This window comes from Chamaea fasciata, unplaced genomic scaffold, assembly GCF_029207755.1.
Source record: "Chamaea fasciata isolate MVZ Bird 193981 ecotype frontalis unplaced genomic scaffold, bChaFas1.0.hap1 SCAF_1, whole genome shotgun sequence".
Lineage (NCBI taxonomy): Eukaryota > Metazoa > Chordata > Aves > Passeriformes > Sylviidae > Chamaea > Chamaea fasciata.
The window spans coordinates 114,736,521-114,963,607 of NW_027094086.1; the positions used below are offsets into that span (position 1 = coordinate 114,736,521).

General features: G+C 41.1%; 2 protein-coding genes and 1 long non-coding RNA gene across 8 annotated transcripts; 1 reads left to right on the plus strand and 2 right to left on the minus strand.

The window, feature by feature from the left end:
• The first annotated feature begins 577 nt into the window (after positions 1-577).
• On the plus strand, positions 578-158,836 carry THRB (thyroid hormone receptor beta). Of its 6 annotated transcripts, none has more exons than XM_066194374.1 (9): positions 705-751; positions 31,241-31,270; positions 107,812-107,876; positions 138,603-138,703; positions 142,502-142,649; positions 144,064-144,269; positions 147,556-147,702; positions 151,782-152,040; positions 153,415-158,836. In XM_066194374.1, exons 3-9 carry the CDS (start codon positions 107,870-107,872, stop codon positions 153,654-153,656), a joined length of 1,110 nt encoding a protein of 369 aa, XP_066050471.1. In that variant the 5' UTR covers positions 705-751; positions 31,241-31,270; positions 107,812-107,869; the 3' UTR covers positions 153,657-158,836. The 6 variants fall into 6 exon arrangements, with proteins under 6 accessions (XP_066050492.1, XP_066050471.1, XP_066050479.1 ...); XM_066194382.1 differs by lacking the exon at positions 705-751 and adding an exon at positions 872-984; XM_066194390.1 differs by lacking the exon at positions 705-751 and adding an exon at positions 29,295-29,338.
• On the minus strand, positions 94,708-97,001 carry LOC136287589 (uncharacterized). Its single transcript, XR_010720210.1, has 3 exons — positions 96,893-97,001; positions 95,992-96,061; positions 94,708-95,522 (listed from the first exon to the last, which is right to left on the minus strand). It is a non-coding gene; the product is annotated as an uncharacterized lncRNA (long non-coding RNA).
• A 33,791-nt stretch (positions 158,837-192,627) lies between the features above and the next one.
• NR1D2 (nuclear receptor subfamily 1 group D member 2) lies at positions 192,628-216,667 on the minus strand. Its single transcript, XM_066194416.1, has 8 exons — positions 216,383-216,667; positions 212,755-213,015; positions 210,705-210,793; positions 209,611-209,755; positions 207,407-208,023; positions 204,035-204,220; positions 200,049-200,259; positions 192,628-195,677 (listed from the first exon to the last, which is right to left on the minus strand). The coding sequence occupies exons 1-8, from the start codon at positions 216,396-216,398 to the stop codon at positions 195,481-195,483; spliced, it is 1,722 nt and encodes a 573-aa protein (XP_066050513.1). The 5' UTR covers positions 216,399-216,667; the 3' UTR covers positions 192,628-195,480.
• Positions 216,668-227,087: the final 10,420 nt, after the last annotated feature.

Consider the following 227,087-nt stretch of genomic DNA (forward strand, 5'->3'; position numbering starts at 1 on the left):
AATATCAGAGATGTGGGGGCAAGGAGAGAGCATCCTGGCAGAGAGGAGAGTGCCAGCCGCCAGCAGCCACCGAGGCTGCCCGCACCCTTGGGATAGAGGCCTCGCAGCAGGGTGTGCCTGTCAAAGCCCATGGGAAAAGCATGCGAGTCAACAGCGGGACAACCCAGCCGGATGCAGGACGTGCCATCAACAAGCCCTTTAACTTCGTGTTTGCGGAGAGCCGCGGCTGCCCTGGCTGCTCACTCCAGAGGCTGAGGCGCGGCACAGTTGTTAGCGGGGGCCTCTGCCTTCGGCCTCAGACCACTGGGAATCCTCCTCCTTTCCCGTGCCCGTGTCCCTTTGAAAGGAGGAGCCGCGGGCACGGGATTTTACTATCCGAAGTAGAAAAGCGCCGCGGTCCCCGCCGCCCGTAGCCGTCCGCCGCGCCCGCACCTCTCGGCCCGAGCCCCCGGGGCGAAGCGGTCACTGGCGGCGCCCCGGGGCCCGCCCTGCCGGGCACCGCCCGCGGGGCCGCGCCGCAGCTGGGGGGATCCCGGCTCCGGCGGCGCTACAAGTGGCCGCCGGGGGCGGTTTTGGCTCCGGCTCCGCCGCGGATTCCCCCCGCCCCGCGCCCGCCTCCCGGCGACCCTCTCCGCGGAGCGGAGGGGCCGCGGGGCGCGTTGCGTAACGCGGCGCTGGGCTCCGCTCCGCCGCGCGTCGCACGGGGCGGCTCGGAGGCGCAGCTCGGCGGGTCGGGTCGCCGCGGCCGGAGGTGAGCGGTGGTGGTGGTGGCGGCGGGGCGGGCGGGGCCGGGCCGGGGGGGGCGCAGCGCGGCGCGGCGTGTGCGCGGCCCCGCGGGAGGCGGCGGCGCGGGCGGGGGGAATCCAGGTCACGTCCGCAGCCAGACGGCGGCTGGCGGGAGGGACGCGGCGAGAGGCACCGCACCGCACCGCGCCCGGGCGGGCGGCGAGCGGCGCGGGGCAGGCGCGCCACTGCGCTCCGCCGGTAAGTCCCGCGGGTCACCCGGGCTGCCGCTCGGCGGACAGCGCGCCCGACCGCGGGCGTGGGCGAGCAGGGGCTGCCGGCTCCGCAGGTTGGCGTCCCGGAGCGCCCCCGGGGAACTGCGGGGCGAGCGCGGGGGAGCCGAGCCGCGCTCCCCGGCCGCTCACTATATTTAGCCGTCACCGGTGGGGAGAGCGGCGCGCAAACGCTGTCGGGGACGGAGCTCCGCTGGCCCGTCGGGGCGCCGCCCGCCCGCAGCAGCATCCGGGGGCGGCGGGGGGCGAGCGGCGGCGCGGCCCGGCGGGGAGGGCAGGGAGCGAGCCGGGGCACCGCCGGTATTCATCACCGCGGGGGGCGGCGGGGCCGGGCGGGGGGAGCGGCGGCGTGCGCGGCTGTCGGCGCTTCCTGATTTATTTATGTTTGCAGCATAGGTGGTATTTCCCCGTTTAGAGTTTATCCATTGAAGTTTTCTATTTGACTTTCTAAAGCGGCGGCGGCGACAGCAACAACAACAGAAATCCGCGAAGTTAAAAAGCCAAATGTGTTAATTGTTAACAAAATATAGACAGGGAAGGCTTGGAAGCTGTAGTGGGTGGATTGTTCAGGCAGCGTACGAGTAACAAGGAAAAGGCAAAATTGTCAGCCCCATGAAGCCAGGTGCCGGTAGGAAGGGAGGATCGCACCTGTTCTGGGTGAGTGGTAGGAGCCCCATAGCCCCGTGGTCGCCGAAACCTTGCTTCCCCTCCTGTGATCCGGATGGAGGAAGGTGAAACACAGGTTAAAAATGCTGTAATAAATACCAGGTCTGACCAGGAAGGCAAACGGGACTTTTTTTTTTTTTTTTCCTTACAGTATAAGCCGTGTTCCCTTTAGAATTTTAACTTAACAAAAAATTCGTGCATGCGAGCTGAGCCATCTGCTAGTTACAGTAACATATTTAGCATTTATTTACAAAACTTAGTCTGTCGTAAATATATGTTTGCATAATTGATAGACTGGATATTTTTATAAAAAATAGTTTGTTTTCCTTTTACAGTTCAGTACTACTTGTGTGTTGATACAATTTTCTAGATTTTCTGGTTCCTGTTTTCCCCCCTGAATAAACACTTGAGAAGAAAAACCAAAACAACAGAGCAAAGGGTTTGCTCTTTTATAAGAAATTTCCATAATAACAATTTAGTTTTCAGGAGACTAATCAATGCAGTTGGATTGGTGAGTTGCATTGTCTCACAGAGAGGCTTGAGTTTTCTCCCTTACTTTGAATTCAAAATAACACAGCTATGTGAATGTATAGCCATTTTTAAAGAGAAGAAGCTGGAGTAAATCACTGGAAAGTATAACCCTTCACTTTCTCATAGAACAGCTGTTTAAGGCACAGTAACAACAAAAGTTTTGTGAAACTGTGTATGCCTACTTCCTTCCTGACAAGGCTTTTTTTTCTTTTCTACTAACTGGCGTGAAATCACCCTTCATATTAGTCCCAGGACCCTTAAATTAGTCTCAGCCTTCTTCCAGTTTGTTTGAATTGGTGACCTTTGGATGAGCTGGTGTGTTCCATTGTTACTTGCTAATGATGGAATAATCTAGCCCTGACGTACCAGTTGTGAAACCGAGGGCGCTTTTGCTGGATGGAAATTCAAATGTCTTATGGCTCCATGTTGGAAAACGCACGATTTAGCTGTGGTTTTCATCTGCATTTAACTCCGTGGACTCTGATTTCCAGAACTGAAAGGGCTCAAACCAAAGTCTGTTAGAGTTGATGGAAAATCTGCCATTGATTTTTACTGGTTTTGGATAAAGTCTTGTATGAGGTGGTGTTGAGCACATCGTGGCTACTCCAAATTGTTCAGTCCTTTTGAAATTCTTTGCATATCCAAGTCATTATGTAAAGTCAATTTTTTTTGTGTGCTGTCTCTCTGCGAGAATGTTCTTTTGCTTTGTAGAAAGTGATGGTGGTGGTTTTATTCGCTCTCTTATATGCTACAGCTTTAATTTTATTATCTGATCATTTCCTATTATGTGAGGATGACGTGCGTGATTTTAGAAAAAGTGAAAGTGCTTTTGCTTCTTACACTGAAGACAGGTTTCTTCAGGTGTTTTTCAAAGAGCTTGCAATAGTGGGACATCTGAAGTTGTAAGACATGCTTGCTCTGATGTCTGTGTTGTACTTCCCTTGTCTGGTACATGGGTGTTTGCTGCCTTTGGTTTTTTGTTTTTTGTTTTGTTTTGTTTTTCTTAGGAATGTGAAAGGGAGAAAGTTGTTCATGATAACAGATACTGGTGTTCTGTGAAGAAGCTTGCAGAATAACACATACCTGTGGTAGGCATATATCCTCTCCTGGCTTCCCTGTTGTTGGTGATGAGCAAGATTTTTCCTCTTGGCTATATGTAAAAACCCAGCCAAGAGAAAGTAGGGAGGAGAACTGCTGAACTTAAATCATGGAAGTTTGTCAGAGTTTATTGTCTAGTGTAGCCTGTCTTTAAATTTGATTCCATTTGGAAGGGAGCCAAGGGATGAAACCTCAAAAAAAACCCACCTGATTTGAGGCAGGATGTCCTCCAGCAAGAATCTCATTTGTCACCGGGAGAGTGAGACCGTGAATCTTGGCTCCTTGGAAAAAGAAATTCTGGAGCTCATTATCTCTCCACCATCATATTCTGATTTACTGATTTGGGGTTTGCTTGTTACTAAAAGTTGAAGAACGCAAAAGAGGCATGCATGTGAAAGAAGCTCAGGTAAATAGGCTGAGATGAGTGAAGGCAGGAGAAGCACAATTACTATGACCCCTCATGCCTTGGATTTCCAAGTGCTAATTTTCCCAGCCAAATGAATTTGCTCTTAAATGAGAGATGGCTGTCATGGCGGAAAGCAGAGCTGTAATGTAAGGTGCAGGGTAGCAGTGCAGGGCTGCATCTTGTCTCCATCTTGTCCTTTTTCCTGTGGGATTTCCAAAACACATGAGAATCTGGCCTCAGGAGGAAAGGTGGAGATAGTGCTGGGGCACTCTCCACCTACATGCAGGGGCTGTGGCAGCACCTCCATGCCGTGGGTTTGCAGAGATTATGGCCAGGATCTAAATGTGTGAATTCTCTGTCAGAAAGGATCTGAGGGTCAGTCAGGAAGGATTTTCCTAGTATTTCCACAGTTTGTCTTTGTTCCCTTCTTTCCAAATATCAGAAGTGGTGTATGTGGTCCTAGATTCTCTTCTGCTTGGCCCCATTTTAGTAAGTAAATAAATAAAAGCTGTTTGGTAGCTCTTCAGGTGTATGACAGCAGAATTCTGCCAAGTCACCAAGGTGCTTTCCTTCTATCTGCTTAACTGAAGGAATGCCTCTGGGTGGGTGAGGAAGTCTTAGTCCAGGGAACTCCCTGGCTTAATTTATCCCATCAAAAAAGTTAGCAGAATAATTTACATGGCCACTAGTGTGGCAGTACTGCTGCTGACATTTTTTAAACTTTTCATTAATGGTGCAGTGGAGTGCATCTCCCTTCTTATTGATGAGCTAGGATTTTATGTATTGTACAGGGATAACTAAACGAACAATGCATGTGTTACAAGAACCTTTGTCATTAAAACCAGGGGCAGACTATAAATTTCTGTGTAAAGATTAAAGAATTGTATTCCTTCAATTCTGTGTTATTCCATCAGTTGTATGTGGTCCAAAAGGACATTTTGAATAAAGTAATTGAGTCTTGCATAAGTTGTTTCTCTCATTTAATTCACAACACGTGAATGAGATTGTTTTCATTATTCATCACAACTACTTAATTTAAATGTGGTCATGGTAGGGGGACAATGCAAGTAAAAAAGACTGGTTGAAAAAGTTGTTTCTGTTGTTAACCTTTTCAGTGTATGGTCACACTTCCAAAGTGCATGTAAGCCCGCATCTATAGGGGAGTAAATTGAAAGCAAATAAAATGGTTTTTTTGAAATACAGAAGTTAACTTGAGTACTCCGTTTTGAATGCTTTTGGTCATAAAAATTCTCATTTTACTCTAACCCATTTTAGCTTATTAGAAATTAATTATCCTGTGAAGCTAGTGAACTAATGAAAGAATAAAGGATTAAACCACACTTAAAAAAAAACTTTATATCCTCAAGTGTCTTAAATATAGAGAAGCTGTAATAATTTTTACTGATGAACTAAAAGGGCAAATACTCTTACGTTATAATTAGATTATACGCATGAAAGCAGTGTGATCATTCTAGACTACGGAACTGTTCTCTGTCCTCTGGTGAACCTAACCCAATAAATTAGGGTTCTGTTTTTCCATTGGAAGAAATAAAAGGACTGATTGTCAAGCTGCCTAACAGTAAGGTAGAAAGCAGCAAGAAGATCAATGTCTCATCAAGTGAATTTAGAGTCTAACCAAGTGTAAAAGTCTTTCTTCTCCTGGGTGGAGTGAAGTTGGTACATGTAGAACCAAATCACTTGTATGTTTGCATACACAATGATTACTGTTTTATCTTGGGCAGAAGTTCATTCTGCTCACCTGCTATTTTTTTTTTTTTTTGCCTATTTTGATGCTGATTTTTGAGTGTCTTGAATACTTCATGGGAGTTTGTTGTTATGAACTGCATGCCACAGGTACAGCGTCAATGTTGCTTGACAGTAAGATGTGCTTTGTAACAGCTGTGGTGTAGGAAAATAAAGGAGATCTATGAAGAAAATTAGAAGTATCTGTCAACTATGTAAGTAGTTGGATCCTTGAACAATTGCTCACTAACTGATATCTTAGTGGCATGCATATGGATGAACCATTTTCAAAACATCCACAAGAAAAATATACTTCTGTGAGCAGGAAGAGCTGTTTTCATCACCATTGCAAGTTGGCTTCCTTGAGTAATGTGTCATGTTTGCTGTCATTATCTACATCTGTACAAGATTCTTGAACTATGGGCCTTTTCCTTTCTTATGTTTTCATTTGTAGATGTTCACATCTTTCTTCCACTGGCTTGGACTTGCACCTTGGCCCCCTTTAGTATCCTATTATCTCCACACCTCCCACTCATGACTTTTCATTGTTTCTCTTGATTCTGCTATACCAGCTCCTTGCCATGTGCTCCAGCCCAGCTGTACTTCAGCAGGTGTGGAGTGCTGCTGCTGCTTGGTTTCCTACCAGTGGAAAGAATAAACACTAATAAATTGAAGATACTTCTTCTTTAGCATTGTTTTTTGTCCTCTGACCCTTAGCACAAAATTATTCCTGGTCCATTTGCCTACCTTCTTGCAATTTTTGACAGGTAGGATTGCCTTCGTGTGATTTTATACTGTTTTCTAGCTTTATGTTAAAATAGTTTTATTTCTGTGATTTATTAACTTGTTCCTGGCTCAGTTTGATTTTTAATATTTCATACATCTTTTTTAAAAAAGTGCATGTTTGTGTGCAAGATGCTTCAAAGTATAATTATGAGCTGTAGCATTTGTTGTGTAAGGCTTAAAATAACTGTGTTCCTCCCTTCAGGAAGTTGAAGGGTTTAGCTTGAGCTTTCTTTTATAAGTTAGGTGTCTTACTTTCCATACTGCATTTTTTGTCATTAAAAAAAGATAAGGTGAAATGCATTACCCAGTTAGATAAACAGGGAAAAAGTCTGTACAGAGTTGTATCCATGTATTTCCAGAATATACATGGCCACGTACTTATGCACTAAAAGAATATTCCCCTCCAGAGTATCTGTGACAAATTCAATTTTTAAAGCAAAATAATTACTTCAATTAAATATTAAAGTGTAATTTTATTTCTAAAAATACTGAGAAAATTATGTCTGGAACACAGAGTACTTATAGAGTGCTGAACTGCATTTATTTTGTTTTGTGCCCAATTCACTGATGTGACTTAGTGAAGTGATTTAGTTTATTGAAATTCTTTATGTGACTAGAATAAAACAGCTTGGGCCAGAGGACTTGGATCAGCTATATAACTGCAGAAGTTGCTGATTATTAAGGTTAAAGAAAGGAGAAGAAATACCAGAGTTAGGGTTTGATATGCATCCTTAATTCAGGTGTCTTTGAATATATGCAGGTAAACTAAGGTTTAGAGCCCATGGATGGTATTGCTTCATTTTTCAGGGTGTTTAGTCCTATGTAATAATTGTCATCCTTGGAAACTACACCTCCTCTTTATTTGAAACCAGGAAACTTGGGATCAGATCTCAGGGAATGCAGTTGGTTATGTAGAATATTGTGAGCATTTGGTCCCTGCCTGTGCAATATACACGTTGAACAGTAATTTTTCACTGGCTGTGAGTTTTGAGTTGAAAATCGCCTCTGCACCCTGAAGGTTTCTAACCCAATTACCCAACTTTGTATTTAATTGTTGCAAACTCTTCAGCTCTTTTTATTTCTCTTGCTTGTCCTGTTTCCCCTGCCCCCAGTCCCATGCCTCAGACACCTCACACTTTTCTCCGTTACCAGAAATGGGAGAGGGATACTGGAGATATTTCATTTTTCTGAAGAGTCTTATGCTTGGAGGTAGCATCCTTGACCTTCTTTCCCCTTAGAACATCCTGTCAGTTTCTCCAGTTCTGAATCTAGCTGTTGTTGAAAGCAGCTGCCATGCACCTGGTTCTTTCTGAGGGATCTTCTTGCCACCAGAAGGGATAAGCAAATGACAGGAGTCCCACTTGCCACTGTGTTGGCCAGAACCTGTGCTTTTGCCTTCGTGACTTTTTGCTTTACTAAGTATTGCGTTGTTTGGGAGCTTTTTTTTGTCCCCAGTCCCACTGCTGTTTGACATCTCCCTCCCTGGCACCCCTACCCTACCCCTGGCAGTTCTGCTGGCTGTGTATGTGACCACTGACATGTGCTGTGAGATTTGGACAAAAATTATGATAGCCTCTGCAGCCTCCAAAATGCATGAAGCCTTTTTTCTTGCCGGGTAGGTTGTTGCACAAGATACCATCTTGATGGCAGCTGTCTTCATTTGCATTGAACTCTGGGAGAACCCAGAGACTGCTCTGATAGTCAGGCCGCCTAGGAAGGCTGTTTGCTTTCATCCTCTGCCCAGGGAAGATGAATCTCACCCGCTGCCACTCTCACGATAGGATGAGGGGAATCTGCTTGCAGCCATTCTGGCCATGACTTTCCAGTGGGTGAATGGTGGGAGTGTGTTTTGCAAGGCAGAAGGATCTTCTACTGTTATCTCTTCAAGAGACCTCATATCAAAGCACTTTTAGTTTTGGGAAGTGCTTTCTGTGTTTGGAGGTTAGACGCAAGTGGGAATAGCATGACCTGGGGAAAGGAAAGTGCTGGATTCCATAACTCCCAAGGGAGGAAGGGCTCTGGTCATACTGTCTCTATAGAGCAGTTCCCTGAGCTAGCCATCCTCATCTCTCTATCCTGCTTGCAGTGACATGGATAAGTCTCCTTGCTTTGGCTCTGCAGTGGCTTCTCTTCAGTGCCACTTTCCTTGCATGGAACCATGTACTTGGAAAACCATTGTATATTGAGTGTGCTCCCTTCTGTTTTCAGATGTCTTCACATCTTCTGAAATACCCAATAGCTTGTAAATTCAAGAATCTGGGTGAAACATGGTTTTTTTCAAGTACTACAAGAAACGTTTGTGAAGCACAAATAAACTTAGGCAAGCCCCTTTTTCCTTTTTGACTAGATTTTTATTTTCACAGGGACAGCAGGATTCATCCTTGTCATAAGGTCCTTTCTTGCCAAGTTACAGTTATCTTCCAAGGAATAGAATTCAAGTAATTGAAAGAAAAAGAGTTTAAAATTTTGGATATAGAAAAAAGCCCAACCCCAAACATTTCCTTTGCCACTTCTGCAGAAATAGCAAGGCTCTATGTAACAGGTTTCCCAGAGACAGTGTGACATCTCCATCCCTGGAGATACAAAAAAACCCAGGTGGACATGGTCCAGGGCAACCTGCTCCAGGTGACCCTGCTTGATTGAGCAGGATGGTGGATTGAACAGTCTGCAGAGGTCTTCTCCAGCCTCAGGCATTCCTTGACTGAAACTTTCTGAAAGGCTTTTGAAAGAGAATTGCAGTTCGCTTTGATAGAGCTGAGTGAAATACAAAATACTTTAAGGTAGGTTCATTCAATGGGAAGTGTTTAGCACACTTTCAAATTAAGCTGGTCTGCCAGGCTTGCCTATAATAAATTCAGGAGAGTAAAAGATATTATTTATTTATACCAAATTAACAGAGCAAATCATATTGCTTCTGTCTACACAAACACAAAATAGAAGCATCTCTGTAACTTTAAAAGGTGCTCTAAATGCATTTTCCATGCACAGATCAGAGTTAGGAGCTTACTTAAAACTTAGAGAATTCATGCTCTCACCTTTGCACATAAGAGGCCAGTTCTCAGGATCATTGCCTTTGATCCCATAGAAAGAATCATAGGCTTAAAAAGGAGCCAGGACTTGCCTGCTGTTTAGTAGTAATTTTCTGATTATAGTTTGCTCACAGGAATGTAAATGTAAAGAGCCAAATTTACGTAAGGAGACTACTCTGTGAACCTTTGCCCTCCCCTCTCCCTCAATCTTAGTTGTCCAGTTTGGCTCCCAGTGCATTTTCAGATGTCTCTTTCTAGGGTTACTTGTCTCTCTAGCAAGAAGCCCAAGTTCTGAAAGCAAGAAAGTGGTGGAGTTGCAGCCACAAAACCCGAACTCAAGCAATATTCCTTCTCCCATTACTGCTGCACGTACTCATGAGGCAGCCCTGTGGGGACCAGTGTGGACGCTGGCTGGCAGCCAGGCGTGTACCAGACATCTCCTTACCTTTGCTCATCGATAGAGCTCCTCCACAAATGGCAGCTAGAAATTCATGCCTATGAGCTCACATTAGTTTGACCCGTGTTTTACAACAACAGTGCAGGCTGCCTTTTTCTTGGAAAAAAAATGCATTTCCCAATGTTTTTAGCATACTTTATTTCCTCATCTTAGGACTAGCAGGAAGGTTTATCAGCAGTTTATGGTGGAGATAGAAGGAAAGGGGGTTTTGGATTGCTGACAGGATACTGCTTGCTGGCTGCGCAAATGTAGTGTGCAATAAGACAAAAAGCTTGGACTCTTCTGTGTGAAGTTCAACTCCAAGCCAAATTAACTTGACCTCAGCCTCTTCAAAACCTGTCTCTATAAATCTAGCTGCAGTCTGTTTTGATGATCACAAGTCTGCAGCTGAATTAATTATTTGATGGTACAAGAAAGATATGTAAAGGGAGACCTTTACCACTGAAGCCCAGATCTACAAGATCAAATCTACAGTCTGATTTTCTTTTCTAATGTTTTCTTGCTAAGTGTTTCCTTATACATCATGCCTAATCTTGTCAACATTTCTTTAGGTCTTGCTCCTTTAAATAGCTCTGGATGAGTGGAACATCCCGTACTTTTTCAAAGATCTCCTGGAGTCAATGAAAGCTATTTGTGTGAACATGGGCAGCTGAAAGAAGCAAAGGCATTGTGAGCCCTGCACAGAAGGTCTGTGTTTGGGATGTGAGAGTAGTATGGCATTACTCTGTTTGCTTTGGAAGGTAATCTAACGATTTACTTTAATCTAACAATGACTTTGAAACAATTTGCAAATTAGGATTGTGGAAACCTCACTGTCGGGTTTTTTTCTTCTTTAAGAGAAGAAATACTCAAACCCAGAAAGAGCATTAGGCAGGAAGAATTTGAGAGGCTCAACCTGGCAGATGTTGCAAGGCATGTGATAGACTAGGACTGAGCTTTACCTATTGCTGTGTGAAGTTAAGATCTGTAATCTCTGTTAGGAGCTCCAGATTTCTCAACACTTGGGTGATGGTGTAACAGGAAGAAGGGTGTGGGCAAAACTACAGAGCTACATATGAGTAATTCAAGACCTCACCTGTTTTCCCATATGGAGAACAGGACAAGTGGGGAAAGCAGATGGACAGATGAGAAGTTAGAGTTTAATCGCTTAACTTTTGCTGAGCTTATCTGTACTGAGGATAATCTTCAGGGATTTGTGTTGCATGCTTTTTGCATTTTTTGGTGGATGCATTTTGAGTCAGAAAAAATGATGTCTTGTGTCACACCTTTTATATTCTGTCTCAGCATAGCAAATCTGAGCTACTAAGTTATAGTCAGCAGATGCCAGCAGTCTTTGTGGTACTATAGTGTTAGTTTACTTGGATTTTCTGTGTTTTCTGCAATGATGTTCCTGGTGGTGATCAAACTACCTTCCTAATAATATCAAAGGGGTGGAATTAGTGCCTCATTTCAGTGTGAAAAAGTCTCAGTGAGTATTACAGGCAGATTATGACCTTAAGCAGTGCCCAGAAATGATATGTCAGAAAGAAAAGTCTATGCTCCCAACAATGATTTTTGAAATTCGGTCAACATTACAAATGTTTAATAAATGCATGATTTCCTGCAATGTTTGAAATTGGGGTCAGGACTCCAAAATGAAACTTAATGAGATTGTATTCAGTGGGTATTATGGCTGGAGAATCAAAAAAGGCAAGAATGAAGGTAGGTGATACAAGCTTGCCGTTTTCCAAAGCTCAACAGTTTTGTGAGCAAAATGATCTGCTTACGGGGTGTTTTTAAGGTGGAAGTAATTTTATCTACGGTGCTAAATTTGGAATCAGTTTAGCCAGCCATCTGCATCTGTGTATATGGTAAGTCTAATATCTTGATTTGTGGATTAAATTTATACCGTGCTCTTACGTATTTTTCTTCTGACCCTTACCTTAGGGGTTTTTTGTTGTTGTTTGGTTGGTTTTCTGTTTTGTTTTGTTTTTTTTTTTTTTTTGGGGGGGGGGGTGGGGGGGCATGGGGTTGGTTTTTATTTTTTGTGTGTGTGGGTTTTTTTCTGTTACAATGTTGAATCTCATTGTTGAATGTTGTTGCATTTCTTTTTTATTCATATATCTTTGAAAAGCTTGGTGAAAGTTTGTGAAAACTCAAGGCTTCTTATATTCCTATATGTCAGTTAGTCAGTGGTATTGATACTGAATGAAATTAATGCTCTTCCCTTTGTAATCCAAGCTAATGTCCTCTAATCAACATTATGTAATTCAACAAATAGAGCAAAACCTACTGAATTAAGATACTGTGCTGTTCTATTATCTCTGGATGTGCAGCATAGCACGTATTTTTGTTTCTTCTCAACATTTTGTAGATCAGTAGCTGAATTTCTGGGAGTAAATGCATTGTATTTTTGAGTTAATGAATTTCACTTTCTTTCAGCACTTATGTTCAAGTTATGTTTCTGCTGAATTACACATTGTTAATTAAGAAGAATTTTATCTCTTTGGTTAACAGAAGAAATTGGGACATTATTAGGGTGTTGGCTTTGCTGTTTCCATAACAGGTTGGCTGCTTTGATCTGGCCGTGTTGACAGTAAAATTGGGTCTTCTGCTTGGACGTGTAGAAGTATGTGTTTGGTTAGACCGTTATCAAATTGGAGGAAGTAACCAGAATCAGTAAAGTGAAGACAGGTACAGTAATGATAAAAAAGAGAGAGAAAATTAAGCAATGCAGGGTCACTCAGAACACTGTCACTTTGCTCTTGTAATTTGTGGCTGTAAACAGAGGTCGTGGCATCATGCTACAGCTATCCCAGCTCTTCTCAGTTCTGTACCATTTTCCTGTAGCTCATACAAGCCCAGTCCTAGAACACTGCATTCCCTTTTGTGTACTGCTCCTTATTTATTTTTGTTTCTTAACCAGAAGAGATTAAACAGTAAAGAATTCAGGGAGGATTTGGAAAAATAATAGAGAGTGTGAAATGAGAATTAAGCTAGAAAAGACTGCAAAGTGTCTGTATACATCTGTTAGTGACCTTGTGTGTATTGACTGGAAGTTTTGGTAAAAGGTTACTGCAAAAAGTGAGGGTTTTAAAAATTGTAACAAGGGGATTTACTTACTAGACTTTGGTCCGTGTGTGATGGTGTTATCACCCTGGAAGTGGTTGATAGGAATTAAGTTGTGTAAAGCCTCAGCAGCTGTGTATTATAGAACAATAAAACTTTGGTAGAATGAGGGGGAGGCAGCTACTGAAGTCCCCTCTTGTATGATCATTTTTGGTGACATTAGTGACATGTCCTGGTTTTGAACACTCAATGCCTTTGACCTAATTTAACTCTAGTGTAACAACATTGAGAATATGGAGCATCTACATCACGGAAAGGAGAAAGGAAAATACATTGAAGTATTTCCTTATTTAAGTGTAATATTTTTCCTTAGTTAAACATGTGCAGTAATATAAAGCAAGATACAGCAAAAATAGGATTCAGTGGTATTTGCCTGAAGTAAGCATATGCAATCTTGTAAGTGCTGTGTGACATTTTAGATTTTATTTAATTTTCCCTTTAAGCTTCAGACTGGAAGTTAAAGTGCCCTAAAGGATTCTTTATTCTAGTTGAAGTGCTCTGACTGCGCTGATCTTTTCTTTCTTTTCCTTTTCTTTTTGGTAGTATTTTAGGGGTTGTGGATTGTCAGGGAAGAAGTGCCATCTCTCTTGTTAGGAGCATTGGCAGCTAAAGCTACTTGGTGCCTTTTCAGTGATCTTAACAATCAGCAGTCTGCCAGAAAAGAAGGAGGACCTTGCAGAATTGCAGGTTATAGGCTACCCCAATTCAGAAGTGTGTCTGTAATTTAGAAAACTCGCAGGGCAGGTTGTGAGGTCCATGCTGTGGTTGGCCATCTCACTGGCTGTCTGGTTCTTCTCAAAAAAAAACCAAACCAAAACAAAACAAAACCTGTTTAAAATGTTACAACAGCTTTTGTGAAACTTGTGATTTAAAATCACATAATCTGAACCGTGACTAAGGTTATGAAGATTGTACGTTGGTCAAAGGACAAGAGATTACATTTCAAGACCAATGCTAGGAGAAGTACACAGGGAAGAAAGGGGAAAAAGCATTCCTGTCTCTATGCCAGAATTACCAGCTTTTGTTCCTGTGTTTGCCTGGTACCTCAGGTGGGCAGCACTCCCCAAAATGGGGTGGTCACACCTGGATTTGAACAGAGGTGTCACAGTAGAACTTCAGTGCTTTTCTGTGCAAAGAAATCTAATAGGACTCTTTCATCCCCATGAAATTTTCAAATATATCCTGACATCCTTGATTTCAGAATGTAGCACGTCAAGTAAAAGGCATTAGTCCTAACATTTGGACAACACCCATTTCAACTGGATCTTTTTCTAATACAGCGATGCTCACAAAGAAAGCAAGTTAGGTGGTTGTTTTTTTCCTATATTCACATAATTCCTTATTGTTCTTAATTTTATTTTTTTTTAAAGAATCCAGCTTGTTCTGGTGTAGTCTTTACAAGGAAACATTTCAGAAGATTAAATGAAAAGTCACATTTCAAGTCACATAGAGTATGTTTATGGTCTTTAACTACTGTTGTTACTCCAGAGCCATCTGGGACACGAACTCAGCTGCTGCAAAATTGTAAGGATCACTAGATTCCATTTAATTTGTCTTCTAAAACTGCTGATGAGCTTTAGACACAGGTGTCTGGGTAGCTCTGTGGAATGGCTGGGAGCAAACTGTTTTAGGCAGAATCCTTACAGGTGAATAGTGGATGTAAGCCCATTTTTCATAATCTTCATTCTGTCATCGTACTCCTCTGAGGAACTTTTGGAGCCTAGTGGTGGTTTTAGAAATGTATAAGGTAGTTTTAGAAGTAAGATGCATATGGAAGTAGCAATAATGAAGGAGAGACCATTTCACCACTGTTGGTGGTTGTCTGGAGATGAATTTCCTGACATTAAATTCCCAAAGTGCTAGGATGTCATCTGGTAACGTAGAATAAAAATGAGCAGTTTGCATCCCTATAATAATTATGGTGTTAAATCTGTGCTGGTTTCTTGCCTGAATTCCAATATGTTTGGTCTGAATTGTTTGTAAGGATACAGTCGTAATCGATGAAGAATGACAAAATTACCTTGGTTTGTTTGTGTTGTGTTGTCCAAATAAAAATCCCTTTTCTGTTTGTACCTGCATATATTTAATACTGGATCTACCTATTTGTGTATTACCCATTTGTAAATGGTGCTTTACAGTCATATGAAAAGAGATAGTGTCTTTTCAAGATCTTCCAAAATATTTTTATGTAATTATGGCTATTTTCTATAGCTTTTCTGGTTTTTAACACTTAATTAGGACAAATGCACCTGAGTGATTCAATTTTCTGTGCTGTTTGGTTACCCATGTTAGAAATTACTCTTTAACTCTGTGTGTTTGCTTTTTGGAGGATATCATGACTCATTATTTACTCGTGGGTAATCATCTTTAGTAAACAGTGCGTCTTGTGAGAGCTAATACAGAGCTCTGTGTGTATCAGTTAGAATGAGACCCTTCGATTCAAAAAGTTCCTGCCAGCTGTCACCTCCTCAGCTAATATCACCTCATAATATAGAACTAGTCACAAAATACAGAAGTAATGTTTGTGCTTCGAGAAACAGGAAAGCTTGCAAATAAACCAGAACTCAGTAACATGTATGACTTCAGGGCTGCAGCAAAATATATCTGGGCATATTATACTACAGATTACTGTTTTCTGTCTGGTATCTCACTGCTGTGTTTAGTTAGCATTGTATACATTTTCAATTAATGGAAGCAACAAAAAAATGGCATAAAATAGAAAAACTTAATCTTGTCCTTTTTCCTGCTGTGGGAAGAAAATATACTTTGTATCTATTACCAGTTCCTTTCCTTAACATGATATCCTAGGTTTAGATTTTGAATCATTCCCTGGCTGACTAAGTGATGACTCGCTCGTTTTGTCTCCTATTTATAAAAGAAGTGAAAAGATTTAGCTCATGAATTTTTCATACAGACTACAGATGTACTGGTTGGGGCCAAATGCTGTCCTCAGTTACAAGTCAGTGTCGCCGGTGAGCTGTCAGTGGCAGCGTTGTGAATGTATTTCAGCGTAGTACTGAGATTTACTTGTTTTGTTTCTAGTGTGCGTATGAGGGTAAGAATTAGGGAGATGGTAGATAGGCTGATTTTAAAAATAGATAGGAAATAGAGGTTCATTTTCCAGTCCAACATGCTGCTGCCAGTACTGAAGCAAGAGTAAAACCATTACTCACTGCCCTGCGGGTGCTGCACCCTGCAATGAATGAGTACCAGATTTTAGAATATCTAGTAACATTATGAAAAACTGAAGTTGAAGCAGAAGTTCAGATCTTAATTAGTGAAACTGCCTTTCCACCTTTGGTGCTGCCAGCCAGAAAAATCTGATTATATTTTCAACTTTCCCAAACGGACTTTGCCTTTTCCCTTCTTAGGAGCTGCCTGTGAAACCAAGAGCAAGGAAAGGTGTAGCACAGAAGGCAGCTTCACATGCCTTCATAGCCTGGTTGCAGGTTGGTAATATCCCTCTGTAGTTTTACTGTATTCTTTCAACCTCCCTGTTTTTCTGTACTTTGAAGTTAAAAACCAAGTTAACCTTTGACCAAGAATTTCAAAATCACCTGGTAGAAAGCCCTTCCCTTTCTGCTGCCTGATAAATGACAAACTCTCCTCTACATATAGGACTCAAAAAACCTCTGTAGAAAAGACGTGAGGCTTTATTAATTCTGAATTGCAGTTTTTCTGGCTAAATCTCTTTAGGAGGAGGCACCTCCTCCAAGTGTTTGAAGCTCTTCCTTCCTTTTGGACCTGGAGAATAGAATACCGAGCAAAAATAATTAGAGTGAAAACGTTAGCAGCACTGTCGTGATGTGAAGACCTTACCTGCAGCTGGGGTCTGCCAGGTAAATGAAGATGGCTGTCAGCCTGGCCAGCTCAACACCTGATATAAAAGAAGAACCTGCACAAAGAAAGCTAAATGGAAATATGCCCCTGCCATGTGGTTTTTGTTCTGTAATGATGAAGAAAAAAATCCCTTTGTTCTGAGCTTAAGGCTGTTTTTTCCCCAATGCTTGTCTCATTCAGCGTCTATTTTCTGAAAAAGGGCATGGGCCTTTGCTGGTTTCACAGCCCTCTGCAGCTAGTGGACATAGAAAGTCTTCTCAGCCCCTGTACTAAATTTCAACAGAAAACAAAGAGCATTGTCTGGTACAGGGTAGATGGTATATTTCATATTTGAAATTCCAGTCACTGCTCCCTGCATGAGCATCTTGAGGTTTCTGCATGAATCTGTTAGCAGTTCCATAGATTTCTGTCCTCTAGTAAGGCTTTTTCAAACTTTTTTTCCTGTTCCTGTGTCTGGATGGCTCGCAGGGGCGCTCATGGGCTCTGCTCTGTCCGTGGGAGGGTTTTGTGTCAGGGGAGGGCTGGGTATTGGTACCTCATAGGCATGACACCCCTGGGCGCTCTGTGAGCCAGTGCTGTGCCTGCTTACATCCCCCTCCTGGCAAAAGGCTTCACATGGAGGAGGCTTTCTGTCAGATGCACAGGGTAGCATCAGGGGCATGGCTCAGCAGACCTGCAGTTCTGAGCGAGAGGGGGAGATTTACAGACTGCATCATGGTCTGTAGAGTTGGGTGAGTGGTCAGCACCTCTCTTGCACCTATAGGTAGTCCAGCAAACTCTGCAGTGTTGTCTGTGCATATGTGCTTCAGGTTGGGAAAGTCAGAGATTCCTGCTTGTGATGCAGCTCTGAAAGCATCGTGGTAGGACGCTTTTAGTACTTTTCCAGTAGGTGATATGTACCTGGAAGGGACATTCTTCTGAAGGAGGCAGTGTTATTTATTGTGGGATACACAGGGAAGGTAGGTGGGACATGAACTCCTGAAGTACTACCAGGATAATGCAAGATAGGTCTTTTAAGAGAAATCATAAACATGCATGGCACATATACACGGTAAAGTGTCTCCTGTAAGACTCATTTTTCCAGTGTTGCCTAATCAATTTGGTACGCTGTTTTTGAAGGTTTGATTTCTTTTATGCCTTGTGTCTCCTTCTGGTATTCAGATGTCTGGCTGGTGAGGCCTTTTAATGTTATATGTTGTATTTATAGCCCTTATGAACTTGTCTTGCAAAATCACTAGATTTTAATCACTTACTTCTTTGAGAACTGAATCTTAAATATGCAGACTCCTTGGCACTTAGACAGCTTTATTTGTCTATCAAAATACATTAAAGGCAAGTCAGTCTATTGGAGCTATCTTGAAAGGGTTACTGATTAAGTTATCAGCTTTATCCATGGGCAGCACAGAGGTGAGTAACAGTAGATAGATGGACAGATTGGAAAAGAATTATTAAAGTATCTTGGAGTCGTAAACTCCTGTTTTAGCAGAGCAAGTCTGTCATTATCTGTTTTGCTCTTTCTGTGGGAAGTTCTGATCTCTCTAAGGCTGTTGCTGAGTGCCATTTTGAAAATCTTGTCAAGGATAATCGCTGTTGCGAAGGTAGATGTTCACACATTCTGGAAGATGCCTGGGATATAAAAATGGTGTTGTCTCTAACTACCCATTTCCTTGCTTTTTCTCTTCTTTTCCTGAAGTTTTGAAAAAGAGGTATTGGGGAATGATGGTAGAATGGATGGACTCAATCCATTTTTGAGTTTTTTGAATTCCATCTTTTCTTTGTTTCGTCTTTTGATTTCTTCTTTTCTTTGAATTTCCTGGATTTTTATTTACCTTTTAAATTATTTTCTGTGGAGAGTTAAAATTCTCAGAGAGGGTTTTAGACATAGAATATGAACCGTACCAACTGAACAAAGAACAGTTCCTATTGTAGCGTGTCTGTGTGGCAACATGAACACAGAATGGAAGAAAACAGGATATTAAGAAGGAATCTCAAAGATGTGATAAGTCCCCCCTTCTTTGCTACTAAAATACCTTAAAAATTGAGAGAAAGCTGATAAGGCAATGTGTTGAAGATAGGCAATATGCTGTATAAAAGCACAAGTTTAGCTTTCAGCTTACATAATAGACAGGGGAAAATGTCACTTCAGATTATACTAGGTGCACTAAATGCCTTGTCTATTAAAAGCAATTGAGGTTTTTTTCCTGCTGTGCTGGCAGATAGAGCTGCTGTCTGCCATGCTGTAGCATTCAATCAACACAATTTCAGCTATGTTGATTTTTTTTCTTCCCCCGGAAACTCTATGTCTGTCAGTCACTTTGCAGAACTTGCTTGGATATAAAAGTTGTGTGACAAGGAAGCAGGCTGCTGTTTCATCAATCTCTGCTTTCCAGTGTCTTTTCTCGGGGCAAAGCAGAATTTTGGAATTAAGAGTTTTGGAATGTCAATTCTTCAAATGTTGTGCAGGCAAACTGCTACTTATGCTAATTTTACTAGGTAAATTTTGGAGATTTTTGATCCTTAGCATTTATATTCAGTGGTAGAAATAGGATATGTTTAGTTTAAACTTTTAGAGCCACAATGTTTGAAATGGGCTGATGTAGCATTATGTACTATGTCAAAAAAGGAGACAATCTTTGGTTATTGCTGTTATGATTTTTCTTCTGAAACACAGGCAGAAATTGTTTAATTTGTGAGCAATATAAAGTATTTTTCCTACATTTAAGAAAGAGGCTTATTTTTGTGTTTGTTTATTTTTAACTAGCCAGTTGAAAACCTTGGCTGTTGTGTTTTGTTTTGCTTTAGGAAAGAAACTAGCCAAAGTCTAGCTTCTAGATCTTTCATTTTATCCAAATTATGGTGCTAGTCTGCTAAGAGTTAAGGAATTTATTTTTTGCTGGGTTTTGATACTAGATACAGGATCTTAAATTTTCAAAAATGACTCATGATTTGGCAAAAGGCCATTTTAGAGTGTGTAACCTAAAACATCTGAAGGATAGTATTCAGTTCTTCCTGGAAACAAGATTCCATTAAAGATGTTTCAGTTGGTCAGAGAAGTGCCCAGGCATCCAAAATCACCACTCGTATGTGTAAACTGAGCTTATTAGATTTCCTTCCAGACTGTGTTTGAAAGCTTTAAATAGTTTGAAAAAGTTAGGAGATCGAAATCAAACAGATTTTTACATCCATTTGTAATTACATAATACAATGTGATGATCGTATAACTTATGATATAATGTCATTTATTATAAAACAATTGTGTTATTATTGCCTGTATTAATGCAAGGGAAGGCAAACAGGCATAACTGATGACTAGACAGCATGTTAGGTTCTGCTCTTTTGTATACTACAGTATAGAATCCCCTGTAATTTTCTCTTTACAGCCCTTACAACACAACAATTTTGTGGCTGTTTCATGGAATCACAGAATCATAGAATGGTTTGGGTTGGAAGGGGCCTACCAGGGGCAGAGATGCCTTCCACATGATCAGGTTGCTCAAAGCCTTATCCAGCCTTGCTTTGAATATGTCCAGGTTAGGGCACCCAGAATTTCTCTGGAAAACCTGTGCCAGTGCCTCATCATCCTCAGAGTAAAGAATTTCCTCCTAATATCTTATCTGAGCCTGCTCTATTGCAGTTGAAAGCAATTCTGTCTTACCCTGTGTCTGCATGTCCTTGTATAAAGTCCCTCTCCAGCTCTCTTGCAGGTGCCCTTTAGGTGCTGGAAGGTGCTCCAAGGTCACCCCAGAGCCTTTTCTTCTTCAGATTGAACAACCTCAACTCTCAGCCTGTCTTCATCAGAGATGTTCTCCAACCCTCTTACCGTCTTCATGGCCTCCTCTACTCGGTCCAACAGAAAACTGCTAAGCAGCCTGACATAAAAGAAAAAACTAAATCTTACAGAGCAAAATGTAAAACCTAGCAAAGGTTCTTAGAACAACAGCACCAAAATCAAAAGTTTCATCGAGTGACTATATATTGGTAGATAAAAGTGGTGTGCTGTGTTTATTTCTGCCAAGGAAACATTGTTCAGATTTTTGTCACCTGTGAGGATCATCTGAACCAGTAAATTGTCCCCAAAATATATCCATGAAGGCAGTCCATAAGCACGAGCTTGTTGGTGTATTTCATTCCCAAACACTGGCTGTTTCTACTGCTAAAACAATCAGGAAAATAATTTGAACATTCTAGATAAAAATATCTGATTTCAAATAGATGAGACTGTCATGGTTATATTTTGTGTTTACAGCATCATTTTAAGCACAGCATAAAATGGAAATTAAAATCATTTAAGAGTTCACCATGGATGTGTCCTATGGGTCAGGTTTTCAGTTCGTTACTGTTCTGAGTGAAGAAAGCAGGTACAAAGCAGAAGGAAATCTAAAATAGTTCCATGAAACAAGGAGCTGCTCATCAAATAATCTGATAATAAGTTGTCAGCATCCAGTGGAAGACGTGTTCATAGTTAATTATTTTGATTCTTTGTCGGTGAGGAAACCACAGAGTGTTCTGTCCAAGTTTTTAAAGATGCCATCCAAAATGCTGTCCAAGATTTTGATTAAAACAGAGTATGCCTTTTGCACAATGAGTTGTTGTGGCTGGATCTAATTAACAATGAACAATTGGAACTACGAGAGAACAAAATAAAATAATGATTCAGATAAATTATAGAGGTTTTCCATTACGTAGTCTGTATGACAGATCTCAAATACAAAAATCGCAGATTGTGGGGTTTTTTATTTCAGGATCAAACACCAAAGTTGAAATATTACATGTAGCAAAAGCTCTTTTGGTTTGTAAAATTAAAAATGTGGCTTTCTAATTCATTGTATCTTAGCTGTTAAATTCACTTGCGTTGTCATAGAATCACAGAATATCCTGAGCTGGAAGGGACCCACAAGGATCATGGAGTCCAGCTCCTTGCCCTGTACAGGACAGCCCCAAGAATCACACACACCATGTGCCTGAAAACATTGTCCAAACACTTCTTGAACTCCTTCCTTTTAAACACGAAATTAAACATTTATGAAAACGTTTTCTGAATGAAATGGAAAAGAGAGAAAGTAGAATATTTGTGTCTTAATATTGCCTATGGACATGGAATCATGCATCAGAGGGATTAAGCTGGAAGACTGTGAACCTCTGCCACTGTCCCCTGTTTTCCCTGTCCATCTCCTCTGCAACAGGCTTTGAGCCCCTCCTATCACCACCAGCTCTATGCTAATGTGGAAGGATAGTAGAGGTGATGCTGCCCATTCTTCCCTCCAGTCAGATTGGGACCACTCAGCCCCTTTGTGCCTTGGGTTTGCTCCAAGTGCCTCCTACAATTTTATTCCTCCTTGTGCATCCTGTTGCACTGCCTTCCTGCAGCCCTGACTGGTTCAGGGATTCATGGCAGAAGACAAAACATTGTAATTAATATATTTTTTAAAAAAAGATTATGCTTGGGAAACATATTGTTGGTGCAACTGATGTCTTTTGCATGGATCTGGAATTCCCTTGACCATCTAATTAATCATAGTCCCTGTCTCCATAAAAGCAATTAATAATAAAGGTGGGTTTTTTTGGTCATACATTGCACTAGCAATTGTTCCAGCGTGTTCAGGTGTAACCTTAAAAATCCAATACAGAATTGCATGGGACTGATACCAGTAATCAGTTATTTAAAAAATCTGAACTAGGAAAGTGAATCACTTATCTTAGAGAGGAGGTTTGGGAAAGTAATTCCAATTTTATTTACTGTATTTTCTTGAATAACGGTCAGATTCTCCCATTTTAGTTTACCAATAAGCTAGTAAGGTCAAAACCATCTCAGAATAAATTTGTACGAAGTGTTTTGACTTCGTGATTTCCAGCTCAATGTTTTACTGTGAGGAGATGTAGAAATCAGTGCAACTTAACAAGAGTGGAAACTGTGGTGACCATTACTAAATAAAAAAAATGTGCTTCATGTAGTAAAATAACTTCTCTGCTACGTTCTGCCCATGGAATATATTGAAGTGAAACCTAACATCATCTTTAATTCTGATGGTGGGGTGCTTGAAGTCATCTTTGCTTTTGTGTTTCCTCACTGTTGGGACAAGCTGGCTGCCAGCCAGCTTCAAAGCATCCTCAGGGCACAGCTGGAACTGGACTGGGTCTCCTGGGGAATGCTGTGCAACCAGCCACAGGTCTCTGGTGCACTGGGAACACCTCTTCTTGGGAAGCTGCTGGTGAAACAGGAGATCCAAAATACTGGCTGCATCCCCCTTGGTTTAGGGCATCCTGCTCTTGTGTGTCCAAGTACCTTTCATGACCAGATGGACCAGTGCAAAGGCAAAAATATGGTCTTTGTCCTTGGTGGTGTTGTCACTGGTGCTGGTGTCCTCCCAGGAGCCTGATCTGTAGCCAGAGGTGCTCCTTGCTCCGTGGCTCTGCTCCCGCCTGTCATGCAGCTGCTGGCACGGCACTCTCCAGCTCTTGGGCCCTGCTCCCCACTCACTGCCAAGGCTTGCAGCAGCTGACATGCTTTGGCTGGTTGCTGGAGTGCATCACCTGCCTTTAGTGTAGTTTGTTTTGGGCTCAAGGTTTGCCTTGCTCATTCATCATCTTTTGCTAACCATAAAACAGGTATATGCTACCAACTTCAGCCTACGTAGGGGGAGCTAGGCAGAGTCTGCGGGCATCCTTTAGCATGACACGCATTTAAAATCCCTTTTATGGTAAAAGATCCCGTACTATAAGCAGTGATAATGCTCAGAGGATTTCTTTTAAAAAAAACTTGTTTTGCCTATAGTATTTCTTTTAATACATCCTTACGCGTAAACCCTCTCAGCATAATTACAGCTTTGTAAATCCCCATTATTTGTTCTCCCTTTATAACAAAGGATTTGTCTGTTGAGTTACAATTGCAAAAGTACCTCATAAACCCAGCAGCTGAGTATTATCTGTGATATACTGGAAGAAACAAGCAAATACCACCATCTTTCTAAAAATACAGAAGTGTAAATGAAGCCTTTTTTTATGGAGCATCCAAAGTGAGAGAAATACCACTTTCCCCTTGGCTGCTAGTTGTACATTCAAAGTTTTCAGTGTGCATGAATCCCGTTTTGAATTTGAATACCTTGTTAGATTTTTTTTTGTTGTTTTTCTGTTTTCTTTTGGTAGAAATAAACACAAAAGGCAATTCCAATGGATTGGCTTTGATACATTACTACATAGTTCCTAAACAGATACCTCGGTCAGTTCATCTCTTAATTGGAGTTTAGCCCTATTCCACCATTAAAAAAAAAAGAAAAGCCCTGAAACTACAGCATACTTGACCTTAGCTCCAGAAAATAAAGCAAATATAGTTTCTTAAGGTTTTTGTCCTGTTAGCTTAGCCAGAAAACCTTGATTCAATAAGATTTTTAATTTATTCATAGTTGATTATCACTAGCAAATGATGTCATTGTCACTAAAAGTGTTTTCCACTGCCTCTCCACAGAAGATAAAGAGAAGTTAGGCAACTGCAGACACTAATGAAATATAACTCAGTTTAAGTGAAGATTTATATTTGCTCTATGTACTGGGCACAAGGAGGCATTTTCCAAAGCCCTGTTTTTAGAAATACCTGTTTCTGTTTCATTGTCTGTTTCTTATACTGGCAACCAAAACTGCCATTTGAAAAACACTTCCCAGCAGAATTGTGGGCCCGATGATTATACAGCCTTGTTGTACAATGCACTTTAAAATCTTTAGAGTACCATAAATAAAAAGAAATAACTCTTCTCTTTGAGCTTGCTTTCAGTGACTTTCAAATGTCAGGTTTCCATTTTATTTGTTCTTCGGGTACTTTTCATAGCTCTCAATATGCAGTATGCAGAGTGTAAGGCCATTTCTTGCTCAAATCACGAATTCTGTGCCACAGTTCTGAACTGCATTGGGGCAATTTACTGGGACACATGCTATACATAGGACTTAAATGAGGGCACGTGCCATACAGGTAGATAAGAGTAGAAGAAAGAAATGTAACAAAAAAAGATCCTAAACTCAAAGCAGTTACGGTGTTACAGACCAGTTCACCATATTTTTCCCCCATTAGATGCATGTATTAAACCTTTGCTTTCATGAAAGTTGCCTTAATTTTGGATGGAATTGCCCTGATAGCTGCATTCCAGTGTGCAGGTGTGGTGGTTGTCATCCACCATCCCAAGAAGAGCAGAACAGCACCAGTTATTAGAAAAAGCAGTGGGGGAAAAAATATGTGTTCTGGATGTATCATGAGTTGGAGGCTGCCAGGCTTTATTAAGTTCTAGGATGTGTTGGGTTGGTAGTGACACCCTGGAAAAGATAACATAACAAAGTCTGTCATGTTTTATTCTAGGACTCAATAATGAACTTTACTGGCTGGGGATATTATGCAGCAATACTTACTGTACATTTGTTCTTCAAGATGCTAGCTTATTTAATTCGGCCATCTCACAGGAGATAAACCAGGGACAATTAAGAAAATCATAATCATTCACTTGTCAGTGGGGTAATTATAAACAGAAAAGTATGTGCTTTCTGAGAAAAAGTATGGAGGTCCAAGTCTTGTCTCTGCAGTACATTCTTTATGCTTACTCAGACATATGGACAATGATGAAAATCAGGCGTCTGGTGTAAAGCAGTCTGAGTCTAAGGATGATTGAATGGCTGAAGAAACCTTGTTTTGGCTGTCGCAGCTTGTCTGCTCCCTGCGTTCCTCTTCTGTAAGCCTGTGGAGGAGGGGAGAAAATTCCAGGGTGCTGTTTGTCCCATCAATCTCAGAAGTGGTGATGTCCACCCATAGTTGCAGTATATGGTTACACACGTGGGATGAATACCTCTGGGTTCCCAAAACTTCCCACGTCAACATTGTCATACTTTGCATATGAGCTTGAAGGTTCCCCTTAGATTTTGACTATTAGCTGGTTGGGTATTTTAAAGTTTTGATGAATATCAATAATTTAAAAATATGTGTGATGGCTTGTTTTCAACATCCTGATGCTTTTCACTATTGAGTCTTTGGTCCTACAGAAGGTTTTCAAGCCTAAGGGGAATGCAAGGTTTCTCATCAGCTACAGTGTGCATCGTTGTGCTTTCTGTGGCACTGGGTCAGGCCCTATGGAGATGACATCCTTAAATACCCTTCAGAGGAAGAAAATAATTGGATTTAGGGCATATGATTATGTTATGTACAGAGAAAAAAGCTGCCTTTTTCTCGGATTTACTTAGTTCTCTTGAATTCAATTAATTCTTACATTACAAAACTGCATTAGCTTTTCTTTTTAATGGCATAAACAATGTGCTTTTTCTATAAAGAGTGGTAGAATAAGTTTGAAGGTTTTAAACAGTTATTTTTGGTACAGTTTTTATTTTAAAGGTAAATTAATTAATCATTGTACTTTTCAAAGTCGAAGAATTGCGACATTAACATTTCTCATGTAAATACAATGTACTGTAATAGAACTTGAAGGTCTACTAGCCAAAGTGCATTTAATCTTGTTAATTCTTCATTAAAGCAGAGAATTGTTATGGAAATGCTGGCAAAACAGGACTGCAGACATTATTGTCTGTGGACTCATCATTTACTGAGGAGGATAATAGCTTCTGGACAGTATTTCTGTAGCATTTTCTGTAAAGCAGTTTTGAGCTCTTTAGTATGGTCTCAACAAGCATACAGAAGTAGCAATGGTGATTTTTGTTTCCACATTATTCCATCTCTGAACAGTTGGGTCAAGCTACCTGGCTGTTGTTTAAGACTCCTTAGACGCAGGAGGACGACTAGCTTCCAGAAAAATGATTGAAGTCCCTGATTTCTATGACAGCCAGTCATCAAGAGCAATAATAAATGATGATTCTTTCTTGGGTACTTGCCTGGGGAGCAGGACAGGTGTGAGATGGTGCCTCTTGGCTGGTCATGTTGGTGGGGCAGCAGAGCACATATTCCACTTGCATTTGGCAGTCCCTGCATAGGCAGGTATAGCTGTGGGTGGGGTTACGTGCAGTTTTTTGGCAACAGTGGTTAATTTTTAATGCTTTAAATGGAGCTATTTTATGAGCTTTCTGCCTCCCAGCTATGATCTTGTTCTTGCTGTCCAATCTAAACACAGGCTTTCTTCTGCCCTTTTATCCTGCAGAGAGCCTATAGCTGCATGCTGATTATGATTAGCATTGTTCTGGAAGTGAACACTCTCAGGATGCATCCCTAGGTCCCGGAGTTCAGACTGTGCACACAGGCCTATCTGCTGCCTCGCAGCACCAAGCGATCCAAGGCACACTGTGTAGAGTTCCAGAACTGGGAATGCCTGTCACAGATTAGAACTTTGGCATGCTGCAGTCATGGCTTTTTGCTCTGCAGAGTGCATGGCACGACTTGCTAACTTACTGCAGATACTGGAACTGTGAAATCAAATGGGCTTGAGTCAAGACTGCTGGGGCAGGAAGAATTAAATTAACTTTCTGTGCCAGCAGAGTTCCTTGCATCTTGAGGATAAGCTTTGCTGAGGGAGGTCAGTGAGATTTTTCCCAGCTGTCTTTTTCTTTTCCCTATGTTTTTTTGTTCTTTTTTACTCCACCTCCACTGACATGCTTTTAATTCTGACTGTGAGCTGCTAAACAGAAGAACTGAAAGCCAAACTTTAAGAACGAATCTTAAAGCATTTTTAAGAACAAATTTATCTCCTGGTTAGGATTGTTCTTCCCCCACCCCTTTCTTTTTCCTACCTTGGCTCTGATGGAATGAGAACTCTCTGGCTTTTTCAGTCCTGGTTTGCTTTCTGGGATCTTTTGTGAAAAAGGAAGTTGTAGTTACTTTGTTCAATCAGTCTCTTTGTGGACCTCTGAACACCGGAGCGTCCTGCAGGGACTAAAAAAGTAAACTGAAAAAAATTCTGGGGTGAATCTGTCTAGAGGACTGAATAGATTTCCATCTTTTGGTAGCTTTGTTGTCTACTAAATGAAGATGTCTGTGATGGGCGTGAGGAACTTGAAAGTAAGTTTTAATAGGATGAATGGGATTTGATGGATAAGAAGAAAAGTATAAGAAGAAAAGTACTGCTCTCACCCCTAATCTGGTATCTGTTCAAAGACTTAGGCTGAATATGTACTTTATATCTAAATTTTCTGAAGAGCACCTGGATGTCTTCTCTCCTACAGTGTACTGGATACGTGTTGGATCATATGGAAATGAGTTATTTTAGCTAATTGGGTGTATTCCTTTTAGGGATCAAACCCATATTTTAGTTAACAACAAGTTATCTTCAGGTTTTCAGTTTCTGCTTAGCAGCATACAACAAAAAAGGTGAAATAATAATGACTGAAACAAAAAGGAACATTTTTATTTGTACAACTCCATGCAGTCAGAAATTTTCTACGTGTTAAAGTAGGAAATTTTCATCTGTGTCTATTCTGCTGTCTGATCATTTTAGCAATATTGGTTTCCTGTGGTTCAACAAGTGAGTCTTCCTTAAGAAAAATCATGAACAGCTTCAGTAGCAAAGTACATTGTTTTAGCAATCTCTATCAGTAGGTTTTTTTTAGTGGTAATTATAGTATTTATAAAACTGAGAAGGTTCATAAATTGTCCTGAAAAAGATGGAACTGGAAAAAAGATTTACAATTTTTTTTTCTTTTTTTTTGGTACTTGTATTGAAAAGATAATTGTAAATACACCTTGTTGAATTTACAGAACCTCTTGTCACTGAGTGTGGACAGTTGTCTACTTAGTTTAACTTAATGGTACTGATGTGCCTTTGAGGCAGTCTGGTAGAATCCTCCTAGAGTCTGTCCAAAGTTAACACGTTTGGTGATTGGCAATGAGTATAGTTTTTACTGTAAAGAGGCATATGCTTAGCAAAATGACACATCTGAATATTGCAATGTAAATGTCCTCACTTTTTTACTTTTTTTTTTCTGTAGCACTCTCCCCCTCCATCTAAGTAGTAGGCATTAAGGATGAAGGCAGTGGAAGCAGTTAACAGGAGATATATTTTAATTTTAATTTTAAATTCTTTGCCAAGGTGTTCGAGGTAGATAAGGCAGGAAACCTGTTAAGTCTACTGCAGAGACCATTGAATGCTTGAACCTCACTTATGCAGGACACACTGGAGTGGAGGATATCTCCACTTGGATAAAAGCCAGATCTTCTGAGGCTAGAAGATTCCTGCTACCTGATGGAGATAGTAGTGGGTCCTCTTGAGCAAATGTCTGCTGAGACCATCGGGCTAGACAGGCAGCAGGGCCGGCGAGAACCTGTGATAGGAGGTGCTCATGGCCCTCATTATAGCTTGTCCTATTATCAACAGCTAGATCAGATAAGGAAAACTTATGCAAATTGGTTTTTTAAGCATGCTAGGGTGGTGGTTATTTTTTTTTTTTTCTGGGAGTCATAAAGCCTGCCAAAGTAAGCTTTCATTCTTCTTTTAAAAATATGTAGGATGCGTTAAATATGCTTCAAAGCAGCTTGTGATGTGAGTGTTTCTAGCATAGAAATACTTTGCTTTAAAACTGTGGATCTTGTCACAAGTCCAGGATGACTTTTAGTCTTCTTCAGACTTGCTTCTGTACCTCCTTTAAGGTTAAAGCAGGCTAACCTGTAAGATACTCCTATCCCTTCCCAGAAGAAAACCGTTCTTGTCCCAGAAATTTTGTGCTGTGGGCTGCAGTTGTATTGTGACAGGTGAGTAACAGAGAATCGGGGATCCAGTATGTCCTCAGTTGCACTCTGGCCAGCTTCAATGGGTGTTTTGCATGAGAAAAGTAAGAAGGATTTGGCTCGTGCTGTAATAAATCCCACTCAATCCTATTGAAACCCTGCATGGCATCCAGTGATAAAATACTTACTGGTTCTGTCCCTTGATTCCTGCATGCAAAATCTTTCTTAAATTACCTTTTGTGGGTGACCCACGCCTGAAGCCAGACAGGTAAATGTGAATTAATCTGGTACTGATGCATGTTTTAATAGCTGATTACCAGAGGGAGCTGTAGAAAAATTAAACCTATGAGGATTTTATGTTTGACTAAGTAATTAAATGACCTTATAGTTATTCTTCTTCCTTTAAAGGTACACATGTGCAGGTACTCTGTTATGGGAAATCAGACTTTGTAAATGTCAACTCTCATGAGCTGACTCCTAAAAGTGGGATCTCATGGCTTTTCTGAAAATGGGTGGTTAATCCAATGATTTACTGCACTCCAGGAATGTCTCTCTTTAAAGTTTACCTGTTCCATTTGTGAAACAATACCATTTTATAGGTCTCTCAAAAATTTCAGGTGACCATACCCTAAATGAAGGGAAGAGGCACTTCTACTATTCTCCGAGCCTTTGTTTCCCTCAGATTGACAGATTCATTCCTAGAAGACTGTGTTTTAACCCTGCTGTCCCCCAACTCACAGTATTTTCACTGCAGAGCAAAGAATTCATCTCTTCAACCATTACATTGATTGCATGCTTTGAGGCCAAGCTTCGAATTTGTCCTTGGCAAAGATGAACAAGGTCTCTCCTTGTTTTCTCTTCATCTGTAAATCTCTAACCATACTGACTGATGCCTAATGAAGTGTACAGAAAGTGCTAGAGGTTGAGATGCTTTGCCTGTGACTCAGCATGATTTTCTCTGCTTTTCAACAAATACTGCTAATAATTGTCAGATTTTATTAGACTTGGCTTTTCATTTTCTATTTCATGCTGTATATTATGCTAATTTAGAAAATGAAATAAGAAAAAGTGTGATTTTGTTCTTGCATGCATTGGTGACAAAAGATGCAAATTTACTTCAGTGTTACCAGAATCCAATTCCCAATTATAATGCTGATGCTTATAGATGGTTCTCCCCAGTCGTAAAAAACTGAAAAAACCTCACGAAGAAATGAAAGGTTAATTAATATTTTTGCAGGCCTCAACATTCACTGATTGTTCTGAGTTATGCCTGAACTTTCCCAGAATACTCTTAAAGCTTTTTTTTTGTTTTGGTGGGGTTTTTTTAGTTTTGTGATGGGTGTTGGTAAATTGTTGACAAATGTGTCATACAGAGTGGCTGACAGGAGGTGTTTATTGAAATGTCTTGATGCTTTCATTCTTTTAAACTGCCACTGACCCGACCTTTTTTGGGGGGTTGAGCAGAAAATAGCTACTTTTAAGAAAACCTTCCAGGTTGAGAAACTCTTTGAATGGGCATACTGCTGTGCAAACCGATCTTATAATAAAAAATATCAAATGTCCAATAAAAGTAATGGCAACACAAACACTGTTCATGAGATAAAGCTTGAAGTGAAAATAAACCTACTGAGTGTGTCTAATCAGCCTGTAGTTTAGGTGGTGAATTGATGAGATCAGTTGTTTATATTGATATTTCCAAAGCATTTGAAATGTTTGTTCAGAACAGCTAATTAAGATGGCAAATAAATAAAGGCCTCCACTCAAGTGTTGAGAATGGTTAACCCTGCAAAATAATAGAGACTCACTATGGTTATGTAGAAAGAACCTTTTAGTTTTGGTGTTAATTGAAGTGAAACTAAAATACTTACTTCAGGAGGTTCTTTTTACCAAATGGATCCTTAATACAGATTTCTTTACTCTTTTCAGTGAAAGAACAGAAAATGAAGCTCTAATAAGGTAAGGTAATTTTATTTTATTCCACTTTAGTAGGATAGTCGAGTTAATTTGAGATAATTTTAACAAATATACTCAGCATTTTAGGCTAGATCCTGCACCAGTAGATTTCAGCATTTCACTGGTAGATCCCAGATTGGGTCAGTATGTCAAAGCATAAAAAAGAAAGAGTACAGTATTGCAAAATGAGTCTAACAACATTTAACTTTTTGTTGTTGCTGTTGTTACTGAACCGCTATTTGGTCCTTAATCAAAATAAGATGCCTTCATAGATTTGGAAACTTCATTTTGCCTGTAAGAACTAGAATTTAACGGTAAATATTTTTCAGCAGATGCTATAGTTTTCACTATGCAGTCAATGAAAATCTTCATTTTCTTCCAGTTGGAAAGTGGAATATTAGAGGATATGCTGATAAAATAAGCAGCTTGGTCACAGATTTTTGGTTTTTGAGATGTGGTGGTGGAAGTTTATGTGTTACGTAGTTTAATGAATAAAGGAGGGGTGAATTCTTCCAAGAGTGAATATTTCCTCTTATATCTAACATAATTCAGCTGCATTCTGAAAATGGATTGTGTGTCATCTGCTAGGTGGGCAAAAGGCAGAAGAAGGTCTTTCAATACACTACCAACTGCATGGGATGTTAAAAAAGTGGTGTTATCCTTCCATTTCTTCCATTGCTAGTGAGGATGCTGATGTTCATGTGGTGTGTCACCTAGAAAATGAAGCATCTGTGTCAAATAACAAAGCCAGGTGTACAACAGCAAGTTGTTCTGACAGGCAGCTGAAGTATGAGCCTGTTCAGAGCATTACAAAAATATATAATTACTTTTCTGTCGCAGTTAATATTTCAGTTATAACAGTCATTCTCAGGATTCCAAGGAAGGGAAGTGTTGCTGGTTCTTGTTTTCTTTTCCTCCCATATTTGCCTGGTTTGGTTTTTTGTATCAGTGATTAAAGTAAAACTTGCAGAATTGTTAGCTGGATTTCGTACACCTATTTTAAGTCAAACGGCTTCCAAATGGAAGAATGTTCAAAAGAAAATTTTTAAAAGCTGTTGACATCAGTAAAAGTTGATATGTCTGCATAAACTGTGCTCCCAATTTGCAGAGGGGCATTGGAATAGGGAAGAGCGAAGAGGGAGGCTTAAAAAAAAAAGGCATTTAAGCTATGCAAAATATAAACTGCTAGAAACCACAAGTGAGAAGAAATGTGAAGTACTAATGGAAAAAACAGTAGTGTTGTGAAAAAGTAATGAGGTGTCATAACAAATGGTGGTGTAAATAGCAGACTATCTTTGCAATTCTTACTTTGTATTGGTACATGGAGAGGATGTGCATCTATTTGCAGCTACAAAAGTGTGTGCTTATATAATACATCTCTGACAAGATGCTGCTGTTTTTCACCCTATCAGTGAGAAGGACTGAAAACCCTTCTGGAATAGGGCTAATGAAGCTAAGGAACTTTATAATGTGTTGAGAACCACATGGGTAGTGCAGGGATTTAGTAAATGCCAGGAGAAATTCTAGCTCTGAGCAGTCTTTGTACACTGATCTCATCAGCATCCATGATCCAGGAAGAACACAAATCCTCCTTCTGTCTCTTTACCAGGATTCAGCCATACAAGCACTGGGCAAACGTTGAAAAAACGAATTAAACTTGCTGTGTCTGTAGTTGATCACCTAACACAAGGGAGCCTTATGTGGAGCCTCTGAATGCTACTCTAATACAAATACCTAAGTAATGTGCCTAAGTAATATAGCATGACAGCAGTAAGGGGAAATTTACTTATTTTGTTTACCAGAGTCACGGCTGGAAGTATTTTAGCGTATACATTGTTCACTCCTGGATTTCTGCCTTGGCAGTGCCTGCAGAAGTACCAGGTCATTTTTATGTGATTTGACATATGGGCAGTAGAAAACCACCTGCCATCAGCCATCTTTTTCTTTCTAAGTTAACTGTAGTGTTTAGTAACTACTGATCCAGCCTGAGCTGGAATTTTTCAGCTAGGTTGAAAATGAAGCTGTGGAGGTTGCAGTGCTGTTCATCCCAAATTTCCAGGTCAATAGAAATGGGTGCTATGGAAGCTGGAAAAGCTTGTTAAGGAAGCTGTTTGGTGCCTTCCCCTGGCATTTGAACTGACTTTTCTCTTTTAGTCTCTTTAGTCAAAAGCTATCTCTAATACACCACCGCAGAGGCTGTGCAATTGACTCAGGAATCCCTGTTTTGGTTTGCCAAGCAGGCAAACTATTTATCTCAGGCAAGAGAATTTTGAGGTGTGATGTGGTTAGTATCTAAAGATACCAGTGTAGGGAGATGGGATAGGGCTCCAACAGACAAAAACGTGGCAAGATAAGGAAGAGGAGTTCATGGTGGAATTACGATACTGTGGGTGTAATTAACCATTGGAAATGCTTAGGAAGGAATGAGGTAGATCACTTGGAGTAATTAAATCAAGATTAGATCTGCTTCTGAAATATCTTCTAGTAGAGTTACAAGTTCTTGTGCTTTGTAAAGAAATTGCTGCATGAGGTATTACAGGCTGTGCCTGGCAGGAAGTCACACCAGATTACCATAAGAGTTCCTCCAGGCCTTTTAAATCCACATCTCCACCAACAAAGGCTCTTATGTGGTACAGGCTGCCACAGAATCTGCAAAATCTGAGGTGGAGCAGGTCACTCTTGTTTCAGTGGTGAAAAGTTGAAAAGTCTTTGAGCAGATCCTTGCAGAGACGCGGTGGTGTACGTTTTGTGTGCTTCAGTCCCGTGGACATACTGAGCCAGTTCTTGCCCTTGTCTGATCAGGGCTCATGAGTTTATGGGCTCATAAACACATCCTTCTGCATAATCTTCTAATATTTTGCCTGATTTATTTAGTGGTTTGCATTTTTTATTGAGTTCAGTGAAAAATTATAATTATTCTATGATGCTTATTGAATCCCTTCTGCGTTGCTAGTAAAGTCCTGAATGAGATCAGAATTTTTTTCAGTTACTCAGTGAGCATAATTCCATTGTCCTTAACGCAGGGTCTTCTATAGCCACTCTTAATATCCCTATGAGTAGAAAGGGCAGGGGACATTTTTTGCAGATTATGTAGAATTCCTTGGATAAAATAATGTGCTTTCTCCAAAACTGAAAAAGTAGTAACTTGTATGTTTGCTCTGGGACCTGCATGGAATACTGAGAATGGAGGACATTCATCTTTCAGTCCTCTTTAGCTACAGGGAAATGTATTCTTGTCTTACTGGGTAAGAGGTAGCAGATCCTTTTAATAGAAAACAGATTAAAATAGATCAAAAAGTAATTTTATACTAGAAGAAACACAAAACACTGTGGTGAACAAGAATAGCCCTGGCTCCTTCTTGTTACGTTGATAAGCTCATTAATTTCAACATTCAGAATTAATCAGGAATTACTGTGCAAAATCTTGCAAGTGGAAAAATCCATCAACTTAAGCTCAGAATTATGTCACCCTACTGTACTTAGGTTGCATAGCTTTTGTTACGGGAATGTTCAGTGTAATTCCCCAGCAGCATAACAGGAAGAACAGCTAAGGGTTGTCCTGGCCGTATGTGGGGATAAAATTTTTATGTTTTTATGTAATTCTGGCTCTGTAGAAAGATCTATGAAAAGGCTTTTCTGTAAAATTATCCAGGGTAAATTCAAGAGGGAGCCCAGGAATATTAGAAGATGTTTTTTTTCCAGAATACCTGTTACTCAGCCTGGCAGCAGGTAATTTGCACTTGGTACCTGAGCATCCCTACTGCTCTCCCTCCCTGGACCAACGTGTACTTATAGTTTACACATGGCAGCCTTGACCTGAATTGGAAAAAATGTTGGACTAAAACAATAGTAGAACTAAAATAGAGAAGAGAGATACCATTGTGTTTGATAAACCAAAGTAAGGTGGTTGAGGTAAGTTGGTGTCCCTCTATGTGGAGGCTCCACCTGCTTTCACGGATATCCAAGAAAGAGAGAAAGAAGAAAGAGGACAAGATGCTGGAAAAAGATTTTAAAAAAAGTTAATTACCCTTGCTAGTAGGTTAGGGATTCATGGCTGTGGTGAAAGGAGAGAAGACTTTGGTTAGTCAGGAATCAAACATTTTTGCTTGGTTGCTATGCAATAATAATTGTGATTTTTTAGCATGAGGTTTCTTTTGCACCACGCCTCTTGAAAATATATTACATGCCTATGGTTTTCACAAATTCCTGATAGCCGTAATACTGACTGTGGAGAGTATTTAAAAACAAACTTCAGGATGTCTCTTTTTCACATGTTTTTGCAACCAGTGAGTCACTCTTAATGGATACTTCAGTTCTGAAAAGGAGTGGAGGAGGCAGTGCCATGGAAGAAAATTGCCCTCCCCATCAGTAATGTATTTGAGACCTCATGTTGCTGCTGTTTCCTTCCATGTGAAAGCTTATGGCCAAGTCATTTAATGTAAAGGAAAATAGTGTTTTCTACCACAGCAGAAGTGCCTCTACTGGACAGTGGCACACAAGCTTGCAAAATTGACTTTCTTTATCACTGAGGGTTTCCTTGGCATTTCTTTCTGTTTAGGAAATTAATGCTGTTAAAGCATTCCAGATGACAGAAAAGAGCAGTTGTGTTGAAGTCTGGGGAGTTCCTTTGGTGCATCTCCAGTGCACTGCTAGTCCCAAATTCATTGTTTGTATGTAAGAACTGCACTTGCTTTAAAAGCTCAGTTTTACTGCATCTGAAAGCTATTCAGTCTTGTTTCCTGTACTTTGTTTACTTAATAACCCCTATACAGGAATCCATGATTTTGCCTGGGTAACTTGCTGCTCTCTTCCAAGAGAGAAATATACTGTTTGTTAAATTTTTTAAATCTCCATGCTAGGTCAGAGCATGAGTCAGTGTAAAGAAGTACATGGTGCTTACACTGTGCTCGCAATGTCTGCTCAGATGAGAATCAAGAGTGCTGTGTTCACTGTTACAGAACTCTGCAAAAAGTGTTGATTCAGGGAAATTCTGGTGCCATGAGAGAACGGGAGCATCAGGAATGTTCTCTCATGGTTAATGGAAATGTGCCTTTTGGTGGCTAGTACATTGAAAAAAAAAGCAGATGGCGTGTATGCGTTCACTGACAGAGTCCAACTTGGACATCACAGTGATGTTCAGGACAGCAGATCCTGCTGTTTGCTGCAGCCCTGGGAGACTGGATGAGGCTCTGGTAGCAGCAGGCTGGTACAGCATATGTCTGGCTGCTACCAGAAGGGATTTGCAGCTGTACAATTTTTGGTTTTGAGTAACCTTTAGAAGAGTGCATCTGAAAAATTGCCAGGATGGCCAAAGAGATTAATTCCCATCAGCGGGAGAGACAGCTGTTCATTTGACTACATCTGCTTCATTTGACTGTGTGGATCATCTTACTGGATGGAATGGGCTTCAGAGAGACTTGTCTGTGGAGAGGAAAGGCAGGTAGGACAACGTGCACTGTGTCAGAAATTCTCTTAGTCTTTGACATTACAGAAATGGCCTTGCCTTATGGATGTGGTGGAGGGGCAGGCCACTTGTCTAATTGTTTGACCTTTGCCCTTTTGCACATATTTCAGACCTGAGGGATCTTGCATCTACAGGATGATGAGTTAACTACAGAATATTTCAGATGGCTGCACCCTGCTGATAGCCCTAGTCAAAGCCTCCCTACCCCCCCGATATATTACTGTGAAAGTACAGATAACAAAATAAAGGTTGGAAAAGTCAATTTTGGCTGAATAATATTAGTCCTAATCTCTCTAAGCAATATGTATTCTCTGCCTTTTCGTTCACTTTAAGGGTCAAAAGCCTGTCTAGAAGCTGCTAGAGATCTAGATGGTGTTAGCTAGATTTGCTTCTAGGTCATTCTCATTCAGCACCATCCTCAGAGCAAGCTTTGGTTCTATTGTTTCAGTTTCCTCATCTGTGGCTTTAATCCAGTTCTCTTTCTTTAATGACATCCTATGTAGAACTGTCCCACAGCTCTTCTCCAACTTTAAGGTCCCAGTTGTTGTGCAGGACACCCTGTGATTATTTTGTCAACTGAGGTCAACAGACAGTAAAAACATACAGCAAGCACAAAATGTTCTCTAATCAGTTATTTGACAAGCGCATTTAATTATTTAGCATAGCTTGTAAAAGTAATGAAGTCCTTGTAACATGAGATTTAACATTCTCATATTAATTTTTTCCCTAAGAGGTGGGAAAAGGTTGCTGTATTTTTGTGTGCAAACCGAGAGCATGAAGCTAATGAGATTTGACTGAGAATACGTAAAAGGGGCTGGAACCTTTCAGTGCTTCTTAAGAGTTTTGCTAATAGGTAGTAAATCCAAGCATATCCCACAGTTAGATAAGATTCTGCCTGTGTTGGCAAACCAGAAGGTGCTGTCTGATGCTTTGCCAAAGCAAAACGGTTTCCTGGGACCAGCTGTATTTTTATTTTTTTTTTAATGTTTAGCTTAGTAAAAAGAAAAGCTGTAAGTCGCAGTCTTGCTCAAGAGGTATCATTCGAAACAATTTTTTATAGCATGATAGATTTCATGTTGCTACAAAATAAATATTTAATCAGTGCTAATATTTTTGGTTCCCTCAGGCAGGGAGAGAAGTTCTAACTTTTTACTAACTTTTTTTAAGTGAAAATGGAATCTAGCAGGAAGTTCAAAATAAAATGCATGTATATTCTAGAGATTTTTTAAAATGCATTTTAGGTCCAGCTAGCCAGGATTGATGGCTGATTTTTTTCCTGACAGAGAACACTTTATGTCAAAGTTAAAAAGCCCCTGTCCCCGAAAAAGGAAAAAGAACCCAAAAAGAATCTGTGTTTGATTGGTTTGAGTTGTATGGTGAACTAGATCAGTTACAATTACATTGAAAAAACAAAAAAAGGCAGTCTGAAAGGCTTTGTTTACAGTCACAAAGCTGCCTCAGCCATGCCAGCCCAACACAATGACTGAAGGGAACAGTTTGGTGACTCTATGGAGTTACACTTACTGGTTAGCTTCTAATTCCTTGATCTTATGTCATCTACTGGGCTCTTTATTCAGAGGCCTCACTTTGTAATACAAAAGAATATTGTGTGCAGGAAATATTTCTTATCTTGACAGGTGCTCTGTCAAGTGCAGTAGCAGAGTTTGGCCCTTGGAGGACATGAGCTCTCTGTGGGCTCCCTGCAAAAGCTCTAGCTCCCAGGATCCTCACTAGACAGGAGGATGGGAGACAAACACTTGAATTTTGTGCTCTTTCTGTGTCTGCAGAGGGGGCAAGGACTAAATGGAGCCCTCTTTATTTTTTCTTCAAATGTGAACCACTGGGTGAGGCTCCCTCTGCAGTTTTCTCTTTCTGCTCAAGAGTCAGTAAGAGGTCTTCCCTGGTACCATGATGGGCAGACCTCTGTTTGTAATGGATCAGTCTTGAGACAGTCATCATGTTTGCATTTAAGAAAATCTTTCAGGACACATCTGCTCATTAGTGCTCTCTCTCTTTTAATCTGTTAGAAACTCATTCCCATCCTTCTAGCCATCAGCATCTTTCATTGTCCTTTCACAAATTAATTTAAAAACCAATCATCCGTCTTTGATGTAATAATCATGGAAAAGAACAAACAGAGGTAAAGGTAAAATAATACAATTTCAGAGGGGAAACTGTGTGTTCTGAACTGAAACTTGAATGCATGTGCACATCACAGAGAGGCAGCAGGTTTCTCTAATGTTCACCCAGACATTAGGGAAAGTATTCCCTGCCATGTCTGACTGTCACCAAGGAAAAGTAGTACTGAATTTTTGCCGACTCTGAGGATGTCAGGTTAAAATTTGTCACAGTCCTTTAGTTGTCGTAGATGTATAGTACAGAGAGAGAATACTATTGAGCGATTATGACAAGTTTTGACATTTCTGATTTCCTTTATATTAAGATGGTAACCACAGAACATTATTAGTCTCACCCCCTGATTGAGGCTGATTCAGAGAGCCTTAAGTTTTCAGATACAGAGTGGGTTTGTAAAATGTTAAGACATACAAGGTAGTAAAACATTCAGTGTAGAGCTGCTTTAAAATACAGTGACAGTACCAACACATCAAGATTTCCAGGTATGTAGCCACAGTGCAGATGTTCACCAGCTCTGATTTTCCTGAGATATAGGATGTTGTGCTTTTTCTGGCCTGAAGTTCCGTTTCTGAAAACAAATTGATTGGAAAATACTTAGATTTATAGGAGGAGCTCCTGCTTTGCTGGCAGCAAAAGCTAAGTGAAAATGACAGGGAGTACTCACTTCTTTCTACCAGTGCTGTCTTTAGTAGGAAAGTGGCGGGCTGACCCTGGTGTGTTCCAACTCTGCGTGGGAGGATTTGATGTACTTTGTTTCCAAAAGTTGGTTGTAGTTGCAGCTTTCACATATGGAAAGAGACAGAGGTTAAACACCAGATTGCTGTAAAAATGTACTAGCATTCGTAATTATGTTTAAATTCTATTAGTCCTTGCTTTCTTGAAATAAGATAATTAAATGAACATAAAATAATAACAGAAGAGAAAAAAGTAATTTCTTGTTCTTATAGGATCATAAAATCATAGAATGGCTTGGGTTGGAAGACAGCTTATAGGTTATCTAATTCCAGCCCCCCTGCCTAAGATGGGCGTCTTCCACTCAACCAGGTGGCTCAAGGCCCCATCCAACCTGGCCTTGAACACTTGTAGGGTCTGGACACCCACAGCTTCTCTGAGCAACCCGTTCCAGTGTCCCACCACCCTCACAGGAAAGAATCCTAACCAGGTTCCTAAATCCTGGTTCTGATAATATGGCAGTCATTGTATCAAAACATTTTCGATTCTCTAAACTTCTTTTGCCTTCCTTAAATTGTCAGTACAGTTGCTCCAACTAATTCTTAAATGGAGTGGAAATTACACAAATAGGAGTTATTTGAAGCTGCAGAATGATTTTACACTCATTCTTATGTAATGAGCTAGAACTGCACAGCTGACCAAAAAACAGTCCTAAGTTCAGAATTCCAGCCTGTTTTTCACTTCAGTGGCTTTGTAAACTTCCCTCTAGTCTTTATGCACCATTTTTTTGTGGTTTAACTGAAATTCTGAGAAAATAAAGGAAAATGAACCGCGGACATGGAGAAATGTGGAAGGACAGATGAAGTGAGAGATTTCACATTGGAATGGGGCATAGGGAAAGCAGTTCTCTAAGAATGGTTTGATAAAAGTGTTTGGCATGGTAAAGTGACATAGTGAAAAAAAATTGGTTAATTGAGAAAGAATGCATGACAGGAAAGATGTGATGTATTGGACTGGAAAAGTCTTCCTCGACATCAGGAAGTGGCATGGTCTTGCAAAAAAAGTGTCTCTCTTATTTGGGAACTGAAAACTTGGTTTGTATAAAGACTAGAAAATACCAGTGTAGAACCTGTGCTTCTGTAGGTGAGCATTCTTCATGCAGAAAACCTTTTCTACATCTGTATTCTGACTTGCTTGAGAGAGCTCCATGGATCTGGTTCAGGTTTGGGATAAAACCATAAGGTATATTTTCTCTGCTTGCTCCCTTTTTCCCCTAAATGTTATTATACTGCAACTTGGCTCTGTCCACACAGTCTGGAGCAGACTGTGTTGTAACTTGCTTTAGCCGCCGCTGAGTTTAACAGCTTTTGGCTTTGTAAGTAATGCCTTAGGAGAACTCTTGCTCATCTGTTTCCTGAGCCAAAGGAAAACTCCTCCAGTAGCTTTCCCAGTGTTTTCTCTGGCTGGAACACATAGTTACCGATTGCTAGGTGAAGATACACTATCTTTAATCTTTTTTTTGTGTTGTCCAGCTGACATATTCTAAGATAACCACTTTGACTAAAGCAGTGAAAGAGGACTTTTACAATGGATTTTCTTTTATTTTCCCTGCACTCTATGTAATTAAATTCTTCCACTGGTGGGAAAAATGCTTTTCCTTGATCTAAAATGTGTGGCAAGTAGCTGAATACTGAGCCACTCAGACACATTTCCCTATTAAGCACACTATTTCCAATATTTTTCATAACAGGATGACTTTTCTTTGTTTCTTAGCCCTGTACAGTTGGCTTTCTGATCCTATTGTCATTTAATCTGTTGCAAGAAATGCATTCATTGGGAAATTATAAAATACGATTTCAATAAACATTTTGGATTATATTTAGGAAGTACAAGTCACTGGGAGATATTTGCATATTTATTTGTTGAATCTCAGTTTCCACTTCAGGTTAGTTGAGACATAAACAATTATCCAGCACCTCTGGCAAAGAATTAGTCTTCAAAGCAAGTCAAAGCAACACTGGGAACACAGGAAGATTTCTGAAGTTTTAGAAGGAACTGTGAAAGCTTTGTGCTTTGTTTTAGCTCCATACATTTTATGTCAAGTATGGAATTAATGTAGTACACTTTTACTCTGATACATCTTGTTTGTTTTACTCTAATATGTCTTTCTAAAATATATTTATGGCAGTACCGGTCAGAGACTGCACCTTTGCCTGCATCATTAATGTAAAAATTACCCTAAAATTACCCAGCTAAAATATTTCAGGGGTGGTGGTTTGTTTGTTTGTTTGTTTGCTTGGTTTGAGGTGGGGCTTTTTTTTGTTTGTTTTTTCATTTTCCCAGGGTCTATGGATCAGACTCTGCATTGTACTTTTTAACAGAGGCCACAGATAACTGTGATCTGCCGGAAAGGTTTTAATACATTTTATGCAAGATCCAGGATCAGGAGGCCGGGTACCTCAGCATGCTTTTGTGCCCTAGCAGAGGAAATATCTCTTTGAATGTGTTCTTGGCCTGCTTCATTTCAGGAGAATCTCTGTGTAAATTATAAGTGAAAATTAATGTAATTAATTGTAATTAGTATAGTGTTTATAGTGGATACATGTTCCAAAATTTTTAACAACAGTGCAGGAGACTTCATAGTTTTAAGGAATGCAGTAGATTTACAGCAGCAATTAGATCATTTAGGCCAACCCTGAATACCTTTTGAACTCTGCATTTACTGTCCATTTGCATCTTTGAAAATCCTCCCACTTATTGACAATTAAATTTGATGCTTTTTAGTTGTTTACATCAAAGCACTTGGCATACTCTTTCTGTTTGTGTCTCAGTGTGCCGTATTTATTTAGTAGCATTGCTGGATTTTTAGGTTCTGGAGATAAACCAGAGCATTAAGGGTACAAGGCTTACATGCTGTTCGTTGCTTGTCCTTTCTTGCATGCCTGGATATGCAGGAAAGACTTGCACTGGAAGTGAGACTGATAAGCTTCCAATTCTCAAAACAAAGTGCTATTTTTATTATATTGTAAAAGACTTGGGATGGCACTTTGCTTGGTACTCTGTTCCTACACATCCACATGTTCTTTGAAGCTCTGTCTTTAATGTTTGTCCTATCAAATCTGTATTGTTTAAAGGGGGAAAAACAATAAGGTGCGTTTAGGAATGTGTGATCTGTTAATGTTATTTCATACTTTGATGGGAATAATTGAGGGTTGGAGTCTGTACTTTGATTAGCAGAAAGCTATCCTTATTAAATCCTCGAACTGTATTTTTGTCTTAGCCACATGCTTCTGCAATTATTTCCAGTTTTACAGAATATTATGTTCAACATACTGTGTTCTGTATGAGGTTCATGTAAACTTAATTTTCCTATTTCACAAGAATAAGGAGTCATTTGTTAGTACCTAGCCTCATCTCAGAAAATGAAGATTACTCAAACTGGATTAGTGATCTCTGACATGAAATTCTTTCCACTACTTCTTTCATTTTCTTCCACTTAGCTAGGTATCCATTTTTCAAGTTCTAGTAGAGCTTCATGTACAGGAGTCCCTCCCCTATATTGTAATTATTTTTCTCTCTTTTTTCTTTTTTTTTTTTTCTTTTTTCTTTTTTTTTCCTGGTGTTTGCAAGACCAATTTGCAGGTTTTTTGCAGTGGATTAAACTTGTAACTGAAAAAGATGGGGGAGTTTTTCTGCCTTTGATCACAACTAGAACTTTCCACCTAAGAGAGCTTAGTTCAGGCAGATAACTGCCTTTCAGTCAGTGGCCAGAGGAAGCCAGCATTTAATGAAAATTTAGAGTCTGGATGTGTTTTGTCTGGGTTATTTATTTTTCCTTGAAGGCAGAGATAAGGAAGGATGTGCAATGATGCAGCACTGAATGAAGGATAGCAGAGGAGACACCAAGACTGGATGCAGGAACAGAAGGAAATTTACTTTCTTCAGTGTTACCTGATAGGAGCTATTTTTATATAGAAATGTCACTTGACAGAAATCAGGAGAGAGAATATCCAAGTAGTTTAGATGCAGCTAGAGGCAGGGAGCTAAAGCCACGAGGGAATAGAAGAGGCAGTTGAGGTGATCTGAATGCGCAGCTGTACATAAAAATAGTAGTTGGAAGGGAGAGGTCTTTGAGGAGGCTGACCACGTACTGCATGTGGCTACAATCACAGCATAGAAGCTGGCACTAATTGGTAGTGGAGAAATCAGCTGAAAGACTGATGTGTTATGATGGAGAACTCAGGAGGAAAAAGTGAGAAACAGATAACTGAAAGAAGAGTGGCACCAGAAAAAAAAAAAAAAAAAAGGAGAATAAGATAGAGATAAATAGAGATTTGAGGCTGAGAAGAAGGAAGGATGTGATTAAGGAACAGAGGACCGCAACTATAAGGTGTTGGGCAGCACCAGGGGAAAAGGGAAAAAGACCCCAAACCCCATGAAAATCTGGGTTTCCTTGTAGCATGAGAAAGACACAAGTGTGTGAGTCTAAAAACTCATTTTCTTTAGGTGGAAAGGCACATCTGTCAGCAGAGTTTTTCTGGGGAAAGAGTTTGTTTTGTTCTCCAAGACTGAAGAAACACTCTAGAAAGATAGAAAAACAGTCCTGGAGAAGAAACTTGAGGCAAAGATCTCAGAATCCCTTTTGGAACAAAAAAAAAAAAAAAAAGATTAATATATCCAGCCAGAGAAAACTCTCCTAGAATCTGTGGCTGGTGTGGTTTTAGTAGGATTCCTTGGTCTCTGTGAAGGAATTTGGGTGAATGACAAGCTAATGAAGATGTACCAAGAAGCATGAAGAACTCAGGGTCATGCAAGCAGGAAGAGGTCTTCATGCAATGGGCATGTCTGTACTAGTAAATTAAATGGAGTCTAGAAGCAGTCCCTGGCCCTGGAAATTAAATGTATCTACTGTTGTCTGTCCCTGGCCTAGTTTTGGTATATACTTACGGGAACTCACCTGAACTGTTCCCAGGTAAGGTTTGAAAGTTATCTTGGGATTGTTCCCGGTAGGCAGTTTGAAAGCAACCACCCTGTTTTGGAGGGTGATAGACTTTATTAGCATGGCACCTTTCTGTGCCAGTTGGCCTCAACATTCTTGGACATGTTTATTTTGCTTGTAGAAATAGAGCTCTAAATGGCTTGGTACATGCAATCCCTTAGAAACTTAGGACATCGACGGTCTTTGATGCAAGCTGTGACAGGTAGCGAATATGATTTCTTCTTTAAAATGTTGCTGAGCTGAGATGTTGATGTGCTTTCAGATTTTGTTTTCATGGAGCTTGATGACATTGTAGAAGAGTTGGTTATACAAAGTAAATTTATATGAAGCATGCATTTACTTACTTCCATTTAAATGTTGTACATAAGCAAACATGGGTCACAAATAACACCCGGTCTCACAGAAGGACAGGCTGTGAAATTAGGGAAACGAGGTTGTGAGGTTGGTAGGTAATTCAGTTGGCTGGACTAAAAAGCCCAAACATTTAAAAGTAGAGAAAATATTTTTAGAAGTTCTTGATATTTGTGTAAAAACAAGGCAAATCTCCAGACCTAAACAGATAAGATAAATATGAATCTAGAATGGAATAGGTGTAATGTGAAGGGGATAGAGGCATTTAAACTTCACAGTGACTGTAACAAAATGTATAAAGTGAAATTTCATGTGTTGTTCTGGTTTTTGAATTCAGGAATGATTCAAACTAAACCAGGAACAGCACGAAGAGTGTCACTGAGAGCCTTTATCTTAGTAAAATTGGCTAGCAAAGTGAAACCCAGAGCATAAGATAGTTCCTTGATAAATACAACAAGGAAGGGGCTGGTACGGAGGAATGCTGGTTAATTAACCTTAACGGTGTTGACACATGAACAGAGTTAGTAACAGATGTTACTAATTTTAGCAGAAAGCAGTGAATTGACTCTGAAACTAAAGTTAGATCATCCATATTACTAGAAGCAGCATGCATCTCAGCTCACATTCTCTAAATGGGTTCATGAACGTGACCTGTACTTAACCAGGCGCAACATCAGTTTTGTGAAGAGCTTCAGAGATAAGCAAGAGGATTTGCACTTTCCTTTCAAATGCCTTAGCTTCTGAAGAGCCAAATGCAGCATTTTTGGAAAGGACTGTGCAGGGTATTTGGCAGTCCTCCTCCAGCACATCATCAGTCTTTCAGCAATCATCCAATACTCATGGATCCTTTTCTCTTCAGTTACAGAATTAAAGAATCATAGAATGTTTTGGGTTGGGTCTTTCACTAGACTGGGTTGCTCAAAACCTCATCCTACCTGCCCTTGAAGAGTTCCAGGGATGGGGCATCCATAGCTTCTCTGGGCAACCTGTTCCAGTGTCTCAGCACCCTCACAGTAAAATTTTTTCCTAATCTAAACCTATCATCTTTCAGTTTAAAGCCATCACTTGTCCCTACACTGTATGTCACTGTAAAAAATCCCTCTCCAGATCTCTTGTAGGCCCCCTCTAAATGCTGGAACATGCTCTAAGGAGTCCCCAGAGCCTTCTCCAGTCCTGCCCTTTAGATTTTCTCTGTTGAGAGTTGATGTTGCATATGTTCTCCATGGTCCTGCCATGACGGGTGCTGTGCTGTTTTCCTGGTTCAGCTGTACGGGAAATCAAGCCCACACAGCAAGTTCACCTGAAGGAGCTTGTCTCCAGGGTCTGTTGTGTCAGACTGTGTCAAACTGTTGCACTATTTTTTTTCTCGGTTTGCCCTGTTGCTGGAACAGGATTTCATGGGGAGCATCCAAAATGCATGTCAGTGTAATATTGGGAAGTTTTTTGTTTATATGTGACTGAATGTGAATCGATAACACCTAAGTGTGACAGAAGGTAATTTTAATGTCTTTCTTATTATTTTTGTTGGCCTTTACGTATTTCTATAAATACTGTGTAGTTGAATGAATACCAGACTGATGAATGTGGAAGCCCTCTGTGTCTCTAAATGAAAACTTTCAAATATAAATAGCTTCAAAACTATAAATAGAAAAATCTGTACTATATTTATCACTGACCACTTTTTCCCCCTTTCATTGCATCTCCCATTTTATTTTTAGTGACGCTAACTTAAAATAGTTTTCCTGCTTTCCTGTTGGCCATTATATGGCCACTGTGGAATCCAAGTGATTTCTAAGCCAGATGGTAAGGAAAGTGTTCCTTACTTGAGCAGTGTGAGCCTGAAGTCTTGTCTGTTCAGACCTTCTTCACTGATGGCATCAGCTTTTTCTGTTTGGTTGATTTCACGTACTTGATTTCCTTAGCTGGTTTCAAAATGTGATTCCAGCTTTGTTCAGGACCTCCTGTTCTTCTGACATCGATGTTATTTATGTCCCCCTCATAGGATGGTCGCTCTGGTTTTGCTAACTTACTAAAGTCCATACTCTTCACAGAAGTCACTATGTTGATGTGACTTTTAATAACAATTTTTTAAAAATTCTAATTTAATTAGTTTTACAATATTGATGAGTTGGTGGTCACCTCAGCTGCACACGAGGTAATAGGAATAGCTTTAAGTTTTGATGGCCCTGAGGCCTTCTCTTTGACTGCACTGTTGAAACTGCAGCTTCCTGTGCACTTTTAATTTATGCTATTTCAACCTTTTCCCCCTTTGTGTGGGTGTTAATAGATACATAATTTAAAGTAGGGTTGAATGTAGTGTAAGCCACGTTGCTGTTAGTTAGGTTTGCAGGCCAGAGTTGTCTTCCAATACTACTTGTTTGAAGAGGCTGCAAGGGCATCACATGGTTCTTTTCTCCTGAACTGCCTCAAGTAAGTGTTGATAAGGACCGGCTGATTATCTGTACACTGCTCAGAATGGCAGACAAAGTGTAGAAATGCAGTTATTTAAGGCAAATAAGATCGTGGTTGGTTCATTGTAACTCTGACTGCATGCTCTGGTCTCAGCCTGCTGTGGAAGAAAGAGGAAGGAAGAAAGACAGGAATTCTTATGGCAAAGAAGTAGGAAACAAGTAGGACAAGTCGACAAGTTTTGTGCCCACATCATCAGCAGCGAAAGGCTTCCTGGCACTTGTGAGGCAGCAGTGGCTCCCTCTTGTACCAAGAGAAATGCCTTCTCCTGTGTCATTTGCCAGCAACCAGGAGATGTGTCTGTACCTGCAGATGAGCTGGGCCCAGGGTGTACCTCAGACATGTCAAGGTGTTTGGTACCATTTCTTGTGGTGTTAGTGGGGTCCCAAGAGCAGCAGGTCTGGGAGCTGATGTGATGAGATGGAGTGAGAGGTGATGTTCCTGTCTCTGCCCAAGCCTGTGCTACTGTAGTCATTGCCATGGGACCACATGTACCTTGCAGGACTTCTTGCAGCCCTGGAGGAGCAAAGGCAGGAGCAGAAATGTGTTCTGTCATCTTTGAGAGGTGGAGAAGGGATTGCTGCTTGTCAGATAGGAAATCCCCAAAATGGTCAGCAACTACTCATGGACTAAAACTGTTTTCCTGTTGTTATCAGGCAGGAGTATTTTTTTCCTGCTGGTAGGCCATTATGATGATTCCTTGACTTTATATCCAAGCAGATTGCTGATGCATCCAGCCAATGAGACAGGTAAAATGGTGTGTGTTCACGTGGCTCTGAGACTCTGGAGAATCATGGACTCATTTAACCATCAGTCTTTATGCTTTGAGGTATGCCAGCATCTGCAAGCTTCTTGTTAATTTTAAAGGCAATTGATGTAGTTTTATTTTTATGCAGCACCTTGGGATGCCTACTGAGAAGGGCTCTTAAAATAGGTGCAACTTAATGTGCTGTTCAGACTTCTCATTAATCTGCTTGTCTTTACTCTTACCCAGAGGTAAAATACAAAAGCTACAGAGGGAGGAGTTGGCAATAAAATGATAGAAAAGGGGGCTCTGAAATAAAGACATTTAGTACTGAGGACTAAGACTAGCAGTAGAGGAAACAGAACAGGATGTTCAGAAAGTCCAGGCCCTTTGGCATGAGTTAAGGAGCTTGGAAAATAAGCAGGGCTACAGTGAATTTGTGAAACAATGTTTGTCTTCCTAAACTGAATACTGGAAAGGATCCATTTCACACTTTGCCTTTGCCAGCGCCCTGATATCTATTGTACCACTCATCTTCTGGTCTCTTTATTTTCAGAGAAAAGTTTGACTTTGTGTTTAGAAGTTATTTGTGCTTCCTCTTTTTCTTATGTCACTAACACGATTATGTTGTGGTTACAGGGCTAAACTTCGGAGTCTTAATCTTTGGTCCTGCTGTGCCACCCTGTTTCTGATGTTTGTATTTTAACTGCAGCCCTGGGCTTAAAAGACTCCACTTCCACTTTGCTTCACCACTGCTTTGTCTGCATGGGCAAATTAATCAGGGCCAGGACTCATATCTTATGATTGTCCATATTGTTTAATTTCTAGCACATTCCATGACATGATTTTGGTCTGTGCCAGCTAGCACACTCCCAGATGACAGCTGTGGCAGGATGGCGTGGGAGAGAGGCTGTTCTCTGCAAGCATTGTTGAAGAGGTAACCGTGTTTTGCAGGGGAAAACAGTGTAAAGATGTGGAGTGGGACTGGCTTTGCCTTCCTCCCCAAGCCTCTGGATTCTACTGTATTTTATACACTAGGACCAGTCTCTCCCGATCTTAGCATTTGTGAAAGATCCTGAAATACAAACTTTTGCTTCCTCATTACATCACTAGGTACTGTTATCCACAAGAACATCAAGCCACCTCCTCCTTCTCCCTGTGGGCCATCTGCTCAAGCTTACAGCAACACTTCCATAGTGATAAGATCTTTTATCTTTGAATAAGAGTCAGGTTAGGGGCACAACTCAAGTTTTATTTAAAGTTAGTTCACGACAAAACCAATCCCTCTGAACCCAAGTGAGCTTTCCAGAGAGTGGTCTTCCATCAGGCAGCATATTTGCATGCAGAGGTACAGCAGTAGCTTGCAAAGCCAGTGTTGTCACAAGCCCACAACAGCAAGTTAGATAAGTGATTTGCTCTTCTGGTATGTATGTGTGTGCTTATCACACAGGGTCATGATGATTGCACGCACATATTGTACATTTGCTCGCGCACATGGATTTTTTTGAATTTCCCACCTGTAACTCACTCTTCAGGCTTTGTTGGACTTTACATGAAAGTAGGGAATGTTTACTTTCCCCTCTGCAGTTCTCTGTTGTGTAAGGGATCATTGAATTCCTGAGCATTTCTGATGCTTTGGCTGAATGTGTTTTTCCAAAAATTGTTTTATAAGGTGGAGCTCTGTATGAAATATTCTTTATAAACCTTGATTGCTCTTTGTCTGACCTAATTTTTTAGTATCTGAGTTTTTAGTTGCAAATGGAGATATTATTAAGACCATAGTCTTCCTCACTGTTGCAAATATTTTTTCATTTAGGTAGTACATGGTGAGATGTTTGTGGGATGTACATCAACAGTAGCTACAGGCTGCACAGACTTGGGGTTTTGTCTTGAAAATGGTAGGGTTAGCTGCACAGTGAGCCTGTTCTTGGTGCCACTGGAGCAGCAAAGGAAGAAACCACTGCTGGGTCATTGGACTAACCAGTGTAGGTTTCTTCATTGTGGCAATCTGTGTACAGCACTGTTATCAAGGGGGTTAGAAACACTGAGCTAAAGGGATTTTGTTATGTTAGTGCTAGATGAAATGGTGCTTTTACAAACAGGTGTAGTGGACAGGTTTGAGGCTAATAAGAGCCATGACAGTAACAGTCACGCAGAAATTGTTAGGAAAAAGAAAGGCTGCAAGAGGTGCAGGGTCTCCTGTGTAAACTCTGTTTACAGTGGTTGCCAGTCTATGCACTCCTCTCCGTATTCATTAGCTGAAGAGACTGAAAAGTCAGTCTGGAAGAGGTTGTGCTGACTACAAGTTTCTGTTGCCTTTGGTGGTGCCAGCTGCAAAAATAGGCAAATCCGGCTGCAGTGGAAGGGCGTGATGGGGCAGCTCCAGCCCAACTGCTACCCTGGAGGTGTTTTGGAGGCTTTGGCTGGAAGCCGTGAAATGCATCTCCCAGGGGAGGACTGCATTGCAAACAGACCTTGCCCTTCCCTGTCGGTGGATTCCTTTGGCAGTAGGCTGGCATCAGAACACCTAAACATATTTATGATAAGCTGCAGTGATTTTTTTTTTTGGCCCCTCTTGGAGATGGATGTGAGAATTGCATTGTGTTCATTAATTCATCTCACATATCACCCTTTCAAAAGGTCTCGTTATAGCAGCCATTCATTAGGGGTGGCATTGTGCCTGGCTGAAGGCCAGGTGAAAACATGTTTCTCAATTTCTCACCTTTACGTGGCCTAAACCAAATATTAACAGCTCCCCATTGATTTAAGTGGCTCTTGATTTGATCAAGCCTACTCTGTTGTAGGAAACAAAGGACTGGAGGAGTAGTTCTTATTTTTCCTTGGAGTTCAGCTTTCTTAAAGAGGAGAACTGAGAGGTCCTCTGCACCCCAACCTGAAGGAAAACCTTTGAAATAGGATAATTGTTTACATGTATAAAGAGATTAGCATTAGAAGTACCTTACAGGTAATGAAATAAACCTTTATGTGTGCTTGAGAGGACTTTTTCTTTTCCCACAGAATTGTGGTCCTTGGTGACTTGGTCAACTCTGTGTAGGAAAAGTCTTTTTGGGAAGGGGTTAATGTACAGGGAGAAAAGTCCACTGAACAAAGCAAGCTTTCTGCTGAAAATTTAGAGTTTAAAAAAACATAAAATTGCTGTATCTGATATAATTTTATGCCTTTTTTTTTCAGGGAATGATTAATTTTTCTTGTTCATCTTACTTACTTTTCATAGGAAAGGGAGAATGTTGGGATCACTCAGTAAACAAGAAGTCTCAATAAGAGCCACTCTTTACTTCAGGCAGCAATTGGACCACAGCAAATGTAGGGAGACTGGTGTTAGCTCCCATGAACTGTAATGACACTTAGATTGTTGCTGAACTAAGTATGCAGGTCAATGGGCAGGTCTCTGCATCCCATGCTGGAGTTCTTATTACTGTATGATTCACTGCTTTTAGGACCTGCATTAGTAAGATTAAAGTCAGTGCTGTTTTGCCTACCTAGCTCCTTCCTGCAGGGAATGCGGGGGAAAAATACTTGTGAAATCCTGGACACACTGAAAACAAAGAGAGATCCACACTTACCTTGTTGCAGTGATTTTGAGGCTTTTCTGTGCTTTCCTGTGGGACAGATTGCTGTGCTGCCTCATTTTCGGTGGTGTGGTTCAAACATCAGTTATTCCTGTTCCTACCCTTGTGCCAAAAATCACAGATGTGGAAATCTTGGACACTGTGATTTTTCACAGCATTCATGACAAAAAGACAGTTGGCTTCAGAGATCAGAGGCTTCTTTGAATATGAAAAAAGCTATTTTGAGTGTATTCTTCCTTTGTAAAAGTAGTTGCTCATCCAGACCGAAGTCAAGTGTGAGTACCCTCAGCTGGAACCCTCTGCTGCAGTGTGGTCTTGCTCCTGTTTACAGTCAGCGGGGGTGTTTGGGCCACTGCAGCTCATTATTCAGGCTTTTCATCAGCTGCTGAACTTAATTTGTTTTCTGGAGTTTACACCCTTAAAAATATGGTAGCCATCAGTAGAAAACCAACTGAAACGAGAAGTGTTGGACTTGTTTTCTGTTTCAGGTATTGCGTGGTTCTATAGCAAATAAAAGGTATAGATTATTTAGTTTTATTCAAACAAATAATTTGCAACAGCTGGTAAGGAAGGGGCTGAGCCTTGAGCTGAAAATAAAATTTACGGCACAGTTCTGTGTATGTTGTCAGGGAATCATTCCCATGCAACCCAGTAATGGCGGAGAGATTTCAGGGATTATGATCAGATTAAGTGTCATCAAGAGCTGAGCCTTGGCAGTATGCCAGGAAGGTCATATGAGGAAAGTCCCAAAATTTTACACTCAAATAAAATTGTATTCTGCTTAATAACCATAATAGACAATGAATTTTAGCACAAATAATGACTTAGGAAATCTCTTCATAATTTTATTTTTAGAAAATTCATTGTTTAGTTTAGGTTCAGGATTTTTCACTGCTTTTTGGGATTTAAGACTATGTCAGCAGTTTTCTTTGGGGGTACAGGTTTTTCCTTGGTAGCATGACATTAAGAAACTTCAGACTAAAGCTTTTATAAGTTTGAAATTTGAAATTTTTCATTTTCATGTTAAACATGAATGGAACAATAGCCTGCTAATGCTTCTACTAGTAGTATTATTCGCCAGAAATATCCCTGTTATTTTTAAGTCTAAAATGCTGTAAGTCCATGGTGTTTACGGAAGACTACTTTATTATTGGGAGGGAATGAGAAAATAGTTACAAATGCATAGTTGAGAATTGCTTTTTCTTTTATTTATCTTTGGTTGGTCTGTACCATTCCAAGGAAGGAATATGCTGACAGTCTAATACTGCATTGAGAATGTCTCATTTTGGTTTAATCTGATCTGTTTATAGTAGATTGGTTTCAACTACGGAAGGGAATTCTTTCCCTAGGGGATATCTATACATGGAATTGTAAAGCCTTAGCTATACCACTTGAAATAAACACTCTTTTAATCTACTTGCCATCTCTGAAAAGAAAAGATGAAACTATTTTAAAAGTAATTTCTTAAATCTCTTAAGTGCTCTCAAATGCGATCCTACTATGCATATGCCGAAGGGTATATGATGATTTTTTCTGTGTCGTTTCATATGCTGCCTGGCACTGACCCCAGCAGTGGTGTGGGCACACTCCTTCTTGCTGCCCTTGGTGGGCATCAGGTGCTACGGAGAGAATTGTCACAAAATTTCTTTTGGGTGCAACCAACCTCCGGAATCAAGCCACAGCTGTTGGATTTGATTTACCAGTGAGCTTCAACAAAAAGGGAGCAAAACTTGGGGGTCATTAGCCACAGCAGTGATAAGACTGGATTCATGGCTCCACCTTTATTTTCTAGTTATATATGCATCCCATATCTGTAAACCTTATTTTAGGTGTACTCCATATATACTTAAGTATGTGTTTATGTACCCAAGTATGCATGGGTGTGTAAACATATGTGTGTATATGCATGCTGAAGTTTATTTTCCCCTTTCTCTGCCTCTCCTCTTTGCTCACCTTGCCTGCTGCAATGAGGCACCAAGACAGGGAAGGAAATTGTTTTAGCTGGTGAAGGCCAGCATTGCAATGGGAGAGTCTACAAACTCCTCTTCAGTTCATTAAAGTGCAGAGGTTGGGAGATAATGATCAGAGTTGTCAGATTCTTGAAAGGGTCACAATGATAGCAGTGGGATCAAAAGTCAAGCCGAAAAGCACCAGGAGATGTGGCTGGGTACAGCAGCAGGACCCCAGGCTGGGCGCCCAGGCTCCTGAGGCAGAGGTGCTGCCAAGTTCTGCAGAACAACAGATTCAATTGGTTTGTTATTTATGAAGGGTACGGTATGCAACCCTCAACATGTCAACAGTTCTTTAAAGTTCAGATGTAAGAAATTCCAGATAGAAGCCAGTCCGTTAAATACTATGAATAAACAAGGTAAATTCATTAATTACTTCAATAAACATAAAGACCAAATGTTGTACCAATAATTTGTCCTGAATTATTGATAGGGGTTTTTCCATTACTTTTCTAGACCTTTATTTAAACTACAGCCAGTAGAATTTTGCCATCCTACATCCCCAGATAAACAGTAATAAATCAACCCTTACTTCCTTATTTGCTTGAAGCTAATGTGACAACAAATAGTCTGTTCACATACATTATTTCTTTGTACTACATCGTATGCAAATATTTCAATTATTATCCTTTTATCTCTATAATATTTTAATAACATGATACAACATGTTTCTCTGATAAACTGAAACATAAAAGCAGCTTAACATCTACATAATGCTTTAACAAAACATTCCCTCTATTTCAAGTTAAAATATGTGTTCAGCTTGGGAATATCCTCATAAAGAAACTTAATTTGCCTTATTAAGAAACACTTTTGTATTCTCATAAGTTTCAATTTTTAATATTTTTTTTATAATAATTTTATCACATTTTGGACTCCTGCCTGCCCAGGCTGCCTGGGGCTGGCAAAGGTTTGGTAAGTTGAGTTCTGCAGTTAAATTGAGTTAGTTTCTTGTTTATAAAGGATGTAGCTTGACTTCCTTGCAGCTTTTTTTTTCTCCCCTTCTGTGAATATTTAAGTAACTGGATGTTTATTTTCTAGTATTAATCCTTGAGAACGATGGCTTTTCCTCTAAAGCTGATAGAACCCAGAAAACTGATGCTACCCCAGCAGGGTTCATCCAGCTTCGTACCCGCGTGGCGCTGTGTCACCAGCATTATTTTTAAGCAGGATTGTTCCAAGGGCCTGTGAGATCCCTTGGCATGGTGCAGCCTCACCCTGTGTGAGTGGCTGTGTCCCGGTGCCTTGCTGGGACAGGTGGGAGTTTCAGTGCCTGTGGTGTCACAGGGATGGCCATGGCAGGTGCTCTGCTGGGTGGTGGAGGTGACCCGTGTGTGCTGCCCACCCGGTGTGGCTTCCTCGGTACCAGCTGAGTGTCGGGTGCTTGGGGCTGAGTGAGGTTGCACTGGTTGTATCCTGAGGTATTTGAAGTGTTTTATCCTAATGTGTAAAGCGAGATAAGCAAAGGAGGAGTACGGATGTCTCCCCATTTCCTAAAGGAGGGGAAGACAAGCACATAATGATAGGAGAATTAATTTCCTCTTAACCCTGGCTGTACTGTCTTGAATCTTTTTATAAAACCAAATAGCATCTATTTCCTGGAGGGGTGTGAAATAGCCAGGTGTGCTTTGTGTAAAAGCAAGTGATTCTAGCCTGAAACATCGCTGCAGACGCTTCATGAGTCAGATCATTCATGACTGCAATAACGAGATTATTCATGGCAGGCTCCTCATTGTGACAATGGTCCTTTGTTTGGAGTCTGCATTGTGTATGTGCTATACTTCCGATTTGAAGATTCCTTCTCTGCTAGAAAACAGCATTGCAGCGGGGAAGCAGAAGTGAAGATCAGTGCTGCTAAGTTCAGGATATTACTCAGTGCTGGAAATAATTGGGAAAGTTCATAGTTGGGTTAAAAGCTGTAACCATGAACTTCAGTGGGATGGTACTACTTCCTGTTGGTCCTGAGGTAGGTTTTTAATTTCACTTTTAGTGAGTTGGTCTTTTGGTTTTGTGGGGTTTTTTAAACTCTTATCTTCTGATTAGAACTGATTAAATACTGCCAAGAGAGCTTTGTTGCTCGTGATCGTATAAGAGCTGTTTTGTCTTGATAGTGACGATCCTTTATGTATGCAGCCATTTTGTTTTAGGAAAGGAAGAACAAAACCTCACAGTGTTTCTTTACTGTTCAGAGTCAAGTTAATTTTAAGTTCACCCATATTCTTAATTTTTTAATGAAATGATTCTTGTCTCTATTATATGACTTCTATGAGGTCCCTATGTTAAGGAGGTGATGATCTCCCACAGCAAGGTGATTACACTTTGTGGTGGAACCATGACCAGGGTGTTGTAGACTTAGGTGCTGGAATATGTCTTGGATTTGTCTCCTGTACACCTGGGTGGTCAGGCTGAAACCAAGGCGTGTTGTGCTCCAGATCTTTCCCCCAAGTGGAGCATCCTTGTGTGATCTTCCCGTGCCTGGTGCACTGAGCAGCCGGGAAGTTCATCCCTGGTGAGGCAGACTTGGGAGGAGGGGGTACTGGAGTCCTCCTGCTGCTCCTGAGGAGTCCCACCAAGCTCACAGGCAGCTCTGGTGGCTGCGCTGAGAGGAGGCAACCTCTGCCACCACTGGGAAGATGATGATGGTGAGTCAGAGATGACTTCTGGGAAAAGTGAGAGACCATGCCAGTGTGGCAGCAGCACCTCAGAGAGTCACCAGAGCTGTTTGATATAGCAGTAGAGTTGAAAATAACTGTGCTTCCCATCCTCAGCAGCTTGTAAGTAAAACAGAGCAAACTTGGTTCTTGAAAAGCACGTTTGAACCTAAAATACTGCTTTTGTTTTTACTTTTGATTCCAGCTTTTGCCCTTGAAGCTCAGAGGTTTCCTGGTGTTTTCTTTTGAAACTCTGCTGTTTCATGCAAGGCAAACAAGGCTACAATAAATCCAATGGAAGCATTACAGAGACCCTGTCCTCTATTTGGGCATGTGATTTTTATTTTTTCTCCCAATTAACTACTATATTCTGCAGCAGAAGATTGTTTGGATTGTTCTGGATGTTAGCTCTGAATTTTGAGCTCCAGTATCAATTTGAATTCCAGGTCATTTTGTTGCATAATATTTATATGCTCACTTTCAGAAATAAAAAAGAAGGATTTAATTGTTTGACAGGAAGAATAAAGAATTTGACTATTCTGTATTGTGTTGTTATGACAGACTTCTTTTGGTTGCACAGCATTCAAATTATACATCAGTGGGGTAATGTTACATTATGCCATCTGTTGGTACTTCTAAAAGTAATTTCATTACTTCATAAAAAATTTACAGTGATCTGAAAGGCACTTTGTGATAGATATATTAATGATTATACACATGTGATTTTCTGTAATGTTATGTAGATCTACATTTTCTGTGTCCGATAGCAAGAAATACACTACTATTGCTCTTGAGATACTTGCCAGGTAATTGAATATAAAACCTGACTTTTTAGTGAAGTACTTAGTGTTTGGATTTTAGCCATTTCACTTGCAGCTGACAAAAATGCTTTCACTGTTATTGGGAAGATAATCAAATTGAATTTGCTGAAACAGAGATAATTTTTTTGAGGCTGATTTATTTACGAATGAGATTAAATGGGAATGCAATAATACTTTTTGCCCTAAGCAGTTGAAGGGAGCAGTGTTTACTTATTACCTTTAGCACACATCTAGGTCAGGGCTGCTTAAATTGCAGGTTTTCATTAAGGCCTGAACCATGAGCTTATTTGACCTGCTTATAATTACATTAACTTTCCCTGATGGTCTTGGAAATGTGGCACATCTTGCTGTTTTGCCACTTGGAGAGTGGATTCACCATTCCTAGATGTCAGGAGTGTGCATGACTGTTGGATAGCCGTGAAGATGCAGGTTGATCTCACAACAAATAGCTGAATAGCCCTTAGTAAATTAACTGAGTGATGCAGATTAATACAGTGTTATCTTGTTATGCACTGCAAAAGATTATTTTTTTTAAATGAATGGAAGAAATAAACTGTAGAACTCTGTTGTCAGTGAACTTTTGATAGTTTTATTTAAAAAATCTGTTTTCTATGAAAATATATAAATTTCTATGAAAATGTATAAAATCTTTGTTGTGACCAGAACTTAGTTACCTAGTTTAATAGATATTTATGTAATTTTTGCTATGCTATGCTTGAGGAAGCCCTAGGATATTACATTGGTTATAAGGATTATGAATGCCAGAAAACAGGTTGGGAGTGACAGGTTTGGCTTCTGACATAGTCCTCCATGTGTAAAAGTGCAAAATGAGCAATAATTATATTGTCACTATGAGAACATGTAAGGTGCAGTTGTTGGGATAGGAAAAGGTCTCCTTGGAGCTGCTAAGTATCTGATTTCAGTTTTCTTATTTCTTTTTATGTTTTGAGACATTCCCAGATTTGCAGTTGAAGTTTTATAGCAAATACCAGGTTTGAAACTCTTCAGCAGAACTACTGAAGTGTAGTTACTGCATATACACAACAGAGGAAATATCTTGACAAGAAAATCCTTCAACTTACAGCTTCAATTTCCACAAAACTCTTAAAAGGAAGAGTCACGAGAAAATATTTTCTTTAAATTGTTTGACAGTGCCATTCAAAAATGAGGTGTTTTGTACTCCTACTTGTTAGCTCAAGCACAACCAGATAATGATAATGCTTAGACCTGTGATTATTCATTGCTAAATTTATTAATAATGGTATTCTTTCATTCTTGTATAGTCGCTTTCCAAAGCAGTCTCTGTAGTGAAAGGCAGCCTGCTCATATTTCTCTTTTACCACCATCCCCTTTTTCTTTTTCTTTTTCTTTTTCTTTTTCTTTTTCTTTTTCTTTTTCTTTTTCTTTTTCTTTTTCTTTTTCTTTTTCTTTTTCTTTTTCTTTTTCTTTTTCTTTTTCTTTTTCTTTTTCTTTTTCTTTTTCTTTTTCTTTTTCTTTTTCTTTTTCTTTTTCTTCTCTTTCTCTTTCTCTTTCTCTTTCTCTTTCTCTTTCTCTTTCTCTTTCTCTTTCTCTTTCTCTTTCTCTTTCTCTTTCTCTTTCTCTTTCTCTTTCTCTTTCTCTTTCTCTTTCTCTTTCTCTTTCTCTTTCTCTTTCTCTTTCTCTTTCTCTTTCTCTTTCTTTTTCTTTTTCTTTTTCTTTTTCTTTTCTATTTTTTAGTTAATTATTGTATAAAAAAGGACATGAAATTTTAATATACAGCCTTACTAGGGAAGAGAATGGAGGGAAATAAGATAAATTAGCCTGAAAGCAAACTGAAGTCTAAAACAGAAATAAAGCTCTTAACTGAAGTGAACTTTGAAATATTTATCTAGATCAGTAATGATTTCCTCTGTGAGCACTGTTAAAAAAAAAAAAAAAGAAATCTGGAATTATTTGCCTAAGGTTGAAGCATATCATTATTAAATATATGTCACTGCTATCTGTGAATTATTCAGTGGTTAATATGTAACAATCATTCTTTATAGTGGTCAGTTTATTTGTATCAAAGTTTGCTCTTTAAGATCTTCACAAATGTTTAGGAAAGAGGACGAGGAGAGATTTATTTTCTTGATGTGATGGAATTAAAAAAAAAAAACAACTAAACCTATTTTAGGACTGTTCAGAGGAGATTTCTTGCATGTGCTTTCATCAGTACTTTATCCAACAACGTCCACTGCTCTCATTTTTTGTCAGTCTGCAATAATTATACCCCAAGGGTGTCTTCACTTCATTCCAAACTTCTCCTGGGCTTGGGGTTATTCCACCCATACACAGAGACCTCAAAATACTTGTCCACTGAAGTGTTTTTTCTCAAGGCCCCTGGAAATCAGTCTTGCCCTGAGACTGAATTGGTCCATTGTTCAGCTCAGCACTAAGTAAACAAAGCATCTTCGTATTTAATAGGAATGGAAATGTATTTCCATGCTCATGAACTTCTGCAGAGAAATCCATTTGCTCAGTCTTCAGTGTAACAACATTGTTGACACAATTTCTGGATGCTTCACATCCTTTTTTGACATTACTGGAAGAATTAGGAATATGTGGAAAAGGCCAATGCACCACACCGTAAGGCTGTATTTCCCTGTTTTCCTCTATCTGAACAATTCTGATTTGGAACAGGTGATGGTACCATATAAGTGAAATATTTAAAGTTACAAATGTGAAGGGGGGCTGTTTTAACTAGTTTGCCCAGGAGACAACACTATTAACTCTTCTGCATGTACACACACTTCTTAATCACTGAAAATTTCTTAAGGAATTTCTGGGTTAGTGTGAGAGCTTGGCTGTAGAGCTGGAGTAACTGAACTTCAAAGCTGGGGGAGACCTGAAATTTATCTGATGGATTGTCATCTGTACACCACAGAGATGACCTAAATCAAAACTTTACCTTTCAGAATGGTTTCAGAACAAGTGAAAGAAAACTGAATGCATTTTTTGAACTTTGATTAATTTTATTGGACTGTTGCACGTGGAAGGATCCTGTCCAGCCCATTTCCAACAGCACCAAAGTGGGCAATGATCAAGACAAGTATCTTAGTAGGCAGAGTCACAGAAACCTTTTGGAAGCATCCTTTAATCTGGTGGTGTGGCATGTGTGGGATCCCTCAGGGATTACTGTCATTAACTCCTCCCATGAGACTCCGGACAGAGAAGGTTTTTCAACACTGAATGTGAATCATGAAGTGTGCCTTTGATTGATTGCAACCTCTTGTTTGGGAATGTAATTAATGCCTGGGTTCAGCTGCCAACACTCTGATGCCCAGTGATAACTTGAGATGTCACAGAGGGTGCCCCCCTTGGCCTCCAGCAGTGGCCCTGGAAGGAAGGGTATCTCTGTGGGAGATACCCCATAGTGTTGGGATGGTACTTGGAAATAGGCAGTTGGAAAAAAAGCCCTTCTGTCAGGAGAGCCTTGTGTTGTTTGACTTCATATGAGAATTTGGGATTTTTTTCATTTTCATCCTTTTGCCTTTCACTTTTTTCCTCTGTTATAGATAAAACTTAAATGTTTCTGTAGAAGAGGACTAGATTGACAGCAAAGATAACAGCTACTTCTCACGAGGAAAGAATTATTAGTCTTGGTCTTCATGATGTGTAATAATGGCCAAATGATAAAAATATAGCATTTTTTTCTTTAGTCTTTCTGATGTGGAGATTAGCAAATCGTAAATTACTTTCTACTTTGGCTGCTGATATCCTCATTATAAAACTGGAGGGTTCTTAGGGCAGTTCAGCAATGCTTTCAAAGCATTTCCTCTTGGATGAGATCCAGAGGATTCCAGCATGGTCGTTTTGGCACAGTTGGTTGGTTTTATAAAACAGGTGTCTACATGTGTGCAATAAATCCAGTTATGCTGATAAATCTGAACAGATAATTGAAAAGTGTGCATTACAGTGAACAAGGCTGGTAATTTACCATGTCAGTAAAGCAAAATATAAGCAACATTTCTGTAATATGTGTAATGTTCAGTAATTCTGTAATTTAATGGGTCCATTGTGTGAGCCATTTTTAAATTCCTGTTCAAGATGTTCTTGATCCAGATGTTCATATATTTTTTTTTATTTCTAGCAGCCTGTCAGTTAAAATCTGCAAAACTGAGTCTCTTCTTGTTTTACAGTGGTACCAGCCAGTTCATGACAAAGGATATAAAATTAATGAGGAAGTGGAGATCTGAAACATATACATAAAAAATATATGTAGTAAATTCAAATTATCAGTAGGCTTGTATTACCAAAAAGTCACTTTTCCAGGTGATGTTTCAGTCTATTCTTTTTAACAAAAAAGCTTTTTAATCGTGCTCATATCACTTACATCAGACTGTTGCTAGTTAAGTTGCTAAGATTCAGCAATATCTCAGATGGTCTGGAAATCTTAGAAAAGCAGACTGGCCATTTTACTGTAGTGAATTTCATAATTAGCGTTGTGATGTTTTGGGCTCTTTTTATACATTTCCTTTTTTTTTTGGAAGTCTCAGTCCTTATTCAGATTAATGCATTGACCTAATTATCACCATATTCACATGGAGTCTTATGACCTTCGGAGAAAAGTAGAGGATCTTTAATGTTTTGTAAAGCTCATAAACAGCTGAAAAAAAATTAAGCTCAAAGGCTGTAACCTCCATGGGTAGTGCTACTGAATTAAACAAAAGAAGCATTGCAAGGAGACCGTTATTTTGCATTTGCTGGTTAGTGAAAGTTCTTCTAAGACGCAAAGGATATGCTGTAGTTTGGTCTTTGTTCCTCAAGTATGTGACAGATTTCAAGGGTTCCCTCCAGCTCTGGGAAGAACTAGGATCTGTGACCAAAGATTTCAGAGATGCAGGGAGAGCTGCTAAACTAAGTTCTGGGTTCTGCAGTCATTTGGGATGTGTGCTGAAGCTGAGGATCAGTCAGTCAGGATCAGTCGATGAGTATCTATGTGGTGTAACTGTACCTATAAAGTATATCTATATTGTATCTGTACATTCAGGATCTATGTATGAGTTGATTATCTAAGGGATGTGGCCTCCGTGACTCATCCAATGATCGTCCAATCCCTCGTTCTTTTAAGTGCTATGTAAAAGTCCAGCATTTTTAAGAGGTCACCTGGATGACATAAATTAATTGTAACAGACTCTTTTCCCCTCTTTAAGGTGTTTTTTTCTTTGCACAAGCTTTGCGAATATGTCTGATCTTGAGGAGACTTATCCTAAATGCCTTTGTTCAGGGAAGTGCATATATTGTTCCTGTTGCCTCCCTTTCTCCTGCTCAGGATATCCAGCTAGAGCTAAGGGTAGCTTGGTGATTTTTAACAGCTTTTACACTTTATTTTGAGGCTATTTTCATCATCATGTGTTTAGGAGCACAAATTTCCTTTAGGATCTCTCTGAGCTGCGAGTGAGGGAGTTGTTCAGTACATTGTCTGAAAAAGCAGGTATATAAATCCTCTTCAAACTGGGAATATATTTTCAAGTAAAGAACTTCTTTTATGTCCCCTGATGCAATGACAGCCAGATAATCTATTTCTATTAGCTGAGCATTATGGGGGTGTTCAGACCTAAATTCAAATATCTAAGGAGAGTTAGTATCTGTAGATGAAAGGTTTGATGTCCATGAAGAACACTGTGAGAACAATCTGTGTGTTGTGCTTAGATTCACCTATAATTGTGTTTTGTGACCAAGAAGAGGAAGAAAGTGTGGTCTACAGTGTTGAGATTTGTGATGCTTTCCATTAGTTTTGACACTGAAAACAGTGTTGGAGCACTTGTATTGTGTGCTGCAAATCTCACGTAGATGAAAGTAATACGGAGAGAGCAGGAAAACCATAATAGCAACAACCATGCTTAGAGTGCTGTGTCCATTTTAAGTCAAATAGTCATGTACAAGTTTGTGTGTATGTTCTTGGTTTGGGCTCTTTTTTTTTTTTGTGTGTGTGTGTGTGTGTGTGTTTGTGTGTGTTGATTGATTACTTTACAGAAATAATGTTAAACTCTATACATACTGCCAAGTCAACAGATAAATAAAACATTCACACAAACATTCTGCTTCGCATTTCTGTGGCCAGAAAGATTTGAGTTTTTATTGCCTCGCTCAGCCAATATGTAATGACCCAGCGTTTCTACTGGTGAACAAGATTGATTTGTTGTGCAAAACTAATGATACTAATTATCATCAACTAAAACTACCTGAGCTGTTTTCTTATGTCTCTGCCCAGTCCTTTGGTGGTGATGTGGGAGTAGGTTCCAAGGCTTAGGTGCTTGCAGTAAATCTCACTAAATCACAGAGTATGCTGAGTTGGAAGAGATGCACAAGGTCTAACTCTTGGCCCTGTGCAAGACCATCCCCAAGAGTCATTCATGTGCCTGAGAGCACTGTCCAAATGCTTCTTGAGCTCTGTCAGGCTTGGTGCAGTGACCACTTCCCTGGGGAGCCTGTTCCAGCGCCCAGTCACCCTCCTGGTGAAGAACCTTTTCCTCATATCCAACCTAAACCTCCCCTGACACAACTTCAGGCCATTCCCTTGGGTCCTGTCAGCAGTCACCAGAGAGAAGGGTGCCTGCCCCTCCTCTTTCCTTCATGAGCCTCTTCATGTCAAGAGCATGCACAGGGTGCATGAGAACATGAGTGTATGGTATGGCTGTTGCACTTGTAGTGTTTTGGACCTTATCTGTATAAGAATATTGGAGGGTTTATGCCCTGCAGATTGAATATGAGTGGAATGAATGAAGAATTGGATGGGAGTTGAATTTCTTATTCCAACACCAGCTTTCAAGTGTAACTGGATTGAAATTACTCTGCTTCTGGTTTTGAACTAGAAAAGGTTTTAGAAACCCTAACTAAACTAAACCCTAACTAAACAGAAACAGGGTCTAGATTTATCTTCTGATAAATGGAGAACAGTCTTATGCCTTTGGCTCATCCACTGCATATATTCTCCATAGTAATATGAACAATGCAAAAGTATTTTATACCATATACTAGTGTCTTGTTCTTGCATGGATACAGCCTCAAAGTTACATATTATCTTTAAAACAGTGAATGGAGATGGACAGGAAATATGAGACAGACCAGACTAAGGAAGGAGAATGCAGGTTTCATTGTTGATACCTCCAGTACTCAGAAGGAATTGCACTGGTTTTTGTCAGTGTGAAGTACATACGATATGAGCAAGACCATTCATGCCAGCCTTGCCTTGTGATTTTTTTTCAATGATGATGCACACCCTTTTGTACCAGAAGGGAAAGAAGTTAATTATGTCCTTTACAAATACATGTGAAATACGCAATAAATAAAATGTTGTAAGAGTGCTGCTTAAGGTTATAATGTTCGTATGTCAAGCTCAGAAGAAAAGTCTAATTACAATCCCCACACAATGAGTGGTTTCTGTTTTGTGTGCAGTGCAGGTATCATAATAATTTTCTTCTCTTGATATATTGGTAATTTACTGAATAGTGGCATAAGGTAGTGATTTGTTTTACAGCGTCTAAGATCATGGTTTAGTGTTAATGCTTCATATTCTTCAGACTGAAATGATGTGGATGCCTTCTCTATTTTACTGAGGTCTGGTACTATACATAAATGTATTTTACCTTACTGATTTATCAGCTTTTCATAACTGTATCTGAATTGTCTCAAATACCTTCCCATCCCAAATAATTCAGCTTGTGTTATAGTCACTCAGACACCTTCCTTACCGCTGCCTGTCCTGTATGATCATCTGTGCTTTTATTCTCTGACAGAAAGTGTAATTAGAGAACAGTGACTTAGCTTTTGGTTTGACGTACACTAAAAACTTACTACAGTACTTTCATCTACTGCTGTTGTCTTATCCAAGTGTTGTAAGTATCTCTTGTTTTTTTCTCCAGTTAACTCCCCAGCTCTCTCAGAGGTGAAATACTCTGTCCATTAGCCATATAAAACATTGTTGTCTAGGCGGGGAAGAGTTATTTCTCTTAGTCAGCCTAGTGTGGGAATTTGAAGAGACAGAATGTAATTAATTATCAAGCTTGAATTTTGGCCAAGGCTCTATTAGAGATGAGAGTTACAGTTTATGAATTTCTTTCATTCTTGTGATGATAGGATGAGCAGGAGGGAGACGAGAGTGGGGTTTTATGCAAACACAGAAGTTTGGACTCTTGCTGTGGCAGCGTGTTTCAGTTGTCATCACGTTAAACTGGACTGTTTTATGTGGCTGTGGCAGCAGAATGGGGGGTAAAAATGATAGCACAGCTTCAAATGTAATTGTTTGCAGGGGAAAAAATGGTTAATTATACAAAAATCAAGCTCACAAAAACCAACCAGAGCATGAAAGAGCTACAGTGCATGCCCTCTGCCTTTCACAGACTCTTTCCAATTCACTTGGTGCTTTGTGTTGCTTTTCTGAGGCAATTCTTTTCCCTTTATGTGCACCAACACACATTTTGTCATAGTTTGTTGATGGTAATTTTGTGACCACATCTAGCAAGTCTCTAGTAGGCTGTTTAGCAATTAGATCAAATATAAATCAAGAAGTTGCTGTATAAGTTATATTTTAATTCCTCTACCACGTCTAGAGTTAAATTTGTAGGGAAGGAGTAATCACAGAGACAAGTATTAAGACTGAACACATCCAGAACTGGAGGGGAGGAGAAGCTATTTGTCCACCAAGGCCATTTTTCTGCTGTGTTGTTGGGAGCATATCCACATCAGCCAGCACTAAAGGAAATAGTCTTATGCAATGGAGAAGCAGGACTGGAGAGTAGATGATCTGTCTTTGACAAATACCTCTCTTGTGAATTTCCAGTCGTGCTCCATTTTACCATTAAAATTCTTCCAGTGTTATCTAATAGTTTATGTTAAAATGATGGAAGAAAGTAATTCAAGGTTGTAACTTTCCAGAATCTCTTGTTTTTATGAATTTGTCTTCTTAAATGCATGGTATGCCATGTCCCAGTATGTTTTAGTTCTTAATAAGAAAATATTAATTCACAGAGAATGAGATCTGCTTATCTTCTAAGGAAATGCTTGGATTATGAGAAGGTTCTAGTGGTGTGCTGTGTAATGGTTCCACCTTCCTTGTAAGACAAGATGTACTTTGTCCTGTTAAAATTAGAACTACTTAAGAGATGCCACCCTTACTATGAAATTGCAAATCATCTCTCCTGGGAGTAGGTGATTTTCCTTGCTGAAGGAAAGTTGACATTGATAAGCATGTAATCCATGAAAATAGTGTTGTCATAAATGGATATTGAAGTTTCTATCGGTGGGAATAAATAATACTGTAGGGGATAGGAAGAAAAACAGGGTGCAACTGCACAGCCAGCATTCCTCTCCATCTTCCGCCTTTGGTACTAATTCATCACATAACCAGCTAGTTGTGTGAAGTGGAATTCAGTGCTGAAAGGAGAACAGATTAATGAGATAGAAAGTGAGCCGAAAATCGAAAGAAAAAAAAAAAATCTGTGTATCTTTCAAAGACTGATCACTGGGTACAACCTTGAACCCCCAGTCACAGGAAGTTTTCTGCCTTACTTTTTTCTATTTCAGCTTCGGACTGTGGTGTAGTTGCACATGCAATGCCCTCTCTCTGTTGAGCAACCAACACAAGAAAGTTCAATAATTAACCAACACTTGGCTACTGATCAAAAATCACAGCAGAAATCAGTGAAAACCATCACAAGCTCTCCCTTGCTGAGGCAGATCACCCATCCTACTCTGTGCCCACAGAGGACAGCAGTTCAGGGCTGCCCTGTCCTTGCCGCTGCCTTCTGACCCTGGGTGTGCTGGCATGGTGCAGCTGCAGTGGAGCAAACTCAGAAGGGGAGGGTCCCAGCTGTGGCTGCTCCAAAGGCAGAGGCACAGGGGGTTTTGCCCACTTGGATTCTCTGCTGCTGCTATGGGTAAAAGGTGGTGTGCGCCAGGCTACACAGTAGCTACAAAATAAACACACAGTTTGACCTTCCGAAGGATTTTGTTTAATATTTTGTTCTCACTCATGATGAGTAGCTCCCGCCTCCTCTCCACAGGACTGATGAAATGAAGTTATACATAGGTGGATTTGTAAGAAAACAGGGAAGATTTCAGGGAAGATTTTCAATGGCATATTTCCTTTAAAACTCTCTAAAACTATCTACCTGATTTCTGCAACAGGTACCTCAGACCATGTTTCTGATTTTTTATATGTACATTTCTAATCATGGAAACAGGGGGTGTATTTTTATGTAAGTGTTAAAAGGATCTTTTCCTGATAAACAGAGGTTTATTTCTGACTACAGTTTGGGGATGTTTCAAGTCTCAATAACAGGATACCTCTGGGGAGTGGCCTAAATTTTTAGGGGCAGCACATTTTAGTCAGTATCTGAGAACATTAGTTTTGAGTTGTACATTTCTGACTTTAAAAGTTATTATATCCTTTTAAGTACATTTTATTCTTGCTTAAGTGCTGCACGCATACAACAGAGTTTGCAAAGTCAAGTGCTGTACCCCACTCATGACCCTGTCTGTTTCCTTTCATCATAAACTCATTATCAGTCAGCTAAATCCTCTTCTTTTAAATCTTTTCTTCAGGGAATCGTACTCTCTTCTTCTGCATAAGTGGTCTGTATGGGCCAGATCCACCTCATTTCTCCTCTTTCCAGCAGTTTTTCCCTGCTGGAGTCAGCAGGGTCAGCCTGGTCCCACTGTCTGTGCTGCCTGACCTCCATCCTGGGCTGTGGAGCAAAGGCAGTAAAGGCATCCCACCTTCCTCTTTTTGCATGAGGATAATGCTCGTCAGTGGAACCCAGCATTAAACCCAGTATCTAGCACCTCTCACAGGTTTGCAGACATTTGGAGTGTCATCACATTTGAACTGATTTTAACTGGCCTGGTAAGAGCCACTTCCCTGACTAAAATGTACTCTCTGCTATTTAAAACAAGAGTGATATTTGAATTCTTGAAGATAATATTTCCTCATTGCAAAACAGTGTCTTTTTTTCTTTTTTTTTTCCTGGCTTCTATCTTGGAAATAATTGAGCCATTTTGGTTAATGTAAGAAAAAAATAGCCCAAACCACACATCCAATGTGGAAAGTTTCAGCCCAAACAATCAGTCTGGCAAAATTATAAGCTCGTGAAAATCAGATTTACAGGAAGCATTGGATAATCCTTAGTAACCGTCTGTGTCACAGCTCCCACCTGTGTGTATTGAATTCAAAAGACTGCTTTCTTTTCAACATGCATGCAACTTGCACACACTGTCATCCACTGCATTCTGCATATCACTTAAATAAATAATCCACTTAACCTGCGTAAGAATCACTCTAAATATGACTGCAGCTAATCGCATGTGTTGTTAAACCTGTTAATTGCTTATCATCTGTTTGCGTAGATTGCGTTTTGTGACAGCAAATGGAGGACCAAATGCTTGGCTATCCTTTATAATTTTTCCTGTTAGACATGTTTTAATAATTATAAAATTTTTGTCCATCCTCAAAAACATACAGTAAATTTATAATATACAAGCTCAGTAATTGAAATGCTGTTGTGACACAGAAAGCTGTCTAGCAATTAATGGCTCGGGAAAACAATAAGTTAGTGCAAAGCCTTGAGTCTTCATTCTCCTAATACATCATTTTGTTTATTTCCATACAGCGTTGTTCGCAGTGGGAGTCAGAGTAAGCCTTTGGCTGAGTATTCTCTACCCCTAGCTAAGAGACTCATGTGTTTTCATTACATTTGCCTCACATAATCACTCACTGTTAATTTCAAAAAGCCTTTGATATTTCTGCATGTGTGTGTCCTAAACAATAAGATGATCCATAATGCAGCATGATTTATTGCCTTCTGACCTTACACAGAGCTTCTCCTTGTGGAAAACAGCTTATGAATCTGGGTGTTAACTGCAGCTTGAGTAGCACAGAAAACTTTCTTCCTGTGTGCAGTACCTGCATTTCTAGGCAAGGTCAGTGATCTGGTCAGGTGAGGCTTTTTTGTTTGGATGGCCTGTCTTGCCCACATTCCTTATAATAATTTTTTCCTATATTCAGGTATGTTTCCCAAACCAACTCTGTGTGTGTGGAGAAGTCTTGGTATTTACTGTGACTGCAGGCTGGTGTTGCAGTGCATCTAGGCTGAGTACTCCTAGGACCAGATGGAAAATGCCAGTGCGTTACGGAAAAATAGCAGCAAGCATGAACACCTTTCCTTCAGCTTGTTTATTTTGTTGGGTTCACATTGTGCCACCAGAACAAGTCTGATGTAAGGGATGCTGGGGCAGGAAGGCTGAAACTTGCCAGGGGGGCATGGAGAAGGAAGGTGGTGTGCAGAGAACATTGCCTTAAAGCTTATAATTTTCAGAGAAGCTGTCTGCAGGAATGCTGTAGGCGTGGAGGAATGATGATCTCAGGAGGTTGCGCTGGCTGTACCCTGGGATATACACCCGTTTGTGGGATGTTGTCACAATGTTGTAGGTAGAACTGTATAAGTTTAAGTGGCCTAATTGAACCCAGAAAATCATTGACCAGCATTAAAAAGTTGGAGTTAGGAATTTAAGCTCAGAAATCTCTGCTACTTAGTTTTCTGGTAGATAGAGTAGATACTGATTGCATAAGGCACACAGGAGGGAAAGGGTTTAGAAGAAAAAAAGTAAGCAAAGAATTTGGAAATCCAGTATCTTTGCATGGGACATATGATCAAAGTCTGCTAGAAACCTTTTGTGAGAGAAGGAATGTGCAGTTAAAATAGTAATTTGTTGTTCAGGCAGGTTCTTTTGGAAGAGGGTGGCTGACTGAATCTCCAGGTGCTAATGGTGAGAGTGGCAGTGATTACTTTTCTGGTTCTGCTCACTGTCACGGCTTGGCCAGTTTTTCCTTGTCTGTCAGTCTTTTCAAGGTGGGCAGAGCTGAGGAGGATTTTATGATGGCACCATGCCTTGCAGTCAGTTCCAGAGTAAATGGAAATAATGGAAAAAGTAATAAGAAGGCAGCAGTAGTGGGGCAGGGGGAGGAAAAAAGGAGAGTATGGTGGTACTGCCCTGTTCTGTGGGAATGAGGGATCACACATTAGGGGAAAAGCAGGCTGTCATATGTATGGAGGTCTGCCACACACATGCTCATGTGCTGATCATGGTCAGTGACCTCATCCATATGCAGGCCTGGATATCACAGTGGTTAGGATTTGCCAGCCAAGGACTGACTCTGGAGGAAAGTGAAAACTGGCTGGTTTTGGCAGAGAATCTCCACTCTTTGCGGAGTCACTTGGAATCTTGTGGAGGCTATGAATCTTAGAGTCTTTTCTTTGCAGGGCTTTAAAGGTGGATGGCAGATGAAATAAGTTCCTTTACTGGTTATTTAATTCCTCAACTAAATCTGCTGTTTGTAGCTGCATAAGCTCACTGATTTGCATTCCTGTAATGTGCTCTTTCCCTTTTATTTTTTGGGGGCTGTCTTACTGTAGAGTCCCCAAAAATCCAATATCCCATTAAGTCCATTGAGACACAGAGGAATGGTGATGCCTGTTCCGTCTGCAGGCTGACGAGAATGACCTTGGAAAGGGTCATGACAGTCTGGATCAGCGATACAAGTCTAGGCTGAAGCCTCTATCCCTGTAGGTGCTCTCAGTTGCACGTGGGGTCATCAAGCTGTTTTATGTGAGCTGGGACTTGTTCTGTAACTCAGCATTTCCAGGCAGGGAAAGGCATGCTAACAGGACTGCTCTTTCCCAGCAGTGAGCAGTGCAGCTCAGTTCTGTCCAGGATGTGCCAAGTCCTCATTAACATCTTTTGCCTACTCTTGACATAGTTCTGGGATGGCACTGGTTGGTATTTACATTTAGAGGGACTGATTTTTAGTTTCCTTTCATAGTTCTGCATCTAGCAGTCCTTGCTAAAGCATACAGTAAGTATATATGAAACTCTCCCGTGGTGCCCACAGCTCTGCAGTAAAGGCAGAACTGTGTAAAGATCCCAAGAGACAGAGCATTTTCCCATAAATACTTTGCCCTGTCTGTTTTCAAATTAACTGGTGATGGATGAGGGGGAAGAGTAAGAAAAAGAATAGCATAATAAAACTCCCCCATTGCATCACTTGAAATCTCAAGGAATGTTCGTAAAAATCAATGTTGCTTCTCCTCAAACTGCTGGGGGGCACAAGTCTTTAATCAATTAAATTCTCATTTTTAGATTTTTTTTTTTTTAGCAAGGCTTCTTAAATGTCTTTGTGCTGTTATGTGTGCCTGGTGTTACTTTTCTAGCTAAAATAATTGGATAAATTTTGCATATTTTAAGTATATACTAGATAAGCAAATAGTAATGGGAAACATGAAAGTATGGTTCACATTAGGAGTTTTAAGTTGATTTAATCTGAATGGGAGCCATATGAGTTTGAATTGTTTGGCTAGTTTAGTTCATGCAATTGGCAAAATAATGGAAAGGAATAAGTATGTGTGGTACATTTGGTTATTCTGGATAAAGCAGAATATTGTCTAAAATTGCATATTTCTTTTGTGATAATCCTTTCCAGTCTTAGGGGCCAATCAAGATAAAATAAGATCTGTGAACTGTCATTTTCCCTGTAAGCTGTAAAAAACTTACTCTGGTAATTTGTTCATGAATAGGTGAACATGGCTGTTCTTATTGTAGTCCTAATTTTCATTTTGAATAAGGATATTAATCTGGCAGGCTGTACTTGATTTGTGTTTCAAAAAAAAAAACAACAACAAAAAAACCCCACAACTGGTGGGATATGTGTAGGCCAGATAGGAATAATTTTATCTGAAGATACTCACTTCTTTAATAACAAGTCATCCCTTCTTCTCAGTGTGGTTTATCCCACCACTTTTTTCACCCACTGCAACTCCACCAAGGGCTGGTATCCTGAGAAGACCTTCATTCCTTGTGTTTTGTGTCTGACCTGCAACAGTAGTACTTGTTTACCTAGGGAGATAATTGCTCTCTGGAGAGCATCCAGCTGATAACTTACTTTTTCATTAGACCCCTTTTTCCTATTAGTTATCTCCTGTTAGTTGATCTGTGTCATTTGATAAAACTAATTAGGTAATAAAAGACTGTTTCTGAGCTCCTCCCTTTAATTTTGGCATGGTGAAATGTGCTTCTTGGCACCTTGTTCTTTCCACATAAAGACAGCCTTCAGTTGACAAACAACATTAATCCAAAAGAAAACAAGCCAGTTCACGGATCCTCTCTTGATATATCCTTGTGCCAGAACAAAATAGTTCCTAACAAATTATTTGTACCAAAGATAGTGACATAACCCTGGCTCTGTTTTAGAGTTTTGCAAATGTTTGCAGAGCTTCTGAAGAGGCCAAGCTAAAAATACTCAATGAAACCATTCAGAATTCTGCTAAAAGCATTTTGTTTCCTAGGACTTTCCTCCCTTCTGAAAATGCCCTCCCACAGCTGCATGGCATTTATTAGAAGGTGATGAAGGTATAAGGTACGAAATTACATTTTATATTTTATTTTAAAATTTAGGCTAATTTTCAGGCTTCTTTTTTACATTGTGTGCATTTTTGTTACGAAAGGGATATTTCAATGGAAGGTATGCTTATTATTAGCTTCAAATTGAAGTATATTCATCCAGTGAAAAAGGCTGATCAGATTGTCCTTTATGAAAGTGTTCAGTGTGAAGGTTTCAGCATTTCAAAGACAAATGGCCAAGAATTGCCACTTCTTTATGGACAATGGCCTCTACTGCACCCTAATGATGTAGGAATTTCCTGAGGATGCTGGTGGGTTTTCTTCTTGATTGCTGCACCCCAGAATAAAATTCTTCTTCAAAGTTTACTTTGGGAAGAGTATAGAACATGCTACGCTCCGATGTGAGACTTGAAGAAATCACTGCAGTCATTTTCCATTCAGCCCAGAAAAAATCTATCAGAGCCAGTGAAATTAGACTAGCAAAAGGATCTCCACGGTAGCTGTTCTGTGTTTCACACTCAGAAATATCATCTCTCTCAGAAGAACGGCTTCTACCTGTTCAGTGTTAAATGCAAGCAGTGTTTTGGTCAGGTCTGAAGAACTGTTTTGGTATTAGTTGCATGTTTACTGTGTGTTGTATTTACTTCTGTCTCAGAAAGATCTACCATGGGGATGTTCATGTTGTGCTTCCAGACATTTGGAGTATTACATCTTCTGGGATGCAAGAGCCCCAAAATAGCAGTGTATGAAATTTTAAAAGCACTGGTATGATAAACCTGGAAAGTACCAGTGTGTGTTTGTGAGTCATGTGATAAATAAATGATGGAAGTGATAGTGAGAGTCAGTTACAGTAACAAGAAGTGACTGTTTTAAAAACTAAGGGGAAATAGAAGATCGTACTTTATTTGTCCTAAGTAGATTCAGAAAAGGTTTTGACTTGCTTTTTGCCCCTGAACATTTTTTATCATCTTCTCTAGATGCACTTATAGCCAATAGTGACTCATGGGCATTCAGCTAAGATGCCTGAGATGGTTATTATCCTCTGGAGCTGCTGCTTTTTCTAACGGGAACTGTCCTGAGATACTGCAGTTTACAATCTACCATAATGTTAACTCCCAACTTTTTTTGTCTGTTTTGACTACCATACCTAGCATCTCAAGCAGAGTTGATTTTGCATTTCTAGCATTAAACATAAGAGCTTTTCAAGGAAATGGCAGTTTCCACTGCAAGGGAATCGAAAGCATGGGCTAGTCTGCCATTGTGTCAGATCTGATAATTGGTTTTCACACATAAGCAGCTCTGGAAATCCAAACTACCAAGCCTGTTTGTCCTGTGTGCTTTCCTTTAATGTACTGCTCATTTTCACTTCAGACAGTTTCTTAGCCCTCCTGGCTGAAATTCAGTGCCACAAGAAGCCCCTATCAAAGCCTTGCTCAAATTGTTCCAGTGCTGTGCTTAGTGGTGGGTCAGTGAATTGTGTCCTGCACGGCGTGATCTTCATCTTACTGTGAACAAATTCTCCAGGATTACAGATTTGCTAAGAGGTAGCATTGGGAGTCTCTGTATTTATGGGCAGCCCTGTGGTGCCCAGCAGCATGGCACTTATTTTCCCTCAGGATCCTTTCCCTATCTGGGCTCTGTGCTGTCCGCCCCTGATGTAAGTGAAGATGTGGAGCAGTGCCAGAGGTGCTCTTGCCAGCAGGGTTATGGGCTCATTTTGGCTTGACCCCAGAAGAAGGGCAAGATAGGAATAGAGGCTATAGCCCAGTCTTGAATGGAATTGCTCTTGGTTTCTCTGCCTTGGCTCAATGTTTAACCATGGTCTCTGCACAGCTGTCAAGATCTGATCCACGGGAAGGGAGAGAGACTGCTTGGCTCACACTGCTGCAGTCCTGTCCTACACACTGCAAAAATAAATGAGGAAGTGCTGTTGTGCAGAAGCACTGCTCTGGGTGTCCTGGCAGGAGACAGCATAGCACCTCTACTGCTTTCTTGGCTGGACAGGTTGAGAGAATTCACCTGCCTGCTGCTCATTTGTGCTGCTGACAGATGCTGCTTGTACAACTGATGGAAGAAGCAAACCTTTCCCTCTCCACCCTCACACATGAGGACAATGCAATTTAATATAAACGTGTCGTTTTCACTGCTTATTAACACAAAGCTGTTAACATATTGTGGATTGAACCATTAATATTCACATTTTCACTCGTATGGGGTCCACAAACGCTATCTGTATATGGAATTAAGAGTGCATAGCTGTAGGAGAGCTGTGTCTTTACTAGCTAACTACCGTGCAGCATTTTCTGAATTCATGAGAAATCCTTCAACGATTCAGGATTGTTTTTTCTAGTAGGGATTGCTGTTGTGACACTAGATTCTTTTCAGGTTTGACCGCATTGTGTTTGGATGAGACAATTATTGTTATGTTGGATTTTTTTTGAATGAACACATCGGAGAAATGCCTAAACTCATCTGAAAATTAGAAGAGGAAAAACACACCCTATTTTACTGCCATGCCAGTGTGAGCTCCACTGACAGTTCAGCAGTCAATGATGTTTTACAGTGCTTTTGTTTGGTGCTAAAAAAAAAGATTTTCTGATTTATGCCTAAATTACATGGAATACATATAAGAGCTAAATTTGAGTATATGTCTTGCAAAGGAGAATTAAAATTGGAAGGAAAATACACTAAATTGTTGTGTGAGTGGGTTGTAGCAGTGACTTTCTTCTATGCAAAATTTAAGATAAAAGATGAAAAATGTTAAAAGCTAAGTAACAGCTGGTGCTGGTAAACAGTGTTTGTCTTCAAAGAGCCATAGGGATTTTAATGAATTTCAAAAGATCCATAAGTGAAAGAGATGATTTGGCTTGACTTGCAGATACTGCTGCCGAAGCAAAGAACTTAAGTGTCCACAGCAGAGCCAAAATGAAATCTGACTCAGGTATTCCTGATCTCTCTCCTTGTTCTCTAGTTGCTTGAGTGTCAAGGCAGACTGACACAGAATTGTCAGCAGTTTGTCCCTGATTTTTTTTTTTTTTTAGCAGTTAGAAACTTTGGTTCTCTGCAACAGACAACGTTTGTACTACAGATGCATGAAAGTAGTTTGAGCATGTCTGCTTGTGAATATATTTTATTTTTAGAAACTGTAAAGTTTTCCCCTGTTCTTACCATTTCCTGTGGTTTTACTCTGGAGCTTGATGGATGAAGAAGGCTGTTTATGTTATTAAGGTATGAGAATAGCAACGGTAGGTCTTGAGTTTACAGTTGCATGTCAGATGACCCTGAAGTGTAGTAGCAACAAGTGAACTTCTTCACCTATAAACGAGTATTTGTCCTATTAGAAATGTGTAGGAGAAGTGAGGCTGCATTAATATTTTAAAAGCCCTGTGGGATCCGTGTAGGAAAGTGTCCATAGAAGTGATACTAAATCAGTGAGAGTGTAGAAAGAGTGCATTCACCTGTAGTAAGCAGTGAGAGAATTAAGCTAAACAGGAACACAACGTACTGGAATAAGTGTTGACACATGGAGTTAATTGAGAACAATTAGGTCTGCATAGACAAGATCTACACAGCCCGTTTGATGCATGGCATGTGAGTAAAGGGTGCAGGATAAGACCTTTTGTTTACAGATTTACCTAATGCTTTGAACTGTTTGGATGAATGGTGTTACACAAATGTTAGTCATAATTATTATTTAATTATGACCGCATGTTTACTTTGAACATAGTCCTATGCTTAATATGTATGAAAGCCAGGATAATGTTGCAGCTTCAGTGTGTGAGCTACTGTTTGCCAAGCAGCGTTTCCCTAATGGCTTCACCTTCCACGGGATGAAAATGCTTCCCTAGACGGTGAAGTTACACCAGTTGTGGTATGTAATAGGCAAATAGCTTGCATAAGAATACCATCAGCTAGAACATTTTGGAATATGCATCTGAGATAGAATGCTAACTTATTAAAATTGATGCTATTAAATGTGCTGCTTGTAATATCATTTCAAAATCCCTGAGATGCCAGTATTTCATTCTGTTTCCATTGAGAGTGAAGAAAGCAAATTTCACAGTATGATTCATAATATAGGAGTGCTAAAGAATTTCTGTAATTCATGTGTTGCTACTTTAATTTGCATTTAAATGTTTAAACTGTTATAAAATTGAAGATTCTTTAAACTTTGTTTCTTTTTTCACTCTTAAGCAGAATGAAGTTGTTCCTTGTTTAACTCTATTTTGAGGTTTTCCTTTGCTCAGATCTTGCGTTTCAGATACTGTGGAGATCTTCAGACAGTTTCATGAGTGGCTACGCATATAAGCAAGAAAGAGCTTAATGGGGGTTTTTTGGTTGGTTTGTGTTTTGTTTGTTTGTTTGTTGTGGGTTTTTTGTTGTTGGTGGTGGTTTAGGGGTTTTTTGTTGGTTTGGTTTTTTGGGGTTTTTTCTTTTGTTGGTTTTTTGGGGGTTTTGGTGTTTTGTTGTTTTTTTAGCTTTTCTTTTCTTTAAGACCCTTATAAGAAATGTAATTCTGAGGGATGTATGGTATATCCTAGGTTGCAAGAGATGGGATGCTTTCAGTCCTATCCTTTTCACTTAGTTAATGTGGGTGCTTTTTTAAATGATCAAAGGTAATGGATGAACCTTTTCCTTAGAAAGCTCTTACTGCTTTGAATGGAGATACCTCAGTTCCTCCGTGCCTGGCATTTTACAATGATTGTTGGTGCTGCCGAGAGGGGGAAAAAGACCTCTCTTGAGCACAGGTTGTGTACGTGGACTTGTGTGCAGGATCAACCTCATTAATTCAACAAGTATTAGTCTTTTCATTAACCCAATATGGGAATCTTCTAATTCCTGACTGAATTACTGAATCCCATATAGTAATTGCAGCTTATATTTTCTCATTGTTTAAGGCACTTGATCTTCCCTGTGGGCCTCCCCTGACATGCTTGCCCCTGCTCATCAGTCTATAGAAGATTTGTGAATCTCCTGGTGGTGACAGGCTTAAGATGCCATGACACTTCCCACGTGCACCAAAAAAGCCTGTATTTCTCTACTTCAGTTTTCCTGAGCACCTGTTTGCTTTGGTGAGAAATGACTTTTGCAGTACATTTAAAAAGAAAATTAAAATAGTCGATCATTTAGAATAAGTATATGTTTTCTAAAGGGAAAAGGGGAGACATGCTGATTCCTGCAGGAGAGAAGTAACTTTTTTTAAAGTCTAGGTGTTCAAAGTTTAAGTAAACTTTCTTTCACACGAAATGCATTCTGTTCTACATGACTGTGTCTACCTGGAAACAAAGTATTTTGGTAGAAGTAATTTATGTTTGATTTGAAAAGATTTCTGAAAGGAAGTTTGCTTTTAAAAAATTATTTCAACCCATCAATTTATTATTTTGGTGTAGAAATGAAGGTAAAAATAATTTGTGAATGCAGCTTCCTTGAGAGGGCTTGAGTTTCTGCATTCCTTTGCTTTTCTCTGTGTTTTTCCAGCCCAGCCATATGATTGAATCTTTGAATATTGTAGTGTCAACAGCTCCTTGTATTTTCACTTGATACAGTTGAGCAAAAATTTTGACATTCAGCTGAAATGTTTGAGGAGCCATTACCAGCATAATTCTGCTTCTTAAGTAAATCTCATCTCAGTGCTTGAAATCTAAATGGATTAATATTTTTAATGTCTTGTTTACAATGCTGCCTATGAAAGCCTGTATTTGTCTACTTGCCAGCCCTCCTTCTTGGCCAGGAACCATTCTGGCGTGAATCTCAACACTGGGCTCCCATCCATTTTCCTTGAGTCTCTCTCTGGTTCCCTCCCTTTTCCTCAGGGGCTCTCTGGAAGATTGTCAGAAGGGCTTTAATTTCTTGAGCAAGTCAGCTTTTTTTTTGACTCCTAAATATTTCTGCCCCAGCCCTGAATTTCAGAGTTTGCCAGCCAACCACAGATGGCTTGCCCCGGTGGTGTTACAAAAAAATACATACATTCTCAGGTTTTGCTGAAAACAAACCTAAAAACAAACCAGTGTTAGCTTTGTAAATGGGCAGAAAAAGATGCTTAAGAAAAAAAGAATCATGCAGGGGAGTGTGTGTGTGTGTGTGTGTGACTTGACAGGGTGCCCAGCAGTCACGGTGGAGTAAAGGTGAGCTAGTAGGTAACTCCTAATGTAGACTGTGTCCATTATAGCATCCTATACCATTTATGCTTTTTTCCAGCAGAGGCATACTAACTAGGAATGCCCCCAAAATTACTAAAATTAGAAAAATCCCCACATATGACCAGTATGGTGGCACTGGTTTAGCTGTGATTGCTGAGTCTTCAGGGGTAGGGGGGCTCTTCGAGGAGAGTCTGGGGACTTGGTGGGTGTGGCATAAGCCCAAGTGCTAAAGCAGCAAGGAGGTTATTAGAGAGTAGAAACCAGGGCTGTATGATATCAGACTGCATTACAGTAAAATTATGCATCTGTAGGCATGGTGAACCCTCTCCTCTGGGCAGGCCAGCAAATCCTCACTAGTGGTTATTTTGATATGAGATACTTTGATGCTAATCGAAGGAGTTGAATGCGAAACCAGAGAAACCCCAGCAACAATGAGAGCCCTTAGCCGAGTGAGGAGCACTTGGCAGTTCCCTCTGCCTTCCTAGAAACAGAGAGTGAGCAGGAGCTCATGCAGGGACAGGGTGCAGTTACAGTGACAAGGTTCCCAGAGAGGCATGGCCGGGTGGGTCTCTGGATGCTCCCCTGAGTCAGGTTCATGTGGAAGGAACGGGTGCTCTCCCCACATCGCAATACTGGGACTGGGAATCAAACAGCATCAACAATTTCTGCTTGGTCTGGCTTGATGTGGGGGTTTTCTGCCCTGTCTGGTGTTGGAGGGGAGTGCAGTGGGGTGGCAACCCTGGAGCAGAGCCTGGCCAGAGACACGTTTTGCCACTCTTGGAAGAGTGGGAGCCACTGTGACCCCGTGGTGGAGGAGAATCCACATTGCCCCCTGCCATCAGTACAGTGCTGGTCTGCCTCCTGCCTGTGCTCCCCCTCAGGAGCCGGGCTCCAGCCTCCTGGGGAAGGTCCCCTGCGCTGGAGGTGAAGATGAAGGTGAGAGTGAGAGGAGACAGCCAAAGCCCTGTGTGCCTGCCCGTGAGACACAGGCAGGGGCCAGCTGCACCCCAAGAATGAGTGTCTGAGTGACTGAGTGAATGCATGTGTGTGCGTGTGAGATGCTGATTTCCAAGGCGATTTTAATTTCTGGTTCTTAACATGCCATTTATTTTTGAAAACATGGTATTACTCAAAATGAGATAGGTTGATGAGACACAATAATCTTGACAGTCTTTCATTACAGGTATCTGAAGGAATATAAGCATTCTTAGTGTTTTATAGACTAGTGTGTCTGGCTCTGAGAAATTATAAAAGAGGTATAAATAGCAGGGATAAAGAAAAGGGAAATATGGATTTAATATGTGAAGCAGCCAAGTATTTGGCTACCCTTTATCATTTATTGATCATTCTCTCTGCTGTTCAGAAATTATTTGGAGTCAAGAATTCTCAAATTTTTTTTTAAATCTCCTTGTCTGTGTCAGACACCAGGCTTACAAGATGAACGTACAAACATGAGTGTGTGAGTCAGGAAACATGTCAGTGGAGGTGGCTGTGTGAGCAAGGCTGTAGGTAAACAGAAATAAAGTTAATTGGCAATTTTCTTGTATGCATGGGCAGCTGAAGTCCTTTTTGCTGGAAGAAATATTCTTTTCCCATTATCCTTCAACATTCTCTTGGAGGAATTGTCTCAAGGGAAGTGAGTGAGTCAGAAAATATGCCAAGTTCATGTCATGGCTGTTTCGGCGTTTCTTTCTCTTGCTGGCCTCCAGGAGCTTTATTGGCAAGTGTTTTTAAAGGAAATATTGGCACGGGAAGGCCTTATTGTTTATGTCATGAAAGTCTCTTGGCTTCTTCTGCCTTGTTATTTTCTCCCTTAAATGGGGAAATTAGGAGTGGGGGGCACTGAGAAAGGAAAAGAGGAAAGAGGCAGAAACTATTGATGGTTGCTACCAAAACTCTTCCTCCTACATCAGGATGTATCTTGGTGAGTCCTCTCTTTGCTTTTTCTCTGTTGCTGCTTTTCAGCCTCTGCTGCAGCCGGTAAATGGGTTTCTAAATGCATAAGTTTCCTTTTTGTGCTTTTCAAGATGTGGCACTTAGAGACTTTTTTGAAAGAAGCCAGCAGTTTTCTGCTGGGCTCTCCTCTGCCAGAACAGGGCAGGGAGAGGCAAACACAGAGCCCAGACAGGGTCAGATCACTGCCACCGTCTCACATGTGAATCAGAGCTCTGTGATGGGCTGTGAAGGACATTTCATTAAATTCTTTTCAGTTCTGTGTAAGGTTTGCATACAAAATACAATGTGATTTACAGGAAAAAAAATAAAATTGGGAAGTTCTGCAGAACAGATGCAGCAAGTACAAATAGAAACAATAGTGAGATGGTGCATGGTCAGAAATGTTGTTTATTAAAAACCAAAGCAGAAAGCAAAAGCATTCCTTCAAATGTGTAGATGTTCTAAAAAAAATTACCAAACCAACAAACCAACCCCCTCCTTCTACCTAAACCTACTCATATGTACTCAGGCAATTTTGGCATAACATAAAAGCACACAAAAAAAGAATTATGTCCAGTGCAGCAATAAAAATGGCTGTAACCTATTACCCTCAAATTAGGTGAGAGTTGGAAAGTCTCTGAGGATGCTATTAAAGAATTAAATATTAACATTTCAAAGAATGTTTCGGTATTTAATTTTTTGGGTTTTTTTGGAAAGTAAAAAGTTAACTCTCCTTGTGATACGTCATGGCAGAAATTCTGTTTCTAAACCGGGTTCATTTTTTATCTATGATATTTGCCTCTCTGATACTTGTGTATGCTGCTCAAAGATCTAGGATAAAAAATTTCTTTCAGGTTGATGTAACAAAGGTATGCATTGATGTACAAAAAAAGCATAACCCTATTTCTTCTTGATTTGATACCACAGAAAAAGAAATTTAAAGCAAATGCTTTTTTTTGTGAGTTAAACAGAGAAAATGACATATAAACCACTTTTCTTTGTACCCATTTAAACTAAAGATTGTCTTGGCATTAAATATCTATTTCAAGGCTGTGATGCAGTTTTTGTGATGTCTCTTCAAACACTAAGTATTTGTTGGTACATAATAATTCTTTTTTTTGTGGCATCTTACTTGCATTTTGGTGATGCATTTTTGGAATGCTCTTTTTCAAAGGAAAGAGAGATGATTAATCTTGGCTCTTTAAACCTATGTTGTTTCACTTTTCAACTCTTTCATGTTCTTTTGTTTTCTAACCTACCTATTTGCAGCGTCTGTGCAAAATTGGGTAGTGCATAACAGTTTAATTTGTGGAAGCTTTTCCCTTCCCCCTCTGCTTCCAATTTTGTGTGTTGATTTGCTCAGACCTTGCTTTTACTTTCTTAAAACAGGTATTTACAATTGAAGGTTAGTTTGAAGTTCTTGTGGAACATGCATTTCTAGATCTGAATATTCTTAGAGTAGAGCTTGTTATTTTTTCAGATTTGGGATCTTGCTCAGCCTGTTATAGGAAAAGTAGCTGCCTGCCAACATTAGAATCCAGGGAACAGAAACCTGGATTTTGCTTGGAAAACATCTTTAGGAAAAGGTGTCTGTGGCTTTCATATTCCTGCCTTTAACTGTTTTTACCAATACTGAGCCATAAATATTATATTGTAAAATGACAGTTACAGAACCTGGAAAAAAAAATAACCCTTCTAGCAGCGCTAGCATATTTGTTTATAATTTATTTGTATGAGTATGAATCTGTAATAAACTAATCACTTAAAAGATATCACAGTTCTATATAGGATGTTGCAAGTGAGCCATTTTCACTATGTTGTAATTGTTATGTGGAGTGAAACATAAGCTTTCTGGTTTTTTTCTGTGTGTACATATACCTGTATCTATGAATATATTTGAATAGTTATATCAAAAGGTAAGCACTGTAATACTTATGGTAATATCACCACGGATTTTTCTTCTGTTAGGAATCCTACCTTTGTCAGTTCAAGCAGACAGAAACCTTTGTGCCATGTTTTTTGTGTCTCATGTCATAACATGAGAAAAAACAAACCATAAAACTGGGTGTGAAAAACTGTACTTTGGCCTGTGTCTGCTATCCACTTTACCAGACAGCCAAAATTCTTTAGACATGGCAGTAAAAGCTCAATATTAAATCATCGGCCCATACCTACTGCGCCAGTGTCAGATACACTCTGACAATATTGCTTTATCACTATGATGGAGCACCAGGTGAAATCACCTGTTTCCTTAGGGGCTTCAGTGGAGATGTCTTTCTCCTCTGCCCCTGAAACTTTGAGGTCTCTTCTGAGCTAGGAAGTCCTGAATTTGGGCTACTCCATTGGTATTAGGCTTGTTGGTTTCCTTAGCAATGAACTCTAGGAAAACTACCTTCTCCTTTTCAAGAGCTTTCTCCTCTCTCCCACAGCTCCATTCATTTTCGTTACATTGGAGAAAGAAAATAAAAATTGGACATGGTTAATAACAGATTTGTAAAAAAATTCCATAATTCAGAACTTTTAATTTTCTGGCAGCCAGATTGCACAGAGAGCTGATCAGGATGAGTGCTCTCAAACCACTGCTACAGTTTAGTGCTTCAGCATGAAATGAATGGGAACAGGGAGTCAATTATAATTTAGGATTGTGTTGTTCATCATGCAGGCTAAACAGCCTGGCTTAAAAGGAAGAGCTCAAAATTCACAGGTCTACCCAATTCTTCAGGGGAGGCAATGATTTGGGTAAAAATTATGATCCAGTTATAATCTACTTGAATTTCCAGAAGTTATTTATGGGGTTCTTACCTAAAGCCTTATGAAGAATTAAAGCTGCTGTGCACAGAAAGGGAATCTTGTAGTGAATTAACACCAGGTTAAAAGTTTGGAAGCAGTAGGGAGTAAATCATGGAGTTTTACAATGGGGGAATCCTGTAAGGCATCAATCCAACATAAGGAAAAAGGGGTTATTATTGAAGTAATAAAGCATGATGGTGGTGCTTGAGTCAACTGGGAAGAATTGTACAAGGATTTGACAGTATTGAGCATGGCTGAGCAATTCAATGGCAGAGGAAATTCAGTCACAATAAATGTTAATATTTTTAAAAGGAGAAGAATTGCAATCATAGTGGACTTAGGACCACTTAGGAAAAAAAGTGCTTGTGTCTAATAGATTTTTTTATAAAGGTTAGATCTGAATGTCCATCATATGTCAAAAGCCAACAGTGGGAATTTTTAGGAAGGGGTCAGAGAAAAATGTCGTATTCTCCATGTTTCTACATAGGACTGCATCCAAGTAACCTGGTCTTTGTTGTGACCTGTGAGATTTTCATGTCTGTAGTGTTAAAACATGGATAACAGCACAGTATTTTTCATCCTCAGATGTATCTTTTCCTGACATGATCTAAAAACCCTATAATAGAAAGAACAAGTGAAGATAGACTAATGCCTGCCAATGTTGTAACACTTTGATAGAAGCATCTAGCAGTTTCTTACTGGTAATTACAAAAGGAAAACACTGAGAACATATCTGAAAAATAAAATTGTATGAAATTTCAAGCTGGAAAAAATTATAAATGTAAACAGCTTAATGTAGAAGCCCTCCTTAATAAATATAGATAGTTCATCTGGGGACTTTGATGTAACAAGCCTGTCTTCCGTAATATTTTATTCCACAATGGGTTAGTCCCAATGGACTTTTTGAATGTGTGGATTCAGATATATGTATACAGATTTAACTGCTGTACCTGTCAAATCCTCTATTTATTCCAGAGCAATTTTACCCTGCAAAACTTATGCCTGTTAGGTACTAAGCACCAATATTGTGTCCATAAATATGCAGAATTAACCAGTTTGCCAGGTACTTTCCAGGTACAATAACTGCTACATATTTTGTATATATTTCAATTGTTGTCTTGGTTACAAACTTGCACGTGAAGTATGGGACACATACTACACGGAATGATTTCTACTTTTCCCTCCCCATCCATCCGAAGGTCTCAGATATTAAAGAGAAGAAAAATACTCTTAATCATGCAGTCATGAAAGTCATTGGTCTTTGAATCATTTTACTTATGGTTTTATATGACGTTAAAATTTCACAATTTCTGACCAAAAAAAAAAAAGAGATACAAAATTCTTTGTCACCTACAAAAGGCTCAAGATGACACTGACCAGACTGCTCTTCAGAACTATATAGGTGTATTCAAACAGCTTAAACGATTGCCATTGTTGATTCCCTGATTAAAACAAAAAACAAAACTTATGCAAATGTTGTTCTAAGGTTCATCTAATATTTGTATAGAAGTAATAAGTAATTTTACAATTTACACAAATTTAAATAGAAAAAGATTAAAATTAAAAGCAGAAAGCCCAATGGATAATCAAATGTGTTTTTTCACAGAAAAAGTAATGCAAAGATTTCTACTGTATAAATAGATTCTGCATATTGACAGAAAATGTTATTTCTATATTGCTTAATTTCTCATTTTTCTCCCTGGCATTTTGAATCCCGCATTAGTCTGTAGAACAGATTCAAAATATCAGAGGTAAAACAAAAAGCCAAACTTTGTCTTCAGGATGTAGCTTCACTAACTTGATTGGGCATTACTCAGAGCAGATCCATTTTTAGCATATTGCAATTTGCATATTGACCTTTTCTGCACTGTGAGCGAAAATTGATGCTGTGATGTGTTGATTAGTCCCATAAAATAATGTTTAATATATCATTTAAATTTATTTTTTGGTGAACAATAATGACATCTACTCTAGTACAATAATAAAAATGTCCATTACAATAATAAAATAAATCTAGATTGCTTCCAAATAGCTGAAAAAGATGATCTTACAAAGCTAAGTTTTGTTTTCAGAAATGCTCACTGACATTTTCTCTCTTTGGTAGCGCTCAGTAAAGTGCAGAACTGTTGAAAGTTTAACAATCTTATGCAGGATGGATGTAGACATCAGATCTGAAATGGGGGGATGTGTACATTTGTGTATGTGCATATGCTGATTATAATAGTTTGGAAAAATGTCACCTCAAAGCTTGAGACAGAGCAGCCACTCCAGGTGAGCCACGTAAATGGATGCTTTTATTTCTCTTTCCTGTGTGATCACTGCATAGTTTAATATAAACTGAAAGCAAACTTACTTCAGGAAGAATAATCTGGAGTAGTTAATGTGTAGATTGCCTTAAGTAGTGACTGCGAAAGATGTGCATAATTACTTTGACCTGCTGAGGTCCCAGGTGGAGCGCCTGCTCCAGTTTAGCATTGTAGGAGAGAGTGAGCAACAAGAGACAGTCTAGACAGGAATATTAAGAAACACCAAAGGCATGGGAAGCTTGAGTTCTAAGTAAGGTGTTTTAGCAAAGCACAGCTGCTTAGTTTCGTGAAGCGGTGATTGGGAAGACCATGATAACAGTTCTGAAGAAATGAGTATAAGTTAGCCGTAAAGAAGAGCCAACATTGCTTGTGAATCTAGCAGGACACTGCCAGTTGTGTAGTAAGAGAGAGAACCCTGTACTGGGAAAAAACACGCGAAAGAAAGGAAGAGATGAGCAATATAAGATGTTGCCTAGGGTAGAATGTGGTGTTTATAGCTGGCATAAATGGGACTGGGTTTGCAGGAGAGATACACCAACTGGCAGATCTCCATTAGTCACAACTGGTGAGGTGCTCACTTTGTCTCAGGTGAGACATGCTATAGTAGTCTCCATAGGTAGCCTCTAGTATACCAGAGTTTATATAAACCCCAAAAGATGAAACCCCTTTCAATCATTGGTGTCCTTCACAACTTCACCCTGCACTTATGCAAATCCTGCTCACAAATTACAGCAGTGAATCTGTATAGACAGATGAAGTAAATCCACTGCTGGACTGGACCTGATCCTGCATTGAAAGAACAAACTTTAAACTTGTTAAAATGCTAAAAGCCTTTTGAACGCTGCAGTCAATTTCTTAATGCATGGCTTAAGGATGTTTCATTACTATACAGAAATTGGGAAAATAGATGCAGATTGTACTGTTGTTTCAAGAGAGGTCATTCAGTGTTTAACTTTCAGCTATGTGTCTTGAAAAAAGGAAGCAAACTTTCTATCCTTCACACTCCAGTGTTCATTCTGAATGACGTTTAATGTACAGCCTACTGTGGCACCTCCTTTAATTAGCACTTGCTGCTTTTCTTCTTCTAAAGACAATTGTGATAGTGGCAGACTTCATGTCTTTATTACCAGCAGGATGAGGAAGGCTCCTGTAACTTCTGTAATGATGGGCTGAGACAGTCTGGGTGCCCGTAGCTCCTAATGAGCAGCGCATGACACAGTGCAGAGTATTGGCAAGATTAATGAGCCCGGATTTCCTTACCAGCACACTGCCTTGTCACAGCAGCATAGAGAAGGAGTGAGAGCATTAGCACACAGTCTGCAAGGTACCTTTGTACTGATAGGAAAATCCTGTGCAACCAGCCACAGGAATAGATGTGAAAAAAACCTTGAGGTTTCTGTTTGCAAATCAGGACTCGTGCAGATGGTTGGGGACTGATCATTGTTATCAGACTGAAGCCCTAAAGGGGGAATCTGCCACTGACTTTGTTTTGGGAAAATATGCCCTTATAGGAAAACAGATCAGAATACGCTCCCCTCCAAAACTGTTCCCAGTTCTCTTGGCAACATCAAAGGGTATTTTTTCTTTGTTGAAGTCCATGTCAGTAATTTTCTAACATCTCTAACAACCGACCTCGTTTTAACAAGAAAACATTATCACATAAACCCCCTGAACTAAATAATACTAATTCTGATGTTTTCTAATCAATAGATCCCTCCTAAGTTTTTCTCTGTACTGGTGGAATTGCTTTTTAGTTTGGAAAGCTAATGACACTAGCAATAGTTTCTGACTAAGACTTTGCAAATACCTGATTTTCATCTGAAGTTTCAGATTTTGTGATACAGACAGCTTTAAGGAAGTATAATCTGTTGGGTAATCTTGAGTGTGAGGACACAGAGAGACTCATTTGAATTGAATCACATATTATAACCATTCAACTCATCATTTGGCATCCAAAGTGCCTAAAAACACCCACTGATTTCTTATATTTCCTGACTCTTAAGGAAGACCAGAAAGATGACATGTTAGGAGGTTGTAGGAATTGGGATGAAAGAAGATGAACAAACAGAGTATGTGCTTTAACCTAACTCTCTTCAAGGAGATGAGCAACTGCACACTGGAGAGACCAGAGACTTTGAGATCAAAAAGCTAAGTGCAGCACAGGACTCCTGCGTAGGGAAATACATGAAGGTTTTGCTTTGTGACACTTATTTCTCAGAGTCTGAAGGTTATTTCAGGCTTAATTCTTGGTGATCCTTATTGCACTTCTACACGAACCCTTTCCAGCTGCCCATAAGGAGAGATGCTTTGGAGAGAAATGGAAGCAGTCTTACCCCTAAGCTGGTGAGTTGGGGCTGACAGTGCTCAGTTCTGGAGCCAGGCAAGTTGTATCCCTGCCTGTCTCCCAAAACTAGGAGGAAATGCCTGATACACAGCAGAGCAGGTTGGCAGCACTGAGGCTTTCCTATTTCTGTCTCTCATCTTGTCTGATTTGTTCTCTGACTGTGAGCTTCCTTGGTAGGTAGGTAGAATTAGCCAGAGTGTGGGTCTCTCGGCATCCCTGCTGAAGCTGTTTCTCTTTTTATATAAAATATTTAAATATTCCCTGAAAACACAGAAAGAAAATTATCAGTCTTTTCTGGGAGAAATATGTGTAGCACGGAACTGAAATCAGTCTGGAGCTGTTTTACATGGATTTAGAAAACAAAACAAGACAAAATAAAATATCCACCAGCTGTGAAAAAGTACTGAGAGAAGCAAGCATTGCCCAGCATCAAGTGAGGGTTCATTTGTTGAGTATGTAAAAAAACGTAGATTTCTTTAGATGATTTACATGGTAGTACTAATTTTGTAAGACAGAAGAATATTTCATAAATCATCTGTCCAGCTCTAGAGCAGCTGATACTTATAAACAATGGGTACTCATACACTGGTGAAATTTCATCTGAAAGCCTTGATCTCAGGCAGTGCATCTGAGCTGTGAGACAGTGCACCAGTGAGGGCTGTGGAATTGCAAATGAGCACCATGCTCCTCTTCTCCAGGGTGGTGTAGGCAGCTTTCTGCTCCAGGCTGCTGCCTACCTTGCCTGCTGCCTTGAGCTATCTCTGCTTTTCCATGAAAGAATATATGCAGTGGGTAGAGAAATATTCTCTCAAGTGAAATGGGAACAGGATCAGGATCAGACTGCTTGTTTTTTTTTTTGGTTTGCAAAGTCAAAGCATTTCAGGTGAATGTCATCTTTATTCAACCACCTGAAACAGGGACCTGACGATCATTGTAAGGAGGGTTTCACTTGAGATCATTCTTGTGTACAGCTGCCAAATGTTATATCTGGGCCTCAAAATCTTGAGTGTTATATCAAAGACCAGGAGAACTGTGATTACCACTGCCTAAGAATTATGGAAAGTCATCCACCCATATATCCATCATGATTTTTTAAAAATAAAATTAGTGCAAGTTCTTTCCATCTGATTTAATTATTTTAAAATTTGTTGGGAATTTCAATAGCTTGTAATTAAGGAAAAAAAAAAGTTTTACCTGCATGTCAGAAGTTTTCCTCACTGAGCAGTAACAACAAAAAAGGCATACAGGTTATTTTGTTACTTACCTTGTAAATGTGATTTTTGACACTGCGTGTGGGTTGATTTCCAAACTCTTGGCTATTTCAGTGACGAACAAATCCTAACAAACAGAACTTCTTGTTTAGCAGCTTAAAACCGTCTTCCTGTTAACAAACACACCATGTATAAAATACCGGTCCTCCTGAGAGAACATTAATAAAGAATGTATGGTGCTGTTAAATATTCTAGTAGCGAAACCAAGCAAGAAACATGCTGGCAATGACTAACACCCCAAATCTCCGATTCCTCCTAGAAGTGCCTGGATTCTCCAGTATTATGCTGCTCTTTGTGCAATTGTTTGCACTGAACAGTGCTTTTGCTCAGTTGTAAATGTGCTCTGAATGCAAGTGGACATTTTCAGTGGTTATTCAGTAGACATTCAGTCACTGTCTCTGAAAAATGGAACAGATTTTAATAAAAACCCCTTGTAATTAATAACAGTTAATATATTTAGTGACATTTCTGGGTTTGTACCTACTCTAGGTGTCTTGCTGTGGAGGCAATCAGATTTCTTTCTGCAGTCTGGTCTCCGAATTTTATTAAGTCTTCTCCTTAATGAACAAGCCCCTTTTTCTTCTTTTTGTCTAGCTCTCTTTGAGAGTTGTAGAACTCCCTTTTGTTTTTGAGGATAATGACTCTCATATATGATTTTTTTTTTTGCTGTGTGGCATCTCAGTTCAGAATTTGAACTAAACTTCAGAAGCACAGCTGGCACCCAAAGACAGAACATCTGTCTGCTGGAAAGCTAAGTCTTCGTTATTTCAACATCAGTAGTTGACACTCTGAGTGGGGGTACTTGGACTTGATATATGTGGGGAAAATACACTATATACTCCTTTTAAGAATAATTTGTGCAGTATCTAAAGGCAGTAATACTTATAGGAAAATTTTGTCTGTATGAAAGAAACTGCAAAAAGATCTAAGGGTTATTTTAGAAAAGCACCAGGGAAAAAAAACAATTTGGAAGGAAGAGAATTTTGCCTAGTTTTCTAGCTGAGTCCCTATTGTCTCCAAAATAATGCTTTCAATGTAAGAATGCAATAATTTCATGTAGCATTTTTGCAAAGAAATGGGCAATTGAGCTTCATTACCTGCTCTTCCACTTACTGAATTTGAAGACATTAACTCCTTCTTTGGGACTAGGCAAGCAGTGAAATGACTTCAGATGATTTTTCCAGCATGCATATGTTGTGTAGAGACATCTAAAAATAATCATCCCCTCCTAGCTGGTGAAATTATCCTGGCAAAGCCCCTAATACATACGAAGCTATGCCAATGGAAAAGTGCCGCCGCCTTTATCAATTTAGCTGATGCCATTTTGGGGAGATGACGCAGCGTTGGTGGGAGAGGGTTTCCTTCTGCTGGTGTGCATGTGAGGAGAAGGTCAGGAAGAGGCTGATGCAGTCAGGCTTGGTACATGCACCACCACAACAACACGGAATGCTGGATCCATCTGCCTTGGATGTTCCCCCGTGCCCATCCCACTCAGTTCTCCCAAGTGCGCCAGCAGGTCAGCCTGCAGGATCTGCTCAGAACAACAGGTTCAGTTGGTTGTTCCAATTTGGGACCACAGGCTGCAGTACTCAAGTGCATCCCCACCTTGTTGTTACCCCCAAGCAGCCCCAGTTAATGTCATTTGCATCGGCTGTTACTACTTCTGCCATTTCTTGACCCTCCTTTTTGCTGCCCTCGTACCTCTTTTCTCCACTCCAGTCTCCTCCCCAGTAAAGAACCCACCCTTAATTGCTTTCTTCCCACCTTGATCCCCAAGCATCTCAACCTTGTAAACCTGGCCTCAGGTGACAGGATTGGTCCTGATGGCCCTGTGTGACTGTACGCCCCAGCAAGTCCTCTGCCCTCCCCTTTCCCTGTCTGTGGCGCTCGGCCATGTCTTTCCAAACTCCCCTTCACCCATCACAGAAATCATTGAAACCTGTATAAAGGATGCAGGAGTGACAGTCCCAGTAGTCTTTATTGAGCTTGCTTAATGGAAATGAGTGCAAATGAAGAAGTACAGAATTTGGCATGAGAAGCTCTTCTTTGTGTCCTAATCTCTTGCTAGAGGAACATGGTACAAAATAGCTGACGTCAGTAGCTCACTTGGCTTCGTGGGCCTTCCAGCAGACCCTTGTATTTTCTCTTACTATCTTAATGCTGGCAGGATGACTAATACAGACAGATATCCTAAAGCTGACAATGACATCTTAAATCTGTCATAAAGGCTCAAACAGAATACTTATTTCTACAGCTGAGCAGATTTTTCATGAATTACAGCCCATTACTCTACAAGAAAGTGTAAAGATTAATAAAATCAAAATTAAGAAATACTCGTAAAACGTAGCAAAAGGATATATGATTGATATAATTGGAAGAGAGACATATTTTGGCTATAGCTGTTGACCACAATATCTGAGAAATAAAGCTTAGTGTGGTTATGAAGTTCTAGCAAATTGATGGATTGTAGCAATGTCAGTTTGTTCAGGGGGGATGTCTGTGTTACTAAGACATTTCTAATGATCCAGTACTGTCAAATTGCAGCACTCAGGAACTGTGAATCAGGTCATTACTGCCAACTCTGCTATTTCATTCTGAATTTTTAAGACTTTTTTTCATTTTATTATCTGGATGTAATCAAGGACAGCGTTTTATAGTCCACTATCCCCTGTAGCTTCTGTGCCAGTTCAGAAAATGCTGATTGTATACCAGTCTCCTTTTTGAGAGATGGGTTGTTTTTTTTTTTTTAAAGCCTGGTTTAAAAACACATCTCATCCTGTTTCTTAAGTCTTTTTTTTTCTATATTTTGGATAGGATACCTCAAAGAAAATTCTATTTTTAAGTCATTATAAATAACTTCTTATGTAAGATTCTCCAACAACTTCACAGATACTAAAAAATAAGCCCTTTCTAGAAGCTCTGGTACATTTTGTGCTTCCCATATAAGCAAACTGCTTTGTCATTTAGACCAAAGTCTCTTAGTAGATGGCAGAGCATGAAAATAAATCTGGGGATCCTGTTCTGATAAAGCTTTCCCACAGTTGATTGCAGATACCTTCCACAAACAATACAAGGTGTTCTCTCATTCTGTCAATATCTTTGGGTTTTTTTCTAATTAATCTATCTGTTTTTCATAGTAGAGATACTCTGTTTGGAATTGCACAAAATAACAGAATTCTCCATGCTGTATTTTTTTTCCACAGAAATTTCCCTATGAGCTTTTGCAATCTTCACATATTGTATCTTGGCACAAAACACTAGCTCTGCTTATGGTTTGCATCATTAACTATCAGATTGGCTGCTCACTGTGTTTATAGGATACAACAAGAAATAGCCTGTTAAATCTGGCTGGTTGGTAAAACTGATGTTCGTTGAATCATTCCACTCCTGTGTTCTCACATCGTACAGAGAACAGAATCCTGTAAAACTAATAAGCTGTAAAATATAATTAAAGTCAATGGCAAAGAATATGCCCAAGTGGTGTAAACAAATTGAGAATAACCTTCCTGAAGTCTAAAAAAGTAAACACTGAAAGAAGACTAGAAATGCATTCTGTAAAACTGTTTTGAAGTAAAAAAATGCATGCCAAGCATATATGATATTAATAATAGCAGTTCTGATGGCTTATCTGTAGATCTTACTGGCATACTGTTGGAACTGAAGTATTATCATCTCCACCTTAAAGATGAGGAAGCTGGGTAACCGTAAAAATAATTTTTCAACACAGAACATGAGGCAGTGCTGACTCCAATTCCCGTTGCAACTCCCCAACTTTAATTATTTTTCTGTGAGCTTTGTTTGTTTCTCTTCATTATACAGAACTTGTTCTTTCAGCACGAGGTAATTTGGATAACATGGAATGTAGATTAGATCCATCTATTAATTCTTATGAAACTTATTAATTCTAAAATTTCTGTGATAGATTAGCTCCTTCCCATCACTGGATGGGAAAATGCCCACATCCTTAATTTAGTCTGGTGTGTTGCTTTTCACACTTAATATTTTTCTGCTTGAGACACTATGAAAAGCAACAGGAAAAGAATGTCTCTGATACTTATTTGAGCATGTTTCCAGATAAGCCTGGTGGGAAGTATGTGGAATGTCACTTCTAAGATCATGTATTTTTACTGTCCTTCTTAATATCCATGTAATGCTGCTGAGATAAATCATGGGAAGCCTCAGTATCAGCAATACAAAGATGATTTCCGATTCTGCTTCTCCTGATTGATGTGACTGGCATAAAAACTGTCTCTGAGTGTCTGGCTAAAATCAAACTGCATATTAGTTAAATAGAAATGGTGCTAAATGGAGGACTGAAATCTACTGAACAAGTAGTGATTTCCATCTTGTCTTGTGTTTGGGACTTGTTTTGCTTGTGGCTTCTCCTTTGACTCTTTGGCTTCCTTGTTGTCTTTATTTTCAGGGCAATCTTTCCTGAGATAAGCAGTGAAAATTAATCTGTTAACTTGACTTAAGTAATCGTCACATTTGTATCTTCCATCCCTAACCACTGCAGTGTGTTTATGTAGAGCCTTAACCAGAAAACTCTTCAGTTCCTTGGAACTGTTCAGTGTGCTGCACCTCTGGGAGCACTCGCTGCTTTATCACTGTCTTGCCCCTGGCACTCCATACCAGGTGGGATTCAGCATCTTCCTGCTAACCTTTGAAGTCATCTCTGCTGGGTATCTTAAAACAAAGTTTTCCTTGAATGGTGATTGCCCCTGCTTGAAGCTATGCTCTTCAAGGATCTGTTTGTTTGTCAGGCAGCAGATGCACAGAAGCAGCACACAGAGATGGAGTCCTCAGGGCCACAGCTTTGGCATTTGGTAGTGGGGCCCATCAGGAATGAAATGCAACATCCAGTTTTCCTGTTGCACAGTTACACAAACAAGATGTGAAATTAGAACAGAAGGAGAGATTAACTGGAAAATTGGAAAGGAGGAGAAAGGAGAGAATTATGTATTCAAAGGAAAGCCTGGCTCATCCCACTGACTCAGGAGAGCAAAGAAACTCAGATTGATCCCTTAGTGTTACCTCAGTCACACAGCCATTATGAAACACTGTAATATTGAGAGTTTAATGACCTTAAAAAAGAGGTCAATTAGATTTCTGCATGTTATTCTTGGTGTGCTTTCTGGGGAAAGCGTATCTGCTCATACGAGGGTTTTGCTTCAGACACTGGGAGGATGCTGCTTCCATACTGACCTCCCTCTGCCCTTTCAAGACCCCTAATTTTAATGCTTTGATAAATATGTGCTCCAAGTCATAAACTGGGGTTGAATGCAGGCTGTAGTGAAACTGGAAAGATCTGAGCCAACTACTGACAAACCAGGGAAAGCAAATCAGCTTCAGATGTGCAACTCACAACCCAGGGGAAGCAGGTGGTGCTGAACAGGGCCCTACAATTTAATTTCCCCAGCTCGATTTTTCAGTCCTTTCCTTCCAGGGGCTTGGACTCTTTGTGCGTTGTCTCCAGCATGGACCTATGCCTCTGTGCACCTACAAGCAGACCACCCTTAAAGCTGTTGTTTCTTTCAGTAGTTTGGGTTTCTCTGTCAGTCTAAGCTGCTAGAACACCTGCCCAAAGCCTCATCATCTCAGGATAGGTCAATATGGGTAATTTTATGATGGGTCATATAATATTAAAGCACATTCAGAATCAGCTGTTAGAAATATCTTTCTGAGTCTTACTGCACTTCTATTGCTGCATCCTTGATTCTTTACCTTTTATAAGCAAATGTGAGCTTTCTGATTGTATCCTTGCTCTCTGTACTGCAGATACATCTATTTGTGGAGCTTTTCATGGCTTCTCTCTGACAGGCTCTGCTGTCCCTGAAGGCCGTCCAAAAGCTCCTTGTTGAAAAATTAAAAGTCTTCCGTTCTAGTTTACATCATTCTGCAGCCCCTCATGTTCCTGCTCTGCGCCTGTGAGCTGTCTCACAGTGGAAGTACTACCACAGCAAGTGCAGGGATGTTCTGCTGAGGAGTGTCACAAAGACTGGGGGGTGGTGAGGTGAGATTCCCAGGCATGCTGCTTGTGGAGGTGTGGAGCTACTGAGGTCAGCGAGGAGGGCGTCAAGGTGAATGCAGTAGTAGAAATCTGGCAGTGACAAAATGCTGCACCAGAATCTTCCAGCCATGTCTTGGTAGCCTGTAGCCAGGGGTAAAATACATAGATGACATAGCAAGCTGAAGAGGTCAATTCCGGCTTCCTCACTGCTCAGAAAGATTGTCTTTTGGATGGGTTACTGTAAGTCTTATTCAGGTGTGCTCCATAACCTACTTTATTTATTCTATTCTTTTATTCATTTTACTCCTGATTTCATACACTCTACTTTTTTTCTGGTAGAAACAGGGAAGAAAACATTTAATGTCTAGGCTGGTCTTGGATTTTAGTGTTGTTCACAGATTTTCAGAACAAAGTTTGTGTGGCAAGTTAACAGCTAACTCTGTCAGCTAAGTCCTTCCTCTGTGTGGTCTTTATTATTTATTTATTTGACCCACTGTTACGTTTAGGTAACTTAGCAACGATGCGGCCTTGAGTTCTTGCTGGGAATTTATTCTAGTATGTCAATAGTACTAGATGCACGGCTTTACTTAGTGCAGGAGGGAAGACTCACCTTTTCATATTTTCATTCTCCAGAACATAGAACTAGCACTTTTGAGTGCCTTTCTTCAGTGTACAGGGATCTAAACACAAAAAGAGTTAAAATTAATTGCATTGTCTTTAGGTTTTTTTTTTCACAGTGCAAGACTTGCAGTCTTCAAAGGTGTTTCAGAAAGCTTCAGAAGTAATTTAACAATTCAAAAGTAATTTCAATGCACAGAGTTGCAGTAAATACCTAGTTTATTGCAAAAGACATCAACCCGTCCTGTGTTCCTCTGGTGTGCCATTTTAAAAGACAGAGTGAACCTCATCTCCCTCCCCTTGCCTCTGAGCAGCTGTGGTCTCCTGCCACTTGGTGCCAGCTGTGGTGGTCCCCAGCCACCTCACAGGGATAATGCAACTCACTAAGCCAGCACAAAACCCAGCAAAAAGTGGGTATTTTCTGCAGGGTCAGTGAAGCGAGTCAGGTCATGCAAGGGGTAGAAGGGGGCTGTGCTACAGAGAACAAAATCTTTTATGTCTGTCCTCATTAGACATTATGTCTATCCTTAAAGCTATCACCAGTTTTTTTAGTGTTTTGCTTGAAGATTTTTAATGGGTTGACTGTTAGCCTCACACTTAAAACTCCCTGGGTCCCATGTATTGGACCTTCTTTATTCTCTTTATTTTGAAATCCGGCTATTAATGTATAGTTCTGGTGCATTTCAAAGAGTTGTGCTATACAGCAAAGTAAGCATTGTGGTACTGGCATTTTCTAGAGCTATTAGCATAATTATTCCTTTATTTAAAATTATTTCAAGCAACAAAATAATGCCCAATGTGATCTACATACTAGGAGTAAAAAATACCCTCTTGTATTTGCTGTAAACTTTTATCCATTAGAAATATGCCACTAGACATTAAAATCAAATCACCTAAGGAAAGCAGCTTAACTCCTCTTTATCTTCAGCAACTTCAGCAGTTTTGCAGAGCCACCTGTAACTCAGAGTGGTTCAACAGCTCCCCACTCATGACCCCGTAGAGCCATACCAGGAACTAAATAAACCCTACTTACTAGCAATTAAAGTGATTTAATTTAAAACACACTGACAGATGCATAATGGGTTAATTAGAAAATAAGTAATTAGCAAATAGGATGGAAAAGGTTAAAAGGTTGTGGACTTTTGTTGTTTGCTTGGGAGAGATAGCAAAATCATCAGTGATTAAACTTTTTCTTTTAATTTCTGGGCTTAATTCTATTATTGTTAGCTGTAAATGAGGCAGCAAACAAGAAGAGAGGGCTAAAAAAGTAAGAAGAAATCACTGTTTTATCAGACATACTGAAAGGCCATTGTTAACACTTAGGCTATGTGATTTATTTCCAGTCTGCACACAAAAGCAGGCACGTATCTATGATGTTTGCACTTAATGTCAGTATATATACAACTTCTGAGAAGAAGTAGTTGTCCTCTCCTCTCTGCACTGGGCCCCCAGTGAGGTCAGGAAAAAGGGTATAAGATGTGATAGAGATTAGGAACACCTCTTAGGAAACCCTGCCTGCCTTAAAGATTAAATCAGTGAATTATTTAGTTGGGAATATGCCATAATGTGCTTGCTCTCAAGAAAAAAAAAAGAAGAAAAAAAAAGAAAAAAAGTTAAAAAGGAATAGGACTTTGAATACAGTAACTTCTGAGCTGTGACAATCCTCAGCTGAAATCCAGTTAACTACATGCAGTGCTAGTTATACAAAGCCATTACAGAGGGTACAAGCAATTTTCTGTTAAAAAACAAAAACAAAAACAAAAACGAAAAAAAGTGAAATAAAAACTTCTACTTCATTTTCACAAGTATTATTCCTTCTCTCCATGACTTTTGTCTGCCCAAACCAGAAGCAAATGGGCATCTAGATAGTTTTAATACAGTCATATTTTATGACCACTAGCTTATTTCCAGGTAACTTGAAACTCTTTATTTATTTATAATAATTATAAATGTATTTATGTATCTATGAAACATGTGGTTTGTATTTTGAAATTTCAGAGAGAATGTTTGCAGAGAGCTTTCTCCAATTTGAGCCTAATTTTTACTGAAGTCATTGAATTTTTTCTTTTGAAAAATAAGCTTTTGGGTGAACCTCAGAAATAGCAATATGAGGTTTTCCATTACAAAATATCAATAAAACCAGGCATGATTTTTTTTTAAAATATAGCTGCCTGCTAACCTAATTACATGTCCACCAGTAACCATTATCATAATTTGACCAAATTTCCCATAGCAGTCACATTCTTCCACCATTCTTTGCTCTCTTTTGAGCATAGCCATCCTGTGTTCACTTCATCGTCACTTCACCAAGCCATGGTTAACTCTCAACAGATACCTGTCAGTCCAGCCCCATAATCATTTAACTTTACATGTTTGTCCCTTCCTTTCTATTAGTCATACTTTTTTGTGTCTCTGGTGTGCTTTCAATGTGCCTTCAGGAATGTTTTCTGCTTTACTGCTTGATACAAAGCCTGAACCTACACATCTAGAGATGCACAGTTCTCTTTTGTGTGGACTCAGTACTCATTGTGTCACACTGTCATCAACTCTGATGCACTTTTCCCTTGAGCCACTTCTGCAGTGGCAGGCAAAGGCTCCAGGTCTGCCAGTTTGACTTGAGGAAAGGATCTTGCACAGATTTTAGCTAGACTTTATTCACCCACCATAGTTCTTGCTGGCTAGGGATATAGATTTCAGAAAACAATTAACTTGTTCTGGTCTGTTACTTTGATTTTGTTGAAAATAAACTCGTTCAAATTTTTTTTCTCAATTATAATTGAGTTTAAGCCATATATTTCACATCTGGAATCTGTGTTGAACGCTTCAGAATTCAGTGGTTTGGCAATTCAGCTATCAGTTTTTAAGAAAAATAGAATCAAATCTGGAAACTCATCAAGTCACACAACAGACAAAACCCATGAGGCTAAATCCATAGCAGTAAAAGCATCTCTTATTTTGTTTTCCAAGGCTTTCTGCAAAGTTCTATATATTTGCAAACTGTAACTCAAAGCCTGCAATACAGATAACAATTTTTCATTTAGACTTTTTTTTTTATTTTAGAATTTATTTTTTTCAACTAAGTGATGACTTTCTGAAGCTCTGGTTAAGAAAAGCAGAAAGCCTAAAGCTGAATTAACTCTGCTGTTCATATCTGAATCCCTGAAAATAGCTCAAACAAATGCCAGTACCAATCTTTAGGGTAATACTTATCCCTATTCAGAGTGACATTTGTAGATTAGAACATACTCATTTCTGCTTCACTGATTTTTTAGGCACAGCATATATAAGAAGCATTGACAAAATGCATTCGTGTTAACAAGATTCATCCAGGTACCTCCCCTCTTGACATTTAGAAAATATTCTTTTTCCTTATCTATTCCATCATGAGGGGCGAAATTCACCAGTTTCAAGGAAAGTCTTAGAAATTTATTATCTTTGCAATTAATTAACATCAGTCAGTTGCAGAGTAGGTAGGTAACTCAAGACAGCCTTCATCTAATACATGCTTCTAAGTGAGTAATAAGAGAAATTAGCATGGAAGATAAACTGTCCCTTGTTGAAATTTCAGGGAAAACTAATGTTTCCTGAGTCGACAGAACAAAACAGACAAACAAGGAAAGTTTTATGTCAAAGCTGATGTCTGAATGGAACACCCGTGTGCTGGAGAAAGAACACAAAAGCCATGAAGCATCTCACAAAACCACAAAATTATCACTCAATTTAGAGATCTTTTGTATAACAGCCCCCCCCCCCCCCTTTGCTTTTCTATCATTCTCTGCCCTCCAGGATCCTTGCTCAACTACATATTTATTCAAGCTGGTAGAAGTTTTTGTTAATAAAGGCTTAAATCTTTAATGATACAAACATCACTTTATTCACAGTTACAGATCAGCTACTCTTTGGCAAGGCTGGCTAACTCACACTGTAACACTTCAAGTTAAGGAAATCCCTCCCAGTCAATAGAACCCTGGTTTATCGAAATAGTGGCTAAACAGGGCTGTCTCCAGTTCTGTGTTCCTCTCATGCCCTCCTGTGTACGCATGTAGTAGGTCAAAGCAAAATGCTGGAGAGCTGACATTTCTGCCGGGGGATGAAGTAAAGCGAAGAGAAGGCTGCAGCCCATTATGCTGACCTAGTGTTAAGCTGAATGTAAGTAGATTTCTTAGAGCCTTTACATCTTAGGGGCAGTCGGCAGCTTCAGATCGTGATAATAAGTGATTTGAGATACTCTGGAAATGAGATAACATTACTCATTTCTGTAAGTACAGGGCAAGAGGAGAACTACATATTCCATTTTCTGCTTGATGCCCAGGTGGTTTAAAGGTAATATTACAGTCTCCCTCTGTGTTCTTTCAATGATACTTATGGAACTGCCTTTCTAATCTGTTCAGGCTACTGGGAGACCAACAGACACACTGAAATTCTGTTTCTTTTTGCCTATGAAGAAATGCATTATTATATTTTCCATGTATAATAATTCATTATTATGTTTTCCACTTATAAAAAGATATATTTACCCCAGTACAGTAAGCCATTAAGTTTTGATGAAATCATAAAAACAATTTCTATCTTGCTTCTGTCTTGCATTACTTTATTTTGCGACACTGGGTCTTTTTTTTTTTTTTTTCTTGTAGCTATGTTCAAATCAACAGCTTTGTAATTCAGACTGTCCTGAAAACCATATGCCAGATCCAAAGCCTTACTACAGTGAGACTACAGGAAGAATTAGTTTTTCTGTCTAAGTCAGTTGTGTTTATCCTGCAGATCTGGTTATTGAAACACGAGAGCTTTCAAAAACCTGTTAAACAGTGAAGTTAACCATTGTCTTTTATGAGACTTATTGTCTGCATGTAATAATTTTCTGGCTTTCGTGCTGTAAAAAAATGTGCTGATGCCTGCACAGAGCTGAGCATGAGTTGAGTCTGTGAGAGGGGGATATTACACAGAATTACTGGACCTTCCTATTAAAAAGCTCAATAGCTCTTTGCCTTTTTGTTCTTATGTTTTGGGATAGACTGCAAATGTTTATACAGATAAACTGTGCACTGTGGGTTTTGATTTTGTGCTTTACTGCATGTTTTTGTGTCCTCGTGAGCTGAGCTATACTAGCAATAAAAAGCATGAGTCAAAGCCCACTTCTGAGCTTGTGCCTACCAGCTAGTTCTTATGGGTGCTTTTCCAAATATAAACGTATTTGGAAAAACAGATTTTTATTTCTCATGCAATGCACATTTGTTCATTATGTTTTGCAAGGGAGGAAATACTGCTGGCTCATAATAAATGTATCATGTACCATAAGCCATGGTCTAGTACATTTTATACTGAGTATGTATAACTAGCAAAATCCTCTGTATAACTAGCTCCAAGATACTAACTTTGCTTCGCTGTTAAATATTGAAATATTAAATATTGAAACAAATTTTAAAATTCAGTTAGGCATCAATACAGCCTATGGGCTACCTTGTAATTTTTCCTGATGTGGAGTTGCTATTCTGGATTTTTCACTAAAGACGAACTTAAAAGTGAGAGCAACTTCCACAGAGGGAGTTTACAGAACAAAATATTCAGATGATACATCCCATAACTCATCACTCCCAAGCCAAGATAGCCCCCAAGACAAAAAAAAGAAGTGCCATAACTTGTGGAATGGCAGTGCATGAGGGGCTGGTGTCCTGGAGCTCTCGCTCTGACTGTGATGGAGCTTTCCCCCTGTGCCCAGTTCCAAAACCTACATGCTCTGCTATCCTGCTCAGTGCCCTCATCAGCTCCCAGGACCTGGGCAGGGGACATCCCCCCCGTCCCCGGGTCTGCCAGCAGCCCTCCCCTGTTCTCAGCCTCCCTGGAGGCAGCCCAGCTCCTGGCAGGCGTTGTGTAAGAGTGTTGTGTAAGAGTGCCAGGGATAAGCCAGAGACATCAGGAATTGCAGGTAGGGTTACAGGAGGGACTTGTGCAAATGATCCAGGTTGCCCCATGGCCCTTCTCTGGCTTTTAAAAGGGGATGTCAAAGAGCAGTCCAGCAAGGAGCTGGACAGCTTGTCAGTGCTTTTGAAAGGTGCAAAATCGCTTTTGCCACCTGCCTTGAGAAGAGACAGGAGGCAGCAGTGCTTGTCCACCCTGTGCAGCTGCTTGATGAGTGGGAAGGGAAGCCTGAGGCCTTCCAGAGGGTGCGCGATTCACGGTATGGACAGGAACCAGGATTCAAACCACAAAATTACCCTGGCCCTGGCCTAGAGGAGACTGGCAGCCACCATTTGCATCTGAAACATCAGAATACTGTCAAAAGCACCTTCATCCGCTGGGCAGCAAACTCCTGCTAGATAGTCATTGGTAAATCTGATGCATTCATGTGAAGGAGGAGGCACTTGGTGAAAGTGGGAAAACACCTAACTGCACTGATTAATGCTAATTGGTTAATCGCCATTCATTATGGAAAAAGCAAGGATGTGCAGTAACTGGCAATATGGCTAGACAGTACTTCTGTATTGGAGACCAGAGCCTGAGAATTAATTCCAAATATCACCTATTCAGGCCACAGGAGCTGAAGATTCCAAAGATGTCTCTTTTTTAAAATGTCTTTAGGGGCAGTATTAGAATATTATTTTCCTGGTGCAGGGCTGTAGATCTGAAAAAATACTCTGCATGAGGATGCAGTATGCATTTCGGGCTGCTTTCATTTCAGGCATCCAATATGATCATGAAGACTACCTTGTAAAAAAAAAAAAAAAAAAAAGAAAGAAAGAAAGAAGAAGAGAAAAGTGCAGTATAATGCTATTGATGGAGAAGGAGCAAAGTGCCCAGTCTGCTGCTGCAACCCTCTAGCAGGGAGGTCATGCGGGATGTGAGATAGCAGCCTCTGAATTGATGCTGCGTGCTCAGGGACTGTGACTCAGAGCCATGAGACCTTGGGTAGCTCTTTTGTGGGCAAGTAAGTGCTCAACACACAAAAGATAATCTAACAAAGCCTGCTCCCTGCTCCCTGTGATGTTAGCTAAGCTTAGCCATAAAAATTGTGTCACTTCTGGCAAGAAAGAAACTTACTCTGCAGCGTCCATAAAGACCCCTAGACATTACTGGCCTGATGCAGTGGAGGCTCATCTGTGACTCATCTGCATCCTTCCCATTTGTTCCTGCTCACTACTTTTTAGCTGTAGACTCTTAAAAAGAACCTGATTTCCTCCAACATCTTACACAGCTATGCCTTCAAGAGGAACTGGCTACAATTAATATAGACACCACTTAATATTCTTGCTCGTGTAGAAGTAGAAGCTGTGTTGTGCCTTCAGAAGACTGTGCTATGTGTGTGCCAGAATGGATAAATAGTTCTGTATATCCGCCATGTTTCCATCTGTGGGCAACATTCCTTGGAAAGAAAAATAGGAAATTACTTCTGGCATATAAAATGCGGTATAGAAGCACCCTTTAGAAAAGATCCCAAGACATTTGGGAACATTATTAAAATCATAAAATATTTTAATTACCACTATGATTTTAATTATTATTTATCATTATTTTAATTAATGGTTTAAATCATCATCATAATGATGATTAAAATCATCATCACAAAGCAGGTATTACAAATGGGCCCAGTTACTGTGTATCTTTTGGCGGTTGCTAAATTGACCTAGTGGAGATGCCAGATGGGCAAGATGCTGTACATTTACAGCAACATTAAGATCTGCTCCAAGAAACTTTATCTCTAGGCAGGTATGAGGAGAAAAAGAGGATGCACAATCTCCATTTTATGCTGTGGCACACAAAAAGACTGCCAAAGCCAGATATGTTAGTGTAATGCTTCAAAACAAAAGACCAGCTTTTCTTACAGTTATTTTGTAATTAGTTTTTTTACACAAGTGACAGCTGCTTTTATGCCAAGTCCTAGTCTCATCAGGGAAAATGGCAAAACTCCCAGGATAACTAGAATTTTTCTCTGTACAGAATTCATTGCAGAACGTTGTATTTATCCTTTTTTATCGTCCTTTTTAATAGATTGGTACAAACCAAATAATTTTATGTTTAGTAAGTAATTATTTACAGGAGGGGCAGAATTTTTGTTTAAAACACTCAAGTGTTTGCTTCAAGTATGCTTGTGTGTCAGTGAGTCACCAAACCACAATTAAATTCTGGGAAATGGCTTATTGTTGAGGTTCACGACATCCCATGATGTGGTGGGATGGGTCAGCGTCTGATTTTAATTGGAGGCCTGATCTAAATTTGTTATCTTCTCAAATCTGAATTGACAAACTGTGAAGGATTTTGAAGTTCCACAAGATGTCAGCAGCAAAAAGAAAGACCTTTCATGGTCACCTCTGGTTGTGTGGTTGGTACGTGGCAAATATCAAGCAGAGTATTTGCTGTTCCCTTATAAGATTGAGGAGGTTCCATCTTTTCTAAGAGCCCAGATGAATTCTCAGGTGCCTTGCCTGGGAGAAAAGATGAGGTAAAAACACACATCGTCACACATATGCTGGAGGATTTTACCAGTTCACGGGCTAGTTAGGGTTGGAAGAGACTTGTGGAGATCATCCAGTCCAACCCCCCTGCCAAGGCAGGGTCACATAGAGCAGGTTACAGGTGACACAGGAACATGTCCAGGTGTGTTTTACATGTCTCCAGAGGGGGAGACTTCATGATTTCCCAGGGTAGCATGTTCCAGTGCTCTGCATCCCTCATGTAAAGACGTTTCCTCTGTAAAACTTCAGCAAGTTTTGCTTGCTTTGCAAACAGGATGAGCATTATATCCTGTAATCAGTACTTTCCATTCAGTATAATATACTACAGGGAGAAATCATTTCAGATTACTAGGAAATTAGAAAGAACAAAATAAATTGTTTCCCCAGGGAAGTGGTCACGATCCCAAGCCTGTCACAGCTCCAGGAGCCCAAGGCAACACTCTCAGGCATGTGTGATTCTGCAGAATCACAGAATCATAAAATCTGCTGAGTTGGAAGGGACCCATCAGGATCACATTCCTGGAGCTGTCCTGTGCAGGGCCAGGAGCTGGACTTCGACGATCCTTGTGGGTCCCTTCCAGCTCTGGATAGGATATGGTTATGAGTTTGTTTGGGGTTTTTTCCTACTTTCTTTTTTTGGGGGGGGGGGGGGGGTGTATGTATGTTTGTGTCTTGTGGGGGTGTTTTTTGTGTTTTTGTTTGCTGGGGTTTCTTTGGTTCTTTATTGTTTGGGGGTTTTTGGGGTTTTGGGTTGTTTTTCTTTTTTTGCTTTGTTTTGTTTTGGTTTGTGGGTTTTTTTTGGTTTTTGGTTTTTTCTTTTTTTTTATCATGAACAATTCCGACATGTTGGACTAGCAATTAATTTAATTTAAAGCCTATATGCTCACACGGCCGGTCAAGGCAAGGAAGGCACGGAGCGACGGGAAAACCCGGCAATGGCGCTCGGGGCTGAGCCGCGGGCCGCTCCCGCGCGGCCGCCATGGGGCGCTGCCGCGCCGCGCCTCGGCCGGGCTCTGCCTGCGGGCGGCCGGCCGGGGAGGCCGCGGCTCCTCCCGGCGCCCCTGCCTTGCGGCCCTTCCTGGTGCTCCTTCCCTGCAGCGCTTCCCGGTGTCCTTTCCCTGCGGCCCTTCCCAGTGCCCGTTCCTTGCGGCTCTTCCCGGCGCCCTTTCCCTGCGGCGCTGCCCTGCGCCTCCCGGGCTGGCCGCCGGCGCTGCCTTCCGCCCCGTCTCGGGTAGCGGGGCGCGCCGCCCACACCGCGTGTACCCGAGCAGGGTCTGAGCTGCGGGAGCGCCCCGGAGGCCGATGAGCTCAGGGGAAGCGCTGGGGCCCCGTCGCAGGTACATTTATTAACCCAGTACTCCGCCTCACCTGCTCTCTCGTTCTGACCCCCGCCTAAGCGCAGCAGATGCGCTCCGTGTTCAGCCCGCTGCTAGGGGAGGATGCTTGTTTCGAGGGAAAGGCTCCCTGTGCGAGGAAACGGTGGCCAAGAGGAAACAGGGACAGGGCTGGGGCACTGAATGGATGGAGAGTAATAAAATCCACAAGTTTGTTAACGAAGGCCAGTTTCTTACCGTAACATGATGATCAGGACAATTTAAGAGAGTTTGTACTTGCTCTCTAAAATGTCACTTCCACACTAACATTAAAAGAGAGGTATTTTCTGTTCACAGAATCACAGAATCAGCAAGGCTGGAGGAGGCCTTTTAGATCATCCAGTCCAAACATCAACCCAGAACTACCACAGTAACCCCTAAACCACATCATCCAGCACCAGATCCAGGTGCCTCTTAAACCCCACCAGGGATGGTGACTCCACAACCTCTCTGGGCAACCTGTTCCAATGCCTGACCACCCTAACAGTGAAAAATTTTATGTAATATCTAATCTGAGTCTCCCCTGTCTCAGCTGAAGGCCATTTCCTCTGGTCCTCTAACTGCAGTCTTACCTCACTACATTCTCCTTTTGGGGAGTTGTAAAGAGGGGTGAGGTTCCCCCTGAGCCTCCTCCAGGCTAAACAACCCCAGCCCTTCCTCATAGGACATGTTTTCTTCCCGAGCCTTGTTGCCCTTCTCTGGATGTGCTGCAGCACATCAATGTTCTTTTAAAGTGAAGTAAAACTCACCCCAAACAGTGTTTGAGGTGTGGCCTCACCAGTGCTGAGTACAAGGGGATGGATGTTCAAGAGAGCATGATTGTATTCTCAGGCTAGTTTTCCGCAAGCATTATTGGGGTCACTTTTAGGCCCGGGATTTCTTACTTAAAAATTCTAATGAGATCTTGTGGCTATTCTGGAGTAATGCCTTTAGGATTGCCTCTGCTTGGGTTGGATTGTTGGTGCTTAAACTAGGGAGCGAGCTGGGATCATCCAGCTGGGCGCTGTGTTTTGGGGAGGGATGGCTGAACAAGGGCATGCTGCCTGTGATGCCTCCGTGTGAAAAACGTGAGGGCTGGTATAAATACTGACATGGCTGAAGGATGTTTTCTTAACTGGTATCCATGACTTTCTGTCCTGGCGCTAAATTAGCTTGCAGGGCTTTGGTCTTTGCTACCAAACAACAAAAAATAGTAGGTCAGTGTGTGTGTGTGTGTGTGGACATATGAAAGGGGGGCACAATCTTAATATCCAAAACAAGGCTTTAAAACACCAGATTCAGTTCTTCACAGCTGCAAGTGTCTTGTTAATAAAATGGAAAATGTCATTGTTCAAAAGTTAAATGTTAAGTACACGTAAATTACTTTTCTACCACATGAGTAAAATTACTGTTTACGTCTCAGAACTTTGGAAAAGTCAGTAGACTTTTGGGTTTCAAATGACGTTAGTAAGAATCGATGTAAATGTGACAGAGAATTTCTAATTCCTTTGAATCCTCTGTTTTTACTGAACCTGAGACTAATGGACATATATCATTAGAAACTGTAAAGCAGAAACCAGTTAGCTCCTAAAGTCACATACGAGACTTAGAGAAACTTCTGCAAAAAAAAAAAAAAAAAAAGAAAAAAAAAGAAAAAAAAAAAAAAGAAAAAAAAAAAAAGGAAAGTATTCCATGAAGTGGGCAGAAGCTTTTTCTTTTTTTTTTTTTTTTTCCCCCAGCATCAGTAGGCATAAGCTTTTAAATGTTGCTTCCAAATCCCTGTTAACCACAGCTCCTCCAGTCCACCATGTTTTGGACCCTATTTACATTTGTTACCTCAGGCAGCTAGCAGCTAGCAAAGTGGTTTGAATTTAATGTGTTAAGCCATCAGGCATTGACCGTGCTATTCAAGACCCAGAAGGTTCCATCTTGGTTGAATGTTAGTGGTATTCTGCAGATGAGCATTTATGAACATATTACATGGGGGTTTTTTTCTTTTTTTTTTGGCAGGTGACATTGGTGACAGAAGAAGGACAAGAATGATTACATATCCATAACTCCCAGCAGTATGTCAGGTAATGATGTTTAATAACATGCAATATTTCTTGCTTTTCTGGAGTGATTATTGCTAAGTATTTATTGAAAAATGCTTCTTTGACAATTTCTGAATCCATTGGTGCTGTGAATGGATATGTTTCTTCCATCCAGAGCACAGAGATGTGGGAAACATAGTAATCTTCCCCAACATTTTTGAAACTTTCATCATCCTTGGTTTGCCTTCCCGAACCTAGTTGTTTTCTGTTCTAAATGCACATCCCAACTTCAGCATTCCTGCTGAAGCTGCCAGCACAGGAACAGTTTCTGCTGAGTATCCTGGCCTAAGTTATCTTGTAACATGGACATATTCCCTGAGCTTCAAAGTGAGACAGTCAAACTTATTTTACATAGGTTGCCAAGTACACTTAAGAGAATTATTGACTAGGTCTGCAAGTGGGCTGAAGATCCAGAGTTGACATGACCATTAACCATTTTAAGACTGCTTAACCATCTTATCCTGGCCAGTTGCAGAGCATCTGAAGGTTACACGTAAATTAACTGTGTCAGAACCCCCATGTACCTAATCCCAGAACAAGGTGTCTAGAAGGATGTGCTTATTATGTGGAGATCATATAGAAGGCCAGATAATTTCAGACTTCCAGAATTTTTTCTAGTATTCATCAATTTGCCTAAGAAAATGCTCTACTGATACTGTTTGTCAATGTGTATTTCAAGAGCCAAGCACATAAATGGGACCTTTTAAAACCCTGCAAAATACAGCATGTGCTACATAGGAAAAATCATCACTAACAGGACTGTATTCCTGGTGTTCTGCCCAAGGGACAGTTTATTTTTACTTGACTATGCAGATCAATTTTCTTTTCCTTTTCCCTAGAAGGCTCTCGTCCATTTGTACTGGCCAGCAAGGGTAACAGCTGCATTCACCAGCAAAGATGGTTTTCTGCCTTTAGGTTTCTAGAGAAGAGGTGAAATTCATTGGAAGAAACAGAGTATTATGTAAATACATGCTTCCATAGTTAAACTTATTATTTGAGAATATGAAAAGGTGTGTCTTTTTATGATTTGTTTGCTGCCCATTGAAGCAGAGACAAATATAAGAAGGAAGCAGAGAGCATTTTGTGGAATGAAGTGGAATACTGATGCTTGGTTGGTGTGTCAGGTTCTGACTTAGCATCACTGCCACATGTGGATCGGAAAGGGGTTAGTGTCCTTAGGCTGCATTGGCCAGCCCTGCTGCAGTGGTTTTGCATTGTCCTGCAGGCATTCTGGGCATGGTGATCTCATTTGGCAAACGCCTGTTTTGGAAGAATTTAAAGCACTGGCATGTAACTTGGTCTCTTCCAGCTCTCTGTTGTGCGCTTCCTTGTCTCATGCTGAACTGTGTTTTATGGCATTTTACTACAGGGCTTGACGTCGCTGTGGTTTTGGAGGGAGCAGTTAATAGCTTCTGCTGTGTGATGGCAAGAGATGAGGAAGGAAACGCAGTGTACCCACTTTATCCTCACCTTATCTGTTGGGTCTGTGGCTTCCTGTGGAGGGTGGGTTTGTGGAGATTTTCCACTAGCACTCTAATCAGTCCTGTCTCTCTGGACTTGCCCCTGGCAGGGCAGCTCTGCTCAGCTCAGAGAAACATAAAGCCTAATTGGAAGGATCTATATTTCTTTTGACAGAAGTCAGCAGAACAAATATGTGCAAGGAAAATTATCATCAAGGAAAAAAAAATAAAAAGGGTTGAGATGGAGATGATTGTTTGTACAGCTGCAGATATCCAACACTTTTCATTATGAGCAGTTCATATTTTCTGTTTCTGGTTATAGGAATGACATTTCCCACATGAGCGTAAATGTGAAGAGAAGCATGGATGAAATGAAAGTCTTTCAAACTGTATAAAAACTTCATAAATACCATGATCCAGAGCCAGACGAGTCCTTTTCTAATGAATGATAATGGAAGTTTAGATTCTGTTACTGAGTCGCTGGAATATGGAAGCAGAATCTAATATGAAACCAAACCAGTTGGCTAAAATAACAGGCTGTATTATTCTGTATTTTTGATAGATAACTTTTCTCCCCATATGTTATGTTTCTACTGTGGTATTTATTTTCCACTTTTAGGCACTGCCTGAAAGCCATCAGGTTCTAGTGCAATTTAGAGACATTTTTTCTGACAGGAGATTGTAGAATTTGACCTTGACAATAAAACCAGGCTTTAGTACATTTGCAGTTTCTGTAAGAAAAATATTTTGAATATTTTGACATCTCATCTTTAAAAATACATACTGGTGTGATTATTTTATGTGCTTATAGCTTGTAATAGAGTTTTAATAGAGAGGGTTCTAGTTTGCCAAAATTATTTTGGGAATTTCAGAGTTATGGGTATCACAGAAGGATTTCAGAAATGTGGAAGCCCTTACTTAAAAGTTAATAAAATTAAAAATAAAAAGCAGAGTCAGTGTATGAGGTAAAATATTTGCACACAAAAAACTAAACTGAAACACAAATGTTGAATTAATGAAGTCGAAACTACTCTTCCTTTTCCTCAGAATGCAGTCAGAGTTCACCCAGCAATACAGATAGAGTTAATGAACTACCTAATACTGAATTCTTGATGTCATAGGAAGCAGACAAGTGAAAAGCTGGAACCACAGGTTTTGTAGACACAGTGTTTGTCAGTTTGTTTTTGCAACTCTGCCAGTTCTAGGTGTCAAGACTTGCCTAATCAGGTTTTTTTACACCTAACATAGAGATACATTGAGATAAAGGGATGCTTCAGGAGAAGTGGACATAGTATGTCTTTGAGTATTAGGAACCTTTGAGACAGGTGCATTCTGTTCTCATTAACTGAAGCTTGGTAAAGTAAATAGTTTTCAGACGAGCCATCGCACACTGAAGTGCAACAAAGCAAATCTGAAAATTTAGCGTTTCTGTTTTGAAACATTGTTTTTATTAAATGTGAATTTTCTTTTGTAGAATCACAGAATGGCTTGGGTTGGAAAGGACCATTAAAAATGGTCTCATCCCGCCCCCCTGCAATGGGCAGGGACATCTTCAACTAGATCAGGTTTCTCAGGTGCCTATCCAACCTGATTGTGTTGGGGTGCCCCTTGTCTGGGCAATTGGTTGCAGTGTTTTAACACCTTCATTGTAAAAACCTTCTGCCGTATCTGTAAATCTAAACTGACCTTCTTCCAGCCTGAAACAATTACCCCTTATCCTGTTGCAACAGGCTAAAAAATTTGTCCCCATCTTTCTTAAAAGCCCCCTTCAGGTACTAAAAAGCCATAATAAAGGCCCCAGAGCTTTCCGTCTTCAAGGCTGAACAGTTTCAACTTTTTCAAGCTTTTGTTATAGGAGAGGTGTTTGATTCCTGTGATCATCTTGGTGTCCCTCCTCTGGACTCACGGGTCCATGTCCTTCCTGTTCTGAGGACCCCAGAGCTGGATGCAGTGCTCCAGGTGGGGGTCTCATGAGAGGGGAATAGAGGGACAGAATCTCCTTGCTTGCTCTGTGGCCATACAGCTTTGGATGCAGCCTATGGTATGATTGGTTTTCTGGGCTGCAACAACAATGTTCATCAGCAGTTTTACAGTTGACACCAACAATTGCTGCCCACAGAGTTGTGTCTGAGAAAAAAGACTTCGTCAGCATTATAAAATTAGTACTGTCTTAGCAATTAGAGCAAGTTCTTTTATGTGCATACATTTGCACAATAGAATACCAAAAAAGTTGGAAAGTGTTATTTATTCATTGAGAAAATAGTACTTTCAAATAAATGTGTAAAATAATTTTTAAAGTTTCTTTCTGTTTTAACACTGTAATGAAGCTTCTGGTTTAGCATCACTATTCACTGGCCACAGCTATCACTGAAGGCTCCCTTCTGTACATTTTCTCCCAAAATGCAGGACAAACCTTGAGACATATTTTCATCGTACTTTATTTATTAGAGCAAAAACTGAAGAAGAAATTCATGAATGGGTTCTAAAACCTAGAAAATAATATGTGTAGAATACAGTAAATCTCATAATTTTTACCTTCATGGCAGATGAAGAGAGACTGTAAAGAGTGTAATAGTGGTTCCAGTAAAATTGCAGCAGTTCTTTCACTGATTTCAGTAAGGCCAAGGTTTTACTCTGCTTTTACTTGGGAGCTTCAAAATCTACCCAGTCATTTTGCTTCTACTCAAATATCCACACTGTTCTATTTGGTAATGACTGTGAAGTTAGATCAAGATAGGAATTATAATAAAATTAAGTGCTTACATTGGGGAATATAATTTAAATGTCATAAATGCATATTTTCAGTAAGTAGAATTTAATATGCAACGTTTCTTGAAACAGGTCCCTCATTTGGAGGAGAAAATTAATCAGCTTTTGTGCAACAAATCCATTTGAAAACCAGTGTCTCCAAGGGTGTTGCACGTAGTTTCCAAGAACTGGGAAAAGTAATAGAATAGGAAAGGTACCACATTTTCTTCATGAGTCTTTTCACTGTAATGCTCATTACCCTGTAAACTTGACATTAATTCAGGCGGAGAACAGTTTATTGTTTGACATCAGCTGAGAAATTATTTCTCCCGAATTTCTGTAATGATTTTCCTAGGATAATTTAATTTGACATACATCACTGTCTGACACTTCTCTGCCTGCCAGACCATGATAAAATCCGACTAACTCAAGTGTATTATTTCTTTTAAATAATGGACTTTCTAGGAGGACAGTAAATACTTTAATATAAGGTTCTGTTACACCAGGATTCAGCAGCTTTGTCATGAGCTTTTGGGGATTTTCAAAAGGTTAACAAGATTTATATTGTGGGATGTTTTTGCATGAAGCTATGAATCACTCCATGATGGCTCTTATTACTTAGAAGCGTATTTCTGAATATGCAGTTAAAAATATCACACTTGCTAAGTTCTAGGTTAAAGACACTCTGGGTTAATTTTACCTCTTTTTTTGGTTCAAAATTTAATATTTTCAAAAGTGCTTTTTAAAAGTGCTATATAAATACAAAAGCTAAGTAGTCTGGAAAACATTTTGAAATGTTTCAGATTTTATGCAGTTCTTTAATATGTTGTGTTTTCTTTCCAAGTTACGAATACCTGCTGTTTTTCCACAGAAGATCACACATTTTCAAAAAAAAAAAGAAAAAGAAAAAAAAAGGGGTGGGGGATCTGATTAGATTTCACAAAGAACAGAGAGAACAAACTTTTTTTTTGTAGTAGCATTATTTTTTTTTAGGTTTATAGCATTTGCTAGCCATTTTAAGTACGTTTCATTATGTTAATGTTGATTTTTTTTCTATTTTTTTTTAATGATCTGTCAGTATATTTAGTCCCTTTCTGAGTAGTTTTATTTAAAGCCAGAGCTGTTTTTTCTTTTGCGAACTCATTTTTCTGAAAGTTGTTTCTGTTGGGAGCTGACTATTGTGTTTGAAATTTTGGGTGTAATACTTAGACTGTGTAGCTGTGTTTCACTACTGGCATCAGGTGAGGAGGACTGCAAAGTGTTGTTAGTATAAAATGTACTTGTTCATTTTGCAGGCAAGAAGTTTTTAGAGTGGTTATTTAAAAGGAGTAAAATGTCCTGTTTTTTCTAAGTCTTCTCCAATAGTCTATAAAATAAAGCAGTTTACTCTGCTTGCCACAGGAGTTGCAGCCTGTCATTTTATGATCTTCAAAAGCCTGACCACAGCTGCTGTTTAGTTCTTCTGATAACTGTATGTCAGACCGATGAACTTGAAACACTTGCCCTTGGTGTTGATCCCTGTATGTAGAGAGGACTGTATTTTTTTTTTTTTGGTGCTGATTGTAAAGCTGTTGGTAAACTGGAGGATCAATCCAAACAGGCATTTTTCAGTTATTTCCATATAAAAATACCTTTTACATAGACTAAATCCACTTCTCATTATGTTCTCTAAAAGCATCAGATTTGTTCCAGTGCATATCATAAAAGAAGACAAATGCTTCAGGAGATGTGTACATGTTACCATGCACAAAGGCCTTTCACTATTGCTTTGTTGTATTTCTGAAAATGGTTTAAACCTGTACCCAGCAAGTTAAAAGAATTCTCTCCTCACATCCATGTTTGTCTTTCTTACTGAAGAAGCTTTGACTGCATTGTTTGGGCAGATTTTATTTGTTTATTTACCTTTTTTGTCTTTAACAAATTATATGTTTGTCAAGACTGCTAGTTTTAGTACCTTTGTTTGTTTTACCTGGCCATTCCTCAACCCTCAGCCCTTCAATGGGAGGTGTTTCAAGATACTGGCTATCTCTTAAAGCAATTTTACAACCAAAATAACCTGAACTGTTTCACCTTGATAAAAAGAAAGGGCTGCAATGATGTGCTTGTATCCCAGGATTTTGTAAACAAGCAGCAGCCAAATATACTGTCCACTCCCCAGTGGGCAGAAGTGGAAGGTCTAATGAGAGATTACAGAAAGACCGTGTGAATTGATTTGAAAGCTCATGAGGAAAGTAAAATTCAGAATCAGGATTTTAGAAAAAGGTGGCAGTGATCTGAAGTGATTTGTGGAAGTGATTTGAGTGATTTCCTAAATGGTTTCGCTGTTAACTTATTTGTTTTTAAAGATCTGGTTTATGTATTTTGAGCCATATTCTGAAAATGGTGTTTTGTCTTCTCACTTTTATTTTAATAGGTTCCCAGGCACTACAAGAATTATCTAACACAGCGTGAAGAGAGTAAACATCCATTAACATTCCTGTATTCACACAAACAGTAGTCTGCAAAATGAGTCCTGGAGAGGTGGATTGCTGTCTGTGGGGAATTAAATCAATGTTAACAAATTAAACAAACGGAGGGAGGTGGTTCTGCACATGAAGAGACAGACACTGGGATTCCTTACCAGAGATGTACACAAGAGTAGACTGGGCTATAGTTCAAAGACAGATCCATTGGGTATTGCTGCGATATAGAAAGCCCACAAGGGCTCAGGCAGTCCCTTGGGCTGAGGAATAGCTTGGTGGAACTCTCATATGTGCTTGCTTTGTTCTTGCTCTTCCCTTGGTATCCATTTCTGACTCCTCTTGGAGAACAGCAGCCAGGTGAGCCCTGTGGTTCAGGTATAGCTTCTTCTCAGAAAAACTCCCTCCCATGTGTCATGCAGAACTAAGAGAGCAAAGAATGCATTTAGCATCTATGTGGCTGTATTGGTTAGCACCACTGTTCTAGTTCCATGGTGTGTCCTGGTGTTTTACTGCTTTTCCCCATATAGCTGGCCTTGGTCATTCATTTCTTTTGGTAAGTTTGCTTTACCTATAGCTGCTATAAGATTCCATATTGGTCTACACAATTTCAGTTCATTTCTCAAAGGACAGGTTTTCAAAGAGCTCTTTACATATCAAAACCCTGAACCATTTGCTTCTCTGTGCTCAGAACCTGCCTCTGGTCAACTTACAGATAAACTGTCATGTTCTTCTGGGTCTTCTTTTTCTCTGAATAATTTTTTCTCATGTTTAGAAATTCGAGCGTCATGTCAACCCCAGCTCTTGATAAGCATATGTGTAATATTACTTTAAAAGTTAATGGAAATTTAGCATGTTTTTAAAAAGTGATTGCACTGATTCACAGAGGAGCTCATTTAGAAATATCAAGAACAAGGATAAAGATCTTACATTGTTTGTTACAAGTTTCCTAATATTTCCTTTTCTTAGAATTAGAAAATGTTTACAAAGTTTATTGTAATTATCTGTGTGCTGTTCTTTCACAGTGATTTAACACGTGTCCAAAAGATTGGAAATACTGAAATTTAATCTTGAAATCCATATTCTAAAATGTAATATTTAAATATTTTATAACATTGCCACTGCTGAAGCAAGTAGCAGGACAACAGTCCTGGATTAAATAACCCTGGCTGTTTACTTCCACAAGCATACACATACGCACTGGTTTCTGAAATACTGAAAACCACCTAATGGTTTCAGTAGACATTCCTAGTTCTACCTGTTACAGTTCCTTTCGCTGTACAGTTTTTTTTCATATAGGCATTGTAATTTTTGTATTTTAAAAAATTTAGGAAAGAAATCACATGTTTTCAAAGGTTTTGTTTAGCACATTTACAGAGGCAGAATTTGCATATTTAAGAAGAAGAGTCCGGCTAGTCTGTGTGAGCTGGGCTCCATCCTTCTGCTTATTCAATGATCATACGAGCCTAGTTTAAAAGTTGTGAAACTCAGTTATGAAGTGTTTCCCTCTTTTATAAGGAAGCATAAAGAGAAAATGGTATCTTTTTGGGGGGAAGAAAATGGAAGGATGGGAGAGAAAAGAGGAAGAGGAGAGAAGAAGCTAAATAAATGAGGGAAAATAAAATGCTGTGAGCTGACAGCAAGATTAATGAGAAGAAATGAAACCTTAGCCTTGTCTGGCACAGATGGTTTTATCTTTCCCAGCGCAAACACACATGAAAATTTCACATGCTTTTACTTATAGTTGCTTTGTGGGGTTTAAAATGCTAGAACAAAGTATGAATCAGGTGTTAGCTTTACTGGGGACATGTCCTTCAGTTGTGGCTTGGTTGCTTTTTTCTTTTTTTCTCAAGTCATCAAGTAAAAATTCTCTAGTGTTATTTGACTGGGTCCATACAAAGCTAGGCTGTTTCACCAGCCTACTGTGCATCCCTCAGTCCTAATCCTGATTACATTTGCCTTGGTTGATCTCTCTGAAGCCAACCCACTTCAGTGTCCTTATATGCTTGCATACTTCAATGGAAAAACAAAAAAAAACCCCAAACCTCTATGAAGCGCTTGTTGTCATTTGGATTTTTTCAGTAAACCTCAAATATCCAAAAAAGCAAAACTTTATTATGTACGATTTACTATCAAATAAGTTAATGACAATTCAGAGATCTGTAAGTTGCTTTCCTACTTGCCACTATTTTGATGAACTGCAAACTGAAATACTGTATGGAGAGAATGTTCAGTGGAAATTCTGCTGTGAGCAGTTTTGAAATGTAAAATAACTTTCTGTTATTTGTTTTTGTTGTTAGAGGAAGTGTCTTTGTAACTGGGAAAACAGCAATCCTCTGACATCTCAGAACTGTTAATTTACCTTTTTGCCTAAGTGACAGCCTGTTGCTGAGGGTGAAAAATGAATGTTTGCACTCCCCCAAAAAGTGTGAGCAATGTAGTCAGTCTCTGAGGTGCAGGTCCTGATTGCCTATGTGGTCACAGCAGCTTTCATCACCAATGGATCTAGCTGTTAACTGGAGCTACTGTGGCATAAAGCAGTAATAATAATAATGGTAATCCAAATCCCACCTTGATTGCAACAGGCCATATCCCAAGCAAGGAAAATTAGTGTAGCTCTCAGGGCACAGCAGGAGGAATTTAATGCAGTGCCTCTAATGTTGTTGTGAGCATGGGAACAGGAGCTCTTTCAGTGTGGTTTTTGGTCGTATTTTGTGCGCTCTGAGTTTTTGTCAGGATCAAAGTTCAGGGTTGGTATACAGCTCATTCCAGCAGGAAACACTGTCCTCCTGGCTGGCTGGCTACCACCTTCCATCTTTCTGGAGAAACAACTTAATGCCTCTCTTCACTTGAGTTGTGCTGAAGATGGGAGAGTTTTTTGTGTATTGCTTCTTTGACCGCTGTCGGCAGGTACTAGTAGAGAATTGGGGAAAAACCCCCACATCACTGAGATGAAAACAAATGAATTGTTCCATTTTTTTTTTTGTAGTCCTTTATATACTGAGATTCAGGTAACACTGCATGTCAGAGAACAGGCCAACCTTTACAATTATCCATTAAGGTGTATTTGCTTTGGCCCGTAATAAAAGAATTCTGAGGGGTTCCCCTTGCCTATCCTTTTAGTTAATCTTAATGGGCAGTTTGTCTACTAGAACTTTTCTTCTATAAAAACAAGCTTCCCTTTAAAAAAAAACTTGTGATGGGAATTTGAGGAAGTCTTTTTACCTGTTGACTGCTGAGATGGCTAGTATTGCTACAGTGTGCATTTTGAAGTTGCTTGATGATTCCTTGGTGACAAGAGCCCTGGCCCTGCTTGTTTGTCCCTCTTAACTCTGAAACAGGGCCTGTGGTTTTAGTCATGGTTTCTCAATAGGCTGTACTGCTTCCTGCCTTGATTATAGCCATTTTAACAGTAGCGAGAGGGAGAGAGTGATGCTTCTCTTAATGCTTCTCTTACAAGCAAGGGCTTGAGACAAAATTACATTATCATCCTTTTTCAAAGATTTTGGGTTGACAGGGCCAAGAGCAGGTGCAGGAGATTTCACATGTGTTTTTTGTTTAAAAAAAAAAAATAGCCCTTGAGAAATTCAGGCAGTATGTTAGAACCAGTGGAGTAGAATAAATAATGTAGTCCTCTCATGAAACTAATTTAACATTATAATAAGATCAATGGTAATTTAAGACATAAACATCCGCCATGCCACAGTATAGGAAGTACAAGAAAAGGAGACAAAATACAAGAGCCCTCAGTGGCAGTTCCTTGCAACTTAATCTTTGACTAGTAAAACTTGAATGTGACATGTCCCTGGTGACTGAGAAGAATTTGTGAAATAAAATGGAAACTTGTAAAATTAAATGAACTGTAGCTAACATGGCAGACAAAATAATGAGACAAATTTCAGAGGGAACTAAAAGGAAAAGAGAGGATATATCTTCTTGATATTTGGCTAGCCTTGGTTAACTCTTCCTGGGTAAATTCCAAATGATGGAAACTGTAATAGAGTCAATTTCTCCTCATAGTTTAAATGTATCTATAATCATATTTCAAAGTCCCACAGATGTTTTGCAAACAAAGAAATATGAAAATATGTTTTGATTTTATTTTTTAAGTTATGAAGAGTTTTAGAGTACCTGTTAAAGTTAAAAATCTATGAGCCTTGTGTGACACCCTCTCTGAATACTTGGGGAACAGAATTTTTACCATAGTCATGAATGTATGGCTTTTAATTAAAATGAAAGTTAACACAAATCCTCATAGGCTAAAAGAAAACAAAGACAGCCTTTAATAGCAAAGATAAATTTGGGGAAAAAATCTAGAAATTTTTGCCTAATGAGAATAAACAGCCTGGATTATGAATCACTGATCTTGAGGACTAATAGCAAGACCTGGATAACTGAGCATATAACTGACCTTTCTAAACAAGGTCAAGAATTGTGTTGCATCACTGGCCTGCTCAAGGACCTGACAAAACATGCATCTATTTATGAGTGTATTATAGAAGTGCCTATATTTTTAATAAATATATTGCATATGCCTGACTCTTGCATTTTGTGAAGATTCCAGTATCATCCATGCAGGGAGACAATTAGGGTGTGAAGGAACTCAAGGGAGAGTAGACTTGTACTGAAGCAGGTACACTGTTCAAGGTTATGCAAAGTCTAGAGGAAGGGTGGGTTGTAGTGCACAGTTCTTTTTGCCACAGAAAACAAAGTGTCTAAGATCTGAACTTAGACGGAAGTTCTCAGCTCCCAGAGGGTCTTATCAAAGAAATCTTATCTCTCCCTCTGAGCTTAAATTTATGAAGTCAAGAGAATATCAAAGTGTTCAAATTACAAAAAAAAGTTTTATATTCTGTTCTTTTATATTTTTTTAAATTGCCTAGTATTTCTGGGTTACTTTCACTATTCTATTTTAAACTGATTATCCTCCTACAAGTGATATTCTCTTGCCATATTTCCTGCATTTAGAATTTTTAATTTTACTTAGAAAATCAAGTCTGAACTAAGAGCAGATCTATAAAGCTAGAAGTAGGTAAGGGCAAATTATGTAGGTAACTTACCTGCCCTTTGTGTTGAAGTCCGTGATGACAGGTACTTTCTCAAATTTGTGCTACTGATGTCCAGCTGAGATACAGTGAGTAGAAAAAATGGACTTGTAGCTGCAAATGTCAGGTGAGCTTGTATTCCTAGCAGAAAAAAGGTGTTTGCATCTAAAATTCAATAGCATATTGAGGAAAGCTGTATGTACATACAGGAATTAACATAGGATAACAGTACTTAAAACCAACCATGATTAAGTTTTAGGAATTTGTCCTTTACTAACAGTATTCCACTTAAGAGAAGTCCTAAGACAAAGGATTCAGAAACAGCAGTATTATGATGGGTAGCTTAAATCCCAGTTTACTTTGAATCATTTTTTTTCCTGGAAATTAATGACTTGGCATGCGCTTACTTATTAACATGATATTTTACTGAGTGAAATGGATGTAAAATTAACTCTTAACTTGATTAGAACAGGAGGATCTTACTATGATTAAAACTACTGTGGATATCGGTCATCAAATGTCTGGAATTTGCGATTTTCTTTATGCAAGTTAAACAGCTATTTTGTGTTTGAATTTTGTTACATATAATATAATATAAAATAAAATAATTTCTTTAAATACAGAATATGATCTTTGATGGCTAATTTCACCAAATTTAGTTTTGCTGCCCAGAAATAGAAATTGAGCTGTATTTAGTTTTGCAAATTTGTCAGCTTGTGGTATCTCAGTTTCTTCTATACCAAAGAATAAGCAATGACCAATTTAGATAAAATCATGCAGCTTTGGTATTGTTCATTATCCACACTGGAGCCAAGTGTCTGTGCTCCTGTGATAAAATTAGCATCTCTGATACTCCACTGTGACCGCAGGCGGAGAAAGGCAGTAGGTAGCAAAAGCGGAACTGCTAAGCATGCCCACATAAGAATGTCACACTTAGGTAACAGAGTGTCCCTCAGGTCAGCCTACGATAAGAGCAAAGTCAAACAAGGCTGAATCCTTGATGTTTTGTGTTTTAAGTATCTGAAAATTGTTCACGACCAGCCTCGACCTACAAGACCTCAAATGATCATATGAGCAAGGCAATAAATCGGTGGTAACTTGCCCTGGGGCCCATGTTGTAGTTGTGTTGTTGTGAAAGTTACATCTAGCGTTAGCCTGTCCACATAGATCTGCCTGCTTTTTCAGGATTCTCAGACAGGAAAATATTATATTCACTTTTACCGAAGGGGAACTATGGTGGCTGAATGGGCATGGCTGAAAGGTTCTGCATCGTATCAGTGCAGTCCAGTGGAGATGCACGGGAATACCACAGCGTCAGGAGAGCTGGGGAACCACTTGCTTTCCAAAACTCCACACCTGAGCAAGATTTTGGCAAAGCCACCAGTTTGTAGCCCTGCAGTATTTGCCAAACATCCAGGACGTGGCCTCTCGTTGTGGGACAGACTGATTCACCTTCCTGGCAGAAATCAGAAATGGAATGTAGTGGGCATAACAGAAAATCGTTTCTGTAGGAAAAGACATTTCAAAAATTATGAAATCCAGAGGAATGGACACCAGCTTCCGCAATGCCTACATGCTTCAACTTGGACTAGTACAATTTTACAGCCAGACCATTCAAAAGCAAACTTTCAAATCATGTCAAGTGCCCAGGAATACCAAAAAGAAGAAAAAAAGTGTAAAGGTAACTGGCATCATAAAGAGCACAGCAACTGCTGTATTGAGGAAAAAAAAACAAAACAAAGCAAAACCAGGTTATGTCTTTGTTTGCTGTCAGGGGTTTGGCCATTGGTAAAAGCATTATTATGTGGGGATGTTTTCTTGCTACCAACCTTTTTTTATTTTTTTTTTATCAGTGGTAATTGTGTTTTTTAGTTTTCTTCAAAGCTCTTCTATAAATGTAGTAGCTTTGTGAAAAGCCCTTATGACAATGTGATGAGTACTTACTGGGCTTTTCTGTGTAATGCCTAATACAAAATAATATCTCTTATTTTAGGGCTTTTAAAAAGTATTTGTCTCTGTCTTTATGATCTTTATAAGCAGATCAAAAATCTTTTTTGAACCTGGCCTTTTAAAATAAAGCATACCTTTATACATTAAAAATGAAAAGACAAAAGAAAGCCTTCTTTTCTACTTTCAGGGTGTTCAGGTCTCACCTGTGACTGTGTAGTTTGCCTTCTTTCTTGTTATTAACCATACCCAAAGCCTCAGTAAGTGTATGTACAGAGCTCAAGTGGAACTTGTTAGGAATATTCTTTGCCTCACTAGTCAGGAGAATAAACCATTTTCTCTGAGGTAGGTTGTTTTGTTCACATCAGCACAGCATTGAAGGAATTCCTTTTAGGAATCACAGTTGCTAAGGTATTAGCACAAATGTAGTGCTTAAGTTATTCTTACTCCTCTTTAAACTTGGGTAAATAGTTCTTCATTGCTCTTTGCCTAAAAAAATAATTACTGTATATTGGGAAGAGGGGGATTACAAGTTGTTTTCTTTTACTTAAGTCTTGCGTCACTCCAGGAAGAAAGATTACAGTGTCAGGCAGGATATCACCTCATGAAAAAGTTAAACTGGTCTAAGTACCTGATTTCTTTAGATTTAGTTGTGCTTTACCTCAGAATGCCTCTTTGCTAACAGATGTCAGGTGTTGATCGCTTTAACGTCTTACTAAGGGCTGTCAGGAGGCTACCAAACCCAGACAGTCCCATCCAGGGGCTGGTTAATTATGTTATGTCAAGCTAAATTAGCCTGTTTTCTGCTTGGTTTTATTTTTGAACAAATGAAACTTCCTACCTTGATGTTTCCATGTGAAGTTGAGGCAGGGAATGACTCAAAAAAGGTACATGTTTTAAGTATTGGCCATTACTTTCTCAAGAGATAAGCTCTGTAATTAACTGATGTCTGCTAACAGGGTCTTCCAATTATGATATATGGGGAGGCTTAACCAACTGGGTTGTCTGGGTCACAGGCCTATAATTACTCCTAGTAATATTTGTTCAGGGGCCATCTTAAAAGTTGTCAAAACTGTTGAAGAATTTTTTTTGTCCATTTGTTGGCCAACATCTCAAGGAGCAAACAATCTTGTTCTGACAAGACTGTGTGCTACCTATGTCATGAGTAATGCAAGAAAAAGCAAGCACAAACCGTGGTGGAGTCCTGATCAGAAAAGAGCAAGCTCCATTCTCTTTTTATCAAATTTATTCAAGGCATCAAAAATATTTTGAGGGATAACTGGAATTGTAGTGAATCTGAACGTTTAAATATAAACTATGACATTCTTTGTTATTCAAGCAGACTAATGAGTCTGAAGTATTTCAATAAAAGGCACATCACACTGGCATTTTATGAGTCACAGACAAATTTAGTGTCATGTCATAACCAGTGAGGAGGGTTTTGTGAGAAGAGCAGTTTTAGAGAAATAACTAACTTGGTACACATGGAGAAAAGAGGTGTGCTGTTGTCTAAGTAAGATTTTCCTCTGCTTTGTACTGCAGGGCAGCTAGTTTGAATCTTCCTGCATCAGTTGCAAACCCAAGGAAATCATTTTGTGTCAGAAAAATTTAGGGTTTTTTCCTTCATCTGCTATTATAAATGTAGCATAGACAAAAGGATGGTATTTTGGTGTCTCACCTTCCACTGCGACATACTTCAGGAACTGTCAAATGTTGTGACTTTTCAGCACTAGAATTCCATAATCCTACCTACCTTATGACTCAGTCACATAAGTCAACAAAATAAGATAAACACCATGAAGAGTTCTTTTTCTGGTCTTGTAAATGCTTGTTGTTATTTTGGATTCTGATGTTTGAGGTTTTCTTAGCTTAATCTCTAACAGTAAGTTTGCATAGTCATACTTCTGAGGGACCATTTTGAGTCTTCAGTCATAGTGCAAAAAGTGAATTAATAAGGTGGTGCAAATGCATGCGTTAAAGAGAGGTGGTAACTCATTGTGTGGGCACTGAGATAGTTGTATTTGACAACTTATGTGTGTTGTAAAGCCGCATTAGTAGTTTTGCTCAAAAGCTGTTGCAGTTTTCAGTGTACTTTCCTTATGATATGAGATTTGTCTGGGATGTAGCCCATGTTATGAAAGTGCACATTTGTGTTTGCTCAGTCATCTAATATCTCTTTTTTTTTTTTTTTATTCCCCCAAAACCATCAGAGGTGGCTGAGAAAATTCAGGCAGCAATAAAATCTATAAATAGGAAATATAACAGTTATTTTGTAATGTGTAAAAATTTGTTTTACAAAACTAGAAACTGATAATACAGGCATACAAAACTGTGAGGAGTTCAGAATGGTATGTTTAATTTTTTGCAGCTACATGTTTAAATGTGCAAAATTTTTTTTACTAAATCCTGGATTTTTATTCAGCTTTATGCATGAAGTCTCTGAACAGCAACCAACATAAGACCCTTCCATTTGGTCCTTCAGAAGTGGCACTTTGCCCTGACTGATTTGAATGCTGTGCAATACCTCCCACGTACCGACACTGCCGAATATTTAGAACGGCATGCAGGGGCCCTCTCTGCAGCACTGCGATACCCAGGACTCTAGACCAGGGGTGCACAGTTTGTCAAAAGTCAGGAGAATAGGACTCTTGCAGGTAATGTGCCGCAGCAGATTAAATTGCACTCCATGATACTTCTTTTTTTTCTGTGTCAGGGACCTTTGTTGGTTGGGCTGTGGTGTCCAGAGGGTCATCCACCAGATTTTTGTCTTTCCTTAACATTTCTGTGGGTTCATTTTGATGGCTTTTGTAACCAAGCTAAGTCAGAAGAGAAGTAAGTGCATCTTAATGGGAGTATTTCGCTGTTTTTAATTAAAAGTCGTAGTCATAATTTGTAAAACAGGAGTTAATGAAGAGCTGAATGGTGTAGTGTAAGGCAGTCTCTTCTGCAGACTCCCCCTTTCAGGCATTCTCAGCCTGATTTCTGCCTACCCAGTTAATATCACTGACAGCGCTAGACTTGCTTCTGATTTACACCGGGGTGAGTATATAAAAATCTTTGGGGCATTCCTGACACATGTTCAACAAGTAATTCCTGCCTTTTTTAGAACAGTGGACTAACACCTTAGGCTATGAGAGTTTGAGCTTTGGATCCTCTGCTGTTACAGTATCAAAATTTGTTTTATCCCTGGCCTGTTTGCTTGAATTGTAGGGCTTATTCTGATGGTGATTAACTTCCATGTGTTCACATAATCAGACACGTGTGAACTAATAAAATTCTAAGTGTGATACTACATTGCTGGGGGCAACAAAAGCTCAACATGACATGATATAAAGACATGAATAGTCAAATCAGAATACAAAGCAAAAAACTGTTAATATTATTCTACTCCACTTCCAGGCTTTTGATAAAGACACTGTCTGACTGTCTTGTATCAGACAATTTAATTCATAGGCATACATGAAATGAACCTACAGGATTGCACCCTAAAAGATTAAAATGAAAATATTTTAGGAATATTTCAGTTTTTAAAATCTTTGCAGTGTTCTTTGAACTGATTTGTTTCCAAGGGAACAACAATCTGCAAAGCTTTAAATCTCTTTAATATTAGCATATCACAGGTAAGGAACCCACGTTCCCTGGCAGTGTTCATCTTTTTGTTTGTTTGTTTGTTTGTTGGAAGTCTTACATTCATTTTTCATTTTTTCCTCATCTTTCACAGTTTCATGTAATTTAATTTCCCTGTAGTATTAAAGGAACTCTTGACAAAGGTAGTACATGTCACACCTGTCTAAGCATTATTGATATAGCAATAGAAAATAAGAAATGTTTGAGGGTTTTATTTTGGAACAGAAGGTAAGTCACAGGCTGTGCCATGTTAAAATACCGTTTCCTCAGGTGCCATCCTGGCTGGAACAAGTTTGTTACTGAAAAAACTAAACAGAATTGAAACAAGGTTTAATTCTGTTTAGTTTTTTTAGTAGCCTTAATCCAGTCCGAGGGGGAAAAACAAGAGAATAAAAGATTCATGGGAATTTTTACTTGGCTGGCAAAACAAATCCACATGGGAAAAAAAATCTCACTAAGAATTTAAAGCCCAGCTCTCCGAAGCTTTTCTGGGTGGCATAAAAGTATCTAGGTATTGTGCTCTGCTAACCTGGAAAACACAGCCTGACCTCTGTGGGAGCTCTACATAAATTCCTGTTGGTGGTACAGGGGATCTTTTTGTGGTAAATGAACAACCCAGGTACGGTACTTGGGAATGTTTTATTGGGAGTGTGGAGAAGTAAACTCAGCAGGCTGTATGTGTAACATACACTGCAGTATTACCAACCCTTCACCTCAGTGGCAATGGTTTGGGGATTTCGGTATGAACAATTATTGCAGAATTTCTTGAATGAAACACAGGCATTTTTTATGAAGTGCTGAACACCCATTATTGAAAAATCATATCCTTCATGAGACATGCTTTTTATCACAGACAAACTCACTGTTTGTAAAATCTAGATGATGGGCCTGAATTAAAATGAAAATTAACTTTTATTGTGTGCTTTGTCACACTGTATTTTACAGTGGTATTTGTTGAGGTAGACAATGGTAAATGAATGAGGAGGGTTCATTAGGGTTTTACTTTCTGGATTTCAGTAACTGTGGTCTTACAGAAACAAAATGTTTAAATTATTAGAGTTTTAGCAGAACAAGTTCGTTTTGGAGTCAGCTTCATTGACTTCAGTAGCACTGATCTCAGTAGAGTTTGGTTTGATTTACCAAATGTATTATTATTTTTTGAGCAAGTTAATAAGAAATGCATGTTAAAGATGCTTCTTTTACAGTTAGAGGGGGAAGAAGAACTCCAAATATGAATTTTAACTTCTCTGATCATTGGAAGGACTTTTCCTGGATTTGGTAGTTAATTAGACATTAACTGGAAATGCTGCTTATTTAGATAGGTTAGTTACAGTTGTAGGTTGGAAGGGAAAATGTTTCTCTGTTGGCTGTCTTTATTAGTCTGAAATATTTAGCAATGTCGCATAGGGGAAAATATAGATGTGTCATGCCCAGTTCTTATCTATTGCACTGAACTTTTGAGGACTGTTTAAGAGTATGTTCATCAAGATTGTTAGATGTATGCTTAAGATCTCAGAAGAAAAAGGGCCAACTTACATGGTAATTTTGGCAGTGCTTTAGTTTGAAATGAGTGAAATAAGAAAGCTCTCATTATCAAATCAGTAATAACTCAGCTCCCTAATAGTAAGAACAGATATTAGAAAGGGATACCAGTTTGTTACTGACTTCACAAGTTTTACTGTATGTTAGCTGTGCTGTAAGGAAAAAAAACATATTTTCCTAGTAAAGTAGCAGCTAATATACATTAAAAATAAAATATTTTTTTTAACTCTAAATAGAATGCCTGATTAAAGAAGGTGTAGTAACCATACTGAAATTTGGGGTGCATTAAGCAATTAAAATATCATACAGTTTTTGTTGTAGTGGCATTGCCATGTTCATAGTTCATAGGTGAGCCAAAACGAGCAAAAAATGTTCCTTCCTTTCCTTGCTCTGTTATCAGAAAAAAAGCTCTTCTAAAAGTACTTCATTACTGAAACAAAAAAGATAACTAGGCAGAATGGCAAAGCAATTAGCTTATTGATAATATTTAAGCAGTGTTCTTTTTGCTGATTATATTATTTTGAAGTTTCCCACCTGTTGAACTCAATAGAAATTACTTCTTGAAATCTCTGAAGTTTAGAAAAGCCGCTTTCCCGTAAATTCATTACCAGGCAGTGGGGAGGATTGTGTATGTGTGGAGGGCTGGGGAGATTCATGCATGTAATTCTGTAAAACAAAATCAATAAAGCTGATGACAGATTAAGTTGCTAAATTTTGTAAAACTAGACTACTGTTTGGGTCATCAGCACAGCACTATTGGATTTTCTATGGTTTAATGCTGAAAAACAGGATTATTGATTTTAGGATTTTCAGCGTATCCCCTCTGGGAGTTCTTAAGCAGTCTTTATAATTCTTCACACTTAAGTTGACAACTACAGTGACATAACTGTGTCCTCGCCTTAGTAATCGTTTTCTAATCATATTGGAAAAGGCTGGAAATGGTTTATAACATGATTATTCCAGACAAGCAGGGGAACAGGAGGGTTGTCAGGATGTCGCTTCTTTGTCTGGTGGTCATTGCTACCTGACTGCCATGTTCCCTTGGAATTAACTTACAGTCACAGATTAAGACCTTTGACTGTCATAAATCTGCTTCCCAATATGTTTGACTGGCAGGGGAGTTCACAAGCCGTCCCAATATAAATAGGATTTTAGCACATCAGGTGCTGCTCCGAAGTAAAACGGGCTGTTTTGCAGTCGACTTTGTTGGTGTATATTCATTGCTCCTCTCTCGATCCATGTGTATGCATGCCTGCGTGTGTATGCATGTGTGTGTGTACGTAAAGTAGAAGCTGAGATAGGCTAACAAAATGAACTACTGTATGCAAGAGATATATGAAGTGCACCCAGCTGCTGGTAGCAATTGCTACATGCAGTCCACTGATTATTGCACATATATCGAAGATAATCAGGGTTACAGCAGTTGTGATGCTCAGGTCCTGCACAGTAACAACATATATATGGAACAGGCCTGGGCGGTGAATCAGCCTTATACCTGTAGTTACCCTGGAAACGTGTTTAAAAGCGAGTACTCTGACATGGACATGGCCCTGAATCAGTACAACCAACCTGAATTTTTCACAGAAGAAAAACCTACTTTTTCTCAAGTGCAGTCGCCATCGTACTCTCAGAAGAAAGGTAGGGGCATTTTATTTAAATAACAAAAAAAAAATAATCTCTGCTTTTGTTTTTGTTTTGCTTTAAACTTACAGCCGCATCAGTTGGCTCAGATGCATCTTTGAATGTGAAGGCTGCCTGTTCAAAATTGAAAGCAGCAGTAACATAGGTTGCTAGGTGATTGTAAGGTTTTCGGTGAGCGATGAGGATTTCCAAGCACTTTTTCTTAATCTGTAAGAGACATTTGCAAGTATATTGCGTTTTTTTCTGCTTTCCTGGGCTATTAAGTTCCTTTGCTATTCACCAGTGAGCCCGATAAGAAAGTTTCTCTCCTGAAATGTCGTCATTATATATTCTGCATCTTAAAGCTGTGTTTCTGGTTACATACAAACTGTGTAAGTCCGTGTGTTCAGTAAATGTGAACTCTATTTGCTCAGCAACTCAGGCAAAAAAATTTGAAAATAGGACTGTAAATATGTATGGGAAAATGATTGTGTTTGAGTTACTGTCTTCTAAGTGAAAACCACGAGTTTCTGATTGTGCAGAGCAAAAAAGACTGAAAATTCAAGAATATATCTATGCAAGAAAGATGACTTTGCATCCAAAAGATTGATCTAATCAATATGTTTGTGAGTCGAGTGCAATGTCTTCTCTCTAGGGGTTAAAACATTGCCAGTTTTCAGAATGTAATCTTTTGCTTTCAAGTAAGCAAAGTAGATTTTAAAAGAGCCCAAAACACTAACAAACACTTGGAAATGTTTTCAGTGTTGTTTCTTTTGAACTCGGTAACCAGACTGTCAGACTGTCGCATACAAAGTGTACATTCTCTGTATTTCTTTAAAATCACATTATTAAAGAAGAAAAATAAACTGTATGTTATACCAAAATAGCATCCTTTTCTGATCAGACCAGATTTTCTGTATGCAGTTTCCCAAAATCCAGATGAATCCAATCTAACTAGTGAAATAAAGAAAACACCATTTACTGCTTTTGAAGTATATTTGTAGTGAAAAGTAGACTGTTTATTTTTATTAACTACATGGCAAAATGAAATATTTTTCTTTGGGCAAAAAATATTCATTAACCCTTGATGCAATAAATTTCTATGATTGATAGAAAAAAAATAATTTTATACATTAAACAGCATCTTGCTTCATAATGAAGAAAATTAATTTTTAAATCCTTCTTGGAAGCTGTAACAATATGATCAAATTGTAGGCTAAATGTGGTTCTGGATAATGTATGTTTTTGTGTTGTCCAACATTTTAAATGATTTTTAAGGCTGTCTCTGTGGTTTTGGGCTTCAATTAATGAATTCATAGCCTTTGCAGAGTTTTCCCATATCTTGTTTTTGGTTAAAGAAAACGTTTACGTCAGGATTAACTTTGAAAAAATAAAGACTTGCTGTTGCAAAGTCACTGAAGGAATACATTTTTCATAATGTTTAAGGTTACAAATAATACTTGGTACACCTAGGTCAGAACTTAAAGTTATTTCAGTACTCAGACACCCGACACCTGCCCTGTGTAAAGTTTTTGAACTTGTTTGTTTGAAAGATTACAGAATTGTTTTTAAAAACGGCTTGTCTGCCCTTATTTTCTACACCTCAGCTTCACTAAGAAATGGCGGTCAATTTCCATGGAAGCCGACTCTCAAGCAGGCTTTTAATTGATCATTCACCGAGACTGAGCAATGTGTTTTGGGATTCTTTAGAGCCTTATTACTGTGATAATCAATAAAAAGTGGCCTCCCTTCTGTCAAACCTTTGCAAATGTTGAGTTTGTTAAGCAGAAGAGATCTAAACTGCGTGGAACATGTGCATCTTCTCTTTTTTTTTTTTAATTTCCATTTTTTAAGCAAGCTATCGTAAAACTAACGAATCTTTTAATCCTGTCGTAAGAACAGAAGGCTTTTCACAGGGCATGTGTGTCTGTATTGATCCAGGATTGATTGGGGGAGTGAGTGAGTTTGTTAGAGAAGCCTTGGTAATAGCCCATTAAAGCAAAATTAAGTCCCTAAACAGGTGTTCATGAGGAGTCTTGATTGTTGCAGTTGGTATTTTTGTTAGTCCCCTGAAATTTGTCGTAATCTCAATAATATGCTGTTCAAATCAGATTGTACTTTACAGTAGCACATGGACTCGTTTCCCATCAGAACTTTTAGTTAGTTACTAAATGGTTAAAGTCTTGTTTTCCTTCTGGGAAGAAAAGAAAAATCAACATTTTATATGTTGAAAAGCTTATAACTTGTGAAAGGGTATTTATTTACTTCTCTATTTTTATGTCACTTTGAAAGAATTCAGAAAATAACTTGAAAAACAAAAACCAAAGACCCCAGCAATGTGTCACTAAGGGGGGGAAAAAAAAAAAAGCATTTATAAGGCAGAGCCAGTTATTCTAAATATCAGAAAGCTGCTTCAATTATTACAGTACATTAAAAACTATTATTTCCTGACTGTCTGTCAGAAATTCTGATGAAAGAATTAACTTTTAAAGAAAATAATTGTAGTCCAGAAAATCAAGAGGTGGAGATGTGGGTTTAGCTTTGCATCTACTTGTTGCTCCATTACCTTTTGTGCTCTGCTGTTAAAAGGTGACAGCACAACATTTGTGCAAGAACTTACTGTTTTATTAAGAAAGCCTTTTCGGACCTGATCGTGCTCTAGGAAACAGGCAGCCAGATACACTTTGTTTTCTGCATAATGCTGTGAAATCTGATAAGCAGAACAGAGCTCATCGTCGTGAGAATGAGGTGCTATTCTCAGTTTTGTCCCAGAGAGCTTAAACTGGAATATTTTTTCCCTCGTACAGTGCTGCCAGCCGTGGTGAGCTTGCAGCAGTGCCTGCTGGATGGGTGATGCTCAGGGGGAACCTGTGCCCCCCTGCCCCTGTGCAGAGGCTGAGCAGACGGGCAGAAATGTCCCGGGATCTTCTCACACCATCTATGCTGTGAGGAGTACCCAGTGACAGGGAGGAGATAATGCAGTTGGGAAGGCACAAAAGAAATATGTGGAGAAGTCCAGAAGCTTTAGTCTCCCCACACTTGGTGTCTGCACAGTGTTTTGGACGTTTGGACAACACGGGAGAAATGTCCGCACAGTTAAAACTGGGATGAAAGTTGGCTTTCACTTTCCTTTGCATGGTAATTTCTTGGACAATGTTAATGAAAGATTACCACAGGTGTCTGTGAGGTTAGACTTTAACTTCGGATACTATGGGGCAGGGATCAGTAAGCATAGGCTGCCCCTCAAAACAAGGGTTTGCAGCAGGAAATTCTTAAGTTTAGGCTGTAGCAGAGCCGGCTTCTCATCCCTGCAGCTCATCTCACTTCCCAGATACCAGTGAGAAACCGGTGAGGTTAAGAGCCATTTTGAAGGGCTCTTGGTATGGTGGGAGAATGGGGCTTTGAAAGTTATTATTATTGTTGTTATTTTTGTATTTGTATTTTCCATAATTATTTCTCTTTATATTTTCTCAGGCAATTAACGTGCAGCTGAGAATGCATAGTGTGTGATTGCTAGAGTATGCAACTGAATTAGCCCAAACTGAGTTCTCAGCAGTGTGAGAACGTTAGGGTACTTTCTAAATAGCTGAGAAAAAGTAACATAAACCTTATGCCAAAGTGTCATCTCATCAATGCGGGGAGTGTGTGTGGATATAATCAATTTACAGAAACACTGAGAATTTGTCATCCTGGCCTTTGCAGCAGAGCAGCTCCCAGTATGTTAACGATTATTCAAGGCTAAAAAATATTAATTTTGCTCTTGACCACCCATCTAAGGAAATAGCACTAAGAAAAATTGCATAACCCATTGCATAAATCATTATGCATTTGGAGTTACATTTCTTTCATAAGAAAAAGTCAATGGAAATAATGTGTTTTCATCTCCTTTACTGTAACCTTTCTGCAACCAGATGAAGGATGAGAAAGCAAAGTAAGTTATATTTTGCTTTGCTCAGTGAGGCTTAGATTTCTAAACAAATAACTTTCTTGCTGTACTAAGATATTGTCTCTAAAAACATTTAAATAATTTGGGGAGTGGGGAAATTGCATGATCTGACCCTTAAAGCGATGTCGTTTGTACCTGTAGTCGGTAATGGCTGCAGGTACAGTACTGATTGATGAACTTTAAGTGACAGCACAGTTTGGGCTAAAATGTTTTCAGCACATTCTCTGCAAAAGCACTGTTGTTGATAAGGTTTCTGACTCAGCCTAAGGAACAGAGCTAATGCACTGAAAAGTCATTGAGAGAAAAGGGACTGTAAAATGTTTCAGATTTGGTTTTTGCAGAATCTTTTGCCAAATTTTAGTAATTTCATAAATCAAAGAATGTCAACAAAGATCAAAATTGAGGACATGCAAGCCAGTTAGCTAACAAGAAAAGTGTGAATCTGCTCAGCAACATTCTCGGTGCTTCCAAGCTTGAAGGAGAAATAAGCCATTTTTCTCAGTGGGAGTAATTTAAAGAAAGTGGGAAAGAAGGATCAGTGTATCTGCCCAGCCTTTCAGATCAATGTTGATAATAACACAAATAAGAACTGAGTATGCTTTTTCTCTGTCAGCTCTGTGCTTTCACCAACACTCCATTTAAGCATTTTCTGCACAAGTATGTCCAGGATGATGTATGGCTGGTCCTTGTAATTTTTTATAATTTGTAAAGAGTTCAAGGTGACTATGAAAGCAGTAGAACAGCAGTACAAATTTACATTTCAGTTTTAATACAGTTGAGGATTCTCAAGGTAGTAATTAATTTCATCTTTTTCATTTTCATACTGCAGTGTCTAGTAAGTGAATACCAGCTTACTGATAAGTCCTAACTCCTCATTTTAGTGAGTGGTCTCTAGTCGTGCAAACCATAGCAGATGGGGGAGAGAAAGATTTCAGGGAATATGTTTAATACATGACTCTACCAGTGTACAGTGAAAATTAAAATACTGAATAATGGTCTTAAAATGTAACTGTCCTCCTGCAATAGCAAAAAATGGCATTTTCTGCCTGCAAGCTATAAATCTATGGTGGATTAGGAACAAGATAATAATGAACATTTGGAAGACAGGCATAATTTGTTTGCATTGGTGTTACTCATATCCCTGTTTGGTAGTCAAATACCGTTTGGTTCTACAATTTTTTTAAGGTGTGGATTAATTCCCTAGGTGAATATCACATTATCTGTACAGACCTGGAAATATAAAGTATGTGCAATGATACTTTAACAAAACTGAAATAGGTCTTTACTTTTCTCAAAACATGCTTCTTGTTGTTGTTGTTGTTGTTGTTGTTGTTGTTAATGTGTACCGGGTACAGAGGAAAAAGAAACACTAATTTTTCAGAATTTGTTATAATTGAAATAGAGGAATAGCCACTGAATGTCTCATTTGGGTCTCTCCAACCCGTTACACTGTGCGGGGTCATATATGGTGCTTTAAGGCATCATTCCTGCAAATGGTAATTCAAGAGTGCGTGCATACAGTATTAATGGAGGAGAACCTCAGATGACTGCATAGGTTAGCAGATCTCCTTCTGTCCTTAATGGCTGCTTGGGGCAGACGCATTGTGCATCTTCCTGTTGAAGGGAATTGTTTCCTGCTGTGCCTCTACAAAGCTACAGTTGTGATTTAAATCGCTCTCAAGATTATGTGACATATTCTTCTAGAGAGGGGCAACTGCTCCTGTGGTATGCTTAGCCTTGCCAAGACAGTAGGATTAGGCAGACTGGCAGGTGGAAGTCTGGGGACCATAGGTGTTACTTTGGGCTACAGGGGAAACACCAGACATGACAGATCAGGGTCATTCACTATTATTCTCCACTCAAAACAAAGATTCAAGGTGGGTATTGAGATAAACAATGTCAGTTCATACCTGCCAGATAATTAACTTGGAGGATCATACAGGATGCAACAAATGACAGTCCATGAAGATTCTAAATACAGCAGACAAAGACTTGAAACAACAAGGAACAATATTGGTTGTTTTTGTACAATTCAGTGAGGTTGGTGTTGTTCTTGAACAGTTCCTCTTAGCTATTTATTTTAAAGGTTTTGACCAAGAAATAAAACATAAATTATGATCATTGAAATAGGAACCTACCAATGTTCCCATGAGATTTATCAGACATTCTTTAGTCTTCAGAGAGCTCCAGGGTTACTCTGTCCATGCAGCATCTGCTTTTCCACATAGGCATTTTTATCTTTGCTTCAGTGTTATTGCGCATACATGAAGAAGAAGTACTTGTTGATATGAGAGACAAGTTACTTAGAGTGGCTCAAAGAACGAGACAAGTCTGTTGCTCTTCCCCTTCCTCAAAACATCTAACATGTCTGCTTCCATCTATGGCTTCCCCAAGAATCTCCACTGCACTATTCATTTCTTCCATGCTGGTGCCATGTTTAGAAAAACTGTTGAATTTCTTCCTGCTAATGCTGTTTCTAACCCTGAGAACCAGAAAAAATGTACTGAGTCTGTTTATCTACACGTCTTTCAAATGAAATTGTATTTAATTTATGCAGAGGTCATACAGGATATTTGCAACCACTTAGAATTCACATTAGTGTTTGTAAGAACTAAATGTAAATCCACTTACTGTTTTTGCAGTCTGTCTGAATTATATCTTTTAAAGATACTACTGAAAGTCCAGTCTTCCCAGTCCAGCTGTTTCTGACCCTATTAGCTGTTGGAAGAGGTGTTAAAAATATAGAAAACTATATAATAGAAATAATAGAAAGTAATAGAAAGGATATGTGTATTGCACACTTTTGCTGCCAGTGATTTCTTGGAATAAGATTTTTGTATTCATGTTTCCTGTTGAATCAGTAGAAGGGTTCCAGGTATGTACTTCCCTTGTGACACGGACTCAGTCTGCGGAAGTACTGAAAATAATATTTAGGTAGCTTTAGTAGGTGGCACTTAATGCTTCTGATACAAGAAAATCGGCAATGTGGTTGCACGTAAAGATGCCATTTTTAATTTCTGACTGTGGTGCCTCTAGGAGGTTGTGTGTTATGCCAGATTGGAAACCAGGTTTTATATTGGATAAAGTCACGAAACTCCAGGAAGGAGATGGACAGCAGTGGTCACATGTGTGACCTACTGTATATATTCAAGGAAGTGGTTTGGACTAGTGGTTTCCTGCTCCTTCAGTAGAACAAGTTGTCATTAGATGAGCAGCACTAACCAGCTTGTATAATTAATGAAATATCAAGGTATTTAATTCAGAAGCAATTCTTGAGGAAGCTAACCAGGGATACCGAATTTTTGATGATGTAGTTTATGCTGTGCAAAGAGTGTATTTCATGAATAGCAGTAACCAGCAGTAACAAGAAGCCATTGAGGTTCATGATAAATTTAGGGGAAAATTCTGCATCCCTTTGCTGCCTCTTCTGCCCACTTAGTCAGCTCTGTGTTGTGTATATGTTGCATGTGCAGAGGCAGGTGTGAGCAGAGTGGGGGCAGGATGGAGATAATAGCCTCTGCTAATCCCCCACTGGCATAGTGTCTATTAGGAGTCAGTGATGTAATTAGAGTTGAAACCCTGCTGTCTCTCATCTCTCAATGTCACATGGCCACCAGTCTATCCAAGCATAACTTGTTCATCATGGAGAAGTATAGTCTGAATATAAATTTGGTCTTTTGCTCGCTTGTAGACGGCTTGATACAACATTAAGATCTCAGCTCATTCCCCCACTCCCCTTTCATATGTCAGTAGGAATATCGGCAGACCTGAGATGCCTGTATCCAGGAATGGCTTCTGAGTACTACTGCTTCCTTGTTTTAGAGAAGAGAGATATGTGTTCCTCTATAATTTGAGGTTCTCATAATTATACTCAAACTAGGCCATACAAATACTTTTTGCCTTCTTTACTTTCTCCTGATTTACTCATCAACCTCCATAAAGTTTAAGCATTTTAAGCTCAGTTAACTTTAAGTGTTTTGTGTAATTTGGGCTTTCCTTTCTGGAGAACCTCTGGAAGCATAGCCTTAGGAAGGCACTTGAATTTAAACTAACTGTTACTGAGCTGACTCGCTGGCATGCTAGTTGCAGGAAGATGATGTCCACCCCTCTTGCAGCATCCTTCCAGCCTTCTGCTGCCCTGAATCTTGCTGCTGGTTGCTCTCCAAGTGACTGGTGTCCTGTGTCCCCAAGCTGTCCCAACCCATACTGCTGTGAGAGCTGCATAAAGACAGGAAGCTTCATGTCTGCCCTTATGTGTGTGGTGCTACAGATGGATTCAGCAAGCCAGTGATAAGGGATAGTGTTACAGGCAGCTGCATCCAAAGGGTTCTCCTTCATTGCACTCAAAATTCCGCTCAGACAGCTGGCAGTTGATACAAAATTGGGAAGAGCGGCTGGAACACCAGATGGGTTTGCTGCCATTTGGAGCAACCTAGGCAGGCTAGAAAAATGGGATGAGAAGAATCTCTTGAAGTTCATCAAAAAAAGAAAGGCCAAATTCTGTGTGAGGGAAGGAATAATCAATGCAGCAGTGCAGGGCCAACTGGCAGGAAACTGCTTTGCACTGGAGTACTTGGGGGTTCCTGGTGGGCAGCAAGTTGCATATAGGCAGGCAATGTCCTTGAAGCAGGGGAGGTAAATGGCATCTGGTCTGCTTTAGGAAAATCATCACTGGCAACTTGAGGGATACGATCCTTCCATTCTGTTCAGCTCTAGTGAAACACATTTACAGTGTTGGGTCCAGTTCTGGGCTTCCCCAGTAGAAGAAAGACACAGACATCCCAGAGTAAGCCCAGAAAAGGGCCACAGAGATGATGAACCGGAACATCTCTTCAATGAGGAGTAACTGAGAAAGCTGGGACTCTTCAGCAGAGAAGGCTCAAGGGGTCATATCAGTGTGTGTGAATACCTGATTCCCCATACTGTAGAAGATAGGGCCAGACTCCTCTCAGTTCTCAGTGACAGAACAAGAGGCAGTGAGCACAAACAGAAGTACAGGGAATTCCTCCTAAGAATTAAAATAAATAATATTAAAATATAATTAAAATATAATTTAAAATATAATTTTAAAAATTATTAATTAATTAAAAATATAAAATTAAAATATAATTATTTATCTTATAACTAAAATAAAATAGTATTTTCTTTTCACTGTGAAAGTGACAGAGCAGAGCACTTGCACATATTGCCCAGAAAGGTTGTGGAGTCTCCATCCCTGGAGATGCTCAAAAGCTGTGTAGGCATGGGCCTGGACAGCTGGCTGTAGGTGGCCCTGTGTTGAACAGGGGTATTGGAGCAGTTAACCTCCAGAAGTGACTTCCAACCTCAGCCATTGTGGGATTCTGTGAAATGGTTACTACACTCCACTAATCTTACACAGTTACACATTTAGGTGCACTTTCCTCTCTCCCCTCAAAGGGAATCTGAGATCTCTATGATACATCTTCACAGTCAGATTTTTCAGAAGGTGAAGTTACAAACTGTAACTCCATTACGTATGAGTCATGGAAACATTGATTTTGAAAGGTTTGTATTTTACCCTGTTTAAAAGTTGTCTGTGGTTACAATTACTTTTTGCTTGCCATCAGAATTGTTTTGGTTTTTTGCTCAAATTGAAAATATGTTTGTGTTTTCAAAACAAATGTCATTGTGGGAAAAGACCAAGCATTGCCAATTTTTTTTTTTTTCACAGCAGGGATATTTTCATTGGCTGGATCTGGTAAACCACTTCAGAAGAGAAAATTTCATTCTAACACATACATGTACACACACACTTGAATGTTCACATATTTTACTTTAAATTCAGGCTATGTTAAGTATTCCTGTGGTACTAGCTATATGTTTCTAGTACCTCTGCTTTGAAACAGACCGTCTATCAGTAAATATTTCTTACTACCAAGTACCCTGATCACACTGAAACCTGGGGTCTCATCTGCAGTGTACAAGTATATTGAGGTTTTTTCTGATATATAGAACAGAAATATATTGTATGCCTTCATTGCTATTTTACTATTTCACATCAAATCTTTTGAAGTAATGAGTATTTTCTGATGTAGTATTTCATTCAGGAGAGAGAAATCATGCTCCAACTTTTCCCTCTTGACCAGTAGATACTGAATCAGTCTGAAGAACAGAAGATCTTATAGACTGTATTTAATTAAGCCTGTAACATTTTATTCAGGAAATTAAGTGAGTTCAGAAGTATGGCAGTGGTAGACAAGATCTGCGGTGGATTTTAATACAATCTTTTTATATCAAATGTATCATATAATCCTGTGTGGAGTTTACATGCCACATCCTCTTTTTCTTTGCAGGGTATATACCCAGCTACTTAGACAAGGATGAGCTATGTGTAGTATGCGGGGACAAAGCCACCGGATATCATTATCGCTGCATCACTTGCGAAGGTTGCAAGGTAAATGGTTTGGTGGGAAAGTGGGTATCAGAAATAGCTCTCCAGCTTCTCCATTATACAGACTTCCTGAACTGTGCTGTCAAATCAAATAAAGACAGATTAGAAGCTAATAAGAACATCCAGTACTGATGATAAGCCGTATCTAGCCATGCTGCTGCTCTTCATATGCATGAGGAATGTAGTTGGTTTTTTCTGTGTTTGCTTCTGAAAAGAAAACAAGAAATTTAGATTGTTGTTGTTGCTGTTTAACAGTTAGCTTTTGAATTTCCATTTTTTAATGTTTGTCTAGCCATGTTCTCAGCCAGAGTACATCAGCATGTTCCCAGCTACTCCACTGAAGCTGTTTATGCAATAGCTGAGGTTCTGCTTATGGCTATGAAGAGTCTGTAGTGATTAGCAGTGTTCCAGTGCCTCTCACCATCCCTGTGAAGAATCAAAAATCAAAATCCTTTCCGCATGCTCATACTACAGTAACATCCATCAACTTGGGAAGCATTGACACCCAATTAAAATAGTTTCCAAAAGATTTTGACTTCTTTAACTTAAGCATGTTGAAATGTGCTTTCAGTCCTAAAATGCATCTCCAAGACTACATACAAAATTAAATTTAAAAAGAGATTGCTTTGGGCAAGTAAATAAAAAAATTGAGTAACAGAATCAGGCACATCTTCCGTGATTTTACTGCCATGAATTTGCCTGAATAGCTTGAGATGCTGTAAGAAAGCTATTCTTTCCTGCAGGGAAAAAAAAAAAAAATGTTTTTCTAAACAAATGGGACCACACATGTCTTGGCCTAGTGTCATGAGACTAAGCCACGAAAGTCTCATTCTGTTCATCCACAAAGTCTGGAACATTTGGATCTGAGATTTTGGGTTTGGATTGGCTTTAGAGCTCCTCATCACAGTAGCTATTGTGTTGAAGTAGTTCCTTTAGTTGTACATCATTGCCCTAAGTTACATTTATGAAATGCAGAGAGACTTAAATATCTTATGTATAGCAGATTTGTGGTAATTTTCATAATGGTTTTATACATGTACTTACATACAATGTATGGAAAAAGCACTTATATCTTTAAAAAGAGCTGTGGAGCTGCACAAGGCATTCTTACACATTTACATCCTGAATACCAGATGATAACAATACGTAACACGTATGGATGCAACTTAATTCAGATACAATGGGAAGTAAGCAGCACTGTGGCATTATGGAGTATACTTAGCTCCCAGCTGAACAGCTGTATCTCTTGCCAGCTTTCCTGCTAAGGTTTTTGTTATTTCAACTCAAGTAGTTCTTTTTATGCCTACCAGCTATTTTAGAGACATAGCATACAAATCTGCTTTTTTCTTCACATACAGTTCTTCTGTCTGATGTACAATTTAAAATAATGCTTATGTGCACAAGGAAATGAGATAAGAATTTGCAAAAAGTAATTAATTTCTTGGAGGAGCTGCATACACATTTCAAGTTGTATGATATATCAACGAAGTTATATGTTTTATCAATACACAATATATATAATATCAATTAATTTTCAATTAATTTGATGTTTACTAGTTGCTTCCACTCAAAGTCACTTTAATTTTGTAGCAAGCATAATCAGGTCTGACAGCCAAAGATTTGCTTTGGCAAGTGCTTTCATGAGCAAAGTGTCTTCACACCTGATTTCTGAAGAGTAAATTGTGAGGAACTTAAACATAAATAAATGAACAGTGAGTTCTCACATCACTGAAATGTTTTTCCAGACTTTACCCATTGCATCTACTGCTATATAGGTGTGAAGTAAAGGAGTTTAGGAAGAGTTACTGCCTCCAATACAATGTGCTTTCTTTTATTAATGAGAATAACACTTCTGTGATGAAGTTTTTCAGCAGATAAAGAGAGCAGCTTCCTTAACATGTTCATCTGGAGATGAACAAAGAAGGTTCTATACAAAATTTTTCTGAGAAATGCAAAGAAATGAAAAGGTGAGATGGGCTGTCCCAACAGAGGTGATGGAGACCCTTGGAATCACAAAGCTACATTAAATCCCATGCAAGGTTTGAGAAACAGAAGCTCACTCACTGAGATTCATTAGAGATTTTTCCATCTCTTGCCATAACTATTGATAACCCTGTAACCCTGGTTGTCCACAGCCATCTTAGGTCTTCAGGAAGGGGAGGAGCAGATCCTGTCTCTAAGAATTCATCACAGGGTTGAGAACAGAACCAAAACTGGGTGTTCAGTAGATGAGAGTTTGAGACTTATTCCAAACCCCACATAAGGATATCTTGCCTGTGATTTCTTGGACCCCAGTCTTGCAAAGGCTTACACACAAGCTTTATGCCACTCAGTTTAATTAACATTTCAGGTCTTAACGTAATTAAGGAAGAAAGAGTTGTACTCCTAGCTCAAGCTGAACCTCGTAAGATAAAACTCTAATGAGGACAAGGCTCTTCATTTTCTTCACAGGAGTTAGAAGTACAAGCTGAAATACAGACTTATCTGTACATGTTAATTCAACATTCTCTGTTAAAGGAAATTGCGCACTGCTGTAAGATTTTACTGGGTGTTATTTAACATGATTTAAAAACAGACCTTTTGCCTACTGAAGTGAAGAGACTATTCATTAAACAAAATCCCGGCTGAAGAGACTATTCATAAGGTAAAATCTCACTTGAATTTTGCCATTGTTTTGACTGAGACCAAAGCCATTCTGAGCAGCCTCAGTCAAACAGGACCAGGATGTCAGTGTTTTCTCTGTGTCAAGGTAATCCCGAGCTGCATTGCTGAATGTAGACAATCTCAAATAATGGTGAAACTTGAAATTAAAGTGGAGTCTAAATTTGCTGATTTTCAACCTATCTTGTTCATATGTTGCAGTCTTGGGGAGTTTATCCAGCCCTTGCAAAAGTCAGTGAGAAATGTCATGTTGAAATTAATACCAGGATTTTGCCCATAACGTTCAGAAATAAATTTTATCTGATTTCGTTACCTACAGCGAGGCTTTTTGGGGTGTTTGAGTGAATTCAGTGGGATTGAATTAGTTCAGATAGTCTTAGGATCTGTTTAAATTTGCAATATAGACCTGTATTATGATAAGATAGATTAGATAGATAGATAGATAGATAGATAGATAGATAGATAGATAGATAGATGAATGAATCTCTGGTGGTGATGGGGCTTTTGAAATTCTGTGGTAAATACAAATTAAATCTACTTCTCAGAAATACAAATAATTTATAAATTAGGGAACCAAACTCAAAGATTTTGTAGACTGTATTTGCAAAATCTTTGTCTTGCCCAGATTTGTTTGGTTCATTGCTTGGTTATTTGGCTTTTATGGAAAGAAAAGAGTGGAACTGTTTGTCCTCAGTCCTTTAATAGCACAAACACACCACCATTCTTACTATTTGCAGAAGCTGCTTTTTAATTAAAACTATGTGTGTGCCTTTTAATATCCTTCAAAATGATTACAGAGTTTGAAAAGGGTCTCAAAATAAAATACTTCATATACAAAAAAAAAAATATTAACACAGTAAAACATAAGACTACCAGAAGACAAGTGCACAGTATTTGTGCCTCAAGACAGCATTACTTGCACCTTTGCTTGTCTAAGATAACTATATTGTTTTTAATTTTTAAGGAAAATCCAGAGAAATGCCATACACTATAAAACTGATTTGAGAGCTTTGAGAATTTCAGGGAACGAAGTGTGTTATCTTGCAAACTTAGGTACATGCCTAACAAACCAAGCAGCTCCCAATTTTTAAAAATTGCTCAGTGCTAATACTTTCCAATGTGTTTATTTCTTGCACCTAGGGTTTTTTTAGAAGAACCATTCAGAAGAACCTCCATCCAACCTATTCCTGTAAATATGAAGGAAAATGTGTGATAGACAAAGTAACAAGAAATCAGTGCCAGGAATGTCGCTTCAAAAAATGTATCTTTGTTGGCATGGCAACAGATTGTAAGTATATTTTCCTGGTTTTCTTTTTTTCTTTTTTTTTTTTTTTTTCTTTTTTTTTTTTTTCGGTGTCTGTGTTTGCTTAAAGTATGTTGATTGATGAAGCTTGTTAAAGTAAAGTAGAACTGCCAGCCCTTTTCTGGTTTTATAACTTGTACCAGGGAATTGCACTCATTGCATTAAGCCACTTTCACAGGGCTCTAATTCTTTGTTTATCCTTCATCAGGCAGCACCTTCTCCTGGCCTTACCAAGCTGAGTAACAGTAGGAATGTTCACTCTCTAGAGAGCAGGGAGAGATGCATCTGGATGGACACTTTGCTTGAGATAAAAACATCTTGTTTAGAAAATTCTGGAGGATGTGAAATTGAATGTCATTGTGTGAGTCATCCTGCAGTTGTTTGTTTTATTTTTAGCCCTGAAGAAGTTATCTGCTGCAAAGATTTGACTCTCATTCTAAAGAACTAGAAAATATGGCTGTAAGATTAACCCTTAGGGGTCTTCTTTTCCTGCTGTTGCACAGGGACTTACACCAATAACTTCAATTAATACAAATGGGAAGAAGTCACATAAAACCCCCAGAAGTCATATAAATTCCCTTGTGCCTTCATGGTTGTTGCCAGTACAATCCTTTGCAGAAGAACTGACAGGAAAACAGGCCCAGTAAACAACAGAAAAATAGTCTAACTTAGTGTTTTCATTCTTAATATAATGTATAACAGTGTCCTCTGTCTAGAGGGAAATAGAATAAAGGAGACAGTTTCATTGTGGCCAGGTAGATCTTCAGGAGAGGGGCTGGATACCAGTGAAGTGGTGAGCAGAGCAGCCCTGGGGCTTGTGTATCTGGAGTCACTGGAAATAATGGGGGAAGTTGTGGAGATTAGGGAAAGAGCCAAAGGCATGTCTATCTGATTGTGTCATGCTTCAGGCAGATGAGCCTTCTGTGAATAAGTGCTCCCACTTTCTTCAATCCATGTTACCTTCTGCTGGCATCCAAGAACATGTTCTGCACTTCAGAGCAGTGAGTGTGAGCATGCTGACATGACTTTAAAGAAAATAGAAGTGCATCTTACCCAATATGGATTGCTCCAAGTCTGTTACAGGAGCACTTGGACACCTCACAAAGCTTTTGCGTATTAGTTTTATTGGTGGAATAACCCCTTGAGGGCAGTGGCAGTACACAAAGCGTTACCAGGAGGGTAAGTCATTCTTTGCTATTTAGCTTTCTGAGAAAATGAAATTTGATGGGATAAGTAAGAGAACTGTCTCAACTGTGAGTCTTGCCCAGAGTACTTCCTTACTGATTAGTTAAGGTGTTTGTAAGCAACTGGTACCTCAGGAACAGAAAAGACCCGACAAAGTTCTGACAGTCTTAAGAGCTTCCTGCCATTTTTGTATGTTTTTTTTTTTCCCTGCTAGTGGTGTTGGATGACAGCAAGAGGCTGGCAAAGAGGAAGCTGATAGAAGAAAATCGAGAGAAGAGACGTCGGGAGGAGCTGCAGAAAACCATTGGGCACAAACCAGAGCCAACAGATGAGGAATGGGAGCTCATCAAAATCGTTACTGAAGCACATGTGGCCACCAATGCACAAGGAAGCCACTGGAAGCAGAAAAGGAAATTTCTGGTAAGGGCTTGTAGCCTTCTTAAAGCCAGGTTCTGTTCTTTCTTCTGTGGTGCCTTCCCAGCATTGCAATCCCAAAGAGATTTTCTTGCCAGTGTACTGATGTTTGTGGAAAAGGGCTGATTTTGCGTAGTTATTACTTCATTTTTCGTGCCTGAACCTCAGTGTTTGATCAGACCATGAATTTCAAAAGCTAAACAGCGTGTTGCTATGTTAAGGCTTACTCAGCTGGGTACTTTTATTGTGCTACGATAAGAAAAAGCAGAAAACTTGTTTCACTCCTGATTAAGAACAGAAGCAGTCTATAATGCATACTGTATTTTTAAAATATATTCTGTCTAGGGATAGTTGTCTTTGTTAGGGACTATCATAAAACATATTGAAAGTGTTAAAACAATATAAAGTTCTAGATGAAAGCTGGTATGTTTTGTTAATAACTCAGGAGTTTTGCCTCTTCTGGTTAATGGTGGATACATTAATGAAAATAAATTAGGCAAAGAAAATTAATTTCAGTGAGAACAGAATGATACATACATTATACCATTGGGATTGCAGCCTACAAAACAACTTAGATTTTCATCCTATAACTAAGGGTCAGAAAATAAATGGTGATTTGTGATGCTTAACCTGAAAAAAGGATTTATTTGATTTTTCTAAATCAATTTTTAAGGGAAATAAGTGCAGAATGCAAAATGCTTGTACAGCACAAAAGAGGGATTAGAGTCTGCATTTCAGACTGCATTTCAGTGGTCTTTAACAGTCAGTGTATACCAAATCAGATAGGGCACACTCATCTTTTTGCAAGCCTGGGCTCCTACTGCGTAATTCACCATGGGAATTTCAACTAACTGTTGAATTGCTAGGAGAAATTATGTATTCAGAGCAACTGATCTCTTTTATAATGTTGTTTTTATAATGGCTTTTTTTAAAATTCCAGTTACACCATCTAAATTTCTATATGAATGGCTCATGTTCATAGTACTCTACACAGACAGGAAGCAAGAGAGCACTTTTCAGGGGTGTTGCAGAGCAAGCTGTGAGCAGATCAAGAAGCATTTACAGTAGTACTTTTGGTTGCTTAGACAGGAGTGCTGTTCTTTGGGTATCAGCTGGTTTGGGATAAAACCTAGGGAGCTCGAGGCTGGGGCTGGGAATGAGCTGTTGAAGAGCAGGAGAAGCTGACAGTCTGCCCCAGGAGCTATGGATTTTTTCTTATGTGGCTGAGGCTGGTTCTTTGATAACAGGGACTTCACTGGGGTCTGCAGCTCTTCTCCTGTTGAGTTAGGTAAAAAGGGCTCTCCTTCCATGTGTTAGCTTTAGCTGGCTCTCCTGGCTTTGCCTTTCCTGACAAAATGCTGTGCTCTTTCTTTTTCTCCATAACAATGGTTCACATGGATTTAAGCATTTGGTCTTTTTACTTGGAAGTGATGAAGGTTGTTTATCATAAGCACACAGACAGTGTGGTTTAGTTACCCAAGATTCAGGCAGGGGGAGAGCCTAGAAATGAGTTTATTTGAATTTTTTAGTAGAAACCATCAGATAATTGAGCCCAGTCTTCTTCATTGTTCCTTTACAATTGGTGCTTGCTTTGTCAACACATTGCTGAGTTTTTTCCTGTAAGAAGTTAGATTTGGATTGGTTACAGTGCTATGGAAGGATCTTTTATGACGTGTTTCTTCAAAAAAGTGGTTGAACACAAGTTTTTACTACAGACACTACTTTGGGCACCTTCACTGTTTAAGTGTCTTACATAAATGTCATGGGGCCCATCAGTCTTAAAGGTCTGCTTCTTTGGATTCTATCTAGTTTTTGACCTTAATGTGAGCAGAATGAAACCTCTGCATGTTGTTTGGTAGGTGTTTTGTAATTGCAAAACCACACTTAACAAACAAAACAGCTTTGATGTGCCTGTTTTGAAAATACATGGTAACATTGACCAGCTGCATAAAAACCAGGTGAACAAGGTCAAGTGCAGTTGGAATAAAAAAACACTCATTACAGATTCTTCTTGAAACTATTTCATTGTATATCCCTATTGAAATCCTCAAAATAGGATTTGTTTCTCATTTGGAGAAGCCTTGAGCTGAAATCATGCAACAGGCAATTTTCAGCCAAAATTTTACCCAGATGAGTTCAAATTCTATTTATATTATCCAGGGCACCTTTAGATTAGCCTGTTCTTGCTCATAAGTTGTTTTGGCTTTGCACGTAAGTTGTTTTATCCTTTTGGAAACTGGCCTTGGCAATTTTCGGGGGGGGGGGGGGGGGTGTCCTGTGATACCTGGCAGTCTGTTCTGGGGAGAATTTCTGAGCTTTGAGTAGGTGAAAGAGCCTAATTCTGCAAAGCTTGCAGCATCTTTTGGGGGTAACATGTCTCCTCAATTCTCTTTGCTTTTAGAGAAGCTTCAGAGCTTTCAGCTCCTGTAAGGAAAAATGTGCCTGTGTTTTTAAGCAAAAGATGCATGTGCTGCACCTATAAAATGTATAGATACAGACACAAGGAAGAAACTGCACAACAGTCCAGCTGTCCCCAAAGAATGGGTAGGAGCATACCAGTTACCCATTTCTCTGTGCTATCACCTCTTTCACAAATGCCTTATGTAGTGGTTTGAAAGCAAAACAAATGAGAGGCTCCAAGTCAGAGATAGAATTTAACAGAAAAAAAAAAAAGGAAAGAAAGTAAACTAAAATAGATGCAATACAAAAGACCACTGACAGAGTCAGAATACAACCTGAGCGGAGTGATGGAAGCAGTCCAGATGAGGTGGTCTTCCTGAAGCAGTGATCCTGTAGAAAGGTCTGGTAGCTGGGGTCTTCTGGGAATCCAGTGGGTAAGCGCCCCTCTGGTGTTCAGAGTCTCAGCTTATATCCAGGCTGGAATGCTTGGTTCCTCCCTCTGGGCGGAGCATCTCACAATGGGATGGTGAGTCATATGATAAGGCCTGATGGGCCCATTAACAGGAGGTAGTCCAGGAGGGGGTTATCTGTGAGCTGTGTAGCAAAGGTGCTGATGGGCCCATTAACAGAAGATAAGCCAGAGTGGAGGAGGCAGGGAGCACTGCCTCGCCTGGTTTCAACAGTTCATGAAGATGGTGTTAGAATATACTTCAACCCAGGACACCTTACAAATAAATTCACATTTTGTGACATAAAGGGACTTTACTTATAAAGCAAATAGCGTTGCTTTTTATTTTAGTGTATCTTCCATCACCAAGCAGGACTTTTTAGACTATAAAATAGTTGCTCTAAGACAGACTGCTCCTTTAAATATCTTTGTTTATATCCTTAGCCAGAAGATATTGGGCAGGCACCAATAGTTAATGCCCCAGAAGGTGGGAAAGTGGATTTAGAAGCCTTCAGCCAGTTTACAAAAATTATCACACCAGCGATTACAAGAGTGGTGGATTTTGCCAAAAAGTTGCCTATGTTTTGTGAGGTAAGAAGACTTTCTTGCACTCCTTGTTTATATGCCTGTTGTTAAAAACTTCTCAAAGTACTCTGGCAAGGAACTTAAAAATTCAATGTGTCTAAAATTTAAAAATTAAAGGCACTCAAAATTGATGGGACTAGAATCATCTGGATTTTCATGACTTTTCTTTTTCCTGTGATTACTGAAATCCTGAGTTTGTTAATCTGGAAGTCATTGTGGTTCATTAGGGGTTCAGATATGTCTTGAGAAGTGGCCTTGAACAAAACAAATGAACAAAAAGATACTGTCTAGAAGCATTGCTGATATTTTTAATAAAATCTTCCAGCAAATGGTTCCCTATTTATCTTCTGGTTCTTTGGCAGGTACAGTATTGTCAAGCTGGGTCTACGCAGTAAAAAATGGTTCAAATTCAGGAAAGCAGCCCTGTCCAGGAGTGGCACATGCCTCATTGGGCTCCCTAGACTTGGTTTTCCTGAATGGGAAGGTTGTGCATAAAAGAATCTGTGAAAGTAATTGATTGTCATTCCAGGTAGATACTCACACGTAAATATACAGTAAGTAGACTCAAAGGCTTGGTTGCACATTAGGAATACAGAGGCCTTATGCTGATCTCATGTGTACCAACGTATTGTTTTTATTGAAGGACCAGGTGCAATGGCTGATTTTTTCTTTTCTCCAGTTTAATAAATGGTATCAGAACTGCAGCCTGAAATAGTATTTCAGTCTTAATAATCTAAATAATTTTCATAGAATGATAGAATGGTTTGGATTGGAATGGACCTTAAGATCATCTGGTTCCAACTTCCCTGCCATCAGCAGGAACACCTTCGATCTCTCCCTTTGAGGTCAACACCCTGCCAGGAAGGAAGTATAAGGCAGCCATAACATTTTACTCTACTGTGTCTGGCAGCTTTTCATTAAACTCAGTCAGGGGGAGCTATATATTTCCTCTGGCAAGTACAGAACAAGAAGAGGTAAATATCAATAGTTGTCATAGCATAAATATCTCACCCTGGCCAGCCTCTGCATTGTCGCCATCAGTCAAGGAAGCATGAAATAGTAGCCAAGCATGAAGATTTTAAAATATGAGGAATGTGTCCATAGATTATGAGGGCCCTGCAGCATTTAGCATCTGAGGGAATCTGTCTCCTCTGATCTGGTGTTTGTATGTGGGAAATTGCAGTGACGTACCTAGGTAGTCTTTTTATTTTAGAAAGCTCTGCCAGTCAGACACAGACTTCAGTGCCTGTCTGACATCTCCTACCCTCCTGGCTACCATGGGCCCGCTTGTGTCAGAGCCAGGCAGGAATTATGGATGAAGAAGTCAAGGCATCATTGAGCATGACCTCTGTATGTTATGTGGCTCAGCTGGACAGGCTTTGTTTACAGCTGAGCCACTGTGTAAACCTGATACCTGCCCATATACAGCAAGATCTGATGGCAGGGTGAGGGACAACTCCTCATGAACACAAAGGGGTAGGACAGCTGTCCTCCATGTTGTCATATAGCACTTGCTGTAGCATGAAGAGAATGACAAATGTTTCCTCCTTTTTGAAGGAGCACCCTCCTATTCTCCTTCGTTTCCAGTATGATTCTTAACCCATATATTTTTCTTAGAAGCAATGCTGTGTGGGCTGTAGATTTTTTGCAAGAAAAACACTCCTTTTTTCCATAGGACCTGCAGAGCATTTAAACATTAAATCAGTTTATAATTCCAGAAGCTGCCTGAGAGTGTAGTAAATGTCTATGAAAGAGGGACATGACAGGGAGCATCCATGGCCACTTATATTTTTATGCCTACTTTTCCTTCTTTTTCACATCTTTGGACACATACAGAAGCCAGCAAAGCACTGTGAGTGCCCAGCTTAGTTTGTGTGCACCCATTGGCCCCTGCCTCAAAACAGGTTTTCCAATCCCAGAGTAACTGAAGTATAAGGAAAACTTCATTTGCTTTTCATCATTTCTCATGTTGTTTCCTTCCTGCTTTTCTTTCTGCTTAGAATATGAAGACTGGGGAGAATGTAATAAGTTTGATGTGAGTGTTAAATGTCAAGGCATCAGTGGTTCCACAGTGGGTGATGTGTAAATACTCTTTGAGGTTGCTCAGTTCAGCTCAATTCCATGCATTGCACATGTGTCCTGCAGAGGTGAGCACCTCAGGTTCCTGCCTTGTTCTTTTTCTCCCTGCACAGAGAGAGGAAAAGACAACACATGACTGAGTTTCAGTCACGTTTGTTGATCCAGCTACTTGAAGATGCTCTGGTAGCAACACTCAGGTGATGAGTGTAGGTAGCATTACAATCTGCACAGTTGGGAGTAGAACTGATGTTCAAGCCTCCTGTCTCTGGTAACTCCTGCTACTGACAGATAAGACCTGAGGCCTGGCATCTGTGAAACAGGTGTCCCATGTATCCTTCAGAATTAAAAAAGCTGGTGGAGGACAGTTATAGTCAGACCACCACTACCATAAAGAAGTTTTAAGAAGGATCAATTAGAAAGAGAAATCCTCATTAGTTTCATGGCTCACTGATAAAACAGCTGAAGCATCACAAAATATCTTCTCCACTGTTACTTGTTTCTTTTCTACTGTTCTTCCTTCTATTTAGAGACTTGGTGGTTTTTTAATTTCTCTTTTCTTGTACCTTCTCCCTTTCTTTCATGTCCTTTTTTTCACTGCCATTGCTTATTCCAGTATCTCTTCATGGTTCCTCTCACACATCTATTCTTGTTTTAAATTTTTTTTAACTTTGTTTCTTTCCCTACTTCAGTCTCTGCTGCCAAACAGTAGAGTTGGCATTGGGTAGCAAGACTGCTGCTGTGCCTGTGCAGTCTTGCCCACACTACTGCTGAGCTGAGGGTCGTCTGTCGGGAAACTGATCTGCCCTGAACAGGATGAGTCAGTTTTCTTGTGTATTAAACGCTTCACACCCGAAGCTGGCATTGCTGGAAGAGTAGCTGCATGACTCAACTCATTTTTCTGACCATGGCTAGCTTTGTGCTTAAAACTCTTCTCTAACAGGGAGCTGCTTTCCACTTGCATTAGGTAGCTCTGCATCGTTTCCCACCAAATCAACGCACTTACTTTGCAAGTACACTGTTGCCATGTAAACCTATAGTTCATGGGGGTTTCATTTTGAATTGCAAAACGGCTAAATATAATAATTTTAAATAAATCAAAAAAAAAAAGGCTTTTTGCCTCCTTTCAAGCCAAGTAGAAGTGTGTTGCTCTTTCATATGTGGAACCCTTGCTGTTCATGTATGTGAACAGTCTCAAAATTGTCTTGGTGGGTTTTGTTATCGTTGAATAACCTATGAAAACATAAAGACATGCTGTATAGAACACATTCTGCTCATGTGTCATCATCCTGGTTATACTCTGTAGATACAAAACCTAACGATTTGGTTTTGCCTTTGTTAATGGCATGGAAAAGACACGTGCCCTGAAGATCACAGCTTATGCACTAGCATAAAAGCTGTAGCTATACCATAGATTTTCTGTCTGTCCAGCAATAATGCAGGGAGCTCAGGGAGAGCAGCCGTACTAGATTAAGTATAGATTAATAAATTGTCTGTTGTTAAAATGATCAGTGAGAATTACTGCTTCACTGATTGAGGTATATCCTCTAGATATAAACACTTTTTTTAAATTCCTTTTATTTAAAACACAGTCCACTCTTACAGACCCTCCCAAATGTCTTTCTTTTCCTCTGGTCAGGGAAGAAATAAGTATGGCTGGTAGTGAATTTTACTGGGATGGCTGAGGTCTGCACCAGCCCCAGTTATAGTTTATTCTGCTATAGTAAGTTGTTGTGAGCTAAGGGAACCAACAGCTGTGTTATTGCTAGATTTCCTAAGGGTGTGTGGGGATGCTAACTAGGGAATGTTAACCTGCTGGCAGTTCCTGAAGGCAGGAACGCAGATCCTGGAGGTTTGTGCAGAGCAGCGTGTTTGGAGAGGAGCTGCACCATGTGAGACAGTGTCTTGGGCTGTGAACTGCAACTTTGTGCTTGTGAATTTATTGTAATTGTAAAAGCCACCTAGTTTGACAAACATGAATTTTTCTTTGCCATGTATAATTTCTGCAGCTGCCATGTGAAGACCAGATCATCCTTCTGAAAGGCTGCTGTATGGAGATCATGTCCCTCCGAGCAGCAGTTCGCTATGACCCCGAGAGTGAGACTTTAACACTAAATGGGGAGATGGCGGTGACAAGGGGCCAGCTGAAAAATGGGGGTCTCGGCGTAGTGTCTGATGCCATTTTTGACCTGGGCATGTCTCTTTCTTCATTTAATCTGGATGACACCGAGGTTGCCCTTCTTCAGGCTGTTCTGCTCATGTCATCAGGTGAGAACAGAAATATATTGGGATCCAAACGATTTTGAAACTCTTTGGTCTTTGTCACAAGCCTCTTTGTAAAGGAAATAAGATAGGTTAGATCTTGTAGTGCTGACTGTAGTAATGTGGGAGAAGTTTTCTCTCAAATCCCCAGTGACTTATTTTGGTGAGCACTAGGAAAGAAATTCAGCGTGTTCAGGGAGATGGACATAAAAGTGGTTTTGGTAACACACCTTGCTCAGTTTGGTACTTAGGAATGAGCTAGGGATGATCATAAGGAAGAAATCAGTTCTGATTCTGAGCCAGTTTGCCTTAAATGAAAAATGGATAATTTAGCAACACTGGTCCTTATGATAAGTTCCCGCTCCCCCTGAGTAATGTCATGCATTGGGCATTCATGCACATTTCCACCAGTCTCATATGTTTAGTTTGATTTGACTTCTTGTTTTCCTAATTAACAGCACCACTGCTTCCAAATGGGCATTTACAAGCTGTGCTGTTTCCCTACACTGGGACCATTTGCAACTGGTCGTGATACAAAAGCAGTACAGACAACTTCCCATGATTTCAAAGAGTTTCTAACCTTATCAATTTGAGTATGTTTTCAAATATGCTTCCAGTGATTGTGCCAGCCCAAAGAGAAAATTCCATTCTTGGGCAGTAGCAGATCTGGCAAGATTGTATTTTAAGATGGCTTTGAAGATTGGGCACTGAATAACAATACACAATCAGTGATTTACAAGCATTAACTGCATCTGAGATAAAAGGTTTCCACGTTAATCACAACACAGCCCTTCATCTCCCCCATCAAAACATTTTGATTTCTTTTTAGGTCCCTACACAGTGATAAAGGAGCAGGGCTTACAGAAGGCAATTCAAAAAGGGCCTGCTTCCCCAGAAGTGTCTCCTGAGAAGTGACTTGTGAAAGGGATTTTCCTAGTCCTCTCTGGGTGCCAGTTGAGACAGCCAGATTGTTGGCCTTTGTTGTTCCTTAATGCTTCTGTAATTTAGATGTCTGACAAGGAATTTTTTTTGTTTCTTTATTAGTTGTTTTACAGAAAAATGTAGATAGAAGTTTTAGCTGAAATCAGGGATCTGATGCTCTAGTCACTGTAAGGAAACACTTCCCAAACAGCTACACTCTTAAGTGAGCAAAGCAGACAAAGGATGAAGAAAGGAAGGATTATCTTCTTCATTTAACAGAGATAGTACGAACAAGTGAGTTGGCTGGAGTGAAAGAAGTTTGTGGGAGAGCCACAAATGTCCCCAGTCTCTCTCCTTTCTTTCCTAGCATCAGAATCATCCTATTTTTCCTAATTTATGATCAGGCATTTGTTAAAGCAAATAAGTAAGAACTATAATTCTGCTGCTTTGTACCTACAGATCGCCCAGGCCTTGTCTGCGTCGAGAGAATAGAAAAGTGTCAAGAGGGTTTCCTTCTGGCATTCGAACACTACATTAATTACAGAAAACACCATGTTGCACACTTTTGGCCAAAACTGCTGATGAAAGTGACAGACCTGCGAATGATTGGAGCCTGCCATGCCAGCCGCTTCCTGCACATGAAGGTGGAGTGCCCCACAGAACTGTTCCCTCCATTGTTCCTGGAAGTGTTTGAGGATTAGAGAGACTGAAGTGGTTCTCCGCACCCGATCGCACTACTGGCTGTCATTTCATCCCGTTGCCCAGCTCTTCTCACCTGTTTGTTCTTCTTCTTTTGTGGTCTTCTGTTTCTTGAGACGGGGCTGGGGTTTTGTTTGGGTTTTCTTTTGGGGTTGCTGGGGGGCAGTTGTATACACATGGATGAAAACATCCCTTTAATGCGGGTACTTGTGACTATTGCAATTTGTTCTTCAGTCCTTTGATGTGAGTGCTTTGACAGCTTAACAGTGAAAATACAAACAGACCAATCTCATTCACCAGCATTTGCGTGGTCACCAGCTCACACCCATCATTGCCTGGAAAACAGGGGAGAGAGAATGAAGTGGCAGAAAAATAAATTGGCCTTCAAGTTAAAACAGTTATTGTTAGTTTGACCCTGACAATTCTGTCTTGTATTACCTCCTTTTGCAGGGTACAACTGACAAATTCATAATATGAAATTTCTTGTCTTCGTGATTGTTTCTGTTACACCACTATGATCTAGGATCTTCATCATCATTATGATCCCATCATTCTCTGGGGTTTTTTCCCAGCAAATGCAGTTTAACTGTGCCCCATAAATCAAGTACTTAAATAATGCAGAGTGTTAAAAGGGACTGAGTCTTTTTTTTTTTTCCATGTGTATAAGATATTAAGATCTTCAGTTACGAAATTTGGACTCCAGTTAACTTCACTGGAAGGTTTGTTAGAGTGAGGAGGGAAATTTGATCCTCTGAGGTGCTTTTCCTGATAGTGGAGGGGTCTGCTTTTTCTGAGGAAAATCTGTCACTCCGAGGGAGAAGGCTCTCTGTCAGGATAGCAGGCAGTGTCTCAGAGTTATTCAGGGATATGAGGACTCACAGCATGAGGACAAAGAGAATGAAACATACCGGGTGACCTTCAGATGGGACAGAAACCAGCTGTGTTATTAACAACACTCAAGACTGTAGAGCTTTATCCCAGTAATACAAATAGTGTTGCTTGGCAGTAATCCTTTGTTTTATATATATATATATATATATAAAGTTTATATGCACGTATATATATAATTTTATATATATATAATTACAAATCTTCAGCAGATGTCTTAAACATATTTCCATATTTTTTATCTTCTCTCTCTCTGACTCTGTCCTCTGTGTATGTGCGTGTGGATCAGCTGAGTTCTCCCTCCCTACAGGTGTGTCTGTATGTGTTTCGTTAGGCTAGATGCTCTCTTGATTCTTTTAATTTATTTCCACTAACTGCACTAGCAGGAACCAAACTAAGCAATGACAAAATGTCCTGCTGCCAAAGTCTGCAAGCCAGTACTCACAGTCCTGGAATGTTTGGAGGCCAGTGATGAGGACATTGTAGGCAGAAGTTCCTCTCAGTCACCGTCTCTATTCAGGGATACTCTCCCTGGGTTTTACAAACTTGATACTAAACCATCCTCTGAATTTGTGTTACACATCTAAAACTTTTTTCTGTTCTTCCTGGAAACCAGAGACTTCGTTCATATTTTTTGCACTGCTTCATACCCTACATTCTTTCATGTTGTGCATTGATTTGTACCAGTTTCTTTCTCTGCTATTTATTGACTCATTTGCCCAGCAAGTTGTGGGCATTGTTAGTGTGGATGTGTTGACTTGCAAAGCTCATGGCCCATATCTGAACCCATATGTTATGTGCTTATCCCCTCATAAAAGCAGGATACTCAGGAAAACTTATAGATGGAACACGATATATGCGTCAGGAGTTAAATTCTTTCTACTCTTCCTTCCCTACATCATTGATAAAGTATTTGGAGTGCTGTTGGGCACATTTTTAGGGATGTGGAATCTTTTCCTCCCTGTTGTTTGACACCATATGCACCTGTGATGAGATATGAGCACTAATCACTTAGGGGTTTTTTTTGTCAGAACATGAAACCCATTAGGGTGTTCAGGAGTTTTTTTGCAGGTAGCAGTGAAGACACACCGTTGGAGATTAATTCTTAAATATTTGGTCTAGAACCTCTTTTGTTGGCTGTGTTGGCTCCATCTTGAAGCATGTGTCTAAACATTTCTATCCAAATTCCTTGTAGAGCACTGTCCTGGGGACAAAGAGTCAGAAACAGGCTCTTTGGATAGGTGATTTGGGGTGACTTGATGGAGGACTTACAGCACGTAATAGGGAACTCGAGAAAAGCAGCCAGTCCCTTACTTGCCCCAATGCCTTCACAGTCTAGAAACAAAACAACACACCTTCAAGACAATGTTAATATAGCCAAGAATATAAAAGCAGAATTGGAGGCCTCCAGGTGCAAATATGGCAAAATGCACACGTGATACAGAACTTCTACAACTTTTTAAGTTTAACAAATTTGCATATTTAACAATAGTGTCCAATTAGAAGAGCATTTAGTTAAGTAATTTCCCCTTTTGGTTCTGCCCATTTGGAGCCCCTCTTGAGTTTCTAGCTCCGTATTTATTATGTCTGGATGCATGGTAAAAGGAAATAAGATGTCCTTGGCTAATGATGCAAGACTAAATAATATTTCAGGAATGTATCATAATATGTTGTAGAAGGTTATCTTACTGGTCTAAAATGTAGGGTAAAAGGGGTAGGAAAAGTACTGGGAGCTACTGCCATGTATTAGAAATCTACAAAGCTACAAATATATGACAAATATATGAAAAGCTTAGGCATCACTGTGCCTATGCCCACAGTGGCTTGCAAAGAAAAGAGAAATGTGCATGTCTTTTGAAGCCCTGTTCTGCCATGGATCTGAGCATGGAATTTCTCCTGAAGGCAATGCAAATACCTCACCTGTTTGCTTAAATGTGAGTTTGAGTAGGCATTCAAGCTTTTGACTGTGCTGCAGGTGAGACCCAGGAGAAGAAGCATCACATCTCTTCTTGTTCCAAAACACCAATGCACTTTGGAGCTGTGCTTAGTCAGGGTTCAGAAAATCAGGCCTCCTTCCTTAGGTGATTGCAGATGGACTGAAGTGCCTAAAATCAGGCAACCAACTCAGAGAGTTCTGGCAGTGCTCTAAGCAGAAAGGACATATATCAGCATGTTTTTCTAGCTTTTCAGGTTAAGTTGGAGTCTGGCACTAATTAACAGACTGAGTTAGTAGTATTCCTTAACTGAAAACTAAAGCCAAGCTCATAGCTGGACAGATTTGATGTACTGACATCCAGTGGCCTCTGATCTCCTATCAGTCTTACTTCATGTCCCTTCCTTCACTTCCTCAGTATGACTGCTGATTTTTGTGATCGTGAGAGCAAAACTAACTGACCTTAGCTCTGCAAAGACCTACTTCTAAATATCAGTGGTCTCAAGCCATTGTGGCATTGAGCACCTGGATTGACCATCTCAGTGGCAGACACCAGTGCCACAGTCAGCACCCTTTGTAGTAACTGGCCTTCTGCGTGAAATAACAAACTTGTGCTTTCCAGTGCAGTCCAGAGTCTTGTTTCTGCTGGTGCCACATGGCTCTCGTGTTTGCTTTGTAGTCCACGTGTGGGTCTTGCACAGAAGGTTTTTCCTGTCAAACCTGATTGTCACCATTCATGGTATTACCCTGAGTAACATGTCCATTTAGATACTCATTTCATGTGTAATCTCAGTTAAGTTGTGATATTTATTATAACAAATATAGTGTGTGCTAATGACTTTTGTTTACATTCTGCCAAAATGTAGACGTTAGAGTTAGACTTCCCAGGTCCAAAATCATCCTTGAGCAGACTGCTTGCTTCTTCAGAGGCAGGTATCAGAAAGAGGAAAAAAACTGTCCAGAAAGACCATTATATCAGAAATCTGCCAAGAGAGGGCTGTTAATCACAAGCAGAGCATGTCATTGCTAGTGATGTATTTTTATGCTATGGAACTCTAATCTGTATGTGTCATATTGACTTCTTGCTGCATGAATCATAAATTTTAAAAATCAGTCTTACGGTTTTGAGATGTAGCCAGCATTCCTAAGGCTAAACCTTTTTCATTGACAGAATCAAAATCCACAACCAAGGAACGTTTTCCTCTCACTGTGAGAGCAATTGAAAGTGTTCAACATTTATCTTTTCACAAAGGAAGAGGCAACAGAACTTCTTAATGTGTCTTGTTATTGTGATCATCTGGAAATGATTGCCAGACGTTTCCTTTTGATATAGTAATGAAGTGATCTGTATTTGAATTTTATAGAGAGAATTTTATTCTAGAGTGATAGAGATATATTTTCCACTTAAAGACTTAAAATGGTGTGAGCACGTTTTTGTTTGTTTTTTGTTTTTTTTTTACTATGGTATATTTTTGCTTTAAAATGAAAAACAACAAAAAAAAGGTTTGGCCTTATCACAAAGTTTTAGTATAGATGTTAGCAAATGCAAAGAGTATGCATTATTTGTGTGTATCCACATTGACTGATGTCGCCTTCAAAAAGCAATATTGTGCAGGTAATAAGTTGTTTGTGACTGTCCATTGCACAGTTTACCTTCTCTAAAAGCTAACCTTGTTTATGCACAAGACAATCAAATGTAAATCTACATCAGCACCCAGGTGTGGATTAAATTTATGTAAATTACTGAGCACAATGTAAAACATTAAAAGACACTTTATTTAATTACACATTTAATGTTGGTAAAGATAGTATCAGGGCATGAACTAGCTGACATACTGTAATTTCTTTTTCTCTTTTCCTACTTCCTTAGCACTCTTACAGTTTCAGTTTGCTCATAAATACATCAAATTAGTCATTCATAATTTTTTTTAAAGAGGAGGGTGGTTTAGGTTGTTTATTTGTTTTTATGAAGTTGGTTGGGAGGACTTACTACTTTGTCTATGAGGTTTGTGGGTTTTGCTTATTTGTTTTATTTTTTTATATCAGTTTCATGCCCTGAGGGTAAGGCAAACATTACACCGTACAGTAAAAAACAAAGTACCTTGGATGATGTATTTTTTTGCAAACAGTGTTAAGAGTTATGCTAGATTGGTAATATTTTTTCAGCCTAAAATATATTAAAAAAAAATCTGTGATCACAAATGTTTTAAACTATCTAAAGAGAAAATTTGTATATTTGGGGAAGAAAATAATTTTTACATAGCTTTTGTATGCAGATATTAAAATGTAATTATGAATATAGTGGGCATAGATAACTGTGTAAGCTTGAATTCTAAAAAAGAAAAAGCTTATAACTAAAAAGTGGTCCTGGTGTCTCTGTCTCTTTGTCGCAGGTTCTTTTGTCAGCTTTGTCTCACACTTCCAATCTGCTGGAATGGGAAAAGTAGGACCTAGAGCACAATGTTTTATCAGCTCTAACCTGTTCACATTTCTGTGCTTCTGCATCCCTTTCATCACCTACCTCATATCTTATCTCCTCTCCTCCCTTCCCTTGGGCAGCCAAACAAAGGTTTTCACTTCCTTACTCTTCACAGCAGCCAGCCTTAATTTACTCCAGTGAACTGACTCTTGATTTATGTCTCACTCAATTACATTTTTTAAGGGAACACCCTTTCTTTCTTTCTCCACTCCCAGTCTAAACAGGGATGGTGTGACAGGAGCAATAAGCTTCCCATCTTTTCATGCTTTCCATATCTTGGTCTCCTGCCTATTGGAGATCTTCTCATTCAGATATTTTCTCTAGTCTTAACTTTCCTTTGCAGTTCTTTTTTCTCCTCCAGTTCTTTCGCTCCCACCTGGATGAAGACAGACCTATTGCCTGGATCCAAAGGCATTTCTTGGCCTGTCCCAGATGGCAAACCTGTTTTGGGCTCTTGTTTCACAGTGATTTCCACAGGCACTGACTGGCTGCACGCCAGCTCCTGCTCCTTCCACAGGAGGTGCTGGGAGCCTTCCGAGGGATGCTGAGCTCCCTGAGCTCCCTCTGTCTGGCACCCCTGGGAGCACATTCCTGACCCCGGGCTTAATGCCCCTGGCGAGTGCTGTGGCAGCACCTCGAGGGTTTGTTCCCACTGGGGCCTGTGGGAAGAGGGGCTGCCTTCAAAGGCAGGAGCTGTATGTGAGGAGCCAGAGGGAAAGAGTGAAATCTCTGCTGTGCCTTAAGCGGAATCCCTTCAAGCCCTGCAGTTCAGGCACCCGTGTGGGGAAGCCTTGCCAAAGCCTCTGCTGGGTTTTCACCGAGCGAGCAGCAACGTGGGTTGCTTTGGCCCCCCAGGACCATCTCTGGAGCAACGAATTAATTTGCTGTGTAAAAACTTGTTTACTCAATGTGAAGAAATAGTTCTGCTTCCACAGATGCCAGTGCTCTGGCTGGTATAAAACATTTTCAGGCTTCATTTGAAGCGGTGAATCTGTTCTTCAAGAAATGTGATATCTGTGGGTTCTGAGAGCACTGAATTTGCTTTAGTGTTTATTTATCACTATAGAGAAGGACATAAGAGAGGGTAGCTCTTCCCCTGGAGCTTTGGCACTAAAGCAGGAGTGTGTTCTTGACCTGTTACGGGCTGCCTCTTGCACCCTGAGCCAGTTGGTGAACACAGGTGCAGTTTGTTTGCCCACTTGGTGACAGTACCTGAGGGTTTTCTGTCCTTGGAAACTGAGCCACGTCTGAAGGATTTTCTCTGTGAACTTGGGAGTTTAACAACAAACAAATGTGTGTCATACTCCTGAACACATGTGCTGTGTGGTATTCCCCACAGGATCCGTAGTTCCAAAATGAAAACTTGATGATGAAAATGAAAAGTGACTGCAAACACATCACATTTGAAATGAGTAAAGGGTATGTAGAAAAGTCCCTCCATTCTGTTTATCATATTGCAGCCCTCCGTACTGTTTACCTTTCCAGACTGAACCACAGAACATCTTTCTCTCCTCTCATGCCTCTGTCTCCCCTATGCCTGGTGGAAGCGCTGACCCTGCGGGTACTGCCACAAGCTGCCTTGCTATGCACAATGATATACCTGAAGTCCCTTAGTAAAATTAGAAAAAAAAAACTGAGGAAGCTCCTTTGTACAATTTGGAAGAGCTTTGAGACTTCTAAGGTCAAGGAATACTGAAAGGTTTGTGGCGTCTCTGAGTCAGAGGTCCCAAAAGGAGAAATAAAATGTCTCCTAGGTCAACCTGACCTTGTGGTGCCTTGAAAATTTACAAACTAGGAAAAGTGGTCCAACCTCTGTACCCTGCTGTGCAGAACTGGGGTGGAACCTACAGGGGAAACGAGACAATCCTTAGTGGATTGTGTTTGGAAAACAGTGTAAAAAATAGAGAAGGACATCAGCAAACCAAAAGCAAAACCCAGAATGAGTTCTTCTCTGAATTTCAGTGGAATTTGAATTTGCAGGAGGCTGTCTGAGTGGGTGTGGGGGTAGCTTCAAGCAGTGTTTCTCTGAACAGAAATGTTCTAGTTACAAGAAATAAAAGCAGTTTTTCAAAATTAAAAAAACCCCACTGTATTTAAAGGGGAAAAAAAATAGGTTATATGTGGCTGCAAGGTCTTTGGTATCTCCTTGCTCAGAGATAGGAACAAAAAGGGGAAGAAGTTGTCTTTGCTGGGATAACCATAGGAGGCAGAAAGCTTCACTGCCTGATGTAATGTTTAAAATGGAAATGAAGGCTGGGGCATATATTTGTGTGTATATAAAGGTGCAGCAGGAGTTGGCTAGGGCTGATAAAACATGTCCCAGGTGAAATCTCAAACACATATTCTAATCTAAGGAGAAAGGAGGAGGGAAGGAAGGAGAGAAGGAAGGAAGGAAGGAAGGAAGGAAGGAAGGAAGGAAGGAAGGAAGGAAGGAAGGAAGGAAGGAAGGAAGGAAGGAAGGAAGGAAGGAAGGAAGGAAGGAAGGAAGGAAGGAAGGAAGGAAGGAAGGAAGGAAGGAAGGAAGGAAGGAAGGAAGGAAGGAAGGAAGGAAGGAAGGAAGGAAGGAAGGAAGGAAGGAAGGAAGGAAGGAAGGAAGGGTGAAGTTGTTCCTTGCTCCGATGAAGTATAGGAGAGGTCACAGGGATTGTCAGTTGCTTTCACAAAAGGCACAAGAAAGTGTTTTGCAACTGAGACACAGAAACATGACCCACACTTTAAAACCAGCACATCTTGGTGAAGTAGGTCAGAATCCATGACTTGAGGAGCAGAGCCAGCAAGACGCATAACCATGAACGTACCAGAGGACTGAGTCAGAGAGGGGTTGGAAACATCTCGATGTGATTGTGTGCCAGGAGTTTCTTTACTTCTTCTGGGCAGGAAATCCAGAAGAAACCCCCTTCAAAGACTCAGAGGGATCTGACAGACATTAGCTGCCAGTGCCTTTAAGCCTCCATGGCCACGTGGGACAACCTGGATGTCCTCTTGCCCTCCCACTGCCGTGCTCCACCCCCACCTCGGGAACAAGTGTGGTAGCCTTACCTGGCTGCTCTGTGACCGTAGTGGGAAATTTTTCAGAGATTTCAAAAAAATCGTGGGGCAAGCAGGGTAGGTTTTTCTCCTGAATGCCAGAGCACACACCAAAGCTGCTGTCCTCTCCCTCTTGCCAAGGAGAGCTCCTTGCCCTCTGTGCCCACAATCCTGGCTCTAAACCTGAGATTCCCACGGGGAATGAAACTGCTGAGCACGCTCTGTGCTGGCTCAGCTGGGTCCCTCGGAGGTGAAGCCCATCTTTGTGGCTGCCTGGGCAGTGAACAAGGCACTTTTCCATTTAGTCAGTGCCTGCTTTGTCTAGCATGTGTTAATCACCTCCGTCTAGACATTGTTCTCTTCCGGAGAGAACAGAGAGCTCTTCCAGAGCTCCCACTAATGGCCTGTGAAGGCAGGTCCTGACATCCATCTTGCATTCCAGAGCAGCATGTGTGGAGAAGGAAGGTACCCCGGGGGCATGAGCCTCCTGGAGGTCCTGCTGACACCAGAGATGGGATGAAGGGCACCAAAACATTCTTCTACTCACCAGGTCAGGAAGTACAGAGATGGTCACAAAGGTCACCTGGAAGACATGGGTGGTGACAACAGGGACAGGTCTGTGGCCTCCAAAGCCTGTTGGAAATTTCAGCAGCAGAGTATTCTTTGTCAAAACTCTGTAGTGATAAAACAGACATCTGTTGGTTCTAAAATCCCAACATTCACTTGTTTGTCCTCCTCAGAAGAATCCTGTCCACTGGAGTTTCTAAGTTTGTATTGCTGCCAAGGCCCAAGGGAGAACTGAGAGATTACGGGGGAAGGGAAGGAAGCTGTTCCATCCAGAAAGAGAGGGGGTTGAGCTCCCTGCAGGCTCTGTGCATATGCACAACTTCGCACTCAACACATGGCTAAAAAACAAAACTGAGCCAAGCCATTTCCAGGCTATATCCCTAAAGCCCTGTGTTGAAAAGGAGGTGCTGATCGCCCTTTAAATCAAAGGTCCTCTGGGGCGGTTCATTTTGGGAGACAAGGACGGCTTCAAGTCCCAGGCTGCCCTGTGCTGAGAGCAAGGGAACACCTGAGGCTGGGAACATCCATGGTGAAATCACCGCGTGCCTTGAGCTGCTGACAGGCACACAGCCCTGTGAGCCTGGAGCTGCTGCTAGAGCTGTACTCCAGCTCCAGCTGCTGGTCTGAGCTCAAGGTAGAAAGGACACAGAGTCCACTCGGGGTGTGAGGTGTGGGATTTTTCTTAATTTCATTTTTATTGCAAGTTCTATCAAAGAGATCAGTAGTAAAACTAGGCAATCCCCTAATGTTAATGATAGCTTGTCACATTTCTAGCTGTGCTGATCTGATCAGATTTGCCTCTAGCCTTGGCTTCAGACAGTTGAAGGCACCTACACTCCATTATTACCACACATGTTTTTTCCTGAGTTGGGCATGATGACAGTATTTCAACTTCAAAATAAACCTCATGATATCCATTCGTTTTTTTACGGTGGAAAATAAGGTGTTCATAATGATTTTGACCCAGAGATGTCAAGACAAGATAGGTGTCTAGGCCAGGAGAAGAGGCTGGACTAATAAGCCAAGTTTCAAAATCATTTTTTTTTAACCTGTGATGCTGCAAGTTTTATCCATCCACAGCTCCAGGAGATTGGCCCCAGTAATATTTTCATTTTCATCAAGGAAGTAAGACTTTTTTCCCTTCTTCTGGGCTTCCTAAGAGTCTTAGGAGATGTTTGTCTTCCCCACAGCCAAGAGCCTGACTCCTTCAAAGTCAAGGGAGCCCCTCTCAGCTGTTTGTCTCTGCTTCAGATGAAGTTCTCTTGCTATTCAGAGTATATTTTAAGCAGAGAGGTTGATCAAGAAGAGGGAATACTTGTCTGCACTGGCCATTTGACCTTTGTTCCTACATGTCACCCATAGGCACACGCTGACTCCTGGATATCTTCCTCTCCAGCATGCCATAGTAGCTGCTGCCCTTGGATCAGAGGTCAGGTGCCAAGGGCTTGTAAGGAGGAAAGTTGTTCTGGGTGGTTGCCAGTGCTCTCCATAGACTGGAAATGCCATCACTCTAAAAGTACTGCAAAAGCTTATATTCTTTGTGAGAGGGTGCAGATTTTTCCAGTTGGATGAGTTAAGGGTCAATTATGAAAACCTTGTTGTTCTTTCCTTTTACAAGCTGTGAGATAGCTCAGGACTGCATTTTTCTTGGACCAGATTTGGAGTAGTTTAACGCTGACCATAAGAACATATTCTGAGCTTCAATTCACTTGGCACTCATTTTAGAAGTTGACCTAATATCATTGTATTTAGAAATCTGTTGCCTTCCCTCTATACATCCATCATGTTCCTGAAGTAGGTGCTGTCTAGTCTCTACTGAGTTTTCCCTTTATTTTTTTACTCTGTCCCTTCAGGCCTACTGGGTGGAATAATTTTTGCACACTGCAAACAAACTGATGACTTAAACTAAGACCCAAGATTTGAAGCTGCTTTTGAAATTCCACTTCTTGAAAACAGACATTAAAAAAAACCCCATCCATTTCTCTTCTCTGTATAAATCTTTGTGTAAAATGCCTTATCAAATACAGAAATATTTCCTCCTGCTTTTGCATTGGAGCATCAGTATTTTAAGAATTTTTAAGTGCTAATGGGGAAACCAACACATGACAACTATAACCTACTACAAGTAAGCAGAGAGAGAAGGGATACCTTAAGGTTTGTTTCATTTAAAGAGCTGATCTAAGTGATGATGATGTGTTTGGGTTCAGGCCTAAAAGTTGTTAAAGCTGTTCAGAAATCAGTTGGATATAGAAAAAAAATCTTACTTGCTTGTGATCCCCAAAATACATTTTAGTAGGAATCTTTTTGAATAAAACGTCTATTTTTTTTTTTCCTTAAGTGGAAATAACAGTATTGAGAAGTGGTATACCTGTCTAAAAAAAACTGAGAGAACTCTGGCCTTTTTTCACAAGTTTTACTCTGCACTTTTGCAAAGCCCAGTTCCTTTGGGGCTTTTCCCCTGCGTAAGAGGGAAAAGCCCCAAAGGAACTGGGCTTTGAAAAACATCTCATTTGGTTGGAAAGCCAACATTCTAGCTAGCCCAGTTTGAAACTCCATGTTCCAACCATAGGTTCAATGCACATCCACAAATGAAGCTACAAAATAAAGCGTTTTTTTTACTGAGCCCTGATTTTGTGACAGCAGCCTAGCACACTGAGTGCCTGGTCAAACCCTGCCAGCTGTAAAGCAGGGCAGAGTCTTGGCACCTCTGTTGTTTAAAATGTCAGGACTCTTCCCACATGGAGAAGGTGGTGCATTATGCTGTCAATGTTGATTTTGCAGCTAGACAGTAAGTGGTAGCTTGTGTGACAGACACGCTGATGGATAGATTCAGGGAGCTGTTTATCATCTAAAATGTCTCTGATGAGAAATATCCCTTGGCTGACAGTCTGGAGGGACCAGGATTGCTGTCAGAGCCTTTGTAAGCACCAGGGTGGTTTTGGTCTGATTCTGCACAGTCTTCTTTGAACTGCTCCATGGTTCTTACAGCACACAGTTGGTGAGGACATGCGTGAGGGAGGGAGGAAATTTTGCTGCCTGAAAACCATATCCTATTCACAACACCAGCATCAGTCACACTCTTTGCAACTGGGCCGTGAGGACAGGCTGAGCTTGCCCCTTTGAGGAGTCTGGGCAGAGAAGTGCTTTGAAACCACAGGTAGAGGTTTCCTTTGGATCTTCACTTGTGAATGCACGCTGGGCTATTTGGAAGACTGCATTTCAAACTGGTTTGGAGACAAACTGGTTTTCCAACTAAATTAGCTGTTTTGTAAAAGCAGTCTTCTTTCCGTCAGCTTCCTTGATTCTGCAGTTCAGGTATTCTTTTTCAGATACAACATTGCAGTTTATCCTGGGACTGCAGCATGGGTGTGAAACCCCAGAAACCAACACCTTCAGCTTGAACAAAGTGAAACTGGCTTTGGAAATATAACCATAGGATCCTCCAAAGCTTATCTCCCTAGCCAGGCTACCTCTCTCATTTCTTGTCACCTGGCCTCTGTGCACAATGCCAGAAACTCTGTAATGGAGCTCCAAGCTCCAAAGGTCCCTCCCTTGCAGCAGAATGGGGACACACAGAATCCACACCATGTGCTGTTAGAAAGCATCTCTGCCATTCCTGATTAACTTTGGGATAGCAAATGAAAGCTTCTCTTTCAACTATTTTCTTTCCCAAAGCACTTTGCCAAAACTGGAAAAGTCAGAGGAAGAAGAAAAATCCAGCCAATCTAAACTCCAGCAAACCTCCAGTCAAGGAGTTTGCCAGACTGAACAGGTTACACAAATTACTGACTTATATTTACCCTTCTGCCTCCTCCCCTCAGTCATTTGATTTCACAAGTTTTGCTAGGGAGATTGTAGATTAAATAGATGAGCTTTGCCCAAACCAGTAGCAAAAAGTACCGGAGAGCCTAAAGAGAAAAACAGGAAGTTTCTACACCACAGGAATCCTGAATGTTCAAAGAGGATTCACTGATTGGAAAATGCTAAATATTGACTTCAGGGCAATAAGAATGATGAATGTTCAGAAAGGAGGATGTGAGATCCATTTAAAGAAAGAAAGAAAAAAAAAACCAAAAAGATAAGTAGTCCAGCTAAAAATCTTATTTTGCACTTCGGGAGGGGAAGTCTAAAATTACTTAACTATGTGAAAACCCCAGGAAAAGTGTTAAAGGCTTCACAAGCGAAGGAACTCCAATGAATGCTGAGTTTAATATGACTTCTAAAGCTTGAAAAGGAATGGTAAAGTCGTTCCCAAAAGGCCAGAAAATGTCCATTTACTTTCTTCTGAATATTAAAAAGACCCTCCAGACATGGGAATAGACTTCAAGGACCTGTCACAGCCTCGGTCTTTGCTGCCTCTTCCCTGGTCATCCTTCAGGCCAAGCTGAGGGCTGGAGTTTGTGGTGGGCAGCCCTGAGCCCCTCACCCAGCCCCATATGGTGCTCACCTGGCTGCTCAGCAGGAGCTGGCTACAGCTCAGGATGTGGGCTCTGGTTTACAGGAACAAAGGCTCCTACTGAGTTCTTGCACAGCCTGGAGGCAAGGATCTGGCATTGCCCTGGCTAGAAGCAACACCTTCGTCCCCTCCCTGTGGCCAAGAACATTTGCACTTGGCCAGCTTGATCAAGGCGACTGAAATGAGCAGGAGCAGCAGGAGCAGCGGGAGAGTTGGGAAAAGAGTGACTTCCACACTTCATTGTTTCCTGGGTTTTAGAAACCTTCCAAATTCAGGTTGGAGGCTGGGACACACAACCATTTCTAGGTCTCCAGCTCTTTGATCTTAGAATCATTAAGGTCGTAAAAGGCCATCAAGTCCAGCTGCACTACCAAGATCATCATTAAACAACATCCCAAAATGCCACATCTACATGTCTTTTGGTCACAAGAATGGTGATTCTACTGCTTTCCTGGGCAGCTTGTTCCAGTGCCTGATCACCCCTTCAGTGAAGAAATTTTACTTAATGTCCAGTTCAAAGCTCCCCTGGTGCAACTCAAAGCCATCTTCCATTGTCCTGTTGCTTGTTAGCTGGGAGAATAGAGTGACATAGAATCACAGAATCCTGAGGCTGGAAAAGACCTCCAAGATCATCAAGACCAACAGATGAGCCCACCTGAAGCCCAAACTCAATATGCTGCATGACCTGACACCACTGACCCCATTCCATCACTGCACCTAGGAGACAGAGACAACCTGGAGTTCCTGCACTAGTTCCTGGCATGTTCAGCTCCATGGGACCACACAGGAATACTGTTCATCAATTCCCCCTTCAACAAACTTAGTTCTGAAACTGCCACCATGACATTCCCCAAATTGTGGGGCAGCCCAAAAAGGCCTAGCACAAATAGGAGACCTCTCTAGCCTGAACAGCGACTCTGTGATCCTCCCTGGCCTCCATGGCCAACTGTGGGACTATTCCTCCTATCCAGGACACAGATCCCAACCCTGTTTTCAGCTCCAGCCACACATGGTGGAAGAGTAAAACCATCAACTTTCTGGTTGAAAATACTAATTCCTACCTAGCTTGTGCCATCACAGGGCACCTTTCCAGCTATTCCAGGTATGCAAAACCAGTGGTCCATTTTGATCTTGCCTCTACTCTGACTTCCAGCATTAAAGGAGACAATGCTGTCCTTCTGTACATGTAAAAGTCACTCCTTTATTTCACATATTTTCTGTCTGATCTTTGCTGATTTCAATCTCTAACTTAATTCTGCTTTTCTATAAAATGTGGTGTGTTGTTCAACTTTCACTTGTTCTGTTTGCTTTCCTTGACAAAGATAACACAGTAATTTTTAATTCTTCATAGAAGTCCTGTTGCTGCCCATAGTAATAAATTAAATTGTTCATCACATTTAATTTGCTTTTATGATCATGTGCTCATCCACCTTGAAAGAGTGGGACTTATGCAGAAATAATTGAGTAAATTAACTACCTAGGAAAGCCAAAGTAGGACTTAATAATGTCTAATATGCTTGTGTAGTTGAACTTTTTATCTAAAATCTGTAACACAAGCAGTTCTTGTTCTTTCTCAGATTTTGTAGGATAGAATAGCACCTGTTACAACCAGACTGTGTGTCAGGCTTGCCAATGTCTCAACAATCTGAAAATCATGACCATCATCTTCTCTAGTGTGTCATGGAAGCAGATGGCTTTCCAAGTCAGCACTAAACTGCAGCCCTTGGTGCCCTGATGGGGGGATCTGATTTCTCTTCTCTGTCCTGATTGTAAGATACACCCATAGACAGAGCAGACTGAGCCAGCCTTTTCTGGGAGGTAAGGTCACTTACCAAGAGCTCTCTTATTCTTTCAATATATTTGGAATAAAACCAGCAGGCTGGAGCCAATTGATGGTCTGTTCCCAATGTGTGGGATCTGACAGGTCTGAAAAAGGTATGGAAAAACAGGTAACACTTTGTTTATAGGCTAGTCAGGACAAGTCCACAAAAGTAGACCTATCATCTCTCCTTATCTCAGTGGTTCAGAGCAATTCAGTGCAGAGAAAAATTATGTGATGGGAAGATACGAACATGCTGGAGAGGACACATACTCTGGAACAGGTTGCCCAAAGAAACAGTGGCTGCCCCACCCTTGGAAGTGTTCAAGTCCACGTTGGATGGGGCTCTGAGGAACCTGGTCTAGTGAAAGGTGTCCCTGCCCACAGCAAGGGGGTTGGGGCTTGGATCTTCGAGGATCCATTCAACCCAGGCTATTCTGTGATTTTATGATCTTACTAATAACTCCTGATCATTGAAAAGCAAGATGGCAGACAGTATTGCAAGTTCCTTGAGCTCTGTTACAGAAATTAAAATAAATATAACACAAAGGCAGAAGCCAAAGAAGCTTTTACTTAATCACACTTCTTTAATTAAAATGTCCCATTCATGTGGTCAGGAAAAGAAACATGCGAAGGTGAGCCCAGTGTTGTTTATAGTTTAGCATCCTCTCATTTTTTCCTCTTAGGATGTTCTGTCTGTTATACTATAAATACCTTCTGTCCTTTCCTACTTTTATTAAGAGAAATTAAGAGAGAAATGGGAAAAAATGGCAGATATATTTTAAAACCCTATCATCAGTAGCAGGATTTCATCAGTTTAGCATCAGTTTAGCATCAACATTCTGAACTTGTTTAAACTGTGCAAAATCAAAAAGTGACAGCTTTTGGTTGCATCATACATGTTTGCACACAAATTCCAAAATGAATCTCAGCTTCTTTTCTGTCCTATTTCAATGTGTGATAGTGACTGTTTCCTCAGCTGGCAAGGCTATGACAGAGTAACTAAGAGCAAAATCGTAAAAATTTTGACTTCTCAAAACATTTAAGTCCTCTGATTCCCATCTTTCTTTCGCCAGTCTGTTTTTTAAAAATCCTGACGTGGAGAGCTTTTCCACTCGTAGGCTATTTTCCGTTTGCAGAGAAATCTGGCTCCACCAAGTGACAACTGTTGTGATTGCTGGTCTGCACCTGCAGCTAAAATAGTACAAATCTGGCACTAGGTGCCACAACCAGCCAGTGCATCAAATTGTCATTGGAAAACTTTCAACTCCAGCAATTTTAGACTGTAGGGGTTCCTTTAACTCATAGGATGCCAGTGTGGACACAGAGCATTGTCACTGATATTCTTGGTCTTTTTTGCACTGCACTGTGCCACCGGCATCCAGGTTTTGGTTTGCATCCATAGTGGATAATTTAAAGATATACATTCCATGGAAGAGTTCAGAAAAAGTGAAGTGCAAATATACATTTCACTGTCTACCTTTCTCTCTTATATACATATCTAAATCTAAAAGTAACATTATACATGTTATCACTGTATTATTAACAGTATCAATGTTGTTAATTGGTGTTTGTGTGTGTGTGTATATATATATTAACAGTGCCATGGGATTAGGATATATCTGTGGCATTCTAGCCTTTTTCTGAACTTAGACCAGCATACACTAAAGTATTATATTAATAATAAATTTTGCCTGTAGTAGAAGGAACAACAGTTTCTGATCTATATAATAACCCCTGCGTGTATTTTCTTATTTTGGATTTCCCCCATAAATAGATGAGAAGGTTTATTCATCTTTTACTTACCTATTTACACTAAACTGGTGAATATCTCAAAATAGTAAAACTTTTTACATCTTTTTCTACAAAGGACTGTATTACCAATTTCTGTTACAAAGATCCAACAGAAACTATATAATTCCAGTTACAATCTGAAGAATTTGATCATGGGAGCAACAAAACCAAGTAATTAACATTGGACAGGACATTTCAGGTCCAGCTTGTTGCTCAGCCGGGAAAAGAAACTTTCTGACTTAAAAGCACTACATGCAGTCAATGGAGGTGCTATTTGTTGACCTCTACACCACATGTCCCACAACAGCGTGTAGCTTGAGTTCCAAACTCTGATGGGAGGTGTCTGGAATGCCGCCAGAACCGCAGCTCTGATTTCTTTGGTTTAATGTAACTGTATGATGTAACTCTATCCGCATGATCTCAATAGAGTGAGATCAATCCTGACTTGAGGTTTTGTCTTTGAATCCTCCACTGACTCCAGTCACTGTAACAACTGTTTTGCCATATGAATACACTTATCTGCAATAAACTAATATTATTAACAGACACAATAAAGCATCATCTTCGTAGAGAAAAACATCAGCTTGCAGTAGAGACTTGCTTGAGCTACAAGTATTGACTGTTTGGGGGAATATGCCCAACTGCTGGGGTAAAAAAGAGTGGAAGGTTTGGGAGGTGTTAGGATGAAGGTAATTGTACAGTATCATAAAACCATTACTGTGTTGGGCACTTGTTCTGTAACATCCAGTGGAACCCCTCTTTTGCCCAAGCTTGTGGGACCTTTTGTGTTTAGAAGGAGGCTGGTAGATGTGTGGAGGAGTTAAGAAGAGTGAACAGGGGGCAGAAATGAGAGTGGGGGAAAGAAGAAGAGAAACTGAAATGCTGGTTTGGCTTTGACATTAGGAACTAAAGCAGAGGCTTTAATTAACTAATTTGCTCATGGTTTTTCATACTGAAGACTAAGAGATTGTCACTCTTTATGGTATCATCATGTAGTTCAAAGGGGGATCTTTATACTGGATTAATGAAATATGTTCCCACAGAAACTTACTTGAGAGAAGGAAAGTGAATCCCAACTTTTTTGATGTAAATCAAGAATAAGTTAAACAAAGTAAATTACCTTACACCATTGTAAAAGCTATGCAGACAAAGCCAGTGATTTTGAGCTGAAGAAACAAAAAATATAGAACCTTTCAAGGACTGGGTACACAGAAATGACTGCTGTTTCTATTCTCAGTGCATGAGAGGCTTCTCTAGTTTGAAATATGTCCCTGCCCGTGGCAGAGAGTAGGACTAGGTGATCTTTAAAGACGCCTTGCAACTGAAACCATTCTGTGATTCTGTCTTCCTATGTTCTGTGTAAGTACTTTTTATTAACCTGTATTTGTGTTTGAAAATTCTACATAGTATCCTTCTGATTGCAATACAACTTGTCTGCTTCCCTAAATATATTGTTTTTTATTGAATTCTGCCTTTTTCCTTGGCGAATTTCCACGATGTGCTGCTGAAGATGGTGAAACATTTAGAAGTGAAATCCAGGGTTGATAGTTACAGAAATGAGCCTTCTCATTTAATTTCAGAGGTCTGCCAGGAGTCTGACAATGCTGTTTCCATAACAAAAATGGCTCCAGACAAAAGTAAACAAATCTAAGTAGAAATTAGGCATTGTTTCTACAACATAATTATGGCTTTTGAAGTAATCGTGAAGCAATTTTCACTTATTATCATAAAAAGGGTGTATTAATGTCAGCAGAGGATAGACCTTTTAGATGGAGATGCCTAGCAGAACAGAAGAATTTGAAGATGGGCTTTCTTATATCTGCAGTCTATTTTCATTATCTACTGAGCAGTTCAATGGAGACAACTATTGTTCAGTGGTGCTATTAGTATTTATGTAATCAACAGCTGTTACAAAGTAAAAGATTTAGAAAACCTATTTAGAAAAACAGATGTGGCCTGCAGCTAAAATTCCCCAACTGCAGCAGTTTAGAGGAATTCTCAATCAGTAGTACATTTGTGAGTTCCTTTCTGGAGGATGGCTTAAATAGAGATTATTTGGTAACTGTGTGTTGGCCCATCCAAGTCCTTCTAGAAAACTCCTAACCCTCTAGTTGTTTACAGGTTCCAAATATGATCAAAACTCCAATTATTTTTTTTCCTGGCTTGTTTTCATTTATAAGGGTGTCCAGAAAGTTCTTGTCTGGACAAAGTAGTGTCAGAGGTGGAAGATACTATTTTTGAGTGAAAAGAGGCCATTCTACAGTATGTTACTAAAAACCATGTCCACTGAGCATCACAGTTCAAAGGATCACTGAACTCAGGATGCACTTGGGGTGTGTGACTTGGACCATTAAGAGACAGCAGATTTGATGGGAGAGTTGTGGAAAGGGGGGGCAGTGGGACTTGAAAGGCTAGAGAAGTGCACTGTAGGAAATATAATTCCAGTATTTTCCCAATATATATCCAGGATGAAGCAACTGGAAGGACAGATTAATAGATATTTACAGTGTGTCCTGGGTTGAAGTATATTCTATCACCATCTTCATGAACTGTTGAAACCGGGTGAGGCAGTGCTCCCTGCCTCCTCCACTCTAGATTATCTTCTTTTAATGGGCCCATCAGCACCTTTGCCACACAGCTCACAGATAACCCCCTCTTGGACTACCTCCTGTTAATGGGCCCATCAGGCCTTATCACATGACTCACCATCCCATTGTGAGATGCTCCGCCCAGAGGGAGGAACCAAGCATTCCAGGCTGGATATAAGCTGAGACTCTGAACACCAGAGGGGCGCTTACCCACTGGACTCCCTGAGGACAAGAGCTACTGCTGGATCTTCAGACCCATTATTTCTACAGGATCACCGCTTCAACAGAACCACTCTGCTTGGACTGCTACCACCATAGGGTGTCAGGTTGTATTCTGTCTTTGTCAATGTTCTTGTACTACTGCATTTATTTATTTCTTTTAATTTTTTCCCTGTAAAATTATAATTCTGACTTAAAATCTCCCACTGGTTTGATTTCAAACTAGACAGAGTGTCAGAGTAAATGTTTATTTAATCTTAATTGAAAGTTGCCTCTGTGACATACAGCTGGGGGTTCCTGACTGGCACCTTCACAGACATAGTCTTTTAAGATCTTTGTCAGCCTGAATCATCCTTAGTGTATAACGATCCATCATACCTTGCATTTTAATATTGGAGAAACTTCTGAGCCACGTTCTGGTGTTGTCAAAAGTTCTTCATCATCACAGCATGGTGAATGCACACAATTGTCCCAGAAAGTGAAGACCCAGCAGCTCCAAAAGGCATGTGAATTGTTCACTTGCCATCTCTCAAGAGGCGAGTATTGAAGGAACACTACTTAGTGAAATTTAGCTGAAAATTAAGTGCATCAGGCTATCTTTAAATGCAGTCTTGAAAGAAGAGGTATTTATATATGAAAATTAATTAAAACCTTTACAGAAGGATTGGGTAAGGGCAATACAAGAGTTCAAGTAGAAAACGTCTTCCTGCTTTGCCAAATGTGTTTCATGGTGTACCACCTATTGGAAAAGGTTTCCTCATTCAGATGTTATCTCTGTTCCTATATCCCTTTGCACTTTTGAATTATTCTCCAGTCCTTTCATTCCCATCAGGAAGAAAAGCCAGGCCTATTGCCTGGATCCAAAGGCATTTCTTGGCCTGTCCCAGATGGCAAACCTGTTTTGGGCTCTTGTTTCACAGTGATTTCCACAGGCACTGACTGGCTGCCTGCCAACTCCTGCTCCTTCCACAGGAGGTGCTGGGAGCCTTCCGAGGGATGCTGAGTTCCCTGAGCTCCCTCTGTCTGGCACCCCTGGGAGCACATTCCTGACCCCGGGCTTAATGCCCCTGGCGAGTGCTGTGGCAGCACCTCGAGGGTTTGTTCCCACTGGGGCCTGTGGGAAGAGGGGCTGCCTTCAAAGGCAGGAGCTGTATGTGAGGAGCCAGAGGGAAAGAGTGAAATCTCTGCTGTGCCTTAAGCGGAGTCCCTTCAAGCCCTGCAGTTCAGGCACCCGTGTGGGGAAGCCTTGCCAAAGCCTCTGCTGGGTTTGCACTGAGCAAGCAGCTCTGGGACAAGGAATTAACCTGGTGTGTAAAAACTTGTTTACTGGATGTGAAGAAATTATTCTGCTCCCACAAATGCCAGTGTTTTGGCTGGGATATTTTCAGCTTTCATTTGTAGCAGTGAAGTCAGTGTTTTTTAAAAATAGCATAAGGATGTCTGCAGGGGCTTCCAGAATGTGTCAGAGCAAGTCTGCCGGACCACTGTGCAGTGAAAAGGCACCTGAAATGGATGGCAAAAGTGTGGGGGAGGAACGACAGCCTACATCCTATGCACTTGGATTGTGCATATCAGGTTTTACAGCAGAGTTTGTCCTATCCCAGACTTAACTCTGCTGACCTTGAGGGCAAACTGGGCCATCAGCAAGTGTTGTGAGGCTTGGGACATTTTGCAGGGCAGATAGAAGAGGGACACAGTGGGCAGCTAATGACCCACTGGTGGTTTGACCTGCAGTATTTAGCATCCTCCATGATGCCTTAGGAAGACTGACCTGAAACAGAGACTGGACAGAGATAGAGAATAAAGTAGGTATTTATTGAAAGGCCTTTCGGGTACACCTTGGGCAGGACAAGAGCCTGACCAGGGCTACACCCAAGGTAGACTTTAAATGGTCACAAAAAATTGCTGACCGGTCACGAGGCCTCACATTTTTATAAGTTTTGGTCCATTTGCATATTGGGGTTTAATTGTCCAATTAACAGTTTCAGGTTGTGAGGTCCCATCCTTCTTTCCTTTTCCTCCCTTCAGTCCACTGTTCTTTGTGCTTTTGGGCCTGAAAGTTGTCCTTGGTCTTCAGCAGAAAAAGGATTTGTTTTGTCTATCTACTCTGTGAAGAGAGTTTACCAGCACTTAATATGAAGCTCAGAACTACACAGAATCTGAAAAGCTTGAAAGCTAAAACTTAAGGCATCACCCAGGCTTTCCTCATTGCCCTTTAAATCAAAGATCCTCTGGGGCAGTTCATTCTGGGAGACAAGGACGGCTTCAAGTCCCAGGCTGTCCTGTGCTGAGAGCAAGGGAACACATTGGGCTGGGAATTTCCATGGTGAAGTCACCGTGTGCCTTGAGCAGCTGACAGGCACACAGCCCTATGAGCCTGGAGCTGCTACTAGAGCTGCACTCCAGCTCCAGTTGCTGGTCTGAGCTCAGGGCAGAAAGGGTCCACTTGGGGTGTGAGGTGTGGGATTTTTCTTAATTTCATTTATATTGCAAGTTCTGTTAAAGAAATCAGTAGTGAAACTAGGCAATCCCCTAATGTTAATGATAGCTTGTCACATTTCTAGCTGTGCTGATCTGATCAGATTTGCCTCTAGCCTTGGCTTCAGACAGTTGAAGGAACCTACACTCCATTATTCCCATGAGTGTGCTTCTTCCTGAACTGGGCATGATAACAGTGTTTTCAGCTTTGGAACATACTAACAATACTCCCCCTGTTTTCTTTTTTCATGGGAAAGAAGTCGGTAATAAGGATTTTGACCCGGAGATGTCAAGACAAGATAGGTGTCTAGGCCAGGAGAAGAGGCTGGACTAATAATACAGGTTTCAGAATTGTTTCCATGAAACAACTACTGCAGTGCTGCACTTCTCAAGGGCTCTTACAGGACCAGTTTTGCAATTCCCCTGATTTTACTGATAAAGTAAAGAAGACTTCTTTTCTTCTTTCTGTGAGCTTCAAAAGAGATTTTGATGATGCTCACAGCAGAGGTGCTCCACCCCTATAATCATCTTGGTGGCCCTCCTCTGGACTTGCTCCAACAGTTTGACATCTTTCCTGGATCTGTCATCTCTGTAAAAGTACTGCACTTGCAAAAATTTGTGTTCCCCAGCAGTAAAATTTTTCTGACACTTTAACAAAAAAGCAAAAGGAAGTGGAAGTGTGGTTGTTCGGGAAGCCCAGCTTTGCCCTTGACACAAAGCTGTGATTTGTGACTAGAAGGCTGGGTGCTTGATCAGACCATGGCATCTTTGGGGCAGAATGTTTGCATCTCCATCATTCAGAATGTTCTTCTCTATGAAATGGTCAGTTCATTGTGCTGTGAGTGCTCTTGTATGCAGCACAAACAATAGCTTTTGTGACAGAAATACCAATACATTGATGCGGGGAACCATTTATCATCTAAAGTCTCCATGCTTTGGAATAGAGCCTGGCTGCAAATCCTAACACATCTGGTCTCCTGTCAGAATTTCTGTAGGTCCAGGGTGATATCAGTCCAATTCTGTCCAGATTTTTTCATACTGGTCCATGTTTCTTGCACCACACAGCTGATGTGGACATCATGGGCAGCCTGAAAATCATGTAGTATTTTTTAAATCTGAAGGCAGATGACTGTGCCCTTACCTTTGAAGTGACTGAGTAGGTAATCAGAAAACACTGGCCATGACACGAGCAGTGGCCAGACACAACAGGCTACCAGGGAATGAAGAGATCTGTACTTGCCCCTCTGCTTCCCCTCATGAAGATGCTGAAAACCATAGTGAGGTCTCCCCTCAGTCTCCTCTTCTCCAGACTGAACAAACCAAGTGGCCTCAGCCACTTCTCGTAAGACCTCCTCTCCAGGCCCTTCACCATCTTTGTGGCCCTACTTTGTACATTCTCTGATAGCTTAATAACTTTTTTATGTTGTAGGGCCCAAAACTGCACACACGACTCAAGGTGAAACATACAAGGTTAAGAATATCTACATATCATTATCAGAAGTACATAATTTGGATATGGATCCAGCCAGAATATGATTGAAAAGGAAAAGGTAATTAGGGTTTTCTTGTTTATTTGGGAGAAGACTAGGGTGGAGAAAGGAGGATTGAAACATGGGAAAAGGCCTAATAGATGATAATGACATAAGCACAGCTGTCCATGGGTACCTGCCCTTTATCACTACAGCCTGAAGCAGGACAATTAGCCAAGCCTGTTGTTGGGATCATACCACGCATGTCTAACTTGTTTCCAGAGCCAGGAGGCCCAGTGTGCATTCAGTTGCCAGCAAGAGAACACCCAGGATGGACAAACTGAGCATCCCATCGTCACTATATTGGTATCTGTTCCAGGACTGATGGTATCAGCATCTCCCTGTCAGCCTAACATCAGTATTCATGACACAAATGTTGGTTACATTCTTCTTAACAGATTGATTGCCTTGCTTCAAAATGCTGTGTGTATTTTACTGACTCATCTTGGAAAATTTCTTTTTACTCAGCCAAGATGTAATAGGGAGAAAAATTACAGTTTCCAGGCAGGGGCTGTAGGATGAAGCCTGCAGTTGTCCCTTTGAGGACCCCAGAAATGCTCTGAGAAGCTCTTACAGCTTTTATGTTGTTTTCTTTAGATCTTCAGGGCTCAAGTTAATCTAAATTCCACCAAACCCCAGGATAAGGAACTTGCCAGACTATATGATGAACAGGTTTCAGAAATTACTTCTTCACATTTATCCCTCTGATTTCACAAGATTTCTTAGATTAAATAGAGAAAAATTTCCCATGTCATTTTTGGTACCTCTCTAGTACTTTTTAGTGGTAGAGTGTTATGAAAATTCAGAGTCCTACACCACAAAGATTTTAAACATCAGCTGAACACTTGGGTCTTACAGGACATCATGTGCTTTGTGCATGTTCATTACTGCATCTTGTATTGGGTATTCTCCTCACAGCACTCTATTTCCAGAGCTGGTCTTGCTCATTTCCCAGCTTACCTGCTTGTCACAAAATGAGCACTGAAGGGGAAGGACAGGGATATTTGTTCTGTCTCAAATATATGGTTTGTCATTGAGAATCTAGGAGTGTAGTTCAGTGGGAGGTTTCTCGAATAGGGGTTTCCTCATGTGCTTCTCATTCAGTCCTGGGACTCAACCAGCCCAAGTAAATTCTTTTCCCAGAGCTCCAGCTTCTCTTCCTGCAGTTCTGGAGGCACACTCAGGGCTAAAACCTGTGACACCTCTTACCCACTTGTCCCTCATCTTGTTTTGACTTCTAGCTTGGGTTATGTGGTGCACCATGGTTTCCATTTGGGTGTAAACCCTGTTCACCATTGAGAATAAGACAAGAAAGGGGCTGATGAAGATGGAACTGAAACTCAGGAAGTCCAAAGTACATTCCCACCTTAGCCCAGGACCCTCTGTGTGATCGTGCATGGGTCTTAAGCTAAACTCTCAGCAAAAAGGAAATAACATAACTCTGCCTTCCTAGAACACTGATGATATAGAAATAGCACAAAAATAAGAGTCGTATTTACACCTTTTAGAGCAGTGTAGGACAGCCCGATCTCTTCCATACATGTCACGTTGAGTGTCACCCTTTGTATACAACACTGTTGGCAATTGCCTGAGTCAGCTTTGCTTGTTTGAATGAATACCTCTGGATGGTGGATTGAATGCAGTTTGTTTTATCAAGCCTTCCAAGGCTTTTTGACAGGGTAATTAATAGTAACACACACACAGTACTGGTAGGTTTTGCATGGTTCTTATTGTGAAACACTTGTAATGATGAAACATTTTCACCTGAAGTCCTGAGGACTGAGTCTATAGGGTGTTAATAAAATTAATTGAACAGAGTGAAAAGAATCCCAGGGAGGGCAAGACCTTTCCTTCTGGCAAGCACAGGTATTTTGCAAGTGGGCGTGCTGTTCTGACAGAGGAACAGAAGCAATGGAGTAAAAAACCTGCTGGTTTCCAGACAAGGAACAGCCTGGCCCTCGTTCTTCATTCACTTTTTTATATCTGCAGCAGACAGAAGTGTCTTGAACCCCCCCAATTCTGCCTTCTCAGTATCCTCCTGCCATGTAGGACATGGAATTGAGCCATGTGGAACAGAAAGCTTGCTCCTGCTCTGCTACACTTGGTGTTTTCTTCCACAGGTCAAGTAACATAAATTCCACTGATATTTTCTCTGTGATTTCTTTGGCTGTTGCATTAATGGATATGAATTAACACTGAGGAAGAAATGCCTATGGGTTGTAGGTTCAGGATGTACTTCTCATTCCAGTAATTTATATCTGAGAGTGCTGACAGGATAAAGTCTATGGTTCAGTCCAAGAATGAGTTTATTATTCAACCATTCAGGAGCCTGGATAAATTGTGGTCACAGGTTTTACCTCAGGAAAAGATTAGCCTCCTTAAGAGGCATCTTCATGCCTGATGTGAGACATAACACATGGAGCTGGTGGAAGGCAAAAATAGGACAGGTTGAGTGTTGATGGGAATTGAGTGTGTGTCAGCTCAGAGCCATTTTCTGATTTCTACTAGTGTTCAGAAAAGGACAGCAAAATTAATTCTCTGAAAACACCACGAGTATGAAGGAGGCATCATGAATAGATGAAGGACAAGGAAACACAAAGGACGTATTTTTTTTTTAATGCCAGTTTCTCAAGATGTCTGTAATTATGCTTTCACTCGCTCTCTCTCTCCCTCTCTCTCTCTGTCTTTATGTACCCCCACTGATTTTACCCTTCCCTCTCATGAGTAAGTTTTGACTCTTGGTGTTTTCTAGAGGAACTGAAATCTCAAGAGTGCTGGCTAAGAGGCCTCAGGTTAAAGGAGAGGTTCTGTTCCCCTTACTATGGCAAAAGACAAGCTCAGTGCTTATTCAACAGAAAGGGTTCCATGTGGGAAGGAGAGAAAAAAGGGAGCAAGCGCATGAATGCCCACATTGTGGAAGTGCATCGTTTCAAGATTACATGGAGTCACAGCTAATTATTATCAACATGCTCAACACTTTTTGCACGCTGTGTTATATTCATATTATCAAACACAAAATATGTTCTTTAGCAGCAATGAATAAGTTCTGAGAAAATGTACACAACTATTCTAAGGCTGCTGGACTGAAAAGATGAAGATAAGGGCTTTTGAGGGGGAAGAGAATGAGGATAGGAAAAGGAGATTAACAAGCTATTTTAATACTTTAGGCCACATATTAAAAATTTTTTATATATGTTCTTACTTGATAAAGATAATGAGGGTTGTTTGCATTACTCAGGGGTGCCACACAGTAGGGCTGCCAGGAAGGCTTAGAAAAAAGAGAGCTTCGTGGATGAACTACAGCTCCAAAGGTTCAAACTCTAAGCTCAGGGTGTGCCAAGGGGCATGTGTTCTTGTGCAGCTATGTAGTGGTTTTCAGGGATGTGTGGCATGCAAGTGGTAGTCCGAAGAGGCCTTTGGAGTCTGAAGAGGGATTTGGATGCTTTTGAACCATGTATTATTTCTGCGCAATCCTGTTGTTTCAGAAAGTTCAGAGAAACAGATTACCTTTGAAGAGGCTTAAAACCAAACTGTCAGGTGTATTTTCTTTTTTTTTTTTTTTTGTCATAATTTACCCCAGCCCTCAAAGTGTTCTACATATTCTGCAGATAAGGAAGGAGGCTGAGGAATAATTCAGCAATCTTCATGTACAATAGCAGCCTCAGCAGTAAGGCTTACTCTTCTCTGAGGGATTTATGATTTCCTAGAGAAAGGTCAACTAAATAAAGAAATACAAGAAAGCGATGGTGTGGGAAAACATAGCTGTGTCTCCCTCAACCAGTGTCTTCTAGTTTGATCTCACTTTGCTGTTAGTTTTTATATTTACATCTGGCATCTTTCTGAAGTGCTTCTCATCACAATGGAAGCACAAATCATGTTAATTAATGAGAGTGGCAGCCAAAAAAAAAAAAAAAAAAAAAAAAGAGCTAGCACTTCTTTGCCATAGTCAAGAGCTCTTGAAAAACTTGTCCTTGATGTTGTTTTGGCTGAACAAAAATTAGATGCATAATCACCATTAGGCTTGATTGACTACATAATTCTTTCTATTACACTGATGAAAAGCACATGGCAGGAATTTTTAGCCTTGTACAACTTTATTGCCACATACACATATTGCTAAATAGCTGAGCATCTCCTTGACTTGGACATTTATCACTGAGGGTGTTGAAATGTCTGAGGTAGTCCACAATACTTTTGGCATGATGGAGAAAAAAAAAATCCTTCCCGTTGATGTAAAATCTCTGTCAGGCATAGGATTAGGATATGATATTGTGAATCAGCACAGTGCAGATGGAGAACCCATAAGCTCCAAACCCTTGGTGGCTTTCTTATACTCATCTGCAATCATTCAGTGAGGCTGAATTTAAGTAACCCCCTTTTTGACCTTAGACAACAGCTCATGCTGCTAACTGTGCGATGCTGTCCCCACAGCCACATAGCTGCAGACAGGTTCCAAGAGACCATGGAGATTTCTTCAGCCACAAAGACAAAACACTGCAGCCTGTAGATTCCATGCCAGAAGGGAAGGGTGCAACCAGTAAAGTTCTCAGAAAGGCTGCCTTGTGTGTCATTAAATTCATAACCTGTCTGTCGTTCAGTGGTTGCTCCCCAACTCTCCCACAGCAGCCAAATGCTTTTCTTGTGGGCTCAGATATGACAGTGAAAGAGAAATGGAAATTTACAACCAGGGTTTATTCAGTTCCTTCTCCATCTTTAGATGAGAGACGATGAAAATGTCAGCAACATGGCCCACTCAGCGCTAGCAGCAAAGTGATGCAAGTGGCTTAGCAGGGACACAGTGTCTGGAAGGACAGACTTTCCTATGTGCTTACTGTTCATCTCAAAGCTGAATCAGGGTTATATGTAAACAAGGAAGAAATGAGCTGGGTTTCCCCACAGCTAAAGATCAATGTAGTCTGAAGATTTTAAATGCAAGACTGGTCCTGAAAATGCACTTACAACCTTTCTCTAAAAGCCTGCCATCATTCAGAGCTGCTGTCTTGGCAGGAGTTAAATGGAGCAGAACTGGGTTCTTGCCCTCCCACCTGAACAGATAATCTTTGAGATCTCTGGTACAGTAGCCTGGTGTTGAGTCAATAGGTAGAGAAACCAAAATACTTCAAATGGTTGACAGCTTAAATAGCTTGAAAGCTGTGGCTGACACAGCTGTGTCTATGGCATTACTGAGCTGTCAGTCATATGCTGTTCAGTGCTCAGTAACCATTTTTCTGGTCTTATGGCAGATCACCCTTTGTTTCTTTTCCCCTCCTCAATCACTCTGTCTTTAATAAAATGCTATTGATTGCTACTGGGCTTCCCAGACACAAATCAGACTCTCAATGCAAATTCAAGTTTTCTTTGTGGCCGATTCTTGATGGTGTCATGGGGTGGTGGGGTGGGAGAGGCTGCAGGAGCACTTTCATTAAGGAGGGGAAGGGGAGAGGACCAGCATCAAGCAGGGAAGTGTCAGTGGGATCAAGGAAGCTCCAACGGCCCTGAGTCAGGCAACCTGAACTGAAGAAGGCAGCCAGAAAAGGCAGGCAGGACACAGCAGGATGTGGGAGAGAGTCTGAAGCTGGCTGCACACCTGCCAGCTGGCTCCTAGAGGCGAGGAGGGGTCTCAGGAAAGGAGAGGATGTGTAAGGCTGGAGGTGCCACAAGATCAGGACAGAGGTCTCTGCTCTTTGACCAGCAAGTGGGCAGAGAAGGAACAAAGTGAGCCATAACAGACATGATGTAAACCTTGATGTTACCTCACCTGCCAAGGACAGGAGGTATTTCTGGAGATGGGACTTGAGACAAGGCACAGCAGAGATGGATTCCTTTCTCTCAGCTGAAGTTCAACCACAGCAGATTCCAGCAGAATCCTCTGGAGTTGGGGCCTGGCATATAAACACATTAAGGGCTGCTATTCATGGGAACAGTGCAAACAACCCAGGGGGCTGGCTCACAGCTCCCATCAGTCACACATGAAACTCTATTTATACCTTCCTACACAACCAAATGAGCTGTGATTAACAAACACAGGCCATTTCAAGCATCACAGACTAGGCTTGATGGTAATTAAAAAAGGGGATGGAGAGGGAAAAAAATTTTCAGCTCTCCCTTGTGCCTCTTCTCTGTCTTTGTTTTGTTCTCAGTTTTGCTGGCAGTCTCCATGTCCTGCCTCCCAGAAGTGATTTAAAGGTTATTTGATTATATGAGGACTGTTTTGTCTTACAGGACAAAACATCATCCCCTGGGAAACTTTGGAGATGCTCGTGCTGCAAGTCCATGCCTGCATGCCTGCAGCTGACAGTCCCCATCAAGCCCCAGGTGCGGGGACCGTGTTTGTGTGTGCATGTGCACACAGGAGTGTATATGTGTGTGTGTCTCTGTGTGTGTGTGTATGTGTGCACAAGCACTCAGAGGCTGGCCAGGTGGAATCTCTGTGTTTAAACAGGAGAAAGCTAACTTGTGAGCCCTCAACTTGTGACTTTGGGAAGGGAAAAAAAAAAAGAAATCACAAAAAGGTGAATCCTAATACAAAAATCTAAAAAAAAAAAGGTCAATTACTAAAAAGGAGGGAAGTTAAAGGCATCTGGTATTATTATTTCCAGGCCCCAGAGGAAGTGTAGAGGCTGGTGTTGAGTCCTGTTCTGCAAAGGGCTGCTTGTTCTTAAGGCTCACTCCCTCATCTTTTTTTACCAGAAGAAACAGTAGCCAAGAGGGGAGATGTGGGACAGGAGCCACAGGCAAAGGCAGAGACCCTACAGAGACATGACTTTGACGTTCCAGCTCTGATGCTGCAACACATCCCCCCTCCCCTCACCAAATGCCCACCACCAAGAGGAGTTCAGTAGGCTACATTGCATCCCAATTATTTCCAGCAGTGATTTAGGCCTCTTCCCATCCCCTAAATTCCCTCCTGCTGCCTTGGTATGTTCCCGAGCCTGTGCCTGTTTGTGGGGCTGATGCTCTGCCTGGCTCCAATGCAGAGGCTGCAGTGAGAAATGGCTGTGCATTGCTGAGCAGCTGGAAGCAGTTATTAACTGAATTTGGCATCCGAGCTGAACTACAAATGCATCTGGGTGGCTTGAATTGTTCTTAATTATATTTTTGTTTTATTGTTTTCATTTCGAGCTGTGCTCTACCACTACTCTCTGTATCTCTGTGCTGTACATTTTCTCTGCTTTCAGCCCAGAGTAATTGCTCCTTGTCGTGCTGTGTTTGCCATTTTAATTTTTTATCATCTCAGATACTTTCTTTTCTTTCCCCCTTTTGATTATTTGGTTATGTCATTCCCATTTGCCCTGACATTTCAATAAATTCACTTCTACATTATCTTTGTCCCTAGAGCAGCAGTTTATCCCTCTCTTTCTAATGTCTCTGTCTCAAAGCTGGATATGAACTGTTTATTTTTTCCTAACAGCTTCCCTTTTGGGCTGAGCAGCAACCAGCAGCAGAGAGCAGCATGCTGGGCTGCAATCCTGGAGCCAGAGTGCCCCCTTCCAGAAACACTGAGGAATAACACAACTCCCTTTAGGGGAACAAGCACAGCCAGGCAGCACTCTGCAGCTCAGGGTCTAGCCACAGGTTAATATCCAGGTACTTAGATGAGACTAACTAACAGGATGCTGCAGCAAACGATGTGTAAGGAAGTGAAGTTTTTTTGAGTACATTCCTAGACTGAGGGAATGCCCTCTATCCACTAGATTTTTCACTTCCCTCTCTCCTTCGGGTGCTTCTTTTTGTCTCTTTCAAACTTGCATTTTGATCCTTCCAGCTAAGAGCTCAGAGGAAGGGTCTACAACGGTGGTGGGCTGGGGATAGAGTTCTTCTCCTGCATACTCAGGTTGTGTATGAGGAGGCGGCCCTGTCCTGCAGGACAGCTCTTTTTCCCTTTGCAGTAGTTGATTCCACTCCAAGCAGGCAGTTTCTGTTTGATCAAGGCTTTGGGCTTTGAGCTTTGGGAGACACTGACAAATTTTGCTCTGAGGTTGAAGACTGCTCTCAGCTGGCTAGTCCAGTCATTTACGGAGGGAACAGCCCCTCTTGCAGCATCACTGGAGAAAAAGAGGCTCAGGGGGGACCTCATCACCTGAAAGGAAGTTGGGACAGGTGGGAATTAGTCTCTTCTCCCAAGAACAAGAGGGAGTGGCCTCAAGTTGCACCAGAGGAGGTTTTTAGATTGGATATTAGGAAAAAATTCTTTACTGAAAGTGTGATCTGGTGTTGGAACAGGAAGCCCAGGGAAGTGGTGGCATTAGCATCCCGGATGTGTTTGCAGAGCTGTAGATATGGCACTTGGGGACATGGTTTATTGGTGGACCTGGCAGAGTTAGTTACCTTAAAGGTATTTTCCAACCTTAATGGTTCTATGATTCTGTGATTCTTACACCTTTTTGATCAGCAGGATGGCATGAATGGAAGGGTTCAGGGGCCTTGTCTCTGGTGTTTGGCTGCCATGGAGCAAAATCTGGCAGGCTCAGTTTAAAGGGATGGATGAAGATGGGTTTTGAGGCAGCAGTTGGCCTTTATGCAGAAGTGTGCTGGCACAGCCAGCCATCGCATCCCAGTGTTTCTGGGGGAGGCACAGGGTGGAAAGGTGAGTGGAACAGAGGAATATGATACTTTATTAAAGTATCATATTCCTTTTTGGGGGCTGAACAGTGCTTGCCTTGTTACCACTCTCTAAAGAAATATCCTCAAATGGTTTGTTTTCTGTAGCAACAAAATGACTAAGACCTTGAACTACTGTGAATTCACCCCAGCAGCTCTCTGTACACAGATTTCTCTGAAGTGCTTGTGTTGAAAACATTTGTCCATTTGAAGCTAGAACACAGACACTAAGAGAGACCTTCACGTTAAAACTATTCTCAGCACAGAGGAGGCTGCTGTCATACCTGCATCAAGAGGAAATGTGAAGGAAACATTCTGTCCACACTTCATTCCAAGGAGGTATGAACACATATGGTTCATTTGAAACTGTAACACCAGGTTTAAGCTAAATTTAACAACATTGTGCAATCCTTTTCAAATCCTTTTCTTATTGCTATTAAACTTTATTAATATAAGAAACACCATTTTCCTTCAAGGCACTCCTTTTGGACTTCAATAAAGTTCTCTTGTACTAACAAGCCACTGGAGTCTTGCTGTTTCTTATATCTTTTAAGAACCTCCAAAGAAGGCAAAACCTACCCTGGCAGCTGCATGTTCAAGTTCCACGGCAGGAAGGTTCCTTGCTAGTACATGGCAGCTCCTCAGCATTTTGGGGAAGACATAGGCTCCTATCAGGGCTGTCCTAGCAGTCAGCTAACATTAAGGAATGGGAGGCCGTGGTATTCTCACGTGGTAAGCACTGTGCTATGCAGCTGGGGAAGCTCGGGCAGAGCGAGGGAACACGACGTGTCCAAGAGCTCATAGTGAGTAAAGGACAGGGACTAAACCCCAGCTGTTCCCCTCTAGGCCTTGCTTTCACTACACCACTTAAATATACCACCATTTTAGGCCACAGCTGCAGTAACACCAGGAATGTGACCCACAGCCATGCAGTTGCACTCATTCAGGTGCTTCCACTGCCAGGCTGGCCAGACAGCGCAGCACCACAGGCTCTGAGGCACTGAGGCTGCTGCCTCAAGTGGAGATGCACAGTCTTGAGGGATGCACGCTCCTGAGGGATGCACAATCCTGACTGAGGGCACCTTCCTGTCCCTGAGCCTCAGGAGTGCCGAGCCTGAGCAGCAGGATTGCACACATGGAGTGCTGGGAGAGCAGCAGCACAGAAATATGGCTGCACCCCAGCAGGACAAGGCTGAAGCTGATCTCTCCTCTGTGGAAAGCTCAGCAGCTTGGTAGACACCAGATGATTTGTACAGTGCAAAGTACAGTGGTTGGGTCATTGGGCTGAACTAGATACTGAGCCTAAACTGTGCCAGTTTGTAAGCCAAGAGGCAGCCACTGCATCAGGGCTGCACCAAAAGCAGCATAGCCAACAGGTCAAGGGAGGAGGCTCTCTCCCTCTACTCTGTACTCATGAGACCCCATCTGGAGTACTGCATCCAAGACATGAACCTGTTGAAGTGAGTCCAGAGGAGGGCCACAAAGGTGGTAAAACAGCTCGAGCACCTCTCCTATGAAGATAGGCCAAGACAGTCGGGGATGGAGAAGACTCTGGGCCAACCTTATAGCAGCATTCCAGTACTTACAGGGGGCCTACAAGAGAGCTGGAGAGGGATTTTTTACAAGGGTATGTTGTGATAGGACAAGGGTTAATGGCTTTAAGTTGAAAGAGGGCAGGTTTAGATTGAATGTTAGGAAGAAATTCTTTACTGTGAGGATGGTGAGGCACTGCAACAGGATGCCTCACGCCTGGAAGTTGTGGGTGCTCCATCTCTAGAAGCGTACAAGGCCAGTTTGGATGGGGCTTTGAGTAACCTTTTCTAGTGAGAGGTGTCTCTGCCCATGCATTGAGCTGATCTTTAAGGTCCCTTCCAACCCAAATCATAATGTTATGGTTCTATGATCAGTAACTACATGACAGACAGGGTACATATGCATGTCTACGGACATATGTGGATAGGTACACAAAGCTCTGTCTTGGTTCTGAGGGTCTCACAGTTTTATTTCTCTTCTTTCTAATGGAATGATAGGACCAAACGACGAAACTTGTGTCATTAAGGCAAACTTAACTCTGTTGTAACTGTTTCTGGCCATTTTGGGGGCTAAGATGGGTGAAGAGGCAAAGCAAATACTGCAGCTGCCATCCAGGGTTTGTGCTGAGCATGTTTCAAGGCCAAGCCACAACTGGAAAGCCTCACCACAAACAAGTACAGTATGGACATCAGAGCCAGCAAGCACTTTGCTCCTCAGGCCTAGAACTATTTTTAAAGATCCTGACCTGGTTTCAGACCTGCAGACACCTGGCGGGTGGGAAGGAGCAAGTACAGGGACCTTCTCCATGATTTGAAAATAATTATTAGCTGTGAGTGTAGTCACCAAGCCTTATTATCCTGACCCATCCCATGTTTGTCATCTCCTCATCTCCTTCAACCCCCCAAACATAACACACTCTTGTCTTGGCTTCATTGCATCAGGAGGTTTTTCAGAGCCAAATTTTCAGTCTGAGCGCAGATCAGATGCTGTGGTGCCTGGGGCAGCTAGGGGAGGCTGACACCTACAAAGCAGCAAAGGCTGAGCCCACAGCCTGCTCGTTCATGCCAAGGAATTTTGGCTGCAGGTGGAAGTTAATTCCTGGTATTGCTGGCAGGCGATGCACCTAGCTATTCACAGCAGTGCTTTAATTCGGCCCACCTATGCTCAAGCAAGGATCCTGTGCAAGAACAATCCTGTGCAGAGCTTACATGAATTTAGCTACCAAGAAAGGCTTTTAATTGTGAAGTTAAAAAGTGATGTGTGAAGTTAAAAAGTGACACCACCCCACTTTGCCTCAGAAAACAATGGAAGGACTTCTCCATGGGTGAAACACCTATATGAAAAATGGTACTTTTGTGTGCAGGATTATCACAGAATTTGCTGTGTGCAGATGTATTAAAAGCAAGCAGCCATTGAGTGATAGTACTTGGGCTTCCTATGATACGTTGGCATTGTAGCACAGAGATTCTGTGAGGCATAGGGCAAATGATTGTAAATAATTGTAGAATCATAGAATCAAATCTAATCTGTGTTGAAAAAGACCTCCATGATCATGAAGTCCACCACTAAACCATGTCACCAGGTGCCACATCTACATGTTTTTTGAACACTTTCAAAAATGATGATTCCACCACTTCCCTGGGAAGCCTGAACACCCTTTCAGTGAAGAAATTTTTCCTAATATCCAATCTAAACCTCTTCTGGCACAACTTGAGGCCATTTATTTGGGAGAAGAGATGGACCCCCACCTAGCTACACTCTCGTGTCAGGTATCTCCAGAGAGCAATAAGGTCCCCCTTCGGAGCCCCCTTTTCTCCAGACTGAACAAACCCAGCTCCCTCAACTGCTCCTCATCGGATTTGTGCCCCAAACCCTTCACCAGCTTTATTGCTATTCTCTGGACCGACTCCAGCACCATAATGCCCCTTTTGTAGTGAGGGGCCCAAAACTGAACACAGGATTTGAGGTGTGACCTCACCAGTGCTGAGTACAGGGGGACAATCACTGCTCTGGTCCTGCTGGTCACACTGCTGCTGACACAGGCCAGGATGCCACTGGCCCCCTTGGCCACCTGGGCACACTGCTGTCTTGTGTTCAGATGGCTGTCAACCACTCCCCCACCAGGAAATTTTCCACCAGGCAGCTTTCCATGAATTCCACAGATTATGGAAAACATGACTGAATTCTCCTTGTGAAGTGTGAGAACCAGCATTCATCTTGTGATCCATTGGCCTGGCAGTTTTGCTCATACTCTCATAAAGCCACTAACAGGACAGATGTTCCCCTGCAGGTGTGTGTACAGGGGGTCAGTTTGGCCCTGTGTCAAACTCTCAACAAGGGGAAGCCTGTGCATGGGTGCACAGAGAGCAAAGGCACACTGCACAGTAGGAAATAGGACTGCCAGGCCACACACGTTAAGCAGCTTGAAACAAGGCTGGAGAGGTTGCTATTGGGCAAGGACAAGAAGGTGAAAAGAAAAAATCCTTCATGCAGCGTTGACTGAGCTCTGCACCACAAGCCAGCCAGAGGGGTCCTAGTTTAGACACTGTGGAAATGCAACACTGTTAAATTGTTAAATAATTTTTGGTATCTGCCACTGGGAAACCAGGTGCATGTTAGGTTGATCCATGTGTTTTCTCCATCCCAAAATGTTGTTCAGAAGAGAAGTCAGCTATCAGGATGAGCACAGGTCTGGGTTGCTTCCTCAGGCTTCTGCATGAGCAGAAGGAAGGGGACCAAAGGATACTTGAGGTTCTCCTTGAGATCCTCCCATATTCTGGGACTATGCAAGAACCAAGTCAGTCTCCAGTCTAGGTCAGAGACAATCTTCAGCTGTATGCTGGCAACTGAACCTGCCAAGGTCGCATACAAGAGAGCATTAGCATCAGCCTCACTTTATATAGCGTTACCACTGCAGCCAATCCAGGGCTGCCTGCATGAGGCCCACAGAGCACCACACACGATGAAGAGATACACGGCAGCAATCCAGCACCAGGCTTCTCTAGATGTACTTCATTTTGAGCAGCAACTTCTGGGCCAGATGGGCTTTTGCCACATTGTTGTTTTCCTCTGCCTTGTGTCATCTCAAAAGTAGCACTCAATGCTGTTGCATGTTGTAATTCGAGTTACAATCTGAAGCTGAGCTGGGGGGAGGCAGGTAGAAGGGCCCTTTGAGAGGGTAAATTCAAGTTTTAAGCGTGTAACTTCACAAGCAATCCCCTGAGGATTCCCCTCCAGCCAGAGGCAAAGGCAGTCCTGGGGCACAATGCCAGGGAGCAAAGCCTGCTGTGAGAATTCAGGCCACAGGAGACAGAAGAGTTCAGCCCCGTATCAGTGCAAGCTGTGCATTCACAAACAATTAGGGTGTGCATTTCTAAAATGAGGTGCAGCTATAAACTGCTCTGTGAAGGAACCTGGTGTGGCAGCACAGCATCTGCACAGAGGAAAGGTTTTTTGGTGTGAATAGGCATTTTTGTTCCAAATAACCAGGAATGCGCAGCCTCTCAGCTCCCCCCTCCTCTCCCCCGCAACCTGCTCAGCTCCTCTCTTGCTGGTGATGCATCTATGTCCTTGACCAACTTTCCCGCCCAGCCAAGTACAGCCTCTACAGAGCTTTCAACAAGCTGCCCATTGCAGCTCAGTCAGCTGGCAGGGGCGGCTGCCTCCAGGCTCTCCTCATACCTGGATGTTCCTCCCTCCCCACTCCAAACTTCAACTTTAAATAAAAAAAAAAGTAAATTAAAAGGGAAAAACAAGGCGGCATTCACTGATGAAAGCTCTTGCAGCTGCTCGCTGTACTCATCAAAGAAGAGGAAGTGCCAATTACTTCCTTGTAGGAACTGTTTCTGTAATCAAAGCGCTCTGCGGTTGAACTGCAAACGCAGATTCCCTCCCGCCCAGCACAGCCCCTGGGTCATGAGCCAGAACAGGAGGTAGCTGGCTGCCCACACCCTCATCAGTTCACACTTTCACACAGGAACACTCATACCTCTGTTTTCCTTGTGACATTCACCATTTCCTGGTGGAGTGAGGACAAGCCAGGCTGCTGTTGCAGGCACATCCACACTCAGGCCGGCACTGCAGAGTCAGAGGCCAGCAAATTTCCCATGAACAAGCACAGATGCTTCACGCTCCCATTCCCAGAGCACCCTGCCAGAGTGGGAGGCTGGGGGAGTGAGGGGAACAGAATCATCTTTTTGCTGGGAAATGTCTTTCCTGCCCCTGCCGTTTGCTGTGGTAAGGCTCTTGCAGCCAAACAGGGAAGAATTACTTGTGGCCCATCCAGAGCAATTCAGCAAGAGTTGAAAAGAGCTCTTCCCAAGGACCTCCCAGGCCCTGGAACCTCTGTGCCTCGTGGCACTCTTCACAGGGGCTCAGACTTTGTGGCAACAAGGAAAGCCATGTGCAAACATGGCACCAGAGAAAACAAAAAAATTTTAAAAAGAGAGAGAGAGAGAGAAGCATTTTTGTGCTGTTATTTTTTCCAATGCTGGCAGTCATAATTTTGTTCAACTTTTTTTGGTCTGTTTCTTTTTTAAAAAATACCAGTAGATACAACATTTCCTGGAGAAGATTCCCTTATCTCCTAAAACAGTGCACACTTTTAAGCAGGAAATGAAGCTGGAAAAATAACAGATCTCTGCCCCTCCTATTCTGTTTTTTCTCTACCTCGCTTATAACCCAAAGACTTGTCTTAACCAAACAGTATTTTTTTTCAGTTTTATTCTTTAGTGTTTTATCCTTTACTCAGTTACAAAGTTATATTCTCCACATTAAAGCAGTGTTTAAAATAACTATTTTAATGACGTACCCAAAAAAAGCCCTGTAACTGTAGCAAATGAAGTGCACCAGAAAATCCCATCTAAACACCTGGGAAGACAGAGCAGTAGCACAGAGGGAGATGCTGGCTCTCCCTGCCGCTGTGCCCCAGCACAGTCCCGTGACCTTACAGCAGCTGATGTTCTCATCCAGAAGAGAATCTCTTCTGGCTTTGTTCATCCCAGCATGCTGTCCTCCCCGTCAGATTTCGTTCAGAGAAATACAAAGAACACAGACACACATGTTTAGCTTGCTGACATAATGCCCATATTTAATCTTTTAAAACAAGAACAAAATCAAGAATAAAATCAAGAATAAAAATTTCATTTAAGTCATACAGTACATTAATCTTTCAGCAATGACCCAATCTACAGTACTCAAATGCCTGGCATGAAGTCTATTATCTCAGCATTTAACAAGTGTATAACCAGTGACACAGTAAAAGAAGAGCTCACAACACACAGCTAACACAATGAGTTTAGATTTTCATTTAAGAGTCCAGCTAGGGTTTGTAATACATAGGTCACTTTTGAACCAACTTTTAATCAGCTTTTTGTTCAGTCAATCTGTTTGGGGCTTTTTTTTTCTGTTATGTGAGTTTTTCCATTATGTACAGGAAGATTATTTCAGATGAAATTGCACAAGTTAGAATATCTATCTATAGGCATACATGGTCAATCTAACTAAAAAAAAAAATTAGTAAGCAGTAATTACTCAGTCCTGGTTATACATTCCTAAAGGCTTAATAATACAGTTTTAAGAAGAAAAAAAAAAAATAAAACACAACAAGACACAGCTGTAGGGTGGCAATCTGTAGGAAGCCTTCTTCCCTCCCAAAACAACCAAGGGTTAACTGTACTTTCCACGTTTGAAATGGGGTCTACAAAAAGAAGTCATTTCAGCAACTAAGTAATCAAAACCATGTGACTGTGTCCTCTCTAATATCTGAATGGTTCAATGCGAAATTCAGTGAGGCTCTCAAATAAATAATACTGGTAGGATGCAGACTGTTAACAGAAATTAGGACAATATGCCCTGATAGCACATTTGGGTATCTGCATGTACGAAGGGGCCATTACCCAGTGGCTAAAGCAGCTTGAAGCAGGACAGCCCTGCCTGCAGCAGCTGCAGAGGAGGGGAAAGGGTGGGCTCCTCTGCTCCTTAGCCAAGGCTACAGCTGAATTTCCACCTTTCATCAAGCACTTGCCCCACTTGCTCTCAGCCCCTTCCTCCTGTCTGAGGCGGAATCTCCAGCCCAAAGGAAAGGGGAGCCTGGCAGAGTGCAAGCCCTCCCGCTTCCCATTCCAGATCCTGATGCTGAGCAGCAGGGACAGGTCTGATTCTGCTGCAGCTTCACCACAGGCAGGACTCTCTCAACCCATGGTGCAGGAAGAAGCTCTGCAGGCTGGAGCCTTCCTGGGTCCTGGCCCTGACTACCAGGAACAGACTCCTTCCAAAGAGTAGCTTTACCAAACACTAGAGACCCAGAGGGCTACCTCTAAGGCAAGTTAACTGAACAAGGGTGATAGAGCATCTTCTTCCCACATTAACAAAACATAAATGTAACTAATTAACACAACTGCTTTGACTTCTTTTCACCTCTCTTGTCTGGCGCCAGGTCCTGCTAAAAAAAAAAAAAACCCATAGAGAGCTGCTTTCCTAGATGGAAAAGCAGCAGAATCTTAAGCCTTGTGGATCTGCTTTGCAATTTGCTACTGGCATAAATAACAAAAAAAAAGTCCCATTTGTTTGGTTGGTTTTTGTGGTGTTTTTTTAAGAAAAAAACCCAAAAAAACAGGTCATCTAATGCACCTTCTCTGCACATCACACACGCTCACATGCACACGCACCAATGGAGAGCTCCAGAAGAACAGGCATGGGAACCACAAAGCCCAAATGGTGAAAAGACGTGGGGAATCTCACATTTGTTTTCAATTCTCATTTAGCAATGAAGCAGCGAAATGATGTATTGCAAGAAATAAACAGTCACAGAACACACATACACCCAAATGCAACCATGGATACATTTTTCCCATTTTTTCTGACAGACGTTGCTATTCATCTGATAGTTTCTTTCTGGCTGTGCTGAAGTTTTTGAAGAGCATCTGGTGCTTATTTAACCTTTATCAGAACACAAGAACCTCAGTGGCAATGGACAATCCATCTCATTAGAGCCACAACCAACCATCTCCGCTTGAGATTCTCTACAAAACCCTACTGGAAGCTGAATCTGACTCTGCCTCTTTAGTGCCACTCTTGGTGGTTGTTTTTGTTTTTTTTAAATTAACAAACACAGCATATTAATGCAAATTCGATGTTTTCTAAAAAATGCTCAGATAATTAGTTCAGCAATATGCAAAGTGCATCTATTTGGTTCTTTCCATAGATCACCTTCTGTTTTAAGTTTAAATTCCTTCACAGTTTAAAATATTGTGAAGAAATTATATGTATACTTTATGTATAGAACTATTTATATACATACACATATATACACACAACTCTGTACTTTATATAGCCATAAACACTCACTACTTAAATATTTATATTATATACACATGGCATGGACACACTCTCAGTGAAGAGTTGGTGCAGGCTGAAACCATTCCATTGGGTTTAATGGAATAACAACAGTGAAACCATGATTGAGTTATCAAGAGACACAGACGTACATCTATTAGATAAGTGAAAGACCAATTAAATCAGCTCTTCCATTTTCCTATTAGCACAGGGTTGTTCCCACCCCATTCCATGCTCCATAAGCACATACACAGCTACTTTGCATTCAGTTTACGTGAGAGGGCAGTGATGGTTCTTTTTACTAAATGAAAGAAGAGTCCATATTTACTCGGGCTCATCGCAGCCTCTTCTGCAGGAGTGCGGCACAGCTGGGCCTGGATGCCTTGGAGGATCCCGAAGGCTGCGCCTCTGCCAGCTGAAAGCACCTGCCAAAGCTTTATTGCATGGTTATGGGACAGCTATCAACTGTTCACAGTCTGTGAACTCTCTCTCCGACAAGTGGTACAACTGTATAAATACATATTTTAGCACAAAACAGTTTAACACGAGGCAAGTCCAAGTACAAACGAGACCTAAAGGCCTATGGGTGAACTTTAAAGGCCAGCAGTTCTTCAGAGTGCATGTTGTTTAAGGAACGCAAGTCGGGTAATTTCAAAAGAAGTTTTGTGAAAATAGAGGCTTCGTTTGGGTGATTTTTCATAATTAAGGTCCTTAATGCACGGATTAGTGTTTCCTGAAGTGCCTCCACAGAATTGACATTTTCTATTCCAGAGCGATCTAAACAAAAGGGCAGGGTGAGAGGGAGAGAGAAAAATTAAAAAACAGGAGGGTGGGGGGGGGGGGGGAAATTGACTGAACAGATGTAGCCTGCAACATAAAACCAGGGCAAGAATCCCTTTACTAAATTAACAAGAGCAAGAAAAATCAGATATTTATGCCAGACGTTTTAAATCACACACCGAAAGTCTTTCAAAGGTTATTTAGCACTAACTTTTCAAAGTACTAAGCTCATGCCAAACTGGCAGCATACAATCACTGTTTCTGTGATCCCTAACCCATATTTCCAAAGAAGGACAGATTGAAGCAAATGTTTAAGTATGTTGCTGAATCACAACTTTCAACTCAAGGAGAAAGACAGGGCACATGAAAGTAAGAATTTCAAACATTTCTTAAGGCTAGATATAGAACCCTAAACTTAAACTGAAGGTTTGAGCAGGAAATCCCACTCAGGACAAGCCACAATTGTTATCTGCACAATGGGATTCTCAGGGGCAAAGGGAGTACAAGCATTCATATGACTGGGCACTATTTCTGAGCGTGTTCTGAAGCACTTACAAAATGAAACATGATGCACCCAAAAATTCCCAGCTGAGGAAAAGAAGAATGTCAACATCAAGACAAGTATTATGTTCTCACATACTGCACTCCCACCATGCCTGGAGCATTTCTTTCAAGAGAGCTGCATTTAGGAAGACACCTGGCATCATTAGGTGGAACCTAAGTAAGCAGCTTGAAAGGATGAATTTTTAAGTAAAACATCTAACCTCATAACCATGCACAGTAGCTGTTTTTTTCCAAGCTGTAGCTTCTTTTTTTAAACACTATGTAAATTCAGCAGGGCACATATCACAGCCGAGTGACTGGCACAAACAGAAATGTGCTTTGATGTGTACATGCACTCAAGCACTTTGCAGAACTGGGACATGGAATGACAACAGCTTTCTGGAGTAACACTGAGTCAGATTGTACAGTCAGAGTGGGAATCCCTTCCTTATGCTGTCACTGTCAATCCAATCAGATTGCTCAGGTGAACAGTCTAGGAAGTCCTCCTGGACTACTCAGTGCAGTTCCCGACTGCTACAGGAAAAATTATTACATAATCCACTTAAGGATGCATCTTGAAGCAGTTACATGTGTTTTGCTCCTTTAGGAAGATTGTTCCAGAATCTTCTACCATTAAGAGCTCTGATTACTATTAAACAATTTTTATTAGTACACATTCCACTTTTCTGTGAAGACTGTCCATTAGGTTTGACAGCTGCTGTCCAAGAGAACGTGAATGAGGAGACATCTCTCTGCCTTTATTTATTAAATGATCTCTCCTGCTTGCCCCCTGCTCTGCAAAAGCTTTGCTCTGTTCTGAGCAGGTACAATGACATTTGCACACAACATGCCCAACAGAGTTTCACAAGAGTTCTGTACAGTGAGGATAGTACTGCCCTGCCTCTGGAAGTGGAAGAATGCAGCCCAGCCTTTCCTAGCTGCCTTGGGTGAGTTACTGTAGCCTCCTCGCTTCAATTAGTCCAAGTCTTTCTTCTCCCTCTCAGTCTACTTCCAGTGGCCAGCAGAAGATTTTGTTAGTATTATGCCAGTAAGGGATAATAATAGAGGGTGTGTACTTTATATTCTTCTACCACAAAGCAAGACCCTTAGTTAAGGGATTATCTGGTTTCTAGATCTGCACAAACCACATTCTTTCAGCTTTGCTTCCGCCTCGCTTTTTCCTCCTTCAGTGGCCGTGATCCACCTTGCTACCTCTCCTCCCTCTTCAACACATCCAGCTACCTGAAGCCAGAGGTGAAGCATTCTTTTAATTCTGGAACGGTACAAAGATAATTCCTCACCACCAGCCAAGTGTGATCCTGTCTTTTCTTTCTTTGCCATATGAATGGGAAGGAGAGGATGTACAGAGTTACACACAGTCCTTGCTACCTACCCCTGCTTCTTCGGCACATTCTAAATACTTCTCCTAACGGTGGTTATTCATCCAGTTTAAAGTGGAGATGTTTCTGACAAGCTTTCTCCCAAATAGCAGTATTTAGAGACCTAATTTCTTTCTTTCTCCATTGGCGGGTTTTGGCTTTTTCTTAATTTTAATCAACTAAAAGTCTTTAAAAATATCTTTAATTAATGCAGCATGGTACTTTATATTGTGGATCACTTAATCAGCATTCAACAGTCACACTCCTTTCTGCTTTTGCAACTGATATAAGTCTTGACTACTGTCTTCCTTTCAGTCTCCTCTTGAGTAACTTTCATTCTGAGATGAAGTCATAATGGCTTTTTTCTTCCACCTTCAGTTCTTCAGACATTTATGGCATTTTTTCCTTTGCCTGCATCTCCATGTCATTCTCTCTGATCCTGTTCTTCAACTCTTTATCTCTAACGAAGCGCCATCTCCCCTTAGAGGAAACTACTTTTTCAGTTACACTACTCCTCGAAGAGTGGGATGCAGGGATCTGTAAGATCTGTTTAATCAACACATGCCCACAATCCTTCAGCTCTACGGGCACCTTCTCCTCCTGGAAATCCCTTGCACTGTAAGCACCTTCCCCAGGAACTCTGCTGAGGCCACTTCTGTTCTTCAGTACCTGCCTGAACATGAACCATGCTCATTTACTCACTTGGGCAATATAACAACTGCAGCATTTTAATCCAGTCTCCTATAACAGAGTCAAGTCGCTCTGAAAATTTTTGAACTCACAGTGATCATCAGGGTTAGTGTTGTGCCTGGAATACAGCCCCAATATTGACCAATAAAGCTGTACTTTATAAAATCCTATAAAATTTTGTGAAGATGTCCAGGAAGGCTGTGATCAGACTGCAGATCAGATTATGAGGTAGCTAAAATAGGCAGCAATAATATCCAAAATAGGATCTGAAAAATCCTCAGCAACTGCAAGACGCCCGAGTACCAAACACCTTCTCTTTTTGTCCTGTTGCACAGCTGACACTACATGGTGTACATGTTACATGCCATCCCTAAGCTAATCCCTGCTGGGAGCTGGCAATCAGCACAGTGCTTTAAAGGCTGGGGAGATGGCACTGTGCTAGAAGCACGTTTAACAGAACAGATACAGCCACTTAGACTGAAAACAGGTGGCACAGAGAAGATATTCTAGGACCCAGGAGCTGAGCAAGCAAGAAGAATGGCTGTAAGCCTAGTTAGAGTGCAAAAGAAGGCAAGAGACCTAGTTGTCAGTCCCTTACTTTAAAGGCTGCCTCCAGCTCTTGTCAAGAATTTCCAGAGTCCGGAAAGCCAACTAAGACCTCAGGTTTCTCTGCTACCCGAACATTTTCATTAACAGATTCCACACTTCCTTCAGATTATAATGCCATGCTTCCTTCACAGTGCCATTTGTTCTGGCTCTGGAAGCTTGCTAACTAACCCTGTGCCTCCCTCTGCTCATTATCACTGCTTATAAACTGAAGAGGCAACAGCTGCCCCATCCTGTACTGTGACACTGCAGTTCAGCCACGCACAAAACTATTAGACTGAACTGTCCTACCTTGTTACAGAGGCCTCATGTGCCTACAGCACCAAGCCTGGGTGCCCCTCCTAGGCAACACATGGGTCTGGCCTGCTCATGTCAAAGGGGGGACACTTGTTCAAGGAGTTCAGTGCTCCCCAGCTGCTGGCTCGTTGTCTACGTGGGCACTGCGAGCATTCCCGCTACCTACCTCTAGAGAGCTTCTTACCCAGCAAGCAGGGATTCTGCATCTTGCATTCCAGGTATTATATGCAGAGCTAATGTGCCTAATTTGAGGCTTGAGATAATACTACAGAAGTAGGTGCTTAATCCTTCTTTGAATCTGGGCCAGGGTGTTCTGTCTATCCAGGGACTGAAACAAGATAGGAGGCTGGTGAAGATGCCAGTGGATTGGCAGGCCTTTGGTGGTAAGAAGTCACGATGCAGATGATAGGGCTTTCTTGCTGACATAGGCAGAGATCAAACTGTTGGATTTAGACTTAAGTAAACTACGCAATAGACTTAAATGACAATACTTGGAAGCAAAAATACCACCTTATCCAAAGACTTATGCTGTGCAAGTCAGGAGTAATTTCAGTGATGCTGTCCTGTGAAACTTAGAGGAGTCAGACAAATAGCATCTAAATGGCCATGGAGCAGCTATTTGCTTTTGCATCACATAGAAAGCAGTAGGAAAACATAAGGCCATTGTCACCTTTTCTGTAAAAGGCCGTATTAGAAAGACTAGTTATGTTAAAAAGCACATTACAGGCTGCCTTAAAAACCTACTCAGCTGCACTTTGACATGAAATAACAGGGTATACATTTTACAGAAAACTTTCAGTAGAGTCACATTCAATTTTTGGCAAAGCTGCTGAGGTTAACTTTGTTTCCTTACCAGCAGATACCAGGACAACCGCTGTAAACAAACTCATTTCCTCATCGCTAAGTTGCAGGGCATTTAGTTTCTCACTAAATTCAAACATTGAGTTGAGCAGATCACCGGCTCCCATTGAATGCAAGTCATCCACACTGTACTTCTTGCCACTCAGGAAGGTGACAGTACGTTCCTTTGCATCAAACAAAGATGCAAATCGTACCATTAAAACCTGGTGAAAGAAAAGGAAGAAAAAAACCAACAAAACCAGATAAATGTAGGTGCATTTCTAGAAAAGCCAAAGAAAAAAATTAAACTTTTTAACATCATTCGAAGTGTCTAATTAACCATTCTAGAAGCATTCTATACAGAAACTGTCAGCATGCTATTGAGCTGCAAAACACAGTGTAAGCTCTGGCCCCATAATCTGAGAGAAATAAACAAGTGACAAAATTAAGAAGCAGATGCAGGGGAGGGGCTACAGCATATGAAAGGCAGGAAAATTAAAATTTAAGCCTCAGACAGCCTGAGCCACACAGACCATGTCATTCATAAATATGCCAGTAGGACAACTTGCTTAAGCCACACAACAGCCAAAGGCATACAGAGCATTAAAATAAATGTTTTCTTGGCCACACTCATGAGGAGCAAAACGAAGGTACTGAACCAGATCCTCACTTGGCGTAAAGTGGAGCAGCTCTATGGAAACAATGCTGATTTACACCACCTGATGATCCGGCCCCCTAGGCATTCTTTGGAAAAATACCATGCCACATCACTGTACCCACAAGAATGTTAATGAGCCCTGCTAGAAAGGAGCCACATGTAGAGCTTTTAAAAGGCTGGGGAAGCACAGCTTGAGATGGCACCTGGTCTGCAGCAGCTGGGAATACCCCTTTGGTACAAGCACCTGGGCTGGAGCAGCTGAGGTGTGCTAAACTTACCCCTTTGGGCTGAAATTTCTCTTGTGGTTTCTCAGTTGTACTGTGAAATGTTTCCCTCTGGAATGGCTTGTAAAGTTTCATTTGCTCATGTTCAACAACCTTATTTACATTTTCAGTGTTTAAGTTGCACAGAACAGCCTTCTGATTTGAAGAAAATGAACTAACTGGCATTGGTTAAAACTTCAGACTCGCTGTAATCTCTTGGTGTGACAGTTGGCTCTTCTCATTTACCCTATTAACTGCATTAATTCAAATGTTTACCACAGGTGAGAGGAGAACTGGGTTTTCAAAGACTAGTGCCTTTGACAAGCTTAAAGAAAGGAGTGTTCAAAACAAATGAAAATGTTTGAGAATTCAAACACTGTTCATGCACATTACATGACCTGCTCCTAAATTTTATGAGCCAAACAACATGCAGCAACGTTGACAGACACAAGAGCACTATGTACTATTCACTTTTGTCAGCTAAGCTATCTGTCCTTTGATGACATTAACTACAGAGAGCAAAAACCCAGATGCAGAAGCCATCAGAATACAACAAAAACAGGCAAAGGGCAGGTAGATAAAGCTGAACTTGTGCATTAGCACAGACCCACCAGGTATCCAGCAACCTTTCAGTTCAAAACGGCATTCTCCCTATAGAATTGGGCTTAGAAACATCTTTAAATAACGAGCAACCAGGATTAGTTATGGTATTCAAAACTGAAGCCCAAGAAGTTGTACTGACTTATTCTAAGGCAAAGACCTCACCTATTTCAATGCTACCATTCTGAACAAGGAAGAGCAGTTTGGACTATGGCATAGCACAGGATTGATTCATCCCATTTCACTTCAAACCAGGCTCATACTTGTGCATGCTGAGGATACACCTGATCAATCCTATCACCTGACCACAGCAACACAGGCACATAAAAACCTCCACTCTTGGAGGTTACTTGATCACTTCCCTACCAGCTGTAGTCAAATCTGAGTCACTACTCAAAGGGATCCAGGGGCCTTGTTAGCTCTACCATCAACTACATTTGGAGGGGAGATGGAGGAGGGCCCACTCAAAACCAAATTCTTTATTTTAGGCTCACTGCTGCTTCTGAGCTGGCTCTCATAAAAAGCCATGCAAATGCCACCGTGGTACACTGAGCCCCCAAGTACTCCCAGTTCGAGGAGACCTTTTTAGCTTATGTGTGTGTGAATATATATAGCAGTGCAGCTTCTGCACCAACATTGTCTCCATGTGTGCTCTTATCCTGAAAGGAACAGGCACTCCTCGAACACAAACTGCTAACAAGCACAGTGCCAAGCCAGCCACACCAGACTTGGAGGCAGCACTTTCACTCGGGTTCTTCTATTAACATGCAGGCATTGGAATATCCTGGTTCAGTTACCCAGAAGACAGAAATGACCTTGGATGCACCAGGCTTTCAAGATGCTTTTGCCTCTATCGCAAGGGTTTCATTAATCCTGTTGTGGATTTTTTTCCACTGTTCTGCAGCCCTACTATCTCTTTTTTCCCTGTTGCTAAGATGCCACATAGGCCTTTAACTAGAAGTTGTAGCTCACTAACAGGAATCATTAATGTTTCTTATAAATAAGTGAATAGTGAGAAGCATGCAGCCATACATTATTATTAATTCTCCTGGATATAGAAACCTGCTTATCAGCAGTGCTTGTAACTGGCAAAAAGGCATGTGACTGAGGCCTGAGAAATGCTCCTGGTGAAGCAAGGCCAAGACAAAACACTTTACTTGCAAAACACGAAGGTTTGGCTTTACATTACAGGGACAGTTCAAGCCAAATTTTTCACCCTCCTCCTCCTTTGCAGTGAAAGGAACCAACATTTTTGTGAAAGGTGAAAGTCATGAAAAAGTAAAAATACAGCCCCTTCACTACAGGAGTTGTAGATGAATATTAAAAAGTCAAGAATAAGTACAACAGAAAAAAGTACATGACAGCAAAATGAAGGAAACAAAAAAACTATTAATAGACTCCAGGCAACAAGTCTTCCTGTGTAACTTGTATCCTCCAACCCAACAATTACCTATTTTAGAACTGGGCTGTATAAATGCAGGCAGAAGACCCAACACATCACAAGAAAAATGTCTTCATTTCAGGTAAATATAAAATCCAGCAGTCTCTCTTTGAAAGAACAAATCATATAAACAAAAGCAAAGGTCTCACCAATGCTACACTCCCCAGAAAAGCACAGTACTGTCAAATACTTGGGACTTCAGCTTCTCTGACCCTCTCTATTCAATTTTCACATTTAAATATTTATGAAATGTGTCCTCTCTATTCAAATTTCACATCTGAATATTTATGAAATGTGTATGGTCTCCAATAGACACAAGGGTCTGGAAGGGCAACTCAAACATGATGTAAAGGTCATCTAGTGAAGGTCACTAATTATAAAACAGCACCAAGCTCTGTGGTATCATTTCCAAATTAACACCACTAATTCACATGTACGTCACGACCACAAGTGGATGCAATTAACCACGAGGACCTAGTGGGATTAGTCTAGAGTAAGTCAGGCTGCAGTTGGCACACAGTATCTACAGAGCTGCAGCAGTACAGGTAGTTACCGTTGTTACTGCACTGGACAGGGGCACTTCAGACACTCCCAAGTTGCCACCACATCAGTGACTGATCAGGATTGGATACTCTGGCTTTTGCAGGAAGCAGAGTGGCACAAGGACATGCAGAGCGGTGAACACATTCCTCGACAAAACTTGTAAGTCTGTAGACAGCTTTCTAATCTATCCACCTTCCAGATGCAGTACAGTTCCCCAGACTAAGCAAAGGTAGCCAGAAACCCCTAGTTATGCATTTGTTAATGCCCAGGGAAGAATGGAAGGGCTGAGCAGTTTTGAGCTCACTGGAAGAGGGACAGGTCACCAAGGTCTGACCAAACAGATCCCTTGGACACCATCACCTCAGAGAATGCTCAGAGCATCCATGAACAAGCTGGTTTCACCTGATGTAACCCAGTTCTATTTGATTCCGTTCTTACAGGGTCAGACTGATGCACAGCCTGTCAGGTTTGTAATACACACACAGTGGTCTCACCTCAAAGGTCCCAGCCTTCAGAAGATTGACCTGGTCATGCTGGGAGAGATCTCGGAAACCTGGGATGCGCTTGGCGAACTCCACCACTTCTTTCACTGCAGGAGTAAAACTCAGGGAAAACTCTTCCCAGATTTCATGGCCAGACTTGTTTGGGTCCACATGGGGAGTCTTACTCATTGGGCAGACCTGATGTTTGCAAAACACATACAGGAAACAACTTTTAAAGGTATCATTCCAAATACTGACAAGTACTTGAACATGTTTACTATTCAACAGAACTTTGCAATAATGACACAAAGAAAAGATCAGTATTCCTCAATCAATTCCCAAAGAAACTGGATTTCTTGCCCTTGCTTTAAAATGAACAAGAAAAAAATCCATGGGCTTGTTAGCAATCTGTTTATGAATTTGTTAACTTCGGAACAAGTGTACAAGTTCGGAACAAGTGTTCGGAACAACACTGTGTACTGCAAAAGACCTGACAGAACCAACGTTATGCTACTCTCCCCTGATCTCAACTGATCTGGTCTGACATCAGAACTTCTCTTTAATTGTATTATCCCTGTAATTTCACAGTAAATTGCGATTTCACAATCAATCAGTTGCAATCTCACAGTCACTGTGACATTCATTCTCCTTTCTCGTTTTGCAGGCAACTGAAGTGCTTCAATCAAGGCGACAAAGATGTCAACACCAGAGCAAGAAAGCAAGCCTTGGTTTCCTGAGTCACAGGTTTACACCTTCATTACAAGGATAACCCTCTTCTGCAGGTTTGCTTTTACTTGTATCACTGAAGGAGGAACACCAAGGAACTTGTATTCCAGTATTTCTCGGTCACAAGATGACAAAATGTTCTTTCTTTTATACAAATAGACAGCATTTTTTTTTGTAGGAAAGTCTGAATCCATTACATAGAGATCAGACGTATCAGTCAGGGCTGACTGCCAATAAATTCCCTCTGCAAGAGCCAACCAGAAGCTCTGCGATATTTTCAGTTCTAGCTTCTAAAATTTACATCTTTTAATGAAGCTTAAACCTTTTAAGATTCATTTAACCTGTCATCATCGAGAACAAAAATTCCTTTTAAGTATTCCTCACAAGTATACTAAATGGTGTATGTAATCCTACATAAAGTCAGCAAAACAAAGAAAAAACAGTGAAATAGATTAGCAATTCCTCAGAGATGTGCTGTTTTTGCAGGGCATCTTGAATATGGTAACTGCCTAGGAATTCTTTGCGTGGGAGGTCCTAAGATTACAAGACTATAATATTTTGGCAAAAGGAAAGGTCTAGGCACACCACCAGAAGGACAGCAGATGCCAACCACTACTCTGCCTGTGATACTTCAATGGTTCATGTAGGGACTGTTACAAATACAGCACTCTCTGAAAATAAGGAATCTCTGGTTCAGTACCCTGCTCTGCAATGGACATAAAAGTCACCTTAACTTCTCATTCTACGGCAATACACCCTTACCCACAGGCACTCAGTCCCAAGGGAAAACTACCACTTCCACAGCCAGTGCATTCTGTCTGTGGTCTCTTCATAGACCACTGCCCAGGAATCAGAGCACCTCAAATTAGAAGAGACCCATAAGGATTGAGTCCAACTCCGTGCTCGTTGCAGAACCACCTAAAACTAAACCATATGCCTAAGAGTTCAGGCACTCCCTGAACTCTGACAGGCTTCCTATGGAAGCAGTTGTCAGCTTGCACAATCACCAGTTCTCTTCAGAGGAACCTCTTCAGGAATGACCTGTTCTGCTTTTCTGGTTACAGGGGCATTGAGTAAAAATGACCAAACCCCTGAACATCTGTCTCCATACTGGTTCAGAGCCTAATTACTTGCCCTTATTGCTGCTGACTCATTCTGGTCAGATCCTGAACTCACTGAGTTCTTGGGCAAAACCCTCATCCATATCAGGGATTTGGGGCGGGGAGGGGAAGCTGCAATGCTCTGTTGGATTTGGTTTTGTCTCCTACTCACTGACTAGCTGTTGCCTGCAGCTGCCATGCACAGGTCAAACTGTCTGGTTGGGCCTCTGCAAAGCAGCACCACTCCCTGCCCGCCCATACTGACAGGTTTAACCTCTGCTTCTCAGGAGTGCAAGGAATGCCATTGTAGTGACACCACATACTTTCCCTGCAAGGAAGAAAGGCTGGGAATTATTATTTGCCATGTTGTAGTGCCTGGAGTCAGCAATTAAGGTCAGACCCTGCTAGGGATGGCATGGTCTACATATGCAGTAGACAAAGAAGGGTTAAAAAAAACCCCTACCAACAACAAAAAAGCCCCCATGGAAATGCAGCACCAAAATAAACACCTTCACTGTGGACACCTTTGGGGGTCTTCAAGAACCTGTGAAGGATCTTCACGAAGTAGGAGGAAGAAAAACACCGGCAGCTCAAGTACATCAGAAAGGTCAGAGGCTCACGCTTCACACCAGGAGCGCAGGATGAGAACGAGGATGTTATGTTCTCTCATCCCAGGCGGCTCCAGTGATAAAAGAGAAGGACAATCTATTTTAAGGGGCTTACAGAACTGGTTGCCTGAATGGCAGAGAAACAGCAGGTGCAAGGCAAATGAGAGGGACCTGTTAAGCAAAGACAAAAAAACCCCAACCAAACCAAACCAACAACCATATGGAAAAAAAACCAGGAAGCATCCTTGTTAGGAATTCAGTGCAAAAATGCTCTAGCAAAGTCATCTGAGGTACCCAAAAGTGTGTCCAGAGCCTCACTTGCCCAAGTACTACAGAGAAGACCCTAAACTTCTCTCCAATGGTTTTGCTGTGCATCTTCCTCCTGAAGATGTTCTACACTGAAAAGGGTGTGTAGCCTGTGGGCCTCATTAAAACAAGACAAATCAAAAAATCCCCATCACCAAAAAAGCAGCCTAACCTGCAACAGATTTTAGAACCCACAGTAAGGCCTGTAGACTGGCTTAAAATCCTAGCCCTGGGGTTTGATCCCAAAAATTTGCTCTGAACACCCTTAAAGAAAATACAGTACATCTGACTGTGTAGATTATTTGAAAGTAAAGTCTTCAAAAGGACTGAGTGAAAAGGGGAATTTTTAAACACCTATTTTCATTTTAAAGTAAAGTAACACAAAAGAACCATTACTTTTTTTCAACCAATACTCTTTGATGCTATGTTAGCTAAAACCAAGCCAAGAAACCCCACCTTGTATGATTTCAAATCCTTCACACCTTGAGCCATTTTTGTCCTTCATCACAATTTGCACAAACTTGTGTCACCCTTTAAAGTTTCAGCAGTTGTGCCAACTGCGGGCAGCTTCATTGACTACTGAGACACAGCTGGATTGCACCCCCCAACAACTAAGTCAAATCAAACAATTGATATCAATATACCAGATGCATTCTTCCTCCAGTGCTGCAAGAGTAAGTGGTGTTCTTGTTTGGAGAAAAGCCATCTTCTGGGATCCTCTCACACATTCTCTGAGTGTACCCACCGGTGAAGTTCATGCCGTGGCTGTTTGTGAAGCACACGGCATGCCCACTTGGATAATGCATCGTGCTTCTCCCGTTGTACTGTCCACCAAGGTGCTGCTCCCTGTCAGGGTACTGAGGGCCACCGAGGCCACCAACACAGTGCTCACTGCTCAGGATGTACTGCTCGCTGCTCTTTGACACTCTCTCCCCACTCTGAGGCTGCATCATCTCTGCTGGGTTTTGGGACTGCTCCTGGTTGTACATGAAAGTGTCTTTGTGGGCCCTAGTGACCATACCGATCACTTCCTCCTTAGCCATGTCAGCACTAGGAGAGGGAGAAGGGCTTTTGATGGTTTCTCGCTCTTGTTTGGGCTTGGAGGAAAGATCTTCTTGAGGTGCTTGGTCCTGATGTTCTGTTAATGCTTCATTGGGCAAGTGACCATTGAACTGACTGTTCATCATGGTTTTCATGGCACTCTGCATTTCAATCAACATCCTCTGTTTTTCACGTTTGGGAATACGGCCAAATCGAACAGCTACCACGGTGGAGAAACGGATAGTGGTGGAAAGGGAGGAAAAAAAAAATAAAAAGAAGGTTAGTCCTGAAAGTGTTAGCATGCACACACAAAATACACACCCTAATCAAAAACCCTGCCTTTTAAGGCAAGATTTTAACCGCTCTCACCAATACTACAGCAGGGATATTATCAATGAAGTCAAAGAGCTTCTGGGGCATAGGACTGGCATGAATACAAATGTATGCTGTTGTTTGCACACAGGGAGAAGGCAGCTCTAAGGCACAGTCTGTAATGCCTTTTCCCCTTTTGCCTCAAACCTGGCTATGCAGTATACACACAGTTGTGTTAACTGAAGAAGTGTCAGGCTTTAAGATCAGATCTATTAACTCAGCACAACTTCATGAGCTGACAATTAGCTGAATGTAAACACAGTTCATATCATCTTTGCATAAAAGTCCTACAAGACAGGTCCTCATGGACCAATTACGCAACTTACCAAAACAAAAGAATCAATGCTGAACGAAGCTTACCTTGGCAAATTTTCGTGATACACTTTGCCTTGACAAGGACATTTTCTGCTGGCAAGGGGATGGGCATCATTGTGGCTGCAGCACTTTTGACCCTGTCCTAGGGAATCTACGACTGCCTCTGCCACCCTGTCCAACTGCAGCCGTAAAAGGGCTCATAACCAGTTTCGACTGATGTAATTATGCTCATGCAGTAGTCCATCATTAATGTAACTAAGCCTCTTTCATTAGAGCAGGTGCAACCTTGTGCGCAAACAAGCGCCTAGGGGATGAAATAACTCCTATGCACGACAAGAACTCGGAACAATTATTTAAAGTAAGTTCCAACACTCCACCCACTAAATTATTAACAGCCTGAGATTCCCAGTTCTTGTGAAATAAACACCCAGAGAAAATTAAAAAGTGAAACAGAAGGAAGAGTTCTGGTTGTGCAGTAAGCTGTAGTAGACATATGAACTACACCTTCAGCATTATTTATTAAAATGTCACAAGGAGTAGACAGTCAGCAAGGTGGTCAGAGACAGAAACCAACATCACCATTTCCTCCTTGCCTTTCCTCACCCTCTAAGAAAATAAAGAAAGAAAAAAAAGGAGCAGATACATGCTCATCCTATGCACCCAAAGGTAACTCTTTAAGCTCTATGTTGACTACTCTAAAGCTATCAGGTTGGACAGAATTCCCTTTCATTGAAAAAGGAACAGTAAAAAAAGAAAACAGAAAAAACAAAAGGGAAAAAAAAAAAAAAAAGACAGACATGAGTCTTGTTCAGATTCAGGCAGGATACTGCTGTAAGTCTTAACATCAAACCAAAATTGAGACACTTGTTACAACCATCCCCCTAGCAGCCCACTGCATCAGCTCCACAGGTGGGAGGACAGCTCTGTGGCTGCCCACGGTATCACCTGACCAGCCCACAATACTCATGGAGCAAGAAGGCAAGCTGAACTAAATGCTCTCAGACAGGGAACCTGTCCTTGACAATAGCTGCATTATCTGCCACTAACACCCTCAGCAACTGGTTTTGAGGCGGGCAGGAGATTCCCACTCAGAGGATCCCTGCTCAGTACAGGAACATACCATCTCTTGACATCCCAACAGACAGGCATTTTTTGAAACGACACTGCTGGCATCTGTTCCTATTCATTCTCATTATAGAGCAGTTGTTATTCTTCAAGCACTTCTTATACTGGATGTTTTGCTGAATGCTTCTTCTGAAAAAACCCTGTAAACAAGAAAAAAAACCCCCACAACTATCATTACAGCACATGTCAAATCCTTCCACTAAGATTCATCTCTCTGCAAGCACGGTAAACCTCACTGCATCACATCACCTGCTTCAGAGCCATCAGCCCCAAAAGATTTTAAAGAACTTGGTACTCCTCATGACTTACTTCCCCTTTGTGTGTGATCTGTATGTAATGCGAAATAGTTGTGATTTCTAATCACAGAAGATGCTAAGTTGTTCCCTGCATAGTCAGCACTTAAGAGCAAAGTATCTCCAATATTGCCCCTATCACGGTAGTAAGGGTTCCTAAGATATGCTCTCAAACACCTATGACGTCAAGTGCAAAGATGGGAGTCAAAATAATGTATTTTGACTTCCATCTCTGCAGTTTGGCAACAAAACCATCCTGCTGCACCACATGACCATCAAACGTGTTTTTTTTCACACAATCCTTTATGCTGATAAGCTCCTTCGCAGAACATAACATTTGCAATGTTACAGATTAAGAAAACGAGTATTTAGTTCTGGCTTTCCCTGTGGTAAAGAACTGCTTTTCCAAAGCTGTTTTGTTCTGTGTCCCAGCCCAGGTGACAACTCACACCCACTATCTCTTAATGCAATTAACATGCACATGTCTTGCGTGACATGATCCTTACCACCTCTGCTTCCAGTTCTTGTTCTCTGCTGTGTGCTCCAAGTCAGGCAGGATTGGAAAAGGGGTGGGAAAAGAAAGTACTGCAGAGTTTGGAAAATGCTGTATATTCCTAAGTGGTTTGCCTGTTCCCTACAGCTTCTGAAATTTCTCATATTTAATAGAGAACTACACCGAATGTTTTCTGGTTTTTTTGTTTGTTTGGTTGGTTTTTTTGGCAGTATCACCCCTTTTCCCCTATGGGGAGAACTTGAGCATTTCACCAGCAGAAAGGTGAGCAGAAATATAGCTCACCTTGCAGCCCTCACAGGCATGAACACCATAATGAAATCCTGAAGCGACATCTCCACAGACTTTGCAAAGAAGAACCATGCCATTAAATTCTAGAATCAAACAAAAAAGTCAAGGATATAGAAACCAATGACAACTGCAGGAACATGTTTCCAGCTTTTAAAACCTGGACTTAAATTGAAATATGCAACATCAGTTCAACACATGAAAAAAATACAGCAGAAGAACAAACATGAATGTACAAACTCCCTGAACAGTTCAGAAGGTACCAGTGCAAGGGTGGGGGAAAAAAAGGACAAACACGAAGCACTCAAACAAATAGGGAGAAAGCACATATTCACTGGGCTTTCAAACAGAGTAGCACTGCACTCAGCAGCAGAAAAAGAAAGTCTGCTTACATTTAAGCACTTTTAAAAGGACCATTCAGTTAACTAGGCCACCAAAGCTCAGGCTCAATCTGTTTTTTCCATCAGAACAAGAAAGCCTATGAAAGGCTACAGTTTCCCCAACAGAGAACAAACACTTTTCCCTAAAAACCAGAAATACTAAAGGACACTTAATAGTATATTCAACACCAACCATACACTGTACCTATCTGATAACAATTTAGGACTAGTAGCACAGCCATATCTACATATGTAGAGACCACTATTTGAGTGCATATCTAGAATGGCTTGCACATTTCAACTTGAAAATACCTTCTCAAGCCCGTAAAAATGTTCATGGTTTGGGTTTTTTGAATTTCTCCCCCACCTATTTTATTTCAGCTTGTCAATAAAATTTTTTGCAACTCCTAAGTGCTGGTCTAACATTGGTTTCACTGAAGCCAGTGGGAATTTTACCAGTGAGTTCAATAACCACAAAATTACCTTAATCCAACAGAGACAGCTGGAAATACTCCCACAAAAACATATTCTACCAGAAAAGTAACTTATTTGACATTTGGGTTTCATTTGTAAAGAGGAACTAAAACATCTCTTAAGGTTTTCAAAAAGAGAAAGAAGCAAACCACAACTTTTTATTTTTTTTTTAAACACAGTTAGTACTGAGCTAAAAAAAGTTATTTATCTGAACAGTTTACAACAGGTTTCATTTCAGGAACCTCTGCCCTGATACCAAAATTCTGGTTACTAGAGAATCTTTAAGTAAAGGTTCTTACTAAGAACTTCAGGTAGGAACACTTAAAAAAAACCCCAAAACAACAAACAAACAAAGAACAAAACAAACTCACAACCCTATTTGAGGTAGAATTACTAGACACATATTCTAGCTTCATAACAATCCAAAAATGACAGAACAATTCTGCCAATAAAAGAATTCAGCCTCCAAAAAACTACATTCCAGCTGTTTGCTGAATCACTCATTCCAGTACTTGTTTTGAATCCTGCACTTCCAAAACTGTTCAAATCTACTTCTCTACCACTGATCTTTTCTGATTACCAAAAGAAGTGCGAAGTAAATAGGTGGAGACAGATTGTTATACGTATCTTAAAAGGCCATCCTTTAGTTCAGCTTTACAAGTATTTTATTTTCCACATCCACAGAATTATGACTTGGAATCAAAAAGATAACTGTCCCACCCACAGCTATAAAAGTATTACGCTTGAGTAATTTATTTCTTTTGCTCCTCACAACTGCAGGGGAGGGAAGGTGAAGGGGCAGGGGACAGAGTATGAAAGAACAGAGAAACTAGATTTCCAAGACAGCTCCATAAATACTCTTGAGGCAATTTCTGATTATACTACCTTTACTTCATCACTTCTTTTTAACCAAGTGTTTGATTTTACTTTGATCAGTTTTCACTAATGAAAGTTTGAAATAAAGCTGGAACTGTATTTATGGACTGTTTGAAGTTGGCAGCAATGGGACCTCCACTGTATTAGCATTTGCATGGCAATACCATATGCATTACCACACATATTACGCCAAAAGATAAAAATGGAGGCTTTGCTATGCACCTGCACCACAAGCCAAAGGGAGACCTGGTTGTAACACACGGGGCTGTTATACACAAGGGGGAAATGGTTTTTTCAGGAACTGGCACCAAACATACTTGTGACTCCATTATGGCCTTTTGTCAAACCAGCAACACTGGACTGGTTTGGTTTAATAGTCTCCTCCAGCCGATCGCTCTTCGGTGCCCCGTCAGAGCCTTCACTGCTCCGGCCATTGCATCCGCTCTCCGAGGAGGAGCTGTTTGGAGGAGATGGTACAGGCGAAGAGGACGACTGGAAACCGCTGTCTGAGCTCTCGCTGTGACATGAGGCTGGGCTAGATGCCGAGCTCGAAGAGCTGATGTAAGCTATCACACCCCCTAAGGCAAGAAAAAAAAGGCAGCACGTAGTGACATAACCAGCAGACATGCACCGCTGCCATGTGAGCCACGCCGTGACCCAGCACCACCAGATCAGCCATTATGTGCTCCTGGGAGCTCTCCTTTCCCTCCCTCTCTCCCTCAAGTTGGTTTGTCTCCATTTGTTGTCTACGGCTGACCTCCCAGTCTGCCCCATCTCCTTCTCCCATCTTATCAGCCCCCTCTGGTCCAGGCCGAGATGAAATGGCATAACCAAAAGACGGAGCAACAAGCCATGGTGCTGGAAGGATGGGGCAGCAGAGACAGGGCAAGAAGTGACCCAGAGAGGGTTTCCCTGGCCACCCTCTGAGCAAAGCTCATCTGGAGCCAGAGCAAAGACAGGATCTTACAGTGCTGTGGAGCCAGAATGCAAACAAGCTAGGTTAGGGACAGAAATAGGGCAGAGAGAAAGACTTCATGCAGGCTACGCGCCAAAGGCACAGAAAGGAAGGGCTGGGAGGTGCTCACGATGCAGAAGGGAAAGGGGCAAGGGAAGGAAACAGCACTGCAGTCTGGCTAGCCTACTGAACGCCATTTGTCCGACTGCAAGCCTTTGTAGCGTTTCTAGCAGCAGCTAAACTCCAACTGCCAGGCTTCTATTTGCAAACAGCCTCTGTCCTGCCGCCTCCTGCAATCTGACACACTGGAGAATCCCTCAGATGAAACAGCTTTTTGTCCTTAGGCAGACCTGGGAGCAGTTCTGGCTTTTCACAGGCTCCTTCTTGCTCATAAGCAAGAGAAATTGTTTGCACTTCATAGGAGTTTGTCTCCAAGACTCAGAATTTCAAAAGTCAATATAAAAACATTTGATATTTCACACAAGAATTTCAAAAGCCATACCCATGAAACTGTTTAAATAAATTATAATCAGTATGTTCTACATTTTATGCCTCGATTGCTCAGTAGACTCTCTTCACTGATGACTCAGGACATTGCAGCAAGGAACTCCACACACCAATAAGAATTCAAAACTTTAAAAGGGCCATGCACTGCCTTCCTTCAGAGGAAAAAAGCACTGATGTCTGTAGAGTCCTTGATCAACTGAATGGGCACAGCAAGCAGAGGCTGTAGCATCTTACATCAGCTATCACCTCCTCACAGATAAAAGCACTGGTATTATACAAGCCTAGAAACACCGCTGCTTGCAGAGAACGATTCTGACTTAAAAAATTTCAATACTTTTATTAGACATAACTGTCCTCTCAGAACCTCCGTGGCAACAAAACCGGCCCACTTCCTCTTCAACATTTCATTTTTTTTCTACCGAGGAAACCCTTGGCAGGAGGGTTCCCTAAAGAGCACGCAGCCCAGGAGCTTCTGGCAGAGCTGCCTGGGAGCAGAAGTCAGACTAAGGGGCCGTGTGACACGTGCAGGACACACAGACTGCTGCTCACGTTCCCAGACACCAGTGTCCCTTGCACCCTGCCCACAGGGGTTGCTCCCGCAGAGACTTATTTTCTAAGAAATCCTCCAAACAGCATAGCACGCATTCCGGATCAGGTTTTCGGAGAAAGAAGGATTGGCAAAGGGGTCATGGCTTTAGACACGGCCTGAGAAACAAGGCATCACCAGCCACTCGCGCTGGGCTAAGACACCACCTGTTTGACAAAGCTCCGTGCCATCCCCCAGTGCCGCACGCGTCTCTGCCAGGTGCCGGTCAAAGCTCACAGTTCACCTGGTCCGAGGGAGGCACCAGGCTTCTCAGCAGGCGCCATCCTTATCGGCAAGGGGCAGACCGGGACACGCAAGCACAGCCCCTGCAGGGAACTCCATGTTTCTCCACGCTGCCACCGCACACCATTATCTTTAAACCCTGCTCATAAAAGAGATGCTCTTTTCCCTCAAGGGTAAGGCCAATGTCACAGAGGAGCACAGGAAGTGTGTGCCTGCGGGGGAGCTTCACCCCTCTTCCCCTGAGAGCTGGAGGAGTCCCAGACAGCAGGGCTGCTCTGGCACCCTAGCCTGCTTGGCAGTCTTGCCAGCATCACGGTCCCGATTCCTCGTATTTTTTGTTATTTTAGAAGTTAACACTTCCCCATGAAGCCTGTTTTTGTTTGGTCAGCAGTCAAAAGTTGACTCTCACATAGAGCACAGGGTGACATCTGAGAACAAAGAGCATAGACAAGGAGCACGTACACGTGCACACGGATGCTGGCACTCTGCAGAAAGGGGGTACCGGGGTGCTCGGTGGAGAAGGCAGCCCCAGTTGTGTCAACTGCCGGGGATCTTCTCAGGGAACCCACCTGCCGGAGGGCGGTGAAATGAGTCCTTTGGGCTACGCGGAGCCGCGTTACTGCGGCGGCGGCAGCGCCGGCTGAGTGAGCAGGACCCTCTGGGCTCTACCTGGCGGGATTCACTTTAGGGATGGGGCGGGGGCACCGCAACGTGCTGGTATTTCATTAACACAGATATCTGGGAAGCGATAATGCCGCGGGGGCGCGAAGCCGGCGGCGAACTGACCGGGCGATCAAACCGGCCCCCGGGACGCTGCGGCAGCAGGGGCTCCCCGGCCGGCACCCCCGACACCGCCGATCTCCCTCGCTAACAAAGCGGGAAGGGAGCGGGGAGCGCGGTCGCCGTGCCCGCAGCCGCCCTCCCGCCTCACCCCATTCCACCGCACCGGGGCTGCGGCTTTTCCCTGCCGCGGTCACGCGGCGCCGGGGCTGGAAGAGCCGGGCCCGCCCTGCGCTGCCCCCGGGCCGCCCCCTCCCCGTTACACAACACCGCCCCCGCGCATCGGACGGGCCGCGTGCCGCCGCCACCGCACACGGCCGCACCGCGTGTCCCCCCGCGACCCCGCGCACTCCCCCGCACCGCGCCGCCGGCCGTCCCCCCCCCCCACCGGCGCTCCACCGCGGCGGGGGCGGAGCCGCGGGGGCGGGGCCGCCCGGCGCCGCAGCTGCGGCGCGGCCCCACGTGTCCCCGGCGCGCCCCCGCCGCCGCCGCCGCCCCGAATGTAGGTCACCAAAACAGCGGCCGCCCGCCCGCCCGCGCGCCTCACGTGTCCGCGCCGCCCGCCGCCCCGCGCCGCCGCCCCGCCGCTATTATGCAATGCGCGCGTCACCGCCCCGCGCGGCCAATGAGCGGGCGCGCCGCGCGGAACGTAAACACAGCGCGCACATGGCTCGCCCGGCGGGTCCATGTGAGGCGGCGCGGGGCCGTCCCGGCCACCAGCGGGGCCGGGGCCGGGCAGCGCCGCCGCCCGCCGCTCTCCCCCCGCCCCGCCGCGCCCCGGCCGACCTCCGCCGGCACCCCCGCGCCCGCCCGGCCCCGCGGGACTATCCCGCACGGCTGCCCCCCGCCTCCCGCAGCGACCGACCCCGCTTACCCGCGCTGACTTCCATGGCGGCCTCCTCCCGCAGGGGCACGGGCGGCGCCGCGCTGGGTTCCGCCGGGCCCGGCTCGGCTCCGGTCGGCGCGGCGCGGCTCCACTCGGTTGTTGTCTTCCCAGCTCCGTGTTCCCGCCGCAGCCCTACATGCAGCCGGCGGGAGGCAGGCAGGCAGAGAGGGAGGGAGGGAGGGAGGAAGAGAGGAAGGCGGCCGCGCTGTCTCCTGTCAGAGCAGCGGGTGCGCGTCCCCGCCGCGGCGCCCTCCCCTTTACAACAAAAGCGCTCTCGGGGAGCCGCGCAGAGCGAGTGCGGCACGGCCGCCCGCCCCGCCCCGCCTCTACCCCGCCCCGCCCCGGCGGCCGCCCCGCCCCGCCCCCGGCCGCCCCCCTCACCCAGTGACACACTTTCCGCGCCGGCGGCAGCGCTCACGTGCGGCGGGAGCGTGCGGGAGTGCGGGGGCACTGCGGCGGCGGGGGCAGCGCACGGAGCGGGGACCCCCGCCCCTCGCCCGGCGGTGCGGCGGGGGAGCCCCGCCGAGGTCACCGCCGCCGCCGCAACCCGCGCGGCGCTCGCCCACCGCGGCCGTGGCGCCACCGGGCACGGTGAGGGGCGGCGGTGTGTGTCAGCTGCTCCGCCGCCGAGCACCGGCAGGAAATGCCACCGCTGTGACTGCCGCAGCTGACAAGCTCTCGCCTATCCCGACAGGAGCATCTGACAGCTCCCAATTCCAACTGTCAGCGCTCCGTGCCCTCTTAGCCGCGTGTTTTCTCACTGCCGGGAAAAGGGAATATCCGGGAGAGACCCCTCTCGGCAGCTCACACACACCGCTGCAGCCATAGTCTCTCCCTCTGCAGCTATAGGGAGAGGCCATCGCACAGTTGATCCCAATCTCCGTCTCTCCAGTTTTCTACCAGGACGTGATTTTGTCACTCCCAGAGCGATTCCAGCCTCTAATACCTTATACCATGCAGGTCTGGGCACAGACCTCCCGCAACCGGGGAGGGAAGCGCCCCCAGAGGACCTAAAGCAGGGGTGTCCCCGCCGGGGTCCCCATACTCCCGCTCCCAGAAGGAAACCCACGAAGAAAATGCACCACAACGAAAAAGGGAGCAGAAACTTGGGGAAGACTCCATTAAGCGAATACAGAGCCCAAAATGAAGCTCTGTCCCTCCCTGACCCCGGGGTTCAGAGGCAGATGTGTGGTTTCGTGGACTGTATTGACCTCCAGACTGACAGCGAGGCAGTGGGGTTAAATGAGGTTAAAAAGTGGAGGTTAAACGCAGCTAAATGTAGTTTACTGCCTGCTAATTTGGGTGAGTTTCTTCTCCTCTCAAATGAGGTAAACAGGTCAGTTTATGTGAGCTTCATCGCTTCTTTAAAAAGGTAAGAGGGTGAGTTTTCCCATTTCTCTGTGCATGGTCAGCAGTTGGGAAGCATACAGCTTTCCTCTTGGTCCACACTCAATATCCATCACTATCTCCAGACCCTTCATCCCCCAGCCCCGATTTCCTACAGAAAAAGCTCCTCATATTCCCAGTTCTCCTCCTCATACCAACTTTAAACTACATTTCCTAAGCCCTGCCATGCTCTCCTCTGGCTCTTGTATAGTCCCTGCCTGCGCGAGTGGCTGCCAAGCAGTGCTGCCTGCCCTTGGCACGGTCAGGTACAGGGCATGATGGCCCACCCTCCCTTCCCGTGCTCAGGGTTCTGTCTCACTCCTGTGCCTGGCTACTGGTCTTTGTGGACAGAGCACAAATAAGATGTATTTGATATTAGTCTATCACGGCATCTCAAACCTCTCAACAGATGAAATTGGCCTCGAGACTCAAAGGAGAAGGTAGTGAATACATCAAATGCTATTAGAAAACTAGCCTGGACATCAGGAACAACAGGAGAGCAAGTCTTCTCTGTGTATTCTGTGTTTCTCGGATTTCTAATATGGTATTTGGATTTTAGGAAAACGGATGTCTGACTAATGTTTATTAACTGGGGTTCAGTGACCCCAGATGTTCACTGGGTCTGCTAAAAAAACCCTACAGAACTCTTGCTTTTGGATAAGGCTTCAATTTGCAGGTTGTGGTGGAAGCACCCAAAGATGAGTATGGAGGCACTGGCACTCAGACCAAAGGTCCACCTGGCCTGCAGGCCGTTTGTGGTGCTCAAGGGTGGCTCCAGGTTTTTCGGGTGCATGGACTCCATTCCTGAGAGTGGTCAATAAAGGGAAGGACTGCTTGTTCACTTCCTTTGTGGGCAAGGATAAATGCTGCTGCTCCTGCCTGGCGGGACAAATGGGAAAGGCAATGTACGCAGGTTCGCAGGATGCCATAGGGAGAGGCCATCACATTATTGCTCCCAATCTCAGTCTATCCTATTTACTGCCAGGACATGATTTTGTCACTCCCAGAGAGATTCCAGCCTCTAGTATCTTTTACCATCTACTTTTGAGACTCTCGGTGCTCATTACAGCAGTTTCAGCCTGCTCTTGCCTCTGGTGCTGCAATTGGCAATCCTGAAGCCAACCCCCATCTATCTATCTGTCTTAAAGAATATATTTATTTTACTTCTCTCTCCTGTCTTAAACAACCTATGGTTGTTCCAACATCCCTAGGACTACTCTCTGTGGTCCCATACTACATCCTTTCTGGTTCCTTCCCTGAGGCAGCTCCACACACACACATGATTTGCAAGAGCCAAGCACTTCTCTTAGGGATAGAGTATGGCAAAAAGCAAGTAATGGGCCCACCACTGAGCCTCGCACAGGATCCTTGTCCACATCAAGGGCACCAAAATGTGTGTTTCCTGAGAAGGTCCAGCAGGTAGAGCTGGCTGTGGGTAGCCACAGGATGCAAACAGTGTGACTCCTGTCCTGGAGTTTCTAAAGGTGGTCTCAAAAACGGCCCTGTCCGCTCCAATGCTCTGCTTCTGCTGTTCAGCACAAAGCTGTGGACTGCCACAGTAGATCACGAGAGGCCCTTCAATGTTTGGAGAAGAAAACTCTTAGAGGGCATCAAGGTTTTTAATCCTGCTCTCTAACCTGGAAGAAGACTCCACTCTGCCAATGTTATAAGAGGGTCAAATTTTTCTTGGAGCCTCTTTCTGCCTACCTCTTCCAAACCCACACAAACAAACATCTGGCATAGTAACTTGTGGCTTTGAGTGCTGGCCAAATCACGGTGCCTGGGCTACTTCTTGGGGGGCTTCTCTTTGACTTTAGCTTGGCTGCCAAAGCTCTAGTGTTACTTGCTGAGCTGCAAATAACATTCTCTTGAAGATGTGATACTCAGTGGATATTCCCTGGTCCCCACAAGGGACTGTGATCCAGCTTTCCATGAAGGGCAAAACAAATCCTAGCATTATGGAGAGGCAGTGTACTGCTGGCATTCACAGTGGCATGGCACCTCTCCAACCTGAAGGCTGGGCAGGCACTTGAATGATCAGTGGAAGAGTGATTGGGAATTCGTGTGCTCAGTTAGTCCTTAGAATCCTTCAGCCTCTGTTTACTGCTGCTGTCTGCAGAAGACTTGTGCTTCTGGGAACAGACTGAAGTGAGGCATTGAAACATGAAGGGGAAAAGCACAGAAGGTAGGATAGAAAGCTTCTTCAAACCTCTTCCCACCCCTGGGAAGGAACACAAATATTTATCCCTCTTTCCTCCTAGCCCACACACATGGAGCAGCAGCTCAAGCAGCAAGTTTAAATTCCAGAGGCTGCAGAGTGATTTGCATCTGTGCTACCTCTGGATGGGAGATGGCACATTGTTGTTGCACCAACTAATGCCAACTTAAATGTTAAGTGCAGCTGATAGCTGGATGGTGGGACAGGATGCACTTTGGCCACCTCAGCAAAGGTATGTAGAGGCCAATGACTCTTTTTCGTCAGGCCTGAAGTGCTGGTGGTTCCTCAGGTTGGAACTGAATGCCTGCACCTTTCTGTCCCCGTGGAGAGGCCCTCCTAATCCTGGTAAACATCCACACATCAGCCAGGAACGCGTTAGTTTCCATCAGCAGGCATTTGTGCTTTCGGATGAGTTGGATTTCTTCAGTGCCTGGCACATTTACAATATTATTAGTTTGATCGAAACATAAACTTTGCAGAGAGAAAAAACCTGTTTGCTTGAAGAGTGCCAAGGAGCAGCATTTTTTCATGCCGCAACAGCTTCTGAAGTTTTCTATTTCTTTTTTTCGTTATTACCTCAGGAAAAAATTCCGAACTTCTTATTTGTCTTTTAGACTGATGCTCAGAACACTGCTGACATGTGCGCAGATCTGCATTAAGTTCAAGTTCTCTTCCCTGCTTGATTCTAGCATACTGTGGTTTACGTATAAAAAAAATTATTTTCTCCCATATAACATTCTTTGTCACTTTTTTTCTTTCTGGTCAGTCTGTGTGATAAGAACCTCCTGAAACCCTCAGTAATGTGTCTCTCCTGAATAATTTGTGCTCCACAACTGCAGACAGAACTAGTTCATACAAGTACACTTCTCTTACGTGAGGCAACTGATACCAAACCCATGCTTGCATTTCCAGTTTCTTCAAAGCAAACATTTACTTGCTACCTACAGTTACTACCTTAAAAACTGCCCTCTAAAAGTCTTTATAAAGATAGCTGTAGCCGTGACTTCTTTCGTACATTAAATGATATAAATAGCCATAACTCATCTAACTAATCTTAGCCTCTGGAAGCCAGTGGAAATTTTTCTATCGATTAGAGTCAGCTTGGGTCAAGCCCTACACAGTGTTTTCTGACCCCCTGCCCTACTTTTTCTCCATTCCTATTTAACATATATATCTCTAACTCTTTCAGTTGGTGCATTTTTTTTTTCTCTCTGTCAAAAAGAAATCCTGATAAGGAGGTCCCAGAGGGCTTTAGCTTGTCGTCACATCCCTTCATAGGCTGAATGTGTGCTGAATGCTTTAGGAAGAAGCAAAAGCTAAATATAGAATAATTTAAAGCTGCCCATTAAGGGCATGCCTACATGACACAAATGCAGCTAGCTTAGGTACTGGGAGTGGTGCAGTCACAGAGCTAAGTATAACCAAGCAGAGGATGTGGCTCACAGGCCATCCCCTTGCACTCACATCCTGTCTCGGTATCAGAGCCTTAGAGGAAGATATAAAAGCTCATAATAGACAGTCATATACTAACTTACCCATAGGGTAACTCTCTTCCTGATTAAGCTCCTCAGCAGTCAGTTTATAGCCTGAAGCACATAACCCTGCCACTTTTTTCTCTTACCCAGCGTTATTGCAAGCATGCTTTTCTTCACATACTTTGCTAATACAGCTGGTTGCCTGGGCTGGTCAAATTGTTGGGAAATAACCTCATGCAATAGGTGATGTATTACCACTAGTCTCATCTGCCCCTGTAGATTTTAATGGAAGGTGATGATTTGCACTTTTAGTCTAGAAAGACAAAGCATTAATTCTACGTTAATTAAGCCTATCTTATATGGCAGTAATATCACTGCCTACCTTTTCCTTTTTGTGCTGTAAGTTCCTTAATCTGTCAATATATCATCTATTTATCCAGAAATAAAATCATCACCTAATGAGACAAAGATGAGAATATATACTGCTTGATTGGGCAAAATGTGATTTTTGGGAGAGAAGCAGAATGGATAGTGCAAAGGATGCACAAGGAGCTACTCTTTGCCTTCAATGAAAAAGGATCACACAGCTTAGCTACAGGTAATTTCTGACACATCATGCTGTCCTGGAGAAGGCATCAGCAGTGTTGTATTGAAGGCACAGTCAGCATACAACTGCTGCCTTATGCTCTGACAGCTGCCAGTCCCTTCTCCCCACCACCCAAACCTCTCCAGGGGCAGCCACATTTCCCACTCTGGCGTCTTTTGTAATAGATACCCTTTTAAGTCTGGATTTTTGTATTTTCCTTTGCCTCTTTCCAACTCTTTTATATCACAGTGTCCTGAAGAGCACCTGATTTCAAAGCAGTGATGCTCTCTGGGAAGTTAGCTAAGCTGCAGGCTGCCAGCAATCACGTTGGCACTGCGTTACATGGTGCTGGCCAGGACATCCCTGGTGTGGTGTCACTGCTGTCAACAGATCAAAACCATTGCTTCAGAAGCTTTCTCATAGCTCAGCTCCACCATTCCTCTTTTGAACCCTCCAGACCACCAAAATATAAATCCAGTTTGATTTTTCTCTTTGTAAGCTAAGTTCTTGGAGAGATGTAGTGTAACAGAAACATGAAACTCATCCTGGGCAAAGCAGAGATACAAATGATGCCTTCTCCTTGTTTTGGAGAAATTCTGCAGGTTGTATGAAGGAGACACACAGACAGAAATCATAGCCCCAGCTCCTGCAAGGTTTTAGGTATCACCCTTTCTTCTTTACTCTGCAGCAGCACAAGCTTATTGTGATTACTGGTGTATTTTACAAGGAAAATTCCAGAGAAATCTCAGCTCAGTCACCAACAGAGGCAAATATGACTTGCATCTGGGCCTTAAATAGCAGAAGTTTGTAGAAAATGAACAGTTTTCATTACAGGTGCCATTGGGCCCTGCACATTGGCCCAGAGAGTGAGAACTGCCTTTTACAAAACAAAGACAACTATAGTCAAATCTGAAAAAAAATCTCTTGGAAATAAACCAAAATTTATTTTGGGCCTGAGACTTATTGCCTGTGACTACCCAAAGGATAGCTGGCAGCTCAAGGACAAAGACAGCTCCAGGCTCTACACAGCACAGTGTTTTTCCCCCTGATCGTTGTCTCATCCTGGCTAACTTGGAGGCCAAAAGATGACTTACAGCTTCAAGGTGCTGAGTTGAATCACACAATGATGCATGGGACTCTGTACTGGACCTTGTGTGCTGCTGGATTAGGCCCAACTGGTCAAACTCTTGTTCTGAAAAATGGACTTCTGTATTCTGCTAAGAGCCTAAAGAGTTAAAGTTATTAACTGGCTACTGAATAAAATGCATTAGGAATAAATATGCTTTAGGATAAACCTATTAAATGGATAAAAATGCCATTACCAGGGGTGAAATATGATTGTATGACCTTTTAAATAAATAAGCCTGCTATGCACCAAATTATGTCAGATAATAAGCTTTATACATGATAAAGTCATGCATTAGGTCTCAATCTTCAGGCATTCAATGAAATATCGCTAACCATAAAGGGCTCCTGAAATGTTACACTAAAGAAAATTGCTTCCAGCAATAAAAACTTAACTGTTAAAACAAATGGAGTTTCTCTCATAAAACCCTTTGCAAGGCATTGGTAGCAAGAGTGAAAGCTTACTAGAACCAAACCTGAGGCATTTGCAAGTACACACCGCTTCTGAAAATAACTCAGATTCCAGATCTGGAATAAATCTATCGAAAGCAGAGGGGTGTAATCCCAAAACACCAGTGTGAGATCCAAATTATATTTGTAAGGTCTTAGAAATATGTTGGTGGGATATCTCTGGGTACAGACATTGCTGTGTATCCAAACTAATCTGCACTTGCAGTTTTGGCACTTGTACAAGCAATGGAAATGCTGACCTCTCTGGCTGCCCTGAATCTTGGGTCTGACTGTGTTATGCTTCAGCAACTTGCCCAGATTACTCCTGACACAACAATATTCCTACTAAAGGACCATTCGTATTTGACAGGATGGAAACAGAGCTGGCTATTATCAGCATTGTGAATAAAAGCAGACGTGTATTTATTCAGATTCAGCTACCAGCTTCACATGCGGCAAAACTGGCTCTCTGCATTAAGTCAGAGTAAGAACTTTCTGCTCTAAACCATTACAAATAAGAGGGAAGGGAGCCAATTCTTTCATTCCTTCTAGTGATCACAGGCAAATCAACAAAACCTCCTGGTGAGATGCTTGCCGTTTTAATAAAATCATCATGGTCACTTCATCTCTTGTTGCATGAACATCAGCAAATAAACGCAATTCCCAGCTTGGGTCTCGTGCTGGTTTTGGCTGGAACAGAGTTAATTAGTTTCAAACACAGTTCCAAGGACTGAAAATACTCTTAGAATTCCCTGACACAATCAATTATCTTCTTCAAAAGTTGATATTAGACACTGACAAAAAGGACCATTCCTGTTTCTTCTGGGTTTTCATTTTTTTGTTTGTTTGTTTGGTGGAGTTTTCTTGTGTGGGGGTGTTTGTTGTTTTTTTCTCTGAGTTGGGAGAATGAGTCCTAGAAAGGATCATCTTAACCTTCATCTACAAACACTGACAATTTTCACCAAGGCTCAATCCAGTGCAATCTTTTCCAGGAGGGACATTTAAAGAGACATAGCAAAATTCAAGCACACAAAATAAGCCAGCCTTGCTCCAGTTCCCAAAGAGTTCACTCTCTGAGCCTTAGCAAAGAAAGAGGTCCATTCTCCACAACTAGTTTTAGTGCTCCTGCTAAATAGAGCGAGGTACACTGTGACAAACACAACCTGAACAGGACCACTGCAAAGGAATGGGTGGCATCATGAGGCTAGCGGTGAAATTTTATCATGTTTTCCTGGAGTGCAATGCCTAGAAACAAATTATAGATCTGTTCCAGGCAGGAGCTCAGCTGCATCCTGAAGATCCCTTCAGCCACTTGCCATTTGGTTTTGTTGCTGTTCCTCAACACTGGTGAATTGTAAGCATCAGTCTCACAGAGAAGACACATTGTCAAGGGTGAAGGACAACTGCTTGTTATATAATCCTGCCAAATCCTTGATACAGCAGTTCTCGCAAACAACCATCTTGCTCTGAGTCATCTGGAAAGTCTCTGGTTCAGTGAGCTTCCAGGAGCAGACCATCAAAACAGGCTGTATTTCCACTTCCCATTTCAAATTACAGGAGGCACTTATGAGTCAAAGCAGTAATTTTCTCTTTATCTACCTTCAGATGCCATCCTGCACACGGATCCAGCCCGTGCACCTGCTGAGCCAGAAGCCCTGTGGGAGTTCCCAGCCAGTGCTGGATGTCACAGCTTGCAGCTGTCCTGGGTGGCTGCTGGCACGAAGGCAACCACAGTGTGAGGAAATCCTTACCCTGCACTTCAGAGAACTGGAGATGCTACATGTGGAGCTGGACTTGCTCACCAGCCTTTTTCCAAATGCCCATCACTGGTCCCCGTCAAAAGCAGGCAACTGTGCCCATGAGACCTCTGGGCTGGCCCTGCATGGCCATTCACATTTTTTTTTTCTTGTTTTATTTCCCTTTGAGGCAATGCCAAGTCTTAATTCAGTGTTGGGCAACAGATCCCAGCAGGACACATTATACTGTGTGTATCATGGAATTAAAAAGTCTCCCACCTCAGAGCTGGCCAGCTCAGACCCACTGCTCTCTCACCTCTGCTCCTCCCCACCGTGCCTGACAGACAGTCAGCAGCAGCTTTGTGACAACAGCACTGGCACAAGAAGCTGAACTGCTCATCTTTTACAAACCAAACAACTACAGCTTTGGCAATCTCCTGTTGAATAACAACAACAACTAAAAGAACCGAGTCAGCAGCAAGCAGTATAGCCTGTTGCGCAGAGCTGTAAATAAACGCAGGAGAAATGAGATGGGTCAGCTTGGGTTGGCTGGTGAGTGCTGAAAGAGCTAGTTGAGGGTTACCACTTCAGGGTGGGCCAAAGTGGGGAAAGATGGAAAGCAGTCACTTCCCTGGTTCTCCAAGTCCCTGCATAGGACAAAATTGCTTCAGCCTTTACTGCTAGTACAAACTTCCTATGAAAGTACCATACAATTCAATGCTCAAGCTGTAATGCAATTAATGTGATTATAGGACAATTTGGAGAATCTGTGAAAACCATCAAGTTTCATATCTGTGGTTCATTTCAACACCGTCGTAATTTGGCTAACAGAATTATTCATGCTCAAAACCTTTCTTATTTTAATATGATGTTTTTCTTAAAATAGGTTAAAATTTCAGAATGTTGTCAGAATGGCACCTACTAGAAGGTGAGATTGTTTGCCAGAGAAGCATTTTGAAGTTTTCAGTTCTAAACAGATGGGGCCATTACTGGAAAAAATAGAACTCCCGTATGCCATATGCTTTACGTAGTTTTATGATTCTCATATTTTTTATTAAACTAGCCAATGAAAGTTATAACTATACTGAAGATTTTCATTTAGCCTCAGGAGTCAGAACAGTGATTCAGTTTTTCATGGTGTTTTCATTGCTGTTTTCTTTCTTGGCAACATAAACCATAAATCTAAGAGTTGGGATTTCAGTGTAACTTACAGTATTCAACTTATTTTGTGTTTCCCATTGATATGGTGTGACTATTGCTTTAAAATTGCTGCTTACAATGGACAGCAATCACCTTCCCAACACAAAAACTTACTATCTTACTATTAGCTCATACGGGTTTTTAGAATCTGTCTTGTAAGAAAGGACTACAGGCATCTATCAGAAATAAAACTACTTAGATTAAGACTGTGGACTAAATTCTACAGATTCAACAGAACCACTTGAATCAAGTATTTTCTATAACTCTATTTTAAAAAACCCCAAACCTCAAGAAAGGTGTCTAACCTCAAGAAAGGTTTCTTGCACACTCATGTTTTCTGTGTAGCTGAATCTTACTTTGTGTCTTTTTCTGCAAAAAGCATCTTAAGCAGGTGTTCTCCACCAACACCTCTAACAGTAAGCTGCAAAGAGAAAATAATACAAAACTTTCTCTTTTGCTTAAAAGGTTCACTATGACTTTGTTTAACTGTGCCTTGGCAAAACTGCTTTCCAAATAG

Excerpts from the sequence above, each read along its gene's own strand:
- THRB (XM_066194404.1), top strand. The coding sequence starts at position 120,840 with ATGGTGGCTGAATGGGCATGGCTGAAAGGTTCTGCATCGTATCAGTGC. Across the intron at positions 138,704-142,501 it reads TCACTTGCGAAGGTTGCAAG|GGTTTTTTTAGAAGAACCAT; the intron begins GTAAATGGTTTG and ends TCTTGCACCTAG. Across the intron at positions 147,703-151,781 it reads AGTTGCCTATGTTTTGTGAG|CTGCCATGTGAAGACCAGAT; the intron begins GTAAGAAGACTT and ends TAATTTCTGCAG.
- NR1D2 (XM_066194416.1), bottom strand. Across the intron at positions 200,260-204,034 it reads TGAAGGCTGGGACCTTTGAG|GTTTTAATGGTACGATTTGC; the intron begins GTGAGACCACTG and ends TTCTTTCACCAG. Across the intron at positions 195,678-200,048 it reads GGTTGTCCTGGTATCTGCTG|ATCGCTCTGGAATAGAAAAT; the intron begins GTAAGGAAACAA and ends CCTTTTGTTTAG.